At 53.3% G+C, this 234,821-nt stretch overlaps 4 protein-coding genes across 23 annotated transcripts; 1 reads left to right on the top strand and 3 right to left on the bottom strand.

Annotated features, from left to right (window-relative positions):
* Positions 1–2,386: 2,386 nt before the first annotated feature.
* On the bottom strand, positions 2,387–5,651 carry LOC121158971 (tubulin beta-4B chain-like). Its single transcript, XM_040983954.1, has 3 exons — positions 5,447–5,651; positions 3,244–3,426; positions 2,387–2,460 (listed from the first exon to the last, which is right to left on the bottom strand). Exons 1-3 carry the CDS (start codon positions 5,649–5,651, stop codon positions 2,387–2,389), a joined length of 462 nt encoding a protein of 153 aa, XP_040839888.1.
* A 22,427-nt stretch (positions 5,652–28,078) lies between these two features.
* On the bottom strand, positions 28,079–30,973 carry LOC121159050 (tubulin beta-2B chain). Of its 18 annotated transcripts, none has more exons than XM_040984076.1 (6): positions 30,821–30,973; positions 29,949–30,057; positions 29,583–29,693; positions 29,083–29,309; positions 28,612–28,938; positions 28,079–28,536 (listed from the first exon to the last, which is right to left on the bottom strand). In XM_040984076.1, exons 1-6 carry the CDS (start codon positions 30,875–30,877, stop codon positions 28,249–28,251), a joined length of 1,119 nt encoding a protein of 372 aa, XP_040840010.1. In that variant the 5' UTR covers positions 30,878–30,973; the 3' UTR covers positions 28,079–28,248. The 18 variants fall into 18 exon arrangements, with proteins under 18 accessions (XP_040840010.1, XP_040840015.1, XP_040840012.1 ...); XM_040984081.1 differs by lacking the exon at positions 28,612–28,938 and having other exon boundaries at positions 28,079–28,611; position 29,114; positions 29,219–29,309; positions 30,821–30,969; XM_040984078.1 differs by having other exon boundaries at positions 28,079–28,355; positions 28,701–29,309.
* Positions 30,974–57,152: 26,179 nt separating this feature from the next.
* On the top strand, positions 57,153–69,612 carry PSMG4 (proteasome assembly chaperone 4). Its single transcript, XM_040983975.1, has 3 exons — positions 57,153–57,388; positions 62,624–62,699; positions 69,178–69,612. The coding sequence occupies exons 1-3, from the start codon at positions 57,224–57,226 to the stop codon at positions 69,297–69,299; spliced, it is 363 nt and encodes a 120-aa protein (XP_040839909.1). The 5' UTR covers positions 57,153–57,223; the 3' UTR covers positions 69,300–69,612.
* A 4,819-nt stretch (positions 69,613–74,431) lies between these two features.
* On the bottom strand, positions 74,432–224,458 carry SLC22A23 (solute carrier family 22 member 23). 3 transcript variants are annotated; one of them, XM_040984042.1, is made up of 11 exons: positions 223,683–224,454; positions 187,450–187,553; positions 181,467–181,621; positions 113,502–113,670; positions 97,180–97,307; positions 88,436–88,538; positions 86,874–87,106; positions 85,787–85,819; positions 85,674–85,697; positions 84,752–84,875; positions 74,432–74,948 (listed from the first exon to the last, which is right to left on the bottom strand). In XM_040984042.1, the coding sequence occupies exons 1-11, from the start codon at positions 224,343–224,345 to the stop codon at positions 74,591–74,593; spliced, it is 2,094 nt and encodes a 697-aa protein (XP_040839976.1). In that variant the 5' UTR covers positions 224,346–224,454; the 3' UTR covers positions 74,432–74,590. The 3 variants fall into 3 exon arrangements, with proteins under 3 accessions (XP_040839976.1, XP_040839975.1, XP_040839977.1); XM_040984041.1 differs by lacking the exon at positions 85,674–85,697 and having other exon boundaries at positions 223,683–224,453; XM_040984043.1 differs by lacking the exons at positions 74,432–74,948; positions 84,752–84,875; positions 85,674–85,697; ... (2 more) ...; positions 88,436–88,538; positions 187,450–187,553 and having other exon boundaries at positions 97,186–97,307; positions 223,683–224,458.
* Positions 224,459–234,821: the final 10,363 nt, after the last annotated feature.

The raw sequence follows: 234,821 nt of genomic DNA, 5'->3' as shown, positions 1-234,821 counted from the left end.
TAGCCCGAGGATCCCACTGAGCTGCCCGATGGACTGGGGAAAGGAAGCCACAAAAGGGCAGGCAGAGCCTAGGCGGGGGGTGAGAAGACGGGAGGCAAGCCCGTCAGCAGATGGCCACTGCGAGGGCAGGACGCCAGGAGCCTCAGGCCCGGGCTGGAAGGAGGGCAGGGCGGACAAACAAGAGCCCTGCCTGGGAGCGGGAGCTCCCCTCCTCCGTGGCACGGGGCCTTCCAAAGAAAACTCAGTGAATCCTCAACAACAAAGCCAAGGCCCGAGGGGGATGGAAGGACTTGTCCAAAGAAAGTAGCTGACTCTTGCCACCCAAGCCCTTGGATTTCCTCAACCCCAAGGTCCACAGTTCCCTGCGGACCCAGGCCTCCCCGCCCGTGGCCCATGCATACCACACTGGTTCACACTTGTCAATCAAACCCTCATTCGGGTTCAGCTGTAGTGGGATTTACAAATGTAATTAAGATGCTGAGCCAGCTTGGGCCCAGCACGATAGCATAGTGGTTAAAGTCCTCGCCTTGCATGGGCCAGGATTCCATATGGTGGCTGATTCTAATCCCAGCAGCTCCATTTCCCATCCAGCTCCCTGCTTGTGGCCTGGGAAGGCAGTTGAGGATGACCGGGAGCCTTGGGACCCTGCACATGTGTGGGAGACCCAGAAGAGCTCCTGGCTCCTGCCTTCGGATTGGCTCAGCTCCGGCCATTGCGGTCACTTGGGGAGTGAACCACTGGGGATAGATCTTCCTCTCTGTCTCTCCTCCTCTCATGTATCTGACTTTCCAATAAAAATAAATAAATAAATCTTTTTTTTTAAAAAAAAAGATGCTGAGTCAGCTGACCAGAGGAGAGCTCATCTCAGGAGCCCTTGTTGAAGCCTCAGATTTTCCCCTCCAAGTGACAGGTGGCAAATTCAGTTTGGAAGCAGTGGTGCCACTCCAACTGTGGCCACCTGGGATTCACTGCAGCCTTGTGGGATCTGCCGCAGCCCTCTGGGATCCGCTATAGCCATCTGAGATCCACCATGGCCCTCCAGGAGCATTGTGGCCCTCTGGGATCCGCTGCTGCCCTCCGGGATCCACTGTGGCCCTCTAGGATCCACTGCTGCCCTCCGGGATCCACTGTGGTCCCTGTACATGGACAAGGAGATCTGCAGTGTAAAGTGTCTGGATTAGAGGCAGCAAGAAGCACAGAGCCGCCACAGTGAGCACCCAGTCCTGCTGAGCCCGCGAGGGAAGCCCCTGAGCTCAAAGCTGGGGCAGGTGGCTCGGCAGAGGACCCTTCTTCCCCACTGTACCCAGCTTAAGGTGGTGTCTGCAGCTGCTGAGTGAATGGTCACAAAGTCATAGGAGCCATGAAGTTGCATCCTTCAGAGGCAAAGCCAAAGACAAGAACCTGAGTGGAACTTTCTTTCTATTTTTCTTTTAAAGATTTATTTATTTGGGGCCCCGTGCGAGGGCCTAGTGGCTAAATCTTCTCCTTGAACGTGCTAAGATACCATATGGGCGCCGGTTCTGATCCCAGCCGAACTGCTTCTCATCTAGCTCCCTGCTTGTGGCCTGGGAAAGCAGTCGAGGACAGCCCAAAGCCTTGGGAACCTGCACCCACTTGGGAGACCCAGAAGAGTTTCCTGGCTCCTGGCTTCAGATTGGTGTAGCTCCAGCTGTTGTGGCTTCTTGGGGAGTGAACCATCAGATGGAAGATCTTCCTCTCTGTCTCTCCTCCTCTCTGTATATCTGACTTTGCAATAATAAATTTTTAAAAAGATTTATTTACTTGAAAGACAGAAAGGGAGTGGGGATGGGAGATAGGTCTTCCATCTGCTAGTTTACTCAAAGGGATCCAGGGACCCGTGTACTTGAGCCATCCTCCGCTGCTTTCCCAGGCACATCAGCAGGAAGCGGGATCTGAGGTGGAGCAGCCAGCCCTCAAACCAACACCCCTGGGATGCTGGCATTGCAGGTAGCAGCTCTACTTGCCGCGTCACAGTGCCACAATGGGCCTTGGTGAGGGCAGTCCTGGGTGAAGAGCCTGGAAAAGCAGCTGAGAAGCCACAGCAAGGAGCAGGTGGCTGGTGTGGGCGGTTCCGGGCTGGACCCAGTGGGATCTGAGAGAGGCCAAACAAAACACTCAGTGTTGTTGCACCTAAGAGGCAAGAGAGAGTGAGTCTGGCCTCGAGGCCCTCCAAAGAGGGGCCTTTCCCAAGTGGGACCATGTGGGCTGAGCCTGGAGTGGTCCCCTTCCCTGCTGGCACATGGGCAGGAGCAGTGCTGGCACCGGCGTCTGCTGGAAGTGTCTGCAGGCAGCTGGATTTCAGCCCTTGCTCCTGCTGTGGTCCCCGAGCTGGCTTCTCCATGCTGCCTGCACTTTTCCTGCAGCCTCACAGTTCATGCTCCGCTAGTTCAGCATTTCCAGGGGCTCCCTGGGACGCTGTGATCACGTTCTGCTTCGTTGCTAATCCGCGGAGGCACTGGCTTCAGGAGTCCTGACCGATGCGATGGTCCCTGCAGGCTGCAGTGGTACTGCTGACACAGAGCAAGCCAGGCTGGGTCCCTGTGCAGCTGCTGGGAGATCTCCCACTCTCCCTGCCTCTCTGCTGTTAGCAGTGGGATCCTGTGGCACAGCCTGTTAAGCAACTGTCTGTGGTGCTGGCATCCCACAGTGAGCATCAGTTCGAGTCCCTGCTGCTCCACTTCCACTACTGCACCTGGGAAAGCAACAGAAGATGGCCCAAGCACTTGAGCTCCTGCTACCCATGTTGGAGACCCAGATGGAATTCCAGGCTCCTGGCTTCAGCCTGACCCAGCCCTGGCTCTTGTGGCCATTTTGGGAGAGTGAATGAGAAGATGGAAGATATCTCTCTAACTCTAACTTTCAAAGAATGTTTTTTTCTAAGTATTGGTAACTGGCAAAACACGGGGTTTATTATAGATTAAGTTGAGGCAGAAGACAATTAAGAACAGAGAATGTCTGTGAGTATAATGACTCAAATGGGGCACCGCGAGCCGGGAGGGCAGGCACAGCATGATGACAGAGCAGGGCCAAGCAGTTCTAAAGCCATGTCCTAGCCTTCCGGCCCTGCCCCTTGGCAATGACCTGCAGCCCATTAAGCCCATCTCAAGTGCTGTCTGCCCTTTAGCCTTGCTTCAGAGGCTGCTGTGTCAGGGAGGCCCACCCAGCCCCCTGCAGGCTGGAGAGTGCCAGGCACAGGAGACCAGGCTGTCCACGGCCCAGCACTGAGCCCGGGAGTGGGTGTGGTGGTTGGGAGTGGGCAAACCCTGCACCAGCACCCCTGCCCTGACCACTCACCAAACACGAAGTTGTCGGGCCTGAAGATCTGGCCGAAGGGTCCCGACCTCACCGAGTCCATGGTGCCAGGCTCCAGGTCCACCAGGATGGCCCGAGGTACGTACTTGTTGCCTGTGGGGGGAACGGGAGCTGACTTAGGCCCTGGCTGGTTTCCACTGGTGAGCACAAGAGCCAGAAGGGTGTGTGATCTGGGCTGGACACCATCCCTCGGCATGAGTGTGGACTAGCTCTGGTGTATGCTGGACTGGGCACTGGTGCTCATGAAAGCCAGGGTAAGCACTGGCTGAGGCTGAACTAGGTCTCAGCACCCACTGAAGCACTTGAGAGCCGGTGTGGGGGTGGGCCAGGAAGGGGTAAGCTGAAGCACCCAATGATAAGAGTTGGAGTGTGTGGGTTTGCCTGGCAAGGCCACTGTACCTGCCAGGACAGGAGGAAAGCCATGTCAGACTGGGCCAGGGACCCACCAGTGTGCACGTGATCTGCGACTGGCAGGTGACCTGACAGAGGAGAACTCCTCTGACAGAATGCAGTCCCTGCAGGTGAGCACAAGAACTGAGGCTGGGAGCAGCCCAGACCAGGCCAGGTCTGCCTGCTGCCATACATATGTGCAGGTCAGGTGTGGGGGCAGGCTGGGCTGGGCCACAAGACCAGCCCATTTACATTAGGGCCAGAACTGGGGACTGTCCAGGGTGGGGGCAGGAGGGGCCAAGCCAGGCTGCAGCTGGGCTGCAGTTCCTGCTGGTGTGCCTGAGGGGAGAGTGTGTGGTGGGCAGGGTTGGGCTGCATGAGAGATGGGAATGGAGACAGAACTGACTGGGCAATTGCAACAACCAGTGTGTGTGCATAGACTAATACGGGTAAGGGGCTGAGCCACTCCGCATACTGGCTGGCACACCCAGGAGTCAGTTCTGGGATCACCCCTAGTGAGATTTCTTTTTTTTAAAAAAAGATTTATTTTTATTATTTTTTTATTGGAAAGGCGGATATACAGAGAGGAGATACAGAGAGGAAGATCTTCCGTCTGATGATTCACTCCCCAAGTAAGTGCAATGGCCAATGCTATGTCGATCCGAAGCCAGGAGCCTCTTCCGGGTCTCCCACGCGGGTGCAGGGTCCCAAAGCCTTGGGCCGTCCACGACTGCTTTCCCGGGCCACAGGCAGGGAGCTGGAAGGGAAGTGGGGCTGCCAGGATTAGAACCGGTGCCCATATGGGATCCCGGGCGTGCAAGGCGAGGACCTTAATCACTGCGCCACCGCACCGGGCCCATCCCTAGTGAGATTTCTTTGGGAAGCCCCCCAACAGAATCACTGGACTCAAAACTCCAACCATGGGGAGAATCACAGGATATGTGGCCTGACCGTGAGTGCAGGTGTCAGACCTGGGCCTGTGCTGTGGACGGCATTCCCAGATGCACATGGAGGACCCGACAGATCACTGAGGCTTGCAGGGGATGTCTGATAACATGGCGGACAGGACAAAATGGACCACGCCCCTGGCCGAGCCTTGCCAGCAGGTATCTGGGTGAGTTAAGACTGTGAGGTGCACTGTGTCAGCTGGTTGACTTTGGAGGGATTTCTTCATCCTTGGAGCAACAAAATCAACAGCATTTTAGAACTATCAAAACCACTTAAGGAGTTTCCTCAGAACAGGCTCCACATTGGGGACCCTAGGATGTCAGTGGGCGCCCCACATCCTCTGCTGCTGGTGTGGTTAGCTGCTGGGAGTCTCTCTCTCCCCCCGCCCCCCTCTCTCTCTCTTTCCCCTGAAACGGGAAGAACAGGAAGATTGGAAGCAGTTGTCTCATCCACTTTCCCCCATTCTGTGATCTTTCCCATCCTAATCGGTGGCTCACATGGGCATGCATCCTTCTCAAGTGTGTAAAAGTCATAAAAAATAAATCTATCATGAAAAAATAAGAGTCGACAGGCCTGTGCTGGGCGAAGCAATCTAGAGGTTTGTTCAGACTGGGCAAGGTGCCAGAGTCATCAGGAGCTGGAAGACGCGTTGGTTATGGTGGGCATTGAAATGAAAATGCAAGAGGCACCCGCTGGCCACTTGCATGTTGCTGGCACAGTTCATGGCTTCTGCCTGCAGAGCAAGGTGGCCTTGGTGAGACCGGCCAGCACTCACCAGCAGCCTCATTGTAGTACACGTTGATCCGCTCCAGCTGCAAGTCACTGTCTCCATGGTAACTGCCAGTGGGGTCGATCCCGTGCTCATCGCTGATCACCTCCCAGAACTGCAATGACAGAGAATCGCGGCTTGGCACGGCCTCCTGGTGGTCTCCAAGGGCGCTGGCCTTTCCTGCCTCCCGTGTCCTTGGAGCAGCAGCCATGGCCTGCAGCCTGCCTGCAGTCCCCACCTGCCTGCTGCAGAGGCGCTGGGAAATGCGCAGAGCATCACCTGTGCTACGTGACAGCTTGCAGGGCTGGGGGTGGGGCTGCTGGAGCATGGGGGGCTGCCGGCAGCTCTCCTGCTGGGGGAAGCTGTGCAGCTGAGGGCTCTGTACCCCAGGCAGGGTGGCTGAATGACACCCAGGCTGTGTCCTGGCAGCATCCTGCATCAGGCACCTGCCATCTCATGGCTCCCTGCAGAGATGGATGGCTCCTGGCACAGACCCCAAGCAGCTGTCCAGCAGTGCAGCTTTATGCCCCTGACCTACATCCTGGCCCCCAGGTATACTGACCAGGGCTGGGAGAGGGAGGGTGCCTGGCTGTGGGGGAAGGAGCTGGCCCTTGGGAAAGCGCAGTCTCCATTGTCAATCTGCAGCAGGAGAGGGGGCGGGGAGGCTGGGGTGGGAAAGATGGCGGTTGTGAAAGAGCCCACGTCCTTGTGCAGGCTGCAGCCCACACCCATGCAGTGTGCCCACTGCTGCCTCCGTGCTGCGGTCAGGCACTACAACCTCCAGCAGGAACAAGATGACTGCCTGGTGCGTTATCACATTCAAACACCCTCCATATTGAGAGTGTTAATTTGATCTCATCTATGTGATTTCCAGTTCAAATGGAAAAAAAAAATCCATGGTTAGATGATAGGAAACTAAGCTGCAAGATTTTGCCTGCAGGAGACAGCTGTGGTCTGTCATTTGCAAGCTCACGAATTGAAGATGAGAAAAGCTTTTCTCTAACAGGGAGTGGCGAACAAGGAAGGGACTTAGGCACACACTGAGCTAGGTGGCCGGCAAGGTCACACGGCTGTCCTCTGGAGCAGGCTGGTTCTGAGGCTCAGCCGTTGAGCGTGGCTCCACGCGAGCAAAGTAGTAGCTAAGAATTGTGACTCCTTGACTGTGACACTGTTGTCTCCTGCAGACAAAAGTTGTCATTAGATGCCATTAGGTGCCAGCTGCAGAACTCGAGCAGGGTGCATGGAGTAGGGGTAGAAAAGAAATGGACTACTACAATTTCATGATCTTAATGGACAATGCAAGAAAGCTGTCCCCTTTATACAGAAAACTGCACAAATTCTGGCATAGATTTTTGACGTCATGGTCAAATGAGGGTATCCAAGAATAATTCTGTCATTTGTTTCATCTAAAAACTCAGTAGAAGTTCCTACTACAATTCTTATTCTACAACTCAATCTTTTCTTTTTTTTTTTAAAGATTTATTTTTATTATTTTTTATTGGAAAGGCGGATATACAGAGAGGAGAGACAGAGAGGAAGATCTTCCATCCGATGATTCACTCCCCAAGTGAGCGCAACGGTCGATGCTATGCCGATCTGAAGCCAGGAGCCTCTTCCGGGTCTCCCACACAGGTGCAGGTTCCCAAAGCTTTGGGCCGTCCTCCACTGCTTTCCTGGGCCACAGGCAGGGAGCTGGAAGGGAAGCGGGGCTGCCGGGATTAGAACCGGTGCCCATATGGGATCCCGGGCGTGCAAGGCGAGGACCTTAACCTCTTGCGCCACCGCGCTGGGCCCTCTTTTCTTTAATTATTAATTATATTGCATTATGTGACACAGTTTCACAGGCTCTGGGATTCCCCCAACCCCTCCCCGTGCCCTCCTCCCATGGTGGGTTCCTCCATCTTTTTGCAGTATTACAGTTCAAATTCAGTCTAGATTCTTTCATTGCAAGCATATACCAAGCATAGAGTCCAGCATCTTATTTTCCAGATAAATTCTACAGTTTCTTGGGGAGACCATCTCTGGTCTGAAGGCTGAGCTGGCAGAATATCATCCCGATTCATTAAAAGCCCCAACATAACATCAACAACAATTTACAACAAAACGTCAGCTTCCCCCAAACCAGGGCACAGCACTGGTGCTGGCCGACAATACCCAATGTGGTCACCAGCTATGTCTCCATGGTGACCTTTATTGTGACCTCGTAGTTTTCAGCTGCGGGGGAAGGGCAGGATAGATTGGGGATGAAGACCTCAGCGCCTCCTTGCTAGCTACCCGCTAACCTACATCCGTGAAGCAAGGCTGTTAGAGACACAGCAAGAAGAAAGGAAGGCAGAAAGCAAGAACAGTGGGCAGGAACACCACGGAGAAGAACTGGAAGAACGGAGGTAAGAAAGAACATGGTCACACAAATACACCACTGGCTTAAGCACAGCCCGGCCGCTGGCCTTGCGTGTGGGTGCCACCTCGAGTCCCAGCTGCTCCACTTCTGATCCAGCCGCCTGCTGGTGTGCCTGGGAGAGCAGCAGAGGGTGCCCAAGTGCTCAGACCTCTACCACTCATTTGAGAGACTCAGAGTTCCAGGTGCCTGGCCAGCTGGGGAGTGAACTAGCTAACAGAATCTCTCTGTTCCTCCCTCCCTGTAACTCTGCCTTATTAAACAGACAACTTTTTAAAAAAAGGAAAACCATGGCATAGTGTAGGTTCTCAGCTATAATTCCAAATGGTGGCATCCATTACTTTCTTACAATCTAAACACCCAGTGACGGTACTTGAACATTCACTGTCTCCAGTTGATTCCTCAAGAAACAGGTTTGAGATTTGGGCATGAGTTGTGTTCCAGACAGGTGGGAGATTGAGGGAGACAGAAACTGAATGGGGGTTCCAATAACAACAGCAACTGATTCCCAGACCTGCTCTGCAGCTGACCTGCGCCTTCAGGGCTGCCCTGGCCCCTGGCCCCTCGCCTAGGCATCAGCCCTTGCCTGCTGGCGCCCAGGAGCAGGCTGTGACCTAGGGTGAGGCTATTCCTTGGGAAGCTCCCCACGCTCAGAGGAGGAGGACTCCCCAAACTGAAGGGTGAGCCGTGGGGCTTTAACACCTTCCAGGTCTCAAATGCATGTTTGGCTGACTTGGAGAGCAGCATGCTTCCCATGGGGCTGTCCCTGCTGAGCAGCCAGCTGGGTGGTGGGGACTCTGGCCACCCCGGGGGACTCAGGTGGGGAGAGGTTTAGGTGCCATAGGCGTGGTCGCTCCAACTGCAGGGGGCAGCCAGAAAAGCTCCATTGTGGCCATATAGGCCAGCGCTGTGGATTTTATCAGTAACCATGCTGCCATTTTGTGATAACCACCGCAGCTGGACCCCACGTACCCCTCACATCGAGGTGGGGACTGGAGCAGAAATGAAAAAGCATTCTTAGGAGGTCCTCAGCCCAGTACTGTACAACTGAGCTTATGCAAATAGAGCTGAAACATTCAATGAAATGATTTTTTAAATCTGCGGCAGTGATAATTCAAGAATGTGGGCACTTCCATTGATGGGGGCGACGGACTGTGCCGGACCCTGTACTGGCAAGCACACGCAAGAATCTGGTCTGGGATCACCTCAGACAAAGTTTCTTTGGGGATCTACCCAACTGAACTGCCAGACTCAGAACCCCAACCATGAAGAGAAGTGCAGGTGCCATGGTCTGCCATGGAGTGCAAGTGCCAGAGCCGAGCCTCCTCAGAGGCTCAGATGGAGCAGTGGACAGCATAGTCAGGTGTGCATGGAGGATATGGCAGTCCATCGGAACCTGCAGAGGACACCTGGCACCACAACAGAGGACAGAACAAATCAATCAGCTACCCCAGTCATGTGTTGGCAGTGAAAATCTGGGCAAATGGAGATTCTAACGTGGACTATGTCAGCCAGTGGATTCTACAGCGACCTCATCGGAGGTCATCATTGGAATGGTGAGATTGGCAGCGATTCGTAACTGGTGAACTATCAAAACTACTTGAGCAAGACCCTCGGAGCATGCCCCACATCAGGGACTTGGGTGGGTGGGAGACGGGGTGGGGCTCCCTTTATCCTCTCCTTTACCCCAGATACAAGAAAAAACGATGTAGAAATAATATAGTCTTACCCACAAAAAAAATGTAGTCTTATGCACACACACATACACACACGATCTACAGCAGTGATAAATTCCAGAATGTGGGCACCTCCATTGATCTTTCAAGGACTGGTCACCGGAGACCGCCTCCTAAATATTCCTACTGTGTTTTTACTACCCTCATTGTTAAAAACTGGGTTGATTCTCATCCAATGGCAAGACTGTTTCTACATCCTGTTCATTTGACGGCGCCTGTGATGTTTCTTGCTGCTCAGGAGATGAGCGAAAGAGAGCAGGATGTAAAATCCTTGCTGGATGCTGCCTTCCGGGTCCTTCCGCCAGCTCAGCTGTCACACCACACACACCCCATGTGTGACAGCTGTCGGTTTCCCTACCGTCTGGAGACACCGCCTCAGAGGGATCTAGAAGGTGCCTGGCATCGCATGGATGCCAGCAAACAACCCTCCATTGCATCTCTGCTGCCTGCCCGCCAGCACAGTTCCCGGCATCTCACATCCAAGCTGTTTCCTAGGCAACCAGCACCCAGCTTTCAGGACCAGCTGCACGAACAGGCCGCGGTGGGGGATGCAGCCAGCCAGCAGCTCTGCGCCCCCTCATTTCCTGCATTGCCAGCACCACCCTCCTTTGTTGGGGGCATTGGGCTGGCGAAACAGACAGCCTGAAAGCTCGTCTGTGGTCCCAGTTTCCAAGGAGTTATTTCCACACCCCAAAGCACTGAAGGACCACAGTCCATTGAATGTTTTGCCTGTGAGAGCATTGGGCCTGTATTTTTTCTGTTTCAACCATTTTTGTTTTGTTTTGTTTTTCTTTTTGTCCCTGCAGTAGTGGGCACCCCTGGTTCCCACGTGTGACTGTGTGTCCCTTGGAGAAACTCCAGGCTCTGCTCGGTGGCCTCAGCACTCCCTGGACTGCAAATGCCCCAGGCGGGCGGGGGGGGGGGGTAGGGGGAGCGGCCAGACCTGGCACAACCCTGGGTCACATGGCCTGTTCCTCCCGGTGCAGAGTCTGAGTTCATGGCGGCGAGAGGTGGGGGGCGGTCCGCCCCTGTGGTGGTCACTGCAGGTGGCCACTGAGACAGAATCTCTTGTAAGAGATGGGCTGGGAGAGCAGCTGACAGAGGGGCCCAAGAACAATACCTTCCACCCTCTGATCTGTCTCCCTCTGAAGCCTTCCGGAGCCCGTGAGTGAGAAGCCACGAGGCATGTGGCATTTATGAGCTGCTTCCCGCTGGCATCCCGGCTGGGAGGGATAGCCATTTTCTGGGTACCATTGCAGCACAAGGAGCAAAGCAGAAATGTCTGCTGCCAGCACCATCGCTCTTCATATTATGGGTCAGTGGTCAGCCACCACAGGGCCGTGGGACGAGGCCAAGAGGAAGCAGTCAGCGTGTGGAGGGGCAAGGATGCTAGGTGAGGGGCAAGGATGCAGGCACAGCAAGCACTTGGTGCCCAAGCAGGAAGGTGGTGCCGGCACACACACTGAGGCTGGCAGAGCTGGTGACTGCAGATAGGTGACCCTACCCAGCACCCTGGGAGCATTTCTGGGTGGGAAGATAAGGCCACCAGCCCTGAGGGTGCTATGCTGAAGCCGTGGGGAATAAAGGGCTGTGTCCTGGGTGAACTAGAATTCCTGCAGCCCTGCCCTGCTCTGATCCCATCCCCCCACATATCAGGGCCACTGTCCCATGATGTACCTGGGTCTCTTTCTAAACCAGGATGGAGGGGACACATGGTATGGCAACTTGGGTGTGAAACCGGATGTGGAGTAGCTGTGAGCCCCGGGAAGGCCATGACCGCATGCATGCTGGACTCCACTGCTCCACTGGCTACACGCTTGGGGCACAGCCACTTCCTCCAAGAGACAGCTAATGAGGGAGGGTCCGCCTTTGCTCCTACCATGCTCACGGACCCCCTGGGGTTTCCTCCCCTCTCTGTTCCCCAGGACCTCTCTCTGTGGGCGGCCCACACTTTCATGCAAATGTATGTTCTCTCTCCTTACAAATAAGCCCTGCTCTCCGCAAAGGCCTGTATTTTTCCTGCTCTGCTTTGAATGGCTGTCTCTGTGGAGACGAGAACCAGGGATGAAAATGAAGACACTAGGCCCAGAGCAATGTGACAAACCCTTAGCAACAGGGAAGGGCCTGCAAGGACGGACCTCTCTCCATCTAGGAGTTTTATTTTTCAGTAAAAATCATTTTTTATTAAGTTTTCCATAAGGGGTTCTAAATGGCCTGGAACCTAAACAGATTCGCTCCATACCAGAAACGAAGGTGCTAGGCTGGCTGCACTGAGCCGCCATCCTCAGCACGCAGGTCGCTGCAGTCCACCAAGCACGGGTGTGATCAACACGCCAGGTCCAGCCCCCAGCGAGCGAGAACGCCTTGCCACGCTGGCCAAGTGTTCTGCTTTTGTCCTGGACTTTGTTTTTCTCATGTTTCCAGTGCTGGATTGTTTTTCTCCTTCAAAAGAACAGTTTTTATCTGATAACCCACGCTGGACCGGAAGTGGAGGCACGTGCTGCACGGAGATCAAGACACGAGCATCATGAGTCGTCCAGATCCGTGCCTGCTTCTGCTGCTATAGCTGGGGAAACAGCGACCACAGACACACACACACAACATACAGATACACACACCGTATACACATACCACACGCACACACACACGATGTCTGAATGCTGTGCAGAATTGGTACGAAAACCTCCATTCTGTGCTTTGACCCTTGGTCGATGATAACCTATGTGACTCGGATGCTGTCTCCAGCCCCTTGGAGGTGAGAGGAGTGTCGTTGCTTTCCCAATGCCGTTAAACACCGTGAATATGTGTTGAATGAATGAGTGAATGCGTAAGGTAAAAAGAAATGCTGCAAGCAGAAAATAGAAACGAGATCAGATTTGAATTCTGCCACAGCCCAGTCACTGTTCCATTGCTTATGAAGTTTGTAGACTAAATATAGCACAGTGATGTCTGATGCTGGGGAATGCTTGGTTAACACACACGGGGCCCCACGGCTTCAACAGCCACCGGTGACACTGGCATCCCAGATGAGAGCTGACTTACAACCCAGATCCCCGCTAATGTGTCTGGGAAAGCCAACAAAGAGCCCAAGTGCCTGGGCACCTGTTACCCACAGAGGAGCCTCAGATGAAGTTCCAAGTTCCTGGCTTTGGCCTAAGCTCTCTCCTCTCTCTTCCACTCTCTAACTCTGCCTTTCGAATAAATGAATAGATATTTTTAGTGCGGGGATGTAAAATAAACTCACCTTTAACTCCCATTTTCCCACAGGCTTTTTGGAGCCCCCTCTTTTGTGGTCTACTTAATGCTTGACCAACTGCAATGTACTCATTTGACAGATAGAACTGGCAGGACTCGGTCCTGGTACCTGAGTTGGTCTACAGACACTCATATCCTAACCTGTAAGCATTCAATGCCCAGAATTCAGAAAACACCGCGGTGAACTTAAAATTCACATCTCCGTAAAATGAACAACAAAGTTCATTGGCACTGATAATCAAGAAACAAAAGTCAAATAAATCAGGTTGACAGCATTTTCAGATTTGATGATGGCCTTTGTTGTGGAATATGAAATTTCAAATCATAAACACAGGTATGTTAATTTTTGAAAGAGTTGTTTTATGTGAAAGGCAGAATTAGAGAGAAGTTTTCGATCTGTTGTTTGATTTCCCAAATGGCCACAACCACCGACTTGGGCCTGGCCACAACCAGGAGATTAAAAACTGCACCTGGGACTTCCATGTGGGTGCAGGTGCCCAAGCCCTTCAACCATCTTCTGTTGGTTTCCCAGACATATCAGCAGGAAGCGGGGTCAAAAGTGAAATAGCTGGGACTTGACCCAATGCCCATATGGGATGCCAACATCTCAGACGGCAGCTTAACAAGCTACATCACAACCCTGGCCTTAACACAGGTGTATTCGTTTTTGTTTGTTTTTTTGTTTGTTTGTTTTCCTAACACTGGCCTGACCTTCTGTCTCTGTTAGGCAGAAACGGCATCTCAGCTTAGTCAACACAGGTCGATCTTTGCCCAGTTCAGGAGGCCTAAAATCATCTCCCTGCGGTTGAGTCTACACCAGTGAAGGAAGACATACCTTGTAGGAGGACATTGTGACCCTAGAAGGTCAGTGAGCACAGGATTACAGTTGATTGGATAATATTTGCATGAGAACAACCGAATGGCCACCTTTTGTATACCTGATTGGATACCATTTGTATAAGAACAGCTGAGTGGACAGTATGTGTGTGAGAACACTTGGTGGAATATACAAGACAAAAGGCGTTCCAAATAGAAACTGTTACTGGGTTTTGTTGATGAGCTCAATACTTCCTCCCTTATCCCATAGGACCCTCAGTGTATTAAGTCTGATGGCACTAATAAACTTCGGCTTTGACCACCAGTCAGGGTCCACGTGTGTTATTATCGGCTCCGTGCACCAAGTCCATCGCTGCGGGACAGCGACAATACCTGACACCAGAGCAGTGTAGACAGACTGGTTTGCATTCACCAGTCTGTGCTGACACGTGAGATGTCCATGTTGTCCCGATTTGTTCCTGTACTTGCTCAGCTTCTGCTGTACTCTTCCAAACAAAAGTACACACAGACTTTTCTCAGCTCCCCCGCAGGGTTCTGGGACCCGGGGAGACTCCATGGGGCCACTTTGGAACCTCTCAACCAAGAGCTGTTTCTGCTCTACTGTGGAACACCGATCTGGAAAGGACATCACGGCAGTGGGCTCACAGCTGATGCGGGTCACATCTTCAGAGATGAGGAAATGAAGAGCTCTTTAGAAACACAAGGTGGCCCTGAGGCTTTGGGCTGGAGGCTGGTTATGCTGTGTAGACAAGTGTCAGCAAGGCCACGTGACATGTGGCTGCCAGTGCAAAGGGCAGCCGCCACTTAACCACAGCTGGCACACCGCTGCGGATGTTTGAGTCCAGTGCCAATATCTCAGAGGACCGGGGGTATTCACGGAAATCCCAGGAAGGTCATGTCCCAGCCCACAGAAGCTCCCTTCCCCTCTCTGTAGCTTCTCCATGAGGAACACATCCCAAGATCCCTGGGCAATGCCAAATGCTATGTTTTTTCCTATATGTACAGACTCTATAGGAAAGCTTAATATCTAAATTAGGCTCAGTACCAGCTGATAATGAAAAGCAAAATTAGGGCAGTATAATGTGTTTTAAAACTTGTGAGTAGCTTATTTCTGGAACCTTCCAGTTCACATTTTTAAGCCATGAGTAGCTAAAATCACGGATGACGGGCTTCTGGTATATACACAGAGCAGCACATGGACAAGGGCTCCTACTGTGGACTCGCCTTAACGAAGCTTTTCTGCAAGAATGGAGTCCAGCGTTCGGTGAAAGAGGATGGCAAAACCCAGAGGCTCAACACTGACATCTTCCAAGTGTCCCACACCCAAGCAGGGAAGCAGGAAAAGCAGGGAAGTAACCAGAACCCTCAATAGAAAGATACAGTGGGACCTGGCACGGTAGCCTAGCGGCCAAAGTGCTTGCCTTGCCTATGCCAGGATTCCACATATCTGTATATTTGCCTTTCCGATAAAAATAACAAATCTTAGAAGAAATGATGTAGAATGCCCTCAGCCAATCCTGCCTCCTATTCTGGCTCTGTACGCAACTCTAGTTACTACTGTATACTAAGGAGACAGAAGGAAAGGGTCCTGTACCTGGGCCGTGTACTTGGACCTGCAGGAGACCCAGATGGAGTTCTGAGTTATGGGTTTGGTCTGGCCCAGCCCAGATGTTATAGGCAGTGTAGAAATACACTAGTAGATAGAACATATTCTCTGTCTCCTCTTTATCCTATGTCTCTCTAGCACTTTCTAATAAATAATGATAATAGAAAAATTCAGAAATAAAAATGTTGGGGGCAGTGCCATGGTATGGTGGTTTGTGTATCCATTCGCAACTCTGGTCTGAATTCTGGCTGCTCCACTTGGCCTGCTAACGTACCTAGGAATGCAGAGGATGGCCCAAAACCTTGCCTGGAAAGACGCAGAAGAAGCTCCTGGCTCCTGGCTTCAGACTGGCCCAGCTCTGACTGCTGCAGCCATTAGGGGAACGAAGCAGTGGGTAGATCTCTCTGTCTCTTGTTTTCTCTCGCTCATGTGTGTGTGTTCTCTCTATGTGACTCTGCCTTTCAAATAAAAACAAATCTTTTTTTAAAAAAAAGCATAAAAAGATTCAGACACATGAGATTAAAAAATTTCCTCTGTTCCCTGTGAAACATCAAACATATAAATTAGAATGCAAGGACAACAGTAGGAAAGACATGATGATCAAACAATTTTCTAACTTCAGTAAAAAAAATGTCAATACATAATTGCTCCCCCCACACACACAAACCCTCCACAGAGAGCCCCGCAAACACAACCACAACCGAATCCCAGGAATACAGATCCACAGGGAAAGAGGAATGAAAGAAGGAAGGAACCAGGAGATTGTGGAATGCTGCCTGGTGCTTCGGAAGGAGAGCAAACCTACACTCCCAAGCCCCGTCCCGGTCGTCTCCAAAAAATGAAGGTTCAGAAATGAAGACAAGTGAGTTTGTCACTAAGACATCAGCGTGACAGACAACGTTTGGGGAGGTTCTTCAGGCTGAGGAGATGTGAAAATCAGCTCTCTGCAGAAAGACTTAATGAACACTGCTCACTGTCCTGCATGATGGACTTGGTGCTCGGAGCGTGGACTGCCGTGTTGGTGAGCTAGCTGAAGTTTATCAAGAGCATCAGACTTTTACAGACTGAGGCTCACGTAGGCTAAACCTTCCTACGGAACCTGTCAAGTGTTTGAAACTATCTTTTTGTTTCGTACATTCCATCAGTTGCACAAATGGTATCCAATCAGTTGTTCTGTTATCCTGTGTTCGCTGTCGTCCTGAGAATCACAACGTCCTACAGAACACTGGAAACAGTGAACCGGGGTAGGAGGGTGCATTTAAACATGGAAAATGGAAGAACAGGCAAATCAAGCTCAGAGCTGAGGCACATGTGTCCTGCAAACAGGATCTCAAACACATTTTAAGAGCTGACAGACCCCTCAGCAACCCCAGGACCACCACAGCCGCTGGCAGGCCAGCAGGAGGGCTACTGCTGGGGAAGGAGTCGACAGTGCACGCCTCCGCTTGCCAGCAGCTCACCGGTGTTTGCGGCACCTGGAGACTTCAGCCAAGACAGCCAGCTGCCCTGTCCTCTGCACAGCCTGCCTCACGTCGACTTGACCTGGAATCTGACTTTTATTCCAATCACATTTGGAGTTTCTGCCCAGTCCCATGGTTTAGACTCAAGTGTGCGGCAGCCTTTGGCCCGGTGGTCCTCAGAGGCATGAGGGAGCGAGCGGTCAGGCCCCCCGCTCTGCCAGTGACCAGCTCTGTGGGGTGATGGTGGTGTGGCCATCTCCTCCCTTGGGCCTCTTCCTCCATGTTGCATAATCACTGCTCTGTCCACCTTGAGCTTCAGGCTTGGGTTTCAACTTGTTGCTGAACTTGGCCTCCCTGGGAGCCATAGGTAGGCATGTTCTGTGGATGCAGCATCAGCTGGACTGTGCCAGCCAAGTGCTGCCTGCCAGCGTGATCCACAGCTAACCTGGGGACATCGGTTGAACTGGCTCATCTGTTTGCTCCAATCTCCAGCCCTTCTTATCTGCTGTCCTTCATCACCAGACGACCCTGGGCAAGCCACCACATTGTGCTACAGCCTGGATGTTGTTCCTGCTGACATCCGACTCCATAGGTGAAGGTGTTAGTATGTGCGGGACAGTTGGGTCACAATGGTGGCACCCTCATGAATGGGATCGGTGCCCTTGTAAAAGACGTCCCCAGGAGTCTTCCACTGACCTTCTGCCACTTGAGCACCTGCAGGCCTTCCGAGGGCATTCTAACCCTGGCGTGCCTGGCCTTCAGAACAGCAGAAAGTGGGTTTCCTGTGTGTAGACGCCCCAGGTCTCTGTTCAGTGGGGTGGCAGCCCCGAGCGTCCAAAGGCAGCCTTGAACCATGCTACCGCCCAATGGGTCACATCAGAGCCACTGGCAGTTTCCTTGGCTTTTGTCCACATAGCGTGACTGCCAAAGTGTTTGCGATGAGGGCGTGGGGGAGAGGCATGGGGAAGGGAAAGAGAGCAGAGGGGCAGAACGGCTGTGGCCCAGCAGGTGAGACGCCGGTCAGGTGTACTGAAGCAGTGAAGGACACCCTTCCATTGCTACCAGTAGCGTTCAAGTCATTCTTTTTCTTTACCAAAGGAGTATTTATTGGAAAAGCAGGATTAGAGAGACAGAGAGATCTTCCATTCTTTAATTCATTTCCTAGGTGGCTGCAATAGCTGGTGCTGGGGCCATTCAAAGCCAGGAGCCAGGAGTTTCTTCTGAGTCTCCCACAAGATCTTGCATAGGATCCAAGCACTTGGGCCAGACAGAGAAAAAGATCTGACCACAATGGCCAGAGCTGATCTGAAGCCAGGAGCCTGGAGCCTCTTCTGGGTCTTCTATGCGGGTGTAGGGTTCCAAGGATTTGGGCCATCCTCTACTGCTTTCCTAGGCCACAGGCAGGGAGCTGGATGGGAAGCAGAGCTGTCTGGACATGAAGTGGCACCCATATGAGATGCCAATACTTGAAGGTGAAGGATTAACCAGTTGAGCCATTGAGCTGGCCCTGTTTGAGTCTCTGCTTCTATTCCAGCTCCCTGCTAACATACTTGGGCAAGCAGTGGAAGATGGCTCATGTGCCTGGGGCCCTGCACCCACATAGGAGCCCTTGGTGGAGTTCCTGGCTCCTGGCCTTGGTCGGTCCACCCATAGCCACTGAAGTCACACCGCACATTCATAACCATGACCCTAATAAGAGAGTTTTCCGGAAATCTACCCGTTTGTACTGGAAAGCTGCATTCATGTTACATTTTTGCTGCTTCTATTTTTACAGCATAGAACAATGGCTGTTCTGTGTGGCTGGGTGTTGGTGTGTATGTGGCCTTTGAAGGGTGTTTGTGCTCTTGAGTGTGCAGTAAGAAAAACAGCTCTTAAAAAGAAAAGAAAATCAGCTCTTTTTCCAAAAGTCCTTCTCTCATAACGAGGAACGGCCTCTGAGTGATTCAATGATGTACAAGTGAACGGGTCGTGACTGTGTCAAAACGGAAAATGGCAAGATAGACCTAACCTAGCTTGAGAAGTGAGAAGAGCATGGGCTGCCTCTTCAGGGCGTTGTATCCACAGCTGTGGGTTGGCCGAGCTGGACACAGGTCTAGGGTCCCCCGGCGCCCCTCATGTGTGAGGGTGACAGGGTTTTGGCAGGCATTGGCAACACATGCGCTGTGTCCATGGTCGCCTCCCCTCGCACACTGATGGGGTTTGCATGGATTGTATCCCAGCAGCTGTGCTGTAAAATGCCACATGGCACAGATGAGACACAGTCAGCCTGGAACTCTCATCATTCCTCAGCCATCTCGTAACCCAGCCCTTGGCCAGCTGCTGCCGAGCCAAAGCTAATGGCTTGGACGCAGGTCAAGACCACGGGCATGCAAGATGGGAAAACCAGCAGGCCGAAGGCCCTCCCAGCTGGAAAAAATGGCTGTGGCATCGCCCTATGCTTGGGAGAGCTAAAGGTCAGTGGAGACCAAAGCAGACAGGGTTCCTATTGTCAGACTGCCAGAGTTGGGGGGTGCACAGGAAATCCATCCAGGTTCCAAAAAGACTCCCCGGAAGGGAGGTGTCCTTCACCTTGAAGGGGACAGGTGCTCGATGAGGTGGCCAGGGGCCCCTCCTCAGATGCGTTAAAACTCCTGGCTTCAGCCTGCCCAAGCCTGGCTATTGCAGGCGTCTGAGAGTGAGCCAGTTGGGTAGAACGTCTCTCCACCACCCTCCCCTGCTCTCACTCCCTGTAGCGATAACTGGGCCATCCCCACCCTGGCTACAGCACAAAGCACAGATTGGAACTGTTTTTTCCATGTATGGCATCTGTCATGAAATGGGTGAGAAAAAGCAAAGAAAGGGATAGAAAGTTCATGGGCTTGCAGTGGTGCCAGTTCAGAAACTTCTCCTCCTGGGAAACTGCATGCCAGCTTTGTTGCACGCGCCTCCATGTTCATGTTTACGAGGGCAAGGATGCCTCCTGGGGCCACCCGGAGCTTCATGCCACAGTCAGGGGTGGCAGGCAGCTGGCCACAGCTGGCACTGGCGAGGAAGCGAAGAAGCTTAACTTGTCCAGCCCTGGTGCAGCCCAGCCCCTCTGAGTCAGAATCTGCATTTTGATGAGATCCCCAGGTGCCGAGTAGGCGGTGGCAGCTGAGTAATGGGGAGAAAGGGGACTGTGTACAAGCAGAGAGGAGGGAGAGGGGCCAGGAGGGCAGTGAGAAAAGCCTTCCTTGAGAAGTGAAAAGCCCCGATCTGCCTGATCTCGGCAGACTGAGCCTACAATCAGATCCACACTGATAGGAACCTAGGCTTGTCTTCAAATCCCCCATCGGTTTCCGGGGATTCAGTCTAACACTGGGGGGAGGGGGTTGCAGGGGGAGAGCCCCAAGGCTGTGACTCATGCCCCATCGCTCATTCCCCGGGGTGCAAGGCATTGCTGTTTGTTTGCCCTCTGCCCTTGGCCCTGGGTCCTGGTGGAGGGGTGAGCAGGGAGCTGGGAATCTTTCCATGCCACCTGCACTGTCATGTGCTCAGTTGCGACAGTAGCTGATGTCCGTGCCAGGCACCGCTACAGACCTGCTGCCCACCTGTGTTCAAGCTAAGGAGGCAGACGTGGCGAGCGTTCCATGATTCAGAGAAAGGACAACCCAGAGAGGTTGTGCAACGTGCCCAAGCAGCACAGCGTGAAGGTGGAGAGCTGTCTGTGGTGTGTCATGTGAGCTCTGAGCACTGGACGGAACCTTTAGCCAAAGAGTTCTTTCCTCCTCTTGTGTGTTGTTGGGTGCCGGGGTTTGGTTATGGTTCAAAGGCTTAGCAGAGATGCTTGTGTGCTCAGAAGCTTAGTCCCCGGCTGTGGAACCTGGGAGAGCAGTCAGGTCATGAGCGCGTCCGCTTGGACAAGGTCATTGCTGGCCAGGAGGGGAGGGGAAGCTCTTTTGAGAGCAGGCCGTTGGGAGAAACAGCAAATCAGGTCCCTGGTCACTCCTGTGATTCTGGTCATGTGATCTCTCTCTCTCTGTCTCTCTGTCTCTGTCTCTCTCATACTACCATCCCGATGCCCACATAGTACACTGGTGAGGCTATCCCATCCTATCTCAGACTTCCAGCCCCTAAAACTAAGCAAACTGAGCTAAATAAACTTTTATATTTTTTTTACAAAGTACTCAGCCTCAGGCATTTTGTTATAGTCACAGAAAATGGACTGAGCTAAAAAATGAATGGGAACCACTCAGAGGATCCAGAAGCAAAGCGAATGCCTTGAAAATAAATATATGCACATTATATAATATATTATGTTATATATTGTATGTTATGTATTTAAAAATAAAATAAAATAAATTCCTCATACAGTAAGTCACAAGCAAACAAACAAAAACAAATGGCAGGCAGTGTGGTGCAGCAGGGGGAACCAGCCCTTGTGACGGATAGCCACTTCCCGGATAGGAGCACTTCAGACCAGGTCCTGTCCCGACTGCTGGTCCACCCTCCTGCTGATACGCCTGTACAGCTGCAGATGACGACTGCCGTGCGTGGGTCCGTAAACCCCGTGCTGGTGGCCTACGCGCAGTCCTCGGCTCCCTGCGCGCTCTGGCCTGACCCAACCCTCGTTGTTGCAGCCAGGTGGGGAGGGAAACAGCATACAGAGAATCCCTAGCTTGGTCGCTCGGTTTCAATTAAACAAAACTTTTTAAAAACTATACATTTAAAAAATATTTTTACTTTTATTATTTGAAAGGCAGATTTACAGAGAGAAGGGGTGTAGGAGGACATTGTGACCCTAGAAGGTCAGCGAGCACAGGATTACAGCTGATTGGATAATATTTGCATGAGAACAACCGAATGGCCACCTTTTGTATACCTGATTGGATACCATTTGTATAAGAACAGCTGAGTGGACAGTATGTGTGTGAGAACACTTGGTGGGATATACAAGACAAAAGGCGTTCCAAACAAAAACATAGAAACTGTTACTGGGTTTGTTGATGAGCTCAATACCTCCTCCCTTATCCCATAGGACCCTCAGTGTATTAAGTCTGATGCCACTAATAAACTTTGGCTTTGACCACCAGTCAGGGTCCACGCGTGTTATTATCGGCTCCGTGCACCAAGTCCATCGCTGCAGGACAGCGACAAAGGGGAAACGGACAGAGGGGTCTTCCATCTGTTGGATTACTCACCAAACAGCTGCAAAGGTCATGGCTAAGCCAAGCTAATGCCAGAAGCCAGAAGATTCTCCCAGGTCTGCCACATGAGTGCAGGGTTCCAAGGACCTAAGGGCCATCCTCCACTGCTTTTCCAGGTGCTAAACGGGGAGGTGGGTAAGAGAGAGAAACCAAGAGACAAAGACATCTGCTGGCTCATTCCCCAAATGGCCATGCTGGTCTGAAGTGAGGAGCCAGGAGCTTCTTCTAGGTTCCCATGTGGGTGCAGGAGGCTGCACTTGGCCTATCCTCCACTGCTTTCACAGGCCATAAGCAGAGAGCTGGATGGGAAGTGGAGCAGCTGGGACTAGAACCTGTGCCCCTATGGGATGCCTTTACCTCAGGTGGAGGATTAACGTGCTATTCCACTGCGCAGGTCCCTTCTGTTGTGTATTTTAGTTGCACTAGCCAAAAACTGAGTCATACACCCCCAAGGCCCAATGTTGAATATGTACACGAGGAAGTGCCCTCCTGACCTGTGGCCCAGGGAGCCAAACTGAACCCATGGGCCGGTCCAAGGCCATGCACACCCACGGGGCGAGAGGAGGGGGGAAGCCTGTGCCGGTCCAGCGCCCTCCCTCGCCCCCGCAGTCTGTGGCTCTCTGGCTAGGGACTCTGCATGGACAGGGTGGGGAGGAAAAAGGAAGTGGTTGCTCCCACAGACACATCTGCGAGACCTGGACTTAAACTAAGGCGGTTAGGCTGGAGACAAGAGGGGGCAGGCAGCCAGAAGGCGGGGGCGAGAGGTAGTGGAGCAGGCTAAACCCTTTACCCTCGGTCAGTAACTCCTCCTCTTCCTCTTCCCGCACCACCTTCAGGCTCTGACTCCCGCTAGCACAGTCCTGCTAAGTGCCCCTGGCGGGGCTGACACAGCAGAGAGCCTGGGGCCGAATTCCTCCCTGTTCTTCCGCCCCCTCCTCTCAAGTTTCTTTTTCTTCTTTTTTTAAGAGCTTATTTATTTCTGGGCCCGGCAGCGTGGCCTAGCAGCTAAAGTCCTTGTCATGAAAGCAACGGGATCCCATATGGGCACCGGTTCTAATCCCAGCAGCTCCACTTCCTATCCAGCTTCCTGCTTGTGGCCTGGGAAAGCAGTTGAGGACGGCCCAAAGCCTTGGGACCCTGCACCCTTGCGGGATACCCGGAAGAAGTTTCTGGCTCCTGGCTTTGGACCGGCATAGCATCGGCCGTTGCGCTCACTTGGGGAGTGAACCCTCGGACGGAAGATCTTCCTCTCTGTCTCTCCTCCTCTCTGTATATCTGACTTTGTAATAAAAATAAATAAATCTTTTAAAAAAAAGCTTATTTATTTCTATTGGAAAGGCAGATTTACAGAGAGAAAGATCCTCCATCTGCTAGTTGACTCCTCAAATGGTTATAATGGCCAGAGCTGAGCTGATCCAAAGCCAGGAGCCGGGAGCTTCTTCCAGGTCTCCCACACAGGTGCAGGGTTCCAAGTCTTTCGGCCATCCTGACTGCTTTCCCAGGCCACAGGAAGAGAGCTGGATAGGAAGTGGAGTAGCCAAGACTCAAACTGGCGCCCATAGGGGATCCCACAGCCTGAGGGGGGGATTAGCAAAGGGAACCAAAGCTCTGGCCCCCAAGTAGATTTTTGAGCCTCCAGCCTGTGGGAAACCTATGCTACTGCAGGTGCCCAACAGGACCATATCTTGTGTCCTACGTGTTTACAAAGTTTTCGGTTGAAGCCTCGTGTGACTGAACACAGATTCAAGAGGAGAAGCCACTGCTCTCCCAGGTGGACGTCAGACACAGGCAGCGGTGCCTGCAATGCCAACGCTGCTGCAGATGGGAGCCGGGCACACGGTGGCTGGCCTCCTTCAGCACTCAGCTCCCGTGGCTTTGGTGGCAGCATCCTGACAAAGCGGCCTGGCTGTGGGAACTGCCGGGTGAGGAAGCCAGCCTTTGACAGAGCGACACAGGGACATGGGGTGGCCAAGGGATGGGGTTGGACGTCACATAGCAAGAATCCCAAGCCCCCTGCAGCCTCCTCCTTCAGCAGCAGGGAGAGAGAGCCTTCAGCTGGCATGCCTGCTGGGAGGAGAGGCAGACTGTGCGCCAAGGCAGGAACAGCCTCACTGACCTCTCCCAAGCACCGGCCGACATTGCTAGGGAAAGACGGCCAGTGCCTGGGAATGCTGCTGGGGAGTGGCCTGCACCCTTCAGAGCAGAACAGCCCCAACTCTGCGTTCTCCTTTAGTCAAACCTCTTGGCTGCCAGAGAGTTCTGCCCAGCTGCCTCCAAGAACCTTGGTCCTCATCACTGGGCAAATCCCACTAGAACTTCTAGTTCAGGCAAGGGGCATCTAGAAGATGTTTCCTGCAGGAACATCTCCCTGAGCCCAAGCCAATGAGACCAAGCTGGCCTCACATCTGTGCTTTGCAGCCGGCTCCACAGCCCCTTGGAGCTTAATGCCTGTCATTGTCTTAGGAACTCCTCTAAGGCTGGGGTGCGTGCATGAGCGCCACGCACAGGACAGCTCCCCGGCAATCGCTGTGCTGGCTGGTGCTTGAGCAGAGTGGAACAGGAGCAGGTTGGTCAGAAGAGACAATTTCAGAGGTGATTCTGGACTGTGTGGAAGGAGTGGTGTGGGGACCATGGTTTTAAACCCCCCTGACCGTTGTTTTCTCATATACCTCCTTGCCCACAAACTAACACACTTCAAATTCCATGGTGGTACACGGAGTTAAGCTGCTGCTGCTCTGGGCGGGAGGGGCACTCCTATCCCATACTGGAGGGCCTGGGATCAAATCCTGCGGGCTCATGATCCAGCTTCCTACGAATGCACCAGAGAGCCGGCAGGTGCTGGCTGAAGACCTTGTGTGTCTGCCACCCACGTGGGAGACCTGGATGGAGTTCTGGGCCCCCCACTTTGGCCTGGCCAAGTGCTGAGCGGCATGGGACGGCCACTGAGGGAATGAACCAGTAAACAGACGATCCCTCTTGTCTCCCTCTGTGTGTGTCACTCCGCCTTTCACATCAATAAATACATGCCTTTTTGTTTTGAAAAGTTATAAATGATGGCCTGGCGCCGTGGCCTAGCAGCTAAAGTCCTCACCTTGAATGCTCCAGAATCCCATATGGGCATTGGTTCTAATTCCAGCAACCCCGTTTCCCATCCAGCTCCCTGCTTGTGGCCTTGGAATGAGTGGAGGACGGCCCAAAGCCTTGGGACCACATGGGAGACTGGGAGGGAGGAAGCTCCTGGCTCCTCGCTTTGGACTGGCTCAGCTACAGCCATTGCTGCCACTTGGGGAGTGAGCCATTGGACAGAAGTTCTTCCTCTCCATCTCTCCTCCTCTCTGAATATCCGCCTTCCCAATAAAAATAAAAACAAAACCACTGTTAGTCAGGCACTGTGCCACGGCATGCAATCCGCCTGTATCCCATATGATACTGTTGGTGTCCCAGCTGCTCCACTTCTGATCTAGCTCCCTGTTAAGGGCCTGGGAAAAGCAGGCCTGACCCAGCCCTTGCTGCTACGGCCATCTGGGGAGTGAACTGGTAGATGGAAGATCTCCCTCTCTGTAGCTCTTACTAAAAAAAGGCAACCCGACATTCGCATTGTGCTAAGTAAAAACAGTCACAATGAAGTGGTTGCCAGGAAGAACAGGAAATAGGGCCACCCCTGGGCAGGTGACATTTCTGAGAAAAATCTTCTGACATTATGGTGCTGATGGCTATAGCCCACTGGCTTGCCTTCTCTGTAAGAGGGGTTTTGTGGTGTGTGAATTGTATTCCGATTCAAAAGGAGAAAGAGTGAAGCATCCTGACAGAATAAACTGCATGGAGGAAAGCTCCCTTGGGATGTGTGGGCTGGCAGGTGTAACAAGAGTAGGCTGAGCGGGGCTGGGTTCAGGAGCCGAGGCATGAATGAATGCGTTGTCAAGTAAATGAGCGACTATAAGGCACATTTATAAATGCATGACCTCACCATGACAGGACATTTTTTAAAAAGACTTGTTTTTTATTGGAAAGGCAGAGCCAGAGAAGAGTGGGAAGAGAGATCTTCCATTCACTGGCTCACTCTCCAAGTAACTGCAGCGGCCAGAGCTGGGCTGGTGGGAAAGCAGGAGTGATTTGTGGGTTAGCCGAGGTACCTGCACCACCTTCCCAGGCACATTCACAGGGAGCTAGATTAGAATGGGAGCAGCCAGGACTTGAACATGCCCATGTGAAATGTTGCCAGTGCAGGTGGAAGCTTAAGGTGCCATGCCATGGCACACATCCTAACAGGGCATTGGTTGCTCATGGGAAGCAGCCAGTGGCTTTGCCCAGTGTACACGTGACATCACTAAAATGGGTGTGTACAAAAGCTGGCAGTCCAGAACGGGAATGTTCAGTATGTTTGATGGACGTTGGGGGGGGGGGGAACTTCAGCTCCGCCCGCTGGCCCGAGGCCTGGTGCTGTGACCAGCCCATCCAGGAAAGTCAGCTGTCCCCCAGAACACACCTTCAGACTTGCTCAGATGAATTTCCCTTCTCCTTTCTGCATCACACCGTCGTGCGGCTTTGCGTCCCGTGGGGCCTGGGTGAGGTGCTGGTAAAGACCCTCTACCACCTGCTCTCCACCTGCTCTCTGCAGAGTGGGGTGGGATTCGAGCTGCGTCTCTCATCCCTCACACAGCCAGAGATCAGCTCTGAGGATGACAGAATTTCTAATCACTGGCTTGCAGACTTGCAGAGATGAAGTGAGAACTGTTTCATCTTGGGGCCTGCCGGAGGTGGGGTAGAGCGCCTTATAGATGCTAAGGATGACCTCACACTGATGCTCTGCCACAGCCCTCTCTCCAATCCCAACTCCTGAAACCTGAGTGGGTCTTGCAATGCATCCAGAAGGGAGGATTCTCCTCCACACAGAGGAATAAAACTCACCTCTACAGCCTCTGCTACCACTGCCATCAGCTACTCCCCACAGCCACCGCCCCCACTGCAGAATCCCGTGGTGTAATGATGATGTCATAGAAACTCGTGATGTCAGTGCATCTCCTTGGCGAACTTTTCAGGACTGCATTAGGCCCCAGGTACATGCCTGTTAGGTTGGGTACCCACTGTGCCAACCAGGCACTTAGCTGCCCCAGTGCTCAGGGCATTTGAGACCAGTGCCATCCCTCAGCTGGGTTGTGGGAAGCTTTCCACCCATCCAGCAGGAACATCACCTGCAGGATGACAGTGGAGTACAGACTGGAACTCAAGTGCCGGTCAATGGCCCCGTCTGGATCTAGCCTTTGGTCCAGTTTTTATAGTGAACACTGCCCTTTTCCATTGATGGGAACTGTGTGGGAGAATGAACTTGTTCTCCTTGGAACCTCTTCTCAAATATATCTTTAACCTCTTTAACACAGAACTCATCTGTACTCATCTTTAACACTTGAGAAAAACTCAGAAAATGTCAGATTTTAGGGTCTTACTTTCTTGTTGACTTGAAACCCCATACCTACTCTAGTGGCTGCACTCAAATCCAGTGTGGCTTAGGTTAAAGTCCAGCTGACAATGCTCGCGGCTTACCCAACTCACTAACACTCCAGAAGATGGAACTTCCTATGAGTGCTCAGTTTGTGGCGTGGTACAGGTACGACCATTCCACACGAGCCTGTTAACCATCCCCACTCCTATGGCTGCACCTCAGTGCAAGTGACTTCATGAACCAGTTGTTCATGGACCAAGTGACAGTCAATTCCTTGGACAGAAACGTACAGGTGAGCCACCTTCATGTGCATGAAATTATCCATTGCATTGTCAGAGGCCAGGCTGAAGCAGCCAAGGACTCATTAGCACCCCGGCTGCATGCCTGCAGGTGTGTGGGAGCATCGCTCTGTGCATCTCAAAAGTTTTGCTGCCCTGGGAAAAGTTGCAGAGGGGGATAACTGCGAAGCAAAACGGCAGGAAAGCAGGAACACCACCTTTCCATTTTCTTGCGAGAGTTGCTTTCTGTGCAGGCAGTCCCTACGAGAATCCACTACACTACAAAGAAATCGGGGCATAGCATGATTCACCTATGAATTCTTATCCAGCTTTCCAGTAGGTACCACGGCAATGCTGATCCTTCAGGGCTGTGGCTGTCTCCACTGGGCCTGTTACTTCCTGAAAAAGCAGAACTGAACACAATGTCTCCAATGTTTAGCAAGAGTAACAAGAGAAGACACAATGAGAACACAAAACGTTTATGAGATTTTTAGTCACTAGAACAGTAGTTCAAAGAGCTCAAAGGTTACATATTACAAAAAAAAGGGGGTGGGGCGGGGTGGGACAGTGACAGGCAACTGTGAACAGCACCAGAGATCCAGATAGGGCGGCCCAGCCTGCAGCCACCCAGACCTAGGCCTCGTCCTCACCCTCCTCCTCCTCGAACTCGCCCTGCTCGTCCGCCGTGGCGTCCTGGTACTGCTGGTACTCGGACACCAGGTCGTTCATGTTGCTCTCGGCCTCGGTGAACTCCATCTCGTCCATGCCCTCGCCCGTGTACCAGTGCAGGAAGGCCTTGCGCCGGAACATGGCCGTGAACTGCTCCGAGATGCGCTTGAACAGCTCCTGGATGGCCGTGCTGTTGCCGATGAAGGTGGCCGACATCTTGAGCCCCCGCGGCGGGATGTCGCACACGGCCGTCTTGACGTTGTTGGGGATCCACTCCACGAAGTAGCTGCTGTTCTTGTTCTGCACGTTCAGCATCTGCTCGTCCACCTCCTTCATGGACATGCGGCCGCGGAAGATGGCAGCCACGGTCAGGTAGCGGCCGTGGCGCGGGTCGCAGGCGGCCATCATGTTCTTGGAGTCGAACATCTGCTGGGTGAGCTCGGGCACGGTCAGCGCGCGGTACTGCTGGCTGCCCCGGCTGGTGAGGGGCGCGAAGCCCGGCATGAAGAAGTGCAGGCGCGGGAAGGGCACCATGTTCACGGCCAGTTTGCGCAGGTCAGCGTTGAGCTGGCCGGGGAAGCGCAGGCAGGTGGTGACCCCGCTCATGGTGGCAGACACCAGGTGGTTGAGGTCCCCGTAGGTGGGTGTGGTCAGCTTGAGTGTGCGGAAGCAGATGTCATACAGGGCCTCATTGTCGATGCAGTAGGTCTCATCCGTGTTCTCCACCAGCTGGTGCACGGACAGCGTGGCGTTGTAGGGCTCCACCACGGTGTCGGACACCTTGGGCGAGGGCATGACGCTGAAGGTGTTCATGATGCGGTCGGGGTACTCTTCGCGGATCTTGCTGATGAGCAGGGTGCCCATGCCTGAGCCGGTGCCGCCTCCCAGCGAGTGGGTCAGCTGGAAGCCCTGGAGACAGTCACAGCTCTCCGACTCCTTCCGCACCACGTCCAGCACCGAGTCCACCAGCTCGGCCCCCTCTGTGTAGTGGCCTTTGGCCCAGTTGTTCCCGGCACCACTCTGGCCTGGGGAGGAAAGGAAACGCCCTAAGTCACTGATGATGGACAAACCTTTCCTAACCTCCCTAGTGGACTAGACATCGGTGAATCGGTGCTTGGATTAGGAATTATTTCAGGTCATCACCCAAATTACCAGATGCTCTAATACTTGGTCATAGATAGAGAAGGCCATACGTGGCTGTCAGCACTTCTCTTTGTGGGCTCAGCTGTGCTGCCCGTGTCCCACCCCACTACCTCTAGCCTCCTTCCTGCCAGCAGACACGCCCACCAGGCACTCACCAAACACGAAGTTGTCGGGCCTGAAGATCTGGCCGAAGGGTCCCGACCTCACCGAGTCCATGGTGCCAGGCTCCAGGTCCACCAGGATGGCCCGAGGTACGTACTTGTTGCCTGCAGGGAACCAGAGCCGTATTAGAGGTAGGGTGGGCTGGGAAGCGCTCTGTGCAAACTGTCACTGCGGCAATGTCATTATTGCCCTAAACAAAGACAGGCACCTGCTGGGTTCTTCAGGGGCTTGGCTGGCACAGGATCTTGCCAGGGAAAGGTTGGAGAGCCTAGACTGGCTGGGCCACGCCCCTGCGGCGGGGTTAAGGCTAGGACAGGTGGGAGGGCTTGAAGGGTTTGGGGGAGGTTGCCTGCTATTACCTGTGGCTTCGTTGTAGTACACGTTGATCCTCTCCAGCTGCAAATCGCTGTCTCCATGGTAACTGCCAGTGGGGTCGATCCCGTGCTCATCGCTGATCACCTCCCAGAACTAGACAGAAAGAGGTTGTGTTTAGCCAAGCAGCAGCTCTACAGCTACGAACAATGAAAAAAGCCTCAAGAACACCCACTGCGGGAGGAACCCGCTAGGGCTTGTATTTTGTAGGGGTAGAAAGCTGAGGCTGGGCGTGGCCCCAGACCCGCAGCTGTTGTGACTGAAGGTCCCGGTCCTGGGGTGGGGGTGGGATGAACCGATTACAGCCCGGGGCACAGAGCGTCACGCTGGCGGAGATGGGGGCTTGCAGGAGCTCGCCACACCGGAGCTGAAAGCAAGGACCCTGCCCGAAGGAGCGGACCGGGGCCGCCCGAGGTGGTTTTACAGGCAAAGCACGTCCCGCCGTGGTGAGACAATTGCGCTCGGCCCTCCCCTCTCGCCCAACTACGATTCCAGCGAGTCAAATCAATTCTCCCCGCGTCCCGGCCCCTCCAAGGGGCCAAATGGCTGTCCAGCCACACCTGCTGCTTTCTCCAGGCACGCGCGCCTAGCAGGCGGAGACCAAGGGGGAAGGAAAAGGGTGGGTGGCGACGATTGCTTAAGACTTTCAGCAACAATTATGGAGAGCGAGGCCCCCCGCCCCACTACCACGCCCTCAGAAAGTCGCCTCCGGGCCTGTGCTCGGACTAGGGCGCACAAAGAGGCCCGGAGGGTGCGCGCCCGGGGAGCTCCCGGCCTTCCCTGCTCCAACTCCCACACCCCAAGCCGCAGGTTCCCGTCGGGTCCCCGCCCCTCCGTTCCCGGGCGGCGCGCGCCCGACCTTGGCGCCGATCTGGTTGCCGCACTGGCCCGCCTGAATGTGCACGATCTCACGCATGGTTTCCTGGCTAGCTCCTTCCTGGCTCGGTCTGCGTCTCCGGCGGGTGAGTGTCGGTCCTCCTCTCCCACGCCCACAACGCGTTCAGCAGGATCGCACTCGGGAACCGACTGGCTGAGAGAGCCGGCCCCGGCGGGCTCAGCCTTTTATGCCAGGTGGGTGGGGCGGCAGGCGCAGGCCGCGCCCCCAGCCAAAGCTCCCCCCCAGTCCCCTTCGCTCTGGCGCTCTGCCGGCAAGGCTGACGTAATGCTCCGAGCCCGAGGGACCGCCTAGGGGCTGGACTACCGGCGTGCGTCCAATCAGCTCGGGCATGCGGACCTGGAGACGGGTGGGAGCCCCCGGGAGTGGGGAGGTGAAGGGGGGCGGTGGAAGGAGTGAGCATTGTCCAGGGCGGTGGGGGAGGGGAGCGAACTAGCTGGGTGCTCGGCTGAGAGGGGGTTGCGAAGAGGGCACGGGGCAGCGAGATGGGACGGCCGGCACGGCGGGGCGGGCTTGGGCAGGTGCTCCGGGAGCAGGCAGTTGTGAAAGTTGAGGTAGAGCTCCCACGGTTGCCACTACGGGCTACGGCTCCCTCCGCCACAGGTCAGAGCCAGAAGAAGCGGAGTATGACGCGGACGTTGGAGTCCCGAAAGTGAACCGGGACACCTGCGGCCCAGAGCACCAGCGCACCCTCCGCGCCGCCCCTAGCCTGGCCCGCTCGCTTGCTCTCTCCCCACCCCTGCGCCCCACTCCGCAGTGTCGCAGTGTCCAGGTAGCGAGCCACTGGCTCCTTGTCAGGTTGCGGCAATCCGCCGGGTCAGGGCGACCTCCAAAGCCAGGCGCGCCGGACCCTCCCCAGGAGTCCGCAATTCCTGGCCTGAGGGTACCCAGAGCCGCGCCCTTGCCCACTGGCTTTTGTTCCTCACCAGTGATGGAGTGGGTGTGGCCGGGCGCAAGCGCGCGTGGACTGCGGGGCGGGAGGCCGGCGGAACAAAGGGAACCCAAATGCGTGTGGGTGTACCCCAAATCACAGGCACTGCCCTTCTCGGGGTTACACTCTTCCATCGTCAAGGAAGGGAGTAGTAGATCCCAAGGGGTGGGGAAGGGGAACAACCCACGCCCTAGCGCGGCTTCCACCCGATGTCAGTCCCTGGGCTCTGGGCGATGGTGTGGATGGAGAACTCTGGAAGCTGCCGCGCCTGCAAAAGGGCGAAGCCGCCCAAGACCCCGGCAGGCGCGCGCCCGGGCGCGCGAGCGCGGACCCGGACTCTCCCCGCTCGCCCACGCCCTGCAAATCCGCAGTCCCCGAGAATTCGAGGGAAGCGCATAGCCCTTTGTTCCTTTCCCCGTGCGTGTACCTGAGCGCACGCGTGTGCGCCCGCCCGGAGGCCGCATTTGCGCGCGCTGGAGAATAATAAGGGCAAATGTAGCAGAAACGCTTGCTATGCGGTCAGGTCCCTTGCAATTTCGCGGTGGCAGCGCGCCGCGCCCTAGCCGGCTCGGGTGTCCAGCCAGGGGACACGGCCCCTTTTTCAGCCCTCAGGCGACAGCGGCCCGCCCGGAGTGACCCGGTGCTTACCGTGGGACAGAGCTAACAACAGCTGTTGAGTGAGCCCGTCCCTGCTCCTCGCAGGCAACCAGCAGCAAGCTGTCATCGCCTCCCTTTCCTGCTGGGGAGTGAGAGGGGGTTTCAGATACAAAGAGAAGTAGCAAGAACAAAAGCCCAGCAGCCGGGAAACCTAGACTTCAGCTGTGGGAGTGTGGAGGCGGCAGAGTTCGTCCCGACGCGGCTGCAGGCGCTTAAGTTACGGTGTTGTCGGGTCCTAGGGCGGAGTGGCAGGTCCGCCCCAGGTGTGGCGGGATCTTCTGGCCCCTGAGTTTCCCTCCTTACTAATCCAGATCAGAGAGCTGCAGACCCTCCCCCTACTACCCGCTCCCCCGAACCGGCATTTCCCAAGGTCACACACATGGGAAAGGCTGGTTTCGGTCTTCCTGCGCCTGGGGGAAGGTGACCAGGTCCAGGTGGAAAGCTCGGAGAGCGGGAGAGGGCCCCGGCCCCAAAGAAGCAGCTCTGGCCGGACCTATCCGGCCTGGAAGGAACAGGGTGAAGGCTGCTTGGGCACTGCGAGTGTACACGCCCCTCCAGCATGGGGTAATCCGAGCCGCCAGCCGTCTTTCGCCTGAGGCTTTCTTTACAGTTTCAGAGCCAGCGCTGTAAAAAGCATCCGCGTGAAAACGTGTGTTCGAGGTGGTTTAGACGCCAGGACCGTGGCTTCCGTTTTCTGGGCGAGGGAGTGGGGATAGGGTGAGTCCAGACGTCATCCTTCCAATAGCCTACAGGTCCCTGGGGGATCGCAGCCCGTTCAGTCCCAGATCTGCTCTTGGTGGGTCCCCAGTGCCTGTCCCCAGGGAGAAGCATGTCTCCTCCCCATACACACACATACACACTGGTATTCTGACCTGTGGGCGTTTAGATTTCCACAATAAGCTACTCTTGCGTTGAAATGGCCTGGACAGTCACGCCTCTCCTGAAAGTTTCAGATTTTCTGTTACTCCCTTTTTCTTAAAATAATAATAATAGTGATAATAATGCTTGGAGCTTGCGAGAAGCAGACCGTCTTAGTCCTGGTTTTTTGCTTATTCCCACCGTCCCTCAGTCTAGACTGTTGGGAATCAACAGGACGTTGGTTTCATGATCTCTCACACCGGTCCATTCGGGTGGCAGGCTAACATTGAAAATTTCTCCTGACACAGTTGCAGAATATATCGTTGGAGTCCAATAAAAAGCAATCCTTTGTTTGACACATACGTCAAAAGCTGAGCCGGAAAAGCCATCCCCCGAATTGTACTTGCTGGCACCAGGGTCCCTATTCCCAGCTATCGTTGGGTAGAGCTGTGGCCCAAAGGGGACATTCTACATGGGCGGGGTGACAGTGGATTTTCAGAGCATTGTTTGCCTCCTGCAAAATATTTCTTGAACGGAATTCTTGAAATGGCAAAGAGGTTCGTTTAGGGATCGCCGCCCGCCCCCAGCCTGTATTCGCTGTTTAAAACGCAGCCTGCACCCCGCCTTGCCTCCCCCCACCCCCACGACCTGACAGCCGCCTCAGCAGCCGAGATGCACCGTTTCCTAGGCAACCGACACTTGGCCAATGAATGGGGAGGACCTCAATGGAAGAAAGAGACTACAAATCCATCATTATTTCCACCCCCTCCCCAGCCCGGCTGGCGGTGGGGGTTGTTCTCAGTGTTTCCCAGTTAGAAATACTGGAAACTACCAATCCTAATATTTATGCAAAGGAGTTAAATGCCCAGGGAACTGGGGTTAGCAAGGGATCCCAGCTCCACATTGTGGCTGTGGACGGGGCGGAGAAGGCTCCCGGTCCCCAGGGGATCTGTGCATTCTCAGCACTGTGGCTTTTCTTTATCCTCCAGGTGTAACCCACCCCCAGGGCGCGGGGCAGGGCTGCCCTCGTGGGAGTCTCAGCGCCCTGGTGCTCCCTAGGCACCTGACGCAGATGACCGAAGGATGCAGGGCGTCCGCGCCTGCGGCCCGTGTGAAAGCACATTGGCGCTTTGTTCCTCGGTCAGCCTGGCGTTTTTCCCACCACCAGAGGCCTCGGTTCAAAGTACCAGACCTGGGCTCTCACGCGAGAGGGATTCGCTTCTTTTGTCACACAGCTCGGTAGCAAGGTGGGGGAGACAGGACGACGGCGAGGGAGGGCAGCCTCCCCTCCCCCATGCCCTGAATGGTTTTTCTATCCGTCTTAGATGGCGGGGGAGGGCGGGCAGCGAAAAAGCACACAGGGACTCCCAGATAAAGGGCTTCTCACAACAAGAGCTTGGTTGTAGGGACACCAGGTACAAAGGAGCGAGCAGGCTTCAATGGGATGCCGAGAACCCGGCGAGATGCAGTCCCTGACAGCAGCTGAGTAAGCCCCGGGTGCCAGAAATGAGCACCTGCCATTTAAAGGTGTAGCCGCAGGCTGCAGCGACGCAATTGTGGCCCTGTCCTCAGCCTTAAAAGCTGCTCCACCAGCAGCCGCTGCTGGGGCAGGCTCGCCCATTTTTTTTTTTTTTGTCCTGGACCTGCGCTCGCCATTTATTTCTTCCAAAGGCAGAGGAACGGGGGCGGGGTTCCCTCCTAAGTGGCTGTAACAGCGGGTCCTCTGCCAATCCAAAGGCAGGTGCCAGGAATTCTATCTGGGTCTCCCACAGCTTGAGCCATCTCCTCCCACCTAAGTAGGAGGCCTTAGCTGGGACTCCAGCAACACTTCAGGATGGAATGTGGCCAACGCCCACCCCACCCAAAAGGGGCCGTTGATTTGACACTACTTTTCTAATCTTAAAGATAGCACATGTGTTTGAATATAGACAAACTCAGGGAATGTGGTTCCTGTGAGTCCTTTCAAAGGAAAACAAAGGGATTCCCAAGAAAGCAAAGATGAATCTCAGAGTGCAAGTGCCCATGCTGGAGGGGACCGCATGCTGCTTGGCCTATGGCCAGGGAAGCTGTGCCTCTGTCTGCGGCCTGCGGCAACAGTCAGTGGCTCAGAAAAACTGTGCACAAGATGTTTGAGGAAAAAAAAATATCCCCAGGGCATCAAGCTGCAGGTGACCTGTGACCTGTGAGCCATCAGATCTTCCCCTTGTGCCCCAAAAGATGCATTGGTTCTTTGCTCCTCAATTGTGGAAGCTACTCCTTTTGCAAAGAATTGAAATTCTTCAGTGGCGGAGCAATAGAGTGCATAACATTAAAAAAAAAATAGCACAGTAAATGCTTTGGGGCTGGCGCTGTAGCAGAACAAGCCGAGTCTGCAGTAGGGACATCAGCATGGCATAAGGAGTACAGAGTAGAATCCTGACTGCTCTGCTTCCAGCCCAGCCCTCTGCAAGGCCGACCAAGTGCCTCGGCCACAGCCAGCTGAATGGCAGACCAGCAGGGAATCCTGACTCCTGCCTTTGGCTGGACCCAACTCAGGTTGTTTTGGTCATTTTAGAAGTGAACCAGTGGATGGAAGATTCCTTTTCATTCTGTCTTTCAAATAAACAAGTAACATCTTTTTATTTATTTATTTTTTATTGGAAAGTCAGATTTACAGAGAGAAGGAGAGACAGAGAGGAATGTCTTCCACCCACTGCTTCACTCCCCAAGTGGCCACAACAGCTGGAGCTGAGCTCTGATCCAAAGCCAGGAGCCCACGAGCTTCTTCTGGGTCTCCCATGTGGGTGCAGGGTCCCAAGGCTTTGGGCCATCCTCGATTGCTTTCCCAGGCCACAAGCAGGAAGCAGGATAGGAAGCTGGGCATCCAGGATTAGAACCAACACCCATATGGGATCCTGGCAAGTACAAAAATATTCATTTATTTCTATTGCAAAGTCAGATATACAGAGAGAGGAGAGACAAAGAGGAAGATCTTCCATCCGATGATTCATTCCCCAAGTGACTGCAACGGCTGGTGCTGCGCTGATCCGAAGCCAGGAGCTCTTCCAGGTCTCGCACATGGGTGCAGGGTCCCAAGGCTTTGGGCCATCCTTGACTGCTTTCCCAGGCCACAAGCAGGGAGCTGGATGGGAAGTGGAGCTACTGGGATTAGAACTGGTGCCCATATGGGATCCCGGTGCATTCAAGGTGAGGACTTTAGCTGCTAGGCCACGGAGCCGGTCCTGGCCCTCAAATATTTAACACCTATTACATAGTTGAGAGAGACTCATAGCCATGTGGACCTCTGCTCAGACTGGGAAGGATTGAGGTGCGGAGGAAGGTGGGTGAGATCAATGCTTCAGGTCTTTTTCTCCCCCCAGTGTACAGGAAGGCACGGGAGGGCCAGCTGCTCCTTGCTGCCAGCTGCATCAGTGCCTGGGGAGGGGAGTGCTCACTGGAGGATGCCTTGGAGACTTGGGGCCAGGAGTGTCGTGCAGCCGATGAAACCATCACTTGTAACACTAGCATTGTTAGGGATTTCCACCATTGACCCAAGACACCAGACGCCAGCGAGCCACATGGGAGGTATTTATTCGGAGCGGAAACGGACCGCATGCACATAGATGTGGGTGAAGAAAGCAAGAGGATCAGAGAGAGAAGAAGCGAGGAGACTCCGCCGTAATTGCAGGAGAGGGGCTCCAAGGGAGCCCAGAGGGGGAAAGAAAGCGCCACAGCTCAAACAACAGGACGGTGGTGAGGAGGTGGCCAAGAGTTAGGCAGCAGAGAGAGAGAAAAAAAATAGAAAGAGAAAATGAAAGAGAACATGGGTGCGGGTATTGGGAGTACAGGGTTCCAGTGACTGGTGGATGGGGCTGTCAGGTATAAACTTGAACGTCTAAATAAAGGGAATGAGGCTTTACAAAACCGAAACAAAGTTAGGGAACTGAACCCTAAGGGAAGCAACTGTTGAACGTGGTGGCAGGTTTAACGTGGTGGGAGTCTTCTCATCTTCAGGGCTACTGTTCAAGTCACTTCTCACAAGTACCCGTATCAGAGAAGCGGTTCAAGTCCTCACTGCTCTGCTTCTGATTCAGCTCCCTGCTAACGCCCTCAGGGAAGCACGGATTCTGGTGCAGGTTCCTCTGTCCCCCGCCCCCCAAACCTGGATGGAGATGGGGCTTACCTGCTTTGGCCTGGCCCACCCCAGCTAATTGGCTCTGTAGCGGGTGATTCAGCAGATGGAATATTTCCCCTATTCCCTCTATAACTCAATTTTTAAAGTCAGTCATCAATTTTTAAGAAATTAAATTCTGGGGGGGAAAAATGAACTTTTTAGACCAAAGAACTAAGCAGCCAAGCTATCTTCTGGAAAATGCAGGGTTGAGAAATATGTCGGAAGGTACAGAAGGTGCAGTCAGGAACCCAAAGAATGGCATCTGATTCCAGCAGGGGAAAAATCTACTTCCAACCTGGGCTAAGGACGCCAACTTTGTCAGTTGACTAACTAACCCCAGAGTGACAGGATTAGGTCAAGAGAAAGTGAAAACTCTGGAATTGGTACACTTTTTATCTGGAATTCTGTAAAAATGCTCAGACTCAAAAAAAAAAACCTGTTAGTTATTTAAAACAGAGAGATGCGAGTTCTAGTTCTAGGTCATAGGATATGACGATATACTTTATGCGCAGCTAATTCTCGCAACTTGGTTCTTTACTGTAAGCTGAAAACACCAGACGCAACGACTTATCTTGGGAAGTTTATTCCAGCGGGGCAGGAACAGGGGAAGGGGAAGGGGGGAAGGGAGGAAGAGCAAGGGAGAGGAGCCAAGAAGAGAGAGAAAAAGAGCCACACCTGGGTGTGGGGGGCGGGGATTCAGAGGGACTGAGGTCAAGGCCCCAGGGGATTGGTGCCTGCAGGTGAACGCCTGGGGATGATTGGTGAGTGGGCGGGGTTGGGGAAGGGGCTGGGAGATTGGGGGTGGGATTCTCAGGTGGAATGCCAGGTTACATCTGATTGGTGGATGGCTGGACTGATGCGAATCCCGTGAGCTGTGAGGAAGAAGGAATGGCGCAGGGTCCATGGTGGGATATTGGAATAAGTCCTTACACAAACCACCATGATGAAGCTAAAATAGCTAAAGAGGTTAAGTCTAAATCGCAATGGGCTTCAGAAAGAAGTAAACAGATCTCGGAGGAGTTTGGAGTAGATACTGCACAAAAAGTTGGGGTCTGTTCTACTTGGATCTACTGGCTGAGCAGCGCCACGCGGGAGACTGAAGAGCTGTCCACAGAGTCCTCACTTCTTTCTTTGAAGGATTGATTTTATTTTTATTTGAAGGAGACAGCTACAAATAAAAGGAGAGACAAGGAGAGATCCTCCATCTGCTGATTCACTCTCCAAATGACTACACTGGCTGGAGCTGAGCTAATCTGAAGCCAGGAGCTTCTTCCACGTGTCCTGTGTGTGCTCAGGGATCCAAGGACTTGAGCCATTTTCTGCTGCTTCCCACGGCACCATCAAGGAAGCTGGATCGGAAGTGGAGCAGCAGGGACTAGAACCTGTGCCCACGTGGGATGCCAGTGCTGCAGGCGGAGGCTTAGCCTACCAAGCCATGACTTGGCTGTATGTTCTCACTAGTAAGTAAGTTGAAATCATTGCACTTTGCTCTTGTCACAGACACCCCTGAAAAGTAAGATGATTTTTTTTTTCAGAGGCAGAAAAGAAAGAAGCGCTGCCACGCATATGTTGTCTAAGCAATGAGGACTTCCTCAGGCAAGACTTTTCAACCATAGTTCGGCTGGAAAATGAAAGAGAAAAGCCACGTGGCAGATCATCAAGATGCCTGATGTCCGGCAGGGACAGAGGCCGAAGCAGAACTGGCAGACATCGGAAAGGCAGTGGAAGGCCCCGCCAGCTGCAGAGGAAGTGAAAGCTTGCAGGGAACACTGGATGCCTTATGGCCCCGGGACACCTCACAGGCCGCCGCTTGCTCCTCCTGTAAGAGCTCTCTACAGCAGGCTGCTGTGCTGGCTGGGTGGAAGGCGGGCTCTGCCAGCCTGGGCCTCGCCACGGAGCTCTGGAGGGCAGCCGCTCTGCTGTGCCTCCCTTGCCCTGTTTGCCATGCTGGAAATCTGCCTGAGACAGGGCAGCCTTCATCCGGGAGTCTGGAAAAACCCACTCCTTGTGGTGTGAGCAGTAAAGATACAACTGGGCTTAGAGAACTGAACTTTTCAAGCATGCCCTGCGGGTGAGGTTGGAGCTAGCAGTGGGGGGTTGTGGCCCGGGTGTGAGTTCTAGCTCCACTCCCAATTCCAGGCTCATGCTAATGCGTTCTTAGCAGGCAGTGGTGCTGGCCGGGAGAGGCTGGGTCCTGCCTCCGCCTGTGAGAGACCACGACTCAGTTCCTAGCTTCAGCCCTAGCCTGGTTGTTGGGGAGTGAGCCAATGGATGTGCAATCTCTCTCTTTCTCTCTCCATCCCTCTAATAAATTAAGCAAACATTTTCGACACTCCTTGAACCCTCTACTCAGGAAGCTTCCCACGGCGCCCACGTGTACTCCTGCATGTGGTGGGGGTCTCCAAGCCTCCTGTTGCCTTCCACCCCTCCTTCCTGCTGGCCTCATCCTCCAGAGGGGTCCACACCTCAGCTAAGCATTCCCAGGAGTGTGGGACATGCCTCTGCATCATCCTTTTCAGCCTGGAGGCCCTCAGGTACTCTGTTTCCGACTGAGATAACCAGTTCACCCTCAGCCATCCACCCCAGAGTTATCCACCTGCAACCTTCGCAGGGTCAGGCAGCCCCTTTCAGCTCAAAGCCAGCCCTGCACGCAGCGATGCCCACAGGACAACCCCCAGGTGCGCCAACTGTTGAGACACTCTTGTACTTCAAGTCCATCATGCATTTTTTTTAAAAAAGTGTTATTTGAGAGGGAGAAAGAGAGGGGGGTGGGTTCCCGTTGGCTGGTTCACCCCAAATGCTCAAATTAGCCGGGATGGGGCTAGAGCTGAAGCTGGGAACTCAATCCAGGCCTACACGGGGAGCAGAAACCCGGCCTCTGGAACCATCATTGCTGCCTTCCAGGACCTGCAGTAACAATTCTGGAGTTGGAAGTATAGCTGGGATCCAAAGCCAGGTACTCCAATGTGGAATATAGGCAACTTAGCTGCTGAGTTAAACGCCTGCCTACTGAAGTGCTACATCCTGAATCACAGATGAAAAGCATGCTGGAGGACCCAGTGCGGTAGCCTAGCAGCCAAAGTCCTCGCCTTGCATGCGCCAGGATCCCATTAGGGTGCTGGTTCTAATCCCGGCAGCTCCACCTCCCATCCTGATCCCTGCTTGTGGCCTGGGAAAGCCGTCGAAGATGGTCAAAAGCTTTGGGACCCTACAGCTGTGTGGGAGACCCAGAAGAGCTCCTGACTCCTGGCTTTGGATCGGCACAATTCCAGCTGTTGCGGCCGCTTTGGGAGTGAATCGATGGACAGAAAATCTTCCTCTCTGTCTCTCCTCCTCTCTTTACACCTGACTTTCCAATAAAAAAGAAAAAGAAAAAGAAAGAAAAATCTGCTGGAGAATAAGTCATCGGCAGCGTGAGCTGCTTGTTTTCCCTCAGTGACTGTGATTCCAGCATTTGGGAAATGCTTTTTATTCATTAGGAAACACATTGTTTTGGAACAAGCTATCTTTTAAAAACTTCAAGTTCCAGAACATTGTGGAGATACTGCAAAATGAACGAGGCATACCGCAAATTTATTGTATTTCGAAGTGTAGTTAAGGATACCCTTTTCCATATTAAAATACTTTCTGGGTTGCAGAGTTAAGCTGTTGCTCGCGCCATCCCATATATGTGCTGGTTCGAATCCAGGCTGCTCCACTTCCGATTGCCCTTCCTGTTTATAAGCTGGGGAAAGCAGTAGGGGCCCCTTGCCTCTGATACTGTGAGGAGTCAGACCACAGAGCAGGCGGTTAGGCTGTCTGCTCCCGGTGAAATTACCTTTGGAAACATAAATTCGCGTTTCTCCCCATTTCCTACCCCTCCCCCGCAAGAATCAACACGTCAATCCCAGTCTCTTAGACTTGTGTCACGACAAAAGCAAGGGGAGGCGGCCCGCGCTAATCCCATCTCTGGGTTATATCAAAGAGAAGGTGCCGGAATTCGGAATTCTCCGATTATCATCGGCGTGGGCGGAAGTTAGCAGTCCTGTCCTTGAGTTCTGGACAAGGTGACTGAGGGGTAACTTCAACACTGCCTCACCGCTTTGGATTCAGTGCTTTTTTTTTTTTTTTTTTAGATTTAGCTTTTAAATTTTTTCATTGGAAAGTCAGATATACAGAGAGGAGGAAAGACAGAGAGGAAGATCTTCCATCCACTAGTTCACTCCCCAAGCAGCGACAACACCTGAAGCCAAGCCGAGCTGAAGCCAGGAGTCAAGAGCCTCTTCCGAATCTCCCACACAGGTGCAGGGTCCAAAGGCCTTGACCCGTCCTCAACTGCTTTGACAGGCCACAAGCAGGGAGCAGGATGGGAAGCGGGGCTGCTGGGATTAGAACTGTCACCCAAATGGGATTCCGGCCCGTGCAAAGCGAGGACTTTAGCCGCTAGGCTACCATGCTGGACCCTGGACTCAATACTATTTTATTTTATTATTTTTTTTTAAGATTCATTTTTATTTTTATTGAAAAGGCAGATATACAGAGAGGAAACACAGAGAGGAAGGTCTTCCGTCCAATGATTCACTCCCCAAGCGGCAGCAACAGTTGGAGCTGAGCCAATCCAAAGCCAGGAGCTTCTTCCGGGTTTCCCATGCGGGTGCAGGGTCCCAAAGCTTTGGGCCGCCCTCAATTTCCCTCCCAGGTCACAGGCAGGGAGCTGGATGGGAAGCGGGGTTGCTGGGATTAGAACCGGTGCCCATATGGATTCTGGCGCGTGCAAAGCCAGGACCTTAACCACTATGCTATAGCGCCGGGCCCTCAGTACTATTTAAAATGGTGGTTTCATCTAAGTTGCTTTTGTTAAGATCCACATGCCCTCCAGATTCGGATTTTGTCATCTGCAAATCTGCTGTAACTTTGTAACCTTGTTCCCACCAATCCACTGTGACCTCGCGGTGCCTGACAAACCCCTCCACCAACCCTTGTGGCCCATCCCCCTAATCCCTGCCTACCTACCAATGCCCTGGGTCTCCAACAACACTATCCACCAATCCCTCGTGGCCCCAGGAGGCCCAGCTCCTCCCCACCCGGGCCTCCCTGCCTCAGAAAAGGCTCACTGCCAGCCTGGCTCTCTCTTCCCTTGGCGTGTTGCACCTTCCCCTGCCTGGCCCTTTCCCCATCCTCCTTCGGCTTGCCCTCCCATCCCCCTCCCTACAGCCTCCTCTGCCACCATGGCAGGAGTTGCCCTCCTCCTCCCCCCCCCCCCGCCTTCACTCCAGTCCCTGCCCTGCTGGAATAAAAGACCCTTTTGGTGCCTCACTGCATCTGGTATTTTGGCCTGTCGTGCTGAGGTAGGCAGCTAGTTCAGGGTCAGGAGCTTGGAAGCCGGGAACCCCCACCCCCTCAGCCCCCACCCCAGGTGGTCCCCCCAGCCCACCTGTGAAGTCATCTCACCTATCACCCGAGAGGGGGCAGTATCGCCTTGCTGTGTAACCACTCCCCTCACAAGCCCCTGTAAAGGCTCATGAAGGGGCTCGCTCTCTTGGTCAGGTGCCTCCTCTCCTCTGGCACCCAGACTCTTGGCTGCCCCAGGACAGGTGTCCCCTGACATGGCCCCCGTGTGTCTGTATTCCTCGCCCTGTGTTCACTGCTTGGGCGGGACAGTGAAGATAGCAATGCTAAGATGGTTTGTGTTTCTAATGTGTGTACTGTCTGGACTTCCAGGGAAGGTGATACCTAGCAGTGATGGAATGTGGGCAGAGAAGCCAGGGGAAGGTGACTGTCTGCAGCCTTGTGTTGCGTGTCTCTTAGGATAGCTTATATATAGGACATAGGTCTTTAGCTTGATGGACAGACTTCAGGGTAATGACCGTTTGTTCCTCGGGGGTTGATTGATTGGATCGCCCTGTGGACTTGTGATTCCTAGTGCTCCCTGCGATCACCAAGGCTGGTTAACAAAGACTCCTTAGCAAACCCTAGGCATGTCTGGCATGATCTTGCTCGCACCCCGCAACATCATTGCAGCACGTATCCCAAAAAGGGCTTAGTTGCACAAAAGGACCAACAGTGACAGACACTGCTTGCCCATTGCACATGCGTCTTCCACGTGAACCAACGGGTATTGCAGTCCAGCCTGGTTCTGCCCAGCACACACTTGCCCTCACATAAACCAGTAGGAGCTGCAGCCTAGTCGGAGCGGCCCACATTAACCCCCACCCTGCCCGGCCCATACCCTGGTTTGCCAGTATGTGTAGCAGACTAGTCCAGTCTGTCCCACATCCCATTCAGCTCTCATACACATCGATGGGCATTGAAACCTAGTTCCATCTACCCAGCACACATGCTGTTGGGTGCCCTTCTGTCTTGCCACCCCAGCCCCTGTCCTAGTTTTCGTGCCCTCCAGTGGGAGTGGCAACCCAAGAGGGAGGAGCCCACTATTTCCCTCCCTGGCCTCTCCCACTCTCGGATTATGCACTCTCCAGGTGGTTCTGCAGTTTAACTTGACAGAATTAGCTCCCAATGCCAGCGTCTGCCAGCTGATGCTGTGGCAAAGCCCAACCAACCCTCACCCAGTCTAATTTATGCTTGCACCAGCAGGAGCTTTTCCCTGATCTAGTCCACATGAGGCGCACAGGTATTGGAGCCCTGGTCTGGTCTGCCCCCATCCAAGGGGTTCTCTTAAGTCAAAGCCAAATTGTATCGGAAAGCCACACCAGACACTGTGAGTCCCTGCTGACAGGCTGCTTCAGCCAGGGAAGAGTGGAGATACTAGACTGGAGAGAGTCCGCTGTGGGCTGACTACCACAGCACAAATACCGCCTAGAGAGTTCGAGGGGAGCGCCTTCTCTCAGGCTTGCCTCTGCAGTCCTGGGTGGCAGGTAGGCCCTCTAAGCAAGCTAGTGTCTTAGGCACTTACCTATTTATGTGAAAGGTAGTGGGCTGAGGGTTTGTTTATTATTTATTTATTTTCTATTTTCCTTTCTCTCAGAGAGAGAGGGAGAGAACTCTTTCATCCTCTGGTTGTGTCTCCAGATGCCGCAGTGGCTGGAGTGGAGTCTGGTCTCAAGCCAGGCCGAAGCCAGGAGCCAGGAATTCCACCCAGGTCTTCCTTGTGGGAAGTGCAGAGTCCCAAGCTTCTTTCCTAGGTCATTAGCAGGGAACTGGAACAGAAGTGGAGAAGCCAGGGTTGGAATAGGTGCCTCTGTGGGATGCCCTGTGGCGCCACACTAATGTGCTCACAAGCTGTTTTCACAATGACAATTTCATTTGAAGATGCAACATTTGAAAGAGGAGTTTAGTCTTCCACAGATTTTAGCTCTGGAGCTTGGAGATGGGTCCCTCATCCTGTGTCTGCGTTGCACCCTTCATCTGTAGGTGGGATAATAATGTGCTTCTTCCTTTCTCTCCCCACAGGGGGGCAGCGAGGAGAGATAGCGCTGGGTGCTTTGAACTCCGGGGTTGGCACCTTAGGAATCCAGGCTGTCATTAGGGTGATGGCCATCACCACCCTGATGTGGGCTACGGGGCAGCGCCCTGGAACCTAGCCTTTGAAGCATCCTGTATTCTTTCATGTCCCTTGCCCGTAGCATCCAACTGAAAAGTGGCGTTCACTGCATTTACCAAAAGTTTGCCCTTCCTTCCTGTACTTGTCAGTCAGGGTGAGATCCGGTAGCCAGAGGAGGAGTATGCTGCTGTCCCAAATCTGCTTCCTTCTCTTCCCAGAGGGCTTCCCAGAGGTGACCTCAAGGGTGGTCTGGGCTGGGCCAGGCCGAAGCCAGGAGCCAGGTCTCCCGCGTGGGTGCCGGTGCCCGAGCAGCTGGGCAATCTTCCAGTGCTTCCCAGGTACATCAACAGGGAGCTGGCTAGGAAGTGGAGTTGCTGGGACTCAAACTCGTGTCCTTAAGGGATGCCTGGACTGCAGGCAGTAGCTTTATTCCCTGACACCGCAGTGTCTGAGCAAAAGGCAGTGTTTGTAGTTTGTATTTGTGTATTTGGAACACTGGCTGTGCCGTTTGCTGATGTTGGTTGTGTATAATAGAGCCTACGTTTCCTGAAGAACCTTCACTTTGCACTTGACCCATGGAATTTAGTGTCTGGGACTCTGTCGGGCCAGGCAAGCTGCAGGCAGCCAGCCTCGACTGGGTGACTGTCCCGGCCCCTTGCAAGGGTGTGGCTGCACTTTCCTAGTCAAATTAGTACCTGGTCTTGGTGGGCACAGCAAACCTGGCCTTTATCTTGCTTTGCCCTCGACTTTCTCCCTGGGGCAGGGAGATGGCAGCAGGAACACGCGTTGGACATGAGGGACAACAAGCTGGAGCCAAGGACAAACAGGTGCATGTCCCCTGCCGAGGCCCGGCTTTGACACTTCCGGGGCACACAGCAGGTTCAGGCGTGCCTGGAAGGCTGACATCCCCTGGGCCGGAGGCAAGTTGTAGGGAAAGAGACACTGCTTGCCTTCCACCCTCTGTTCACTGGGTCAGCCCACTGTGTTGGGGCTGGGTGGTGAGGAGCCTTTCCCAGAAGCGTGGGCTAGCAGGGCCGGGAGGAGCTGACCACCGTCACCATGGGGAAGACAATCCCTGCAGCCACCACTCCAGGCAGACGGTGTTGTAGATGGTTTGGCAGACACCTTAGCAGCTGGGGGGATTTAAAGCTTCCCTGGGGCCCCGTCTCAGTCCTGTAGAGCTGAAAGATCAAAGCGGAGCAGGTGAAGGTTCCTCCTCTTCTCACTCAGGTTCCCTTCCCCTGCTGCTACCAGGATCTGCTTGCATCACTTGGTGTGGAAGGAGCAGCAGGGCATGGGTTCCCAGAGAGCTCCTTCCATAGCCTCAGGTAGGCTGGGAGCCCATGCAGGCCTGCGCCGGCCTGAGAGGCTGCGGGGGCTCCTCCGGGCACTGAAGCCAGCGCTGCAGTGCCCAGAAGCCCGGCCTCTGTCCTAGAGCCAGCTGCTCACAGACTTCATGGATGCTCTTGTCACCCATGTGGTAGGTACTGCTGCCAGAAACGAGCCAGCCTTGGAGGAAACAGGGCGTTGTGCCCCTCTAACCTCCAGGTTAGAACCCAGATGGCACAGGCAAGCAGAGGACAGAGCCTCGTCTTTGGGATCCATGCAAAGTCGGCAGTGATCTTAGGCATGGTAATGCATGGGAGACCTGTGGGGAAGTTCTGGGGTCATGCCTTTGACCGGGGGCAGCCCTGGCTGTTAGCAGAACTTCCCCACAGGTCTCCCATGTGGGTGGCAGGCCCCAGGGACTTGACCATCACTGCCGCCCGTTAGCAGGGAGCTGGAATTGAAAGTGGAGATGGTGCTAGAACCCAGGCACTCGGATATGAAGCGTGGGCATCACAGGTGGCATACCAGCTAGTACGTCAAAAGCCCACCCTAAAATTAGAGTATCAAACTAGCGAAGATATGTATTTATTTATTAAGAGTTTATTTCTTCATGTTCACCTAGGCAAGTGAGAGGAGAGAGATCACTTCTCGGCCTTTTGGCTAAGATCAAGTGTGGTGAGAGGGGAGAGAGGCAGAGTTCTTCCATCTGCTGGTTCACTCTTCAAATGGCCACAATATCCAGGACCAGACAAGGCTGAGCCAGCAGCCTGGGTGAGCCAGCAGCCTGGGTGAGCCAGCAGCCTGGGTGAGCCAGCAGCCTGGAGCTCCAGCTACACCTCGCAGGTGGGTGACAGAAACCCAAGGACCTGGCCATCATTCACTGCCTCCCACGATGGACGAACTGACCGGATCAGACGCCAAGGTGCCAAGACTCCATGGCTCAACACGCGGTACCATGCACCTGCCCCAAGGATAGAGTTTTTGCAAAAAAAAAAAAAGCTGGTCTCATAGGTGTCTGGCCCAGGGAGTGTCACAGTTAGCACACCCACCATTCTAGAAGCTTCCTGGACGTCCTCCCCAGCCCTACGCCTTCCCAAGGTTTAACCTCTGGTCTACCAGGAAGGCTGAGCTCTGCGGGCTGCAAGCAGATCTCTGCAGAAGGAGTCTGGATTTGCGCTCTGCTTTCTGCCTTTCTTTGAGAAATGTTTTCAGGTGAGGGGCAAGCTGACCTAGGTATCCCGTGAGTGCCCGGAACGGTGACAGCCTCCCCCCACCCCCGGAGGCAGGCCAAGGGAGAGGCTGCGGGCTCCAGGGCGCTGTGTAGGGCGCCTTTGTGTCTCGGCGGCATTCCGGCCAGCGCCTGTGGCACAGATGGCTTCAGTAAATGTTTGCCGGGCAGACCCAGTGAATGGACATTTTGTCACTGGATCTTTTCATTCGTCCCTTGGCCCGCTCCCGCTCGCTGCTCTCATCAGCCCGGCTGCAGTTACTGGGCGGATGTGCTCATCTGCGGGGAGTAGGGGCTTGGGGGGGGGGGCCGAGAGCAGAAAGAGACAGCCCAGTTCCCGGTAAGGAGGCATCGCTGCTTTGTGCTGCCTCATGCCAGAGTCCACGGGAGTGGAGAGGCCCGGCGGGCAGCGTGCGAGAGGCCAAGGGACAGGGCTGCAGACAGGCTGCGACTCACTCAGTGTCTGGGTCCTGTGCGGGGGAAGAGGGCATTGTGGCATTCTTAGAAAAAATCCCAGGACGTGCCTGCAGCCTCCCACCTGCCCCTCCCAGCCACGCGGGCCAGGCTGCCTCCATACCACGTGATCAGCTTCAGCAGGAGATGGAGGAGGATCTTTTGTTCTGCTGCCCTGCACTCTAGGCCTGGTGTCTTGGGCACGGCGCTCTGCATGAGGCAGGAATTCCAACACAGTGTTGGGAGAGCTGTGAGCAGCAGGCAGCGCGGTGCTCGTCTGGCCTTGGAGTCTGTTCTGGGTGGGATGGCAGGGATGTCTCTTTGCACACCAACACACCTGCGCAGTCACACATAGGTAACCACACATTCCATACACAATCACAGTCGCACACACACAATCACACAGCCACACACGCACATTTCCAGCACAAACACCCACATCATCTGAGAAAGGATTCTTGCTCTAGAGGTGTGAGTTGGCTCGACCTAGCAAGCATCAGCAGCCATATACTCCCACTGAGACCTAGGCTGCACGGACATGAAAAGTGGGGATTGTGCGAGGGCATTGCAAAACACTGGGTTAGAAAGCCAGACCCCCATGGCTTTGGTGACCCAGTCCCAGGACCTTTGGGGGGATGATTAGGGGGTGGCTTGGAGAAGGGAGCCCCCCCCGCCCTGGGATCTGTACTGTTCTGCTCACTCAGCGTGCAGCTGGTCACCCCACGGGCTCCAGGCCTGCAGGTGCAGGGGCAGCCAGGGCCCCTCTCAGCCCTGACCCCTGTACTGCCTCATGCCTCTGTTCCTCCCTGGGCCTAGAGCCCCGCTGCCCTCCGTGGTCACTGACTGGGCTGCGTTGGGAGCCCTGGCTGTGCTAAGCTGAGCTGTCCCCTTGTTAGAGACCGTGTACCTGTGTTACTGTGTGACTCTGCGGATGCGTCCCTCATGGCCCTTTCCTTCAAACGCCAGGGACTCCAAGCCCAGGCGCTCCTGTCACAGAGGGCTTGATGGGCCAGGGAAGGTGCCTAGGAGGGGGTGCTGCCCAGGTTCCTGTGGCAGAGGCTAAGCTGATGAATGAACTATTCACGGGTAGGGCTGGGGGCCACGTGGGTGCTTTGTTGCTAAGGAGACTGTATTTGCATGTTAATCAGAGCTGTGTGGGAATGGGCTATTAGCCTAGCCTGCTAGGCTCCAGCATGCCTTATTGGAGTAGTGGGTTCAGTTCCTGGGTCCAGTTTGACTCTATCTCCTGCCAGTGCAGACACTGGGAGGCAGTGGGGATGTCTGGAGCATCTGGGGTTTCTCCGATGTACATGGCAGTGCTGGGGGGCTTGGACTGTGCTCCTGGAATCTTAACTAGCCCAAGTCCAGTCCTTGACCACTGAAAGCATTTAGGGAATCAATCAATGCATGCAAGCTCTCTCTTTCTCATCCTCCCTCTGAAACAAAGGCCCTGGGAAAAAAAAGCCACTCTCGGGGACATTTAAAAATGGCGCAAGTGGTTAAAGGTCCTCGCCTTGCACGCCCGGGATCCCATATGGGCGCCGGTTCTAATCCCGGCAGCCCCGCTTCCCTTCCAGCTCCCTGCCTGTGGCCTGGGAAAGCAGTCGAGGACGGCCCAAAGCCTTGGGACCCTGCACCGGCGTGGGAGACCCGGAAGAGGCTCCTGGCTTCGGATTGGCATAGTATCGGCCCGTTGCGCTCACTTGGGGAGTGAATCATCGGACGGAAGATCTTCCTCTCTGTCTCTCCTCTCTGTATATCCGCCTTTCCAATTTAAAAAAATAATAAAAATAAATAAATCTTTAAAAAAATACAATAACAAAAAGTTATTCCCAGGGGCTGGTGCCGTGGCACAGAAGGTTAAGCCTTTATCTTTGGTGTTGGCATCCCATGTGGATGCGGGTTCAAGCCCCAGCTGCTCCATTTCAGATTACGTTCCCTGCTGGTGCATCTGGGAAAGTCGTGGACGGCCCAGGAAGGCAGTGGGAGACCTGGAAGAAGCTCCTGGCTTCTAACCAGTCCAGCTCCAGCTGCTGCTGCCACTTGTAAATCTGCCTTTCCAAAAAAAAAAAAAAAAAAAAAATCACGCACGAACAAATCTCTTGGTTGATTCTGCCCCGTAATGAGTGATGTGAGGTTGAAATCATTTCTGTTCACTTTTTCCAGTTCAAATTAACAGGATCATCTCATTTTGCCTTTTCTGCCAGAGACTGGTGAGAGCAGGACTTGGGAGCGACTTGCCGTCCATGGGCTAGGAATGCTAATGAGAGTGCTGCTAGTGGCCACAATGTTTTATCGGAACAGCCGCACACGGCTTAGCCATCTTGGGGCGTGAACCACTGGGTTGGAGAGCTGCCATTCTGCCTTTCAAATAAAGCATTTTCTCTTAAACAATGGCCCAGGGATCATTCCTCATCAACAGGATTCTGACTCATCCCAGCAGACAGGTGCATCTGCAGGCAGACCTGTTACAATCCCAGACTCACCTTCCCGCTCTTGTTCTTGGTTCCTAATACAACTCACGCAACAAAGACGCTCACGGCCCAAACGGGTGGCACGAGGACAGAATTCCAAACGTCCAAAGCGTCTCCGTTCTCTTTCATCTGGCGGCTGCTGGGCGTTTCTGCACTGGTGGGCTGTGTCTGACCCGGGAGGCCCCCTTAGCTTTCTCGGCTACAGCGACTCTGCCTGCAGCCCGCTTCCTTCCCACCTGACACCTAGCGGCCTGCTGCAGAATTACACCCACCTGCTGAGGGCGGGGCGGAACCGGAAGGATCGTGTTATAATGGTGCCTCTATAACTGATGGACTGGGTCCTTTAGCTTAGCAAGGCTGCAGAGAACGGATCCCAGCCAGTCTTCTCCGGTTACAGCTCAGCTAACTGGGACCAAGAATAGAGCCAGCGAGTTAATTAGTATAGGAGCCAGGACTAGAGCCTCAGGCCGGGACTGGGTCCCCATGGGGTTCTCCAGCTCTCTCCAACCACTACTCAACATTTGCCTTCTGCCCAGCGCCTGCAGGTCCCAGGTAGTATACTGCGCTGAAGGGACCACTGCTGTTGCTACCCTTGAAGCTTCCTGAGTTGGGAAGAAGGTTGGAAAGCTGCCATGAGCCTGCTTGGAGCTAGGAGGGCTTCCCTAAGGCATGGCGTTGGAGCTATTGTGCGACCAGAAGATTTTCACACAGGTGGGAAGAGGGCAGGAGCAGACACAGGGGTCTGTATGGTGAATGGGGATGCCGGGCTACCTAGCAGAGTTCAGTGTCACCTGCAGGTAGCCAGGCGCTGTGGACATGAAGTAGGCAGGCGCTAGGTGAGGGGTCTTGCACAGTCTCCCAGGGCATTTATTTAGGCCAAAAGTTGCTGAAGAATGTTTTAATACAGTAAGCATGTTGCATACTGAGGTTTATTGGCTCGACAGATCGGAAGGCAGACCAGCAGTCCAGCCAGAGATGGACGAGGTCTGGGCCAGGCCAGTGACATACACTGACTGGTGCTGCTGCATGTGGGGTGGGCGCTGTGCAGCCCGTGTCTGCCCCACCACCTCCTTTTGTGATGTCGTGTGGAACACAGGTGGGAGCCCTGGCAGGATGGAGTTGTCTGAAGCCGGGGATGCGAGTCTGCTTCCTTCAGAGCCAGGTGCTGAGCCCGGCAGACTGGCGTGTGGTCCGTTATTCCTCTTCAGGAATGTTGCCCTGCGTGGGCCGTGTCCCAGCTTCTGCTGCCGTGGTGGCACAGGGAGTCTGCTGGGCACGGCAGCATGACCCACTGGGCTGAGCGCCTACCTGCATGCCTGCCTTCACAGGCTCCTGTGCCAGCCCTGGGGTAGTGGGAGCCAGTGACTGCCATGAGCTGGCCAAGTCCATCTTTTCATCCACATGAGAGGGATCTTTATGGCCATCTGCAAAATGGGTGTCAAGAAAACACAACGCATGGGCCTCGGCATTTTTTTTTTTTGGACACCAAAGTAAACTTTTTTAATTGCATTTTTTCCCACAAACATTTTGAAGGGCATTTGTAGCAGCTTAATCCCTCTTCTGGGGCGACCCACTTTGCCAGAAGATCATTCGGGCCAGTTGATCGTCTTCAGGCTTTCAAGACAGTTTTTGGCGCAGGTGTCTTTCCTCACAACTCCTGTGTCTCCCAGTCTCTCCCTGGAGGACGCAGAGCAGCCATACTCCTCCTGTGAGAGTCTGTATTCACTCCTACCACTTCTCACGGCTCGGATGACCGGGCCGCTGCCCGGGCCGGGCTGTGCCACACCTGGTTGGCTTGGGCAGGCTTCACTTCATTCTTCAGTTACTCCCTGGAGGTTCTCGCCCTGGGCTGTTGGCGTGGACTGAAAACAGAGCACTGCGGGGGCAGGGGTGGCAGGGAGCCTTGCACTCCTGGGACAAGCTACTCATCTTGCCGGCCTACATGTTTCCTGAGGCTCGAGAGCCCTGGGGAAAATGTGTGGGTGGATGTGTTGCTCCTTCCAGACATTCACCGCACACTTTCTGCTGGGCTGCTTAGCCTGGAAAAGGGAAAAGTGTGTGGGGTGTGTGCAGGATCCTTGGCTACGCGCCATGCCCTGAGACCTTATCATATTACTCTAGCAAAGATGCCACATCTGAGGGTTGGGCGTGCAAATGTGAATCCTCCCCCCATCAGCCTCTTCTGGCTGGTCGTTGGGGGCTGGGGAGTGTGACCTAGCCTGGCTGCTTTGGAGCAGCTGGGGGCATCTTGACTTGTGCCAGGAGGGCTTGGAGGGCTGGGCACACAAAGGGAACCCCTCACCCCATCAGCCATTTCTGCCTGGTCAGGTGGGGGGCATAGCCTAGTCTGGCTGCTTCAGAGCGGCTGGAACCATCTTGGTTTGGGCAGCCAGAATGTCAAACTGGTGCCGGATTCCACCCGCTGGCCACCTGCTGACAAGCTCTGGGAACTTGAGACATCCATGGATAAGGTGACCGTACGTGTAGGTGAGGAATGAATCCTGAGGGACACCCAACAACACCATCACTGCACCGGCATGTAAGTGAGGGGACTGAGACCTGGTGGTTTGGATGGGAGAGACTGGGAGATCTGTATGGGTCAGTCTGTTCCACCAGCCCACGTGGGAGTCCTGAGATGGGCTTGTTAGCGCAGAGCATCACTGACCACCACACGCCATACCACATGAAAAGCCATGGCTGGGGGCCTGTCTAGCAGGGCTAGATCCCAGTACCTGACTGAGTGTTGGAACAGAGGACAGGTCACATCAGACAGGGCCATGACACTAACCAGTATGCACAAGAACCAGGTCCTGAGGTAGATTCCGTGGGGCATAAGTGGGCCCAACCCTGTGGAAATACAATTCCCGCTGGTTAGCTCAAGTGTTGGGGGGTGGTCCCAGCACAATATCCTAGTGGCTAAAGTCATAGCCTTGCAGGCACTGGGATCCCATATGGGCACCGGTTCTAATCCTGGCAGCCCCGCTTCCCATCCAGTTCCATGTCTGTGGCCTGGGAAAGCAGTCGAGGATGGCCAAAAATGTTAGGACCCTGCACCCACATGGGAGACCTGGAAGAGGCTCCTGGCTTCAGATTGGCTCAGCTCCAGCAGCTGTGGCAGTTTGTGGGGTGAATCATTGGATGGAAGATCTCTGTCTCTCCCCCTCTCTGTATATCTGCCTTTCCAATAGAAATAATAATAATAATAATAATAATAATAATAATAATAATAATAATAAAAAGAGTTGGGTGGAAATGGGCTGAACCAGGTGTGAACATGGAACCTGCCAACACTCATAGGTACTGGGGCCGAGAATGGGCTGGGCAGGACCAAGCTGCAGCACTTGCATGTGCATCCTAAAACAGGGTGTGGGGTGGGCCGGTCTGCAACATCCTCCAGCTCATACAAAGGTCAAGATGGAAGGCCTAGCACCTGCTGCCACATGTGAGATCTGGGTCTGGGAGTGGGCTGAATGGGGAACCTGGGAACTCCCCTACAGGGCCAGAGCTCTCACTGGTGAGCATGTGGTCCAGATCTAGGGATTGGGCAAGCTGGACAAAGTAGCTCCACCTGTTGGCAAGTGTGTAGATTGGTTTTGGAAGGGGGTTGACTAGGCAGGGCTGAGCACTGCACAGAAGGCCTTAGTCCATGGCGAGTACAGAAACCAGGCCAGGAGTGCAGGTCATGCCGGGCTAGGCTGTCACACCTACTGGTTCACATGAGCTGGGATGGGAGCAGACTGAGCAGGGCCAGGTTACAGCCCCTGCCAGTGAGATTTGGGACTGGAAAAGCTAGGTTAGGTCAGGCTGCAGCATTCAAAGGCAAAGGCTAAGACACATGAGGGGCTATGCCAGGCTGGGTCAACCACTGGCACACACAAGATTTGCGGATGAGAACAGGCCTGGCTGGGGAATAAAGGAGACGCCCTGGTCGGGGTGTGATCCCCTTTGGTGAATGTGAGAGCCAGGGTGGGAGCAGAGGTCTGGTCTGGACATGGCTGTAGGATCCCTTGGCATGGGTATGGGCTGGGTCTGGGATGTGCCCGACTGGGCTAAGACTCCAGCACCCACTGGTGCTTGTGAGAAGCAGGGTAGGTATAGGACGGGCTAGGCCAGGTCTCTGCCCCTGCTGAGCCATGTGCTAGCTGTGTCTGGGTGTGGACCAGCTTGGCTGGGATTTAGCATCCAACAACAAGAACCGGAATGAGTGAGGGCTGGTCAGGAAACACCACTGATCCTTTGGGACAGGAGGTGGATTAAGTAGGGCTGGCCCATGGACCCACCAGTGTGCGTGAGATCTGGCATTGGGAGAGGTTCTGATGGAGGAGCCTGGGCATCTCCTCTGTCGGGACATGCTCCCTGCAGGTGAGTGCAAGAACCAAGACTGGAGCAGCCCAGACCAGGCCAGGAAACTCTGCCCACTGACATACATTTGGCGCAAGTCGGGGGCAGACCAGGCTGGGTCAGTTCATATCACCTGTTGGCAAATCTGAGCACCAGAATGGAGTGTGGGCCAGGCCAGGTTGGGGTGCCATACCAGCTAGTACACATTAGGGCCAGGACTGGAGCTGGCAGGGCTGGGTTAGGCTGTAGCCCCCACCAGCATGGGCCGGAATTGGGGTGGGCTGGGCCTGGCCAGGAGTCAGGAATTCCATCCAGGTCATCTGTGTGAGTGGCAGAGAGCCACGTGCTTGGGCCATCTTACACTGCTGATTAGCAAAAAGCTGGATCAGAAACAGGTGGGACTGGATCCCAGGCACTCCCACATAGGCGTCAGGTGTCCCAAGCAGCTGTGTGACGCACTACATGGCAACACTGCCCCAGGTTCAGCGTCTATCCACCTGTGCGTCATCCGCTCGCCTCCTGTAGAGAAGTGGGAAATGTCGGTGAGATCCAGTCGGCCCACGTGTTCTGCCATGGATGGTACCTGGTGTCGTAGCTGTGTAGTCTCGGCTACACCAAAGGCCGCAAAAGCTTCATTCTTTGCTTTCTTCTGGAAGTTGTCTAGTTTTAGGTTAATGATGAGCTTACTATGCGCCATTCCAAGTTTGTTTTTGTGTATGGTGTGAATACGTACTGGGGCTCATTAGTCACTGACAGGATGTGCTTTAAACCAGATGGGTAACATGAAGATGCTGCCTTGCTATGTGAGAAGGCTGTGACGTACCCGTAATCCACACCCACTGCTGGCTGAGAGGAATGGGCGACAGTACATTCTAGAACACGGTTGGCCAGGTGCTTGGACTGTTCAGACCAGTATATGATATTGTCCTTCTAGTCCTAGGTCCATATTATCTAAAAACAAACAAACAAAGCATGTTTTCACAAATGCATTCGTACACTTATGTTCATAACAGCGTTACTGCAACACTCCCAAACTGCAAACAGCCTGCATGGCAGAACGGCCATCCCACGTGCTACTGACGACAAAAAGGAACGGACGACCATGGCCTCGCAGGCTGAGTGAACCCCGAAGCAATGACACGCAAGCAAAGAAGCTGGACAAAGCTAGTATGCCCTGGGTGACTTACAGAAACCTCCAGAAAATGAAAACTCATCTTGAGCCATAGAGAGTACAATGACTGTGTGTGTGTGTGTGTGTGTGTGTGTGTGTGTGTATGGTGGGAGGGGAGCCAGGCAGTGATTACTGAGGAGTGGGGGGGTCACCATGTTCTCCAGGCTGATTTTAATGATGGTTTCATGCTTACATCCTCATCAGAACCCCAATTAGTCCAGTTCAAGTATGGCTGGTTGCTATACTTTAATATAGCTATGAAAATATTGACCTGACCATGAACTATGATAATTAAGAAGTGGACAGAACCTATAAAAGCCGTGACCCTCTTAAGTTTGTTTAGTTAACCGGAACCCCTGAGAGTGCGCAGGAGCCGACCCTGGGAATTCTGACTGAAATCCTCACAGGCAGTCGGCTCACGGAATCTGACCAGATGGAACCTAGGGCTGTTTTTCTAGAACATTCTCCCTGGATCCAGGATAGGGGGCTCAGGGAAACTGATTTCAGGGGAAGGGTGAGTCGGGCACCTCAGGACGGGCATGAATAGCTAGCGTTTCCGGGGAACTGAAGGCCACACTTTTCTTACCCTGTCCTCTCCTCGGAGCCGGACCTGCACCTGCCTCCATTTTGAAGCTACCTCAGCCTCACAGAGGCCAGGAGCCGCGGAGCACGCGCGCCCCAGGCAGGCCAGCTGGGCTGCGGGGGCCGGCTTTCTCTCTCCGGCCACGCCCACGTTCCAGCACCGCCCCCTCCCCGGCTCCGCCCCCTCTCCGTTCCCGCCCCCTCTCCGGCCCCGCCCTCTCTCCGACCCGCCCCCTCCTCTCCGTTCCCGTCCCCACTCTCTACCCGGCCCCGCCCTCTCTCCAACCCGCTCGCTCCGAGGCCCAGTTCCTACCCTGCCCCGCCCATTCGGGAGCCCCGCCCTCTCCCTGGACCCGCCTATCTCCTTCCTGCCCCGCCGCCTCTGGTACCGCCCCCTTTTCCTGCTCCGCCTCTCCTCGGCCCCGCCCGCTCACCGGCCCTGCCCCCTCTCCTTCCTGCTCCGCCCTCTCCCCGGCCCCGCCCTCTCCCCGGCCCCGCCCCTTCTCCTTCCTACTCCGCCCTCTCCGGCCCCGCCCGCTCCCCGGCTACGCCCCCTCTCCTTCCTGCTCCGCCCTCTCCCCGCCCCACCCTCTCCCCGGTTCCGCCCCTTCTCCTTCCTGCTCCGCCCTCTCTCCGGGCCGCGGGCTCGGCCGCTCGGCGCTCACTCGGACTCTCGGCGCTCGCTCGCTCGGGTCTGCGTGGCCGGCGGCATGGAGGGAGCCGCGGCCGGCGAGGTGTCGCTGCACAACTTCAGCGCGCGGCTGTGGGAGCAGCTCGTGCACTTCCACGTCATGCGGCTGACCGACTCGCTCTTCCTGTGGGTGGGCGCCGCGCCGCACTTGCGCAACCTCGCAGTGGCCATGTGCAGCCGCTACGTGAGTGTGGGCGGGGTGGCGGGAGCCGAGGGTCGTCGTGGGTCGAGCCCCTTTGCAGCTCTCTGTGGGCCGAGCCCCTCTGCAGCTCCCTGAGGGCCGGGCCGAGCCCCTCTGCAGCTCCCTGTGCCCCGGGCCGAGTCCCTCTGCAGCTCCCTGTGCCCCGGGCCGAGCCCCTCTGCAGCTCCCTGAGGGCCGGGCCGAGCCCCTGTGCAGCTCCCTGTGCCCCGGGCCCCTGTGCAGCTCCCTGTGGGCCGAGCCCCTCTGCAGCTCCCTGTGGGCCGGGCCCCTCTGCAGCTGCCTTGCCCCGGGCCGAGCCCCTGTGCAGCTCCCTGAGGGCCAGCGTGCCCAGGGACCCCTGCCGTCTCCCGTGAACTTGGGGTGAGCTAGGGGCTTGGCTCACACTGGCTGGATTCCTGCCCGACGTTGGGGGCGATGGGTTCTGGTCCCACTTGCCCTCCTGTCTGCTCCCCTCCCCTCTCCCAGATGGCTTTCCCAGGACCCCCACCACAGAGCAGTCATCTCCGCCCGGTTCTGGAAGCCGGTGGTGGGGGCCTGGGGCTGTCCCTTGTGGAGGCCCCGGGCGCCCTGTGCCTGTGTCCTCAGGTGTCACTGCTCCTCACGGCTTACTCCCGTCCTGGCCTCCCGTGTTACTGTGATATTTGCTTCTTGTGTTTCTGTTCCCTCTAATTTTTTTAAAAAGAGATTTATTTATTTTACTTGTAAGTCAGAGTTTGAGAAGGGACAGAGAGAAAGGTCTTCTGTCTGCTGGTTCACTCCCCAAATGGCTGCAGTGGCCAGAGCTGGGCCAGTGCAAGGCTGGGGAGCCTGGAGTCCCCCAAGTGGAGGATCAGCCTGACAGACCACTGCACTAGCTCTTCTGTGCTTTTTAAAAGATTTGCAAAGCTAAGTTAGATCAGTCTGCCTGCCTGCCTGCCTGTTGTCCATCTGCTGGATCACTCCCAGATGACCACAGCAGCCAGGCTAAAACCAGGAGTCCAAAACTTCCTCCTGGCTGCCCACGAGGGTGCCTGGGCCCGGGCACCTGGACCATCTTCCACTGCCTCCCCAGGGGTCTGGATGGCCAGTGGAACAGCCGGGCCCCAAACTGGCACTCGTCTGACTTTGCCCTGGTGCCCGTGTGCCAGTCCCGCTGTGTTTCTCTGTGGACGCTCACATGTTGGATGAAATGCCCGCTCATATGCTTTTATAGCGTAGTTACTTTCTACACTAAAGTACTGGGTCTGAGTGCCAGGTACCAGGGTTAGACCTGACTGCGCAGGGCTGCTGTGTGTCCCAGGTACCAGGGTTAGGACCTGGCACTGACTGCGCAGGGCTGCTGTGCGTGAGTGCCAGGTACCAGGGTTAGACCTGGCACTGACTGCGCAGGGCTGCTGTGTGTCCCAGGTACCAGGGTTAGACCTGGCACTGACTGCGCAGGGCTGCTGTGTGTCCCAGGTACCAGGGTTAGACCTGACTGCGCAGGGCTGCTGTGTGTCCCAGGTACCAGGGTTAGACCTGGCACTGACTGCGCAGGGCTGCTGTGTGTCCCAGGTACCAGGGTTAGACCTGACTGCGCAGGGCTGCTGTGTGTCCCAGGTACCAGGGTTAGGACCTGGCACTGACTGCGCAGGGCTGCTGTGTGTCCCAGGTACCAGGGTTAGACCTGACTGCGCAGGGCTGCTGTGTCCCAGGTACCAGGGTTAGACCTGGCACTGACTGCGCAGGGCTGCTGTGTGTCCCAGGTACCAGGGTTAGACCTGGCACTGACTGCGCAGGGCTGCTGTGTGTCCCAGGTACCAGGGTTAGGACCTGGCACTGACTGCGCAGGGCTGCTGTGTGTCCCAGGTACCAGGGTTAGACCTGGCACTGACTGCGCAGGGCTGCTGTGTGTCCCAGGTACCAGGGTTAGACCTGGCACTGACTGCGCAGTGCTGCTGTGTGTCCCAGGTACCAGGGTTAGGACCTGGCACTGACTGCGCAGGGCTGCTGTGTGTCCCAGGTACCAGGGTTAGGACCTGGCACTGACTGCGCAGGGCTGCTGTGTGTCCCAGGTACCAGGGTTAGACCTGGCACTGACTGCGCAGGGCTGCTGTGTGTCCCAGGTACCAGGGTTAGACCTGGCACTGACTGCGCAGGGCTGCTGTGTGTCCCAGGTACCAGGGTTAGGACCTGGCACTGACTGCGCAGGGCTGCTGTGTGTCCCAGGTACCAGGGTTAGACCTGGCACTGACTGCGCAGGGCTGCTGTGTGTCCCAGGTACCAGGGTTAGGACCTGGCACTGACTGCACAGGGCTGCTGTGCGTGAGTGCCAGGTACCAGGGTTAGGACCTGGCACTGACTGCACAGGGCTGCTGTGTGTCCCAGGTACCAGGGTTAGGACCTGGCACTGACTGCACAGGGCTGCTGTGCGTGAGTGCCAGGTACCAGGGTTAGGACCTGGCACTGACTGCACAGGGCTGCTGTGCGTGAGTGCCAGGTACCAGGGTTAGGACCTGGCACTGACTGCACAGGGCTGCTGTGCGTGAGTGCCAGGTACCAGGGTTAGGACCTGGCACTGCCCAGGGCTGCTGTGCGTGAGTACCAGGGTTAGGACCTGGCACTGCGCAGGGCTGCTGTGCGTGAGTGCCAGGTACCAGGGTTAGAACCTGGCACTGTCCAGGGCTGCTGTGTAAGAGTACCAGGGTTAGAACCTGGCACTGCCCAGTGCTGCTGTGTAAGAGCACCAGGGTTAGGATCTGGCACTGATTACCCAGGGCTGCTGTGTGTACCAGGGTTAGGCATTGGCACTGCCCAGGGCTTTTCAGTGACAGTGTCAGCTTGAGGCAGCCCTTGTCATCCCTTTGCCTGGAACCACTTGATAGATGCGCTCAGAGCAGGGTTGGAGATCTGTCGGCCCTGGCGCTGCCCCTTGCCCACTCTTTCGTGCAGCCCCGGGGCTTCCTGGCTGCCCGACCCTCAGTGTTCTGTGCTGGAGAGCTGGTGATGTTTTCTGATTATCTAGTGTTCACGCCCCTCAGGCAGAACCAGCGTAAGCCGGGCAGCACTGGGGAGGTGAGGAGCCGTGGGTCTCCCTGACCCGCTCCCAGTCTTCCTGCCCACACTCAGGGCCAGCCTGCCTTTCTCTTTGGGTGACTTTTTCTGGAGAGGGCAGGGGTCAGGGGCCGGTGGGGGTGAACTCAGACAGGTGGACCCTGTGTGGAGGCAGTTCCAGGTTTTCTTTCATTGGAGGAAAGGGTGAGTTCTGGGCTGACGGGTGGGAAGTGAGCTGCGTGTTTGTAGCCACGTCCTGTTTCTCTTTCCTGGTCCTGAGGCTTTGGTCATAGGCCTTGAGTAAGACAGGGGGCTGGCAAAGCATCGTGATGGGCCAGCAATGCCGTCAGCCCTGTGCCCAGCACTGCAGAGGGCTTGGCAGCAAGTGGGCAGCTCTGGTGGGCTGAGCACACGATACAGCTCCCGACCACTGTCGGTGCCTGCCGAGTCAGGTCCCTGGGTGCCTGGAAGTTCCTGCCCTGAGCTGGCTGTGGAGGAGAGGTGCAGCGGCTGAGGCGGGAGCCCAGGGCTGCTGGGGATCAGGGCCTGAGCTGGCTGTCTCCTGCGGCAGAGCTGTGTTGAGTCCTGACTGTGCACTCTGAAGCAGGCGGGCTCTGGTGGCTTTGACACATGGAGGAGAGGTGGGGGGTTGGAGTGGAGCCTTGGTGGCCCACAAGCCATCAGCTGATTCACTACTCAGCCCCTCCTACTAAGATTGCCAGCCCCTCCTGGGTGGCACGGCACCCCAGGGTCCCTGAGGGCCTTCTCCTTCCCCTCCTTAGACCTGCTCCTGTGTGACAAGCCCAAGGGAAATAGAAAGAGCTGGGCTGCCGTGGAGAGCAGGGCCTGCAGGCCTGGGGATGCCCTGCCTCCCGGAGGGCGGCTGGCTGAGTCCCTGTTTGTTCACTGGCCTGACACATTGGGAGTCCAGTATCCCAGAGTGATTTTGGAGGTAGTGAGCTATTAAGAAGGCTAATAACATAGATTTAAAGTTTCCTGTTTGTTTTATTTGCTTTTTTTGGGAGGGCGGAGGTAGAATATTCAACCTGGTAAGAATTTCTTTTTTTCTGTGGTTTCACTGTAAATATTGTTTACAGTTAAACAATATTAATTAATTAATTAACAATACACTTAAAGGTTGAATCTGGACTGCAGAAAGGTGCAGTAACAATTCAATACTTTTGTGTCTTTTCTAGTTTAAAAACAAGTGTATGGCCTGGTGTGGTAACCTAGCGGTTAAAGTCCTCACCTTGCCCATTCCGGGATTCCATATGGGCACTGGTTCTAATCCTGGCAGCCCCGCTTCCCATCCAGCTCCCTGCCTGTGGCCTGGGAAAGCAGTGGAGGACGGCCCAAAGCCTTGGGACCCTGCACCTGTGTGGGAGACCTGGAGGAGGCTCCTGGCTTCTGATTGGCTCAGCTCTGGCTGTTGTGGCCTCTTGGGGAGTGAATCATCAGATGGAAGATCTTCTCTGTCTCTCCTCCTCTCTGTATATCTTTTCAATTAAAAAAAAAGAAAAAGAAACAAAAATAAGTCTTTAAAAAAAAGTGCAGTTGGGCCTGGCGTGATAGTGTAGTGGTTAAGGTCCTCACCTTGACCGTGTCGGGGTCCCCTGTAGGCGCAGGTTCTAATCCCCGTGGCCCCGCTTCCCATCCAGCTCCCTGCTTGTGGCCTGGGAAAGCAGTTGAGGACGACCCAAGATCTTGGGACCCTGCACCCACATGGGAGACCTGGAGCAATTACCTGGCTCCTGGCTTCAGATTGGCTCAGCTCCAACCGTAGCGGTCGTTTAGGGAGTGAGTCGTCAGACAGAAGATCTTCCTCTCTGTCTCTCCTCCGCTCTGTGTATGTATATCTGCCTTTCCAATAAAAATAAATAAATCTTAAAAAAAAAAAATTGCAGCTAATGCTTTGCTCCCTCTTGTGGCTTATGTTCATTCTGTTCACAAGCAGAGCTGTCCTGTGTGTTGTGTCAGGGACCGTGTGCCCCGAGGAGACGAGGCGTTATCTTAGGTCTGTCTCCGCCAGGCAGTGGGGGCTGGCTCTGGTCACTGTCTCCCCTGGACAGTGGTCCTTTGCGGGGACTACACCCCAGGGCCCGGGGTCTCCTTGAAGCGTGCTGTTCTGGGAAGAGGCCGCTGATGGGGGTTTCTCCCACTAAGCTAGGCCTTTGGAGTGGTTGAGGTTGCTCTCTTTCCTTGTAGGACTCCATCCCCGTGTCTACCTCCCTGCTCGGAGACGCTTCCGACACGAGTTCCACCGGCCTTGCCCAGCGCCTAGGTACGTACCCACGCTGGTGCTGCAAGGCCAGCCCGCTGGACGCCGCTGTGCCCTGCGGGGCCTTCCGCATGAGAGTGGTCACGTCTTGCTGCTTGCAAGCACAGCGCTTTGTGTGTCGGTGTTCCTGTTGGGGGCACGTCTGTGCTCCTGGGGGACGTCTTGGCTGGGGGGCTGATTTAGCACCACCCCCCCAAGCACTGCTGCTTCCTCTTGGAAATGCCCACAGCACCTGCAGGCCCCCACTGGAGTCTGGTGGACCTGTGGAACAGGTGTCGTTCTGGGCAGGAATGACTGGCCTTCAGTCCCTGGCTGGCGGCCTTCCGAGGTGGGCAGGGGGATCGGCCGCAGCCCACTGCTGCGTGGGCAATGGGAGTTGGGAGGGGTGTGAGGCTGATGGTTCTGCCCCGTCCTGTGCCCGGGCACACACTGCCGTACGGGCCCAGGTGGCCGAGGTAAGAGGAACAGCAGCCTTGCCCAGTCTTGTGACCACCTGCAGGAAGGCAGCTCCTGGCCTCCCCAGGCGTCAGGCTTCCCAGTCACTGCGGTTCTAGAGCGGGTCCTGGGGCCCTTCTATGTCTCGGGGTACACACCCCCAGTTTGGAGGAGCTGTGTGAAGAGGCCGCTGTCCACCTGATCCTGGACAAGCAGAGTCTGTCCCAGTGACCCTGGGGCCTTGCTCCTGCGCAGTCCAGCGCACAGCTCGGGAGGAGGCAGGGCTGGCGGACGCCCACCCCGTCCGTGCGCCTAGGGCTGGGTCCTCTAGCCGGGAGGCTGGCCCGATGAGTAACTTGCTTTCTTCAGTTTAAAAGAGAGGCAGAGGGACAGATACACTCAAGGGGGCATGCACCGGGGCTCCCGTCCGCTGGGTCTCCCGCCACGTGGCTGGGGTCAGAGCCAGGCACAATGCCTCGTTCTCCCTGCTCGGTACAGGACCCCTGGTGCGCGAGCCAGCGCTGTCTACCAGACTCTGCTTGGTCAGAGAGCTCGAGTTGGGAGCTCAGCACAACAGCAACATGGCCATTCTTTTTTTTTTTTAAGATTTATTTTTATTAACTTTTTCCGTTTTTTAAATTATATTTTTGACAATCTTTACATAGCTAATTAAGGTAAAAAGGTTCAAGGGCTATAGGAAAGTTGGTAAGACTTATTTCCACATTGTTTCCTTCATGTATCTGAGGTAAAGGGGGATTTTAAGGGAGAAGCCCCACCCAGTCTCCCACCCATCTCAGGTCCCTGATGTGGGGCATGCTCCGAGATTCTTGCTCAAGTGGTTTTGATAGTTCAACAGTTACGAATTGCTGTCAATCTCGCCACTCCAAGCACGTTGAGGTCGTTGGAGAATCCACTGATTGACATAGTCCATCATAGAGTCCCCGTTTGCCCAGTTTTTCACTGCCAACATATGGCTGAGGTGGTTGATTGACTGGTTCTATCTTCTGTCCTTTCATGGTTAGGGTTCTGAGTCCAGCAGTTCGACTGGGGAGATCCCCAAACAAACTTTGAGGTGTTCCCAGACCAGATTCTTGTATGTACTAGCAAGTACAGGGCCCAGCACAGTCCATCACCCCGATCAGCTGGTGGTGGTTGCAACTGCTGGATTGGTTCTGTTTCCAGCACTGACTTCTACTGGAACCAATGGGTATTGCAGTCCAGCCTGGTTTTGCCCAGCACACACTCGGCCCTCACATAAACCAGTAGGAGCTGCAGCCTAGTCGGAGCAACCCACAATAACCCCCATCAGACCCGCACCCTGCCCTGGTTTGCCAGTATGTGTGGCAGACTAATCCAGTCTGTCCCACATCCCATTCAGCTCTCACACATGTCAATGGGTATTAAAACCTTGTTCCATCTAACCAGCTCTACTATCTAGTCCACACACATGCTGTTGGGTACCCTTCTGTCTAGCCACCCCAGCCCCTGTCCTAGTTTTCGTGCCCTCCAGTGGGAGTGGTAACCCAAGAGGGAGGAGCCCACTATTTCCCTCCCAGGCCTCTCCCACTCCTGGATTATGCACTCTCTAGGTGGTTCTGTGGCTTGACTAGACAGAATTAGCTCCCAGTGCCAGGTTCTGCCAGCTGATGCTGCGGCTAAGCCCAACCAACCCTCTCCCACTCTAATTTTAGTTTACAGCAGTAGGAATAATCAGCCCGGCCTGGCTTTTCCCTGATCTAGTCCACCTGAGGCCCACAGGTGTGGTAGCCCTGCCTAGTCTGGTCTGCCCCCATCCCAGCTCACACTCTCCAGTGGCAGTGGCTGTCCAGCAGGGGAACACCCCCAAACTCCCTCGGCTGGTTCTGCCCCCTTCCTCCTGGTTCTCATGTGTGCTGTTGGCCGCTGCAGTCACATCCGGTACAGGTCACCTCACCTTGGCATTCTGTATTGTGCACTGGTTTTTGTCGCGACCGAACCTGGCTCGACCCACACTCTGTTCTGGTGCTGGGATTTGCCAGTGGATGACATGAACTGATTCAGCCTGGTTGGCCCCTGACCCATGCCAAATGTATGCCAGTGGGTAACTTACCATGGCCTGTTCTGGGCTGTTTCCTTTCATGCTTCTTGTGCTTACCTGCCGGGTCTGTGTCCTGCCAGAGGAGTTGCCCAGGCTCCTCCATCAGAACCTCTCCCAGTGCCAGATTTCGTGCATACCAGTGGGTCCATGAGCCAGCCCTATTCAGCTCACCTCCTGTCCTAGTAGGAATAGTGGCCTTTCCTGACTCGCCTTCAACCCAATCTGGTTCTTACTGTTGGATGTTTCAGCCCAGCCACGGCTCGTCCATACCCACATACAGTTCACACATGGCTCAGTTGGGGTTGAGACCTAGCCTAGTCTGTCCCACATCTACCCTGGTCCTCCAGGACACCAGAGGGTGTTGGAGTCTGGCCCAGCTTGGTGCGTCCAGTCGCAGTCCACACTTGTGCCAGGGGAGACTGCTAGCATATTCTGATCAGAACGCAGCCCCCATTCCAGCCCACGTGCCCTTTGGTGGGAACCTCAACCCAGCTGGGGTGGTTTTTTCTTTTAAAGATTTATTTTTTATTGCAAAGTCAGATATACAGAGAGGAAGATCTTCCATCCGATAATTTACTCCCCAAGTGACCACAACAGCCGGTGCTGCACCAATCCGAAGCCAGAAGCCAGGAATCTCTTCCAGGTCTCCCACTCGGGTGCAGGGTCCCAAAGACTTTTGGATCATCCTTGACTGCTTTCCCAGGCCACAAGCAGAGAGCTGGATGGGAAGCGGAGCTGCTGGGATTAGAACCGGCGTCCATATGGGATCCCAGCATGTGCAAGGCGAGGGCTTTAGCCACTAGGTCACTGTGCTGGGCCTTTTTTTTTTTTTTTAAGATAAATCGGGTAATGGAGACACTAAGGTGGACTGTGTCAGCTAGTGGATTCTGGAGATTTCATCATGCTTGGAACGGCGAGATTGGCAGCAATTCAGAACCTTTGAACTATCTAAACTACTTGAGCAGTGCCCTGGAACGGGCCCCATGTCGGGGACCCTGGGATGGGGGGAGGGTGGGTGGGGCTTCTCCCTTTGTCTCCCCTCTTCCCCCAGTTACAGAAGAAAAAAAAAGAGGATGTGGAAACAATGGTCTTACCTACTTTCCTGTAACCCTTGACCTTTTGTGCCCTAATCAAATATGTAAAGGTCATCAAAATTAAAAAAAAAATTTCTTTGGGCCCAGCGTGGTAGTCTAGCGGCTAAAGTCTTCACCTGGCACGTACCAGAATCCCATATGATGGGTGCTGGTTCTAATCCTGGATGCCCTGCTTCCCATCCAGCTCCCTGCCTGTGGCCTGGGAAAGCAGTCAAGGACAACCCAAAGCCTTGGGACCCTGCACCCACATGGGAGACCTGGAGCAATTACCTGGCTCCTGGCTTCGGATTGGCTCAGCTCCAGCCATTGTGGCCACTTGGGGAGTGAGTCAGCGGATGGGAGATCTCCCTCTCTGTCTCTCCTCCTCTGCATATCTGACTTAGCGATAAAAATCAATTTAAAAAAGTTCTTCATTTGTAAGTGTTACAGGGAGAGACGCATCTTCCTCCGCCGCTGCACTCCCCTCATGGCGTGACAGCGGGGGCTGGGCCAGAAGCCAGGAGCTGCTGTTTCCAAGTCCCCCACATTGGTGTCAGGAGGCCGTTGGCAGCGAGCTGGGTAGGAAGTAGAGCAGCAGGCACTACAGCCGGTGCCCGCGTGGGGTGCCAGCTTTGTGGCTAGGGCACGGCAGCAGCCCCACCCAGCCACTCTTGATTTGGGATGTGGGTGTCTTAACTGCTGGACTAGGAACCTGGGCAGCTGGTAGATGGTCGTTTCAAACATACAGGAAAGGTGCCAGGAATGCCTGCGGAGCGCCCAGTGTCCCAGCTGTTCCCCTTCTCTGTCCGCGGGACTGTTGAGTTTCCTCTGAACCATGGTGAGGGTCTGTTGAAGACGCACAGCCCCTTTGCTGTGAGAGCTCAGCTCTGTTTTTGTCAGCTCTTGAGGGGTGACACTTGTCCGAGTGCCTACTCATGCGACGGTGAGGGGAGGGGTTCATGTGAGTGGGCACAGGAGGCTGGGCGCGATTGCCACATTAGGCCCCATGGGGGAGTATGCTGGGAGCTCGCTTGATGTGGCTCAGACAGGAAGCTTTATATCTGTGGAGTGAAGGAGGCCCAGGGTGTCCGAGGTCTGGCCTCTGCCTGTGCAGTGCACAGTGTGTTGGCCGTGGGAGTCTGTGGCGTGCTTTGGGCACTGCTGGCATCTCCAGAGGGTCTGGCACTGCTGCTCTGTTCTTGGGTGGTCCAGCTTTCCTTGCCGTGTAGAAGAGGAAGGTGAGGTGGGAGAGTGCGGGCCTGCAGGCTCCAGCTAGCCCTGGAAGCACCGCAGGCTCTCCCGTGGGTGATGCAGCCTGGAGGGCTGGTGCTGGCTGACAGAGCCCTGCTCCCTGGAGGAACCTTGCAAAGCAGTGAGAGCAGTGGGCTTGCAGTAGACATGGGCAGGCCTTCCGCGGCAGCCTTGCTGAGCCCTGGGGTCGCTGTCTCACTCTCCTTGTGTTCCGTCTGTTAAGACTGCCTCACAGCCTGGGGGAGGCACCCGCTCTACCTGGGGAGGCCTGCTGTGTGGACCAGCAGCTGCTTCTGCCCGCCTTTCTGTGGAGCAACAGCTGCCCTGAGGTGAGCTCGGGCAGCCGTCCAGGGCAGCAGCAGGCTGCTCCTGCCATTGCTGTGTCCACGGAGGGCGGGAACCTTCCACTGGCTGGGGCACGATGCCAGCAGTACCTCCCGTGTGGCCTGTCCTCACACACTGTATCCTGCTGGTCCCGCTGGTTGGGGCTGTTGGGAGGACAACGGCCACGAGGATGGAGTCAGAGCCAGGAGATGTGGCTATGTCTGTTCTAAAGCACCTGTGACCCCCCGGTGGAGCCAGACCCTGCCTCGTCCCCAACTGCCTGTGACCCCCAGTGGAGCTCAGCCCTGCTTCGTCCCTGTCCGCCTGTGATCCCCGGTGGAGCCAGACCCTGCCCGTCCCCAACTCCCTGTGACCTCCAGTGGAGCCTGACCCTGTTTCGTCCCTGTCTGCCTGTGACCCCCTGTGGAGCCTGGCCCTGCGTCGTCCCCTGCTGCCTTTGGGGGAGGAGAGAAGAGGAGGCCTTGGTCCCTCCCTGAGTCTTACCCGTTTGGTCAGTTGATTTCAGGGTACTAGTTTATATTTCAGATTCTGCGCATGTGATTCTGACCTTGCATTTGGATTAGTGCAATTCAACAATTATTCCATAGAAAGGGGCTTTCATTTCCATGTAACATCAGGAAAGTGTGTGTGCCTACGACATAGGTGTGTGTGCCCATGTACATAGGTGTGTGTCGCATGTAATAGGTGTGTGTGTGTTTGGCCACGTACATAGGTGTGTGTGCACGTAGGTGTGTAAAAAAGGTTAAAAAAAACACTTCACCACCAGAACCCCTCTTGGTTTAGCGGAGTTTCTCAAACCCAAGTGTTTGGGTGCCTTGGTTGGGCTAACACTGCTGGCCCCACCCTGACTCTGATGCAGGGGCACGGAGGGACCTAGGACTCGGCCTCTAACAGGTGCCTGGGGATGCTGCTCTTGTGGGGAACGAGACAGAGGGCCCATTGGCAGCAGCCCTCTCCCCAGCCGTTGTGGGGGGACACGGCAGCTGTGTGCAGTCGGCCCTCCCCCAGCTGGTTGTGGGGGACACGGCAGCTGTGTGCAGTCGGCCCTCCCCCAGCTGTTGTGGGGGACACGGCAGCTGTGTGCAGTCGGCCCTCTCCCCAGCTGTTGTGGGGGACACGGCAGCTGTGTGCAGTCGGCCCCAGCTGGTTGTGGGGGACGCGGCAGCTGTGTGCAGTCAGCCCTCCCCCAGGTGTTGTGGGGGACACGGCAGCTGTGTGCAGTCGGCCCTCCCCCAGCTGTTGTGGGGGACGCGGCAGCTGCTGGGTCTTTGTCACAGCTGTCACTGTTTTCTCTTTTTAGCCAGGAAGACCAACAAACAGGTGTTTGTGAGCTATAACCTTCAGAACACAGACAGTAACTTCGCGCTGCTCGTGGAGAACAGGCTCAAGGAGGAAATGGAGGCCTTCCCGGAGAAGTTCTAGCGGAACAGCGCAGCTCATGTATGGTACTCCGTAATAAACGGACTGGCTTTCATTGTGTCATCAGCTTGCTCACTCTTGGTTGGCTAAGGCCGATCCTGCCAGGTTTCCCGTGTCATCAGTGTGGCCTGAGGCTCCTGATTCAGCTTGGGAAGAGGAAGGACAGGAGGGGTGCTAACTACTTCCTCATTTGCTCCGGGAAAGGAAAAGGAGTGAAAGTGGGGGTTGCTTGGGCTTGAGGGGTTAGTCTGACCCAAGAATTCACACTCGTCAGGACCCAGTTAGGGCATTCCCAACAAGACTTAGTGTAAACGTGTTGAGGCTTCAGTCCTTCCTTCTGAGCTGGTATATCCCCTATCCATTTCAGCTAAGCCTGGCAGCCATGTTCTCCCTAAACCTTCCCAGGTGCTCCCTAAACCCTTCCCCAGGGCCACTGTGCACTCCCTAAACCCTTCCCCACGGCCACTGTGCACTCCCTAAACCCTTCCCCAGGGCCACTGTGCACTCCCTAAACCCTTCCCCACGGCCACTGTGCACTCCCTAAACCCTTCTCCAGGTGCTCCTTGTGCGCTCCCTAAACCCTTCCCCAGGGCCACTGTGCACCCCCTAAACCCTTCCCAGGGCCACTGTGCACTCCCTAAACCCTTCCCCACGGCCACTGTGCACTCCCTAAACCCTTCCCAGGGCCACTGTGCGCCCCCTAAACCCTTCCCCAGGGCCACTGTGCAACCCCTGAACCCTTCCCCAGGGCCACTGTGCGCCCCCTAAACCCTTCCCCAGGGCCACTGTGCAACCCCTGAACCCTTCCCAGGACCATTGTGCGTGCTCTAAACCCTTCCCCAGGGCCACTGTGCTCCCTAAACCCTTCCCCAGGGCCACTGTGCACTCCCTAAACCCTTCCCCAGGGCCACTGCGCGCTCCCTAAACCCTTCCCCAGGGCCACTGTGCGCTCCCTGTTGGAACCCCCTTGGGTCTTGGAGAATCCTCTAATTTTTTCGGTCCCGTTTCCTATTTGTAAAGCGAGAGTCATAACTTGCTGGATTCTTGTTAGAATTAAGTATATGGAAATTCGTTGCAAACTAAATGTGCCCTGGCAACTGTGAGTTATGGCCGGAATTCTCTAAGGATATAGATGTTTCCGTTCACTTAACTGTCTTTTCCTCCCAGTTTCTTGCTTTGTTTTTATTTCGTGTTTTTCTTTTAAGAGATACCCGGGAGGTGGAGTGCTGGAGTGGACTAAGGGTGCATGGAGATCCTCCCTCTGTGATTGCCTCCCACAGAGGCCAGGGGCAGGGGTCATCCAGGATGGCAGGAATGCCAGTACGTCTGCCATCGACCCCTGCCTCCTGGGGCAGTTAACAGGGAGACAGACTGGAAGCCAAGGAGCTGGTCAAAGACGCGCCGTGCTTTTCTGATTAGGTCAGAGTAGGACCACTGACTGAGTCTTGGCAGCCTTTGCTGCCCGGCTGGACCGGCCCCATCAGTGGATGGGTCAGGGGCCTGTGACACTTGTGGAGTGGCCGGGGGCAGGTGGGGCCCGTGGGCAGCCTGGACGTCCAGGTCTGCCCTCCTGTAGCCTTTGCCACGCGGAGCTCAGGGCTGATGCCCTCGGCATGCTGTCGGGCAGCACGGTGGGGCACCTCTTAGGGATGCAGCCACAAAGTGACACAGTCAGGCCTGAGGAGTTTGGTATAAATGCTTTATTAAAGAAATATTGTTTTCTTGTTAAAAAAAAATACTACATTAGAGCAGAGAGTTCTGGGTTGTCAGTCTTTCCTGCAGAGTCACAGTGTAAGATACCCATTTCCTGACCTCTCCAGGAATCCTCAGCCTGGAGCAGCAGCTCAGAGGCAAGAGAAAAGGAATTCCTCTTCGCCCGTTCTCAGGTGGCCCGAGGGCAGCTCTGGATAAACAGTGTCTATTCTGATCTCTGCCTCTGGCTGCCTGCTAAGGCCAGACTCAGAGCAGAGCGAGGCCTGCCTACCCCCAGCCTGCCCCCCTCCGTGGGGCGAGGGCTATGCAGCATCCGTGGGCCGTGGAAGCAGGCACGTCAGGGCCCCGGGGGCCGAGTAGCACGAAGCGTGTTTACCCCTCGGCCTCAGCAGTGGCGAGACACCTGCCGTCAGACACCACAGGTGAGGTAGGGAACACACTCCAGAGGAAATCTGTTCGTGGGCAACAAATGTTTTATTTCTGTACACGTACATACAAAGTTTCCCCAAAGGTACAACAGATGGGACACCATGCAGACACACGTGGCTGCAGACCACAGTTCCGAAACGCAGTGTAAGCTTGTGCCATCAAGGAGCACCGCCGGGGGCGTCCCTGGCAGCAGCCAGCCACACCCACACAGGGCTGACACGACCCCACGAGGGGGCAGGCAGGTGGGCAGGGGAGGGGAGCATCCCCACTTAGACGGAACACACCGTACTGCTCTACGACACAGCTCGTGGACGTGTCCACGTGGAAGGGCCTCCCCACGCTGGGTGAAGGGACAGTAGCAAGTTGGCTTCAATGGCACTTCTAGTTCCAGGGGTCTCGTTTGGCTCTAGGAAGTAGCAGTACTTGAGGGCAGCACTTCCCTTGTGAGGTTGGTATTTTATATATATATATGTTTGTGTTTTTTTGCTTCCTCCCTCTTCTCCGGCTGAGCTCACTTCCCAGGCCCTGTCTTCAGGTGCCGGTACTCCAGGAGAGCATGACAGCTCTGCCCTGTTCGTCCTGGGGGCTGATAGAGAGTTTGACAAGAGCTACTATTGACATCTGGAACAGAACAAATCATGTGCAGCTCCATTCAGCTGTCCACATGAGTGTGTAACTTATGGAAGGAGGCTGCGTCTGCCTGACAGGCTGGCAGCGCTGTGTGGAGGGAGCACGGCGGGGAGTCTACTCCTTCCCCTGGCATGAGAGGTGCCAGAGGAGCGTCTCCTCACTTAGGAGGACGCAGGACCAAAGAGCTCAGGTGTCGGGTGGGGTGGGGTGGGGTGCTGGACCAGGCAGGCCTGACGCTGGCCCGGGTGCACCTGCCGTTTCCACGTGGCCATGGGACTCCACGCGTGGCAGAGCTGCGAGGCTTTGGTAACATTCCCTAAAGGTGTTCCCCAGGAGCTTCTGATGTGCCCCCCTCACTGAGGCAGCTGCGGCCGGACGTGGCCCCGAGAGACCTTCGCCCGCCCAGAGCTGCCCCCACCGCTGGGCTAGGCTTTGGTGCAGAGAGCTGACCTCTGGTCACTGACAGCTCAGTCCTGTTGGCTGAGCTATCTGTACTTTGCGGGACCAGCACTCGAGTCAGCTAAGGTGGAGATGAGAAGTGTCGGTGCTACCTGGATGTCACCTTCCTAGGTTGCTCCAACACGACAGCCCCACAGGTGTCTTACAGGTGTCATGACCGGGGGAGGCTGCTTGTGAGTTCCTGGTGTTGTGCTTCTGGGGTACAGGAAGTGGGCTGCAAGGTGTCCTCACAGAGGGGCGTGAACACAGGGCACCTGCCCAGTGTGGGCTCAGGGAACTCCCTGGCGCCTTGCCACCTTCCCCAGCTGCTGCGTGCTGGCCTGGGGCCTGGGTAGGTACTGGACTTGGTGGAGGTGGGCTGCCTGCCAGGTGGCTTTGTGGTGAGTACCATTAAAAAAAGGGCGGGGAGGGGGAAGGACATCTCAGGTTTGGCACGCAAAGGCTGAACACGGACTGACATGGAAACACGGAACAAAAGTGAGGCTTGGGAAGACGAGCTGAGCTGCACCTGGAGCAAGTGGAGGGGGGCCAGGCCTGTCCGAGGCTCACGTGACCCTGGGCGTCAGCGGACGGGACAGCGGCTAGCTGCTGGGAGCATAAGGCCGTGTGCCCTCACGATGTCTCACAAGGCAGCAGCCTCCTGACGTGATGGACAGGTGGGTCAAATGGCAAGTGGCAAGAGGAGAAAGCCGACCTCTTTCTGGCCCTTTGAGCTCTAGCAGCCGTCAGCTGAAGTCACATAAAGGCCCACAGAGCCCAGAGACCGCCACACCTTTCCCTGGCGTGCACAGCCTGTGGCAGAGATGTGCCTGGCACTGGGACCAGAAGCCAGGCTGTCCCAGAGAGCTGTGCCTGAGGAGCTGTGAAGGGCTGCCTGCCCTGCAGGGCCAGCTGTTTGTTAGCAGCCCGGGGCATCCTGCATATTTCCCCTGATGACACTAAGGAATCCTTGATTTCACTCTTTGGGGCAAATGAGGAATGAAAGCCCTTGGAGCGGGGCTCAGGCTGGGCATGGGCGTGTTATTGCTTGCTCTTGAGTTGTCCTGCAGCTCCCAAGAGGCTGGGGTCACGGGGACTCGCTGCTGCTCTGAGTGCATGACGGCAGCAGCAATGAGTGGGTGAGGGGCGTGTGGGGCGGCACCCGCTGTGGTCCCTGGCAGGAATTCGGTGCGAGTGACAGGATCCAGCCTGGGGTCTCCATGGTGTGTGTTGGGGACGGGCACGGCGGGCCGGCAGCCTTCCCTGCTGTAGTTGGCTGTAGTTGCCTTTTCCAGTTATTTTCCTGTTGTTCTCACAAAGTCACCATGTTTTCAAGTAGTAGCTGGCCAAAACAAAAACAAGAAATGAAAAACCTGACAGTGAAGGAACTTCCCTGCCGGAGCTGACTCCAATCCTGGCAGGCAGTCTTAAAAAAGTCATGTGTCTCAGACCTCGGCAGCTGTGCCCTGTGGTGGATTCAGCCAGGCATGCCCGGTGTCCTGGAGCTGGGGCCACTCCTGCTGGTCAGTTCTGGTTTCCGGTGGGAGGTCTGAGCGCCTCCCTGAGCTTCCAGCATCAGGTACCAGAGGGCGAACAGGGAGGGCTGGGCTGGTTTCCAGGGGACCGTGAGCCGCTCTCCCCTGGCACATGGAACGGAAGCGGCATCCTTACAGACAGAAAGGACAGACTCTTCAGAAACCGCACACGGACGCTAACAAAATCCTAACTGGGGTATGCGTCATTCTGAAACGCAGTCCTGGGCACAAGAGCAGCGCGTCTGTCCACAGGCAGGCAGCTTGAGGAGCGCTGGCCTCCAAGGAGGGGACTGTCTTCCCTTGGAGTGGCCAGTGGGAGGGGGGCTTCGATTTTCTGATCAGTGAATGGAGAGAATAAAGTGCTTCTCATTAAAAAAAAAATGACCAAAATAAATAACAAACATTTAATGGCAGAAAAATCAAGCTTTTGAAGGGTTATCTCCAGTCTAGTTCTTCTTGGGACTGAGCGGAGAGACTCTCCCGGCCCCAGCCCTGGTCAGCGACACCCCCGAGCCTCAGCTTCCCCAGCAGGGGACAGTGGTACACCGGCTACATGGACTTCATGCCATTGGCCGTGGTGCCCTCGGGCAGCCCTTCGCCCACGGCGGCTGCGTCGTGAAGGCCTGAGTAGTCCTTGAGCTCGGCGTTGGTGAGCAGGAGCGGCTGCTCGCCCTTCCTGTGCGGCAGCAGCGGCTGGCGCAGGTAGTGCTCCCCATTGGAGATGGTCTCGGGCAGGTTCTGGTCCCTGCTCTCGGGCAGCAGCAGGATGCAGATGATACAGATGAGCGTGCAGCAGGCGAAGATGATGTGGTGCAGGAAGTAGCCCTTCTGGTTGTGCAGCTCAATGATGGGTGCCGTCAGCATACCGAAGCCGGCGCTGGCCAGTACCAGCCCCAGCCCGCCGCACCTGCAGGGGGGGAGGCAGAGTACATGGGAGTTAGCAGCGGCCTGGGGGGCGGGGATGGCTTCACAGGACCATGGGCAAGTTCAAGTGATGGCAACACACGCTGTGTCCAACAGAGCATCCCAAACTTTGGCTCATCTGGACCCTCTACGTGATCCAGTTTTTTAAACTTATTTTTGAGTGGTATATTAATAATGCTACTATGAAAGTCAAACCACCAACAACCCATGAACGAAAATGCCTAGAAATAAACATTCAAGACTTGCCTGCCTAACACAGGAAAAACATTGCTGAGAAATTTCAAAATAAATGGAGAGACATTCCATATTCTTGGATCGGGGGGCTCAGTGCTGTGAGGATGGCAGATCCTCCCAAACGCCTCCCCAGATCCTGGCTGGGCTGGGAGCTTGGGACATTGGTGAGGATGCCTGTGGCTCCTGATGCTTCCTGCTCGCACAGAGCCTGGCAGGGAACAGTGGTGGCACAGCTAACTGGGCTGCTCCTGTGTGGATTCCTGGCCCAGCACAGCTGAGTCTCTGGGGAGTTAACCAGTGGATGGCGGCATGCGTGTGCCTACATTGCCTCCCCAAGAAAGTAGGACAAAAAATCCTGGCTGTTTTTTTTTTTTTTAAGAAAATTATATATCCTAAGTGTATATGGAAGTGCAAAGGACTTGGCATGACTAGAGATAATTTTGAAAAAGACCAGAATTGAAAAACTTGACTGCCCAATTTCAAAACTTACTGTAACGCTGCATGAATTGAGTCCATGTTTTTACTGCTGTGCCAACAAGCCAGTGAGGCAGCGCAGAGAAACCTCCGCAGCTGTCCTCAGCTGGTGCTCGATGAAGGCAAATTCACTGGAGCCCAGGAATGGCCTTTTCAACAAGTGGACAATGGCACAGTAAAATGTTTAACAAAAAAGTTAAAACTTCTGGAAGAACATGTTCACAAAATGTTGGCACAAAAATCCAAACCCATGGAAAGAGCTCACTGATGGGCCAGGCGCGTCCCACAGACATGGAGAAGATGTCGGCAGGGCTCCCAGGACAAGTCTAGATGATATAAACAACTCCCAAAGAAAGCCTGTTTAGAAAACTGGCAGTGCCCGCGGCAGTGGCTCCATGGGTAAATCCTCACCTTGTAAGTGGTGGCATCCCATGTGGACCCTGGCTCATGTCCCGGCTGCTCCATTTCCCATCCAGCTCCCTGCTTGTGGCTTGAGAAAGCAGTAGAGGATGGCCCAAAGCCTTGGGATTCTGCACTCACATGGGAGACCTGGAAGAAGCTCCTGGCTCCTGGCTTTGGATTGGCTCAGCTCTGTGGCCATTGCAATCATTTGGGAACTGAACCAGGGGATGGAAGATCTTTCTATCTCTCCTCTCTCTCTAAATCTGATCTGCCTTTCCAATAAAAATTAATAAATCTTTAAGAAATATATGTCACTATGTATTGTATTGGGTCACCTGAGTAGCTGATTTAAAAAAAAAAAATCACTGGCAAAGGATTTGAGCAAGCATTTCCCCAAGGGACAGTGCCCGCTGAGGCGTCCCGGGGGCCTAACTCCACATCATCAGATGACGGCAGCTGTCATCAGAGACACAGCAGTGAGATCCACTTCACACCGCCCCACGTGAGACGCACAGGGGCTTCAGGGATGTCTGGCAGGGCTGGCGCAGCCTCAGGCAAACCCACTCGTGGAAGAGTCCAGAAGCCAGCTCCAAATTAGACATTTCTTGCTGCCCAGCTGAGTGTGGCTTGTGGCTATGAACATGACTCAACCTGGCCACCCCACTGGGCACAGCTTCACTTTCCAGAGCCTGAGTTGGCACCTGCCAGAAGCCCTGACTTCCCAGAGTTGGCTCGGGGATGGGTGACGGAGTGGGGAGTGGTACTGCAGAGCGCTGAGGAAGGGGCTGGCCAGCCGCACTGCAGTCCTGCAGAGCTGTGAAGAGCAGGGACCAGACTCAAGGACCAGAAGGCTTCAGGGATGATGTGGCTTGATAGAGGAGGCCGCGGCCACTGTGGCTTCTGCCCCTGTGGCTTCCCTTCTAGTGCATCCCCAACCCCTGCAAACACTGATATCCACCACCCTCGCCATGGCAGACAGGCCTCTGCCTCGTGCTGCCATGAACCTGGTGTACATGCACCTTTGCCACAATGCTCCCTGGGACTCCCGAGTCAGCGGGCAGTGTCCTGGCAGTGTGGCTGCAGAGTTCACCCTGGGGGACTCCTGCTGGCTGTGAGGGCCTGGCAGAGTTCACTCACGGCTTTCCAGTTCGCTCAGGGGCTCCTGGCACATACTTGTGTCTCGCTGGTTCTACTAGGCAAAGCCAGGTCTCACAGTTTCCTGTTTGTGGCACTTGCCCAGCCACTGCCTAAGACTTGGTGCCACTTTGGGCGTCTATAGTCACATCCTTAAAGCTGTGTAATAATCCCCACCTCCTGATATTCACAACCTGTGCCTTAGGTGTGGGCTGGACCTCGCTACAAGTCATAACTCCTCAGTGAGCTCACAGCGAGGGCAGCGTTGTGGCTTGGGAGGTCCATGGTGGCGCCATCACTGCTAACAGCCGGCAGCACAGGATCCACGCCCTGCCAGCCACTGGGCTTGGTGGTAGGTCCCGTCCCTGGCGAGGCAGCCTCTGGTCCCTGGCGAGGCTGTGCCTGGATGCTCGGCCAGCTGCAGCCTTTCAGTTTGGGATCAAACGCACAGTTCCAAAGGCTAATACACCTTGCTGCAGGAGCCCTTGCTTGAGCCGGGGGATCAGGAGGCATCCCTCACCTGACTGTGACTGCTGCCGTACGTGACAGCCCTTCAGAGAGCCTGGAGAGGCCAAGGGACAGGCACAGCGCTGCCACAACCACATCAAGGACATGCGGAAGAGTACGACCACCCAGGCTTCTGCGGGGGGAAGGGGGCTCCCCACTCCCGGGGAGAAGGTTCCAGTGAGACGCCTGGTATCCATGCCTGCCAGGATCTGAGCCGATGCGCTCTTCCTCTGTCGCCCAAACCGTTCAAGGACAAGGATGACTGCCTAGAACATCAGCTGGCACGGAGTGCTTGGTGAACACTGGATGCCTGTGGGGCACGCGGCCTTTGGGGCGGGAAGGTCAGCTCACCCCAGTTGGCTGGGACAAGTTAAACATAGATGGCCACTACAAAGAAAAGGAGATCGAAACCATCTCTCAGATGAGCAATTCGGCTGCTAAAATAGCCATGTGATTGTTTTCCGATGGGTCTGTCCTCTAGGGAAGCCACAGGACAAGGGAGGGACAGACCAGATGCGAGGTGAGGAGACGCGTCGGGGCTCGGAGGTCAGACTGCATTTTTCTGAAACCTCCCTGGTTTGTGCGTACCTTCCCTTTGCACTAAGTATGGAGGGCACCCCTGCTCACAGGGCTGGTGTTACAGGAAGGCAGAAAGTGGGCCCCCAACGGAGGGCAAATGCTTAGCTGAAGTCTGCATAATGCCAGGTAAACCGCATTGAATGGCATTACATTAAGTTGTGCCAACAGGAGTGAAATACATTTCTGAATCGTTAAGAATACACAGGTAGGAGCCAGCGCTGTAGCCTCGTGGATAAAGACACCACTTGCAATGCCAGCCTCCTATATGGGCGACGGTTTACGTCCCAGCTGCTTCACTTCTGACCAAGCTCCCAGCTTATGGCTTCGGAAAGCAGCGGAGGACGACCCAAGCATTTGGGCTCCTGTACCCAGTGGGAGACCTGGAAGAAATTCCCGGTTCCTGGTTCTGGTCTGGCCCAGTCCTGGGTCTTGTGGCTAGTTAGGAAGTGAACAGTGGATGGACGATCTTCCTTTGTTTCTCCTTGTAATCTACCTTTTGACATGAATAAACAAATCTTTCTAAGAATGCATGTGTGTCAATAATACGCGACATGCACATGCATATAACATGAGAGTAACACAGACATGCACCCCATGATGACACTGAGGCCAACAGGATGGGGATCCCAGGTTACAACGCAACAGAAACACAGTGCCATCCTAGCCACCAAGGCCGAGGGCGCTGCATTCTCCACGTGTCTGGAGATGCTGGTGCAAGCAGATCTGCGCTGGCAGCTGTGTGAGAGCACACCACGTGATAGCACTCCATGTCGCTGGACTAGTTAGCATCCTTTTCACCAGTCAGAGTGGACTTAGGAAAGAGCGTGCTGTGGGGCCAGCCCGGGCGCAGCTCAGCTGCCTGCTGGCTCCTGGCTCAGCAGACCCCAGCAGGCAGCGACGGAGGCTTGAGTGGGTCCCTGGAGTGGGACCCCTCCTCAGCTCAGCCCAGCCTCAGCCACTGAAGGCATCTGCTTGGGGCAGGAGTGGCGCGGCAAGGAGGGTGACCCAGCAGGTGTGAGCTCATTGTGCCTTTTCTGCCTCTCATTTTAAAAAGCACAGTGAGGCAGCTGGCAGGCGGCACAGACACAGGCACACCCATCTCACGCGTGCCGTGTCTCTGGATGCAGCAGACGCTGTGGGGACCGAGTGCACGCGTGGGTGTTCACAAGAAGGCCCAGTGACACACTGTCAGAGCGATGCTTAACTGGCTGCGGATTTTAAATGAAAACAATTTTAATTTTCTAGCAAAGATTCCATGAAAGGGCCTACTGGCTAAATCCTCGCTTTGCATATGCCGGGATCCCATATGGGCAAACGCGTGTTCTGGCTGCTTCATTCCCATCCGGTTCCTTGCACCCACTTGGCAGATCTGGAAGAAGCACCTGGCTCCTGGTTTCGGATCAGCTCGGCCCTGGCCACTGTGGCCATTTAGGGAGTGACCCAGCAAAAGGGAGATCTTTCTGTGTCTCCTCCATGTAAATCTGACTTTCCAATAAAAATAAACCCTTAAGAAAGATTCCATGAAATTATTCAATATTTTTAGGACCGTTTTTTGGTAGCAGTTGGCATTCAGAGTTTGATTTTTTTTTTTTTCTTTTTCTCTCTTGAAATCTGTTAAGGGAATGGGATTGTGGTGTGCAAGGCATAGTTCCCCCAAAATGCACGCTGCAGTTCTCCAGATCGCCACTAGAGGGCAGGACAAGCCCAACCTTCACAGAGATGCCTTCTAGATAAAAAGAACAAGTTTTGCCTCCTGTTTTAGGTGCACAAGAACTCTTGTATCCACTGGCTATCTTGATTGTGCCCGTAATTAACATATAAATAACTTTAGGGATTGAAGGACTGATTTACAGGCATACTTGTCAGAAATAGCAAGGTTGGGTGAAGAATTCCAGGATCTTGGGGCACAGACATGGAAGCCGCTGCCCTGTGAGGCTGGCGTCCCATGTCAGAGCGCTGGTTTGCGGGTTAGCCGCTCTGCAGCCGCTTCAGTTCCCTGCTGGCACAGCTGGCAGGGCACGGAAGATGAGCCAGCGCTCGAACGCTGCCATCCATGTGGAAGACCCGTGACCTGGTGCAGACCTGGCTGCTACGGCATCTGGGGGGGAAATCAGTTCATGAACTCTCTCTGTTGCTCTGCCTTTGAAGCCAGGCATGCAGTCCAAGTGGACGCTGCCCAAAGTGGACATCGCCACCCTGCTTTTAAGCACGAAACAAACCTCCCATTTTCCACTTCTGCTTCTGCATTGTTTAATATTTTCTTTACTTTTTGTGAAAAAGAAAATTAAGGATGCAGCCATATTTGTACCATTTTTTTTTTCTCAGAGAAATAAGTGGAACCATCTAATAGGTCCAGGAAGATAATAAGGTCAACTGCCATTCACCCTGGGCCAGGTCCTGCACCGCCTCGGTCACCCCTGGACACGCTGAGGAGGCTGGGGGTCTCCCAGGCCAGGTTCTGCACCGCCTCGGACACCCCTGGGTGCGCTGAGGAGGCTGGGGGCACTGTGGGCTGGGTCCTGCACCACCTCGGTCACCCCTGGGTGCGCTGAGGCTGGGTCAGGCGTCCCAGCAAGTTCCCTGTGTAAAACGGAGCACTGTCCACACGTCTGCAGGCTCACACCCTCCTGTGTTCTGTAAGTCACAGCTGTGTGGCTCTAGATGCACTGTGGATGCTGAGTGGAGAGGCGCCATGCTGTGGTGCTCACAGGGCGGGGGGGGTTGTGGGGGGAAGCAAGCCCAGTCCAGGGGCAGTCCCCTGCCCCCAGCTGGTGCCCTGGCTCTGCATTTGGGGGCTCTGTTGTGCAGACCCCACAGTGAAGCTCTGCTCATTCTGTCTTCCCCGCCCCCTAGCAGAGTAGGCGCCATGAGAATGAAGCCAGGGAAACTCTAACGTCCGGGACCACACAGGGACGCAGGCCCTGGCATCACAGCGGGGGGCCCCCCTCTGACACAGGGCGGCATCTCTGGTCCCTGAGCTACCAAATAGCAGGGTTTTTGTTTGTTTGGTAAGATCCATATTGTACAAGAAGGCCAGCGGCCAGCAGGTGGCATTTTCACGACGGGCCACCTACCCCCGGTGCCTCTGCTCCAGATGACAGGAGCACACACAGAGGTGAGGACCATCGGGAAGCCTGTCTGAAGGGATGATCTGGGGGCTCTGATGGGGGCAGGGGGTGGGCAGAGCTTGGAGCCCAACCACACAGTCGGGGGAACTGGGCCACATGGTCACGGCTACCAAGTTCTCCCCAGGCCTGGCCCCTTGGTGTGCGTGAGGGCCGGGGATGGATGTGGGTCTGCCCCCTAAAAAGCTACCAGCTGCTCCTTCATCCCACAGCACCCCAGGGCACTGCTGCCCATGCCACGGGGCTCGTGGACTCCTGACTGCCTCCGGAGGGGAGTCTAAGGAGCTAATGGCCGAGGGCCACGGTGCTGGGGGCTGTGGGGCTGCGCCCTGCGCCCTGTGACAGACACCCCGGAAGGCGCCCGAGGAGACCTCCGTCAGACTTGCACACAGGAAGACGACCCGTCCTGGTACTTGTCTCCAGCCAGTCCAGGCGTCTTAATCCTTCTAGATTTATGTATCTATTTGAAAGGCAGAGTGACCGGAGTATGGGGACAGACTTCCCACCCGACTGGTTCACTCCCCCTTTGTCCCAGTCGGCCCCTCAAATTCCTACAGAGCAGCCAGGGCTGGGCCAGGAGCCTGGGGCTCCATCCGGGTCTCCCACATAGATGGCAGGATGCACCAGCAGGGAGCTCGCTCAGAAGCAGGCGGCCCTGCTGGAGGAGGCCCACGCAGACACAGCCCACGCCAGAGGGCTGCTCCCCACCCGCACTGAGGAGAGCCAGCTCGCAGACCCCAGGCCGGCCCCTGGCTGAGCTGGGCTGTTGTCTGTGTGAAGCTGGGGAAGGACGGGAACGCAGTGGGCGGCCCTTTCTGCGTGGGAATCGCTCCTGATGAGCTGAGCCAAGCGAGGTGGTCTGGCGGCTGGGCTGAGAGGGCTCCCCACCAGAAGCGCCACTCCTCACAGCAACTCCAGTCCCGCCTGGCGGGGAGGAACCCTCCGGCCGCCCTCTGCTTTCATCCTCTGCACACACACAGACTTCAGGGTCGAATCCTTCGCCTGGCCTGTCGGGCTGCCAGGCTGAGCCTCGCAACACGTGTGTTCAACTTCATCTCCAAATCGCCCTCCTGCCCTTCCTTCGGCCCAAGCACAGTCACAGGACAAACGGAAGGCTTGCCCACTGCCAGCGGCCCCCCAAGAAACGCACACCGCCACGCAGAGGCTGCGGGAGCGGAGGACCAGGGCTTCTGGTCTAAGATTCCTCTCTGCCGCCTTCTTGGACACAGGGAGAGCTGCGCCTGCCCTAGGCACTCGCCAGTGCAGGTGGGAGACGAAGTCCCCACAGTGTCCAAGGCGGCCCCAGAAGCAAGGCATGCACCGGAAGGCTGCTTCCTCACTGCCTGTCCACTGTAAATGTGGAGGGACAGGCCCGGGGAGCGGCCTGTGCTGGCCCCGTCACCGTGTGTCGGGGAGGACACAGCATCTGCTGGGCTGCCAGCTTCCGCACTGGAACCCCCAGCTGAATGACTGCGCAGGCTCCCAAGGGCTGACGCCTTAGAAATCTCACTGCAGCTCTGGAAACTTGAGGGCTGGCTGTTGCAGCACAGTGCATAGAGCATCACTGGGGCGCCCACATTTCATGCTGGAGTTGCCTGCGTTTAAGCTGTGCCACTGCCCCCGACCCAGCTTCCTGCCCATGTGTGCTCCGGAAGGCAGCAGGGTAATTAACTGGCTCCCCGCCATCCATGTGGGCGGTCCAGGGGAAGTCCTGGGCCCCTGGCTTCAGCCGGACACAGCCTCAAATGTGCAGGCACTGGGGAACAAACCACTAAATGCAAATCCCCTTCCTTCCTCCCCTCCCTCTCTCCATTTTTTTTCTCTCTTCCCCTTTTGCTCTTTCTCCCGGTCTCTCTCCTCTCTTCCCTTTTTCCCTCCCTCCTCCTGTCTTGGGCTTCCAAACAAGTAAATAACAATTAAAACTTTCAAAAAGTTTGGTATGGGGGCAGACACTGCGGTTAAGCCGCCACTGCCAGTCCCGGCTGTTCCATTTCCGGACTAGCTCCCTGCTCACACGCCTGGGAGAGCAGCAGGGGGATTCCGGTGGAGGTTTCTGGTTCTTGGTTTCCACCAGGCTCAGCTCTGGTTATCAGGACGATTTTGGCAAAGCCAGCCAGGGATGGAAGATCTCTCTGTCTCTCTCTTTCCTCCTTTCTGTACGTAACGCTGCCTTTCAAATGAGTAAGTTAAAAAACAAAGTTTGGTGTGATTTAATCAAGATACACTCAGGAGGTCATACAGACTAAGCACCAGGAAAATGACTGTATTGAAACACTGGGTTGCTGGGACACAGCGCCTTCCTTAGGCTTCCATTCACTGTGCTGGCAGGAAATGAGGTGCAGCCGCATGTGCCCAGGGATGGCACCTCACTGCGGGAACCCAAGCACGTGCAGCCGAGCCAGTATCGGTGACACCTCTCAGCTAGGGCTACGGGAGTACAAACCCTGAGAGCCAGGCTGCTGTCTGTTCACCTCACCAGTGCCACGCACACAGGACTTGGAAGGCATGCGAGGCCAGTGCCAAGCATTTTTAGGACATGGAATTAGGACGGGTGCAACACCTCCTTTGCATGAAAAACTCCTTTGCATGAAAAACTCCTTTCATGCAGTTTTTTCATAAGATGCATTTCTTTTAAAGTTTTTTTTTTTTTTTTTTACTTGAGACAGCGATCTTCCACCTGCGGGTTCAGTCCCCCACCTGGCTCTCTCAAACGTGGCTGTGCCAGGCTGAAGCCGGAGGCTGGGCCTTCATCTCAGTCTTCCTAGTGGATGGATGGCAAGGGCTTGATGGGCAAGCCCTGCTTGCTCAGGAGAACTAGCGAGCTGGACTGGAGGCAGAACAGCTGGCACTTGAGCCCGTACTCCGAGATGGGATGCCAGCAGCCCAAGCGAGGGCTCGCCTCACTGGGCCATGACTGCTGGCCCCAACGCGCGTCCACGAGTGTTTGGAAGACCTGCTGTATTCAGAGGTTTCAGCTTTCTAGCTCCTGTCTCTGGCTTTCCTTTGAGTTAGAGACATCAGTGGCTTAGCTCCTTCCCCTTTGCTTGTGGCTAAGGTCCTTTAACAGAGCTGCCGACAACGACTGTGGCTACGGAATGGGCTCAAATGTGCCACTCAGCCCTCCCGTTTCCTAGCCACTGCCCCGAAGAGCCATCTGCTCCCTCTGCCTCCAGCGACTCAGGGCTGAGCTCTCTCAGGGGAGTCCCTGGCATCTGGGCAGGGGGTTTGGGTGACCCAGCCAGGCTGGCTGTGAGCTGCACAGCTGCCATGCCACATACCTTCATTCTTTAGGAGACAGTCCCACACGGACGCACACGGCCCCGTCACGTACCTGATGACGGTGGGGGTGATCTCGGCACAGAAGAACACGCTGAGGCTTCCCACGGCGTGTGAGGCGAACATGCCCACAATGGAGAATGCGATGGAGAACTTGTCCTTGACACTGTCACTCATTCCTACAGGGAAACGGGAAGAAAAGGACAGTGAGTTGAGGGGAGGCTTACAGAGGGTCAGACAGGAAGGCAGGCGGGGAGGAGGGAGGCCGATGGCCACACCCGGGCACCCCACCCTTCGTCCCACCCTTCCCTGCTGCCCGCTTCTCAGTGTGCAGGAGGGCTGGGGTGGGGGGGTCTCCTGAGTGTCGGTACCCTCCTGCCCCGCCTCCACAGAGCTGGGGCCATTTCACCATGAGCAGCCCATCCGTGGGACAGGGTGGCCCTGCCAGCACTGACTGGAGAAGCCAGCGAGGTGACAGGTGCAAGGTAGCATCAGCACAGAGCACCGCGTGCCGTTGCGGGCCCAGGAGCAGCCCAAGCCAGCTTCACCCAGGGCCGTATGGGAAGCAGGGTGGGCACCACCCCCGCACCCCACCCCAGGGTGGGGCACTGGCCAGGCAGGCGCAGGGATAGCACAGAGAACTAGGGCACTAGCTCTGCCGTTCATCGTGGTTAGATAGTGCCACGAGCATGTGACACGGTGGCTTCCCCTGGCACCACAGCCAGCCAGGTGCCCGACTCTCCAGGAGCCTCCTGCTATTTGCTCTGGCACTGGCCATGTAGCAGCCTACATCAGCGTCAGGCCAGGGTTCCTCTCCCCCACCCTGCCGTGCTGAGCGCGGGGTGCTGGGGGGCAGGAGAGGGGGGACAGGCATGGGGAAGCATGCAAGCCGAAGCCGCACAGAACCAGGGAAAGCATGAGTAGCTGTTGGCAGCGACAGCAAGAGGGGCGAGGGAGACAAATGTATAGTGTCCAACCTACGGCCAACTTCAGCTGCAGCTCTTGGAGGGCAAGAGGGGGAGAAAGAGAGGCAGTGAGACCACGGGTCCGCCAGTCACGAGAACGCGGGGGCACGCATGTCGCGGCTCACCTGAGTCCGGGTGCTGGCTGTACTTTCCGATCACTGGGCCGGCGGGCGTTGACGGCAGCGCATGGACAAGGATGAAGGGAGGGGGAAGAGGGCAGGTCAGGGGCAGAGTTGCCGTGGCGTGTTCCCGCGTGGCCCATCTCTAAGCCAACCCCGTCCAGAGGGATGCACGCCTGACTACGCAAAGATCTGGAAGGGGCTCAAGTCTCAACAGCCTCTGGGGGCTGGAGCCCTTTTAGACAGACACTCTGGGGCCAAGGGGCAGATGTCCTGGCTTTGTTGCTGTCCTCGGGGAGCAGCAGGCCACAGGGGAGGACCTGGCCAGCCACACTGGCTGCATTTCTGCCCACTCTCAGCTCTCTGGCTTGCCACTCAGGGCTAAGGAGGGCATCTGGACTGCTTTGGCGGCTGATGGCCCCTGCCACAGGGAGCTGGGCATAGGCAGGGGATCGGTGAGGCCCCGCTGCCAGTGAGGGCAGAATCCCAGCAAGGGACAGATGCGTTAGGACCTGCTCAAGGTAGGGAGAACTCCTTGTGCAATTGCAGGTCGGCTGGTGTGCGCCCCGCAAAGGCTGCTGGGACCTGCATACCGGAGGGGCTTTCACCATGTCAAACATCCACCCCTCTGCCCCGCAGTGTCCTGAGCCTATCCCAAAGGGATGCTGCTGGGGCATGGCACAGCAGGCGGCTCAGCAGTCTTGTTCTGAATGCTGGCAGGGCTACACACCAGGGCTGGAGTGTAGGGGTGGGGGCTTCTCGGATCCTCTGACCTTGCCTTTGCGGAGAAGGTCCTGTGGCCCCAAGGAGAGCTTCACAGGACACCCTCCCCTTAAACAAGCTTATGCCCATTAGTGGAACAGCAGCCTCCAGGACTGGCAAGCCCAGGGGGGGCTGTCCTCAGGAGGGTGGGATGACCATACAGCTGGGGCAGAGGAGGAGGGAGGCCCAGTACCCCGTTGGAGGCAGCCTTGTCCTGGCCCAGGCAGTTCCCTCATGCTGCCAATCTCAGGCCCCGGCTATGCCACAAGCCTCACCCAGCTCTACGCCAGGCCCTCAGGCCCCACCCTGTCCCCTTCCCCAGCACACTCACGGTTGAGGAGCCCGAGCTGTAGGAGTGAGGCCAGGGCCGTGAGGATCATGAAGAGTAGCAGCCCTCCGCGGCGCCCCAGGAACCTGACCACCAGGCACATGGCCAGGCACGAGGCCAGCGCAATGCTGGCCATGGTGTAGTAGTCGGCGTAGAAGTTCTCCAGCAGCGGGACCTTCACCTCGTGGCCCATCATGCTCCTGGCAAAGCAGTGGTGAATGCCAAAGCCCGTGAGCCTGCGGAGAGAGAATTTCCGAGTATGCTGGCGCCGTCAGAGCCACGGCCATGCCCGTTTCCCAGATCAGAGAGGACCTCTAAGAGTGCCCATTTGCCTGGGTGTCTGCCACTTCTTTGGGTCTCTGGGGTTCTGGGATCTGGGAGATTTATTCAGAGAACTGTCCCGCACGTCACCCAGCCCTGCCGTTCTCCACCTAACGTATTCCTGGAGAAGCTGGGCTGCAGGCAGACAGCTGGCCTGCAGGGGACTCAGTCCCAACTCAGAGTTCACCCCGTGTCCTTCCTGCATGGGGCATAGGTGCCTGGTGGGAAAATGTGTGTCCACCCTGCACAGCAGGCACGAACATGGGGTGCTCCTGGGAACCTGGGGGGCTGAGGGAAAGGAGGGATTCCCCATGCAGAGGCCCCAGCTGGAAGTTGGTTCAGCTCAGGTGGTCTCCTGGGCTGTGGGTCTGCTGAGGGCTAAGGGTAATCTTTCACCTCTGATCCGGGACAGCGCAGAGGGCAGCAGGGTGGCTGTGTCCAGGGCTAACAAAGACCTCACGCAGCCTGGGCAGTGTGAGGCTGTGGGCTGAGGCTGGTCCTGGGTGGCCCAGGTCTCAGTACTCCCATCAGCAGGGGTTTGCATCAGGCAGAGACTGTCCTATGCTGGCAGGAGAGGGAGCTGAGCCTGGAACCCTGACACAGAGAACTGATGGAGAAGAACTCCCTGCCCCTGCCCTGACACTTCACATGAACAGGTGGAAAACCCCTGCGTGACCTCCGACCCTGAGCAATCTAGCAAAGCCAGCATGGGGAAAGCAATGACCCTCCAGATATCCATTGAGCTGAAAAGCTACAGGTGCACTGGGGCCACGGCAGACTGTGGATGGAGCAGCATGGGAAGGGGGCTCCTAGAAAGCTTCTGGGCTCACACTGGGTCATCCCTACCACCTACAGGGTATGTGTGTGTGTGTGTGGGTGTGTGTGTGTAGGGTCAGCTGCAGGCCACCTGTTGCCTCTTTGGTCTCAAATCTCTCTGAGACGGGACTCGGAAAGCCTCACATGATGTCCTAGAAGGAGGCACATCCGAGGGTGGACTGGTTCCCTGGCCGGGTACTAAGGGAGCTCCCATCACAGGCTCCACCCAGACAGGTGCATAAGGAGCAGGGACCGAGGCAGCATCTTCAAGCTCTTGTCGTCTGTCAGACCCACTGCCAGGAGGCTCTGCTTGGGGGTGCCATGTTCCCTGAGACTCCTAAGCAGAGAGCAGGCGAGGGGCTTGGCCCGGCGACAAGACCCCTGCCATTGCGCTTCCTCCTGCACAGCCCCCTGAGGCTGGAACTCACGAGTTCACACACAGGACCACGATGTTCTTCCACAGGTTCCGGGTCCCCACCACCTTCACGATGCACACCTTCTTGGGCCTCCGGGACAGCTCCTTCTCCAGCTCTGCAAGGAAGAGACCCGTGAGTCCTGGGACTGCGATGGGGTAGGGATGTGGTTGGGAGTGGGTCAGCATGTGGACCGTGGCAGCTCCAGCCTGAGTCCTCATTTCAGCACCATGGAAAAGGGATGTGGCCAGAAAGACATTGCATTTGCTTTAAGCCCGGGCAGAGGGTGCAAACTTTCAGGACCCTGAGTTCACAAGGCCAGAACTTTGTAGTTCACATTTCCCCAGGAGCCACGGGGCCTGAGTGTGCTGCCAACAGGAGTTTCCATGCTGCTCTGGCAGGGAATCTTGGGAGCACGAGTGGCACGGGCTTAAGTGGGGCACTCAGTTCAGGATAGCTCTGAACGGTGACATTGCAGGCTCCTTGAGGCATTCAGCAGATGCCAGACAAGCCACAAACAACAGCCCTGGTCCTTCCGGTGGCTACGCTGTCTGTGCCACCTGCAGCTGCACCTGGGAAAGCCACGTGCTCACTGGTCCCTTAACTAAGTCCCTTGCTGCAACCATGGCTGCTTCCCTCACACTGGCCCCAGAGCACACGGCTGTCTGAAAGGTAGCAAAGCAAGAGGAATGCGCGCGCGCACACACACACACACACACACACACACACACGTGTATGTGTGCGCACTGGTGAGGGTAACTTGAAAAAACTGGTGACAAAATGGCACGAGAGGGTCATGAGTTCATTGGAATGCACAGTGTTCTGGAATCAAGGCAGAATTTTTTTCATGGTCCACATTTTTACATTTCTCATATAGCCTGAAACAGAGTTTTTGCACCAAAAGGAACTCATGCAAAAAGGGTTTATTTATTTGAAAGGCACAGTGGCAGAGAGATATACTGTACCAGCTGACTCATCCAACTGGGCCGGGCTGAAGCCGAGGGCCTGGCACTCCACGCCCATGTGGGTCTCAGCGGCTCAAGCACTTGGACCATCTCCTGCAGCCTTCCCAGGCACATTAGCAGGGAGCTGATTTGAAAGCAGAGCTGCCAGGACTTGAACTGGAACCCACGTAGAATGCACGCAGTGGTTTCACTCACTGTGCTATAAGGCTGGGTCCTTCCACAGCTTTCTGAAACCCCCTCACGTGCATGCTTTAGTTAATGGTCAAATATTTTGAAGTTGAGCAAGACAGACTCAAGGGATGTGACCAACAATGCCTGCTATGGCATTGACACATGACGTGGGAGTGGGGAGGTCATGGAACGCAGAGTCAACTGAGAGACTGCTACAGGGGAGAAGTGATAGCCAGGGGCAGGCCTGGACCCTGCTTAACCGCAGCCCCAAAGTGGCTAGAACACTCCAGAAATAGCTCGTATACTAGCAGGGTGCTGAGGCCAGTGCCTTAGTCTTGACCCTTGTATATTGTGGAAATTAGACGTTAGCAACAGTGGAAACAGAATGTGTGGATGGGTATATGGCGATGCTGTGCTGTGCTGGCCACTTCCTCTTAAATCACTCCCCAATAAAGACAAGTTGGGGAGGTCTCTGCCTGTCTTCCATGGGGTTTCAGGTGTTCAGAGACACTCGGACAGCCCTCCACAGCTATGGGTTCCACGTCCACTGGGCCAGTCAATTGGGCACTGAGGTTACTTGGAGACACACATTGGACACTGTGCTTAGCAGGTTAGGGTCCCTACTCCCTAGACACTGTTCCCCGTGTTTCTGTGCCTGAGCAGGCCCAGCCTGTTGCCCAGCAGGGGGGGCTGCATCCCCACAACCACGCCCAGCCAAGCTGGTGCTTTTTAACACCCCCACCCTCAGCCCTGCGTGATCCTCTTCCATCTCCTTTAGCACAAACTTTGTTGATTACAATCTGGAGGATAAACACAGCATTTAACCAAGGAGTGACGACTGTGTACAGACTGTTTTATTAAACAGATTTTGAGGAACTCCCTGTCACTAACCAGTCACAGAAGGGCGGAGAACGCTCTCTTGCTGGCTAAGCGACCTCAAGCCAGCAGAGTTGCCAGGCTTTGTCCCTTCTAGTACTCAAGCACCTTGGCTATGTGTCCAGACTTCCGTAGCTCCTCCCATCAAACAGGCTGTCTTGAGTAAGAGACAGGCTTTTGCGGGGCTAAAAATCTAAACACAGCCACGAGTCGCTTAGCGACTTGGATACATCTGGGGAATAGGCCATGGCACTGCATTCTTGTACGCCATCAGAATGCGCTACAATGCGCCTGGATGCTTCTGGTCATCACTCCACGAGCTGCTTTCTTTCTTTCTTTTTCTTTTTTTTTTTTTTTAAAGATTAACTTATAGGAAAGGCAGATAAAGAGAGAGAGGAGCTGGGAGACTCACCCAGTTCTCCCATGTGGGGGTAGGGTCTCAAGGACCTGCCTCCTTCCCAGCCCATAAGCAGGGAACTAGACTGAAGTGGAGCAGCTAGGACACAAACCAATGCTCACATGGGATTCCAGTGCTTGCAGGTGGACGATTAATCTGTTGAGCAAACATACTAAATTCCCAACACATGGTCTCTTAATACACTAGAGAGACTCCATGAAAACAAAAGGGAAGAGGATGTGGCCAACTTAACAGGGCAGCCTGAGGAACTGGAGTGCCTTCGGAGGCCGAGAACTCTGAGGTCATCCACCCCCATTTGGATCTACCACATGGGATGGAAGAAGCCCAAATCCTGCCTTGCAGGATCCAAGGTCATCGGAACAACAACCAGGAGCACTGAGCGGTCCACAGAAACAGAAGAACAGTAAACTTCCTTTGGGACTAGGGAGAGGAGCTTTCTCTGGTCCTTGCCTGGTTCCGACTTTGGGTCCCCACACCCTCTTGTAATGACCATCAGGATCACTCCAGGAACCCCTCAAAACAAACAAACAAACAAACAAACAATCTAGAATAGTAAACAGAGAACAACAAGGAAGGCTTAGAATCAGACAGGAAACGGTCAGTGGGGTTGCACTTATAACTCACTGGGCGGGACACAAAGATTAGTTACTCCTCACTAGGGTTTTGAAGATTTCTCTGCACACCCCTCCTAAAACAGTTCACCTAAACTATTGACATATGCCTTGTTAGAGTTATAGATTACCTGAAAAGCAGCCAGGTTCAGCAAAATCATGCCTCAACGCTATAAACTGCTAAATACTAAAATTAAAACAGACATGAGACAGTTGAATAGTAACCTATAGCCATTTTAAGGTGTATAGAATCCAGTTGTATATAAACTAAAATTGAAATGTCAATGTAGGAGTCACAGGATGTGATTCAGAACTTGCATCCCTTTTTTTTTCTTTTTCTTTTAACATATTGGTTACTCAATACCATGTCAACTAATTCCATAACGTTATAAATTGTTGCTGATGTAATGTCAGGGCTTTTAACTGATTGGGATGATACTCTGCCAGCTCTACCTTCAGACCAGAGAAACCGTTGAACTTATCTGGACAACAAGATGCTGGACTTTATGCTTGGTAGATGCTTGCAATGAAAGAATCTCAACTGATTTTGAACTGTGGTAATGCAACAAGGTGGAGGAATCCACCATGGGGGGGACTGGAGAGGGGTGGAGGAATCCCAGTGCCTATAAAACTGTGTCACATGATGCAATGTAATTAATTAAAAAAAAAAAAAAGAAAGAAACGGGCAGCCTAGACACAGTAAACTTTTGTTTTGTTTTTGCAAGCAGAAGGAGTATACTCCAATCAATGGCACAGAATGGGCAGTATATACCTGACAGGACCTCAGAAGCTACTGGAAGCTACAGGTGTCAGACGCTGCCCATAGTTCTCTACGCTCCGCAGGTCAGCTCCACCGGCTCCACCATAAGACACATGAGGAATGTGTCACTCTATGACCTCACAATAGCCATGACATCACTGGGTGATACAAACATTAAAGCTCCATTAGAGAAGCTGGTGTGGTGCTGCTGCCCGAGAGGCCAGCATCCCTTATGAGCACTGGTTCAAGTCTGGGCTGTTCTACTTCCAACACAGCTCCCTGCCCACGCACCTGGGAAGGCAGTGGAAGACAGCCTAAATGCCTGGGTCCCTGCCACCCACATAAGAGACCCAGATGGAGTCCTAGGCTCCTGGCTATGGCACTGCCCATTTGAGGAGTGAACCAGTGGATGGAAAAGTCTGTGTGTCTTCCCCTTTGTAACTCTTTCACATAAATAAATCTTTATCGTCTCATGGGACCACTTGTATGTCATCCTTTGTTGGAGAGCAAACCAGCAGATGGAAGATCTCTCTTGTCTCTCTGTGTGCATAACTCTGCCTTCCCAATAAAGAAAAGTAGGCAACAGCCTGGCACTCAATCTAGGTCTCCATCGGACAGGCAGGTTCTCCAACCCCGAGTGCCTTCCCAGGACATGCACAGGATGCTGGATCAGGGTGGAGCAGCTGGGACACCACAGAACAGTCCTTCGGCTGCTGTGTTGTACACCTGCTCCTCCATCCACGTCTTTGATCATGGATTCTGTGTGGATCATTCCTGCCATCTGGCTCCCCTAGCCAAATGCCACAGACAAGAGCAGCAGCTGCTGGGAGACGCGAAGGCCCAGGCTGGTCTGCTGTGATCACTGTTGAGGGCTGAGCTGGTTACCTAACACCCAAATGCCTGATCCACAGGCACTGCTCTGGACAGAATGAGCGAGGGGTTGGCTCCTGACTCCAGTCTCCTGACCCTACAGATCTGGGGTGGCAGTGGTGACACTCCAGTCACTGGAGCCAGAGCTGCGGACTGTGTTTCTGACTCCTGCCTCCCAGCTGTGGCCTCTCCTTGGCCAGTGCAGGCGTTTGGGGAGTGGACTAGTGGATGGGGCACACTCGTGTGCACACACACACACACTCCTGCTTCTGCTGTAGATGTACAGTTACTGGGGAGTCAAGCCCTTCTCCCACCCTAACCAAGACAGAGTGGGAGAAAAGTCAGCCTGGGCATGGCACATGAGGCCAAGGCTGCAGCTCAGGCCCTGGGAGAAGGATAAGCACACACTTCCAGGTATCTGCAGTAATTCGGCTGCACATGCCACTGAGTACATCAGACACACTCAACGGGGGAGGATGAAGATGGTCCAGAAGGAGTTAGAGGCATGGAAAGTTTTGGAAAGCCGGGTCTCCCTCCAGCACATCCAAGGTCAGGACACAATGTCAGGGGCATGAGGATGCTTCAAAGGAAGTTCGTGGAAAATAGATTTTAAAGCATGGATTTGGGGCCGGCACTGTGGTTAATAGGTGAAGACTCTGCCTGTGGCACAGGCAACCCATATAGGTGCCAATTCATATCCCAGCTCTCTGCTTACAGTCTGAGAAAGCAGCAGAGGATGGTCCAAGTCCTTGGGACCCTGCACCTGTGTGGGAGACCCAGAAGAAGCTCCTGGCTCCTGACTTGGGATCAGCCAGCTCCAGCTGTTGAGGCCATTTGGGGAGTGAAACAGCAGTTAGAAGATCCTTTTTTTTTCTCTCTCTCCTTTTCTCTATAACTGAATTTCAAGTACAATAAATCAATAAATCACATTTGAGACCCACACTTTCCATGACATCCCCCACATTAACAGTCACCTGGCCACCATGCAGAAGTGACGGAAGGGGCAGCAGGACCCCTCCTGGCCACGGGAGAGCCTGCTTCAGGGGTCCTGTGAGTATTCAAGGGCTGCCCATGGGGAGGAAGGCCATGGTATACTCTGGGAGACCAAGGCAGGCCTGGCTGGGTGTTTGGGGTGGTGGTGGGGAGGCAAGTGGCCTCTGAGGAGTGGGAGGATCTGGGGGTGTCTCTTGGGAGTCTGCAGCAATGGGGTCATCATTAGCTTGTATCTGGTCTGGCCACCAAGGGAGAAGGGACATAGGGGGATGGGCAAGGCAAATGCACAACTTAGGAAGCGGGCAGAGTGAGCTCTGGCAGAGGGCACTGAGAGAGGGATGTGTGGATGGGTCCACGCCACTAGAGACCTCGGTGTGGCTGACAGCTCCGAGGGTCACAGATGGGCAGCAGGCCCTGCGTGGAGCGGCCTGGACACCTGCCCTCCTTGCTAAGCCACACACTCTGGCTACCTTGCACCCGGCACAAATATACACACCAGCAAAAACTCAGCAGCAAAGACACAGAGAGAAAAGAAAGGATTTAATACCTCTTGCCGAAAATAGAAGGGAAATGAATCATTATAACGAGGACTGGGCAAACAAGCTGCTTTCCCCTCCCAGGCGCTATTTTAACCTGCCAGCAGCAGCAGCGTGATGATTTAATTAGGGAAATGCATTCTGTTCTGAGACTTCGGAGCATTCACCTGCTAATGAATGGGCCCTGGAGGAGCGCCGGGCAGGCTCTCTGTCCACAGTGGGCAGAGATGGCCCCGAGGAGGCGGCAGAAGGACCCAGGGCCCAGCATCTCAGTCTCCTGGGGCTTCCTCCTCCCCAGCTCCGTGCGGTCCCATCTCAGCTTGGCTGCGGGAGACCCCAGCACGCGGGAGACCCCAGCACACGGGAGACCCCAGCACACGGGAGACCCCAGCACACAGGAGACCCCAGCACACGGGGAGAATCTACTGCCTGCTGCCTCTAATACTCTTAGGACCAAATAGGAGATCTGAGTCAGTACTGACACATCACTTTGGAAAGTGACTGACACATGGGCCTGGTGTGTTTCCTGTCCTTGGATGAGAAGGGACCTCACACACCTTCTGCAAGCAGCAGAATCTGACACTCCGGGCAAAGCAGACCTGTGGCTGCCGCCCTCTGGTTCCAGGCAAGTGAGAGCTTTGGGGGCATCCTGAACCCTTCTTGTGCCTGGGCTGAAGTGTAGCGGGGAGCACACCCCAGGGAGGCTGCGCAAATCTGCTGTTCTTTAGCTGCAACAATGGAGGCGCTTCTGCTGATGGGAGCCCAGGTAGGGGCCCCCCAGAGTTCCCTCCTCCATCCATGCCTCCCAAGCACCCCTTCACCTGCAGGGTTGGAGCCTCACCCCCAGAGCCATGCTCGCAGTGTCCACACCCCATCTCCTTCCAGCCATGTGCCTGGCTGTTTCACCATGCTGGGCGTGCACAGCTAACCATTCTGTCTGCTCTTTCACACATGCGCCATGCAGGGCAAGGCTTGGCTTCTCTGGCAGGTCTTTGCTCAGTGCCTGCTGGGTGAATGAATAGATCCTAATCTTGAGACTATCTGACCACAGGGGACAGGTATAGGTGTCTAGGATAAGGGGTCACAAGTTCTTTTCCTGGACAATCTTCTAACAATGCCAGGTCCTTGGGAGCGAAGGTTGGCAGTTCAGGGCTTGGGACAGACTGACCAGCAGACTCTGTGTCAGATCTGTGTACCACTTCTCTCAGTGTCTCTTCTGGAGCGTGTTAAAAATGCACATGCTGGGGCACAGCACGGTGGTATAGTGGTTAAAGTCCTTGCCTTGCACGTGCCGGGATCCCAGATGGGGCACCGGTTATAATCCCGGCAGCTCCACTTCCCATCCAGCTCCCTGATGGTGACCTGGGAAAGCAGTCAAGGATGGCCCAAAGCCTTGGAACCCTGCACTCATGAGGGAGACCTGGAGGAAGTTCCTGGCTCCTGGCTTTGATCGACACAGCACTGGCTGTTGTGGTCACTTGGGGAGTGAATCATTGGACAGAAGATCTTCCTCTCTGTCTCTCCTCCTCCTCTCTGTGTATCTGACTTTGAAATGAAAAATAAATCTTTTTCTTGGGCCTCTGCAGCCAAGTGGGAGAGCCCGGTGGAGTTCTAGGCTCCTGGCTTCAGCCTAGCCCTGCCTGGCCGCTGTAGTCATTCGGGGGAGTGAACTGGCACATGGGCAATTTCTTGATCACTGTGTATTTCAAATTAGCCAATCGGTATTCTTAAAATATGTGTGCTCAGCGCTCATCCCAGATCTCCTGGGGCAGGCATGCTGGTGCCAGCGAGGGGCTCAGGAGGCTGAGCAGCAGAAACGCTTGATGAGACTGAGACTGTAGAGTTGTTTGGGCCTGAGCCACCACACACACATAGCTTATCCTTCCAGTTTGCACTTGTCTCACAAATAGGGCATGGACAGACACAGACAATGCTTGGTCAGGCTTGGGCATGGTGGCACTGTACAGGCCACTGGCCCTGCATCTTGAAGCCTCTAAGTCTGGCCACACACATTCATGAAGATCGTGTGTCGAAAAGGCTAGGGCCCAGCCCAGGTGTGATGTTTAACTGGCTAAGTCCTCACCTTACAAGCGCCTGGATCCCACAGAGGCACTATTATGTCCCAGCTACTCCACTTCCCATCCAGCTCCCTGCTTGTGGCCTGGGAAAGCAGTAGAGGATGGCCCAAAGCCTTGGGACCCTGCACTCAAATGTGACAGTGAACCAGTAGGTGGAAGATCTTTCTGTCTCTCCTCTCTAAATCTGATCTATGTTTCCAATAAATACTGTTATTTTAAAAAGAAAAGACCCAAGACCTTGTTTCTGGATTTGGACAGGGCATTGGACTCGGACTTGAGCAAATCCAACAGCAGGAAAATGGTGAGCACGGTGATTTGTCCATCTTTCCAGATTTTAGCTGCCACCACCAAGAGGTGACAGGTGCATGAGTAGCAAAAACCACCTGCTGTTCAACGTAACCACTGGCTCAGGCCTTGGGGGGGCCCTGGAGGGTGGCCTGCGCCCCAGTACTCTCCTCCCTGCCCACTGTGGTCCACTTACCCGGCATCACGCCCTTGATGTCGCTCTCTGGGCTCATGGAGTTCTTCTTTGTGAAGTGCAGGATCAGCCTCTTCGCAGCCTCATACTGCTGGGTTGCCATGAGCCAGCGGAGAGACTCGGGGAATATCCTTTAAAGACACAAGGGGGACCCGTGAGTGTCTCCCCACTCTACAGCCAGGGCTCTGGGGGCAGGTGACAAGCCACCTGCACCCATGGGCTCCGGAGTGCTCCGCGGGGTAAGAGAGAGGGCCAGAAAACACACCGGGGCTTTATTTCTGTGTGTGTGCATGTGTGTGTAAGCAAGTGTAAAGCTTAAGGCTTAAAATCGTGGCACACACGAAGCAGGCTTTCAAGCAGCCGTTGTGTAAATTAGGGCATCCCTAAAGGCTGCTGCTTCGCTGTTTTTTTTTTTTTTAAATCACAAAACACAAATGGTCATCAGGCTATTATACATTTCCAATTTTTCTCCCTGCAGCTTCTCTGGAAGTGCAAAGGCTGGAAGGTGGGCTCTCCCCTGGCCTTCTCCCCGAATCCTCTGTCACTGGCAATCTTACAAGGAGCCCCAGGAAAAGAAAACCCTCACTAATGGTTAATTATACCTGGATTCTGCCATTTGCATTAAGGATGGCACGTACGAGTCAGAGAATGGGGTGAATATTTGGAGAAGGGGTTTAGCACGCTTCCTGCCTTATAAAAGTCCTCATGGCATTTTAGTCTTTGTGGGCCCACTGGTCTCCATTGGAGTGCCTCAATCCTACATGATACGACATGGATGTGGCCATGTGCCAATCAAGCTATTACAAAGCAGGTGACAGCAGACCCCTGACGGGGAGGGGCCCAGGGTACAAGTCCTGTGAGACGGGACAGCCCAGCGTGCTGCGACCCTCGAGGTCCCTGGAGCTTGGGTGACAGCTCCCAGGAGCTGACGGTGACATTTTTCAATGAAATCCAGTATCAACGATGCTATGGCTTATATAATGGTGTCCACCTCTCCTGCCAGCCACACATGGGAATCTACTGTTTTAAGAGGCAAGGTCCTTAGGAATTTATAGAAAATTGTGAATTTAGACAAGTCATTCTGCTGCCGGAAAAGCCACATAAATACATGTGCACAAGGGGTTTTCACCAAGTTCATGAAAAAACACGGAGAAATGTGCCACCTCACAGGAACAAACGCTCAGCAGCTGCTGAACCTGCGGGACTTTGACCTTGCACTTCCCTGCTTCCACACCTGTGCACCACGTCTCTGCTGTCTGTGGTGTGGGCTGAGCGAACGGCGATTCTGTGCCTCACTGTTCCATCACCAGTGAGGCCCACGAGTGGCCTCTCCCTCAGCCAGCTGAGCAAAGGCCGTTCTGCTCTCTGCTTCTGGCTGCATCTTGAGGAAGGACGGGCATCTTCCCCCTGCGGGCACCTTTGGGGTGGTGTGACCTGAAGGCTCAGCTCACTCCAGCTGTCCCTGGCAAGCGCTGCGCGGACTCGCTGATGGACAGCCGTGCAAGGAGCCCCAGGGAAGCCCACGACATCCGTGGCACAGATACATATCAACTATCAAAAGTGGGCACACATTTGACAGATTTAATATCTATTTTACCGGCTTCTAATTTTTAAGTACAATTTTTGAAACACACACTTGAAGCAAACGCTCAGATACAACACTGACACCAACACCATCCATTTCATTTGGCCACACTTGATTTGGAACTTTGCAATGAAGCCACACAAACGCCAGCTTCCTATGCTCTGGCTCTCATCAGTATTGCTTCAAGTATCCTTGTGACATGTCTGGGCTCTCTGTCTTTTTCTAGTTTCTTGAATGGGCATTCACTCCTAACCCTTTGCTTTTTCTCTGAATGCATACACTGAAGCCTTCCAAGTTGCACTTACACATTACTGCAGACACAGCTGTGATCTGACTGGGTTCAGATTTTCCTTCCCTATGAGCAACATATATAAGGGTTTGGTTCTGATAGCGCTGGGCCACATGTAAATCAATCTGACAGCACAGGTATTTTTGGGGAAAGATTCATTTAATTTTTATTTGAAAGGCAGAGTCACAGAGAGAAGAGACAGAAAGATCTTCCATCTGCTGATTTACTCTCCAAACAGCCACAAAGCCTGGAACTGAGCCCATCCAAAGCCAGGAGCCAAGAGTTTCTATTGGGTCTCCCACACAGGTGTAGGGGCCCAAGGGCCTGAGTCATCCTCCACTGCTTTTCCATTAGCGGTAAGCTGGATTGAAAGGGAAGCAGCCAGGACTCAAACTGGCACCCACATGGGATTCTGGTACCACAGGCCTGTGGGAGCCTTGGGTGGTGGGGGACAGGCCTGGTGGGAGCCTTGGGTTGGGGGACAGGCCTGGTGAGAGCCTTGGGTGGTGGGGGACAGGCCTGGTGGGAACTTTGGGTGGAAGTGACAAACAGACCCAGAGCTCATGTGGCCATCAGGTCACCCGCTTACTTCTTTCTAGGAGAGCACTGCCACCCCAGATGCGGCTCGCTAGGGCTCACTCCTGACCTCCAGTCCAGGCACAGAGGGAGATGGTAGGTACGTGTGTGTGTGATGTGCACACCCACACAGCACGCTCCTTAGCATGGACGAGGCAGGCAGGCATGTACAATTGTGCACCCACACTCAGAGGTATAGAATAACGTAGGCACATGCCTTAGTGTGGGATGTGGTGGAGAAAGCTGGCAAGAGCACAGGGCTGCCCAGGCCAGGGCCTGGTGAGTCTGGGGAGCAGCTGCCAGCTGCAATCCGAGATGCCGAGCACCAGGTGAGGAGAGCAGAGAGGCAGGGCCTGGGAGCAGGAGACCCTGACCATCACTAACGGCCGGCTGGCCTGGAGGACAGAATCGGTGCTCTCCCAGGAGACAGGGTTCCTGGGTTCGTCTCCAGCAGCAGACAGACCCACAGCAGCTTCCCGCACGACTCGGATGGTCACCAAGCACCGCACCAGTTCTGCAGGTGCCTCGCTCCTTTCGGCTCATTACGTGGCAGGATGCTGTTGGCACCCTCTTTATAGATGGGCAAACTGAGGCAAAGTAATCCCACGAACACTGCCTGGGACGACTCAGCTGTGCAAAGGCCCAGGTGGGATCAGAATCCCAGCACTCGAACCGGATCTGGCCCTTATACCCTCACCCTCACAGGGCACAGTGGAGCAGCAAACCTAGCTGCCCAGACAGTCCTGAGTGACTGGCACACAGGAGGTGCTGATCTACTTGGCACAGAGGGTGCTCTGGGTGCAGGACTAAGATGTGTAAGATGCTCTCATAGACCCAAACTTCCTGCCAAGTCCTGAAAACTCGCTAGCCTGCTGGCCCGTGAGATGAGCCCAGCAACGGTTTTGTTTTGGTTTGGATAATGTGCGGTGTGGCCGCAAAATGGAGCTTAATGAAGTCTCCCCTGGCGAATGCACAATGCAATCATGCCACGCAAATGAAAAAGCCGCCAACAGCACAGGTCCAAGCAGGAACAGAGCGGAAGCCTGGAGAAATGGATCGTCTTCCATGGGAAAATGGAAAGGCTGCGAGGCAGCTGCAGTCGGTGGTCCTGCACTCTCTGCCAGTGTTGGCCTTGAAGGTGACCTTGGGACAACTTCTGCCACCAACCCCAGGGGCCCAAGGGTAAAAGCCAGAGCCATAGTCTCTGCAGGCGGCTCTGTGGCTGGGGTGCACAGGAAGGTAAAAGCAGAGTGGCAAGCCGCAGGAGGCCTGGGTGCAGGAGGCACAGGGTGGGCTAGGGAGCAGGTGCTCCTTGATGGGTGGCACAAGCAGCAGCCCCTATCAGAGACGAGAAAGTGGAGGTGAAGGCTATAGCCTGGGGTGGGGGGCTGCAGGGAAGTTACGGAGGGAGGGGAGCCCCAGTGTTTGGAAGATGAAGAGGTCCTAAGGCTGGCTGCCAACCATGGCTGCACTGTGGTGACTGGGATCAGAGTTATGTGCTGCTGTTAAGAGCAACAGTGGGAAATCCGCTGTGTTCTGTCACAGCTGGAAAATATATTAGAGAAGATGAAAGCTCTCCTGAACCCCAATTGAGCTAACCCCGCAGGGTATCCTCACCGCCACACAGTGGAGAGAGCTGAGACAGCAGGGGCCAAAGCCCCAGCACTAGCAGGCAGCTGGCTCAGAAGCAGCCAGGACTCAACCCAGTAGCTGTAGGAGATGCTGGTGTCACAGACAGTGGCCGAACCCACGACACCACAACACTGGCAACAAGCGCTGGCTCTTACAGTGTGTGTGGACAGATATATGGGACCCTTCCTCCCCCAATGTCAAAACGTGTTTAAAATTCCCGCTGCGGTCCTCAGATACAGAACAGTAAATTTCCTTTGGGACTCGGGAGAACTTACTCTGGTCCTTACTTAGTTCCAACTTTGGATCCCCACCCTCTCTGGCAATGACCATCAGGGTCTCTCCGGAGCGCCCCCTCCCACCATCCACCCCCCAACCCCCTGCCAAATTAGATCAGATAGACAGAGAGCAATAAGGAAAGCTTAGAACAGACAGGAAACAGTCAGCGTGGACTCACACATACCTTACTAGATAGGACACAAAGATTAGCTACTCCTCACTAAGGTATTGAAGATTTCTCTGCACGCCCCTCCTAAAACTGTTCTGCTCAACTGTTGACATATGATATGTTTGAGTTATAAGCCTGTTTGGACTAGCCTAAAATTCATGAAGTTCAGTAGAAGTCACACTTGAACACTATAAGCTGCTAAATATAAAAATGAAAATAGACAGGAGACAGCTGAATAGTACCCTATAACTATTTTAAGATGTATAGCAACCGGTTGTATATAAATTATAATTGAGATGTCAATGAAGTAGTTACAGGATGTGGTTAATAACTTGCATTTTCCAACATATTGGTCACTCAATACTATGTCAATTAAATTTATGATGTTGTAAATTGATGCTGAAGTTGTGCAGTGGCTTTTCATTGGTCGGGATGATATTCTGCCAGCTCTACTTTCAGAGCAGGGATGGTCTCCCAATGAAACTGTTGAATTTATCCGGACAATAAGAGCTGGACTCTCTGCATGGTCCATGCCTGCAATGAAGGAATCATGACTGGATATGAACTATACTACTGCAACAATATGGAGGAATTCAATACGGGGGGAGGGCTTTTTGGAGGGTTTGGGGGAATCCCATAACCTATAAAACTGTGTCAGAAAATGAAATAAAAAAAAAAAAAGAGAGAGAGAGATCCAGTGCTAACTAACACTATTAGAAGAAAGTTCAGGCCTAAATCTGATAAAGGAAATCTACAGTGAACATATAGGTACATTTCAGAATACGTCCAATAAAACTCAGATGTATAGCTGGAAAAAAAACATTCCTGCTGCACCCTTGCTTCGCCTCACTGTTCGGTGGACACACCTAGCTTGCGCCTGCTGCTCAGGGCAGTCTTAGGATTCATGGGTAATGCTTTGCTTCCCAGCCACCGGTCACACTGCACCCTGACTCAGCCTCATCCCAGCACCGCACTTCAGGGATGCACTGCACGCCCGAGACCCTATCACTTGCATCACTTGTGGCATATTCTGAGGTCGCTCATCTTCCTGTGATTTTACCTAGAAACAAACTCCCCCTCTGGCCAATGGGAGTTGGACCCAGATATATTCACCTTTTGCTTTTTGAAGTCTTTTAACAATTTATTTATTGGAAAGTCAGATATATACAGACAAGGAGAGAGAGAAATATTTTTCATCCACTGGTTCATTCCCCAGATGGCTGCAATGACCAGGGCTGTGCCAATTTGAAGCCAGCAGCCAGAAGCTTCTTCCAATTTTCCCATGAGGATTTAGGGGCCCAAAGACTTGGGCCATTCTCTGCTGCTTTCCCAGGCCATTAGCAGGGAGCTGGATGGGAAGTGGAACAGTGGGACATGAACCGGTGCCCATATGGGATCCAAGTGCTTGGAGGTGGACGATTAACCAGTCGAACCAACATGCAGGCCCCAAAGTCTTTTGTTTTAGGGCTAGACCCACCTTTCTGTCTGAGATTCAACATGACATCCTTTGTGGGACAAATATGGATTGAGCAGGGTGTGGGGGTAGCACCCTCCCAAATACCTGGACCCAGGAAGCTATGAGATCCCAGGCAGGTGGGAGCTTCCATCAAATGAGCCAGTCAGCACAGCCCCAAGAGAGGGAGGGGGAGGAGGTACAGTCACGAAGGGCTTCCCGGAGGAGGTTTCCAGGCCGAGGGTGTGAGCAGGGTTCCAACACTGAGGGCTGCTGACACCTCAGGCTCTCACCCAGTGAGGAGTGGGCCGGGCTGTGGTGCAGCAGGCTAAGCAGCTGCCTACAACGCCAGCTTCCCATTAGGGCTTCCAGTTCAAGTCCCAGCTAATACACTTGTACTCCAGCTCCCTGATGATGGGCCTTGTAAAGCAGCGAGGGTTGGCTTAAGTGCTCGGGCCCCTGCACTCACGTGGGAGACCCGGATGCAGTTCCTGGCTGCAGCCTGGTGTAGCCCTGTCATTGTGGCCATGAGGGAGTGAAATAGCAGACAGAAGATCTGTCTCTACTTCTCTGTCATTCTGCCTTCCTAATATATATATATATATATATTAGAGAAAGCAATTTTGGAAAGATTCACTAAAGAAAACATAACAATCAGTTTCCAGCATGGAGGTAAACACCCACCAAGAGAACACCATGAGTTCTCGGTTTAAAGCTTGCAAAAGCTCAAATCTAGTGGGTACATTCTCGTGTGGACTTTTTCCCTTTTCTTTTAGTTCTGTTTGATAATAAAAATGTCAGGTAAGCAGTTTGAGTGGTGGGGTATAGCAAGTGGGTGAATGTGCTGTTTCTTAAAAAAAAACACTCATAGGATTGTTTCTTAATAAAGACCCGGGCACCACTACCCCTCTGCTGTCTAGCCACGCCCTGGAGGACACCCAGCTGTGCTGTGACTCCCTTCTCTCCTCCTGCCCCTTTGGCTGACCCAGCCACGTGAGCAGCTCCCAGGACACCAAGTGTGTAAGAGACACAGGAATATCTGACAGCTGTGTCAAAAAGCCACAGGGGGCACAGACTCTGCCAACGACCAACAGGAGCTTGACCCTGCATGGCCGCCTGCTTTTTCTGCTTCCCACTGGGAAGGCACTGGCATCCCTGGGCACACAGCCTGTCCCCACAGAGCCTAGCCGACCCTCTCCACACTGCCTCCCGGAAGGACCCCCTCCCAAGCAGCTGGCTCTAACCCAGGCAGTCTGCTGGTGTGACACACAGAGCCGAGGGCCAGGCACCCCTGCTGCTCCTGCCTGGCTCCGGGAGGCAGCCGTGCTGTCGTTACTCCCACACACACGTCTCCCATCAGTTGGACCTGATGACCGAGCGATGCTGCCCTGCTCCCCACTCTGGAGCTGCCTCTCCTGACTGCTGTGGGTGGGCTCTGCCGGAGCTCCTAAGGTCTCCCCTGGGTGACTGGGCCCCCCCTGCCCCAGCCCCCCAGCTTCACTCCACACAGGGACTGGCCAGCTGTCATCCAGCTGCTGGGACTAGACACCTGTCCCCAGCTTCACCCACTCTGGTTTCTACTGCTTGTCCACGGCTACGATCCCCACTAAGACACACACATGTGTGTACATGTGGACACACACAAATGCAACACACTGACACACGTGTAGCACACACATGTACATGTGTGCACAAATGCATAGGGAGCAGTCATGCTGACAGCCAGGGCACTGACGATTTCACACTCTGCATACTCATAAGCTAAAACTGGGGTGGCCTCTTTCCCAGGGACTCCCTAAAATTCCCTGTCTTTGGCAGATCCCAAAACATCAACTGAGAGAACATTGGGAACTCATGTTTAATTGTTCCTCCAAGTTTTATCATTAAGGTATACGTTACCGGACCTGGCGTGGGAGCCTAGTTACTAAAGTCTTCTTGAATACACCGGAATACCATATGGGCGCCGGTTCTAATCCCGGTGGACCCGCTTCACATCCAGCTCCCTGCTTGTGGCCTGGGAAAGCAGTCAAGGATGGCTCAAAACCTTAGGCCCTGCACCCATATGGGAGACCTGGAAGAGGCTCTGGACTCCTGGCTTTGGATTGGCTCAGCTCCAGCCATTGCGGCTCCTTGGGGAGTGAATCATCAAACAGAAGATCTTCCTGTCTCTCCTCCTCTCTGTATATCTGACTTTGCGATACCAATAAATAAATCTTTTAAAAACATACAGGCTACCAGTGCTGGTCCTATGGTGCAGTAGGTGGGGCTACCACCTGTGATGCCAGCATCCCAGGTGGGCACCGTTTCAAATCCCAGCTGCTTCACTTCCAGTTCAGCTCCCTGCTAATGGCCTGGAAAGGTAGCAGAGGGTGACCCGAGTCGTTGGGCCCCTGCACCCATGTGGGAGACCTGGAGGAAGTTCCTGGCTCTGGCTGCTACAACAATTTTGAAGAGTGAAACAGAAGATGGATCTCTCTCTTTTTTCTGTGACTCTGCCTTTCTTTTTTTTTAAGATTTATTTATTTTTATTGCAAAGTCAGATATACAGAGAGGAAGATCTTCCATCTGATGGTTCACTTCCCAAGCAGCCGCTACGTTTGGAACTGAGCCAATCTGAAGCCAGGAGCCAGGAGCCTCCTCCAGGTCTCCCATGTGGGTGCAGGGCCCAAGGCTTTGGGCCATCCTCAACTGCTTTCCCAGGCCACAAGCAGGGACCTGGATGGGAAGTGGGGCTGCCTGGATTAGAACCAGCACCCATATGGGATCCCGGGAATGCATGGCAAGGACCTTAACCATTACACTATCGCACCGGGCCTGGCTCTGCCTTTCAAAATAGAAACAGAGGCTACCCATTTTGTTCCTGTGTGGACCCAATTTTGTTCTCAAGCTCTTTCTAAGCTAGATAATTTGCAGACCAACAGGATTTGGCTTAATTTTTAAAAATCTCCTTAATTGTTGGATAACCTGTAAAAATAATTACTGCATGTGCAGCCGAGCCCCAGAGGCCACACACTTTTTTAGGATTCAGCTCTGTTCCTCCTTTCCCACGTGACTTCACTGTGGGTGTGCCCGAGTTCCATCTCCCCTGGCACATGTGGGGACTCCTACAGCCCGTAGCTCCTCTTCTCTGGCAGGGAATGCAATAGTTGGGCTCCCTCTTGAAGTTAGACTGTTTAGATGAAGGCGAGAATTGTACCCCTAAAGTGTGTTACTTGGATGGACACACACACACGCACACATATTTCAATAAGCTCCTGTATAATCAAAAGATGTGCTTACTTTGGGGGCATTTTCAAATCCTATTCCATAGGATAGATTTTACACAAATCTTTTGAGGACTTCTCATATCCTTGGATTTCCAAATTGCTGAGAAATCCAAATTGTGAGTAAATTTATCTTCTAAAAATATTCTCTCTTGGGTCTGGCATGCTAGCCTAGCAGCTGAAGTCCTCACCTTGCAAACACTGGGATGTGATGTGAATGCCAGCTCCTTGCTTGAGGCCTGGAAAATCAGTAGAGGACGGCCCAAAGTGTTGGGACCCTGCACCCACATGGGAGACCCAGAAGTTGTTCCTGCTTCCTGGCTTCAGATTGGCTCAGCTCCGATCCTTGAGGCCACTTGGGGAGTGAACTGCTGACGAAGATCTTTCTCTCTGTGTCTCATTCCCTCTGTAGATCTGCCTTTCTAATAAAAATAGATAAATCTTTAAACAACAATATATTTGGAGACAGGGATCCCATATGGGCACTGGCTCGAGTCTTAGCTACTCCACTTCCCATCCAGCTCCCTGCTTGTGGCCTGGGAAAGCAGTCGAGGACGGCCCAAAGCCTTGGAACCTGCACTCATGTGGGAGACCCAGAAGAAGCTCCTGGCTCTTGGCTTCAGATTGGCTCAGCTCCAGCCACTGTGGCCATCTGGGGAATGAACCAGTGGATGGAAGATCTTTCTCTTTGTCTTCTTCTGTTTGTCAATCTGCTTTTCCAATAAAAAGAAATAAATCTTTTAAAAATTATCTTTATTTATTTGTTTTTAAATTTTTATTAGAAATACCGATTTAGAGACAGAGAAAGACACTTCCATTTGCTGGTTCACTCCTTAAACGACCATAATGGCCGGGGCTGAGCTCGCTGGTCTGAAGGTGGGGGCCAGAGCTTCTTCTGGGTCTCCCATGTGGGTGCAGGGGCCCATGAACTTGGGCTCGCTCAGTGCTTACCCCGGCCATTGGCAGGGATCAGATGTGGAGCCGCTGGCACATGAATCAGCACCTATACAGGAAGCCAGCGCCACACGGAGAGGGTTAGCTTGCTACATCATGATGCCAGTCCCCCAAATTTTTTAGTTCAACTTTTTCGCAATTTTAAAAACTATTTACTTATTATTTGAAAGGCAGATTTACAGAAAGGAGAGAGAGATTTTCCATTCGCTGGTTCACTCCCCAAATGGCTGCAATGGCCAGAGCTGATTTGATCCAAAGCCAGCAGGCAAGAGCTTCTTTTGGGTCTCCTATGTGGATGCAGGGACCCAAGGACCTGAGCCATCCTCTGCCACCTTCCCAGGCTACAAGCAGTGAGTTGGATGGGAATTGGAACAGCTGGGGACTTGAACCGGCACCCATATGGGGTACTAGACTGTAAGGCAGAGGATTAGCCCACTAAACTACCATGCCAGTCTTAGTTTTCTGCAAATTTTGCAGAACTCATATGAGATCATGTGGATTCTTAAAGGTTCTTTAAATTTTGTAAAGGAAATTTTAAATTAATCAGAAAAGTTATTCGAAAGGCAGACAGGCAGGCAGAGGCAGAGACAGAAAGAGACGTTCCACTGGTTGCCTTGCTCGTCAGATGCCCACAACCGGGGCCAGGCCAGTCTTAAGTCAGGAGCCTGGAGCCCAATCCAGGCCTACCAGGTAAGTGGCAGCGACCCCAGTACTGGTGCCACCACCCCTTACCTGCTGGCTTGCACGTTAGCAGGAAATTTGAATTGTAGGTAGAGATGGGACTGGAACGCAGGTATTTCCGTGCAGGAGGTGGGTGTCCCACATGGCATCCTGGCATGGTGCCAAGCAAACACCCCTCAAGAGTCTTCTTCAGGCTTCTTTAATATTTATTTTCACTGGAAACTCAGATTTACCGGAGAAGGAGAGACAGAAAGATCTTCTGTCTGCTGATTCACTCCCCCAAGTGGTCGCTACAGACAGAGTTGAGCTGATCTAAAGCCAGGAACCCAGGAGCCTCTTCCAGGTCTCCCTCGTGGGTGCAGGGTCCCAAGGCTTTGGGTCGTCCTCCACCGCTTCCCCAGGCCACAAGCAGGGAGTTGGATGGGAGGTGGGACCACCGGGATACAAACCATCGCCCATATGGAATCCTGGAGTGTGCAAGGTGAGGACTTCAGCCACTAGGCTACCATGCCAGGCTCCCGTGAAGTCTTTTAAGATTACTTAAACAATGACAAGCAGGAGAATTCACTGACCAGATTTTTATTAAGTCCCTATCCTGGAAGCTGATACCTGCATGGTTTTTAAGAGTTAGTTTATAAATGACCAGCAGTCTACTAAAGAGAAGCAGAGGACTCTCCTTCCTGGGGATGGGTACCCAATCCAGCAGTGAAAGCACTGATCCAGATGTCCACATTCCACACTGGCACCCTTGGCTGCAGCTCTGGCTCCCGCTCGGGCTCCCAGCTTCCTGCTGATGCAGACCCCGAGAGGTCGTGGAGAACGACCCAAGCGACTGGGCTCCTGTCCGTTATCACGGGGACCTGGACTGAGCTTCCGGCTCCTGGCTTCAGCTGGGCTCAGTTCTTGAACCCAAACCTAAAAACCAATGCTCAAAGTTCAGGAGACGGGATTTTGAAAAACACAAGACACTTTCTTGAGTAGCTTGTCCTATGTCAAGTTCTTGCTGCTCTTAGAGAGCTGGGGTCTGCCTTGCACCGGGCATTCAGATGCACCACGGCCTGCCTGTGGGGCCCAGCTGGTGGCCTCCATGCTGCTCTCGGGGGAATCCACCTGTTAGGACCAGATATTGGCCCCACTTGCCAGTGATGGGGATTTGTGCAATCTATCACTTCGTACAACCTGAAGGGGAATCATACCCTTGGGAAGTGTCAAACCCCAGTACTATTCTGGTCAAAGTATTCTCAGTGGGTCTTTTAAAACAGCCATAAATGCCCAGGGCCACAGTGTATCCTGGGGTCATCAGTATCCTTTTTGATCAAACTGTACCTGCATCTGACCAAAGGCTGTTTGGACAGAGATGAGAACCCGAGTAGCAGGTGCATTCCCCTGTCCCAGGTTCCCGGCCGTGTACCCCTGGCGGCTGTCCCTCTCATCCTGGCTGTAAGGGCCCCGGTTCCCAAGAGGCAGCGGATGCTGGTACTTCTCCAGCGTCACAAAGAACGCTTCGGCTCACCCTCCCTCCTCCTTGGGACTCTGGTGGGGCTTCTCATCTGTGGGGGCTTCCCAGCACTCCCCACTGCAGTGCTGAGTGGCCACCTTGAAGATGATGGAGCAGAGGTGACCGCTCATTGCCTTCACGCGTCCCTGACGCTCCGTGGTGCATCACACACACACACACACACACACACACACACACACACACACACACACACACACACACGTGTCAGGGGAGTCAGACGAGACACACCCGAAGCTCTCCACAGGGGGTGGGGCGTGGACATGCTTGGGAGCAGACACTGCCATGGGGGAGAGGATGGCTCTGCTGCCTGCGGGTTGCAAGGTGGCAGGCTAGATCAGTGTGTCCCCTCCAGCGATCCAGGACCACGGCCACCATCCGAGTCCAAAATGCACCCGCACAAGCTTATGTCTCCAGGGACTAGGCACAGCTCCATCTGGCTCAGGACCAAGCTTCCTGTCCCTCTAGCTGTCATCTCAGGGACCTCCACTCTCAGCTGTCACCTCCAGGGACCTCCACCCCCAGCTGCCACTCCAGAGACCTCTCACCCTCAGCTGCCAGGAAACCCCCTCCACTCCCAGCTGTCCATCCAGGGTCTCCCACCCCCAGCTGTCACTCAAGGGACCCCCTCCCCCGCCCCCTGCTGAGGTGGTCAAGGCCATATCTGTTTCACAGAGGAAGTGAATCACCAGCCCCTCTGGGCACCTGCTTTGAACTCTGAACTTACTTTCATTCAGCCAGTAGATGGAAGATCTCTCTTATTTTGACTTCCAAATAAAATATTTTAAAACCAGATTTATTCATTTTATTTGAATGTCAGAGTTAGACAGAGTGAGTCTTCCATCTGTTAGTTCACTTCCCAAATGGCTGCAATGGCCAGAGATGGGACGGGAGCCAGGAGCTTCCTCTGGGTCTCCCACATGAGTTGAGGGGTCCAAGGACTTGAGCCAAGCCAGAAGCAGTGAGCTGGGTCAGAAGTTGGGTAGTCAGGGATGTGAGCACTGCAGATGGCAGCTTTACCTAGAATGCCACAGAGCCAGTCCCCAAAAACACGTTTTGAAAAAAAGAAGAATATGTTTGGGGCTAGAGCAATGTCTCAATTGGCTAATCCTCTGCCTATAAGTGCCGGCATCCCATATATGCCTGGTTCATGTCTCAGCTGCTCCACTTCTAATCCAACTCCCCACTGATGGCCCAGGAAGGCAGCGCAGGCTGGCTCAAAGCAAAACTCAGAAGAGGATCCTGGCTTCTGGCTTTGGATTGGCTCAGCTTCGGCCGTTACAGACATTTGTGGAGTGAACCAACAGAAGGAAGACCTCTCCCTGTGTCTCTCCTTCTCTACATAAACCTGCCTTTCCAAGAAAATACATAAATCTTTTCAAAAAAAAAGTATGCATTCTAAAGTGAGTCAGAGGATTCTCTGTGCTTTAACATTTTTTTTTTTAATTCAAAAGAGTGACAGAGCTGTCATTTATATGAAATAACAGACAGGATCCCCCCCCCCTCTCTTTTGCTTTTCAAACACATCTTAAATAACAAACTGTGGAGGGGTGGCCTTGTGGCCTAGTGAGCACGGCCCCTGCCCGTGATTCCAGCATCACATGTGGGCTCCACTTGGACACCTGGGTGCTCCACTTCCGATCCAGCCCCTTGCTAAGGAGCCTGGGAAACGCTTCAGAAGGGTGCTGGGCCCCTCACGTGGGAGGCCGGGTGAAGCTCTAGGCTGCTGGCTTCAGCTTGGCCCAATGCTGGCTACAGGGCCCATCTGGGATGTGAAGCAGCAGATCAAAGATCTCTTTTTTTCTCCATGTTCCTTCTGTTAACTCCGACTTGCAAAGAAATAAATACTCTTTAAAAAATAAGCTGGCATCACAGTTGTCCACCAGCACAAGCTGACTATGGAGCAGATGTGCAAATCCCTTGGCTGCAGGTAAGGGTGCGGACTCACAGCCTGAGCCACACCATGCTGGCGGCAGGCAGGCACATCATACCACAGTAGCCTCTGCCATCCCCTGGAGCTCCTCTAACAGCGCCCACACCCCAAAGCATGCCCCTCATCCTACACGTGGCACCCCCTCCAGGACCTCCCCTTCCAGGTGACTGTTCTGCAAGTCCAACCAGCATCCTGCTCATCCTCCCTCTAGCACAGCATGGATGTCTGAGGTTGGATAGCAGCTGTCGCCAGGCCGCACACCTACCAGCAGGAGCTCCTGCACCCAACAGGCATGACATAAAAGGGCCTGCCCACTCTCCTCTGCGTGTACCTGTTCCTCCCAGCACTGAAACTCTCTCCCCATCCCGACACTTGGGTCATTAGTCTCTCCTTCCTATCTGTTTCTTTGCTGAGACCCTGGAAAGTTCCAGAAAAAGGACTGGATGCCATGACTTCATCCCACAAAGGCACAGAAGCCTTGCTGTGCTTTTCACGTCACCACATGTGCCCATGCACAAGGGTCCCATGGGCATTTCTTTGTGGGTCCAGTACTCAGAGGAGCAAAGCAAGAGGTGCAGCCAGTAATGGAATCATGGCCACCTTGGGCAGCATTCAGGGTCAGGTCCTCTCCCTCCTGCTCTTGGCTTCATGACAGAACTGGCTTCTCCACATCCTGGGGCACCACCTGGCTCAGGGTCAGCTCTTCCTGGACCACAATGAAGAGCTGTGAGCGCTGGACCAGAACTGAGGGGACACAGTTCCCACTCACGTACAGGTGCACACACAATGCTCACATAAATATGCACACAGGTGCACACAGACACTCACACAGGTGCACACACTCACACAGGTGCACACACACAGGTGCTCACACAAGTATGCATTTTTGTTTGTCATAGTAAATAAATGTCAGATCATTTTCAAAGCCAATTTTATGACAATTATTTATGTCGAAGAATTTCCTGCTGTCAATAAACCCCAGTACCTTACTAAGACTCAAGTGGAAAACACAGGTCACTCTAGCCTCACCGTCCAGCCTTGCAGACCTGGTCCCTCCCTGCCACCTCTCTCCTGGCAGGTGTCCTACCTGGGACATGTGGGGCAGGGAGCCAGCTGTGTCTGCTCTTCCAGGTGTGCAAAGCTCCAAAAGGCTGTGTTCCCCACCTCCCATCCCAGGCCTCGAGCATTCCCACACTAGCAGACAGTACAAATCCCTGTGGGTAGGGTAGTCAGGGTAGGGGTGAGGGCTGGAGGCCAAGGAGAGGCATAAGGCAAACACTGGAGCCAGCACTGCCGGTTTAGGTGCAGGATGTGACACGAACCAGCTGGGGCCAGGCTGGGGAGACTTTTGGGATGTCTATTTATGAGACATGAGTTACTTCAGGCGAGGAGATGCTGTCTGCACTTGGTACAGAGTAAAGCAGAGAGCAGGTGCAGAGCTAGAAGAACCGATGCACTGAATTCCCTGTGTAGATGCAACAGGGAGGCTTCCTGGGGTTAAGGGACAGGACAGCCAGTGGTTCATGTCCTCCTCCTGGAGGCAGAGGCTGCCAGGCTCCGGCAGCAGGGAGCTGGGGTGGGGATGGTGCTGCTTACTGGATGGCAGAAGCATCTAGCGTTGGTATCAGTGGTTGGTAAGGGCCTCTCTGGCAGACAGTCCCTCCCCTCTTCTTTTTCCTCATCCATAATTTCTGGCTCCCTGCTGCTCCTGAGGTTTTCATAACACGGTAAGAAAACAGGTGGATGCTTAGGAAAATGCACCTGCACCCTCACTCACTGCTCTCTCTGCAGGTGCACCCACTGTTCAGGGGACCAGTGCAGAGTGTGTGTGTGTGTGTACGCTTTCTTTTTTCTTTCCTGGTATCCAGTTAACAGCCCTCTTGGCTGTGGTGAGTATTGAAAACCAGGATGCAACTGACCACATGGGCTAGAACAGACTCACTAGAAATGCAAGGAGTCAGGGCACGTGGGCAGGAGCAGACACAGGAGGATACTCACGACCAGTAGAGCAGCATGAGCAGGAAGGGGCAGGTGATGAGGGCTTGCAGCACCTGCCAGTCCCGGCACAGGGCGGCCAGGCCGGGCATGAGGAACTGGCCCGCCATGGTCACGAAGCTCGCCACCATGGTGATCATGAACCGCTTTCCCGGCGGGCACAGCTCGATTCCTGCAACACAGAACCAACACAAGAGGCATCAGGGCACTGCTGGGGCAACTGGGGGACAGGTGGATGCAGACATTCATCAAGAACCACAGCTCAAGGTCACGGGCGGGTCAGTGGCAGGAGGACATGGCCACTCAGAGGCACCCTGCACAGCAACTGGCAGAGGCTGCTGTTAGCAGGGGTGGGTTTCTTGGCTCTCTTGCTATCCCGACTTCGTCTGCTCCCTGCCTGCCACTGGGCCTGCTGTACAGTGGGGTATGTCCACACCTTGCCTTCCCCTCTTGGCGGTGGGGAAGCTGTGCCGGGGGAACCCTTTGACCTGGGGGCAGGACACCTACTCACTGTCCCACCTGCACTGCCTGCCCTCCCTCTGCTCCTCAAGTTCCACGGGGTCTGCGTGGTGATGGTGTGGGGTAAAGCCACTGCCTCCTGCCATGCCAGCATCCCATATCTGCACCAGTTTGAGCCCCGGCTGCCCCTTCTTCTTATCCAGTTCCTGGATCCTGGCTTTGGCCTGGCTTAGCAATGGTTGTTGCAGCTACTTGGGGAGTGGACCAGTGGATGGAAGATTCTCTCTCTGTAACTCTTGCAAAAAAAGAAACAACCCCTTTATTTAAAGGATGATTTTCTACAAGGGTGCCAACCTGGCATTCCTGCTGCTCAAAACAACAAAGAGAAGAGGATTTTTTTTTTTTTCAGGGAAGATGAATGATTTGTCAGAGTTACTTATCCGCTTGCTAAGTGCAGGCAGGAGATGAAATGCTATGGAAAGCTGTCAAACCCAGGCAAGAACTTGGAGGCTCTGTGTAGGCCAGCATCAGTTAAGGACACACAATACCCACCACCCAAGGGACAATGCCAGAAGGGCACAGTGGCTTTGTGCCAGTGGGGCCACTGGCACAGCTACGGTGACCACCACTCAGCCTTTCTCTGACCACCTATGTCTAATTTGCTGACACATGTGTAGGTGCAGTGTGTTCCTGCACCGTGTCATCGCTCCTCGCCATTTCGGCTCCTTGGAGTTCACCACAGCGCACCCAAGGTCAGGGAAAGACGCCAGAAAGGCTCCCTCGCTCTGAGTGCATCACTTCGAGCACCTGGTGCCAGCCTCCCACAGCCCTGCTCCAGCCTGCCCAGCTTGCCAGTCAGCCCTGTGTCCCAGGGGCCCTGCTGCAGACACACCCTCTCCCTCCCAGCCCGGCCCTGCAGCCAATACAATCAGCCTTCAGGGCCCACTGTCCCGGCATCACAGATTTCAGAAAAACCAAAGGCTTATTTTTTATTTGAAAGACAGAGTTATAAAGAGAGGAAGAAAGAGAAAGAGAGAGAGAGAGACAGATCCTTCACACATTAGTTCACTTCCAAATTGGTCACAATGGCCAGAGCTGGCTGAGTCGAAGTCAGGAGCCTGGAGCTTCTTCTGGGTCTCTCGCATGAATGCAGGGGCCCAAGGACTTGGACCGTCCTCCACTGCTTTTCCATGCCATTATCAGAGAGCTGGGTTGAAAACCAAGCAGCCAGGACTTGAACCTGCACCCCTGTGGGATGCCGACACTACAGGTGGAGGCTTCACGTGTTCATCCAGGGCGCCACCCCATTGTGCATCCATGATCCAAGCACACAGCCCTGCTTCCTGCAGAGCTCAGGGCTCAAGCATCCTTTATTTCACCTGCTAACTCTGCCCAAGCACCACAGCACGGATGCTGCCAACGAGAAGCTGTGACGTGCTTCCCGTCAAGGAAAAGGTGGGCGGTCTCCACTAAGGTAGGAAGGAGAATGCAGGCTCGGCTTGCTAAGCGCTGTAGCTAAAATAAAACAGTGTTGAGGGGCTGCAGAAGCAGCGTGCATTCTGACTTTTCTCAGTGTGAAACTTGGATTGAACTGTGTTGCTCCGTGTCTTTGTGAAGTCCCCATCATACGCAGAGGCAAGTGCTGGCCTTGGTGTCAGAGGCAGGGCTGGCAGGGGCGTGGGAAGGTGTCGCTGCCTTCAGCCCACACACCTGTCTGACGTCAAGCGCAGGGGTATGAGGCAGCTTCCTGGCCCTGACGATACAGAAAAGGTGACTCAGTGGTCTGGCTTCCCAGCCTGCTCCAGGCCCCCGCCACGCACACACACTTGCGTACACGTGCATGAGTGTGGCTGGCACAGCTCTGCATGTGGTTATTGCAATGACACACGCTTTTCCTCACAGTTCTCTCCCTCCTCTTCCTGACCCCCCAAAACCTGAAGCGTGCACCTGCCGTGCCAGCCTCACCTGGGGGTGAGGAGTGCACAGCCTCATGCCCACCTAGACCTACAGGTCTATGGACACATGCATCTCAGGTGAACTGCCTCCCTCCTGCCTCCAACTCCCCCACTCCCACATGACTTCTGGGAAGCCCCGGCTGCCTTCAGACCTCGCCACTCGCCGGTGGGTGGAGGAGCAGGGGCACTCCAGCAGTGAGCTGGTGTTTGCACATGCCTGCCAAGCCCGGGCAAAGCACACTGCTCGACCTGAGGATGCAGGTGTGGCTGTTTGCCGACTGTGACCCTGTTTGCTCGACCCACCAGAAGCAGCCCTTTCCAGCCTGCCTGGACCCAGCTGCGTTCCAAAGGCGGCCCTAAGGAGTTTGTCAAAAAGCAATCATCAAGTAACCACAGCCATTCCCGGCATGTCAATGGTCACATGTTCTTTCTGAATTGGGATGGCAGCGGGTGAGGCAGAAATCAGGTTTTCTGTAGCAGGAGAAGAAAGAAGTTGTAGTCTGGCCTCCATCAGCAGGGGCGGCACTGCAGGGGGACTGTTCGGGCTACCAGGGCTTGCCCCCTGTTCTGCAAGTGGCAATGTTTAGAGCAATGACTCACATACTGTGGAGACACTGGCCTTGGCTTTGAAAGGGATACGGGGGGGTCCCCACTCAAGTGCCCCCTTGCCGCCTGGTTGGTGGGCAGCACAGGCCACCCTGGGCAGGCATGCATAGCATCAGGCAAGACCTGATGTTAGCTGCACTTCAGGGCTTCACAGACCCCATGTTTTACTTTTTCTCCTTTCCCTTACATTTTTTTAAACTTTTATTTATTTGAAAGGGAGAGTTGCAGAGAGAGAGAGAGAGAGAGAGAGAGATTCCCTCTGATCACTCACTTCTCACATGATTGCAATGGCTGGTGCCCGGCCCGACCAAAACAAAGAGCCTGGAACTCCATCTGGATCTCCCACGTGGATTGAAGAAGTTGAAGTGCATGGGCTGACTTGCACTGCTTCCCAGGCACATTAGCAGGGAGCTGGACTGGAACCAGAGCAGCTGGGACTCCAACAGGAGTCCACACAGGATGCTGGTATTGCTTAATCTGTGCCACCACAACAATGGCCCCTTTTGTAGAGCCAATTTCTCTGCCAGCCCCAAACTACAGTATAGTTTCGCTTCCAGGCTGCAGGAGTCTGCCAGCACATGGGATCAACTACCAGCAGCAAAGATCAAACATAAACCCTCAGGCGTCCAGCATGCCTTGTTAGCGCTGTGCCTGAGCTGTGAGCTGGAGGGCCAGCGTTCAGATTCTGGGGCTCTGGTGATCACAGCTCAGTTATCCACCTAGGAGCTGCATGCCTCAGTCTTAGCATCTGAAAAATGAGCTATCATGAGTATTCAATGGCACACAGTACCTGCGTATATCGAGCGCCATGGTTTAGGAATGAGAAACAGCATAGGCTTGTGCTTGAGACAGGAAGAGAGGAACGCCCCAAGGCCATCTCTGCTCTCATTTCTCCACGTGTTTGTACTTCATAGAGATTTTCTCAGACTCAGGAATCATCCAATCAATGACTTCAGCAAAACTGAGGGGCTGGCAACATGGCACAATGGGCAAAAGCCACCAACGGTGATACCAGCAGCATCCTATCTGGGCTCTGGTCCACATCCTGGCTGCTCCGTTTCCACCCAGTTCCCAGTTTCCCTGGGAAAGCAGTGACACATGGCCTGCATGGCTGGGTTCCTGCACCCCCACCCTGGAGACCTGGAAGAAGCTCCTGGCTGCACCCTGGCCCAGCCCCAGCTGCGTGGCTATCTGGGAGTGTACCAACAGATGGCTGAGCTCTGCTTCTTCTTCTCTGTAGTTCTCGACTTTCAGATAATCTCTTCTAAAAAAGCAAAACTGAACACATTCAAGGAAAGCACATCATGGTTGGGGCGAGTGGTTAGCTGGCATTTCACATGCTGGTTGACTCCTCACGCAAGGGGGTCCTGGTTTCAAGGCCCAGCTCTGGCTCACAATGCCAGCTTCCTGCTAATGCAGACTGGCAGGCAGTGGTGATGGCACCACCCACCCTACCACCCACATGAGAGACCTGGAGGGAGCTCCTGGCTGGCTTTGGCTTGGCCCTGCCCTAAGCACTGCAGACTGGATCAAATAACTCTCCTTACGTGCACCTCAAAAACTATTCCTAGTTAAAATTACTTTTGCCCCAACACTTTAACAGAAAGGGCTTACGAGCTGCTCTTAGAAGCTGGAGGGGCTTTTGCTGGTAAGCAGAGAAATGACGTTCATGAGAACTGGAGGCATGCAATTAAGACTGGACTGGTAGTGCCTAGACAGGGCCATGGCCCCGCAGGCCGAGCATACTGGGTACCAGAGCAACCCGAGGCCCCGCTTGCTATGGGCAGCCCCTAGATTAGAGCCTCTCTCAGAGGTCTGCAAACCTTGGCAATCGCAGTACCATGCCACCCAGATCAGGGACTTCAGGTGACAGAGGAGCAAGGTCTGAGCCGGTGCAGAGCCAACGGTCGGCTCCACAGCTATTCCCTGCGGGTCAGCTGGATGGGACCCTGCCCTAGTGTCACTCATGGCTGTGCAGGGGAGATGGATCCAAGTGACAGGGACTGGGCTGGGGAATGGTAACTTAGCAAGGAAGGAGGGGTCCACTTGTGGGCAGCATGGGCCATTGCCTCAGGCTGCTCAGAAGATTCTAACACTGACCTCCCAAGGTCCCACAATTGTAACAAACAAGTCTGCAGAAAATCCTGGAATACACATTTCCTGCTGGTCTGATTTCTCTGCTGGAACCTGACACGGAAGCCAGAATGTTCTGCAAACCAAGACACACGGTGTCAGAAGCTGGCTACTTGCTAGCCTTCCCAGTGTCCAACAGGGCCAACTCCCACCTCCACTCCATTCCTGCAGAAGGGACAGCTGTGCCCTGAGTGTGTGTGCAAAGCCTGACCCTATACGAGTGAACAGATCCTGACCCTGTGCAAGTGTGCATGGCTTGACCTTGTGTGAGTGTCTATAGGGTTTTTTTTTTTTTTAAAACCTTCTGCAGATCTAACCAGATCTAACCAGATTTGGGCACATGGCACACACAGGCAGCCCCCAGCACAAGCGGACAGTCAGGAAGAAGCACGCTGCTCAACTGGTGTACAGGATCTAAGGACTAAGCCATCAGATAGGAGTAGTAAGTCCTGCAAATAAAAAGCCAACAGGCAGCTTGTCATAAACAACTTCTCTGTTTGGGAGCAGCAAGGTTGGGGAGAGCCGGACTTGTCTCTCAGACATCCTCCACCCAGGGAACCAGAGGCCCAGCCCTATCCACACAGCTCCCCAAGCCCCCACCTAGCTTCCAACTCCCCAGCGTCTAGGCAGCGGCCACTCAGAGGCTACATTGCTTGGCAGCTGGGCCCCACTTCAAACCGTGGCCCTCTGCAGCCATGGCTTAGCAGCAGAACTAGTTAGAATCTGCCCTGTATGGTCAAAGAAAGGCTTGGCAGGCAGAGTTGAAGGGCAGGAGGCCCAAGAGGCTCCATCACCAACTGCCAGCTGCTGGGCAGGTGGCCAGCACATGCGTGGGGGTCTCAACTAACTGGGGGTGTGCTAGCATGCTGTTCAGCTCTCCAGAAGAGCCAAAAATTCAGGGGACTAGCACAAGAAAAACAGAGTCCTCATTCAAGATACGTGCGCATGGGCACCAAGAACCTCAACACGCACTAGAATGTTCTCTGGCTGACAGCAAAGGTGTCATTCTCCTATTCATGCAGTTTTGCCCGCCTACGTGTCAGGTTATGAGTTTTGAAAGTCTAATTAAAAAATGATTTGACAAACAAGAGAGTGAGAGAAAGATCAAGAGAGAGTGTCTACTTGATAGTTCACTCCCCCAGTGCCCTTTGTGCTCAGGGCTGGGCCAGGCTGAAGCCAGGAGCCTGGACCTCCAACCCAGGTCTTCCACATGGGTGGCAGGGACTCAAGTGCTTAAGCCATCCTCTGCTGCTTCCCAGGCACACTGGCCGACTGTTAGAGTGGAAGTGGAGCAGCCACACACTCCAACATGGGATGCAGACATCCCCAGAAGTGGCTTAATCCACTGTGCAGCCCCCAGCACAAGTGGATTCCAACACCCTAAAGAGCAGGACCCTACAGTCCACTCCTGTTGGTGCTTCTTGTCAAGACTTAAAAATTTCTTGCCTGTAACATGAGTACTTAAAAAAGGAAAAAAGCATCTGGGAAAACGGAATCAAAAGATTTTGGGGACCAGTATTGTGGTGGAGTGGATAAAGCCACCATCCACTGTACCTGCACCCCAAACGAGCACTGGTTTGAGTCCCAGCTGCTCCACTTCCGATCCAGCTCCTTGATAACACACTGAAGTAAAGCAGAAGATGCCCAAGCACTTGGGCCCCTGCCACTCATGTCTGAGACCCAGAGGAAGCTCTGGCTCTTGGCCTCGGTTTACCCGGTGCAGCTACCTGGGACACAAACCCACAGATGGAAGCTCTTGCTTTTGTCTCTCTTTTTTTTTGGTGTAACTTTTTCAAATAAAGAAAAAAAATTTTTTTAAAGAATTTTTGTGCAACATTTTTTTTTTTTTGGAATTGACACATGGTATTTTTCGTAATATGTAATTCCCACCAACTTTTAAAAAGAACTGCTTGTAGAACTTAATCAGGAAAAAAAAAAACCCCTTTCTGTTCACATAAGCCGTAGTCTAGCCTGGTCACTGGCATTCTGGGCTCCAAGTCCTTCAGGTGACCACTGTCCTGCAGAGCCAGAACACGACCCTCCAGGGAGCACACACTGATGAAGGGTCCCTGGAACATGCTGCAGGTGAAGCCCACAGCCTCAGGGGGGCTCCGAGCCTGGGAAAAATACCAGAATGCCATTCTTACGTCCCCACACTCTGCCACCCCAAGCCCTGCTCCCTGCATCCAGTCCCAAGAAACAGTTCAGCCCTTCGCAAACAGTCTCTACGAAGCAGCCCGCACCCCTGTGATGCACCACCTGCTGCCGACAGAGAGGGAGCAGGTGCTTAGGGATGGCTGCGTGCTTCTGGATTCTCTAGAGAACATGTCTGCTGGAATATTCTAGCAGCACATGAGGCTGATGTACGATCCTTAAAACAGGAAACCCAGTCTTTGGAGGGGTGCATATGTGGGAGTGAGACCCCAGAGCACGGCCACCAGCAAGGGGGTTAAATCCTTAGCCTGCCTCTCCCAGACAGTGGGAAGTCCCGTTAGTCTCCTAAGTGGACCACAATGGCTCCCACCACAGGTGGCAGGTGCTGGGCACGCAGAGGGCAGCTAGGACGATCTGCCCCTGCCCTCAGAATTCTCATCTGCAGCACCTTCTGCTTGCCAGGCAGGGCCAGGCAGGCTCTTTGTCGGGGGGAGAGGGTTTTCTGGCAGAGTGTCTGCACCATGGTAGAAGAGGCTGGAAGGTTGTACAAGGGGCAGTGAGTATGCGGCCAGCTCTGGTTCCTGCTACTTTTGGACTGCTCCCCTTGGCATGAAGCCCATACCCAGGCCCACCTTGGGCTCCCAGATAGAGTGCACAGCTCACAGTCTGGTGCACTGGGCAGGGGCTGAGGGTCACCATGCTCATAGGCATCCAAGCAGACAGCCCCCAGGAGCTCCTCACCCGAGCTCCCTATGCTCCCTGTATGGGCTGGGCCAAGCAACCTTCCTGGGCTGCCCCCTCCCCGGCTGCTCAGCCAGCAGAAGGAAACACAATCTCTGGCCTGGGCCAGTGGAAGGAGACCTTAGTCATAACAACAGGGGCGTTCCACGTGGCTCAGCCCCGTCTGTCACCCATACACAGGCTCTCTGGATTCCTGGCCTGAGAGCACCCACTGTACCCACAGGCCGGCACTCCCCATGGTCAAGTGGAACCAGAGCAGAAGGTATCACTTAGTCTGCAGAGTGCCCTGTGGCCTGGTCCCTGGCTTGGCCTCAGGTCAGCCAAGGCCCCACTGGGGTCTACCAGCGACTTCTACATCAGCGCCTTGTCCTGGTCACCTGCCTCCGTCCACTGTCCCTCCCTCAGCACCAGGGCTGGGCTCAGGCCAGCTTGCTGTGCAGCGATGGGAGCTCCTCACCCCTTCACAGACTTTCTGCTGCTCCAGCAGCTGTGCCTGGCAATGAGACCACCACTCGGTAATGACCGGCACCGGCAAGGACATGGGGCCTAGGCAGGAAGCCTGGAAAACAGCCCTGGGGTCATGTGATTGTGGAATTCCTGATTATAGTAAGAAGACCTGAAATTGCCAGCCACAGAGACCCAAATAGCATCACAGGCTGTGATCGGAAGAGGCAGCTATGGTCCTAACGGCTCTCAGCCAGCCCTTCCCCACTGCAGACTATCCCCTCTGAATCTAGGCCCTGCCAACTACTCAGAACCATCAAAAGGAACCTGAAAGCGTGGTTTTCTCCATTTAGAGAAAGAAAGCTAAAACACACGGAGTTGTTAAACATTTAAAGCCACATTCCAAGGGCTTGCCTAACTTGCACACTGACACATGTACCCTGCACACACACAACGCCCACACATACACTCACATTCACCCCCACACTCATGTCACACATGCACCCATGCAGTCTCACACACAGAAACACGCATTCTCTCTCTCCCACACTCGGACAGTTAAACGCCAAAATGCAGAAGTTCTAAGTTAAATAAAGAGGGCACTCAGCGTGCCTGAATACTGCTCGGGGTGATAGCTCCCACTGGCTGTGGGTCAAACCCCTGGGGAGGTGTAATGTGTATTTCGAGCTCATCGAGTCTGAACATTAACCGAAACACTCATCTTACCCTGCAGAGTCCCTCCAAGTCAGAGGGATGAAACAACGCGTCCGAGAGGCCGGGGATCGAGGGGGACATGTGGGGAGTTGGCAGCAGAGCGCTCTGGAGTACCCCACCTCTCTGTCCCCCAGCGGAAGCCCTGGCAGCAGTGCCTTCTCCCTGCGCCCCACCATGCACAAAGGCTGCCTCGCTTTGGCTCGCTGCTGCTTGGGACGTGTAGGGGAGGGACTCAGGTACCTGCACTGCCCTTTTCTGGGGCATCTGCCACAGAAGCCGCAGCGGTCACCAGGGAAGAGGGCAGTGTGGAAGCCGGCCTCACGTCCCCTCCTCCTGCAGCGCAGCAGTCTCCAGGCCCGGGTCTGCATGAAATACCAGTCACACAGCCCGAGAGGAGCCGTAAGTTCAGCTGCCTTCAGATCCTCGCGTGGTCTGCCCTCCCGGCCGGAGCTGCCACGATGACTCCGATCAGGAGCAGGGACTGAAGGCTCTGCCTCTGTCTCTCCCGAGTGACCCCTTCTACTAAATGCAGTGACTGAGCTTTTCAGCACCACATGCTGAACTCCAATTAATAACACTTCTCGTCTCCCAGGACTTCACATAAGCAGAAAAAAATCCGAGAAGAGAAATGACTTCGAACGATCAGAGAGCATCTGGCGCATCCAGTGGAATGCTTCTGTCTGGTCTGTCACGCGCTTGCGAGCTCAGTGAAACAGCCTGGGTGGTTTTAGGGTCAGGAACACTAAGCCACTAAGCCATGGCACAGTAGGCTAAGTCTCTACCCACAGCACCAGCAGCCAGAATGGGTGTTTGTTTGAATCCTGGTTGCTCCACCTCCATTCTGGCTCCTTGCTTATGGCCTGGGAAAGCAATGGCGGATGGCTCAAGTCCTGGTCCCCAGCACCTTTGTGGGAGACCTGGAGGAAGCTTCTGGTTCCTGGTTTTTCAGCCAATCGCTGTGACCATTTGGGAAATAAACCAGTGGATGGAAGCTCTAACTCCTTCAAATTTATATACATTTTAAAAAGTAAAACAAAACAAAGCTGTTACTGACCATCCAGCTTTGGGGCACTAGATGTTTGCTTTTTGCTTTCATCACATGCAGGACTTTTGCCCAGGGTTCAGAGGGCCAGGCAGCCAAAACATCAAAGACCTATGTTTACAGTGAAATGCAAACTTCCTCAGCATGTTTCAGATGAAAGGTGCGCCCAGTGCAGCCAGCAGGGCCGCCAGAGTTGGGAGCTGAGCAGATAAGGCACGCGGAGATCTGCCTGGCGAGAGGGTGGGGCCCGTGGCACCTGGCCCACAGCCTACTCATCTTAAAGGCCCTGACATTCAGTTAGGAAATGGGACACTAGGGAGGTCACAGCAGACACGGCTGGGGTCAGGGCCGGTCTGCAGCCAGGGCCCTGCCCCCAGTCAAGCTGTTCATTTGAGTCAAGAGGAGAATAAGGTCACGGAGTCAGCTGGTAGCAAAAGCAAAACATGGTTTCCAAGCCCGGGGCTCTGCTGGCCTCTCTCCCTCCCCTAGCCCGGTTACTAGTTACCTTTGGAAAGTACGAGTCATTGGGCACGCTTTCTGGTTACATTTAAAGGGATACCACGAGAGGAGCTGGACGGGGCAGGCAGCGAGAGGGAAGCCCTCACCATACCGGATTCATCCGAAGGGCCTCAGCCAAGGCCAGCCACCGTAAAGGTATTTGCAAGAATCAAGTCCATGATGGGTGCCACCCAGGGCAAGGGCAACAGACTGCTGCCTGGTGCTGTCTTGCCACAGCTTACTCCATGAACATCTGCTTTCTTGAACATGCAGACGGGAGGCAAGGGCTCCTACACCTCGGACACCTGCTTTTGACTACGCCCTGAACCAAGGACTTGGGGCCCCGGGCTTTCCAGGGCTCTGGCCATCTCAGGGGTGACTTCTTCCTGCACCTGTGTTGGACACGAGGTTCAGCCTCTGGGGACAGGTCAAATGTGTGAAGTGTTACAGCATGGGTTCAGCAAACAGTGGTGAGTGCTACACCGATGGCCTGAATTAACAGGACCCTGATTTGTTCAACTTCTCAACATCCAAGTCAAATCCTGCCATGGCCAGACTCCAGTCCATCCTGCTGCAACTCTGCTGACCTCTGCATGGCCTTGAGACATCCACTCTCTTCCAGCTTTGACCACCACGCAGCTGAGGGCCATGCACTTCTCCCAGAAGTCAGTGGTCCCTTGACCCTGTCTAGGCGGCAGTTCCATCTGTCCCTCTGTCTCTAAGATGCCGATCCAGCTCCCTGCTAATGCATCTGGGAAAGCAGCAGCAGATGACCCAACAGCCCAGGGTTCCTGCTACCCATTTGGGAGACCAAGAAGAAGCTCCTGGCCCAGTTCCTGCAGCTGTACCCATCTGGGGAGTGAACTAGTGGGTAGAAGATCTCCCTCTGTGTCTCTCCAATTCTCTGTGACTCTGCCTTTCCAGCAAAGAACTGAACACTTCAATAAAAATGTGTTGTCTCAAACCTGAACCAGAAGCAGCTGCTAAAAGCTGTGGGATGCCCCCACGGTGACTCACAGCTATTCGTGGCCAGCCAGGATGCATGCTGGGAGTCTGAGCAGGTGCACCCTCACCCTCTCTGAATGGCTGGAGGGAAGAGACAGCAACTCCTCGGCACAGACATCTTCTCCGTACCTGGTCTGCCATACCTGCGCCCCAGGACACTTCCTACTTCTTCTTCCAGTGCCAGCCCACTGGCAGAACCCTATCCCTAACTCTTGGATGTGCTCCACAAACACTGCCAAGAGGTCAAGTCCAGTCCCACTCTCGAGCAGCCATGAGGGGTTCTCCACCACCTTGCCCCAGGCCACGTGCCCTCCACTCTCACCCGTCTCCTCAGTGAGCCAGATGGTTCTATGCCTTGCCCTGCTTGCTCCCAGCTGCTCCCTGCCATCCACAGAAGCCCAGCTCAGCCACCTCCTTCCTTCATCTCTGGAAACTCCCACGCCAGCTGGACCATCCTCCTTCTGGAGCCCCCTCCCCTTCCAAGCTTTGCAAGCACCAAACAGTACTGCAGATACACCCACTGCGCCACGCCACGTCCGCCACGGTCTCCCCCATAGCAGGAGACCCACACTTGTCTAGCAGTGCACTTAGATGCTCCATTAACTCTTGAATTAAAAGGCACAATTTCCAGGGGGAGCTAACAAACTGGGTAAATTAGGAAACGATTGCTGTTTCCATTAAACTAATTTACACGAGGGCACAGGGAATGCAGCCTCCATGGAACCACCCTGCCACAGATCACAAGGGATGGAGTGTTCTAGAATATCCCCTTTCCTGAGGCACAGCCACTTACTGCCACCAAGGAGGGCTTGCCCAGGCCAGGCGCTGTGCATACAAGCGGCCTCATTCTCATCCTTGAAAGAAGTGATCTGGGCAGTCACACGGGAACCAGCAAGCTTACCCACAGATGGTACTGGCTTGAATCCACATTTTAAAATGCTCAACTAAGGGGACCCTCATCGTCTATGAGTTGCTCTGACTCACTGATCTCCCAGTTAAATTACTGTAACTCCTGTCCCCAGAAACCCAAAGACTTGCCCTCTGTCTTATCATTTCGCCAGAAAGGTATCACTTTTTGCTAGGATGGTAAATAAGCTCGCAGGTCTAATTATTTCTTTGGGTTTTCAGGCCCTTCTGAGACTCCACTGCACCTGTGCAGGTTAGAATAGTAGCAGCTAATGAAACGAATATACATTTGTTTCCTCTTAACCTTCCGCTCTCCCCCTTCCACCACTCAGTTTCATTTTCATGATGCTGGGCACTAGACACAAGAGGGGAGAGGAAATGAGTTTCTCCTCCCCAGTCATATCCGTAAAAACTGACTGAACACAATCATGGAGTCCAGTTCCCAACTCCAGTTCCTGCTAATGCAACCCTAAGAGGCAGCAGCAGTGAGGGTCCCTGCGACCCCCGTGGGGGGACCTGGAGTGTCTTCCCCACTCCCAGCTCCGGCCTCAGCTTTTGAGTGCATTGAAGAGTAAAACAGTATATCTATTTGCCTAGACAATATATTTTATAAACAGTACTCTTACCCAGCAGGACAGCCCAGGGAAGGGAGGTTTCCAGATGGGTTGGAATTCCCACTGCCCAAGCCACACACTGAGCAAAGCGCTTGGAAGATTCGTGACTGTATTAAGAAATGATGACAAGCACGATCTGGAAAAAATTGCTTGTGAGGGTTCAAGGACATGATGACACATGACAGAACCACCCAGCACACCCACTTGGTGCCTGGACACAGGATGCTGGGGTGAGTGTGCGTTCAGGTCACTGCTGCACAGCTCTGCCGGCTGACCTCGGGACCCGTCCGCAGCCCCGTAGGGGGCCTGTGATGAAGTACCTCATCTGCTCCAGCTTGTGACACAGATGCAAGCCTCTGCACAAGTTCACGGCTCCTGCCCAAGCCGGGGACTTTTAGCCTAAGGACAGCACTTGCACAACCGCCTGCTGAGAGGCCCTCGTGCAAGGGCAGAAAACGGCCTTCAAGGTTTCTACGTGGGAAAGCACGGGATGATGGTCATGGCAAATGGAGGAAGGGACGGAGAAAGATTCATTCCTTGTAAGGATTGATCTATCCCCCATTCACTTATTTGAAACGCAGACTTAGAGAGACAGGGGGAGGAAGGGCGGGAGGAAGAAAGAGAGAGAGAGATTGAGACTGAGACTGACTTGCCACCTGTTGGTTCACTCCCCAAATGGCTGCAACAGCCAAGGCCGGCCCAGGCTGAAGCCAGGAGCCTAGGACTGCATCTGGGCCTCCCACATGGCAGGAGCCCAGGCACTGAGGCCTTCCTCTGCTGCTTTCCTAGGAGCATCAGCATCAAGACCCCTGCTCTCACTCCGTCCTCCTGCTGCTACAGCTGCCTGGCCAGGAGCTTTTCCTATTCCATGTAAACTGGGCTGACCATACATGAGCCTGCGACGGTACCTTTCAGTTACTTTCAGACAACTAAACACAACCCACTAAGGGTTGGGATTCTGATGTAGTATTTAAGATGTTCCTAGGGATGCTTGGATTGCCTGGCTTCAAGTCCCTTCTCCAGGGCTCTGATCTTGTTAACGCATCTCAGATGTGGCAGGGGATGGCTCCAGTCCTCAGGTCCTTGTCATCCACAGGGTATATTCTGGTTGTATTCCTTGCTGCTGGCTTTTGGCCTGCACCAGCCCTGGCTGTTTGGGACAGGTCCCTGTTGAACTTAGAATACGTACCTACAGTGCCCAGGCAGATTCTCACACGCACTCAGAAGTCCCCCCAGATGCAGCAGACACAGCGTCTCTGAGGGCACCGCAGCTCATGCACTGACGGGGAACGAGTTCAAAACAAAGGACTGAGCGGCAGGTTAATCCTCCAGCCACAGCAAGGGCATCCCAAATGGACACCCGTTCATGTCCAGCTGCTCCACTTCCCATCCAGCTCCCTGCTTATGGCCTGGGACAGCAACAGAGGATGGTCCCAAGTCTTTGAGGCCCTCCACCCACATGGACGACCCGGAATAAGCTCCTGGCTCCAGGTCCACTCAACTCCAGCCATTGTTGCTGTTTGGGGAATCAACCATTACATGGAAGACCTCTCTCTGTATCTTCTTCTAATTCTACCTTTCCAATAACGATAAATCTTAAAACACAACAACAAAAACAACCAAAACACTGAAGAACTGAAATATTAGACATGCTATGCCCATGAAACATGAGTTTTGTTGTGGTCTAAGATTCCATTCCCCAGACCTCACTCTTCAGTGGCTGCATGTTGGGCAAGCTCATTTTTAGGACACTGGGCAGGCAGGCCAGAATCACCTCCTGTGGACTGCTTTTGTTGTATCGCTCCCCTTTGTGGGATGTGGGGAAAATCCCGCTATTCCTCAGCTTGGGACGGGCCTCTGCGGCCTCCTGGTGAGTCACTTCTATGGCACAAAGTGGCATTCATATGCAAATGTCAGCAGACAAAACCGTGGGGCAGCTGTGGGGAGCTGGGTGGCTTTCCTGGGAAAAGAGCGGCAGGGACACGAGGGGTCACTGTCAGCTGCGGGGTATCCAGCTTGGAGTGGGGGCCCAGACAGCCTGGGAAGCTGCCAGGGAGACTTTCCAGGCTGCGGCTCAGGCTCACTGTAGTGTTGTGTGTTAGGGAACACAGTTACCCATGGAAATGCTTCGAAAAGTTAACATTAAAAAAAAAAATGAGCCATCATAAGCCCTGGACTTCCACTACACAATCAGACCCGAGGGCAAGGGCCCAGGGGCCCCTGCTGGATAGAGGGCACAATCTGGTGAGAGAATTGAAAAAAAACCCAAGTTTAGCAAGCTCTGCACGCACCCTGTTGTTGCTCTGTATCAAGCACAAGGGGTTTCAATTGTAGAGCGTTCATGTGAAAACTTATTTTCAGTTACTGTTTTAGGATGAAACCCCATGAATTTCATATTGAACCCACAATGGTCTGTTATTTTAAAGATATAGGTCTCCTTTATGGAATTCTATTCCTTGAAAGAGCTATCCCGTGCAGCTAAAAATAAATAAATACAGACCAAGATGACTGCAGAATAGAAACGAATGCCTCATTTCACACAGGCAAGCAAGCTCAAGCCTGGTACTATCCACGCAGCCGCGGTGCAGCCCAGTCCCCAAAGCACACCTCCAGCAATCCCCAGGTCCCCTGGAGCTGTGCCGTGCAGGGTGGCCTCTGCGGACCCAGTCCCCAAAGCACACCTCCAGCAGGGTGTCAGCAACACGGCTGGCATTTTCTGTTCTCTTTGAGCCACCATCTGAGAAGCAACACCTTCCCGCGAGTCTTTGAGGGACAAACTTTTCCTCTACTCTCTGAAAGTGTGCTTGGAAACCTGAGAGTTAAACCCACAGAAGGCCAACTGGGAAGAGAGGAGACGATGTTTAGGCACGTCTAGAAAAGGAGCATTAAAAGGTGTCACCGCCCCCCGCCCCCCAATTTCAAATCCATGTTTGGTTTCTTCATAGTATGTGTTTTTTGATAAACTTTCTCAAGATCCTTTTGTCTGCATAGATTTCATTTTTTTTTTACACTGAAGCAAAGCTTCCTTATAATTCCATTTAAAAAAAAGATTTTTTTTATTGAAAATGCAAATTTACAGAAAGAAGAGACAGGGAGAAAGATCTGCCATCAGCTGGTTTATTCCCAAATGGCTGCAATGGCTGCAGCTGAGCCAACCTAAAGTCATGAACCAGGAGCCTCCTGTGGGTCTTACACGTGGGCACAGGTCCCAAGGACCTGGGCCATGCTTCACTACCTCACTGTGTGATGAGCAGAGCAGGCTGGGAAATGGAGCATCCTCGGGATACAAGCCAGTGCTCATAGGGGATGCTGGCGCTGCAAGGCTGAGGATTAGCCCACTGAGCCAGCACACCATCCCCACCCCATTCCTTTGAATTCAGTTTTCTGCAGAATTTTTGAAGGGGTCTCATTTATCTGAGAGAAGCCTGAAAAGAGTGTGGCTCTGGGGTTCCCAGGGAGATGACGGAGGGAAGGGACATGGAGGGTCACACACACTTTAGGAGTGGATATGCAGTGTTTGGGCTGGCACCGACTTCTCTCTAGGGACAAGAGCTACTCTTAAGTCTCAACAGGGGACCCCTTAAAGGAAATCCGGGGGTTTTGCTTTCAGTTAAAGAGAGGGCAGACCAAACCTCTTCCTAGCAATGAGTCCCTGAGGTTCCCCTAACCCCCGCCCAGCACACACAGGGTCCTGCACGTACAGCCCCCGCCCCTTCACCACACCCTATTGCGCAAAGGCCAGCTCCATTTTCTTCCTCTGGGTGGGGGGCAGGGTGAGTCCTACCAGGGGCCTTGAAGCCAGATCTTCTGATTTAAAAACCCACATTTATCCATTCAGAATCAAGCACACTAGCTCTCCTGTCCCCAAAGACACACACCTATCCCCACCATTTAAACAGGAAGTTCTCCTTAGAGACGTTCCCCTTCCCCAAGACTAAGCACAACTCTATCGCTGTGGCCATTAAAGGAAGCCAGCCCTTACCGAGCTCAGCTTATCAATGAGGGCTCGCCCCAGTGTTTGCTGAGACTTAATTAAACACTCAGCAACCAGCCCAACGTCAAAGGACCACAGGCTGCCCATCTGCTCGCAAACGACAACGACTGATGACCTTGGGGAATAGGCTGTTGTGACATGTCCTGGAGAATGGCGTGCACACACACACTCTCTCTCACACACACTCTCACACACGCATACAGAAAAGGAGACGCCAGAAGGCAAAGGACAGTGGAAGCAGCAGCTTACGTTCTATAAATATTCAGAATAGTATCGCCGCCAGCAAATCTAATAGTTGATTCGCTTATTTCTAAGTTAGAAACCCCAAAGAGGACTTGTGCAAAGGGTGCATGGATGAGAAGCGCAGGCTCTGACAGCAGTGGGGGAACAGCCCAATTCCATGGTAGTGTTTTCTTCCCAAAACACATGGTCCAATATGGTAGTCACATATGGCTACTTCGACTGACAAAATCTAAATGCGTGAGGATGGAATAAAATAAAGAATTCGGCTCTTCGGTTGTCCTGGTTTCAAGGGTTCTCATTTAGAATTTGACAAGATTCTGTCAAAATGAACACACTGGGCCTGGGCTCTTAAGACTAAATATATACTAGGAAAGGAGGGAAAGGCAACCTGAGAGAAATGTCTTATCAATTTGTGCTCCTCTGCATAAAGAAGCAAGGACCAGCATGGAACACCTGCACCATCTCTGTCCCTGCAAACAGACGGGCAGCCCACAGTGCTCCCCACGGGGCTGGCTGCTGACTATTCCATTATGTCCAAGCCCAGGTTGGAACAGGCCCTGGGTGATCAGCTTAGCTTAGTAAGGGCTGGTTTGCTTCACGGTAGAGGTGATGCGCTGTGCCAATTTCACTGAAAAACACATGTCTACAAGGAAGACCTTTAGCTTGGTTAAATTTTGGCTTTGGCCGTGCTTTCTTCCCTCCCCTAAGCCTCCCTGGTTTTTAATAAAGACCAGGAATCAGACACGACAGGTCTCACAGATGCCACGATGGACTCCCTTGACGAATCTAATACATGCTCAAATGGGAGGGTCGAAGAACCAGGTGAATTTGTGTTCAATAGTTGTTTAAGTCATACGGTCAGGAGTCTGGGCTCTGCAGAACCCAGACACCACGCTGGGTCCGGGTTTCCTGGAAAACGGAGACCAAATCAAGCCTGTGTGGAATTCCACGTACGAAGATGCCAAAGCATGCACATTTGAAGACACAGAATGATACATGAAGAGCGTTCCTCCAGAGGTGGCAATGGAGAGCACGCCTTGAGAGAACTGCTTCCAGACCCTAACGCACGCCTTGGGCAGACATGAATCCCTTCAGGATCAACGTCCGGCCCTACGATTGCAGAAACGAGCACCTTGCCAATGTTCCACCCTCTGCCTCCTGGAAACACTTCCGTGCTGGAAGCAAACATCTCCTCTTGGCAGTGATGGGAGCCTGGACGACGTGAACCCTTTCATAAATAAACCTCCAATGTCAGGACATAGGAGAAACTCTGTCAGTGCAGAGAAAATAACTTACTGTCCAAAGACCCCATGGCTAAGGTTAACAGGCGTGTTCTTCGGTCTCAATGCAAAGGACACACCACCTGCGTCACAATTCCTTCTGCTCTTTCCTTTTAGCATCACTCCCACTGTACTGTGGCATGCTGGGAGACTCCTGAATCAGCATGGGGGGGAATTAGCAGGCAGAGGTATTTCAACAGTGCAGTGGATTCAAGTGGTTGCCTAACTTCCCCTTATCCATGAAAATAACTTAAGGGGGCCAGCGCCATGCACAGTAAAATCAAGCATCCACCTGCAGTGCTGACATTCCATATGGGTACCAGTTCAAGCTCTGCCTGCTCCATAGTGAACGAAGGCCCAAGTCCTTAGGTCGCTGCACCCACACGGGAGACCCAGAGGAAGCCCTGGCTCCTGCCTTCAGATTGGTCCAGCTCCAGTCGCTGTGGCCATTTGGGGACTGAACCAGCAGATGGAAGATTTCTGTCTCTCCTTCTCTCTTTGTAAATCTGCCTTTCAAATAAAAATAAATGAATCTTAAAGCACTGTTTGCAACAGAAGTATTGGAAGCATGGCAGGATGAGAGAGACAGAGGTGGCCTTTTGTTGACACAGATGTGAAATGGTGAGATCACGTGATCTCAACCCTAGTAACACACTTCGATTATCTTGGGAAGACAGTTTTGCATCAAATGGTCTGACAATCTAACTGGCTTGTCGTCGTTTGTCTCTGTCTTTAATATTCAAAACCTGTTGCTCATTGGCTGAGCCACCTTCTTTTTTTGTTGGTGTGTCTGCTCTCTGTGTGTCACCTATGGAGAGCTCCTTTGGTTTGCATTACGTATCAAGTGGTGCAGCCCACATGCTTGTGTCACATGTTATTCCGCTGTTGAGTAGAAATCACCTAATTTGTGAGGCAGCGAATCAGAGAGACAGATGGAACCATCCACTGGTTCACTCTTCACATGCCTACCGTGGCCCAGGCTGGGTGGGAGGTTGCAGCCAGGAGCTAGACGTTCAATCCACTTCTCCCATGAGGCTGGAAGGAACCCAAGGACTTGAGCCCTCAGTGCTGCCTCCTGGGATCTGCATCAGCAGGAAGCTGGAGTCAGGAGCCAGAGTAGGGAATCCAACCCAGGAACTCTGCTATCAGGCATGGGCTCATTAATTCATGTCTTCACTGCTAGGCCCAGTGCCTGTTCCATTGGCAGCTCCTGGGTGATTCAGCCTGAAACTTCTCCCCGCTCCAAATCAAGACAGGCTCTCTGTCTCTTGCTAGCTTCCTGCCTTCCTTCTGTAAACATGAGCTGTGCAATGTGCAGACATCAAGAACTGGAGACAGGAGGTTAAAGGAGACGATAATGCCTCCTTTGTGCCAGAGCCTGAAACCCAGGTTAGTATGGAAGCAACAGGCAAGTGCACCCCGCTCCCACCCCACTGGGTCAGTGCTATGAGGACCCACTGTGGTAGCTAAGGTCGAGCACGTGGCGGAAGGAGTGAGCTAGGCTGAGGGAGTGGAGGGACACACAGCTCATGGATACAAGGTCCCTGTGTGGAGACGTGGGAGCACAGCCAGGGAGGGGCAGGAGAACAGCACGGGGCCAAGGCGAAGGCCACTTTCTGAGGCTGTGGCGGCCCTGGCCTCTTAACAGCAGCAAGTGGAGCCCTTGGACACAGCCTAAAGAGGCTCAGGTATACTGTGCGAGACTTACGTGCCACACTGAAGATTTGGGGTCTAATGGGTGATACAGGAGTCTCGAGGGTGGAAGGGGTTAGAAGCCTGATGAGAAAACATTAAATTTCTAACCTTGGTTGATGACCAGCTGGGAAAATTTCCTGGGATGATTTCTGGGTCTTGGGCTGAATGAGCATGTCCTGAGCTGGGTGTTGTGGGCCCTGGGAGGTGGGGAGCACAGCGCCGCATGCCCAGCTCAAGCATCCAAAGCAGAGCCACCCAGCCATGACTACTGACTCCTGGACACAGGGCAGCAGGTGGCCGGCACCCTTCCATCATCGGGGCTGTCACAGGTGCGTGGCCAGGAACCAGCGACCGGGCTGGGGGCTCCCAGAGAATGTGGAGGGAGCATGAATGTGGTGTGTACAACTCGTGCCACTCTGCTTTTCCCCTCCTGCCCATTCTGGGTTTCATCTACAATGCTCACCACGTCTACTCTCCCTCCTTCCAGTTTCTCAGCTGAACTCCAGCCCTCCACCTGCAGGAGGATGGGTCCTGCACCTGCAAGGGTCCTGGACCACAAGGAGACAAGCTCTGCCCGGCCAGCAGGTTAGAACTGCACAAGGCAGGGCATGGCCAGCCTCTGGCGTGGGAAAATCTTTCTCTCCCTTTCCACTTGTATCCTAGTCTTCCTCCTCATCCCGGAGGGAGGAGCTCACCCTTCCGTGCTCCTTCTTGTTTCCGTCTTCCTCCTCATCCTGGAAGGAGGAGCCCACCTTTCATTGCTCCTTCTGGAGAAGTAAACAGTTCCTCCTTCTGAGTAAACAAGCCAGCCACAGAAGCAGGACAGGAAGGCAGAAGGAAGATGCCCCTGGACCTGCCCACCTGGGCACAGCAGCCTCAGGGCTTCTTTCGCTCATCACCCTCTCTCCAAGGAGACTGCCCTCAATCCCCACCGAGCACAGGACGCACGGGGCCTCCCGACTGGACTGGTCTGCACATTCCTCTCTTCCCTCCCACTCATTTGTGTAAGACAGGTGCAAAGCAGATCCCTAGGGGCCAGTCCTCTCTGCCACCTAGCCAAGGACTTTTCAACCAGTGACTGACCCCTCCACCAAAATGCAAGACCAAACCTGCAGGACATGGCTGGATCTCCATCTGCCAATGGCAACACGGTCCTCCTCCAGACCCTGGCTACAGCCAGCAAGGGTTGCTTCTAATCGGATTTGAGGGCATTGTTCCCCTTCCCACGCACAGTGATGCCTCTGTTGGTTGAAGAACACGGTCATTGTCCCCGAGCCTGGGGAGGTAGTGTTGGTGGCACAGCAGAGGGGAGAAGTCAAAAATCCCTGAAGAAATAATCCCTGACATAAGGCAGACATGACAGCAGGAGACTGCTAAAGAGTGGGGAGAGTCCCAGGCACCGGCTGCTGGACGCCATGGCCACCTGCGACCCCTCTCCCTGACCCTGGATACAGCCCGAGTCTGTGACTGGCTCATGCTGTGACAATGGCATCATCCAGCAAAATGGCAATGGTCAGCAAAACCCAAATATTTCCTGGCTTTTCTAGGACAGGGTGATTGTACTGGCTCCACTGATGATCCAAGCCACTGGTTGCTGGAGCTGCGATATCTCATTCTCATTGTCTAAAGAATTAACTTCTACATGTTTTTGAGAGGCAGAGAGACAGGCAGAGTGTTCCCATCCAGGGACTCACTCGCCAGACTTCTGCAAGGAGCGGGGTCCAAGCAGGGAGCCAGAGCTCAACCCTGCTCTCCACCAGGGGGTGGCAAGAGCCCAGGGCCTCAAGCCGCGTCCTGCTGCCTCCCGGGTTTGAGTTAGCAGAAAGCTGGAGTCAGGAACCAGAGATGGGGATCGAACCCAGGTCTTCAGCCGTGGGCTGCGGCTGTGGTAACCACTGGGCTGGGTGCTTGCTTGTATCTCAGTTTTTCTTCGGTCTTTCAGCCAAGAGTGGTTTTCACTACCATAGTGGTTTCTCCGCATCAGGGAGGGAACACAGACCTTCTCAGGGGGCCGTGGGGAGAGGGGCTCCCTGCCCTTTTCACTGATGTAATCCAGCATCACCCATGGGCATTTTCATGTTTAATGTCCCTTCCTTATTAAAGCATTTGATTTGTGGTGGAAGAGAAAGATTTTTTTTTCTTTTAGCAAAACCCGTCTCCCCATGAGAGTGATCTGCACTGCTTTTGGAACAAATGCCATTTCAAGAAAGCAGCATCAGATGAAAGGGCTGTAAAGTCTGCCTAGAATTACAGAGCACAAAAGCCCACGGGCTCACAGCCTGGCCTCCCCATTAGCATGCCAGGCAGGCGGCTCTCTGTCCAGGGAATCTGCACAAAGCAGCAGCTGGGGGGATGCCAGGGGCTACCAAGCAGCACCACAGCTTTGCCTGGGAAGGCCCTGCCACGGTTGTGAGGAGGGTGTGAATATGTGCAGCCAGCGGAGACAGAGGTGCCCTTAGCCATTGCACTACCTGCTCCTGCCTCTCTGGAACAATCTCTCCTGCCTGCCTCTTCCTGGCTCAGCGGAAAGCCACAAGATCAGTGTTTGCTGGCTGACACCTCCTCCTCACCCAGACTGTACCCCAGGCACCCACTCTCGCTGCTCCTCAGGCACCGCCACAGGGTTCGTGCGCCTTGCACGGGCAGGATGTGAGTAGACATGGCGAGGGCTTTTCATGTGGAAGGCATATCAGGGGGAGGGGCACCAGGGCTCCCCTCAGGGCTGTGGCAGGGCTAGGGGAGGAAGGCAGGGTTGGGGATGACAGCGATGATGGCCTAGCAGCCATGGTTACTCCTGGCTGAAGTCAGAGCCAAGCCTCAGCACTCCCGGCCGCCTCTCCCTGGGGCTGGGCTCCTGGTCCTGGAAGGAGGCAGCGGAGACGGGCAGGCCCAGGCCTAGCAGCTCCATGGAGGAGGAAGGGGGGAGGGCAGGGCATGGAGGGAGATGTGTGGGCACTATTACCCTCCTACTTCAGTGGGGAAACACGTATACACACACACACAGCCATGCATACTCAGTCACACACATCCACACATATCCACACAGATAATAACAGATACACACATAGTCACAGAGCGCGCACACACACACGTACATGTCTAGTCATGCCACACAGAGTCACACACACAAGTCACAGATGTAGACACCTGGACACACTAACACAAGGAGTCACAGATCCAGACACATAGTCAGTGGAAAACAGAATTGAAAAACAAACGTATCTGGGTGCACACTGTAGAATCCACGCGGGGCTTGACCGCCATTTCTGCTCTCCATGACCTTTCTAAAGGACTCTCGTCCCCACACAGACACACACAGTCACACACAGACACAGAGACGCAGGGAGAGTGCAGGTGAGCGGCACAAGCTCAGCCATGGCGAGGGTGCACCCCAAAGGGGAGACCCTGTGGTCCTCCAGGCTCTGGTGCCCTCTGCTTGAGCAGACAGCAGCCTCAAGGGTGCACCCCAAGAGGAGGCCCCATGGAGACTCCTCCCGGCTCTGACGCCCTCTGCATCAGAGGCCTGCTCCTAGGATTCCTGGAATGGTGGAAGGGGCAATCATACGGACTCTCACGACACATTTCCGTCGTGTTGGATGGCAGCCGCTCTGGTGCGGCCTCGGAATGATTCGTACTGCTCGCCAGTATCGCAAAAGAAAACATACAATTCTGGTCTGAGTGGAGGAGCATTTTGTCAAGATTGAAAAGCACCAGTGACAACGAAGGTTGGCCACGGGGGAGGGCCGGATGGCGCCACGAGCTTGCTGTTGGTCACGGAAGCCCTGGTGGTCTGCTCTGTTCCAGCAGAACCGAGGAACAGGGTGGAAAGTCTCCCCTGAGAGTAACGGGAGGTGGAAACCAAACACAGTCACTGTGCAAATATTGACAGGACCCACAATGCACCAGGGCGGGCCAGGACTCACCGGGGTGCTGTTTGATTTAAAGCAAATACAAGTGCTACTTCCCTGTTCAGAACACTCTTGTATTCTTGGAATTCTTGAAGGAAACACGGCACATGGCCACAGAAGGCACACGCCTGAGCTCACTGCCTGGCATCCACACTGGAACACAAAAAGCAGTTCTATCCACCAGGATCCTACACCATGGCCAGAACCCCGGCTAAGAGGCGGCCTCCACGCCTCCCAGGAGCCAGTTCCACTGTTTGAGTGACTTCCTGCATCTCTTCCACCCCTGCTCCCCTCCAGTCCCTGCTCAGGTCACACCCAAGGGACACCAAGAGGCCCCGGTGTTGGGCTTTGCAACACCACCTGGCTCCAAGTTGTGGGTTTACTTTCCACACGCCCATCATCTCAGGAAAAGAGTTCAACCCACAATCAGAAGGAGAGGGCTACTGGGAGTTTTGTCCCTGAATCACCAAATTAGTGGACGGCTACTTTCCTTCCTCTTCCTCTTCCTCTTCCCAAAGCTGCGACATGCTCCTTCCGACCCATGCATTGCCACCCAAATATACTAACGTGATTTCTGGCTTCTGGTCCCAGGGGCCACTTCTATCCACCTGTTGGATCCCAGCTCTGACCCAAAGCAGGACAGCAACACAGAAGCCATACGTAGAGGCTTCTTCCAAGTTCCTGGCCACCAACTTTTCCGGGTCTCCTATGGGTGGTTTGTTTTGCTTTTGCTGAGATGCTGGGGAAGAAAGGGCAGTTTCTGGGGCAAGTCCCTGAGTTTTCTGGTGCAGGTGCCGGAGGGCCCGGTAGCCAGATAGCTGCCTTCGGGAATCAGGGGCACTCCTTCAGCAAGTTCGCATTGACTGCTGGAAATGTGCACAATCATCACAGATGTTCTCTTCTTGAGGCTGGCCAGCCCTGGTCCACAGTCACACGATAGGGTCAGGGAGGGGTCTACACACAGGCCCATCCACCCCAGAGGCAGCTGGGGCACGGGATTTCCCTCAAGACCCCTTGGTGGCTAAGTCAGAGGAGCTGAACATATACGGAGGTACCAGTGACTACACACACACACTGGCTTCTCCCATCCCATGCACGAGGTAGGCTAGGCAAGCCGGTCTCGGCTAGACTCATGTTCTCCTCCTACATCCCCACACACTCAGTAAGTCCTTGCTGCATGGCAGTTCTGCCCCGGGCCCAGTTCTAGCAGAGCTGGGCCTTGAGGGCAGGGCAACGTCTCTTCCACCCTCACTGTTACACACTCAGTGCTTGACGGACACAGGGACTCCGAGCTGAAACAAGGTCTCTGTTTTCACAGTGGGCACCCGGACCCAGTGCTGGGGGAGGTGAGAGGTGGGAGGGATGGTTCTTTATCAGCCATGCCATCTCTGCAGGTCCTTCTAATCAATCAAGCCATTAGTGGGGCCTGTTACGGGCAAGGTGAACTGCCAGGCCAAGTGACTGCGTAATTGGTTGCTGAATCGCATACATCAATGTCAGGTGTTGCAATGTGTCTTTGAGATTCCATCTCAAGGAAGAAGGTTGTCTCATCAGCTCCCAGGATGACTCCAAGGCAGGACAGGGCACTGATCCTGGCGGCTAGAGGGGCACAGCGACAGCCCCGCCCAGGAAAGCGCCGAGCATCTGTCTGTCCTCTTACTGGAACTTTTCTTCTAAACAGGAAAAAGCATGCAGCTCCCATCATGGAGTTTACGAAACAAAATCCAAACAAACAGGGCCTCTGCATGGGGCACACACCGCTCCCTTGTAAACAGTCCCCACTGACCTCCAACCGAAACAACAACAATCTCCCTGGAAATCCTGGGGAGCAGCTCCTCAAATAAGGGAAACAGAGCTGCCTTGCACACCACCGAGGGTCAGGAACCAGAATGTGCCAAAAGGCTCTCACCGTGCACAGCAAAAAGACAAGGGTTCCGTCTACTGCCTCCTTGTATCTTTTTCTTGGCAACAGAGCTATTCCTTCCTAGTTCTTTTCACACACACACACTTCATATTTTTAAGGTTTTCCATCCTCTGATTCATTCCCAAAAAAGCTGTGACAGCCAGAGCTGAAGTGACTGGAAGTTGGGAGCCAGGGTCTGGGCTGTCTTCTACTGCTTTCCCAGGCCACAAGCAGGGAGCTGGATGGGAAGTGGAGCAGCCAGGACATGAGGATGCTGGCACTGAAGGCGAGGGACAAAAATGCGGACACGGTCCAACAGAAGGGGTGACCCCAGGCAAACTGGGGTGTGGGGGGAACACAGTGAGGAAGAGGGCTAGATGATATTGCTAAAGCTTTGCTTTTGAGTTCCACCAGGTGACATCATTCAAACCCGCCCCTCACCGAAAGCAGCCTGCCAGACCCTGGGCTGTGGCCCGGTTGCTGGACAGACTTGGATTCGAACTCGTTGTGTTAACTCTGCAAGGCTGGAGCAGGGCCACCCCCTCACCCCCCACCCCGGCCTCCAAATCTGGGACGGCAGTGACCTTGTGCAAGGCAGGGGGAACCCCGCGAGGAGCTAGGCTGGAAGCTTCTCCCTTTCTCCTGGACTTCTGGAAAGAGAGCTGACCCTAGACTTAGCCACTGTACCCTGCCCTGGGCGCACCTTCAGATCCAGCTACATTTATTAAGTTCAGAGTTGAACCTGCTGGCTGGGACACCACATGCGTGAGTGAGCCTGGAGTTTCATGGCAACCTCTTCCCCCTCCTCCTCAGTCTGGAGTGAGGATGGGCTGGCTTGGCCCTTGAGGGGCGCTGCCCATGTGCCTGGATCTCAGCATCTTCCCCATGGGTAGATCACAGCCAATCCCTCAGAGCACTTGCAGACGCTTCACCTCAGAAGCCCTTGGTCACGTCCTATAAATAAAGCTATCAAGCCTGGTCCCCATGTCCAAGACAGGAAACGGCACCTTCAAAGGATCTGGCAGTGCGTGTGGTGGCCCTAGGAGAGGCGCCTACTCGGGACCCTGACCACACACGGCACCGGGCAGACAATGGTGGCAGCATCGCACCCATGGCCAGCCTTCGAGCTGGGAACCTTGTCGGTCAGCCTGGACAAGGAAAACACGCCAGGAAGACAAAACAAGAGACGAGGCTGGACCGGCATTCGTGGTTCACGTCAATTTGGGAGCCCCTTCCGAGAGTCTGGGAAACACAGTTGCATGTCAACACCATGGAAATACCCATCAATGCTTTGCCTAACAAGTCTTCCTTGACCTTCAAGCTAAGGTCAAGTGCACTGTAATAACCTCGGGGAGAACAACCAGCTCAAAGACACATCACAGCTGAGGGGAAGTGCTTGCTAATAACCAATCCACCAGGTGACTTCCTGGAGGTTTTTGGGGGGCGGTGCGGGGCGGGGCGGGGGGGAGAAGGAAATGCAGGTGGCTTGGCAGTGTTGTAAAGCTTAGTCCCCTTATCAGGTCCTGGATGAGGAAGTGACTTCAAATGGACTGCGTGTGCTGCCTTACCACACCCGCCCCCACCCCGCCTATGTGCTCAACTCCATCCGCTATGCTCATCTCCTCGGCCAGATGCCATCTGAGACACAGCCATGACTCCAGGCTGCCCCACTTCTGACCCAGCTCTCTGCTAGTGCCCAGGCAAAACTAAGGCCAGAGGACAATCCCAGGGTTGTCAGTGGGAAGGCCAAAAGGTACAGCTGCCACAGAAAACTGCCTCGTGGTCCTTCAAGATACTGAAACTAGAGTTCCTCTGCCACCCGGCAAGCCCAGTTCTGGGTACTTATCCTAAAGTAGTGACATCAGCCTCGTATTTCCCCGTTATTCACAACAGCTGAGATGTGGAAAGAACCCGAGTGTCCACCGATACATGAATGGATAAACAACATGTGGTCACAACATACAATGCACTCTTCTTCAGCTTAAAAAGGAACGGAATTCTGACACCCACTGTAACACGGAAGAACTGAGGACACTGTTCATGGCTGTCACGGAAGGACAGGCGCTGTGTCACTCCAGTGCCACGCAGAAGCATAAAGCAGGCAAACGCACGGAACACAAGCACACAAAGGTAGTTTCCAGGGTCCGCCCGCACGGAGAAAGGGAGAATTACTTATGAGCACACAGAGCTCCAGGCAGCAGGAAGGAGCTGGGAAGATCGGCTGGCCAATGCTGACCCTGAAGCTCACGACACCATTCCGTGCATCACAAACAGGGGCTGGCATGGTGGGCTAGCAGACAAAGCTGCCAGCCCTACCACTGGCATTCTATATGGGCGTCAATTTGTGCCTTGGCTGCTCCATGTCTGAACCAGTTCCTGCTAATGCTCTAATAACGGCCTAAGTGTGTGGGCCCCACTCCCTACGTGGGAGGCCTGGAAGAAGCTCCCGACTCCTGATTTTGGCCTGGATAAAGCCTGCCCATTGCAGCCATCTGGGCAGAGAACCAGCAGATGGAAGGTCTCTCTTGTACTCTGTGTGTCTTTCCCTCTTTCTCTGTAACAGTGACTCTCAGAGGGGCCAATAAGACGGCTACAGCCCGCCTGGGAGGGCCACATCCTTTCCTGCTTCCAGTTTTCTGGTGATGAATATTCTGGGAGGCAGCGGGTGACAGCTTTGTCACTTGGGCCCCTGACATCCACCCGGGGTAGCTCCTGGGTATTTCAGGAGTGAATCAGTTCACGAACACTGTCTACCATTCAAAGACTTTAAAAAAAATTTTAAGAGGATGGAGCTCATCTTAATCATGCTACAAATGATAAGTTAAAATGTTTAAAAAGTCCCTAGAAGCTTAGGGGGAGTTAGGCTGCTACTCGCAGTACTGGCATCCCTCCTGCACAGGCACGAGTTCGTGGCCTGGCTGCTCCACTTCTGACCCAGCTCCCTCTTAACGCAGCTGAGAAGGCAGCAGAGGATGGGCCAGGTATTTGTGCCCCTGCAAACATGTTGAGGATCTGAAAGCAGCTAGACTTCTGCCTGACTCAGCCTTGGCCATTGATTGGATGGAAGATCTCTCTGTCTCTTTCTGTCTTTCAAGTAAGTAAAGAAATTTTCTCAAAAATGTCCTCAGGAGAGTTTCTGCATCATCAACCCATAAGAAAACGGGAAGGAACCATGACTCCAGAGCGGAAGCAGCAAGCCAGAGCCTGCCCAGGGGAGAGGGCGGCTGTCGGAGACTCTGACGCTTCAGAGGGAAGCCCTGTGTCCCTTGGGCACAGCGTCCTGTGCAGCCTCTGCTTTCTGTCCTCTGGCATCATCGGAGCCACTGTCAGCTGTTTCCCCGTGGCAGGTGCGCTCCCACAATGTTCAAACACAGCTCGGTCACTCAGATGGAAGCAGAAAGGAAACTCACCGATGATTTTAATGTCACACACAGATGGGCTGGAGACCACATAGGCTGCCTTCAGAGTCATAGATCACCTCAAGCCAGGAAGGATGAGAAGGCAAGGCAGGCCCATTCTCCTAGGACCACGAGAGAACAAGTCACCTCCCTGAGCATCCACAGCTCTTGGGCAGGCAGCAGATGCTGCCCTGAGATGCTGGTGGGCGCCGGCACCTCCATCCTTCATCACCAAGTGGTCCTTCTCTGGCCCTGCATGCCAGCCCCATCCGAATGAGGATCTGAAGCAGAAGTTCCAAGCCAACAGGAAACCCCAGAAGGTACACATATGAGAGATCAGCCTTGTTCATCATCAGGAAGACAGCAGTTAACACTATGAGACACTACTGCATAGCTACGAGGATGGCCACCACGAGACCAATCTGAGTGTAATACCAGTGAGGGGGAAGGCAGAGGAACTAAAACCTGGGTGCACTGCTGGGTGGATGGTGCAGCAACTATGGAAAACGGTACAAAGGCTCCTCAGAACGAGAGATGCAGAGTTAGCAGGTGTGGTGGTGTAGTGGGCTCAGAACATGAGATGCAGAATTAGCAGGTGTAGCAGGCTCAAACTTCCTGCCTGCAGTGCCAGCATCCATTATGGATTCTGGTTCAAGTCCCAGCAGCTCCACTCCTAATCCAGCATCCTAACATGGTCTGGGAAAGCAGCAGAAGATGGTCCAAGTCCTTCAGCCCCTGTAGTCATGTGGGAGACCTGAAAGAAAATCCTGGCTCCTAGCCTTGGGACTGACCCAGCCCTAGCAGTTGCAGCCATTTAAGGAATGAATCAATGGGTGCTAAAGTCTCTCTCTTTCTCTCCTCCCTCCCTCTTTCTCTTCTCTGTAATTCTTTCAAATAAAAATTAAGAAGTCTTCAGAATTGGCATGTGACGCAGCAGGTCCACTTCTGGGAATTTACACACAGGAAGGATGGACAGACACAGCACCATTCCCCAAAGTCACAGCCGGGGGAAGTGACCCACGGGCACACTGACAAATGAGTGGGAAAGTAAGATAAGGCACATGCCATGGGACACTACTCAGCCTTCACAAAGGAAGAGAATCCTGACCCTGGAAATGCTGTGCTCAGCGCGATGAAGCAGCTGGGCCAGCACAGGCCCTGTCTGACTGCCCTCCCATGAGCTACCCAGAGTCGCCGACTGCCTGGACTTAGAGAACAGAAGGCAGGCGGAAGGTTGTGAACAAGCTTGGATCTTCAGTTTAGCAAAATGAAGGAGTTGATGGTAGTGACAGCTGTGTGACTGTGCAAAAGTCCTCATACCACAGAACACGTACCAATGGCCACGTGGACTGTCTCCTCAAAACAAAACCCAGGCAAGGAAGAGTGCATTAACACTGGCCTTCGAGAGCTGTGCTCCCCTACGAACAAACCCCTCACCCCCAAGGGTCCCCACGGTCAGGTCAGAACAGAAAAGTGCACCCATCAGGAGGGGAGCACATCACAGCTCACGACACGACCACCTGGGGGTCACATCTCCTCTGTGGCTTAAAATTGAGGACTGCAGGCTCATGGTCAGATTTCCGGCCCTGGCGGTTGACCCAGGGCTCTGACCATCACGTTCCATGCACTGCCCTGTTTCTGGTTCCTCATCTTGCGTTCCTCACTCGTTCGGGTCTCACACAGTATGTGGTAACCTAGGAACCAGAACGGCTCACTAGCTGGCTGGGGAAGAGAGGGTTAAGGGGTCCTTGGTGAGGTAGACATGGCAGATGGCCAGATTCCTCCGCTCCACCCCACACAGGTGGGCTCCAGTGAGACACCCCAGGTGGCCTGAAGGGTCCACAGATCTGCCCTGCCACTGCACAAGAGAGCAGACCAGAGGGCTTCCTCAGGGGGTCGCTGGCAGCCCAGGCCCGGATTTCATTTTTCTTAGGACTTACTGATTTATTTGCACGTCAGTGTTACAGAGACAGACAAACAGGGCTGTGAGAGAGAGAGAGGTTTCCCAGCTACTGGTTCATGCCCCAAATGGCAATAATGGCCAGCACAGACAAAATCAAAGCCAGGAGCTTCATCTGGGTCCTCCATAAAAGTGGCAGGGGCCCAAACACTTGGGCCATCGTCCACTGCTTTCCCAGTGCCCATATGGGATGTGGGCTCCACAGGGAGTAACTTACTCCACTGTATCATGACACCAACCCCAGGCCATGGCATTCAACGGAGCTTGAAGATTCCTACTGAAACAGCATTCATCCTACATTCCACCCTTTTCTCTCCAGAGCTCTGCCCAACTCAGGACTTGAGGTCCAACATAGGAGTCCCACACACGAGGCCATTGGGGCTACCCTCACATGCCTGCGTCCGTCACATGGAAGGCTGAAAACAAAACGCTACCCTAAAGTAGACCTAAAGAGACTGCAGTGGATGTTCTAATCAGAAATGAAGCCTTGGCACTTGAGTTAAACAGGCAGGGCTCAATGGTGCAGGAAGTTCCCAGAAGCTGGACTCTGTGGTACTCTGTGGTACTGGGCCCTGTCCACGCAGGGGCTAGGATCCAGGGCAGGAGTACTGGGGGTGTCACCTCCTGTCCGTCATGCAGAGCCTGAGGACTCGGGAGAGGACCCAGGAGTGAAGTGTGAACAGGAAAGGACCATCAGATACAGGGTGAGAGGGCAAGAGGATGGGATCAGATACACCAGCACACCTTTGCCTCCCTGTGTGTGTCTGCATGTGTGCACTGTGTGCGTGTCCATGAGTATCTGCATGTGTGTGCTGCGTAGGTGTGGATGTGTGTGTGCACCGTGTGTGCACACGACGGGGTGCAGGTGCGTGTAGTGTGTGCATGTGTGCGTGTCCATGAGTATCTGCATGTGTGTGCTGTGTAGGTGTGGATGTGTGTGTGCACACAACGGGGTGAAGGTGCATGTAGTGTGTGCATGTGTGCGTGTCCATGAATGTACGCACATGTGTGCAATGTGCATGGATAAATGAGTGTGTACATTAGTGTACATTAGCGTGTAGAACGTATGTATGTGGGGATACTAATGGAACACTAGGCAGGCTCACCCACTTAGCAGCTTTTCACCCACAGACTTAAGCCCTGAGGTTTTTTTTTAAAATTTATTTACTTTTATTAAAAAGGCAGACCATATTTAGACAGAAACAGAGACAGAGAGAAAAATCTTCTGTCCACTGGTTCACTCCCCAAGTGGTTGCTTCAGCTGATCTGAAACCAGGAGCCAGGAGCTTCCTCTGGGCCTCCCATGTGGGTGCAGTGTCCCAAGACTTTGGGCTATCCTTGACTGCTTTCCCAGGATACAAGCAGGGAGCTGGATGGGAAGTGGAGCATCTGGGCCACAAACCAGCACCCATATGGGATATTGGTACTTACAAGGCGAGGATTTAGCCCCTGTTTGGTCCAGGCATTAAGGTCTGGCCATCATTCCCAGTTGGCCTGACTACTGCTCACTGGGAATGACTTAGGTCCTGTCCACAGAGCTGGGCTGAGCCAGTGCTCAAGGTGGCCAGGCAGTCTGGCGCCTATCTGCCTAGGCCCCTCAGTGTACCGTCTCCATCACCTCCAGCATCCTGCTTCCCTGGAACCTTCCCTGGATGAGCTGCACAGAAACCAGCTGTGCACTCGGGGATGCCTGTGACCATGCTCCACTCAGACTGCCACTGCATCCAGGCAAAATGAAATATGCTACAAGTCACGCCTGGCCTCCTGCAGCCCTAGAGGTCAGGTGAGGCCAGACTATAACACTATTCCTGACCTTTACTGCTCCAACCCCTACCATGCCTCCAGGAGGAAGAAGGGACACTTCCCTGCCACCTCCTGCTTGACCAAAGCTCAGAGGGAATGGAGATTAACTGGGACCTGCCCACTGACCTGGAATCTGGCCCAAGGACAGTGAGAGCCACTTTCAGGACAAGAGGTGGAGTGCTGAGATAGATGGGTCTGAGACTTGGAAGCTTAGTCTGAGAAAAAGAGGGAAGGGGCGATTCCAGAGGTCCCTAGGGCTATGTAAGACCCAGAGAAAAGGGAGAATGACCAGACCAAGATAGCAAATATGGGTATCCAAAATGTACTGGCAACCAATGCACACACACTGCCTCCATCTCTCGGTATGGCATGGGATGATGTAGGAGGCACCTACGGTGAAGCCACCTTGGCATGCTGCTCTGAAAACAGAGTAGGACTTTTCCTAAAATAACGGCTGATGGAGGTGGTCCAATCACTCGTCAGGAACTGGCTGAGCTCCACCAAGGGGCCAGCTGTTGCTTGGGAAGCAGAGGAGGTGATATGAGCAGAGTCACGGGAGCAGATGCTGTCACATCACTTGTCATCTATTCAACGGCAACCCCGGCAAAGAGTGGAGCAAAAGAACTGAGGCTGGTGTTGTGGTGGATCAGCTTAAATCAGAGAAACACTTCACACCTGGCACAGGTTCAAGTCCTGGCCACTCCAGCCCTGATCCAGCTCCCTACAAATGTGTCTAGGAAGCAGCAGAGGATGGTCCAAGGCCTTGAGTTCTTGTCACCCACCCAGGAGACCAGGTGGAGCGCATGGCTCCTGGTGTCAGTCTGGGCAAGGCCCAGCTTCTCCGGGCATTTCTGGAAAGAATTAGGGGATGGAAGATCTCCTTCCCATTCATTCATTCTCTCTCTCTGCTTCTTCTTGCTTTTTTCCCCTCTGCTTTACACTTACACACACACACACACACACACACACACACACACTCACACACACACTCACACACAGCCTACAACCTTGGATACTATCCATTCTGGATTTTCTATAATAATTCCATTTAAAAGACATTCTTTTCAGCTGTTACCATAAGACAAAGGTTGGATCATGGTTCAGTCCTTTAAAAAAAAAAAAGCCATCACATTTCTAATTTAAGCATCCTTGTCTTCACTAGGCAGGAAACATCAGAGGTGAAAAACAGGGAAGTCAGGGAACCTGAAACAAGGCGTTCATTTGTCATTGAAGTATGTTGGCTTTGATCCTTTTGTTCACTTAAACCTTTTAAAAATGGTATTTATTATTTATTCTAAAGGCAGAGTTACAGACAGAGACCTTCAAGTGTTGGTTCACTTCTCAGATGACCCCAATGGCCAGGACCTGGCTTGGCCAAAGCCAGAAGCTTCATCTATGTCTTCTACATGGGAACAGCAGCCCAAGCACTTGGGCCATCTGCTGCTGCTCTCCCAGGTGCACTAGCAGGGATCTGGATCAGAAACGGAGCAGTTGGGACTTGAACTGGTGCTCATGTTGGATGTTAGCATTCCAGGCGGTAGCTTGTGTTGCCAAGAAGGTCCATTATCTCTAGCTCACTTAATCAGTCTGATTTGGGTTTGCTCTGTGGTACAGAGGCTAAACCTGCTGCCTTCAGCACAGGAATCCTCTACGGGTACCAGTTCATGTCCCAGCTGTTCTGTTTCTGATCCGCTCTCTGCTAATGGCCTGGGGCAAACAGCAGAGGGTGGTCCAAGTGCTTAGAAGAAGCCCCTGGCTCCTGGCTTCTGAATGGCCCAGCTTTAGCCATGGCAGCAGGTGAATCACAGTATTGATGGCATCCAGACACAGGTGCCCGTGTGGCAGGGACAAGGCATCAGCTGTGACTGACTGCAGCACGCTGGGCTGGAGTGGCCTCCGCCAGCCTTCGGGGCCACCCTAGGTCGCAGATGCACAGTACTGTGTGGGAGTTGGGATACCTTGTACTTGGGGAAGAACACGGACCCTGACTCCATGAATGACTATTTGTTTATCACTGGTTCTGCTAGTAATGTACACTCACTAACATATGCTGATTCCACTGCTCTGGCTATGTGGAGAGAGCTTTCCTACCACTTAGAGCATCACTCTGACTTTGCTTATAAGCCCCACATGGTGCAGAGCTAAAGGGTTCGGCTCCTGCCTTCAACCTTCCACAGAACCCATCATGAACCTCATAGATGGGCCAGCCCTGGCCATGGAGGGCAGGAAGTCCCGGCTCCTGGCTCCCAGATCCCGCTCTATCCACTTGGCAGACTCTTTGTAACGCAGGGCGGGGTCATCCTCATGTCATGTTCAGGTGCAAAGGAGGTGAGGAGTGGGCCATTCCCTCTAGCTCATCACACTGTGTGTTTACGGCAGAGTCTCAGGGCTGGTGACAAAGCCAACCAAGCTCCCCCAAGCCCTCGGTGCCCAACCAGAGCCGCCCTGGATCAGACTGGCACCCACAGGTGTGCTTTATGCATATTCATGAATTTTCCCTAATGTCCCATAAAATGGAATTGATGTATATGCATGTGTGTGCATGCATGTGGGATTCCATTATTCCAGGGCAAAGACCAACAGCATCCATCAAATTCAGGCACGGGTCTCTGGCCCCAGAGATCCAAAAATATTGCTTGAAAGGCACGTTCATTCCTGTCAAATTGGTCACACGTCAGTATCAAGTGTCCCGGCTGCTCCACTTGCAACCCAGCTCCCTGCTAACATACCTGGGAAGGCAGCAGAGGGTGTCCTAGGTGCTTCAGCGCCTCCCATACACATGGACGAAGCTCTTGACTTTGACCTGGCCCAGTCCCAGCTTGTGGTCATGTGGGGAGTGAACTAGTGAACAGATCTCTGTCTCTTCCACCCCCTTTTTTTCTGTAACTCTGTCTTCCAAATGAAAAGTAAAAGCCATAAAAAAAAGTCAAAGATGGGCAACTGAATCTCTAAAAGTTCAGGAAAATGAACACAAAAGCCTTCTATGCAATGGATTCTGCAAAGGGATTCTAGAATGGAAGAGGGGAGGGGAGACAAGAAGAAGATTCTAGAATCGGGGAGGTAGGAGGAGGAAGCCATGCCAGGGCTGAGCGGTGCTGTCCTCCCTCCACACTGTAAGTTGCTCTACATGAGTCAATCAGGGCCGTGCACCTGTTTCAACCTTGCAGGGGGTGGGGAGGAGAGGGGGGAGTCATGTGTCAAGTCCAGAAGTGCCAGCATCCCCTCAGAGTGGCATCTGCTGATGCACAGACTGCCCAGGCTCCAGAGCTAATTAAAGCCACTCGGTGTTTCCCACAGATGACTTATCTTTAACCTAATTCTGCCTTTCCCTAGAGTTGAGGTTTCCCTTCTTTCCCTTCCTAATATTCCTACAAATAACTTAGCTGGTGATTCCTTCAGTTTCCTTCGGAGACAGATGGGGACATCCTGGGGCAGAAGGGAGCCAGTGGAGGGAGAGAGTGCCCCTGTCCTCACCGCAGGTTCCTACTTTATCCTAAATGGTAAAAAACAAAGTGATGTGAAAATTATCCGCTTCCTCAAAATCACGTACTTATGTTCAAGGAAGTACCCACCTCACAAATGCCTCCGTCAAGCAAGAGTTTTTTTTATCAGAAAGAACGGCTTGCACAAATGTTCAAGCCCTTGGAAGTTATATTTTAGTAGCCCCGGGCCAGCTACATCAGTAATTTAACTTAAGGACTATTAAAACTCTTCATGCTTAAAATGGTGTGTGTGTGAAAGAGAAGCAGAGGGTAACACGGGTCAAACATTAGAGGCGGCTTTCCGCAAATTTTTAAGCACAATTTTTCCTTGTGGAAATTTTTACGTATAATTACATCTCCATATTTAACAGAAAAAAGGAAAATACATCGCTCAGAACTACCATTAATATTTGCTTAAAAAAAAAAACTGTAGCCATGATCCTCATTCGTTGAGAACTAGAATTTTCTTTCAGGAGCAAGAGGCGAACGGTACCAGACGGGATCTTCCTGGGAGGCCTGTTCAGGCAGCGGCCAGCGCAGACTGCCCAAGTTTGCCTTGGGAGCTGCTACACCTGCATTTCACAGACTTGGCTGCGAAGAAGGTTCCATGTTCCCCCAGCCTGACTTTTTCCATGGATTTTCTGGGTGAGACTTCTGGTGCTTAGCCAAATCTAGAAGGCCAGGAATCTTTTGGGAGTCAAGCTTTCTTGGGATGGGACTCAAAGATGATTCATCCAATCCAACCAAATGCCATGCAAATGCCTAAAGCAAGCTTTGGTGACCCCTTCCGTCTTGGCGTGTAAGGGACCATGGGTGCTACTGGGACACAGCAGGGTGGTACCTGTGTCTCACCTGTGCGAGGTAGCCTCATTCTGGGTTCTCACTTCGCATGACACTTTCTGTACACAGGTGTGAAAGGCACAGTTCTCTCCCAGGGGATCCCTGAGCTTCAGACAGGCCTCCAGGTGTGTGGGAGGACAACCCAGGTTAAGACTGCTATAGCCACACACACACACACACAGCACCCCCTTCAGCGGCAGTTGGCTCACCAAGGGTCTAAGGTGACTCCTTTCCACCCTCAATGGCTGGAGGCCCTGGCTCACCTCCTTGACTCTCACCTGCCTAAGGGACCCATGTGCTTGAGCCTGGCTGAAGGCCCAGGGGAAGCAAGTCCCCACAGCGACCTTGAGTATGCCCACATTTGCCCGTCTTGTAAACATTTACCGTTGTGGAAAGCACCAAGCACGGATGTCTTGAAACCCATGAAGCTTTTCAAGCCTGGTTAAGTGTCAGATTCCTGTCTCTGCAGTCCCATGCAGGGGACCCTGCCAGCTAACCCTCTACTGTCCCCTGTGTGTGGTCCTACAGCAGCAGGGCAGGCTATCCTAGAGCCAGTAAGCACTTGACTTCCTGCAAACATCTCCTGCCTCAGGATTTCTTTACTCCTCCAGTCGCTGCTGGCGACAGTCCTGCTCTCCAGAAGTCACTGTGTTTGTTCTCTGAGAGATAGTGCCACACAAATATGAACTTAGTCTTACGGAGTGTCTGCTGGCTTCTCCTACTTGAGCTGATGCGCATTTTATTTTGATGTTTATCTGATGCCATGGCAACCAGCGTAACCTGAGATCTACTTCTCAGACTTAGAAGTCATGATAAGAATTCGATTTAGGCAACACTGATTGAGCACTTCAACCAGTGCGGAAGATAAAAAGATGAATGCAAGCTTCTCTTTCCTTAAAACAGCATGATCAGAGTGCCAAGGGCTGGAGCACGAACTGGGAAATCTTTCTGGAAAAGAAGGCTAAATAGCAATAGCGTCAGGCATGAGAACTCTACGCCTTCTTATTTTAAGGTTTATTTATTTTTCATTTGAAAGATAAATTTTACAGAGAGAGGAGAGACAGAGAGAAAAATCTCCCAAATAGCCATCGTGGCCAGAGCTGAGCTCAGCTGAGCCAGGAGCCAGGAGCTTGCTTCTGGGCCTTTCACATGGGTACAGGGGCCCAAGGACTTAGGCCATCTTCCAATGCCTTTCTAGGCCTTAAACAGGGAGCTAGATTGGAAGTGAAGCAGCTGGGACATGAACCAATGCCCATATGGGATGGGTGGAGAATTAGCCTGCTCCATCACCATGCCAACCTCCAGCCTATGCATTCTATTGCCACCATTCAATTACACCACTGTAGCCCTAGGAACTAGGTTGACCAGCTGCTTATTTTTAGACTGGCCCAAAGTTGGGAGGGATTTTAAATCTCATACTGAGACAGAAAGAGGAGGATGAGAAAGAGACAGCGACCTCTTCTACATGCTCACTCAATCTTCATTACATGGTAGCCATGGCTGGAGCTAGTTCAAAGCTGAAGCTGGGGCCTGGGAAGGTAGTCCTGGTCTCCAGCATGCAGAGTAGGTGCACGGTAACCCCAGCCATTGCTGCTGCCTCCCAGGACACTCACAGGAAGCCAGGATCCTGAACTGGGATTGAGCCAAGGCATTCTGACACAGGACGTACTGTCTTACCCAGCATCTTAACAGTGACATTTGCCCTGGATCTTACAGTTCCCAAGAGTTGAAAAAGAAAAAGTCAAAAAGATTCACAGCTTCAGAAAAGTGAAAATCATACGGCCTTTGAATTTCACCATCTGTAGAGTTTCACTGGAGCACAGCTCTGCCCGTTCATTAACTTACTTTTCTCTCTCCACTACCATTTCATCATCCATGAGTTTCGAAGTGCTTCAGAAACGATACCCAGTGTTGCAAGTGGAGCTTTCCCTCCTTCCTGTAACACTCCAGTTGTCAAGCAGCCTGCTCAATGGGCCCCTGCAGCACGTGTCACGGTACAAGAAACAACTCGTCTGGCAGACCTGGGGTACACAAGGAACTTGGGTTCCGGACGGGTCCTCACCATTTCCTAACAGTGGGGAAAGGGGAGCTCCCTGGGCCCACATAGCATGACAGTGTGCCTCATGCCAGGCAACTGCTTTTCCTTCTGGGCTGGGTGCTGCGGCCACCCTAAGCAAACAACAGCCTGAGACGCGGTCATGGGGCGCCTCCAACTCTGCATGATCAGCCGGTTCTTTAGGAACAACGTCCTTCTGGAGCACAGTGGACGGAAAGGTCTGGAAGGAAAGAGATGAGGCTATTTCTGACAATCACCCAAGCACGGCGTGGTGCCAGGTGCCCTTTCCATTCAAAAGCTCACCAAGCACTCATTCTGTGCTCAAGGAGACACTCATATGATCCCTCAAAGGCGAGTTCAAGGTGGTCAGAAGGGAAGGCTAGTAGGGAGCCGTGCAGGGAGAATGTGGTCACTGACTCACACTGCTCAATGGTTTTTCTCATTCTTCCCGCTAGAATCTCAGGTTTAATGCTAGACGAGTGGACATGCCCGGCAGGTGGATGGCAAAAACCATCAGGACTGGAAGGAGAGTGCTAAGAGTGGCTGTGGGGGCCACACACACACACACACACACACACAGCACGTCTCAAGGGCAAGTTCCAGTTGGTTTCCGAAGGCAGTTTCCAACCAGAGCACTCGAGTCAGCACCAGCTGTGATAGGTCAAGGAGACCAGGAGGAAGTTGGTGGAAGGAATCAGCAGTGACAAGCCTTGAGTGAAGAGCTATAGAGATGGGCAGTTAGGAAGGAAGAAAGTAGCTGTGCTACAGTGAGGATGGAGGGAGGCATATCCAGTGCGGGGTCTGCAGTGAAGACGGAGCAATGGAGGACACTGGTGACCTCAGACGTCCCTCCCTACCCTCTGCTCTCAGGATTCCAGGAGTCAGCCTCGAATCAGAAGAGCCATTTTTCATCTAAGAGTGAGAGAATACTCATGAGAAAGAGCAATCCCACCTGCTGGCTCACTCCCTGGATGCCCGCCAGGAGAGTCCAGGGCCGAAGCTGAAGTTGGGAGCTCACTGGGGCCTTCCCAGTTGTTGGGAGGGTGGGGAGGGTGGCAGGAATCCAAACACCCGAGCCATCATGGCTGCTTTTCAAGGTCTGCCCTGGCAGGATGTGGGAAGAGAAAAGTCAGGGATTGAACACAGGATTTCTGATAGGAGGTGCAGGAAGCCAAAAATGTCTACTCCCGAAGAACCATTTCCACAGAGAAAACAGACGGACTCCAGTATCCAACAGAGTCAGGAATCTCAAGGATGGCCAGCGACCAGAAGAGCCAGGGATGGCAGTCAGAGGCTCTAGACAGAAACTTTGAACAAGGTCCTTATTTTGCACACAACCATGCAAGAAGCAGAATAACCATCTCATGAAGTTATAAGCGGTAATAAACCACAGAAAAATAAAACAAGGAGAAAGAATATTTTTTTTAAAAAAAGCCCCAGAGGAAAATGAATCAGTGGAAAGTTGGCTTATCTAGCCTCATTCACCACGCAACCTTTTCAGTGTCTTCACTTTCACAACAAGCCCTGACACGACACGGCTTCCACACCTGCTGTGGGGGTCTGATGAATGAGCCTGGCTCCCCCGAGCCCCTTCTGCACTGGGAAATGAACTGTCAGCTCCCAACCCTCAGGAAGCTAATTGCTTTTCAATACACTCTGTTGTATTGAAGCACTGTTCGACGTGCTCCTAAGCATTTGCTCACCATGGCGGCCACACGCTATGGTGAGCTTTATGGCCAGGACCAACACCAGCCAGTGCCAGGCCTGGCATGTGGGCAGAGAGTTGAGTTTCGAGAAGAAACCGCTGAGCCTATTTTTGGCTGCTATAATTTACTGCTTTGTGTAGTCTCTCTCTCTTTCTCCAGGGGGTGGATTTCAAGACTCTCATGTGCATGTCTGTGTGGACTACACAAGGCTAGTATTAAATAAGACAGGTTACGCCAGCTGCTCTTTGCCCTTCACAGTAAATCACCTTGCCGGGACCCAGACTAACCACTGCGCGCTTCCTGTGGCAGAAAGAAGTGATCCACACACAGACATCTGTTGTCCCTACTCCTTCCTTTATTAAAGATTTATTTATTTTTATTTGAAAGGCAGAGAAGGAGAGACAGAGAAAGGTCTTCTATCTGCTGGTTTACTCCCCAAGTGGCCACAATGGCTGGAGCTAGGCTGATCTGAAGCCAGGATCCAGAAATCTCCTCTGGGACTCTTATCTGGGTGCAGGGGTCAAGGTCTTGGGCCATCCTATGCTTCTTTCCCAGGCCGTAATCAGGACTCAAACTGGTGCCCATATGGGATATCAGAGCCACAGGTGGAGGACTAGCTAGTTACACCACGACATTGGTCCCAACTGTCGTTAGTCTTCATACTTACCATAACCCACGGAGGAAAATACAGGTCTGTTCTCTCAAATTGGCCTCTTAAGTTGTGGCACATTAGCCAAAACACATTCAATGCTCTGTGTGTTTTGGATCTGTTGCTAGCAGGCATGGAGAAGTCTTTTCTGGATTGCTTCTGCATCTTTTTTACCCAGCTACACCTCACCTCTGGGGATAGCAAAGGCCATGCAGACTGTATTAAACACCTGTGCCAGTAAGAGCATGTCGGGAAATGCCAAGGCTGGTGTCAGGGTGCCAACCGTGCCTGAGCCACTCCTTCAGGGTGGGTCCTGGCAGTGTGACTCCAGACTGAAGACTCCACTCCTGGCCTCCTCCAATTCACCTGACCCTGGCTTAACCTTGTTCAGATGAGGCAAAGTAAAGCTCTCCCAGGACAAGGAGCCAGGTGGAGCCTCCTCCCAGTTGGAACAGTGTAGTGACTGAGTGACCACACACACTCTCCCACTCGTAAAGTACAGGAATACAAGAGCAGGTGCCATCCTGGGTAGCTGGAATGCTGGTTGCCCCTACTGTTGTGGCTACATGGTCCCCGGGGGGTGAAATGGTACCCCCTCAAACTCTATCACTAACTTGGGGGTGTTGGGGGAATCTGCTGACAGCACTGGGCAGAGCCCGTGCCCACGAGCTCCCCAAGAAGGAGACAATGCTGTGACCACTTTGTCTTTTCAGGGGTAGAAGCACCCATGCAGAGTGGGCCCATCGCACTGTGCAGCTGTCATGACCACAGTGAACAGGGAGGATGTCGGCAACTGTGGCTGACCTGGGAGACCAGCACAGAACACATTACAACCACCCCCCCCATACACACACACACACACACACAGTCCCGGGGGCATCTGCCAGGTGAGCGACACGGTAACAGGCTCTGTTGTCCCTGCCACCCAACATCCCAGCCCTAGAGACTCAATTCCTGCTCAGCTGACCAAGGGCAGGTGGGCTCCACTAGGTTGCAAGCCCCATCAGACCCAAGCAGCGAGCACCGACAGTGCTCCCAGGAATAGATGAGAAAACAAAACAGATCAAAACCAGCCAGGGGGGCAGCAAGCATTCCTGTGAAGCCTGTGGGGCAGCAAAGTTTCGATCTTAGCCATCTCCGAGCCTGCTGCAGGGAGCCCCGGATGAGCCCCCTGTGCCTCTCATCCTCATTTGTGCAGCTCCCGACCTTCACCCCGAGGGACAGGAGGCTGCACAACTCTGACGCTGACTCAGGCACCTGCTGGCTGACCCTCAGGGACCTTGGTCAAGCTCTCAAAGTCCCTGGCTTTTCACAGCAAGGAGGAGCTGTTCTGTGGATCTAGGCTCCAGCTCACAACCCAAGCCGGGTGCTCTGGGCCACCCTGCCAGCCGGGCCCCCTTTCGGCTTTGTTTTCCTTGACCCTAATGAGCCCTTAATGAGTTCCCTGGAGATGCTCTCTGCCAGCGGCACTGCCTGGGAGACCAGCTCTGCTCTGAGTGGAGCACTGAGTCTGAAGCACATATCTCAGCACCATAGGGCCCCAGGGCTTCTCCCTCCTGACTCACATGTCATGGTCAGACCTGCTGCAATGGAAATTTTGGAGGGAAAGGACCTCCTTTTTAGTGTCAATCAAAATCACCAAATGCTTCCCGAGCAAGCTAGCTCAGGGTGTGTTGCTCACTGCCCGGGCAGAGATGTGTGAAGGACATTGCCATCTTGCAGCAAAGCCAAGGTGTGATCGCAACACTCCACCTGGCAGGGACGGGGGTGTGCAGAGGGGCAGCAGGTGGGCAGTGACTTCTGCTGGGTTCTGGGAATTTCAGCTCCAATAAAAGAGTAAGGAGTTGGTGCATAATTTTCCTTTTTCCCCAAGTGCAAAACTGCCCACTAATTTCACCTTTGCTTCCTTGAACACACCTGGAACTCTCAGCCATCGAAGCGTGGGCTGAAGCCAAATCTCCCGTGAAGCCAGGCAGCTGAGATGAGCCTGGCTAACCTGCAGGTTCCGTATACTACCACGCCCCGCCCCCTGCCCCACCCCTGCAACTGTGCTGCCAGTAGGGGTTTCCAGAGCTTTGTTCCTCAGTATGATAAGCAACGGGATGACTCTCCCCAGATTGGGGGAGCTTAAAATAGCACCAGAATATATCTTTGGGTGTGTTTGTGTAGGAGCGAGGGGAGAAAACAAGAAGTGGAGGAAAGAGAAGGAGGAAGGGACATGATGAGAATATGATACAGCCAACAGAATACGGGGCACAGAAATCCGAAACGGCATGGCTTCAAGACATAATTAGGAAACTGGCTTTTGGCCAGGCTGTGCTTGGGATCAGAACAAGGCTGACTATGCAGTGAAGGCTTTGCCCCAACTCTAGAAGCTGAAAGGCTTCTGCAAATGTTTAGATGAAAACTTCAAGTGGAAAGGAACAGCCTGGGCAAACAGGATGGACACTTTGAGCAGAACGGCCCACTAGTCCATCCTTGCGATGTCTGACATGGTTGGGCGAGAGACGTTTATACAAGGCCTTCCTTTAAAGAATCATCTCCAACCACAAGAATGAGGAATGGGCAAAGACATATGCAGGGGGAATAACTCACTTGGATACACAGTTAGTATTTAGATGTGCAGATCTTAGACCAAAAGCCACACGTTTTATTCCACCAACACTTTCTTATATGCGAGACCTTGGGACAGAACAATGAGACAGAACATGCATTTACCCTTCTAGATTTTAAACTCACGTGTCAGGGTGGAATGTAAGAGAAAGAGAAGGGACAGTGATAAGGAAGAGCGATAAATGGAAAGACAATTGCAGTGTAAATAATGATGGCTTGTTCCAAGAGCTGGGAGGTGAATAGGTTATAGCTCCAAAGGTTAGCAATAGCCAGCAGGGGAGACAGCCCAAGGCAAAAGACTGTGACTCCAGTTGTTGAAAGTTCAAAACGTACAAAACCAAATGACACATTACCAAAAAAAAAAAAAAAAAAAAAAAAAAAGTAAAACGAGTTCAAAACATGAGACAAAACCCAATGGTACCTTGTTTATTGACGGGAACAGATGAGAAACCTAACAAAGGAAGGCAAAAGAAGGAAAAACACAGCATTGGAGCTTGTTGTTACTGACAGGGTGGGGCCTGGGAGGGATGCACCTGCCAAAGTCAAATGGGCACCCTGTGCAAATCCTATCTGAAGCATTTCTTATTAGCAGGTTCAAGTCTATTCAGGGCTGAACACATGAGACAACGTGGAGGAAGAGAGCAGGTGCTCAGTGCTGTGACTCGGCCACCAGCACAGTGGAGGCTGTTGTGGGCCTCACAGGTCCAAGTCCCAGAGGAGGGCAGATACATCAGTCTCTGGAGGACTTTACAAATGTAACCCTGAGACAAAGTCACAAGAGAGTGTTCCAGTGGTCCAGTGGAGAGAGACATGACAGGAGGTTTTCCAGGAAGTGAAAGCAGCTCAACAAGAACTGAGCAGAGCAGACGAGGGCAAGGGGGCTCCCCATCCCATCACTGCCATTGCCGAGGGACCCTGGGGCCACACTGTGAGCCTGGCAAGCCACAGACCTCACACTAAAGGCCATGGGAGCCTCTGAGAGACACTACATCAGAGCGGCCTTTACTTATTTGTTGCACTTTTGTTTAATAGGCAGAAAGACAAAGTTCCCATCTGTTGCCTCACTCCCCCAAACGCCTGTGATGGTTTGGGTTGAGGCCAGAAACTAAAGCCAGGAGCCATGACCTCAACCCAGGTCTCCCACATGGGTTGTGGCACCCAATGACTCAAGCTATCACCAATGCCTCCCTGGATCTGTTAGTACTGGCAGGAGGACAAGGAGACCAGGGCCAGGAATCGAACCCCCAGCATTCCAGTGTTGGGGCAGGGGCATCTTCATCAGCGTCTTTATCACTAGGGAAAAGGTTCCCTGGCTGTGGCAACATGCGCTTCCCCTCCTATCCCAAGGGCCCTCCTGTATTTGATGCCTTGGGAATCCAGTCCCAGCCCTGGGGCTGCAGGCAACATGGGCGTGCACCATGGCCGCCTGGTAAACAGGCACAGGAACAAAATCACCCGGACTGCTTCCCGATCAGAGAAGACGTTCACCAACTGACCGCCCGCCAGGACTGCCACAAAACCCAAATCCTGCTGGGCGCAGCCATCCGTGCAGGATGGGCTCCGACTGCCTGCCTGCTAGGACTGCAACAAAACCCAAGGGCTCCAAGGTGAAGGCTCCGCCTTCCCCTAGTCTGAAATCTGGGAAACATCATGGTGTTCCTGCTTGCTGTAAATCAGCTCTGGACAGCTTTTCACACCCAACACACGATACCCACTCTGCAAACAGCTGCTGGGTTACACCGCTGTCCAGAAATAGTCCACATGTGTGGAATGGAAGCATATTCCCAAAACAGTTTTGATCTGAGATGGGTTGAAGCCACAGTCGTGGAACCGTGGAGACAGCAGGGCAAAGGTGGCCTGGCTGTGTGGGTACTGAGTTAGATGCCCCATCAAAGCTTGCCATGGGGAAGGCATTCCCAGGGGAGAGTCCCTCCTCTTGTACGCAACCTTACAACAATGGATTTTAACTAGACTCATTTAAAAGAGGCAATTCATTCTCTCTTTTTAAAAAGATTTATTTTATTGTTACTGCTTTCCCAGGCCACAAGCAGGGAGCTGGATGGGAAGCGGGGCCACTGGGATTAGAACTGGTGCCCATATGGGATCCTGGTGTGTGCAAGGCAAGGACTTTAACCACTATGCTATCGTGCCAGGCCCAATTCATTCTGTCTTAAAAGTATACATAAGTGAACTTTAGGAAGGCCACAGATATTTCTAAATATATCACTGGGAAAATGAATTTTAAAACATATTTTCTGTGAGGCAAGAACGGACTCGGTCAGCAGAACTGGAGAAGACCAGAAAGCAAACAAAATAGCCATGCTGCCATCTCATTTCATCATCACACCACGTAGTTCAAACTTGAACTTTAATCTCCAAATAATGGTTATCTTTTTTAAAATTATTATTATTTTTTACAACATCAACACAAATGTTGACTCATTAATGCTTGCGGCATGTGCATCCAAGATCACAGAGGCAGTCCACAGAGCACAGAGTGACATTCAAGACCCGCAAAGCTCATGATTCTGCAGGTTCATCTGTGGGTCGAACACAGCGCTCGTCGAACCAAGGCCAGGAGCCCCACCAGACGAATGTGCACTCAACGGCAGCCCTGCTCACAGCAGCTGGCACGCCACGACAGCCCAGGGAGCATCAAGGGTGAACACACGTGGGACACGAGGCAGCCCTGGAGGGCAGGGATTTCAAGCAGACATATGACATAACCCGGTCACCACGGGACAAAGGTTGCATGAACTGCAGCTACATGAGGTGCCCAGAGCGGTCAAGTTCAGACAGAAGGTTCCAGGGTCTGGGGTGGGGGAGGTGTTTAGTGGGTACCACTTCAGCTTGGGAAGGTGATACAGTCTGGAGATGGAGGGTGTTGCTCGCAGCTCAGGGACTAGAACATGTTCAGTGCCAACGACCAAGGGCAAGGTGGGAAAGTTTGAGGTAAGTGTACTGACCGCCACGAAACAGACAACTCCCAATGGAACCACACGACTGTCAAGTGTATCACAGACTAGCCTAGTCTCCCTCACCATTGGATGCAAGGACTTTCAGTTCCCTAAAGTCAGCTGGTTCCTAAGATGCCCTCTGGGGGTTCCAGTCATGGCCTATGGGCAGCAGTCATGCCCTCCTGGTTATGCGGCAGAGGAAAGACACAACCTCACCATGAAACCCCTGAAGAAGTCCTGTGGATGCCTGGGCGGGGGGGCGGGGAAATGTGGCTGCCTCCTTCTGTCCAGCCAATCTTCTGCAAAGAGTGTCCACAAACTATACGCCCATCAAACCCGTTGCTGCCTGTTGGTCCCATCTTGTTCTGCAGGGCCCACGTCTCTATCCATCTCACTTCCAATAAATGTTCGCCTTCAGGGACCACAGAGGAAGATCCCCAGGGGTTTAAAAACCAGCACCTTCCCATTCGCTCCCTGCATTTTTTCACTCCCTGGAAGATGGACTTATTAATCAGTCCTCGGGGGCCTCTGCTGGGAGACAGCAGCACAGGGAGTGGAGAGAGGAAGAAGGGAAGAGGCTCGGGCAGTAAGGGTGACCCAGGAGTTCACAGTGACTGGGCTGGACACCACTCAGGAGCTTGGCACGGCCTTCGAGGACCAGTCCTCTGGGCTCAGGGATGGACAAAGCACATTCGTGGCTGCCCAAGGGTGGCTCAGCATGGGAGAAGCAGAGGGAGCAGCAGCCAGTCTCCCAGCCTCATGCTCCTGTCACCTGCCTTAGGCACTACAAGAAAAACACCCAGAGAGTTGGCACCCTCCACTGCTGGCCCTGTGTGTTCACGATGCTCACAACACACAGAGCCGGCCACATGACAAAGAAACACTTGCACCCAGCTGGACACATCAAGCCCTAAACCCTAAACTAACCTTTAGCGACCCTAGCGACACCAGCCTACAACTCGTCCAGTCTCACCCAGGGTCGTATCTGTGTGTTGCAAAGAGGTGTGGCTTGTGTGAAATAAGAGACACGCCTAGCGGCTGGGGTCAGGGCACAGCAAGTTAAGCGCGTGTTTACAACACCAGCACTCCATATGGTCTGAGTCCTAGCTGCTCCAGTTCTGATCCAGCTCCCTGCTAACACCCAGGAAAGAAGTGGTTGAAGATGGCCCAAGTGCTTGTGGCTCTGCAACTATGTGAGAGACCAGGAAGAAGTTCCTGGCTCCTGGCGCCCTTATCTCCCCATGCCAACTCTACCTTTCGAATAAATCAACTCTGTGTGTGTGTGTGTGTGTGTGAGAGAGAGAGAGACAGTGAGAGAGAGAAAGCGAGAGAGAGTGAGCGCTAAGAGAGGAGGGAAACCAGCTGGCATTTATCTCTTGGACTCCTTTCAATGCAAACATAAGTGAGCAACTCACTCCTTAGCGGGGGGTGGGGGGCCTGGGTGCTTGAAGAGTTACTGTACATGGGAGGTGGCTGGGGAGGGGTGCCAGGTCACCCGAGGAAGGTACACTCTGCTGTGCCAACAACTCGCGCCAACCTCAGACTGGGGATAACACACTCTGACTACAGAGTGATTGAGAGAAAGCATCAGAGCCAGGTGGAGTGACTTTCTCCCAAATACCAGCCTTTCAAGACACCATCCCGGGTCACAGGTGTGCAGTCCAGGAAAGACAAAGAGACAGTAGTAGCATCACAAATCAGAGGACAGCAGGAAATAGGGGATGGCCACGAGCAGCACAGGACTCCAGCAGCAAGACAGGAGGAGCTGCTCGCTGCTGAGCTCCACCAAGAGCTGCAGCTTTGTCCAGCTGGGCTGTGGCTATGGCAACGTCCAACTGACACCTGCAGCGGCCGAGGTGGTCACAGGGTAGCAATGATGCTGGGTGGCCCCTGGCCACTCCTCATGTCTAAGAAGTGCAACTCAAGACAAAGCAGGTTGCTCTCACGTCCAAAGGGTTAGACAACTCTGGCCAATGCCGGGATTGATGAGAAAGAAGACACAGGGAAAATCCAGAAGAGGGAAGTCGGGGTGTCCTGAGTAGTCCACACCACTGTGCTTCTTTTGGGGGGAAATCCCAGCTACTTGCAGAAAGGCCAACAAGATGCCTTGGACAAAGGTAATTTTCCTCATCATCTGGCCCCAAATCACATCAACCCAACGCTGTCTACACCCACACAGCTTGATTGTCCATCCAAATTCTGAATTTTCTGACATTTGGTCAATGACAAAAGTACCAACTGATACACTGGGAAGGCAGGTTAAGCCCCCAGGAGAAGCAACATCCAAACACTGAATGATGGAGAGTCCTCCAACTGTTGGAGACCAGCTCTGACAGCACAGAGCTCACACATACATGCTGAGTGGTGAGCTATACAACACAAATACCAGTCAGAGGCTAAAGGCAGACACAGGTCGCAGACGCTATGATGGCTGCCACCAAATAAAACCAAAATTACCCTGGGACCCAGGAATCCCTTACAGGCACACACCCAAAAGCACTGAAAGCACAGGCTTGGAGATAGACGTTACCCATGTTCACAGTGGCTTTCTCACAACGGCTAACAGAGGGGGCCACCCAAGTGTCCATCCACAGGTGAAGAGATGAATGTGGTACACACACACAAGAGAACGTCATCTGGCTCCCACACACAAGAAGAGAATGGGGCCAGCACTGTGCTGCAGCAGGTTAGGCTGTACCTACAATGCCAGCATGCCACATGGGAGCCAGTTCATATCCCATCTATTTAACTTCTGCCATTCTTCAGAAAGCAGTAGATGGTCCAAGTCCTTGGGCCCGTTCGATCCACAGGTCCCTGGCTTTAGCATGGCCCAGCCCTGGCTGTTGCAGCCATTAGGGGAATGAATGAGCAGATGGAAGCTTCTCTCTCTTCCTCTCCTGCTGTCTATAGCTCTTTCAAATAATACATCTTTAAAGAAATAAAGGGAGCAAATGCTGACATGTGCTACAGAATGGGTGAACTTGAAAAGTGTCATGGTCAGTAGCACAAACCAATCGAAAGTGGATATATGTTCTATCTGGCCACGTTTAGGGGATATCCAGAGTAGTCAAATTCATAGACAGAAAGTAGAACAAGGACTTGGGCGGTGTGGAGATGGTAAGCTGATGCTTGAAGGGCAGAGTTTTGTAATGCAGCACAGTTACAGGAACAAGCAGTGGTATAAATGGTACATGCTTAGCACTGCTGAGCCATCCACTTCAGATGGTCTATCAAATGGGTCTCCTGTCACCATGGAAACTTCTGTGCAAGCCACAGTAGAACAAGGGGGCTGTGATAACTGTGAGTGAGGGGTCAAGGAGAAGCCTCATTCCCAACAATGTCCCACAGAGCTCCCCTGCTCCCTTCTTCCCTCTCTGAGGACACCACATGCACCCAGCTGTTTTGCTACAGTTACATCTCCCTCCCCTCCTTCACTAAGGTCATGTGGGTAAAGGACTCAACAATGCTTTTCTGGGACCCGACACAATGGCTCAATTGGCCAATCCTCCCCTTGCAAGCAGTGGGATCCCATATGGGTGCTAGTTTATGTCCTGGGGGCTCCACTTCCCATCCAGCCCAGCTCCAGCCATTGCATCCACTTGGGGAGTGAACCAGCAGATGGAAGATCTTTCTTTCCATCTCCGCTTTTCTCTGGAAATCTGTATTTCCAATAAATAAATACTAAAAAAAACCCCAAACTCCAAACCAATACAATACAAAAAACCCCATGTGGTATTCTGTCCTGGCATGTGTGTAGGAGGAAACACAAGGGTGAGTCTGCCCTTTAGAGCAGACCTAAGCATCCTTGCATGCAAAGCAGGCAGAGGGGAAGAGGGTGCTGGAGTTTGCATTTCAAATGGTTGTCAACCACTTGCCAGCCTGTGGCTGCTGGGCTGCTTTCAAAGGGCCACTCACCTCGCTGCCTGTGCGGCCACCATCAAATGATCACTGTCCAAGAGAAGCACTGAATATAATGAGGACAGCACTGCTTTTTCCTTTTAAACAAGGACCCAGTATTGCCAGTGTTGGCATACTGCTGGGGTCCAATTCTCCTGGTAGGATGCAACCAGGCCAGCTGCAATAAGTTGGTTATTGGCTCCTGGGGAGCAGTTTCCAGCTATCAGCCACTGTAGGGACAAGGGAACAGGGATTTCTCTACAAGTTCTGTGTCTACATGGAGCTTCATGGCCAAGGACACCAGGGAAGAGAAGGTATCGGAGTAGGAAGGCAGAGGTGCCTCCAGTGGCCAAACTCAAATCACAGCGTATAGTAAATCAGAAGAAGGCAGACAGGTAGAGACACACCCTGTCCCAGACTTTCCTTCCCCACTACCCTTCATACCCCACTCCTTCTCTGAGATCTAGCCAAGTGCAGCGCAAAGCCAACAGGTACAGGCCAGGTGTCCTGTTCTGGCCTGCAACCCAGGGTCACACGGGTGCTCCCAGGGGCCCAGAGTATGACTTATACTTGGTGTTTGTCTTTAGGGATTACCCAACATAGAGAGGTACACCCACTCTCTCACCATTCCTCCCTACCACTCCGATCTCTAGCATGAAGTATATGTGAGGCCAGCCCCAAGTGAGGATACCATATACTGAAGCCCACTTCCTTTACTTTGTAAGCATCAGCCTTAGGATCTATGGGCTTAACAAACAGGCTGCCTGTGTGCCAAGCCACCGGTTCATACCACAAAGACCACGATGCTCGTGCCAAAGCTCAGAATCTGAGCCCCCCCCTAAGGTCTACAACACGAGTGAACCAGGACCTGACTGATGCTGCCTCCGTGTTCCAATGAACTGCATGCATGAAATGCAGAGAAGCCATCTCCCAACTTCAGGGCGTCGAGAAGTGTCTCAAACTTAGCAAACACAGCCCTGTTTAGATGCTCCACCCTCTTAATCTTCTGGTGCTATATTACTCACTTGTCAACAATTCTTATTTGAGCCTCTCCTTGGGCTGGCACTGGGCTACACACAGAGGGCACAGATCAGCTGTCACCCCTCTCCTGGAGTCATGGTGGTAATAACAGCGATGACTCACGGGTGCCTGGGTTAACAGTGGCTCAGATGAGCAAAGCGTGAGCACATGCTGATGCACTGTTGGCCATTCCCCTCCTGGACGCTCAAGTGTGCGCACACACACACACACACATTCTCACCAAGCCACCGAGGCTGTTCCGATAGGTTTCACTTATCAAGGGTCATGGGACGTGGTGAAGCAATCTTTGTGCATTAGACCATTTTATCACCTACCACAAACTCATCTAGCTCATGAGGCTTCTGTAAGAAATCTATGCAAATTATTTCCATCATTCAAAGCCACCTTTGTGACCCCATCGGCTGTCCTGTTCCTCATCGCTGCAGGTTAGGCTAATACGACAAGAAGCAGCAGCCCTGCAGCAGCGCCTGCCTTCCCCGGGCATGCTGCGTCTGTTCTGTAACAGTGCTGCATGGATTCTGATTACGTTCTGTGAACGCGTGCGATCATCTGACTAGCATGTAGTTAAGGGTTTGTCTGCTTGATTTGAAAGACAGAGACAAACATGGAGAGAAAGAGAGAAAGAAACTGATCTTTTCTCTGCTGGTTCAATCCCCAGATGGCTGCAATAAACTGGCCAGGCCATGTAACTCCATCTGGGTCTCCCACATGCGTGGTAGGGAGCCCAATCACGTGGGCTATCTTCTGCTGTTTTCCCAGGCACATTAGCAAGGAGCTGGATGAACAAGTGGAGTAAGACTCAAACCGGCACTCTGAAGTAGGATGCAAATCGCAGCTTAACCTACTGGGCCACAACATTGGCCTGACCAACTGGTATTGTGACTGTGCCATGGTCAGACCTAGGCAGAAGGAGCTCTGCTTTCAAATGTCTGCACCAGAGCAGGGAGGCCAGCACACATGAAGACACAGAAAAGCAAACAAGTCAAGGCAAGGGCATTCTGAAGCAATGATCTGGAGTACTGGTTCTACCAGATGGGCTGAGGAATGTCCTCAGATGTCCATCTGTGCAGAGACCCAAGCGGCAACGCACGGCCAGGCACACTCGGGGTGGAGCATTTCCAGCAGATAAACCCCAGGGGCAAGTGAGGGCTGGAATACGGGATTATGAGGATCCCTTGGGCCAAGGTAGCAATTGGTGAAGCCTAGGGAGAGCTGGCGGGGGTATGGCCTAGACCACTGGCCATTGCCAAAGCCTCCTGTCCCCTTCTTCCTGCAGGCTCTAGGCTGAACAAAAGCAGACTGCCTTCTCCAGTGGCCCTGGCAATGGTATGGGCACACTGCTGGGTCCTGGCCGAGGGGATGCAAGAGCAAGCACAGAAACTCCTGAGCTGCAACTTGGATGGCAAGCAGCGTCGCTTTTTCCTCTTGTGAACCACTATGCTAAGCAGACAGGTGAGGTCCTTCAACAAGTTCACAGACAGTGGAGCTGAGCCATCATTACGGCATGGCAGGTTCAAGCTGCCCCTTCAGCACCAGCATCCCGATGAGTACCAGCACAAGTTCTGGCGGCTCCACTTTCACTCTAGCTCCCCACTGATGTGCCTGGGAAAGCAGCTGATGATGACCCAAGGGCTTGGGCCCCTGTCATCCACATGGGAGACACGAATGAAGCTCCTGACTCCTGGCTTCAACCTGGCTCAGCTCTGGTTGTTATAGCCATTTAGGGGAGTGAACTAGTGGATAGGTAAATCTCTCTCTCTCCCCATTTCTATCTTTGCCTTTCAAAATAAATAAATCCATTATATACATATTTATTAAATATAATATTACATATACTTATTATATATATATGTATATATACATATATGGAGAGAGAGAGACAGACAGAGACAGCTTCTGCCTGGCAACAGGGGCCTGGGCACAAGGCAACGGCCGCTGAGGACTGCAGGCAGCCCTGCCTGTCCCTCTGTACTTTCCCCTCCTATCCCCTGGGGACAGAGAAGCCAACTGTGCAAACAGTCACTTCCACTGTCACGAGGCACAGAGGCAAAATGCCAAAGAAGAGAGCTTGGAAAAACAGCCAACAAGCACTCACCGCTCCCCAAGAGAGCAGACACTCCACAACAGACGTGGAAAACAGGAACCAACCAGAAAAGGCCCAGGGAGTACCGCTGCACGGTGGGGCCATAGGCGCCAAGGAGAAGAGGGCCACAGGTGGTGTGGCAGCCCAGGCCTGCGGCTCAGACACACACACTGGGTGGCATACTCCATGATTCAGCTCCCGCACTTCCGGGAGTCCCCAGAAGCTCCAGGCTCTCAGTGGCATTCCTGGGCAGGAGGTTCAGGAAGCCCAGGAGAAGCACGGGAGACCTAAAGGAGGATGTCATGGAAGACAAACTCGTTGGCAGTTTACTGATGGAAAAAACAGCCTTGGATGCCAAGTTCCTGTTCAGTTTTCATAAGAGATCCCATGGCACAGAGCTTGGCAATCTGTACAAATGATGACTGCCTCACAGCAGCCCATGGGGCAGGAAGGGCACGACCCCCAACCCACATCCTCAAACACAGAACAGAGCCAATCCCTTCCTCTACAATGGTTCACTGCCCAATTAGTGGAGATCCAACAACTACGCACACCCGTGCCCCTCCAGGGTCTGGGCCCCCTTGTTCCCTGTCACTCCCCACCCCCATGTCACAGCTCCTGTGTCACCTGACCTTGAAGCAGACAGGGGAGTAGGGTTTTTGCTGTTGTTAAAGATGTATTTCATTTTCTATTTGAAAGGCAGGTTTTTACAGAGAGAGGAGAGAGAGAGGGAAAGCTCCTCCATCTGCTGGTTCACTCCCCAAAGGACTGCAATGGCCAGAGCTGAGCTGATCCCAAGCCAGGAGCTAGGAGCTTCCTCCAGGCGTCCTGCATGGGTGCACGGCCCAAGGACTTGGCCATCCAATACTAACATAAACACTTTCTAGATTGTCCGGATGAGCGGCCCAGTACCCAGTGTGGACATAGAGTCTGGCTTATGTTTGCCTCTAGATTAACATGCATCCAGAGTCCATGTCATCATGGAACACTTGAACAGAGGTGGGAATGAAGCAGCAGGAAGGCCAGGTCCTGCCCAGCAGCTTCCAGGGAGCCGGGGAGGTTTGTGCTGTGCTGCGCCTGAGTGGGTAAAGGTCAACTTCATTAGCAATGGGAGGAACAGGAAGCAGGCGGTAATGAATGTGAGCCGTCTCCATTACAGCCAGGGAGAGATTAATTGCTTGTTTAAGGAATACCTTGGTAATATCACAAATCTAACATGATCTTCAGGGACGGGGACAAGTTGGGCTAATTGTTGAGAGACAGCCTGTTGTAAGCAGCCGAGCAGTGGCGTGGTGACGCACACGAAGGTCTGTGTGCTCCGTTAACACTGCAGTAGGGAAGAATCAGGTGAAAAGGCATCAAGTACACTGTGATACTCAAGTCAAACATAGGAGATTAAATACAGAAATGGGTCTGAACTCAGCCTTTCTTTTACTGTACCCAACCCAGTTTTAAGGGAAAGTCACACACCTGAATTGCACTGGTTTCGAAATCAGATACTGAGGCCGTTAATGTGGTACAGTGGGTTGAGCCTCTACCCGTAACGCTGGCATGCCACATGGGTGCTGGTTTGAGTCCTGGATGCTCCATTTCCAATTTAGCTCCCTGCTAATGGTCTAGGAAAACAGCAGCAGAGGGCCCAAGTGCTGTTCATAAGATCTACCTCATCACAACATCGAAACATACTTTTGTGTATCAGGGAGAATCAGAGTTACCAAAGTATTTGAACAGAAAAGATGCTCCATAAGCAGCTTACTATCAAACCACTACCACCATGAGACTCGGAGTTCCTCTGACTCCATAACATCAAAGCGGCAGCGCAGCAACGTGCCCTGCACGCATCGCACACACGCTGCCGTGCATACAGAGGAGGAGCAACCAAGACTAGGACACCGTGCACAGAACCAACGCTGCACGTCAGGGCTGTGTCCGACTCTCTGAAAGACATCAGTGAGGTCTTTAGCAAAACACCAAGATCAAAACCATGCTTGAAGCCCTGTGGCTGGCAGGCCAGCGAAACAAGGGAAGGGAGGCTGCAGGCTTCCCCGCAAGCACTGAGTGCAGCAAGGATTACTGGAGGCCAGAGCAGATAACACCCACGCATGCAAGCAAGGCCATTTTCTGGGGGATCACTACAGCCCTGTCCACCCTGGAGGCCCTGTACCCTGAAGGCCAGGACCTCATATCCTCAGGTAAGAGAACCAACAGCGAGAAATTCCAAGTCACACTGAATCTTTAGCAACATCTTTCTGTTACATAAGGCAGGTGAGGCTGGGGAATGACAATGGCGGTAAAGACAATGCAGAGGTCTCTTCTGTCCTACCCTGCCACTCTCTGGCTGGGAGATGGCCTGAACCCTCCCCCAAAAGCACACAATATAAGCACCCATCAAAGCACACTTGAAAAAAGCACAGTGAGGAGGGACATAGGACCACTCATCTGTCAGCCTGGAGCAGATGGAGCTGAGTGTGGTTGGGATAACACTGTACCCCATTGGTACTAGAATCATCAGAGCCCCCTGGGAGGCAGGTAAAGGGGAAGGGACATCCCAGGCTGGATTAGAGACCTGAAACTTTTCCATCTCTGTGTTCTTGCACCTCTGAGCAGTCCTCCTCACCTGGGGCTTTGGGTGGCTTCCTCTGCCACCTGCAGTAGCCACCCTGACAGTATCATGCCACAGCTGCCAGCCTTCCCTCACTCCTCAGACTTCTGCAGGTTGTTCTCTATGAAGTTGGAAGGGAAACACCTATCCAGAGTCCTGCTTCATCTTAGAGAACCGGCAGAACCTCAGCCAGTGGGAGCTGCAAACACCACTGAGGGCTGAGTACATCCACCTGCTGGTGAGCTGGGATGACTCCAGGGTGAAGAGCCCAACCCAGACAGGCATGTGATAGACGTCCAGGCTCGGCCCCAGTGCCTGTGGCACTACAGGATGCTACACTTGGGGGCTTGTTCATGTATAGGGGGCAGCCAGGTCTCAACACACACACAAAACAAGGTACAACCAATCATTCCACCACAAGCATTCACCATGTGTTCTTGGACCTCAATGGGCAGGTGTAGCTTGAGCAGCTCTGTGGCCTTTGATAATTCCATTCAATTCCAAGTCACATCCGTCTTGAGCCACCCATCCGGGGACGGGACATTCCCTAACTGACCACGTCACACACAAGGAAGTGCTATGCAGGCTCAACTTGAGGAGGAAGACACGTGACACTCTGTGGCAGACACGGCCAAACAATAGGACAGCAGCTTCCTTGGCAGGACCTGACAATGTGTGAGTCAACACTTGAAGACACATATATGCATCATTGTGGGACAGAGGGAAGGATCCTATAGGGAAGGAAATAGCTTCTATAAGTGTAAGAGAGGGTGTTCAAAAAAGGCCACAGAAAATGTGTACTAAGAGAAAAACGCATGGATTTCAACATTTTTTATATCAAAATAAACTTTTATAAAAATTCTACTTTTTCTATGAAACATTAAGATACCCTTGTATGCATGGTAAATCTTGAAAATGTTAAGGGGCTGGCACCATGGTGTAACAGACTAAGCTTTCTCCTGTTATGCCAACATCCCATATGGACATCAGTTCGAGTCCCAGCAGCTTCCTATCCAGCTGCTCCCTATTAATAACATGGGAAGGCAGTAGTGGATGGCCCAAGACCTTGGGAACCTGCACCCACATGGGAGACCCAGAAGAAGCTCCTGGCTTTGGACCAGCGTAGCTTTGGTCATTGAGACCATTTGGGGAGTGAACCAGCAGAGGGAAGATCTCTCTGTTTCACTCTTTCTCTCTGTAACTCTGCCTTACAAATAAAAATAAATGCATTTTCAGATTCCCCCAAGGGGTTATAACTTGGGAAACTGGCAGCAGTGGGTGTTTGGTGAGGTGGCTCAGCTGCCACTTGTGGCCCTGGCTGGGGTTCTGAAGGCAACTCCCTGTTCATGAGGCAGATGACTACTCAACTCCTGGGGCCCCACCAGTGTGGGGGAGACCTGAAGTTCCCGACTTCCACTTGGGGCGGCCCCAGCTGCCGTCCACACTTGTGGGGAGTGGCCAAGCACACTGAAGATTTCTGTCTCTTTACGTCTCATGTGAATACAGGGACTATGTAAGAACTAAAATGCACTTTATGGATCTCTGAACAGGTACTCAAGGAGAAGTAATTTATTAACCTGGCCACTGGAAAAACAATTATGAAGCAAATTCTTGCCCTCACTTCAACTCTGCCTCAGTCATTCACCCATGTGACCCTAAGCAGATAGCCTCCTCCAGACCAAAGTTCTTCCCTGAGTAAGACTTCCAAGTTTGCCGGGAGCCCAGAGGGTGCCTTGCTGAAGAAGGCCCTGGCAGAAGGAGTGAGGGTTGAGGATCTCAGAGCAGGAACCATGCTTTCAGCAGAATGAGGTGCACAAACCCACGGCTGCCTCCATCCCACTCGAGAACTAAGCAGTCTGCGGCAAGCAGTTTGTTCATCCTCTGAGCCACCTGCGTGACCTCTCACGGTGGAGAAAGTGGATTTACAGCAGCGCTACGCCACGTTGGATACCACAGCTGGAGAGGGCAGGGATCGGGCTGCGAATCCAACACTGGAAGCTATCCAGCATCTGCCTGTTGTGTGGCCACGCACAGGTGCACCTGCTTACACATGTGTGGACCAGCCAGCGTGGCTGTCATGGACAGCAGCTCTACCTCAGCTGGGGTCAAAGTCTGCAATCCCAGTAACTGAAATACATGGAAAGCCAAGGTTTCAAGTGACTTAAGGAAAAGCAGTCATTATCAACTTGCCTTTCCAATTCAGTTTCTTGTATACAATAACAATGAACATTCCCAAACTCCTCAAGATTATTTTCTTGCATAAAAATGTGAATATATTTCATTATCACTAAGCTGGGTACACTGCAAAATGGCAGGAGGGGTGATGAATTTTATACTGTGCTCATTTTCCCACCAAGAAATAAGCAACTTTCGAAAACATCTGCTGTCTGAAGAAAACAGTGCCTCCTCTAGAGCCACCACAAATCAAAACGTCGGTTCCAGATCATTCCGGGGAGGGGGACGGAACAATTGCTCAATTGGCTAATCCTTCCCTTGCAATGCTGGGATCTCATATGGGCACTGGTTCACGCCCTGGCTGCTCCACTTCCCATCCAGCTCCCTGCCTGGGGCACAGGAAAGCAGTGGAGAATGGCCCAAAGCCAGGGGAGACCCAGAGAAGACCCCTGACTCCTAGCTTTAGGTCAGCTCAGCTCTAGCCATTGCAGCCATCTGGGGAGTGAACCTGCAAGTGGAAGAGCTCTGTCTTTCCTTCTCTCTGTAAACCTGCCTTTCCAATAAAGATAAACCTTAAAAATTAATCATTTCTATTACATTACTCACTAAATTGAATGAAACTTCCCCTGTCACGGTTAGCTCTGGCCTGGTGGACATTCTGTGCACCTGGCGTCAGCGGGTACTGCTGTGGGGCCCTGCCTCATCCCCCGGCTACCAGCCTAGCCTGACTGTTCCCAGGGAACTCCGACTCAGCATTCCTTATCATCTCCCTCAACTGGTTCTTCTGCCTCCGCCCAGTTGTTTTTCTCTCATGCTCCACAGCCCCTGGGTGAGCTCAGCAGTTCAACAGCCTTGAGCTGTCGTTACATGGCGGACACCCAAACCCCGAAGGCACCACCACCAGCCTGCCATGTCTGACTCGGGATTCGTTGTCTGGCCCTGCTAAACCGGCAGAGCAAAAGTGCGGTTGGCAGCGTCCCCGTGTGCATTTAGAACTAAAGCACCTGGGCCAAACTTTACACTGCGCTATGCAGAAGAAAAATGACATCTATTTGGGGGCTCCGGCTAGCACCAGCGGTGCCTGGATATTCTTCTTCTTTAGTTACCCTGGGCTGTGGGTCCCAGCTACTGGGAGTCTCTCCTTCCCCACAGCCTGTGGCTTCCCCTTAAGATCTGGCAACAGCCTTCCCGCCCTGAGCTTGTTCACCCCTGCATGCCTCAGCGACTCCTCTGAAATACGCAGCTAAAGGTTTCTTCAGACCCTCTGAGGGCCTGTTACTATCCTGAGGTCACGGAGGGCAGAATCCACACTCCCACCAAGCTTCAACTAGCCACAGTACCCAGAATGCATTAGATTCCTGCCAAGCCCTAACCAGCCACAGCACCCAGAGTGCACTGGGCTCCAACCAAGTCCTGATCATGCATAGTACCTAGAATGCACTAGCTTTGTCCAAGCTCTATTCATGCAGAGTAGTTCCCAGAATGCTTTAAGCTCCTCCAGCCCTAAAAACCTACTGCAAACTGTGAGTGGGCACTTACTCCCCCTGGCCTCACAGAGCTCACAGCTCAGGGGTCTCTTTTGGGCCCCTTAGTGCAATCAGGGCTGGACCCTGCATCCTTCCCCACTAAAGCCTGATCCTGGAGGGCAGGAAGCTGTTTCTGTCTCCATATCCCTAAGCCAGTCCCCGACAGCACCCAGCACTCAGTACACATTAAAGGACCAAGTGCCTGGTCCCCTGGGGGGCCGTCCAAGGTCTGCTGGGCAAATGAGTGAAGGGGAATGTCTGTGTTCCCATGTGGGCACCATATGTGGCACCACACACCAAGCAACCCAGTCACTAACAGAAAAGCTCACGGCTCTGCACGCGCCCAGTCACACCTCTCTCTACCCATTCAGCTGAGGTCGTGCCTCCTTACTCCCAGGGAGCCTGGGCAAAGCGGAAACAACTCGGCAGACACATCTGGGTGTTCCCAGGAAACCTTATGCTCTCTCCTTGCTTCCCAAGTGGCTGGTGGATTTCCTCCGTCTTCTTTAAAGACTGAGAAAACAAGGTTGGCCCCACACCACACTCTCGCATTCCTGAACTGACTCTTCTTGTCTGCCCAGCTCCACCCTGCTTTTCCAGGTGGGAACAGAAAATGCCATGGGATTCCTTGGGTTGTCCTGACACCCCGAGAGGCGACCACGTGAGAGAAGCAGACGCAGTGAGCAAGGAGGGTTTCCAGCAGGGGAGAGAGCAAGGGCAGGGTTGTTGACACGAGGGCAAGGTCTGGGACCCTGAGCAAGGAGGCACTCTTAACCTTTAACCCTGCCTGATCACTCCACCTCTCTCCAAACAGCCCCCGTGGGCACTAGATGCATGGTGGCAGACCAACAACTCCCCTGTGAATGTGGACCTGAGAGTCTGGACTGGGAGCCCAGCGCCTCTGGCTTCACTGCTCCCTTCCGCGCCCCCCCCCTCCCCCCCAACCTTGAGAAATCTTCAACATGGAAAGAGGCTAGTAACTGAGCTTAGAATTCAAAAGCTGTGAAATCCTCAGATTGGAAGGAACAAGAAGAGCTAGCCAACTTCTCCCTGTAGTCCCCTTTTCTTCACGTGGTATTCCAGCAAGGATCCACAGGACATTGTTTTCCATCCCTTGACCTAGAGAGAAGATAGGAGCTACAGTCTCCTGTAGAGTTCACACTCCCTGCTCAGACCTCATGATTTCCAGTTCTTTCCACAACAACCTGGTATTGTGGTGAGCAGTTTTGTTTCCAATAAGGTGCACAGGTTACAACAACATTCCAGCCTGGGAAAAACCTGGTCCGTGTGGGATATGCAGAGAGAGCATCCTTCATGGCTTGGAGAAGGCATCCCAACACTCTAACTTTAAAATGCCCAGTTACGGGGCAGGCACAATGGCTCAACAGGCTAATTCTCCACCTCCAAGTGCCAGCATCTCATATAGATATCAGTTCATATACCAGCTGCTCCACTTCCCATCCAGCTCCCTGCTTGTATTCCAGAAAGCAGCAGAGGATGGTCCAAAACCTTAGGCCCCGCACCCACATGGGAGACCTGGATGAAGCTCCTGACTTCAGATTGGTCCAGCTTTGCTGTTGCAGCCATTGGGTAGTGAGCCAGTAGATGGAAGATTTTTCTTTCTGTATCTCCTCTGTGGAAATCTGTCTTGCCAATAAAATAAATTTTTAAATCTTTTTTTAAGTGCCCAATTACTTGTATTTGCTACCTTTTCCCTCTGATTTTGACATAGGCTTACTGTAACCAAACTCAAGGAAATATGCGTTCTGAAGCCTCCCTAATACACATTCAGGCAACGTATGCCTACTTTCTTGCAGCAGGATATAAGGGCAGAAGCCTGGCATGTGGGTCTCTGTGGTCCCATCTGCCACTTATTCTTACTCCATCCTTGTAATTTCATTTTTAACACACAGGTGCATCAACATATCCTCATATGCCCCCATAGATATATGGACATCTGCATTTTTTAAAAAGACAAAAGTCTAGCTAAAAAGTTTGTCCAAATTTTGGCCAAAGGGGGGTGAAAAAAAAAACACTCAGTCCTCAGAGAGCGACTACTGGGAAGGGGGAGGCTGAGGAGAGGCAGGACAGAGTGGCCCCCCAAGTGCACATTCAAAGGAGCCTTCCCCATGGTCCCCTTGGTCCCCTTGCAAGTATCTGCAGACCCGGAGACAACCAGGAAGCAGCTGAAGCCACTTGAACCAACCTGCAATGTGCTCAGTTCACCCTGGACAAACTCACTATCTGAACTCTCGTGTTGTGTTATAGCACAGTGCTGGCACTTAATAATCTTGCTATGAAATACATGCCAAGGAATATGACTTCAGGAAAAGAGTCAATCTATAAAACATCCAGGAAGACAAGGAAAGATAAGCCATTATACAGCATCACAGGAATGACTCGACCACTCAACACAAGAATGCAACCCACTCAAGTGTCACATGAGACAAATCCAACCCATCAGAGTGCCACATGAGTGAGAGAACAGCACCTGGAGCCAGCACAAGACGTTCCAAGAGTCTGCCAGGGAAGTCGAGATGTGGTTCCTAACGGTGCAAAGTAATCGCTGACTTAGTCACCTGTGAAATTTTAGGTCGCTCCTCAATGAGGTACCAAATTCATCCTATTATTAAGGCCGCCTGAGTTTCAGGAAGCTTATTATTCTGAGAACCTCTTGGAAAGAGTTTTCCAAAACAATAGTTCTTTGTCGTTAGGCAAGAAGGAAAAATGTTGCAAAAGGTGGCGCTGGCTTGCCCACTCTGCCAGCCAAAGGTATCAGTGACTATTTCAAATTGGGAAAGAGGGAGTGGAGGTGGGGAGGGAGGTTGTTAAGGACTGGGATGGAGACAGGAAGACACAGAGTGAAAACAGTATTCATGTTGGATGTTTTCCCCGTAGGACTACCTACATCCAAATCCACGGAATAAACAGCTCTCAGTGGCTTCTTCTGAAGAAAGGTGTATCTTTTTATATTTTAAAGATTTATTTGAAAGGCAGAGTGATAGAGCAAGAGGCCTTCTATCTGCTGGTTAGCTGCTACAGTCAGGGCTAGGCCAGGCCAAACTAGGAGTCAGGTACTCCGCTGAGGTCTCCCCTGGGGGGTGGCATGGGTCCAAGTGCTTGGGCCATCTCCATTGCCTTTCCCAGGTCATCAGCAGGGAGCTGGATTGGAAACAGAGCAGCCAAGGACTCTGACATGGGATGACTTAACATGACCACAATGCTGGCCCCAAAAAGACAGATCTTACACAACACTGGGTAACAGTACATATGGGATATTATGAACCCCAGCAAAAATGTGTTGGCAACACACTAGATCATGTCTGCCTGGATATGGGGTGGATGATGTCTTTAGTCTCCGTTCAGATTTTATTTTCACGAACAAACAAGGGAGCTGTGGCTTCTTCCCCTGGGTCTGTGCCTCTGGCCTGGCTAAGTCCCATACTCCCCTGCACGTGTGTGGGTCCAGAGCTTCCAAACAAAAGGAAGGCAACAATAATGCCCAAGTGTACTGAACTCTTTCTCCAGGTGGCTCTGGAGTGGCCAGGCAGCAGCTGGTGTCACAGTCCTGCCTGAGCCCATTCATGCAGCCTAGTCGGCTCTGTCCCGTCCTTGCAGCATACACTCTGCTTCCGCAGAAAGAACCCTTGGAAAGATGCCAGCAATCTTCATTTTATGTCCTCATGACACAACCCCTGTCTCCCTCTGGCCACTTAAAGGAAACCAAAGTTGAAAAGGCACAGAACATTCACCCAAAATGCAACTTGAAAAAAAAGAAAAAGCTTTAGCAGCCCTGCAAGGAAAGCAGAAAAGTTTCACAAGTCAGCAGCATTTCTCAAAAACGAAGAGTCCACCCGCGTGGCCAGCCACACTAGAAACTAAAACTGCAAAAAAATCATTACTTTCCCTACTTCTGTTGCCAAGCACCTGCAGGGCTAAAAAAAGAACGCCATCCAGTTCTGTTCTGAGAAAGGACACGCCTTCCTAGCGGATGCATTAAGTGAGCTTAGAGAGCCAAGAGTCGGGACCATTAAAAAATGAAACTCCTGACAAAGCAACGGCCAAAAGTTTGGAACTGGTGTTAAAAGTCAAGGACTGACTCCAGTCCTGTAACCCAGCCTAGCAACATTTGCTTCAAGCAATGCAAACTCCCAGGTGTTACCGAGGCACTTAAGCCATGTGTGCAGAGAACGCCAGCAACACGCTTATTCAGTCACAGTCACACTGCACTGCTGACTGAGAACATCTTTCTTCACTTCTTGCTAACCAGCCTCTCTCTTCTCCCAAGACTAGCAGGTTGTTGCAGGGAGCTGGGCCTGACCTCACCCAAGTTCACCTGCGTGCCACCCCACTCCCACTGACACATGGTAATTTTCTTTCCTATTTCTAACTCTCTTGCCAAACTTGGTTCCATCAAATGTCCCTGCTTCTCCCTGTAGAGATACCATTTTAATGAACTCCAACACATCATTCACGCCCACTCACTTTATTGTAACTATGTTAGCCTGGACCCTTTGCTGGCTCAGCCAGTGGGCCACTGTTTGACACCTGGACGCTCTGATAGTAAGAGTATGTTCCATTTGCAGCCCCCGTCTAAGTAACGGCATGCATTTGCTTATATGTTGATTTACTGCAGGAAAATTTTCAGGCTGCTTACCCAGAAATACATACCATAAGTTAGGGAGCTAGAAAAAAAAAAAAGAGACAAAGCAGAAATGAAAGCAGGGAAAGGAAGATGAAAGCAGGAGTGAGGTCAGAATCCCAAGCTCAGGCTGTCGGTGCCCAACAGCTCTGGTCTGAGGACTCCGCAGGGCCCACCAGCTGCCTCTGGGAACAAAGGTTTGGCTGAATACAGCCACAACCCTCCTCTCATGTTCCTTGGGGCTGCCTGCGTGGAGTGGCTGCAACAGTGACCATCTGGTGCGTGGAGCCTAAACCGTCTCCTACCTGATCCTTTAGAGAGGAATTTCGCAAGCACCGGGGTCACGTGGTTCCTCCTGGAGAGAGCAAAGCCAAGCGATCCTCAGCGTCCTCTCTGGCTGCTCCTGAAGCAGCGGAGAGGGGTCTATAACAATGAGCTTACCCTGTACTATAACCAAAACCATCTTCATGCCGTTTCCTACTGTAAACACAGCCGCAGTTTTCCTACGGCTGATGATATGACTTCAGGACATGGGACAGTAGAGCAGTTCTGTCTGAATGGATGCAGAAATGGTGCAGTTCAGTGGCAATTTACTCTGGGTCTGGTGCAATTCGAGAGAGTTTCCAGAGACGGTCAATGCCAGTCCTGCCTTTCCCTTCGTCCTCAAGAGGGCATGGCAGTGCAGGTATTATCTTTTGCTGCATCCACCAGTGACCGCAGTAATCTCCCAGGCCTCCAGCAGCTTCAACTCAGCAGCAGCAGCAATGGCCACAGAAGAAAAAACCTAACGTGTCATCCTGGCTACAAGGCTGTCTCCATGAGTTAACAAGTGGGGAATACCAAGGTCCCACCCTCTGCTGAGAAGTGTGACTCTGCATCCCCCTGACGGGCTGTCTGCGTGAAAGACAGCATCACCAACCACTGGAGAGGACCAGGGCCTGGCAAGGGCAAAGGACCCACCATAAGGCCAAGACCACATCGGGGAGCAAAAGCAAGCAGAGCTTTCTCAGCAGAAGAGCTGAGAACCTGTGGGACTTTGTTCACACAAAAGGCTAGCTCCAGACGCATGGATTTCAAAGTGTTTTTTGTACCAAATAAATTTTTCTTCTACTTCCTTTCCCATGTACTTTTGAATGTATCCTTGTATGTTCCTGAAGAACTCTCCAAGCAACAAGGATTCCAAGGTAAGTAGGGGGAAAGAAGGCATCTAAGAAAATCTGCACCCAACCCTGCTGTCCACAGCACACATGTCGTCTTTCTCCAGCCCCATTCCTCCCCTGTGGCTGAACCATGCCTCCACGTCCAGGGAGAAAAAGACTCGGATGCACTTATTTGTAATAATTAGAATGATTCCTATTATATTACACCAGCAGTTGCTACCAAATCTATGCCCTATTCTCAACCACATCTTCAAAGGGAGAGACAAAGGTAAAACACGTTGTAAGCTCTCTCACAATATTCCCAACAGATCTTTCCCAAGATAATTACAAAGTATAAAATTGGACCAAAAAAGTGCTAATGGGTATGTGTTTGCCTTCCAGAAAACACCAACGACAGATTCATGAAGTGCAGCTATGAGCAGACCAATGGAAGCAAACATTCGTCTTTCCAACAGCAAATTACGGAATCTCTCCACGGACTCTGCCGGTGGCAGTGCTGACGGCTCCATTCCAGAGCATGTGTCATCTAGAACCCTTATGCCTTGGAGGGAAATTTTAAAAAGAAAGGAAGGAAGGAATGAAGGAAAAGAGAAAGAAAAGAAAAGAAGAAAGAAAAAAGAGAAAGACAGACAGACAGACAGACAGACTGACCGACTCATGAGTCGTCGATGACCAGGCTAAACTGAGACATCATGCTAACAGGCATTCACTGGGCTCTTCTGGAACCAGGTAACAGGGGGACCCAAACCGGGCACCGGGTTTGGAAACAGGCAGAATTGTCAACACAGAACACTGGAGGAAAGCAGAAGGCATTCCATACCAGTTATGGGCTGATCCCCACTTTTCCAAGCAATTGTCTGAAGCACACTTGAGCCTAAAGCAGAGGCGAGGACTGAACAAACACTGCACATCTTTCTTTCTCCCAATGAGCAAAGCCTCACAAGGTGTGCTTGCAGAATAAAACATTTCCATCCCAGGCAATGAGCATGCAGTCTCTTTCCCAGCACCTCAGAGGCAGTTATGGTTTTGTTTGCTTCTTTGTTTGTTTGTTGGTTGCAAGACTGGTTATGCAGGTCCTACTTACGTAATGCATACAAGGTGAGAATTATTCCAGCCAGGCAAAATCCTTCGAAGAACCTGAGTGTGCTGAACATCGTCACATTCACCGACAGGGCCACCGTCAGTCCAAAAATCAGAATAAAGATGATGGAAAACAGTAGTACAGGCCGCCGGCCAACCCTGCATGTGCGGAAGGAAAAAGCCGGGCATCTCGGTTAGACCAACATAGGGCGAATGGGATGAGACTAGACCCACTTTCTAGGGAAAAAAAAGTTAAATCCAATACTTCTTTCTGCACATAAGAGAGCTGAGATCAACTGACCACTGGATGAGAGAATTGAGACAAGAACTCAATTCCCACGGCTGAGTCTGGGGTTCTGTCCATTTGGGCATAACTCAAACCAAGAGGAACAAAATCAAGGGTAACGCCCCAAACATAAACCTGGACACACCCCACAGAAAACATCCCGAGAAAGCACCACCCTGTGGCACTAGCTCAAAAGTCAACAAGGGCGTTAGTGACGGCCTTCACTTCCTTTTCCCAGACTGTGACCTGAACTCACACACAGCGCAGCAGAGCCTGGGCTAAGCCGACTACCAATCCGCTTCAGTTACCTGTCAAAGAATCACTTCTTGAAGGAATCATAAACGAGCTTGAACTTCAAGTAACTGGACTGGGCTTCATGGTGCTTAACACTGAAGCCCCTAGAATGGGCACCAGCTGTCCCCCAACCTTCACAGACAGGGAGCCCAGCCTGGTGATCATGAGGGGAGAAGGCCATGTGCTCTCCACCCCACGCCCTAAGCTAACCCTCCATGTCTCCTTTTATTCACCTGCAAGAAAGGAAATTCAACAAAGAACGCCAAAGAGGGTAATGCCACGTGACCCATTGGGACTACACAAATAGTTTACAAGAAAGCTGGAACACAGGGCCCGGTGTGATGGCGCAGTGGTTAAGGTCCTCGCCTTGCACGCCTGGGATCCCATATGGGCGCCGGTTCTAATCCCGGCAGCCCCGCTCCCCTTCCAGCTCCCTGCCTGTGGCCCAGGAAAGCAGTCGAGGACGGCCCAAAGCTTTGGGACCCTGCACCCGCGTGGGAGACCCGGAAGAGGCTCCTGGCTTCGGACTGGCATAGCATCGGCCGTTGCACTCACTTGGAGAGTGAATCATCGGATGGAAGATCTTCCTCTCTGTCTCTCCTCTCTGTATATCTGGCCTTTCCAATAAAAATTAAAAAAAGAAAGAAAGAAAGAAAGCAAGCTGGAACACAGAGGCTATGATCTACTAGGAGAAAAAAAGGGGGGCGGATGGAGAATAGGGAGCAAAAAATGCAGGCCTGGGACACCTAAATCCCATAGCATGATTGGCTCTAGACATATCTATGGCAGACAGGACAGACACAGAGAAACTCAAAGTCGATGCATGTTGCCCAGGGCTGGGGTTGGGAATAAGGAGTGGCTGTAAATGAACCCATCATCCCACCATCCTCCAGGGGGACAGAAATGCCTGAAGCTAGAGTGCACTGATGTTTTTCTAACTCTGCCCATGTGCTAAAACCCACTGACTTGTACCTAAAAAAAAAAAAGAGTGAATTTTAGGATATGCAAATTGTCTTGCCACAAAGCTGTTTAAAAGAAAGATGATTCAGCAGGGCCGCGCCCTACACTGCTGCATGCAATGTTAAAAAATTCAGAGAAAGGAATAAAAGAATAGAATCTGATTCAGAACTTTTGAAGTTGCTCTGACTTGTGGGGCTGGGTGAGGTGAAGGCCAGGAACTTGAGGGTCTGGCCTGGAGACTGTAGCCACTACTTCCTGTGACCGGTGCTGGAGTCCACAGGATTTAAGGTAAACCCAATTGCAGCATAGAAATCCATTGAAATTAGGGCTTCGTTGTTCTAAAACAGGCCTGGGAACATCCGGCCCCCAGGACAGTGTGGCCAAGGCAACCCCAGGTGGGTCCTGCAATTCCACAGAGAGCAGGTGAACTTTTTAGGGCCCATAGTGATGTTATATCTATATACATGCAAAGGGCCCTTAGTAGGAAGAAAAAAAAAGGCTCCCCACCTCTAAAAGGGAGGCAAACGAACAAAATCTAACATATGCATTTATTTCCTTGACTTTGCAGTCTTTTTCAGAGCCATTGGGGCCGCCAAGGGAGATGCCAAGCGAGACCAGCACTCAACAGGCAGGCAAACACTTCAGCTTCTGCTCCCTCAGGGCCTCCCTGCCCTCTGCCCTCTGACCCCTGCCCTCTGAGCCTGGTTTTTTCCCTGACCTGAGACCTTTGCAAAGAGGCTTTATGTGGTGTGTGTGTGTGTGTGTGTGTGTGTGTGTGTGTGTGTGTGTGTGTGTGTGTACGCATCTGGGCATGCGCAAGGGTGCACACATACATGCGTATTTTGACCTTGTTAGTAAAAACAGCTGTTGAAAGCAGAAAGTAAAGTGTATCACCAGGAACTTTATGGCCAATGCCATCTTTGAAGTCAGCTCACCCTGTGTGGGAATCTTAGGCTTTCACGGTCCAAGCTGGCCCCCGGATGGGTTCCTGACTATGCCATGGGCCTGGCGTCTCGAGAGTCAGGGAGCATTCCAGACTTCCTCCTTGGAATCTGCAGAGTTCCAGCTTGAATCGGCTGTCCCAAACAGAATCCCTCAGAGAAACTCATGAGGTGGTTCCGAGCCCCTGGGATCCACGGCAGGCAGAATAATGGCCCTGCCAGAGGCCCATGTCCTGAATATTTTACCTTCTGGGGCGAGCGGGATTCTATGGGTGTGGTGAAGGTTGGGGACTTCAATCTATTCAGCTCTAATCTAATTACAGGAGGGCCTGCCCCATGGGTCGCAGGGAATTGGAGAAGGAGCAGTGGGTAAGATGGCTCTGGTCTGCCATGACCGGCTCCCAAATGAAGGAAGATACCATGAGTCACCGACTGCAGGTGGTCCTCTGGAGCCAGCAGCAGTGAAACAAGCCCAGAAAGGCAGGCAGCTCTGCTCCTGCAGCCCTGAGTCCCAAGCTCCATGTGTGAGCTGAGCTCCATGAGCCTACATGTGTGTTGGCAAAGGCAGTGAGTGTGTGGTCATTGGGTACACCAGCCACAAGGCAGCTCATGCAGGGTCCAAACGGGAGACAGCCCATCACAACCAAGTACCAGAGAATGTGTGTGTGTGTGTGTGTGTGTGTGTGTGTGTGCGCACGCGTGCATTTATCTATTTTAAAAGTACAATGACAGAGAGTGAGAGAGAGATGAGATCTGCCACTTGGCTCACTCCCCCACACAGCCACAGCAGTCCAGGGCCAGGCCGGGCTGGAGGAGATTTTTAACAAAGGGAACATTTATGAAGTGTGGGCCAGCTGTGGGAGAACTCACAGGGGACAGTGTGCAACCTCACAGCTCCTAATACTGTCTGCTGTGGGGGGCAGGGAGGAGGTCAGGCAAGAGAGACAGAAGAGGGAGGCTCATTGTATGGCATGTCCCCAACAGGACACGTGACCCTTGGCAGTCCTGCAGTGGCCAGCTGGGGACAATAATGCCCAACCTCACTCTCCTCTCCCTGCAGCCCCACAGCTGGTGCTTCCCCTGGCTATGCTTGCCTGGACACTCCAGCGAAGCCACAATGGCAGCTCCCCAGGGCGGGCTGGAGGAGGCTGGAGACAGACCCTGCCCATAAGCACAGAGAAGGGGAAGGAAGGACACCGCCAGGAACCCCTGCTTGTCCCACACGCCTGAACTCCCAGACCTGACAACACCCCATGCACCTACACCCCAAGCACCATCCGTGTTGAACACGGCCAATTTTCAGAGCAGTTTTCATGATACGCTCAGTGCAGCCTACAAGAGCTCTGCCAGACCAGCTGCTTCGGGCAGTCCCGTGGTACCAGGGCACCAGCTGTGCGAGCTCTGGACTTCCCCTCATCCTCGTGAGCTTGATTCCCATTTAAGCGAGGCTCAAGCAAGGAGCAAAATGCCACGCACACAAAAAAGGAGGGTGAACGGGGTGGAAAACACCAAACTTTCAAGCTAAGACAGAGCCTCAGTCAGAACGTCCAGGAAGCCACAACCACAGGATCCTGCCCCTCCCGCCACCACGCCAGTTGGCGTGGACCCTGGGGAAAGCAACTGCGGGCCGTCAGCCTGCTGGTCACCCATGTCTGAGCCGAATGCTGGGGTTTCTCGTCCCCCGGCCTGGTGTGTGAGTGAGTGGGGAGGCTACACTGCACAGGCATGTGAGAACAAATCACACACACACACAAAAAACAAAAACCGCCTGCCAACGGCTCCAGCCTTCATGGGCTGGGGAATGGAAGTCCACCTTTCCTCTGCTATCCATCCACTACCACCCACGCTGGCAAGCCTGCACTTTGCAGAGCGGAGGGGGCACGGCTTGTCTGAGTACATCCTCTGAACCTAGCACAGCACGCACATCAGGGAAGCAGCCCGGGGGGAGAAGGGACTGGAAAGAAGATGTGCACTTTGTAAAAGCCCCTCCTGTATTTCAGACCGGGAGAGCTCAAGTGGCAAACCTGTACTTGGTTTAAGAAATCAACCAAATGAACAAACAGTGCTATCTGTGCCTTACCAAAGTTAAAAATTCAAAGCAAGACCATAGAAGCCCTGGGCCCGGGGTTTCCAGGGGTTGCCAGTGTCCACGAGAGGGTGACTAAGCAGTCTGAGCCCGTGGGATGCGCTGCTCTAGGGCAGGCAGGACACAAAGAGCTCGCAATCCGCAGGCGCTTTAGGCAGGAAATGGCCAGAGTTTGGAAGTGGTATCAGCATGCGCCCCCTGCCCCGGGCCCCAGGGCCAGCCTCTCAGTCAAGCAGGGTTCAGAGGCCATCGTAGAAAGCTGCACAGCGTGTGCCTTTTCTCCCTGCTGGCCCTTAACCATGCCTCTGGGCTCAGAGTGTGCTGATTCACACCACTACCCCCCACTAAAAAAAGAGAAATCTTCCAAAACAGCGGACCCGGGGCCTGGCCCACAGCCGCACAGCTGTCCTTGAAGAGTTCCAGTGCACTGTGCAATTGCTTCCTTGCTCCGCCCGGCCCTGCTGTGTCCTCGTGACCACAGAATACCTTAAATAAAAGCGTTGTGGCACGCTGGCGGGCAGGAGGGCTCCGGAGCCACGTGGCTGGCTGTCAGGCTCTGGCTCTCTGGCCTAAAGCGCCGTGAACCTGGAGATTTTGCTTCAGGGCTAAATCAGAGGGGGGAATAACCGGAGAGGGGTGATGTGAGGATGGAACTGGTTTGTTTTGTGTCTGGGGCCTGGCACAGCATCATCCTGCTGCCGTGGCTATCATCACCATTACAGTCATGCTCTGCCCACCCGCCTATCCTCCCACTGCTTTCGGAACCAACACCACACAGTTCGTTGCAGGCGGCCAGGGGTCCTCACCACCCCACCCTGCCCCTCAGTAAGGCACACCCGGCCTCGCCTCTGGGCGCCACCCTGCCCATTGCCACTCTACCCTACCTGTACCCCTATCCATGGCTCACACTGCCGCTGTTGGCCATGCTGTGGCCTCCCACGAGGCCTACAGAAGTGTCTCCAGGCCGTGCCACACGCCACGCTCTTGTCCAATTTCATCAGCATGGTGCTTGAGGTGCTAATTACAATTGCCTAGACACCAAATCCACTGCAACAAAGGGCCTCCTGAAGGCCCCCCTGCTCAATGCACCTGCAGCAGCTTCCCCCTTAGAGTCCAGCCCTTGTACCCAAGCCTTCAGGCTCTGCCAACAACACTGAGTGTCAGCTGGGGCTGTGGGGTGCAGGCTGGCTGTGCTCTAGATTCCAGCAGCTGGAGAAATTTTAGGAATGCAGAGTCCGATACACCCTGGGCCAGCTCTTGCAGCCCTGCGCCCTCCAGGCTGCTGCTCTGGCTGGGCTGCACGCTTTGGGACTAGGAAAAGGACTCAGAACCAAGCAGTTAATACTGCCCACTACTCTCTAGCCAGTAAAGGGGTGCCAGGGCTTCCAGAGGTTCAGGTGGCGGGCATCTGGGTACTCACCAGTCAGCAATGCATCCAGTTATTAGGTAGCCAAAGATTAATCCAACCAGTAAGGAGAACTTAGCGATATGGACCTTCCAGGCATTATCACACACAAGATCCCACTAGAAGGGGCAAATAGAAAATAAATCAGAGAGAAGCAGACACAGCGCTCTTCGTCGTACTCAACCATGCAATGACCTGGTGCCGCGTCTGTTCAACATTGTGAAAACCATGAGAAACAGCACTGGCCCACGAAGGGGCCGCTTCTTAACAGGACACACGTCAGAGTCCGAGGAGAAGGAATGGCGTGACGTTGGGGATGTCCATGTCCTTCTGTCCCAGGGCTGCAGGGGATGTGACCGAGGGAGGGCAGCTGGGAGACCCTGGCCACAGGCCACCCTCACGAGCCACAGAGAGAGTGGGCCCCGCTGGCCTTCCACCTTGGGGATGGCCATGACATAAGGAAATGAACCTTCTTCATTTCCACCCCCAGAACACTGCCCAAGCTTGGTCACGACATCCCAAAGCTAAAGCTGAGTGTTCCTAGCTGACACTGAACTCTCTAAACATTTCTTATTGTTTCCCCCCACCCCCCGCCTCATAAACAGTCCTGATATTTTCCCACAGCATACCATAAAGCTGGCACTTCATAAAGAGAAAGCCAATCAGTGAACAAATAATACATTTGGAGGATTATTCTTCTTTTTTTTTTTTTTTGCAACTAAGTTTTATTGTTTAATAAGAAAAAGTTTTCTCGTTTTTCCCTTCAGTCGGCATCTGCAGAAGCGGCAGCAGGGAAGGCCCGCCTTTGTTCCCTATAATGATGAACATCCAGTTGTGGACAGTGGACCTGAGGGGCTGAGGGAGCCTGCAAGGCCAGCCCACTCTCACACATCTGTGTTCCCAGCCACCCTCAGCAGCACAGGTGTCCACCTGCTGGGAGAGGAGCAGCTGAGACACATCTGGACCCTCAAGTCCAGGTCAAGTGGAGCCAGAAGCTCCCAGGGCAAGGTACGCAGCTGGAGACTGGGCACTAGGGAAGGCGATAACCAGAGACCTCCCACCAGTGACAGATGGGCGGGGGTTAGGGGGCGTGGGCAGTGTCCAGCTGAGATCTGATCCTCTCTCTGCCATCTTAGAGGTCTCGCCTCATCCCCACCTCCACCCTGTCCATCTTGAGACCCAGAATGTACCCCAAGGATCCTTATAGGGTGTTTCATGTTTAGTTCAGTCCCTGCCCCTGGCTTGCAGACTTTAGGCAAGCCCGTGAGTCTTCCAGAGTTCAGAGTGACAGGGCTTGGTTCACAGGGTAGCTGAGTAAAAGCTGAGCTCTGCTCGAAGGCTGCAGACAGGAGGACATAGCCTGCCATGCCAGTCCCCATCTGCCCCGGTCTCCTCGGGATCCCTCTCTGCTGGCTGGCTGGTCTGCTGCATGACCTTACTCTTGCGTCCTTACACTGTGCACTCGCAGTGACTGGCAGCACCAGGCTGGGACACAAAGAGAACGCAGGGACTGTGCTCATTCTTGTATCTGTGGAGGAGGGTGCTGTTGGCCACAGAATCTGACTCTACATTCAGATGCAGGAGTTCAGCTGATGGCCAACATCCTCCCTCTGTCCCAACAACACGAGCAGCGGCACCTCGACGGCCGCTTCAGAACTAGAAAGGCAGATCCGTGGGCAGCCCAAAGGAAGTGAAACCGCCCAAGGGGGCGCAAAAGGATTTTGAGGACCACTGCTCCCCACCTTGCCCTTCCCCTGCCAGTGCTGCACTGTGGTTTGATCAACTCTCTCCAGAGCAGGGAGAAGCACACACGTTCCGTGAAACATGTCCGTGGCCCCAGCTCTTCTTCCAGACCATGCAGACCAGACTGTGAAGTCCCCTGTTTTAATAACAAGTGCCTTTCAGCATACAAGTGACTTTTTTTTCCCTTTCATTTCACTAGCAAGACAAGGAAGACACAATGAGATCTGTGAGCTAGGAAGTTCATTTGTCGGCTGTCCACAGCGGCCAGGCCAGGTCGAAGTCACAGGCAAGACTCAGGACCTTAAGCCAGGTCTCCCTCGTGGCCTGGCAGGGACCCCTACCCTAGGGCCATCATCTGCTACCGCCTCAGATGTGTCGTAGCAGAAAGCCGGCTTCTAAGCTGAGAAACTGGGAGTCCAGCCAGGTAGAAGAGACAGGAACCCCAAGCAGTGTGGTAACTCCTGTGCCACCTGCCTGCTCCACACACTTCTGACTACAGAAATACAACTGTACCCTGGTCATGAACACATGTGTGCATTCTGTAATCACAGCTGGGTTCATACACACTGGGGGAGTGAGGCTCCCAACACTTGGAACTGCCCCTCTCCCCATCCCCACGCACCTGTGTGTGCTTCAGTATAACACCTTGGCAAGGGATGGGCAGCCCTGAGGTCCCCATGGCTTTCAGTGGGGAGAGTGCCAGCTGCTGTCTTGCTCCTTTTGCTTTTAAACTCTCCCACGTCTGTCACAAGACTTCCCACCAATGTTAGTTGAGGCTCAATAGTGCAAAAGAATGTATTACATTTGTAGTGGATGGCCAAGAGATAAGAATCTTTTTTTTCAAAAAAGATTTATTTATGTTTATTTGAAAGTAGGAGTTACAGAGAGAGAGAGAGATTTTTTATCCACTGGTCCACTTCCCAGATGGCTGCAATGGCCAAAGCTGGGCAGTCTGAAGCCAGGAGCATCTTCCGGGTTTCTGAGTGCAAGAGCCCAAGCACTTGATCATCAGAGTAGGCAGGACTCGAACTGCTACCTATATGAGATGTCAGGTGATGCAGGTAGAGTTTTAGCCTACCACATCATGACGCTGGCCTCGATAAGAGAGACTGAGCAAGAAGAAATGGCCCACAACGTTGTGAGCTCAGCCACTTGAACAATGAGGCCTGGAGCCTGCTCAGTCTAAGAGGCATGCTCAATGGAACAACACTAGAGGAATATTTCAATAGGAGACAGAAGACCACATGACTGCAGGGGCTGGCCCATAAGGGAAAGCAAACCTGGGAAGGGCAGCAGCTGACCTCTTACACCCCCATGGGAACGGCTGGGGCATCCAGGGCAAGGCAGCCCTCTGGTACCTGGTCCCTCCTTCACTGGGCACAAGGACAGACAGAAGATTTGACACAACAAGCACACAGTGGCAGGCTGGCCCAGATAACAGTTACTCATGCCTGGGGATCCAGCACAAACTCTCTGCACCCTCCCTGGCAACCTGGCACGTTCCATTCAGGCAGTTGGAGTGGGGTTGGGGTGGGGCTGGGGGAAGTCATTGAGCTGAATGGCCAGTTTGACTTCTGACTTCTAGTATTTGATCAAAATGGGCCTGAGTGGAAAATGTGCTTGGAAAGAGGACGGCCCAAAGAATCCCCGTGAAGAACTTCCCAAATATAAGAAAGCAACAAAGCACTGTGACCGGTGCTGACCTCCAGCCATGCTCACACTTGGACATCTCATTGGGCAAGGGTACAGGGGCTCTTTAAGATAAAAACAAAACAAACTAATACAGGAGCAAAAGCTCTAGGAGCTGCAAAGCAGGACATCGGCCCTTCTTCCACTACCCACTCCCTGCTACCTGTTCTAGCAGGAGACAGTGAGAGCATGGACCTTCCCAACACAGCATGGACTTGGCATCTCCACTTTGTGGACACTGCTCCCCAGGGGACTGGTGGGGGGGTACTCAGTCCCCTCGGTGGTGCCAGCCCCCTGGTGTGTGTGTGAGGCCACCTCCCAGCTAACCTTTCAGATATGACTCAAGCTCTGCCAGCCGGGTACACACCCCAAAATAACATTTCCAGCGCAATCCAGCTCTTGTTTCCGGGTTGGATTGACCCAGGAGAAGTGTGAGGAGTGAGCAAGCTAGACATTCATTTTAACCAGTCAGAACGGCCTGCGGGTGGTCCCAGAGCCAAGAGCTGTGGCAGTGGCTAAGGAGGAGAGATTGTGGAGCTACTGGTCATGACTGTGACTTCTAAGATGCTGGCCTGCCTAGGGCTAGGGCATTGTGCCAGGGGTCAGGGCCCTGGCTTACAGCTGCTGCCAGCAACAGAGCAAGCACTGTCTCCATCTGTTCAATCCCAAGCCCCTTACACATCAGGGAGGCATCTGTCGCTGCGTGCCTTGGCAGGGAGTTGGCAAAGAGCAAAAGGGTCAAAGCCTCAGGTGACGTCAGCCGCCTCCCTCTCCTGAACTCATACACACCCACGAGAGTCCCTCTCCAATCCATTCCCCAGAGAACAATGGGAACGTGGCTCTCGTGAAGCACACTCAGGCAGCATCAGCAGATTTCACAAGCTGGTAAATGCATCACAGGGAAGCAGGCTCTATTTCACAATGGAAGGCCTGCTGGCTTCACCAGGGACATGCTGGGAATGCCAAAGGTCAAAGCCAGTGTCCATGCCAAGACTCACCCAGTGTGTGCCTGCTTTACACAACTCCTGTTAAACACACAAAACCAAGGCCGAGGTCAGAGAACAATTGAGTGGAATGTGGCCGTGCCTATGGACGTTAAGGAGCAACTGAAAGACACATGATTTGTAATCATTGAAAAAGGGCTGATCTAATTGTGACTTGCCAGAGTGGAGAAATACATATCAAAGATACTAATAAAATTTCTTAAGAGGGAAATAAATGGCAGTTAAGACAAGCAATCCTATTTTAAACAGGAATGAAGTTTATGGTAAAAGGTAAGGGCTAGGAGAATCCAGAATCAAGATGGCGGAATAGGGTAAGGACACGTTTAAACGGATGGAAAAACATTTAATCAGGATAAGGCAGAGAGAACATATTTCAGGAAATAGGAAAGGACAGAACAACAGCAGAGGGGCACCTGGAGACTGACAGACACAGGAAAGCAGCAGGCACAGCAGTGTGGTGTTGCAGTGACTGATACTCCAGCAGTATTCAGCTAACAGCAATCTGAACTCCACCAGCAGCCGGAACTCCACCAGCAACCAGGTCCATGTGGCACCCAGACCTAACGTCCAACAGGTTCCGACAAGATCAGCACCACCAACAGCCTAATTATACAGGACACCTGGTGTCTCTCTAATCCTGGGTCCTGCTCCATATGGAAGTGGGAGAAAGGTTGCAGAGAAAACGGTGCAGCCTCAGCACGGTATCACAGGAGGTGAGCCAAGGGCTGGGGCTGTGGAGACCATGGTGGAAATCTGACATAAGAACCCAGACCTGGAACTCGCTGGAGGTGTGGCACAAGTGGCTGCAAGCAAAAAGTTGTGTACCAACTGCAATAAGTAAAATCACATTGTAGACCTGTGGGTGACACAGCTTAGAAACCTGCCCCAAGAAGACTCTGCTAACCAGAAGTACTATGACCAAGAGCAAAAGAAGAGACAAAGGCACAATGAATATTGCAGAAAACTCCCCTGCAAAGGAGCAAAACCCTATGCCAACCTCAGAGTTAACTGAGAAAGACATCGAAAAAATGGGGGACACAGAATCCAAAAGGTAAGGGCTAGAGTTATGGCACAGGAGGTTAAACTGCACCACAGACCACAAATGTCCCAGAGGAGACTACCAATCTGAGTCCCAACTTCCCTGCTTTCTACTCAGCTCTCTGCTAGCATGCCTGGGAAGGCAGCAGAAAGTGGTCCAAGTTCTTGGGCCCCTGCCATCCATGGGGGAAGCCCGCGTGGAGTTCTAGGCTTCTGGCTCCAGCCTGACCCATCCCTAGCTGTTGCTAAGTATTTCAGGCATGAACCAGTGAATGGGAAATCTCTCTCTCTCTCTCTAGGCCTTTCAAGTGAATAAAATTAATTTAAAAAATTTGAAAACACCTAACAAAACTACTATGCATCAAAACACAAAAACAAAGATCAGTATGGTGGCAACGTAAGCTAATCCTCTACCCCGTGGCATTGGCATCACGTACGGGCACCAGTTCATGTCCTGGCTGCTCCACTTCTGATCCAGCTCTTTGCTTGTGGCCTGGGAAATTAGCAGATACTGGCCCAAGTCTGCAGGACGCAGAACCCATGTGGGAGACCCAGAGGAGGCTCCTGGCTTCAGATCGGTTCAGCTTGCCACTGCAGCCACTTGGGGAACAAACCAGCAGATGAAAGACTTTCTGCCTCTCCTCCTCGCTCTGTAAAGTCTGTCTTCAAATAAAAATAAATACTTTTTAAAAGCACAAAAGCAAAATTATAAGGACTCAAGTTTCTAAAATAAAACCACAGAACTGTCAATACATTTAATATTTAATACATATTTATTTCCAGATCAGTAAGGATTAATACACCAAACAGAAAAAGAGTTAAGTATCTAATTGGTAAAGTGCTTGGAAAATAGTTAGAAAATGCTTAGGAATATATCTGATTCTTTTGATGAATATGAAAATGTAATGTTTTGTTTAAAGAATTCTTTCAATTTTCTACAAACACAAGAGCAAGAATTACAAGTCTATACAAGCAGAAGTGGGCAGTGATTTTCTGGAAGCCAATTGTTTAACATGCAGTGCACACTTTCTACAATGTCCACTCTGCATTCCAGCAGCTCCTTTTCTTGGAACTTTTTCCCAAGAAAATCATCACAGAGACCCACAGAAATCCCTAAGCCATGTTCCCTGGTTGTAATTTTTGTTAAGATTTATTTATTTTTTGATTGGAAAGTATGATCTATAGAGAGGAGAAAAGACAGAGAGGAAGATCTTCTGTCCACTGATTCACTCCCCAAGTAGTTGCAATGGCCAGAGCTGAGCTGATCCGAAGCCAGCAGCCAGGAGCTTCTTCCTGGTCTCCCACGTGGGTCAGGGTCCCAAGGCTTTGGACCATCCTTGACTGCTTTCCCAGGCCACAAGCAGGGAGCTGGATGGGAAGTGGGGCCATCGGGACAGGAACCCGTGGCCATACAGAATCCCGGTGCATGAAAGGTGAGGACTTTAGGCACTAGGCTACCATGCTGGGCTCCGACTATAAGTTTTTTTTTTTTTAAGGTTTAATTTATTTTACTGGAAAGTTAGAGAATGGCAGCAATGGCCAAAGCTGAACTGATCAAAAGCCAGAAGCCAGGAGCTTCTTCTAGGGTTTGCATGAGAGTGCAAGGGGCCCCAGAATTTGAGCCATCCTTAGCTCCTTTCCCAGGCCAGAAACAGGGAGCTGGATAAGAACTGGAGCAGCTGGGGCTCCAACTGGTGTCCAGACGTGACACCAGTGCTACCTGTAGAAGATGAACCTTGCACACCACCACACTGCTTCTTACACTGGTTATGATTGACAAGAACAAAAGATGAGACCTCAGTTAAGTATCTACAAGCACAGAGAGCCATTCCAAATCTTGCTTTAAAAAAAAATACTCCTGACATAATGGTACAATCAAACCTCAGCAAGTGAAAACAGCAAACAGATGCTTGTGTGCAAAGGGGAAAAGTCAGACGGCCTTTCCAGAACATTCCAGGTGATTGTTTCCACAGAAGATGTGGAATGGAGGCTGCGTTTATTTTCTGTTACACAAACTTTCTTTTTTTCAAACATTTTACGATCAGATATTTTTAAAGATTTATTTATTTTTAATTGAAAGGCAGATTCAGAAAGAGGGGAGAGACAGAAAAAGATCTCCCATCTGCTGGCTCATGATTCAGGTCAGCTGGAGCTGAGCTGATCTGAAACCAGGAGCTTCTTCCGGGTCTCCTGCACAGGTGCAGGGGCCGAAGGGCTCAAGCCATCTTGGGCTGCTTCCCCAGGACACAAGCAGGGAGCTGGATGGGAAGTAGAGCAGCCGGGACACGAACTGGCATCCAATGGGATGCTGGCGCTGCAAGGTAGAGGATTAAACTGTTGAGCTACAGCACTGGTCCCTTCCTCTCTCCCCCATCTTTAAAATAAATATTTTAAAATATTTTAAAATGTTGAATTCCCTGAAGATTTTTCATAGTGTATATACCATGGGTGTTTTGAGCCAGGTGGGACAGACACATGAACTCTCACAAGGGTGAAGAGGACAGCACACAATCCTTAACAGTCAAATCCACAGAGCAGTAACTTTTTAAGGAGTATGTTTGTTTTTGTTTCAAACACAATCTAAACCAATCAGGCCCAGAAAAAAAAATTTTTTTTTTCTAAAATGGCTTAAACTAGTCCTTGTCCTCACAGCCTGAAATGAGTAAGAACTGTGTAGGAAAGTGGGTCCCCACTGGATGCAGCTCCCCCAGCCACCAGGACGACCAGTCCGTCTACAATGCCTGTCCCAAGTCGGAGTGGGGCTGGGATAAGAGCAAGGACCTCTGCTCCCACTAGGACAGTGCAAACACTGCTGCATCTCTCTCAAAGGCTTCAGAGTTCCTAACTGTGAGGCAGAAATTCAGCAGATCACGGCACCTGCCCCTGTCCCCACCCCGTCAAGTCACACTGCAGCCACTTCGTGGTGTTCACACTGTGGATCCGCTGTGCTCTGCATGCTTCTAAACTGAGACAACAGGAGGGACAACATGCACATAGCACACATACACACATGTGCCTGCATGAACACACGCAGAGGGAGCTGTGCAAGATGAGTCAGAGGTGGACAGAAGAATCAACCCAGCACACACCTGCGATGTTAGCTACAAAGGGATCCCCGGCGCTTGGGTAGCTTTTGTTCCAGTAGAGCTTCCGATTTAATCTAGTCCCATACAGATTTCCCATTTTCCTAAAGAAGGCCATCAAAATTTAAGACTCAAAATCTTCCAAGCACTCTGCATTTTGCTTTCCTAAGCTAGGAGGTTACTGTATCCCAGAGCCAGCCCAGCTGCCAATCAGGGCTGGCATGCTTTCTGGCTTCCTCCAGTGACATAAAGATCTTCCTTGTTGGGTATTCTGTGGTGGGAGCAGGGGTTTGCTTGTTTTGAGTTTTGTTTCTCTTAGTTTTCCTCACTTTTGTGCAAATGGCTCCTTCACTTTCTGTTTTGTTTTTGTGTTTGTTTTTCCTCTCTAACTTTGGGCCAAAATCACAGTCATGACCCTTGGTAAAGATTGATTGACAGCCTGACTGTATGATGCATGATGGAGCCCAACTTAAACATCCATATTCTCCTACCAGAAAACCCACTCCTAGGCAGGCAGGCAGGCAGGCGCGCGCACGCGCACACACACACACACACACACACACACTTCCCATCTGCTGGTTCACCCTCCAAATGTCCACAATGGCTGTGGCTGTGCCAGACCTGGTCTCCCACATGGCTGGCAAGAGCCCAACCATCTGAGCCACAGCTAATCCCCAGGCTCTGCATGGGTGGGCAGCAAGATAAGGCATGAGAGGCAGGCACGAAACCCAGGCATCTTAACTGCTACATCAAACACCTACTCCCTGGGGCCCCCTTTGGAGAACTCTTATTCATTTCAGCATCACTCTAACTCTTAAGGTAAGCTATAAATTTTTTTGTTTGTTTGTTTTGTTTTGTCTAGATGCAGTGCAACCTTCCTGGTGATGGAACAGTGGAAACTGCAACATCTGTTAAGAAAGGCTTTCCTGGTTCTTACTGGCTTGACCCTTCTGGAAAAGGGTCAGAAATAGAACCTCCTTCCATGAGAATCTAGCAGGGGAACAGAAAGCACCACCAGCTGAATACACCCTCAGGGGAGTGGGCGCAGGAGGGATCCCTGGGAAAACAGCACTGGGGGTTACTTCCCCTGGGCTTGTGGAATGAAGCAAAGATGTGCCTAACCTCCGCTGTGCACTGCTGAACACTCACCTTCATTTGGATTGGCATTCGGGGGCATCTGGGGAGGCTGCCTAGGTGCCTGCAGACAGCAGGGTTTGGGAATAGCAACAGTGCCTGTCCACTAAAACAGGACTTACAGAGCTTTTTTCCACATGCTTTTTGTTAAGTACTTTTAAGAAAGAAAACTGAGTAAGCCCTATGAGTTAAAGAGGGTGGAGAGAGAAAGGGGCAGAAGAAGGGAGGGGAAGAGAGAGGGAAGGAGACGAAGGGGAAGGGAGGGGAAGATAGAGGTGAAGAAAGAGAGAGAAAAAGGGAAAGGGGGAGAGAGTGGAGAGAGAGGGACAAGGAGGGACAGAGAGGTGGGAGTATGGAGAGGGAGGGGAGGGAAAGAAGGGGAAGGAGGGGGAGGGAGGAGAAGATAGAGTGGGGAAGAATGGCAAAAGGAAGAGCGGGGAGAGAGTGGGAGAAAGAGCGAGAATGAGAGGGACAGGGACAAGGAGGGACAGAGGGAGATAGGGAGGGAGAGAAATCCAAGCAAAGGGAGAAAGTTTGGCAGAGAGGAAGAGGTAGAAAGAGAAAGGAGAGGCACCGAGCCTGGAGCATCAAATTGCAACCCAACCCCAAGCTCAGATTCACTCATTTGTATGAAGGGCTTAAGACTGTACCCTTGGGAGATTGAGAAATTATCCCCATGCCCCTAACATTCAAGATACCCCACCCAACTTGTGAGAGGGGTCCACGGTGGGAAACGTATGTAAATTTCAAGGACTCATTGGAAGAGGAAGAATTCCATGCCCAGGTGATTGGTCCATTATCTGGACAATCAGAGGCAGAAGGAATAATCTCCACCTTCTGAAAACTGATCCACGTGGTGGCTCAGCCCTGTCATTCCCCTCGCTGCCTGAGTCATCACCACCTCCTATGGACAAGCCCGCTCCCCACCCACTTGGCCACCACCAGCTGCTGTTGCCAAACCCAACCAGCACCCAGCCATGCCTAAGCACCTAGGGGCTCTGGGCTCCCTGCCCACCATGCTTTTCTGTGTTCCATGCCCATAACCTCCACACATCCTCAACCCTGACTTTGCCGGCCCAATGGCTGCATCAAAGACCCAGACTCCCTGTCACCCAAATCATTCAACAGTGTTACCTGCTGGCTGAATCCAGGCAGACATTCTGCTAATCGACCATGGCCAGCACAGGAGCAGGTGAAAAGGGAAGGGATGAGAAATGACCAATGTGAAGAGGAATACGGTTTCAGAGGCTGCACGCGGGGGTTCTCTCCTCCCAGGTCAGATCAGGAAGCCCCTCTTTGGGTTTCTGCTGTATCCTATACTCACGATACAGATACAGACGAATTGTCAAGACAGACTAGGATTGCCCTGCTGCCTCAGTCAGGAAGACTGTACTGGTATACAGCCATGCTGCTTTACGGTTTTATCACCTGTGGTTGCTATGGTTGCTGTGGTGCTGCGGTGGAGGGCCAAGACACAGCAGAAGATCACGTGGCACCGACAGTACCAAAAGACATTCTATGTGGCCTTTCAGAAGGCCAGCTTGCCGACCTTCCACCAGCTTCTTGAAGAAGGAGAGCATGTCTTGTTTCTATCTGCCCAGGACAGAGGTGGGCGCCAGGAACACGGCCAGGTAGGATCCACCTGCTCAGGCATCTGAAGGCTCTCAGTGTGTTGTGCACACTGTGCCATGCAAGGGGTCTCCTGGCCCCCCTCTTCCTGGTGATTCTTCAAATATCATTTAAACAATGGACCCTGAATTAGCGCACAATGTTTGCACAGGTGAGGTGGGTTTTAAACATTTCCATCAAACTTTTCACCATTTGTCATTTTCCAGAGAAAGATCTTTTTTCTAGCTTGAATACAAAAGTCACAAGAAAACTGGATATGGGAGAAATTAATTTAAAAGAACTAAGAAACTGACCAAATCCAGTGCATACATTAGGCACTAATCCAGGAGAAGAAAGGAAACCAAGTGTCTCCTCGTATGTGCTTGGGCCCACGGTGGCGTACAATGACTAAGCTTTCGCATGCGTTTGTTGCTGCAAACTCATAATGTACGCGTTATCACTACCAGTATATCCACTTTACAGTAGGGCAAACTGTTGAGTAAGCCAAAGATCAAATGGCTCTTCAGTAGATGATCAATCCACATATTCTCCCCTCCTGCCTCCAGGGGAAAAAAAAGTTCAAAGTAACATATCTAGTCCATGCAAATAAAAACAATTTTCTGGCTTCCGCTGTTACAGGTGATAGCATTTGCCTGGCCACGTTCGCACTTGACATGGCCACTGGTGGCATTCCACTGTTACAGTGACCAAGTGAAGAGAACTCGCCAAGGAGCTGTGAAGAGCGGGGCTTCACTGAAGGCCGTCTCTCATGGGGTCACTGAGCAGGTGCAGATCTTCCACCGCAAGCATCTAAAACCCAAAGATTCTCCACACTTGATCTCACGTGACTGGTCACAATCAAAATCCAGGTGTGTAACAAACACAGTGGAAAAGCATCTTAGGGCTGGGTGTAGGAATCTTCCACGCAGGTTTGAACCCCATTCCCTAGGGAGCTCATTCAGGGAGGAGAACGGCATTGTGGCAGAGTAAGTTAAGCTGATACCTGCAATGCCAGCATCCCATGTGGGCACCGGTTCTGAATCCGGTGAGAGAGGAGAGAGATCCATTTGCTGGCTTGCTCCCCAAATGGTTGTCATTACCAGAGCGGGACCTGTCTGAAGTCTCCCACATGGGTTCAGGGGCCCAAAGTCCTTGGGACCTCCCTGCTGCTTCCCCAGGCCGTCACTGTGGAGCTGGATAGGAAGTGGAGCAGCTGGTACACAAACTGGCACCCATACAAGATGCCATGTGTAGCATTCATTAGCCTGCCAGGCCACCACACCAAACCCATGTTCCACTTCTGATCCAGTGCCTTGCTAATGACCTGAGAAAGCAGTGCAGGATGGCCCAAGTCCTTGTACGCCTGAACTCACGTGAGCAGCAGCTCCTGGCTCCAGTTTGGTCCAACTCTGGATATTACAGCCATTTGGGGAGTGAACCAGCAAATGGAAGACCTCTCTGTCATTCTGCTTTTCAAATAAATAAATTAGAGAGAGAGAGAGATCAAACGCCCTGCTGCTGTTTTCTTTCTGGGACTTCTCAAGGCTATTAATACACACGTTAAAGTACAGCAGGAATCCTAAAGACAGGGCTCTTCCCTGTATAAAGTTCAAAGCCACATTTCTGTGGGATGGGCATTTTCAAGGTCAGAACACGAAGATACTACCATGTATCTCTTCTTGGCTCTGACTACAGGAACATAAAGTGAATTCTAAGGAATGGCAATGTCTCCCCCGACAATGCAAATGAAGCCAGTGAGCAGGGGCGGGCCCACGTATCTGCTCGGAGTGACCACAGAAAACACAAAGGACAGCTCTCTTCCTCCCTCTTCCAGAAGATGACAGCTGCTCATTGGTAGGAGACGCACACACAAGCTTACTTGCCGGAAATGATCAACTACAGCAACAAGCGAGCAACTGTACCAAAACCTGCTCCCCTGGGATGTCACCACCCCACACGCCCTCATGGCTCTTGACGACAACTGGACTGTGTGGTCAAGTGTGGCCTCCTGCTATGCACACATCACTGCATGCTGTAATGAGTACATGTGCACCCCGCTACTGCAGCAAGGGCCTGAGATGCTATCAGCCCACCGTGTTCAGAGAGGCCCAGCTCACACCTGCCAAACTGTGACACAATCCCAGTGTCCGTAAGAACATGAGGGGATAGACCGAATGTGGGTTATACATGCAATGGGAGATTATTAGCCTCTAAAAGGAAGCAAACTCCTTTCTTTTAAAAAAAAAAGGATTGATTTATTGAGAAGGAGAGAGAGAATCTTCCACTGCCTTGTTTACTGCCCAAATGGCCACAGTGGCTAAAGGTGGGGTCCAAGAGTTTCTTTAAAGTTTCCCGTACAGGTTGTAAGAGCCCAAGCACTTAAGACATCTTCTGTTATTTTCCCAGGCATATTAGCAGGGAACTGGATTGCAAGTGGAGAAGCTGGGACTCCAACCAGTGCCCCCATGGGATGCCAATACCGTGGTGACTTTAACACAATACAATGCCCATACCAAAAGGAAATCCAACACATGCCCAGTGTGGGTGAACCCGAGGAGACTAAGCCAGGATCTAAGGTGGTCACAGTGGGACAAACACTGCACTCCCAGGAGTGCAGTCATTCACACTGGGAAAAAAGTCTGACTCATCCCCGTGGAGTGGACAAACTGCAGGGACCGAGAGCAGCCAGGGGACGGCCAGGAGGCAGCAGGGAGGTCGGGAGTCACGGTTTAAGGAGAATCTCAGTTCGAGAAGCTTGGCAGCAACTGCACAACACCCTCCCTGCCACCACACCAAGCAACAGTGAGGAGGGTAAATTTCATTTCCTATGTATTTAACTGTCTTTTTTTTTTTAAAGCGTGAATTCAGGAAATGGGTTAGTCAGTGGCCTAATTAATTTACCCGCAAACACAGAGCATGTGGGGGTTGAAGTCTCATCAAGGCATGAGCCGAGGGTCCTGGAACAACTGCTGCCCTCCTGCTGACCCTCGCCCTTCAGCACGGCTCTTGGAAGAAGCTTCTCTGAGCTCCAGGCAGCCCCACGTCTTCCCCCAGCCCGGCACATCCCCTCCTCCTCCTCGCAGGGAGGCCAGCCCTGGCAGGCGAGTGTGCCTCTCCTCCAGCTCGTCCATGGCTGGAAGGACATCATACCAACAAGGACGGACTAGACAACCTTCCCCCTGCCCACTGTCCTCAGCTCCTCACGACTCTCCAGCTAGGTCACTTCTGCTAGTGCTATGGCTCTGGCCTCTTGGTAAGAGCATTTCCCCGTCTGCAAGGGTGCTGTCCAGTTCAGGGTCGGGGCACAGGCTGTGTACCGATGATTTATGGGGGCACCTGCTGAGTGTGACACGCCGAGGCCACAACCCTGCAGCAAGTGTCATGCTTGCTCTTACAGTACACAGCCTGCGGTGAAGAGTGGGGCGCCAGCCTCAGAGAGCTGTGATACGAGAATGTGTCCTGAGCACTTTCCAGAGGGGATCTATTCAAACAGGAAGCTGGGTAGGTAAGCACAGCTCTTTGCAGCTGGGGGCAAAGCACAGTGTGTGTGAAGACTTAGAAGTGTGTGTGTGGGGGAGCAGTGCTGTGGTATAGAGGGAAAAGCCCACACGTGCAATGCCAGCTTCTCATATGGGTGCTGGTTTGAGTCCCAGCTGCTGCGCTTTTGATTCAGCTCCCTGCTAATGCATCTTGGAAAGATGCTTGGAGCACTTCTATCCACTCAGGAGACCCGAAGCAGGTCCTGGCTCCTGGCTTCAGACGGAACAGCCCTAGTTACTGCAGTCATCTGGCAAGTGAACCTGGAGATGGAAGATCTCTCTTGGTCTCTCCCTCTAACACTTTCAAATAAAGAAATCTTAATAAAACAAAACAGTGGCGTAGGATGGCACAAGCGAGGCTTTGGGGAAGGAGGCCCATTCCAGGGCTGCACACTGAGTTAGGACAGGGGTGGGAGCAGCCGGGAAGAAAGCCTGGACCAGGGGCATGCCTGGCACACAGTGGGACAAAGCCGGGCCTTTCAGAAGACAGGGAGGAAGTGAATGGGCTGCTCTTGCTGCAAATGTTCGGGCTCCCCAGACACACCATCCATGGCCGGACAGGGGCACTGCAGACACTGGTAAACACGCCTAAGTTACAGGTGGCCCTGCGGCACAGCACGTTCAGCTAGCCTCTGCGATGCCGCTACCTCCTACTGGACTGCCAGTTCGAGTCCTGGCTGTGCCACTTCTACTTGGGATTCCTGCTGCTGCGCCCGGGAAGGCAGTAACAGACGGCTCGAGTACTTGGGCCCCGCCATCAAGGAGACCTGGCTTCTGGCCTGGGCTTCATATAAGGCCTAGCTGTTGTGGCCACATGGAGAATGGACCAGTGGATGGAAGATCTCTCTCTCTCCCCACTCCACCCTTCCCAACACTCCGCCTTTTGAATAAGCAAATAAATTGCACCTTTTTTTTTTTTTTAAAGATACGAATGAGTCCAGAAAGGAACCCTACTGATTTTAAGATTAATTATGTTTCTGTTTTGAAAAGTAGAAATAAAGAAGAAAATGTTTAAAAGAAGCCATTTAAGGGGACCCAGGAAACCTTCCTAAATGAACTGCTGAATTAGCTTGGGACAACAGGCAGAGAGGGTTCTGGCAAGGAGGACACATGGCAGCCAAGCGTGTCCATGACTCAGGGGGTGGCCACGAGCCCAGAGACCATCCTTCACTAGGGCCCATCTCAGAGTTCCGTCCTATAACCTTCTCATTCTAGAGGAATCAGTTCAGGGGTCGGGAGGCAGGGCTTCTCGAGGTGAGGCTCTCTTCCTAGGATGTCTGGGGGTAAATCCAGCTCCCTGCTAACGCACTTAGGAAGGCAGTGGAGGGAGACCCAAGTACTTGGACCTCTGCACCCGCACAGGAGACCTGGATGGAGCTCCTGGCTCCAGGCTTCAGTCCTGCCCAGTCCTGGCTACTGTGGCCATTTGGAGAGTGAACTGGCAGATGGAAGACCTCGCCATCTCTCCCTCTCTCTCTGTAACTGTTTCAAATAAATTAATAGACTCTTTGAAAAAAAAAGGTAAAAATAAAAGCACACCATCGCATGTCTAGCCTGCTTCCTGGGGAGACAGTGGTGTAAGCATAAATACACTTTGTAGCACTAGAACCCTGGGGAAGCTGCTGGGATATGGCCTGCATTTCACTGCTCCCCGAGAGGGACTTAGGCGGCAAGGAACTGGAAGGCGCTGACTCTTGCCTGTCCAGAAACTGTTCCCAGATCCCCTTGAACCATGGGGACACCAGGATCCCCCAAGGCAGGTGTCTGACACGAGGGAGGAGTCCCCTTGCAAGGCTCCCCACACACTGGAGTTTGAGGCTTTTAGCACCCACCTACTGGCTGGGCTGACGGCAGAGATACCGTGTCTGTTTGCCCTGGGGATTTGTTCCAAGGTGCCTGAGCTGTGTGCCCTTACAAGGCTGGTCCAGCTGTCTTGATGCAAGCATGACTGTGACACACGGAGGGCAGGAAGTCTGGCTTCCCAAAGTTGCTCTCCCGTGCCGCAGGGACAGAATGAAACACCATCGGAACAGCTGCTGGGTCACCCTGCGGTCACACATGGTGGCAGCTGACCAACACAGCCACCTCCAACCCGATCCTCCCCGCCCACATGGCATCTCAAGGGCGACTTGAGAGCCATGGGACTGCCATGCTACCCTGCCTCCCTCCCTTCTTCCATCCCTCTCCATATCCCCTGTCCCTTCCCCCTAGCCCCCACAAGAAAACCCAGAGGAGAAGAGTTGCCTGGCTTCCAAATAAACTCAGGCTTTTCAATGGTGCTCTGATTCAGTCATTCAACTGTCATTTAGATGAAAGGCAGAGTGACATGAGATGGAGAGCGAGACAACTGATCTTTCATCTCCTGGTTCACAACAGTCAGGGCTGGGCCAGGCAGAAGCCAGATGCTCCATCCAGGCCTCGTCCCTGCCTGCAGCCCAGGGTGCACGCCAGCAGGCACCTGGATGGGAAGCAGAGCTCGGCCTCCGTCCCAGGCACTCTGATCCAGGGTGTGGGCATCCCAAGCAGCAGCCCAGCCTTCCATGCTGCAGGACCTGCCCTCCTGTCCCACTTCCAGTGTGTAGGCCTGAGGGTGATGAGGAGCAGTCAGGGCATGGGAAATTAATGAAAACATCCATGGCAGTCCAGACAGCAGCTGCCAGCTGAGACCACCCAGAGTCTGCTCAGGCATGGGGCAACATAAGGGCTCCACACCCGCAAAGCCCACCCACCCCATACCCGAAGTATTGGAAACAAAAAAGGTTTCCCGTCATTATCCCTTGAGCAACATGGAGTCACAACTAGGTAGCTGGTGCTGACATTGTAACAGGTGTTTTAGGTCATCTAGATTTGATTGAGGCACATGTACAGGTTAAGCATGGCAGACTCGATATCCCTAAGGGCTGCTGGACCACGGATGCTGTGTTCTTCAGAAGCAAGCAGAGGAAGCATCAATGACATTCAGAGATACTACAAATCTCAATGATGGTATGGCCCAAGAGACCACACACTGCAACATCTTTACAAGACCCATTAGGCTAAACAAAGCTGTGCAGGAAGGAATTAGAACAGCAGCTGGCTAAGGGGTGGGCTGACTCAAGCTGGGCAGGAAGGAGCTTGCTAAGGGGAGAGGAGTACTTAAATGTGGGTGAGAATTAAAGGGCACATTGGTTGAAACCCATGCGGCCGGCATTATGGTGCCATGGACTAAGCCATAGCCTCTAATGCAGGCATCCCATATGACTGCTCCACTTCCGGTCTAGCACCCTGCTAACACACCTGGGAAAGCTGCAGAAGATGGCCCAAGTGCTTGCACCCTGTCACCCATGGGGGAGGCCCAGATGGAGTTCTGGGCTCCTGGCCTTGGCATGGTCCAGCCCGGACTGTTGTGGCTGTCTGGGGAGTGAATCAACAGGTAGAAGATCTTTGTGTTTTTTCCTGTAACCTCTTCTTTCAAGTAAATAAACTTTAAAAATCTCCAGTAAACTTCATAGTTATAATCTACAATATGTAAATGATACCTCCATTTTTAAAAAAATCACTGTAAATAAGCTCCCTTTTTTTTTAAAAGCTTTATTCTTATTTGAAACAGAGAGAGTGAGAGAAAGCAAACTTTTATCAGCTGGTTCACTCCACAAATGGCTGTGATGGCCAGAGCTGAGCCAATCCTAAGCCAGGAGCTTCTTCCAGATCTCCCACATGGATGCAGGGGTCCAAGCACTCGGGCCATTATCTGGTATTCTCCCAGGTGTATTAGCAGAGAGCTGGATTGGAAGTGGAGCCCCTGGGACATGAACAAGCACCCATGTGGGACGCCAGCACAGCAGGCTTTACTTGCTATGTCAGAGTGCCTGCCCTGGGCTCCCAGTTTTAAAGGCTAGCTAGAGGGCCCAGTGTGGTATCCTAGCAGCTAAAGTCCTCACCTTGCACACTTCGGGATCCCATAGGGGCATCGGTTCTAATCCTGGCAGCCATGCTTACCATCTAGCTCCTTGCTTGTGGCCTCGGAAAGCAGCAGAGGACAGCCCAAAGCCTGGGGACCCTGTACCTGCATGGGAGACCTGGAAGAAGCTCCTGGCTTTGGATTGGCCCAGCTCTGGCAACTGTGTCCACCTGGGGAGTGAATCATCAGATGGAAGATCTTCCTCTTTGTCTCTCCTCCTTTCTGTTTATCTGACTTTGCAATAGAAACCAAAATAAATCTTTAAAAACAGATTAGAGCATCACAGAATCTTTTTCCTCACTCCAACAGCAATGTGGAAGATATCAGCGCTACAGTGCTTGACTGGCAGAATAATCCCAATGCCACGCACTACCACCACATCGAGGAAGGGGGCACCTGTTGCTTTCTGCCCACTGTTCACAGGAGGCCAGCTCCAGGGCAGCAGGTCAGCACAGACTAGGGAAGAATTCTTACAGTCGCTATCCCAATGCTGGAGATTCTGAACTGACATGGTTGGGAACCATGTGTCTGCCCCAAACAAGAACAGACTGAGAGGCACTCTGGGGAGTGGATGCCCTCATTCCACAAGTCGCTGCCCACAGAGGCGGGGTGCATGGCCCTGGGACCTTGGCCACTCCCCACAGAGGCGGGGTGCATGGCCCTGGGACCCTGGCCACTTCCCACAGAGGCGGGGTGCATGGCCCTGGGATCCTGGCCACTCCCCACAGAGGCAGGTGCATGGCCCTGGGGCCCCGGTTGCTGCCCACAGAGGTGGGGTGCACGGCCCTGGGGCCCCGGCCGCTGCCCACAGAGGCGGGGAGCACAGCCCTGGGGCCCCGGCCGCTGCCCACAGAGGCGGGGTGCATGGCCCTGGAGCCCCGGCCATCGCTCTACTGCTACCACCTCTCTGCACAGCAGGTTCTCCATGGGCAAAGCCTCATAGGGATCTACTTTTGAGTGAGCTGGTGTGAGGGTCAGCAGTGACACAGATAAATGACCCAGTCCAGCAAGCCTGCCACAGCCTCCCCCCACTGCCCAGGCACAGACATCCCTTTGCTGAGTCCTCCCAGACTCTGCCCTGTCACCCCCAGCCTGGGGCTCCGCCCTCTGCAGCCAGCTCCTATTGCAGGCTTCACTTGCACATGGACAATCTTCTAACAGACACAAGGACAGAACCAACTCATGTGCCAGGACATGAATCCTCTCCTTTGTCCCTCGGGGGACCATGATGGGTCAGACCACTCTCACCCTTCACACCAAAAAGATATACCAAAGTTTGAACTGCCGGGACTGGAACATGTGACTTCATCTGGTAGACAGGTTCTATGAAAAGCAACAGAGTTAGTGACATCCCTCGAGCAAGGTTTGAACCCAGTCTGGTTGGTATCCGTTCCATGGTCAATGTATCCCAACTGACCCCTAGGGATCAAGTCCTCTGAGGCTATGATGCCACTGTCCCCTCCAATGTGACCCACACACCTCCCTCTCTCCTTCCACCTCAGGATTCACATCCCAGGTGGTCCCAGCTCACACTTCCCCTTCCCTCTCCTCATCCTTCTGCACCAGGCTTCCCTCTGCCCACCAAGACCACCCTTTCCAAGAGGCATACACACAGAACAGTCCTCCTCACGTCCCCCGCCCCGAAGCTTTTGCACACAGCAGCTGCCCAGTGAGCCCCTACATCCTGGCGCAGGTTTGTCTCCTGTGTGCTATTCCCTGGGTACTGACTTAGTCTTTACATACTTATTTGAAAGGCAGAGAGATCAATGGAGAAAGCCCGGCAGCACCCATCCACTGGTCCCCTCCCCAAATGCCCACAACAGCTAAGCCGGAAGCTGGTAATGCAATCAGGACCTCCCAGGTGGAGCACAGGGCCCAACACTTGAGTCAGCGCCAGTTACATCCCAGGATGTGTGCTGCAGGAAACTGGAGTTGGGAATGGGACAGGGAGAAGAACCCAGGCGCTCCCACATGGGGTGCTGACAGCCCAAGTGGCCTCTAACTACAACACCAAACATGTGCCCCTGGGGAGATCCCTAGCTATGCCATTAGGTCACTGTGTTTGCAGTTCAGACACAAACAAATCATGAAAGGAAGACAGCTGCCTGTCACCACCTCCCTGTATCAGGGTGATAAAGGATGAGTCTTCAAACTCCCTGCCCGGCCTAGGCTTCTCGGAGGACATCTCAGCTTCCCCAACGCTGCTATTAGGAAGGAACGTGATCAGCAAGGTGCAGGTGTGCTGTCTGCACTGATCCCAGAGTCTATCCAGAGAGAGCTAGGACCACACTCAGGGGAAAACAAGAATGAAAGAGAAATGATCTAAGTTAGACTTTCTTTTCCCTGGGCCTCACAGCATATTATCAGCAAATATACAGGACTAAAAGGAAAACAAGAAACACACCCTTGATGACAGCCACTGAGAAATGGATTTTATCTATTGGAAAGGCGGAGTGATAGAGACAGAGAGACAGACCTTCTACTGCCGGTTCGCTCCTCCAGTGGCCACAGCATCTGTGCTGGGCCAGGAAAACGTTGGGAGCTTCACCCAGGCTCCTGTGCAGGTGCAGGGACCCAAGCACTTGGGCCATCCTCTCTTACCTTCCCAGGCACATTAGCAAGAAGCAACAGACTGGAACTAGCACCCTCATGAACTTAACCCATCACACTACAAGGTCAGCTTCAACGACAGCCATTTTTAACAAGTGTCTCTTATTAAAAAATGACTAAAAATGAATCATTTACTAAAATAATGTCAGGCCTTCTCTGGGATTCAGAATAGATGAATCACAGCATAATTCAGCCTCAGGACCCACTGAGTGAGGGAGAGTGCCCCGTACCACTGCCTCCTCGATAAGCGTTTGGCACTCAGATACTGGACACTCGGCTAAGTCTCACCTTCCACGGCTACTGATGGCCTCTGGCTGGGACACCATGGATGCCAAGTGCACACTCACTGATGGCAAGGCTGCCAGGGCCAAGCATGCTGTACAGTCAGTGCTTTGAGCCACTAAGGACAGAGTATGCTGGGGGGAAACGGGGAGAGTCCTGGGGCTGCCTGGGCTCTGTGGGTTGGCTGTGAAGGGGGTCCCCGGCAGCAGTCTCAGCTGATGTCCAGCCCACTGACCTGAAGAGGTGATAGCACCGTGGAACATTGCCTCAGCACAAGTCACTCCTGGGGACGCTTGTCACCAATAGCGTCAACGAACACGTGTTTTCACAGAGTCCCACAAACACACCAGGCTGCCTGGTGCTAGCCCCTGGCAGCAGGAACCCCAGTTCTGTGTCTCAGCCTCAACAGCCAGGCTGCTCTGCAAGTTCGAGTCAAGTCCAGGTGTAGACTCCCTCTGGCTCTAGCCACCTGCTGGGTGTGGTTAAGAAACAGGGCAGCCAGCACTCGTATTTGCCCAGCCCAGGGTTCTGCCTACTTGGGGCATTTGGGGGTCTGAGTATTTCCTGGTTATTTTACAGCATCTGTCTATCAGATACCCAAAATACCTCATAGTCCACCTCCCCAGGGATGGCAGGTGGCCCGACTAGCAAGGCTCCAGCATCCCCTGGGACAAAATGATACCATACACAAACACACAGAGAACATATTTTCAAACTTGGTACCAAGATCCCACTTTCCAAAAGTTCTCCAGGTGGCTCTCAGTGCGGGGGACCCGGACTCTACTGGATCACCTCCCCAGCAAGGACGGGTTTCTGAGATGTAGTTTAGAGAATACCCCACTGACAGCACAGCCCAGGCTGAGGCCATGGCCTATCAGAGTCTATTTCAGACAAAGGCCATCGCTCTTGTCCTTCTTGATCTCCCTGAGATCGGACTCCAGGCCTGAGCACCCTGCAGAGCAGTCCACTTTCTTCTATTCTTTGGATTACACTGCCTGGCCTCACCACGCTTGGCAAGCGACCATGTCTTCCACCTCTGTAGGAACAACTGCAGGCCACAGTCACCAAGCACCTGCAAGGGCCAGGAGCTGTGGGTCTTTTTAAGAACAGAACCACGAGGGTGGAGGATGGGACTAAAGGAGGAAGGAAGCAGCCTTGGGGGAGGCTCTGGGCAAAAATAGGGCTGTCTGGGAGACAAACCAACCCTGTGTTGCTGGAACAGAGGATCCCTGAATAGGAGGATGGGGAACAGGGCTGGAGAGGCAGGGAGAAGTCTCAAAAGCTCACCAACCAGGTCCACCATCCTATCATAGAATGGAACTGGATCTGGGTCACGATGGACTGGACCACCACCTGCCACGCCAACATCCCACGTGGAGCAGCTGGCTGATACATGTGGAAAAGCAGCAACAGGTGACCCAGTGCTTGAACCCATGTGAGAGACTCAGACGGAGTTCCAGGCTCTGGCCTTTGGCCTGGCCCAGTCCTGGATGTTGGGTTACTGGGAACCGGGTGGGGGGTGGGGGAGTCAGCGGGTGGAACACCCTAAAGGATTTTGTTTTGGATGATCCATGGGTCAAGCAGCATGGAGAGACTGGGAACTTAATCGTGTCTGAAGGCACCGTTCTGGAAGGGACGGAACTGGTTTACTTCTCTGGCTAGAGAAACAATTGGCTGAGTCATAGGGCTGTGTGGTAAGGACTGTTAAGCGACAGGGATGGTGGTTAAAGGTTTATCAGGCTTCTGCTGCTGTGTCAGTGCAGAGAAGTACGCCAGTCCTCTCTATAATGTGACCTTACTAGTCAGTACTCACATTTGATTCTTTTGTGGGGCTGGCATTATGTCATAGCAAGTTAATCCCCTGCTTGCACCTGAAGCACCAGCATCCCATATGGGCTCAGGTTCACATCCCAGCTGATCCATGCAGCTCCCTGCTAACATGACTGGGAAAGCAGCAGAGGATGGTTCAAGTCCTTGGGCCCCTGCACCCACAAGCTCCTGGCTTCAGACTCGTTTTAGCCTTTGTGGTCATTTGAGAAGTGAACCAGCAGATCGAAGATCTCTTTCTCTGTTTCTCCTTCTTCCTCTGTAGCTCTTTCAAATAAAAATAACTAAGAAAATTTTTTTAAAAAAAACATTTTTTTTAAAAAATTAAGTGCCAAGGTTATAATACTGCTGAAGTATCCGCAGGCAGGATCCCAAGGGGTCACACTCAATTATGGGCGAGCCCTGCCCACAGCCTTGTACCTCCCAGTGCAAAGTGTCTTCCCCAAACTGGGTGGGCAGGTCCTCTCCAGGTGTATGCAAAGCACACGCGGAGGGTGGCCGCACACAGAGGAGCCTGCTCCTGTCAGGCTCACTTGATTAAAGCCAAGAATGCTGAATTGTGCCAAGTCTCACAGTCCAGGGAATCTACCCTCCTAACTCCTGCCAGCAGACAGCTGGGTGGCTTCAAGTTGTTCACCCTGTCAGGCAGCCACCGCCACCATGCATTTCCAGAGCTTTCTCATCTCCCCAAGGTGAAACGGACATGTTCATCAGAAACTTGGCATCACCCTCCCTCTGCCCCCTTTGCCTTCCGACACTACGAATGGGACTCCTCCTGGGACCTTGAGTAAAAACAATCGCACAAGGCTTGTTTGACACTGACGGCTTCTGTCGCTTAATCAGGGTTCACTTGTGCTGTGGTGTGAGCCGGGTGTCCTTTCCTGGTGTTAGGGCTGTGTATGCTGTATTTGTCCACCTATCATCCATCAGGGGACACTCTTGGGTTCTTCTGAGCATGTACCGTAAATGTTTGAAAGGCAGAGTTACAGAGAAAGAAAGACGGAGAAACGCCTTCTATCTGCTGGTTCATTCCCCAAATGGCTGCAATGGCCGGAGTTGAGCCTAACCAAAGCCAGGAGCCAGCAGCTTCCTCTGGGTTTTACACGTGGGTGCAGGGACAGAAGCACGTGGGCAATCCTCTGCTGCGTTCCCAGGTCATCAGCAGGGAGCTGGACCAGAAGTGAGCAGCTGAACTTGAACCAGCACCCACATGGGATGCTGGTGTAACCATGTGTACAGTGCCTGATCCTGGTCCTTATCTCAGAACATCTTTCTAGTGAGAGCTACATAGATGACTAGACCCCAATTTGTGCCCTGATATAGCTAACGACAAGAAGCAAACCCAGGAGCCCAGGTACTGGACCGAGCCCAGGAGCCCAGGATGTAGGGCACCTCTGGTGGGCAGGGAAGCCTTAGCTGTTATAGCATTTGAGACCCCTGGCCTCCCCAAGGAGGGACCAGATTTGTCAGGTGGGAGGGAATAAGAAAGGCCAGCCTGCAGAGGAGCTGATGAAGGTACGAGAGGGTCCAAGGACAGATGGAGTACTGGGCTGCACACAGCCCCGGATGATGGGGGACTGCGCTGCACACAGCCCCGGCTGACAGGGGGCTGCACATGACCGTGGCTGACGGGGGACTGGGCTGCACATGGCCCCAGCTCATTGTGGCTCCTCCTGACTGTAATACGTCTTCCCAGGTTTGTAAACAGAGCAGTGACAGAATGAGATTCAGAGGTTTGAGAGGCAGGGTGCTTCTTTACCTGGCCCCGGTTGGGGAGTTCCAGCCATAGCCCTCTCAGAGCAGCCCCTGACACACATTCCTCTGCATCTCCCCGAAACTCCTCCACAAGCTCTCATCACAAGGTGGTGGCCATGACCTTGCCCACAAGCCAATGCCCTCTTGGGGTGTGTGTCCAGGCTCCTAGAAAGCTCTGGCTCTGCCCGGCATCCCTTTCAGCCAGCATATCACCCCTGCTACAGGTACCAAGCAGGCTGGCCTCATCCCCGATCCCACGGGGACGTCCAAGGAGTTTGTCCCTCGAGATCTTAGGGCCACCATGTCTAACTCCATGCACTGGGCAGCAATGAGGCACAAGCGTGTGCTGCCAACCAGTTATGGAGGCCTGACGCAGAGATGCTCGAGTCCGCAGGGCAAGGTCTCTGCAGTGACTTCTCTCCCTGGCTTGCTGAACCTGCCTGCTCCCAATGTCTCCCCCTGGTCTCCCCCAGTATGTGTGTCCCCATCTGTTCTCCTAAGGACATCAGCAGGATTGCATCAGGACCCACCAGCAGCCTCATTTTAGCTCATGACCTCTTTAATGATCCTGTCTGCAGATGCAGTCACGTGCTGAGTTGACAGGACTTAGGGCTTCAGGATACATGTTCTGGGGGGCAATAAGTCCCACAACCCCAGAGTTCCAGGGCACACCTGTGTAAGGCAGTCCCAATCAGCACTGGCAACCTCGAGACATCCTCCAAGTCCTGGACCTGTGTGTTTGATCACCTGCTAGCCTGGGCTCGGCTCTGGCCTCTGATGTTACCCATGGTCCTTGTCTCAGGTTTGGGTCCCAACTTACAACTTAGCAATCCCCATTGTGACATTTCCTAGCTTACCTCCCTGCCTACCTGAAGATTTATTTACTTGAAAAAGTGATATGAAAGGCAGACAAAGGGATCTCCCATCTGCTAGTTCACTTCCCAGAAATCTGCAACAACAGAGGCTGGGACAGACCGGAATGGGGGCCTCCATCCAGGTCTCTCACGGATGGCAAGAACTCGCGCACTTGGGCCCTCCTCCACGGCTTTCATCAGTAGGGGGCTGGGTCCAAAGTGGCATCAGGCACTGGTGGCAGCCTCACCTGCCACACCACAGCGCTGATCCCTTAGTGTGTTTTAAATAGGGGATGTGTGTTCTCACGTTGCTCTGGGCAGCAGAAATTGTGTAACTGGTCTCATCCCAAGAAAGGTTTGGGCAGTATGACCTTCACCCTCTGTAGGTGACCTTGCCTTCTGGGCTCCCTTGGAGATCTGGAGTGAACACCTGGGACCTTCTCTAACTCTAAAAAAGCAGCTGCAGGACGTGGACCCTGGGCCCCAGGCCCACCTGGCCCCAGCCCCAGCCCACCTGGCCCTGGCCCACCTGGCCCTGGCCCCAGCCCTGGTCCACCTGGCCCCGGCCCCAGCCCACCTGGCTCCAGCCCCGGTCCACCTGGCCCTGGCCCCAGGCCCTGATGAGAGCAAAATACCTGGGAGAGATCTCAGTCTGAGGCTGTTGAAGCACACAATGCTTAAGTGGTTAATACTCCAATAAATCAATAAATCTCCATAAATCATCCAGTCACTCCTTCCAGACAGAAGCAGAGTCAGCACCACACCCCGCCTACCCCTCAGGGGGAGCGGCACCCTTGCTCTGGAATCGTTTCCCACTCTGTCTGAGCCAGGCATCCCACTGGCACTTGGGAATTGCAACTGGACCAAATGAACAGGAGCAGGAGACAAGGCCAGAGCAACCAGCTTTCAGACAGGCCAGAGGCTTCTGACTCCTGGGAGGACAAGGACAAGGACGGGGCCACCACGACGGTGGCAGGCGGGCTCCCGTATCTCTTTTCTCTATCTTTTTTTTGGGGGGTGGGGTGGGGATAGCATATTTGTTTTTTTTTTCTTTTTATTATTATTGCTATCATTTTATGATGCAGTTCTCTTTTCTCTTTCTTTATGGAATCTGAACCTTGATTTGTGACTTGTCTCTGAGAGTCACAAGCAGGTTTTAGTGGCATGTGCTAACACGGAAATGAATGGGCTACGGCCCCCCAAAAGGGAAGGGGCTGCCGCCTACCTCGGGGCAGATCTAGTCGGGACCAACAATGACACAGACCCTCGGAAATCTCCAGGTCACTTGTTTGGAGACCCACCTACTGATAAGGACCAGAGACAACCTTGAACAAGAGAAATGACTGAACCCAGAACACAGATGGAGCTCTTTGGGATGACTGGGACCAAAGTCATGGGCCTCAATAAAAAGGCGTGGCCGGGAGAACACTCCAAGAGCTCCCCTTTGTTACTGCTCTTTGAGCCCTGCCCACGCAGCTCGAGGTCCCCGCCAGCTCCCGGGAAACCCTCCTCTTTTCTCAGATCCTTGCCTTCCCTGTGCACAGCAGAGCCTGCTCCGAGCAGCTTTCAGCACGCTTGCCTGATGTTCAGGTTTCTGAGCCGGGCAGGGCCCCACCGCCTCTTTGGATGCTGGCTGCCTCGTCTGGGACCTGTGGCCAGGGATCTGTTCACCTTTCAGATCAGAATGACAAGAAACTAATCTAGCCACCAGCCACCACATGGCCCCCTTTTCTGGTCCACCTCCTCCCAGCTGGAAGGCACAGCTACTTCACATGGACACGAACATCCGGGCGCTCCCAAGGGTCACAGGCTGAGGCCTATCAGCTCCTCCCACCTCCACACTCCTCAGATGACTGGGCCGGAGGTTTCCCAGGTGCCTCTTTCCCCAGGTGTGCCTGCAGTGGGCGGGGCAGGCATTCCCAGGTGTTCTTCGGCCTCACAACCTCCCTGGAGGTGAGGCAACATTAACCCCACCCACCCACGCAGGGAAGAGGTGATGAAACCCATCTCTGAAGATAAGGTTGCGGCCATCAGCCAGAGCTGGTGCTGCAGCCCCTACCTGCTGAAGTCAGTGAAAGGCACCTGATGGCACAGTGCCCCATGCTGGGGAGACATACAGACAGGGTCCTCCTCAGCACCCAGACGGTGCTGGGTGCTGTCCCGTGCAGCAGGACTGATGGCAGGGAGCGATGGGAGCCAGGGGGCTACAGGAAGGAGGGGCGCATGTTCCAGGCCAGGGAACAGCATGAACAAGCTAGGAAGGCAGTGAGAGGCACCAGGCTGGACAAGGGAGGCGGCCAGGGATGAGAGGCGGACGGGTGTGTGTTGTATTTACTGTGTGGCTGGGGTCTGTGCTGGTTTTCAGAGCAGCACAGTGAGGCAGGGGCCAGAGACAGCAGAAGTCCGCCCCCACAGAGGTACAGCACAACACCCCTCGGATGCACAACAGTGGCCAGACACGAGGTCACCATGACAGGGCCATCCGGATAGGCCAGCCAAGGAGAATGGCCTGGGCCCTAGCAGGGCCTTCCTGGCACCTCCCCAGACAGTGGCTGCCAGCTAAGTCTTGTCGCCGCAGCCTGAATGCTTCAGACTTTATGATAGTAGCAACAGGGCCCTGGCAGGCAGGGGGTCAGGGGAGGAGGGCTGCCTTTTCCCTGGATCTGATATTTGGGAAAGCAGCTGGTTGCATAGGAAGCCAGTCCTAGCTCTAGCAATCCCCATGTCCATGTCTTCTTAGCCTTGTGGAAGAAACAGCTGGCACTGCCCCTCCCTGCCCATCAGCTTCCCTAGGAACAGGGTGATATCCACTTGCCACCCCATGTCCTTCTCAGTATCACCCCTCGCTCCGTGGGCCAGTACAAATAAGGTTCGCTCCTCATCCACTTCCAAAACCCTGTGCTCAGGCAGCCTCTCCCCTTCAAATGCCCTCCTCCCTGCCCGTCTGCCGAGGCGGCAGAGCCCCAAGTCTCCACGGCAGGTGCAAAGCTTGGCCAAGACCTTTTCCTCACCCCACACGAACTCCCTCCCCAAGTTGTCTCCTTGGCTGACCAGGCTCATCTTGCAGGTGTCCCTGAAGAGCACCTGTCACGACCAAAGTCCCAGGAGAAGTCGCTCTGTGGGCCTCATCAGCCCTGCTCTACTCAGCAACCCTCCGCACAGCTCTCCCCTTGTCATATCCCGTACTCCACTCAAAGCTCTTATGTTAAAAAAATATATGTATTTGAAAGGCAGAGTTTAATGAGAGAGAAAGGGAGACACACAGATTTTCCATCTGCTGGCTCATTCCCCAAATGACTGCAATGGCTATGGCTGGACCAGGCTGGAGCCAGGAGCCAGGAGCTTCTCCTGGGTTTCCCATGTGAGTGGCAAGGGCTCCTTTATTGCCTCCCCAGGCAGTGGCTCAGCCCTCTACGCAGCCACAACGCTGGCCCCAAACCTGAGACTCTCACATAGTTTAGTCCTGCTACAGAGTTGCATAACTCCTCTCCACTCAAGACACTTGTGTCTCCTTTCTGTATCGCCTGCTGACCACAGCAGGCTCCTGTGTGCTAGGTTTGGGTTAAGGTTAGGGTCAGGGCCCTGCAGCTGCCACCTGCCCTGCTGGGACACATACTCAGATGTCGGTTTCTCACACAAACCAGTTAGTCTCGGTCAGGGTGGGAGTGTGCATTTACTGCTCTCTCATTTCCCTTTATTTCCACACATTTAACTCAGCCTGTAATTAAAAGATTATGATTTGGTCGGACAGGGTGTGTCCCCGCTGTCACGAGTTCTGTGTATCCCTGACATATAGCCCAGTACTCAGCTCACAGTAGGCTCCTGCGACAGGAAGGAGCCAGGGGAGGAGAGACTGGGAGATTCAAAAGAAAGAAAAAAAAAAAAATCACCCTCAGTAAATGCTTAACAAGCAAAGAACACCAATCAAATCCTGATCCGCAGAGCCTGCCACTTCCGTGTGTCAATACAGCTGATTCCAAACCGCTCTAGTGGCCCACCGCAGGTGCGGGCAGGAGGGGCAGCGGCAGGCACGCTGCCCGGCACAGCACACCCCTCCACGCCTGGCAGAGCAGATCTGACAGTCACACAGCCAGCCTAGTCTGAAACAACCTGGACGGACTATGTGATAGAAATCCTGCTAAAGACAACCAGGAATGTACAACGTCACACGGGAGAGGAGAGGTTGCACAGCAGGTTCCTGAGGAGAGCCTGGAGAAGGGCAGGCAGGCCCAAGGCGCTGGGACGGCTCCGACTCCCCAGCCGGGTGGGAAGTGGGGTTCAGAGACTGGCTCCCCATCCACAAAGGGCCAAGGCTGGAAAAGGGTTCAGGAGTCAGATCTGTGACTCCTGGTTATCTCCTGGTTATCTCCTCTGACCTGTTTCCCTGTCCGGCAATGTTTACCAAGTGCTAAATGAAAGCAGACCAGGTACTGCAATACCTCACAGAAAGAGGTAATACGATAAAAGTGGCCAAAACCAAAACGAAAACAAGCAAACCAAAAAACCACGGGATTCCCCCCCTCCCCCGTCTAATAGAACAAAACACAGAAATTCTAAATGCAGCATAAAACCTGAAAACTAGATGAACAAGCCTGAACCCAAAGTCCCTGAGCAGGAGGAATGCCACACACAACACGTGAAGACAGATCAGCAACTGGGAGGAAGCCATTTACAAGCCAGTTAAAGGGTCAATTTACACACCACGTGCTCCTATAAACACTTCAGAAAAGCACGTTCTGCAGGCCGGCCTTGTGGCATGGCCAGCAAAGCTGCCACCCGGGACGCTGGTTTGAGTCCCAGCTGTAACACTTCTGACCCAGCTCCCTGCTCACACACATGCGGCAGCAGAAGGTGGCAGAGGTGTGGGGCCTCAGACTCGAAACATGGGAGGCCTAGCTGGAGCTCCTGGCTCCTGGCTTTAGCCTGGCCCAGTTCCGGCCCTTGTGCCATTTGAGAAGTAAACCAGCAGATGGAAGATCTCTCTCACTCTCTTTCACTCTCTCTCTCTCTAATATATAAGTAAATCTTTAAAGAAAAACAAATGTTCTCTGCCACGTATATATCCCACCTAGGATACGGACAGTTCAGAGGAAAGGAAATACAAATGGTTCAAAAAGATTCAGAAAGACGTCGAGGCCCTCCTGGAAAAGACACGCAAAGTACAATGACCAAATACAAACCGGCACACATCTGACCAGGAAAAAGGCAGAAGGCTTGTCTCCCTGGCCAGGAGGGGTGCCTCAACAGCTACGATCTTTCCAGAAAACATTTCAGCAATATCTATCCCAATAGAAACGTAGCTTATCTTCACCCTCGAACTTCCAAGAATTCCCTGACCATGTGCAAGCAGTGGGACATGCCGGGGGTGCCTGCCTGCTGGCCCCATCTCAGCAAAGGCTACAGGACAAGTGGAACATGCCGGGGGGTGCCTGCCTGCTGGCCTCATCTCAGCAAAGGCTACAGGACAAGTGGAACATGCCGGGGGAGGGGGGTGCCTGCCTGCCGGCCCCATCTCAGCAAAGGCTACAGGACAAGTGGAACATGCCGGGGGGTGCCTGCCTGCTGGCCCCATCTCAGCAAAGGCTACAGGACAAGTGGAACATGCCGGGGGTGCCTGCCTGCTGGCCCCATCTCAGCAAAGGCTATAGGACAGCCTCCAAGCCTTCCCAACAGGGACAATGGAGATCACAGCCCAGCCAGACATCCCGAAGGAGGAGGGCGTCTCTCCAGCGATGTGCATCCATCGCCCGCATGAGTGAAAACAAGCCAACAGTGGATTCGACCATTACTAGTAGAGACAATATGTCAACGGAAATAGAATTCAGGCTTCATGGAGGATATGTAGCATACAAATGCTACATGGGGATTCTATTTGTTTTTGTACCAATTTTTGTTTTTTAAATTTCTGCTTTTGGTGAACTTTTTGAGCTTCTTATGCCTAAGAAAGTGGTCCCTGTGGCTTGCTTCCAAAGAGGAAAAAAAAGACACCAAGAAATGTCACACTGGCTGTGTGCTTTCCACAGCATGTATGTAGGTCTTCTGTCGCAATTCCCAAAGAGGGACACATGAAATGTGTGACATACCCTAGACCAAAGCCACCAGTGGGATGACGCAATGGTCGTCAGGCCAGCATTAAGAGTCCAAGGGGTTTTGGCACATCCTACATTTAAAATGCTTCTGAAGATTTGGCGACAATGCTTGTGATATAGAATCAAAAGCAAATAGCAGATGCAACTGACCATGGGATGACCACTTTGATTAAAATCATAGAAGTATATAAACTCGCATATGTAAAGTACTTCAAAAGCAAAAACTAGGGCCCAGTGTGGTAGCCTGTAAGCTAAAATCCTCACCCTGAAGATACTGGGATCGCATATGGGCACCAGTTCTAATCTTGGCATCCTGCTTCTCATCCAGCTCCCTGCTTGTGGCCTGGGAAAGCAGTCGAGGACGGCCCAAGATCTTGGGACCCTGCACCTGCGTGGAGACCCAGAAGAGGCTTCTGGCTTTGAATTGGCTCAGCTTTGGCCATCGTGGAGACTTGGGGAGTGAATCATCGTTCGGGAGATCATCTTCTCTGTCTCTCCTTCTCTCTATATAGCTGACTTTCCAATAAAAATAAATCTTTAAAAAATGAATCAATGAATTAAGGAGGAAATAAAAAGGCTCTACCATTAAAACAAACAAAAAAATGCAAAAACTAATTGTTGGGCTAAGATAACAGAAGCGCGGGCTGGTTTTAAAATATGACTAAGGCAATGGTGGTGGAACTACTTTTAGTCTTTATTAAACTGTACTGAAGTCAGTTTCAGTAACTTCTAGCAAAAGAATACAAATCGCTTCCTGAGGTAACTCAATCATTTTCAAGTGAAAGGGCCAAACATCTTGGTGAACACAAGCGACTGTCAGAGAACTCCAAAAAGTTCATGAAAAATAGAATTTAGGCATAAGAGTATGTAAGCGTAAAAAAAAAAAAAACCCTTTAAATCCATCCATAGTGTTTCCGGCACACACACCCTGTGAACTTTCTCAAGACCCCTCGCAGAGGAGACGTCAGGAGATAGGAGGAGGGACAAAGATCCCACACTTGAAATACAGGGGCACGATGGGCTCGGGAGGGCCAGCTGCTGGGGCTTTGGGACAGGACACCGTGGGCCGTTCAATACAACCGGTGAGTGTTTGGAACCAACAAGATTCACAGAGAATGAGGCAGGATAAACTGCAAAATTAGTGACAGCAATTTTTTTTTGATGTGAGGAGTTGTAGGTCTTTTGCTTTTGTTTTGTTTTCACTTTTCATGTTCTGAACTTTGCGGCTGAAACCTCAGAAGTCTGTGAGAACTGGGGCCGCGTGGGGTGGGGGTGAGGGGACAGCAGGTGACCCGGCTGCAGACGGTTTCATTCTTAGTTCCTCAAAATCCACACTGCGCTTGATGTGCCTTTCAACAGGAATGAAACGGGAGCTAAAACACAGGCGACAGAAGTCTTCAGGAGCCTGAAGATATGGCTCATGGCGCCAAGCACCCGCCCTCCTCAGAGGCGTGGTTACTGACAGGGGTTAGCAGCTGTCCCTTGAGGAACTCACGCACGTGCAGATGTTATGCCAACCACGAAGGATGGCAGGACAGAAGGTGGGGGCATGAGGACAACTCTGAAGGCACCATAGACTGGGTGAGGCACACATCCAAAGCTCCATGGAGCTTGGAAAAATCCAGAATGATGAAGATAAAGCCTGCCCCAAGTGGGGCTGGGGAAGTCCTGACACCACCAAGCACGGAGATGCTGGCAGGTGTGCACTGCCCGGAGTCACGGGACAGGTTCAAGTACACCGCACCTCAGCTGCCAGCTCTGCCCTGGAACTCCTCGTCAGGTTAGCACGCACACACAGGGCTGGCTGTGTTGGGGACTGAGTTTAGGAGACGCCAAGGTGGAGGCATGGACAGGCCTGATTCTGTCACAGACGGCAGCACTGGAAGCAGGCGGATAAGACTCCCAGGGTCCGGGCGAGCCTGAGCCTTATTCACTTCTCGACAAGGAAGAACAGCTTTGGGATGGGCTGCCTTTAGCTACCAGGGACAAAACTGGTATCTGTCCTGGGGCCTCTCCAAGGATGCCTACTGGACATCATGTCGGACAGAGGGGACAAAAGGCGGTTTTTCTCAGAGCCTTGGACCTGGCACGCACCACCAGAAGGGGACACAAAGCTGACAGGTACCTGCCCCTAACTCCTGCACCTGCCGTAGCACCCACTCCACATATGGGCATCTGATAGAGCATGCAACAGACACAGCCCGCAGGGAAAGAAGCCTGCCTCAGTCCTGCCCAAAGCGAGCCTGCAGAGCTCTTTTCAGCCTGCCAGGGAACAGATCACAGGCAGGAAGGACAATCCTCCTTGGACCTTTCTTGTCCGTCAAAGTCAATATGCCCTTTCTAGCCGTCATTGTACAAGAATAACAAACAACTTCCTGCAATTCTTGTCCTCAGGCCTTCAACCCTTAAGATCTGACCCTGTCCCAGCCATGCAACCTCAACGTTTCATCATCAAGTACCAACACCCCCACCCCGACCCCCCAAAAACCTTGCCACATGCCGATGGTGCTGTCGCTGACCCTAACTGGTATAATTCAGGAAAATCACCCATGTCTCCTCCATGGGCACCACAAAGCCTTCTGCAAAGAGGCTGCTTCCCAGGTCCCCACACTAAGGCCACAATGTTAGACCCCAGCACAGAACATTCAAGTTCAAGGTTGTGTATCCTTCAAGCCCAGGACACAGCACTCCAGATCTGTGCTGACTCGGACCCACCATCTCTTTCTCTGTCCCAGGGCAACCTTAACATAGGTGAAACCGTTGTCTAGTCCTTACTCCTGGCAGACACATGTAGCAAAGTAAATGCTCACCATTTAAACGCTCATCACCCCGAGGCTACACACTCTTGACTCCAGCTCGGGGAACAGATGGGGCTGTGAAAGACCCCGAAGGGAACCCCCTTACCCGACAGGAGCCGAGTCTGACACTTCTTCCCACGGGACACAGACCCTTGCCGGCCAGGTCAGTACAAGACTGAAACAGCAGTGAGGATGATGATGTAACTAACAGTTTCATCTTAGGGCTCCCTGAGCCCCGGCTGCTGACTAACACACTGGGAAGATGGGAGAGGACCCACACACAGAAAGGACGACCACGAACCGCCCCAGGTCATGCTCACAGAGTAGGAAGACCTCCACCAGGAGAGCACAAAGACTTTGGAATCCAAACTAATCATTGACAACCAGAAGCAGAGGATTAATGACGGTAGAGAAAGAGAGATGTACCATCCCTGCTACTCCCACTGCTAGGTGGGTCACTCCAGCTGCTTCTCACCCAGGCAAGGAGAGTTTATTCGGCCTGGGGCTGTTGAGAGGGAGGCTCAGCTCTCAGCACTGCCCCGCTTCCCCCGCGCCTGGGCCTTCCATGGTCTCCCTGCCTCAGCTCCAAGCAACAGCATTGCAAGGGCAGTGGCCATCAACCCCCTCTTCCTGCCCCCAGCTAAGTCCCGGGGAGTCCTCTAAGTGACACTTGGTTGGCGAGGCCACATCTAAGTTCAGCTGGCTTTGGAGGGGGCGGTGGCCTTGGCAAAGGATTTTCAGCAGCTCTGCCGGTAACTTCTTCAGGTCTGCGTCCAAAGAAGTGGATGGTGCTGGCCGGCGGCCAGCGAGGGGGCTGTCAGCGGGACCCGATCAAACCAGGCTCCAGCCCCTGGGCCCTGATCCAGGACCGTGTCCCCAGGCGTCAGCTGGCCACAGGACAGCGGTCTCACCTTCCCTGTCTATGGGTCACCCAGAGGTCCCAATTCGTTTTAAGGGGGAAGGAATGTACTTTCCACACACGTCCTGGGATGGGAGTTTGGGTGCAAAGCAGGAGAGGCTGCGGTGCCTCCTTCGCACCGGGGCTTCCGCAGCGTCACCGCGGAGAGCGGTAAAAAGTCCTTCGTACACCCCAAGTAGCACCGCTCACACGCGGGCCGCCGGTGCGCACGCACGAGCAGCCCTGACTGGGGGGTTGGAGTGTCTCCACCGACCGCGCAACCCCGGGGGCTTGGGCTGCAGGGACAGGGAAGGGAACAGCGGCCAAGGGACAAGGGCAGCGACAAGGTGGCCTTACCTTGCTGACTACGTTCTGGACGAGGCCCGTGCGGATGCCATAGTCCCACGCGCGACAGTCGCAGTTGGAGGCGTTGTCCCCCTTGTCCGGGGGAGACGGCAGCGGCGGCGTGTCGCCCTCCTCCGCGCCGCCGTGGCCGCTTGCGTTGCGCGTAGCCCCCCAGGCCGTGGCGGAGAAAGGGGTGGGCGCGGGGCTGGTCCAGTTGCCCGGCTCGCCCCAGGGGCCGCCGAGCGTGGTCCCCGCCAGCTCCGAGCCTTTGCCGGCCCCGCGGCACCAGAAGTTAGGCTGGTCCAGGAGGAAGGAGTCCGAGAACTGGGTGAAGCCGATGAACAGCGCGGGGATCCAAGTGAGCAGCACGAGGGTCCTCTGGTAGCCGCCGCCTAGGCCCCCGAGGAAGGGCAGCACCGACCCGTCGTAGTCCAGCAGCAGGAGGCTCGGGGCCGCCGCCGCCGAGCAGCAGCCCGGGTGTGGGCCGCCGCCGCCGCCGGGAGGCAGCGCGGGCAGCGGCTGGATCTCACCGCTGCCTCCGCCGGAGCCCGCGCGCCCCCCGAGGGGCGCCGAGGCCGCTGCGTCCCCGGGCGGCAGGGAGCCATTCTCCTCGGTCGGGGGCAGCTGCCGCCCGGGCCCGCCGCCCGCCGCGTCGCGCCGCCGGTCTATCGCCATGGCCCGGGCCCGCGGCGCCCGCAGTGGAGGCGCATAGACGCGCGGCGGAGGTTCCCGGGGAGCCCGGGGCAGAAGGCGCCGGGCCGGGCCCGCGCGGCTTGGGAAGACAGAGCTCCGCGGCACCACGGCGCCTCAGGCCACCCCCATGCCGCCTGCTCGCCGGAGCCCGCGCCCCGGGCGCTGCGGCCCCGCTTGGGCGCGCCGGGCAGAGGCGGGCAGAAAAGCCGGCCGGGCCCTCAGCCGCCGCCGCTCATCCGCCCCGCGGCCCCGGGCGCCCGCGGCCGAGCCCGCCGCAGCTCTCCGCTGCTCCGCGCCGGCCGCCGAGGGAAGGAGGCGGAGGAGGAGGAGCCGGCGCCGCGTCTGCCGCGCGCCCTTGCCAGTGACTCGGGGCCCTGCGGCCCCCGGTGCGGGAGGTGGTGGCTTCTGCTCCCCGGCGCCCGGGATGTATTTATCGGACTTCGGCTGCCTCCCGGAAGCCGCGAGCTCACGATCCAGCCAGCCCGGCCGGCCGAGCTCCCAGGCTCCACTGAGCCTCCCTCCTCCTCCTCCTCCTCTTCTCCTGGCTCCCGGCCCGCCCCCTCTCCCCCCGCCGAGGTGGAGGTAACCGCGGCACCTGCTGCGCCCGGCTCCAGCGCGCGAGCGCCCTCTCCAGCCGGGACGCGCGCCGCGCCGGGCGCGAGGAGGCGGGGAACCGGGACGGCCCGGGCCCGCCCCGGCCGCGGAGGATGCCCCCTGCCCGTGCCCCTGGCGCTGGGCTGGCACTGGAGGCAGACGCGCGAGGGGCAGGGGGCGTGGGCCGGCCGGGGATCTGGCGGTGTGGATGCGAGCGAGGCAGTGGGGCTTCCACCCCCGCCCCCAATCCTGAGCGCGCGGGTCTCAGGGACCTCGGTTCGCTTCAGGGGCGCCCAGCTCCCTGCTGAACCGCCACGCGCTCCCAAGTCGCGAGCCTGCAGTGGGGGGCGAGGGTCCCCCGGGCCTTGGCGAACGACCCTCTGGTTTTTCCAGTCGCTTCCCGAGGGCGCCTGAGGCCGGCCGCAGCGCCCACTCCCAAATCGCCATGTCTCTTCCTTGCACCCCACCTCCGTTCCAAAATGCCACGTTCCGGCAGGCGCGACGCTGGAAGAAGGATTCGTGGCTAACGCCGTGTTATGTATGCACATGGCGAACGCGGTCGGCGATGGCTTCTCCGCGGCCGGACCCAGCGGCTCAGGTTCGCGTTCGGTCACCCGCCGGGGACACGGGCGCGCACGTCCGCGTTGTCGCGCTGGAAACCCGCACCGCTGCTCGGCGCCAGCCCTTCCCAGCTGGCGCTGTCCGCTGTGCCACCAGCCAGCCCTGCGGCAAACGGGCGGCGTGAGCGTTATTTTTCTTTTTTTCTCCTACACCCAAGGGCCGGGCCCCCCGTGGGAATTGCGCGGCACGCTTTGCCCCAGCTTGCCCACCCACACGTTCGTTTTCGGAGAAGTTTATTTATGGAGATGTAAAGCGGAGCCATCCGTTGTTCATCTTTATTTTTAAAAAAAAAGTGAAAACAATACTGAAGTGTTTTTGCTTTTTGTGAAACAATGCTGAGAGCTTTTCACTTTCCAGAACACACTCTAAGCTACAGAGGCCTAATGCGTTCCTTCGCCCTGGCGTGTCTGGCTCAGCTACTCGGGCTGGAGAGGAATGGGTTTGCCCATGTTCCCCGGCCAGGTGTGCTTTCGGCGCCAAATACCTGCAGCTGGGAGAGACCAGTTTGTGAAGGCTGCCGGCTGCCGGCTGCAGTCGAGAGGGCTGGGCCTAAGGGGGTGGGGAGAGATGGTGGACCTCGCCGCGGGCTGGGGAGGAGAGATTAGATAACAATAAGCAGTAGGGGCCCCTAAGGCTTGTAGAAGATCCCTAACACCTGAGAAATGAGTCCCTAAAAGCTGCTGCTGGTGGTGGCACGCACGCACGTGTGTGCCTGGTCCTGGCTTGGTTTCCCAGCTTCACCTGCAGCACGAGATTCCCTACTCTGCGCCCTCTCCTCCTTGGAGAAGGCATTGCCAAGGGCTGGCCTCCAAGCGTGGGACACAGGAATGCTGGGCCTTTGACCTGCCTTCACCACTCTGTGCTCTGTCGTCGACAAGCTGCAGGGCTGTTTCTGAACTTGAATGCAACCTTGCTTTTTCATTTCTTTCTCTAGAGGTCGTGTGTGTGTGTGTGTGTGTGTGTGTGTGTGTGTGTGTGTGCGCGCGTGCCTCTTCTTTCCCTGGTCGCCCAGACCTGTTTGTTTTCTCCCAGCTCATTGCAAAACAGGTACTGATCTTGACTTTCAGGGTCCTCCGAAGCAGAACAGGCGTGGTTGGGAGTTGTTCAGAGCCCACATTCAGAGAACCCGCTAGAGATTTTCTGTTTTCACCACGCAGAGGGGCAGATTACAAAAGGTCTTTGTCCGTGGGTGTTTGTCCCTGACTTCATTCCATCGCTGTTATTAGTCCACGTTCAAAACAAAAACAGCATAAAAGATGCATTTCCAGAATTCGGTGATGTGTTGGAAAACAGTGCCGCCTTACAATGCTTGGAGCTCACCGCCCACAGCACCAGCCCAAGAGTTATCACCCATGTTGGGACACACCCCCTAATGTTCTGTGCCACATAGGCCCACATGTTCGAGACCCAGCTGCTCCACTTCTGAGTCAACTCCCCGCTAATGTACCTAGAAAAGCAGTAGAGGATGGCTTACGTGTTTGAATTCCTGCTACCCACAAAGGAGACCTGGTTGAGTTCCAGGCCGCAGGCTCTAGCCTGGCCGACCTCAGCCATGCAGCTGTTTGGGGAGTGAACCAACAGATGGACGATCTCCCTCCCCTTTCTTCCTTTCTCTCTCTAACTCTTTCAGATAGATAAATAAGCCTTTAAATATACATATAGACACATACATGTTACTGATTGGAAGTTTCCCTAAATCTCTCTTGTACCCACATCTCCCCCTAAATCTACAAAAGAAAATGAAAATTTAATTAATTTAAAATAAAATGGCCTTTGGTGTATGAAGACACAGCGCAAGTGATCTCACGGTAGACCCCAGACAACAGGATGAGGAGGAAGAATTGGACACTGTGGCCACCTCTGGCGAGGATTTGGGACCCAGTGCGAGAGCAGGAAAGCGGGCAGACACCCGTCACCATTGTGGTTGTTTACTAACTGATTTACCTCCTCTGCAGTCCAGGGTGTAGGCGCCTCAAGGACTGCGCGCCTGGTGCACAGTTCCATCCCTGGTCAGAAAAAGTGTCTGACACATGTAAGATGTCAGTACGTATTCCCTGAGCGATTGTCACGGCACTGGTTATTGCGATCATGCAACTCTGAGTCCTTTGGTTCTGCAGCCACCCAGATGCCCCCTCCTATTTATCTGGTCTCTTTTAGTCTGTTCATATGAGAATTCAAACCCACTTGCTGATGACTTTTCTTATTGTAAGTTCCAGGGAAGGGGTTCCCAGCAGGAAGTTTTCCTGGGCAGTTCTGACTTGGAGGCCAGATGCAGTTTACAGAGTACACACAATGTTTCAGAACAAGACAACTCCAATGTTAAACCCGGGGCCGGGAGGGTGGAATGCGGGGCTCCTGACAACCCTGGTTTGCTATTATTCCCTGCCTCCTTCTCCCACGGCACAGGCAGGTTTCCCAGCCTGCCCCAAGCGGGTCTGTATCCCTAAAGATACGCTAGGATCCCAAATGTACTGCATGAAGATCCCTTCTTCCTTTGATGCATCTCTTAACCACCAGTACACTTGGGTCCAAGTTCATTTGCTTGGAAATAACAGGTGTGTGTGTGGCAGGGGGCGGGGGAGAACTTTTGGGGGTTGATGTCTCAAATTGATGGAAAACTCATTGTAAAATCCCCCACACTTCTGCAAGAAGTTAATTCCAAGGAATTGGTGTCAGGATTAACTAACTTGAAACACATAATATCTGTCATACCAAGCGGATTTCACAGGGCTTTGCTTGTGCGCTCAGACCCTGGAATCGACTGTGCTGTGTCCGTCTCTGTTCTTCGGCCTGATTCCTCTGCTTCAAATAATATTTGGTGAAGTCGATTGCTTTGATTTTTTTGGAGGGCAGAAGAAAGTGGGATAAATGGCTTGTAACGCACGTTGTGTGCACTTGAATATTATTTGTATCACCTTTGGCAACGAGGATGGGGACATTACAAAATTCATCCTAAATGAAAAGGTCCCTTGGGTCCGGTGACAGAAGTAACAGAAGTGCCGCCTAGTCGAAGCAAAGCTGCAGGTGATAACGGCCTGGTCCAATTTCTCTTTCCTGATCACAAGGCCCAATGCAGATAAACAACGACAGGCCTTCCCTGCAAAAAGCCACTCCACAGCAGATGTGATTGGCAGCCTCTGATTACTTTCACAGCTTCATTACAATCTAATTTTCAACTGTTTTACTGAATTAAGAAACAATTAAAGGGTGAGTCGCCTAGCACTTACCGCACCTGCAGCCCACATCTCAGTACCTGGCTTTCATTCCGGGCTCCAGCTTCCTGGAGGTGACCAGGTGACCATCCTGGAAGTCAGGTAGCACGGGGTCCTTGCAACCCACCCGTCCAGCACAGGAGCCCCGGACTCAGTCCCTGCTCCCAGCCGTGGCCATTGCAGGCACTTGGAGAGTGTTGGAGGGGCTGCGGACTCAGTGCTGCCTCTCAAATTATAGATAAAAATTAAGCGGTAAGAGGGAAAAAAAACAATTAATGTAACAAAATGATCTAGAGTTTGATTTTTTTTCTTTGCAAAATCTCAGATGTCACCTTTGTCTTTGTAGGTTAAAGAATGTTTTTGAGGGCCCAGCGTGGTGGCCTAGCAGCTAAAAAGCCCTCACATTGAATGCATCAGAATCCCATATGGGCACCGGTTCTAATCCTGGTAACCCTGCTTCACATCTGTTGGTGGCCTGGGAAAGCAGTGGAGGACAGCCCAAAGCCTTGGAATCCTGCACCCATGTGGGAGACCCGAAAGAGGCTCCTGGCTTTGGATCAACTCAACTCCAGCTGTTGCAGCCACTTGGGGAGTGAATCATCGGATGAAGATCTTCTCTATCTCTCCTCTTTTCTGTATATCTGACTTTCCAATAAAAATAAATAAATCTTAAAAAAAAAAAAAAGAAAGAAAGAATGTTTATGGGCCCGGCATGATAGCCTGGCATCTCTAAAGTCCTCACCTTGAACGCACCAAGATCCCATATGGGGGCCGGTTCTAATCCCAGCGGCTCCACTTTCCATCCAGCTCCCTGCTTGTGGCCTGGGAAAGCAGTCAAGGATGGCGCAAAACTTTGAGACCCTGCACCTGCATGGGAGACCCAGAAGAAGTTCCTGGATCCTGGCTTCGGATCGGCACAGCACTGGCCGTTGCACTCACTTGGGGAGTGACTCATCACATGGAAGATCTTCCTCTCTGTCTCTCCTCCTCTCTGTATATCTGACCTTCTAATAAAAAATAAATAAATCTTTTTAAAAAATTTAAAAAGAATGTTTTTGAAGTCCATTCTCTCACATACACACACTGTCTCAATCACACACGCACACACGCACACTCACACATGGAATGTCAGAATTTAGAACAGACCCTCCATGCTCCAAGCCCACAACCTCTAGGACGTGCCGAGAGCCACCCCTGAATGTGCAGAATTCTCAGGTCCCAAGGGAGATGAAGTCAGGCTCTCCCACCAGCCCCTGGTCCTCAGGCTCTCCCTGCCGTCTACGGGCAGGTGAAGAAAGCAGACGGCCTGGGGTTTCCTGGAAGGACGAGGGAGGCTAAAGCAGGACCGGGCAGAGCCTGCTCCGGAGGGCAGCCCGGGGAGATGTGCTGATTAAGACGTCGTCTTATCTGCACAATTGCTGGAACAAGGCTGATATGGATTTGTACATTAGGTGCACTCTGTACGTATAAAGCTGATGGTGTCTAGTTAGGGCGCTATCTCAGGAATTCCAGTGAAGGCTTGCCATTCTTACGGCCAGAGATACTACCACATGTATAAAAGAATCTCACATTTTTTTGTTCTAAGTGTGAAACTAAGCTTTTGACTTCTGAGTTCTGAAGGGGAGGAATCATTTTTTTGTGTTTTTTGGAGGTGATTGGTATCCTAGTGTCAGGGAAAACCCAGATCTTCGATCCTTCTTCTAAATTTTTATTAATGGGAGTTTTCCTATTAAAAAAAAATAGGAAACTCACACCAGTTTTGTTTGTTTGTTTATTTGTTTTTCATACCAGTGGGAGAGGGCATGTAGGGCAAGGGACAGGCACTCTGCTTTATTCAGTAAGGAGTGCTCCACACCCTCTCATCAGGGATTCCATATTTGCCCAGAAGCCTATGCTGCTTAAAATTGTGTCCCACTTATTTAAAAAAATATATTTACTTTATTTGTTTGAAGGGCAGAGTTTTTTTTTTAAGATTTGTTTTATTTTAATTGGAAAGTCAGATATACAGAGAGAAGGAGAGAAAGAGAGGAAGATCTTCATCCGATGATTCACTCCCCAAGCAGCTGCCATGGTCGAAGCTGAGCCAATCCGAAGCCAGGATCCTGGAGCCAGGAGCTTCTTCTGGGTCTCCCATGTGGGTGCAGAGGCCCAAAGCTTTGGGCCTTCCTTGACTGCTTTCCCTACAAACAGGGAGCTGGATGGGAAATGGGGCTGCCAGGATGGGAACTGGTGCCCATATGGGATCCTGGCGCATGCAAGGCGAGGACTTTAGCCATTAGGCTACCATGCTGGGCCCAAAGGGCAGAGTTTTATACACACACACACACACACACACACACAGGGGAGAGTGGGAGAGAGTGTGTGTGTGTGTGTGTGTGTGAGAGATCTTTTACCTGCTTTTTCACTCCCCAAATGGCCCCAAGGGCCCAGGATATGGCAGACTGAAGCCAGGAGCTTCTTCCAGGTTTTCCACATGACTGCGGAGGTCAAAGCCTTAGGCCATCCTCTGCTGCTTCCCCACATGGGAGTGGAGCAGCTGGGACTTGAATCAGTGTCCATATGCGATGTCTTACCCACTGCATCAGAACATCAGTCTTGTGACCCTCTTCCTAAGAGCAGGTGTGTTCTATTGGACGCTTAAAAAAAAGTTTGCTTGCTTGCTTAATTGATTATTCTTTCTTTCTTTGAAGATTTATATGTATTGGAAAGGCAGATTTACAGAGAGAAGGAGAGACACAGAGAAAGATCCTCCGTCCATTGATTTACTTCTCAAATGTCTGCATCTCGCCATTTGGTGCCAATCCAAAGTCAGGGGCCAGGAGCGTTTTCCTGATGGGTGCAGGGTCTCAAGGCTTTGGGCCATTGGCCACTGTCTTCTCAGGCCACAAGCAGGGAGGTGGAAGGGAAGTGGAGCAGCCAGGACACAGACCAGTGTCCTGATGGGATGGTAGCATTTGAAGGGGCAGGATTAGCTAATCGAGCCACTGCACCTGCCCTGGAGCCAGGTTCTTAAAAAGTCCCCAGTGGTATCACCGTCTTGAATTTTACAGAGACTTACTTCTTCAGACAGTCCTGGCACATAAACCATGTCTACCTGGCTGGGGCTTTGCTCACATGAGTCCTATGTTTTCCCAACCTCTTGGCTCTAGCACCATCCCCACCCCTGGGTTCCAGATCCTGGCTTGTAATTCCCTTCTCCTGGGAACAATGGTCCACCCTAGAATGTTCTGTAATCTCTTCACAAATTTTCATAACCTGCAATTTCATAAACTTTCAGAAGCCACTTCATACGCATGGATTTCTAAAAAGTTTTCTGCACCAAAGTTAACTTATCTTTAGATCCCATTTTCTGTGGATTTTTGAAGCACCTGGAGCCTCTTACAGGGTCAGACTTTTAAGGAAACGCTGAAAACTAACCATACACATACAAACACACAGGTCAGAAAAACAGGAGCTGGGCTGGTGTTGTGGTATGGCAAGTTAAGCGTCTTCCTGTAATACCAGCTTTCCATAAGGGCATCAGTTTGAGTCCTAGCTGCTCCACTTGGGATGCATCTGGGAAGGGAATGGGAGACGCCTGAGAGCTAGGCGCTCTACACCCACACGGGAGACCTGAAGCTGCTGCCTGCTGGCTTCAGCCTGGCCAGCCCATGCTCCAGATATCGCAGCTATTTTGGTGGATAAACCAGCAGACGGAAGATCTCTCTCTCCTCTCTCTGTGTCTCTTCTCCTCTCTCTAACTGCCTTTCAAATACATAAACATAAATACATAAAAAGATAACTTAAAGAAATGTAGAGCCGAAAAAAAGTAAGAACCAACTGCAAAACTAGGACAATTAGAGGAACAAAATGAAGTAGCACTGCATGATAACCCAAATGAAAAAAAAAAAGTGAATCCATCTTGATAAAAGTGAGTTAATGAGTAAAGAAGAGGTGACAAGTGTTTCTGACATAAGAATTTGAAATTACGGCCAGGTAGCTAAAGTCCTTGCCTCGCACATGCCAGAATCCCATATGGGTGTTGGTTCTACTCCCGGCGACCTCACTTCCCATCCAGCTCCATGCTTGTGGTCTAGGAGAGCAGTTGAGGACAGCCCAAAGCTTTGGGACCCCATTCCCATGTGGGAGACCCAGAAGAAGTTCTGGGCTCCTGGTTTTGGATTGGCGCAACTCAGGCCACTGCAGCTGCTTGGGGAGTGAATCAATGGATGGAAGATCTTCTTTGCTATCTCTCCTCCTCTCTGTGTATCTAATTCCCAATAAAAATTTGAAAAATAAATCTTAAAGAATAATTTGAAATTATTTATTCTGCCATAAGGAGGGAGGGGCCACTTCCTACTTGGAGAGGGGAAGGCTGTACGAAGAGCAGACTGTGGGAAGGAGCAGAAGAACAAGGTTACGGCATAAAGCCCTGATGAACACGCCCTAGGCCAGGCGGTCAAGGTCAACAGCACAGTGATGGACTTGATGGGACCAGCACCCTGCATCAGCTCTTCCTTCCCAAAACTCAACTCCACTTGTTCCACTTGAGCAATGAGGAAGACATCAACCCAATCCCAACTGGGGGGGACAGTCTTGTGGGTTACCTGGAAACGAAACAAGTCTAAGCAATGGTTACAGCCAAGAGCAACCCACTGGGGCCAGGAGAGTCACCTACCATGTGGCGACCTGGCACAGGAAAAGGATATCAGGTAGATACTAAGGAAATTTGGACAAATTGTTAGCTTTAATGACTGTCATGCATCAGCATTGTTTGGTTCATTAATTGTGACAAGTAGCAGATCCATTTGAGATGTGAATAACTAGGGGATCTTCCTGTACCATCTTTACAATATTTTCCATATATTCACAAATATTCTGTAGCTAAAAGATTTTTTAAAAGGTAATTTAACATTCTCAAACATTAATGTTTTTGTTAAACTCTAAACCAGCAATTTCCCTCCTTAGAGATTCTGTGAGATATCTCTTTAATCAAGTTAAGAGTTCATGATTTTGAACTCCAAGTTGACAGAGAAAGAAGGAAAAATAGCAGTCATTGAACACTGCACCTCAATAAAAGCTTGTTACAGTAACTAACTTTGCAGACTATTCCCAAGGTTAAAGGAGCCAAACAGGGGGCTGGCATTTGGGCGCCACACATTAGATCACTGCTTGTAGCGTTGGCATTCTGTCCCTGCTCTGTTTCTGAGCCCATCCCCATCCCTGGGGATGCACCTCAGAACGCGGTGGAAGATGGCCTTGGGAGAGACCTGGATGAAGTTCCTGGCTCCTGACTTCAGCCCCGGCTCTTACGGCCATCTGGGGAGGGGACTAACGCACAGAAGATCTCTGATCCCCCTCTGCCTCTTCTGTCACTCTAGAAATAAATAACTCTTTAAAGGAAAATGAGATCCACAGAGGCAAAATATGTGGGCTGTGACCCAGGCGCTGGCACAAAAAAATGAAAGTTTAAATTTCTTTGTTCCACGTGTGTTTGCATTTTCATATGCGATCACATTTTTTGCCACAGACTTCCAGATGGATTGACACCAAGTCTTCCTTTCTTTCTCCAAGCATTTTCTTGTGCCATGTTAACCTCCTAACAGGTTCCGATTCTTCAAAGTTAATGCTGAATCTCCAGTTAACACTGTACAACACATCGGCACAGAATAACCGGCTCACTCTTAGCTAATGGAACACAGCAGGCTGGGCCCTCCAGGCTAATGGTTTTTGACAGAGTCTTTTTATCAACCACAAAATGTTGGGGATATAAATATAAGGGCATTCAAGTTAAACTGAATTTTCTGGTATATGCTCCTAAAGGACAGAACTCCTGATTTATACGTCCGTGCAGTCCCACTGCCTGGCACAGGCCCTGGCATTCAATGGATACATACTGAATGAATGAATGAAGAGAGCAAGAGATGGTCCATAGGATTTTGCCAGGGAGAGAAGCAGGGACAATATGTTCCAAGTCCTGGGAACAAGGAATGAAAACCAAGCCAGGAATGAGAAGCACTGGATTACGAAAGTATGGGGGGTCCTTGAGCTA

This window comes from Ochotona curzoniae, unplaced genomic scaffold, assembly GCF_017591425.1.
Source record: "Ochotona curzoniae isolate NIBS_2020 unplaced genomic scaffold, NIBS_Ocur_1.0 contig_4064, whole genome shotgun sequence".
Taxonomy (NCBI): Eukaryota; Metazoa; Chordata; class Mammalia; order Lagomorpha; family Ochotonidae; genus Ochotona; species Ochotona curzoniae.
Note: the sequence above shows the minus strand (reverse complement) of the source record. Positions and strands in the feature narration are given on the sequence as shown.

Excerpts from the sequence above, each read along its gene's own strand:
- LOC121158971 (XM_040983954.1), bottom strand. The coding sequence starts at position 5,651 with ATGGCTGCTGCTCCAAGGACACGGGAGGCAGGAAAGGCCAGCGCCCTT. Across the intron at positions 3,427-5,446 it reads GTACTACAATGAGGCTGCTG|GCAACAAGTACGTACCTCGG; the intron begins GTGAGTGCTGGC and ends TTCCCCCCACAG. Across the intron at positions 2,461-3,243 it reads CACACCCACTCCCGGGCTCA|CAACGAAGCAGAACGTGATC; the intron begins GTGCTGGGCCGT and ends TCCGCGGATTAG.
- LOC121159050 (XM_040984066.1), bottom strand. The coding sequence starts at position 30,877 with ATGCGTGAGATCGTGCACATTCAGGCGGGCCAGTGCGGCAACCAGATC. Across the intron at positions 30,058-30,820 it reads GCAACCAGATCGGCGCCAAG|TTCTGGGAGGTGATCAGCGA; the intron begins GTCGGGCGCGCG and ends CTTTCTGTCTAG. Across the intron at positions 29,698-29,934 it reads CCACAGGTAATAGCAGGCAA|GCAGGCAACAAGTACGTACC; the intron begins CCTCCCCCAAAC and ends CTCTGGTTCCCT.
- PSMG4 (XM_040983975.1), top strand. The coding sequence starts at position 57,224 with ATGGAGGGAGCCGCGGCCGGCGAGGTGTCGCTGCACAACTTCAGCGCG. Across the intron at positions 57,389-62,623 it reads TGGCCATGTGCAGCCGCTAC|GACTCCATCCCCGTGTCTAC; the intron begins GTGAGTGTGGGC and ends CTTTCCTTGTAG. Across the intron at positions 62,700-69,177 it reads CGGCCTTGCCCAGCGCCTAG|CCAGGAAGACCAACAAACAG; the intron begins GTACGTACCCAC and ends TTCTCTTTTTAG.
- SLC22A23 (XM_040984042.1), bottom strand. The coding sequence starts at position 224,345 with ATGGCGATAGACCGGCGGCGCGACGCGGCGGGCGGCGGGCCCGGGCGG. Across the intron at positions 97,308-113,501 it reads CTCATGCTGCTCTACTGGTC|GATATTCCCCGAGTCTCTCC; the intron begins GTGAGTATCCTC and ends GTGTCTTTAAAG. Across the intron at positions 84,876-85,673 it reads GCAGCTGAAGTTGGCCGTAG|GAATGAGTGACAGTGTCAAG; the intron begins GTTGGACACTAT and ends GTTTCCCTGTAG.